General features: G+C 36.1%; 1 protein-coding gene, 1 long non-coding RNA gene and 1 other non-coding gene across 11 annotated transcripts; 2 read left to right on the top strand and 1 right to left on the bottom strand.

Moving 5' to 3' along the window:
• Positions 1–61,305: 61,305 nt before the first annotated feature.
• LOC138711820 (uncharacterized) lies at positions 61,306–128,429 on the bottom strand. Its single transcript, XR_011335481.1, has 3 exons — positions 128,249–128,429; positions 111,027–111,087; positions 61,306–61,860 (listed from the first exon to the last, which is right to left on the bottom strand). It is a non-coding gene; the product is annotated as an uncharacterized lncRNA (long non-coding RNA).
• Positions 128,430–128,746: 317 nt separating this feature from the next.
• On the top strand, positions 128,747–221,999 carry LOC138711818 (conserved oligomeric Golgi complex subunit 4-like). Of its 9 annotated transcripts, none has more exons than XM_069843075.1 (8): positions 128,747–128,984; positions 144,531–144,691; positions 154,074–154,279; positions 185,892–186,019; positions 207,294–207,446; positions 208,064–208,187; positions 210,197–210,393; positions 212,341–212,605. In XM_069843075.1, the coding sequence occupies exons 2-4, from the start codon at positions 144,673–144,675 to the stop codon at positions 185,916–185,918; spliced, it is 252 nt and encodes an 83-aa protein (XP_069699176.1). In that variant the 5' UTR covers positions 128,747–128,984; positions 144,531–144,672; the 3' UTR covers positions 185,919–186,019; positions 207,294–207,446; positions 208,064–208,187; positions 210,197–210,393; positions 212,341–212,605. The 9 variants fall into 9 exon arrangements, 6 of the variants coding, with proteins under 6 accessions (XP_069699176.1, XP_069699174.1, XP_069699171.1 ...); XM_069843070.1 differs by lacking the exon at positions 185,892–186,019 and adding an exon at positions 221,680–221,999 and having other exon boundaries at positions 128,761–128,984; positions 212,341–212,497; XM_069843072.1 differs by lacking the exons at positions 128,747–128,984; positions 185,892–186,019 and adding exons at positions 134,637–134,775; positions 140,296–140,373.
• TRNAN-GUU (transfer RNA asparagine (anticodon GUU)) lies at positions 189,119–189,190 on the top strand. The gene has a single exon. It is a non-coding gene; the product is annotated as a tRNA-Asn (tRNA).
• Positions 222,000–288,358: the final 66,359 nt, after the last annotated feature.

Here is a 288,358-nt window from a genome sequence, read left to right as displayed (position 1 = left end):
AATCAAAACATGTGTGTGACCTATATTCTAAACTACAGAACATAAGCATGGGTTTGGCATTCCAGGAACTACTCCAAGTTTTACAAATTATAGGCCTACTGATCTGTCCCATCACGACTGCATCCGCAGAAAGGAATTTTTCTGCATCACAACGAATACAAACTTACACCAGGACAGCCATGTCAAGCACAAGGCTTTGTAACCTAGCAATTTTATCCATCGAGAGGAGGAAAAGTTGGATTTTGTTGAAGGACCATCATCAGTGATCAACAGATTTGTGCTAGGAAATCTCGACAGCTCCAGATCGACTTATGAAGCGTTTATATGACTCGCATGATTGTTTATCATAAGTTTGCATGTTATTAAATAAGACTTCCGAGAATGAGTTTCAAAAGAGTTGACGACAGCGCCACTGTCAGGTACTTTATAAGATCCTGTCTTGTAAACGCAGTACCAATCTAAGATAATAGCTCGACCATTACCTTTCTGATTATACAAGTAGAGCCACATTAATTTTGGTGTCAGAACTGATCATAACAAAACTGATGACCGGTAGAACCAGCCATAACAACATGTTGGAAGTATCTAATATCTATAGTGGCAGTAACAAATTAAATGATATGCAACAAAGATACTCACTTTCATGATTTTTCAGTTCATCTGCTTGTCCCTTGTCAACCAGCACTTCACCTTCCTGCAATATGCCACCAAAGTGAGGTGACAAGATTTCTTCCACATATTCTGCACTGCAAGTATTGAACTGTTCATGGAAGCCTTCTGCCTCTTCAGAATTGTCCCGAGTGCATTCCTTAATGCAAACATCAATATTTTACTTTACATTTGTTTGTTTATCAACTGTCCGAAGACAGGTCTGAACCTCATTAGTGACATCAATAAAGGTGCGTACACACATAGGGAGCGAACTTTCACTGTTTGGAGCAACATACAAATAATCAGCAAATGGCCAGGGAGCATTCGTGTTTGCTGGTAATTCGCAATAATGGTAGACGATTTATTATAGCAAGTGCAGCAGTTATTATGGTCTGTCTAACAAAAATAAAGTTGAAAAATAAAGGGTGATTGTGACAGATTCCACTATACAAAAGTCGCAATTGCTATAGAATAGAAGCATTGACTTGTTTAATTACTTGCATTAAATTCAGTGGGATAGTTTTAAAACTTCTGTCGAATTTCAGCAACAGACTTTGAAATGTTACTATGCAAAATAGGCTAACACTTTGCAAGAAAGACAGACTGGTGAGAAGCAATACCTGTTCATGAAAGATTAGCACTAACACTTCAATATCTGGCAACATAGGATTCGTATACAAGTTTTATGTGTTTATTCGAAGTTTCCAAACAGCCAAGTTCCATGATTTTTCCAAAAATTTCCTGGTCCCGATATAATTCAATAAGGTTGATGCGGGATTGTATTTAAAATTTTTGCCACCTCAAGCAACTAAAGAAATGTTGCCCCCTCGACATAAATAACTTATTCTGAAAATTAGTCAAAATGAAGACAGAGAATCGAATAATCAATATTCAAATGAAATTAATTAGTAAAGAAGAGAAAATAATACAAAAGAAATAAAATTAAAATAACTTTAAATGTCAGTAATGTATTACAGTACATTCAGCGATCACCGCCCTGCTTTTTGTTGGATCTGAAATCTTCTAGAGGGGCCTATTGTTTCACTCCTTGACTGGTGAAATAGTCTCTAGTTACTTCATTTATTGCTCAGAATGCTGGATCTAATTTTACTTACTTCATTTCCATACTCATCAGTCATTATTTTAATTACGTGGGTGCTGATCAATACTGCCATTCATTTCACTTTCATTATCGTACTTATTGTTAGTTTAGAAGAGTATCACATAACAGTGACGATGTACTCACATCAGTTTTTGAAAGAATACCTCTGTTTCATTTTGAACAACTCGATTTTGTGTGTCTTAACTACATAAGCACTTTTTGTTTCTTTTCTAATTATTTTAAGTTTTCACTGTTTTCTATATTCAGGCTCAATTCTTTTCGTATCCGAACTTGATAATACTAATAACTTAAAACTTCATAATTTAACAACTGCAGACAGTCATTTTAAACCTGTAACTTGTGTACTAGTTCATTTCAACTGATAACAATAATAATAATAATAATAATAATAATAATAATAATAATAATGATAATAATAATAATAAAAATAAAATTTCAGGTATTTACCCATTTTTGCACAGAAGAAGTATTATTTTGCTTTGAGATGTTATGAGCTGCCATGTAAAATTAAGTACGGTAACTTACAAGCTTTAATTATGTGACGCACATGTGAAATAAAGCTTGACTGGTATATTATAATCAGACAACCTTACTACCTTTTACTAATTAGTTAATTAATTACATCCTGTTCGCATATAGTATAAAAATACCTATTGTTCGGATATATAAAAATTAATGTAAAATGTTTGTCATATATGCACATGTGTATAAAATTTCTCAAATTTTCACAGCTTGAGTATGGTACTAATCCCAAAAATTTGCCATCCAGTGCCATGGCTCATGTTGGTCCATGCGTAAATATGGCCCTTTGTTCATGACATCTTCTTCAATCCATTCCAGTTTTGATATACTAGTACTATTTTGTGAAATTAGATATATTAACCACTGCGGTCTGCTGCTACAACAAACTACGAAAAAGTGACAAATCCCATCCACAGCGAATACCAATTTCCTTTGATGTACTGACAAGCAATGGATCGCATACAAAGCAAACCAAATGACTGGTTTGCCTTCGCTGTACATCCACATGTTCCGAATTCAGTCAGCAAATGCATTTGTTCATTGTTCGGTCACTATATGGGCTTAAAACTAGTGTTGTGGGATTTAATCGATTACTCTAATCGATTAATTGATCAATTTCTAAGATTTCAAGATTAATCGATCAAAAATATTTAATCGATACTCCTCTCTCGGAAATTGCTTACTTAAAAAGCACAATAATACTGTTTGTTATTTTCTTTATTGCAAAGCAGGTAGCATAGGGAGAATCTTTGCACAAACACTTCAGAAAGACACTTCAGAAAGAGATGGAAATATGAGGACAGTGACCTAGTCTACCTCTATTGAAAGTTGAAACAATGCGAAACCCTTATTAAGTTTTATGGTTTTCCAAGAAAACTTCCACCTTGTTGTCAGCTCATCTTCCTAGCATATGAAATACATACTTTTCTGGGCTTGTCTCCCTCATCCATTTCAAAATAGCCATGTCTACACTGTGTGCAAGTGAGAGCGTAACTACCTTCTTCTCTTTTTAAAATCTGGTAATTCAATTACAACAGGGGCCAGTCTTCTGTTTGGACCGCTGTACTTTTGCAGTTGCAGTTTCTGAACTGAGTTGGTATATGAAGGTTGTGTGTTTAGTTTGATAAAGAAAAAAAAAAATCAGTTTTCTGTGGTTTGTGAAAAGTGTAAACTCCATTATGTCATATGAGAATTTGAGAGGCAAACTTGGTGAAATGTTAGGATTTAAATTAAACGATCGTGGAGAAGTGCTTGACAGAAAAAAAGTTTTTTCGTGTTTAGTGATGCAGGAAACATTGTTACTAAACATAGAGCGGCACTTAATTCGGAGCATGTGAATGCACTCACATGTTTAAAATCATGGATGAAGCAGTATTAACTAGGTGAGTCTTCATACTTTTTGTTATTTATGTTTGTCTCAAAAATTCCCAGAGAAATTGACACAATAAATTATAAGCCTCGTAATAAATATGAGGTGTATAGTTCCAAAAGTCGACATCTGCCATTTTTATGAAAAATGAGTTACGATCATTTCTTATATCTTTAGGTTGAAATACATTAGAAAACCACTATTTCATCCTCAAAAACTCGATATTTCTAACATAAATCAAGCTTTAAAATAAGGAGTTTTTTCCAAAACCCGACTTATTTTGTTAAGGTATTGTTCCAAAACTCGACATATGCAGTTTATTCCAAAGTCCGACATTTACACTTCCATTGTGTGAACTATGAAGGCCAGTAACGTTCCAGAAGTCGACATCTTTGCTCAAGATAAAGAAAGTGTGTGATTTCTTTTAGAATATCATAATTCTTCAGTGCGCAGAACTTACTGGGAAAATTGACAATGGAACTTTAGCTGAATAAGAATATGCTTCATTATATTGGTACTTCAGAGCTGTGCAGATTTTTACAACGTGTTGACGTGTTGTGTGAGCTTCTTGTAGAAGTAAAATTTTCATAGAATCTCACATACAGATTTCGCCTTCAGAGCCTGGGCATGCAAGAAGGAGAGTCAGTGATAAAAAGAACTAGACAAAACACAAAAAAGGGATAGGAAGTTAAGTTTTATACTAACTGTAATGTTTGTCTTTACAGTGTGCAATACTTGCCTGTATTTGATAATTTTTTGTATTGATTATTGGTCGCTACTCTCTCAGAACTCAAAACTTTACCCATAAACCAATGAAGTTTCCTAACTCAGTGTGATATCAACCACTTTTACAAAGTGTTTTACAGCGTCCCTAATAAGTTGGTTCAAGATGAATTCATACTGAATACACAACAGCTGATTATCCTAAAACATATTTTGTTAATAGAACAGTGAGACATCAGAGGATGGGAGCAGGTCGTGTTCTACCAGTTTACCAACAAACTTTCTTAAAAATCTTGCAAGTGTCAAAGAATTGGGTGGGACTTGTATTTAAGTGGCATTTAAAAATTGGACTTCTGCCAGTAAAAATAGAAGAGAAGAGGATACATGTAGCAAGAAATGTGAAATAAAGTGATATGCTATGAAAGACTTCATCGAACAATTAGGTACTATGAGTCACTCCATTTCCTCCATACCAACGGATAGAATTTTTTATGGAATTGAGAAGGAGGCAAAGAAGTTGAACATTATGAAATCGAAGATTACTGCAATATCGTCAGCAATGACACCATAAACAAGTTAAGTATAGACTGTCCAGTTTATGACTGGAAAACGAATATACAAACTGTTTTGAAGCCACCAAATGGCTGGCATTTCAGACTAAAATTCTGTAAAAGAATCAAGATAAGGGAATAAAAAATGGAGTTGCGATAAGGGGTGAACAAAACTATAGAAGTATTGTAAATTTGTACAAAGGATTTTGAAAAAGGGGAAAACATGCCCTGGATGGAAAAATCACACTTGCACAAAAACACATGCATAATCTGTAAGGAAAAACTAAGTAATGTTAACAAATTACTTAAAGAAATGTTTAAGATAACTGAAGAGACATGGAAATTTTGGAATATTGCAAGAATATTACAGACCGTATTTATAACGAGGATGAGGATGAAGAAGACTGACTATCTGTGAAGCACAGGGAGAAGAGAATTTCAGGATTTAAAATGTACACTTAATGAAGGTTAAATATAATATTCTGATGATATATATATGACAATTATTTATTACATTCCATGGATTCAATAAAATTAATAGCTTTTTAGTATAAAATGTGGATTATTTATGGGAAATAATGTTATTAGAATTTCCAAAATCCGACATAAATTTTATTGTCAGTTCCAAAATCCGACATATATTTTATTGTTAGTTCCAAAATCCGACATATGCAATAGTTAGTTCCAAAACACGACATGTTCATATTTAATAATCTAATAACTCTTACAAAAATACATACTTTTAGTTCAAACATGTAATTTTATCCTCAGCTTTACTATTAAAGACTATTATAAAAATTTCCTGCACATCTCAACACTGGAAATACTACAGATAGTTTTTTGGCTTTTTCTCTAAACCGCTTAGAAAGCAAATGTCAGGTTTTGGAACTATACACCTCATATGTTAATAAGTAATTGAAATAGTTGTTCTGTAATATAACGATACAATATTTACAGATATACAACATTTAATACTTATGCTAATCACCTAACACAAGTTAAATTTAACAATAATTGAGTGGCTCAGTGCCAGACTTGCCTAAACCACAATTACACTGAAAAGAGTTATTCAAGTCTAAATTTGGACGTCATTTTTTTAAATAATCACATGTCAAAATAAAATTATTTCTCTTTTACCGTAATCTAGTATGTATATAGTCCATGTAAAAAAGTAAGTTGAAAAATATCATTAACCCAGAAATGTGTTAACTGTCAAACGAATGATAGGCAAAGCCCTAAAATAAATTATATTTCAAGCCCAAACATGTGGCATAGGCAATGTTAGACAAGTTTGGCCCTCATAAAAAAAAGTTTGAAACCCAAATAAGTGGGATATGCAAGTTAGGTTCAAAAGTATAAGACATTAAAATCATTGCAAGTCAGTGGTATGATGACCGATTTATTGGACTAATTAACAAAGTTACGAACTATAAATCTTTGGAACACAAAGAAAAATATGGAACTCTTTATTCATTATCCCAGTCAGTTGCTTCCATGTCTGGATTGTTGAAACCTTCTCCTTCTACTTTCAGATTTCGGTAATAATAGTGGTAAATTGGAGGGATATATTTGAGTAGTGACATTAAATCTTTCTTCTTCTCTTTCGTGATTGGCCAACCTCTGGGATACGGGAGGTTCAATTTCTGAGAAAAGTTTTGCGATGGGCACCGTCAGAGCCCTTTCCGTGCTATATCAACCACATCAAAATCTATGCAGTCAGACACACTGTATGTTTTGTAGAAAAGTTTCTTGGGTTCATCTTTCCGAAACTGTAACCATCGAATCTTGTGCCATTCCACTTTTTGTTTATTTTCTGATATCTTTCTGTTTGTTATTTCATTTTCTAAAGTATCTGAACTACAGAATAGTTCGCTAGTCATACGATGGACCTGAAATGTTGGATTTCTTTTCTTCGCATCAGCTATTACTCTTTCCCACTTTTCAGGAACATATACTTCTTCGTGATAGCGTTTAGACCTCTCGATGACTCCAAAGTCTATGTCACAGACATCAAAACTGTGGCCAGGAATGCAAAATTTTTGATTGATCACTTGAAGGGTTGGATGGTTTTGGCAATACGTAAGATAAGAAGAGAGCTGTTTTAATATTACGATTCTCTCCTCCACAGCTGTCACTATAGAGTGTAAGAACTTTGGTTATCTGTGGGAGAAAATTGTTGATATGATTGAGAAGGCATGCCATTTCGAACTCCATAGTCATCTAAAATGACAAAATAAAATGGTGCATATGGTGACATAAGCTGTAAGTTTTAGCCAAACAACAATAATTATTCGTACTTAGCACTAAGCTTGCCAAACCAACCTCATCAAGGGATTTTTATAGATTTGAGTTCGTAAAATACTACCTTTAATTATGTTTCATATGCATGCAAATAGAGCTAAACTTGCTTACATTATAAAATATTAACTGAAAATATCCACCAAAAATAGTGCCTAACCCTCTGCATTTCTTATGGGTTTTGAAAAAATGTAAGAGACAAACTTGCCTAAGCATCACATTATATCAACTTTGCAAAAAATACAATTAAAAATAAGAAATCATCCATTAAAATATAATTATTACAAAAATTACTTACCTGATGAAGTCAGATCACCATAATTGGGTTGATAATCTTTGTCAGCATCACTGTTATCTTCAAACATGTGAGGATAAAGAATTACTCAAGAAACAATCTATAATCATGCTACAAATTTGGATATGGTGGACTACGTGTTCAAATACATACGAAAATAATCATTACTCATCTCTTAATAGAACACTGTTGAGCTGAATTCCAAGAGAAAAATATCTTCAAATGTATGCAACAATCACATATATCACAATGGAATCCCAGGAATAAAGAACATAGAATTCAGTCCAGGATTTACTTTGAACAATCTCCTTATAAATACACATTTGCTCCTACAGCTTCAGGTCGTCACTTTCATCGACCATAAATATCTCCAGACGTATGCAATAACCACAAATATCATAATGGAATTCCAGCAATAAAAAATAGAACTCAGTCCAGGGTTTACTTTGAACAATCATTTTATAAATTGACATTTACTCCTACAGCTTCAGGTGGCCAAAATGTTTCCTTCGTCTTCTTCTGCTTACTCTGCTTGCTCTCCATTTCCATTGATGAGATGGGCATAAAATTCCAGATCGTTGTTTGTTTTCCACAAAGGACCGAAATATTTTTAAAAAAGTTTATCAATATCTTGAATTTTCTCCTTTTTTACTGTCACCCCAAACTGTTTCTTTGCAACTGCAAGTCATGGATTGCTTCTCCTCGTTTCAAAAGACTTCGGTAAACTCCAAAATCGTTACGATAGTGGCATTCTCCTCTCACTAATACACCTGATTTCCCTTTTTGAAGAAAATTCTCTTAGAGGGGGCTAAGTTGAAAATGCTTTCAGCACCTGTGTCACTCCTTTCCTTCCAGCTGCTGACAGGAACATCATATCCTAGCTTCTTAACAGTTCCTTCTTCTACATAAATTCTGATGTATTCAGAAGAATCAGTGATCGTATTTATTTTCCTTATTCTTTTTCTAATCTACCAAAGACCCTACCTGGCAGGAAAACATGATAAGGCATGCCAAATGCCAGATCTCACAATCAGTAGGCCTGCACTACTAGAATATGCAAACAATAGATACTGGCTATAGAGAATATTGGAAAAGTCGCTTGGTATTTAGAGGATATTGGAAAAGTAACTATTTTTCAAATGAATTTTTTCACTATATGCACAGCTCTTTTGAACATTATCGAAGTATAGGTCAATAGAGTGCATTAATCCTTACTATAAAGAGATAAAAAATAATTTTGGTGAAAAAGTGGATTTAGAGGGTTTTGGAACTGTGCGCCTCATGTTATGAATGGACTTCAGGTCTAACTCTTCATATGCCATGTTTGTTTGTTGCTTAGGCAACTATGTCGCACAACTTGCGTCTAGAGCCTAACCTATCAAAAGCTTTCACCTGAGTAAATAGTTAGAATTTCACTTGCCAGGTGGCAGTGGAGTTACAGTTTTCATATTAATAGAATCTTTTGACACTAGATGGGGGCAACACTAAAGCCGAAAAATAGAGATGTGTATTGTTTTATTAAGTCTTGCTGCTTTACACTCTATTCCCTGAGGAACATTCAGTAAATATGTTAAAGGTTAACAAATGATTGGCAAAAAATATTAATTTACAAGCTGTCCGACAGGGAATATGATTATTGTAGGTCTACTAATCGAAACCAAGTAATTGCAAACAGAAAGAAAAGCCATAATTCTGATGACAAAATGTAGGCCTATTCTGATTTCCTGAAATATAATGATTTAACATAATATACCATTTTATGAGGTCAAGCATTGGTCTGAAAATGTGATTCCTCAACATATTCTCAAATACTTCAAAACAAAATCTCATCTAGCTCTGATAGAAATAAAAATCAGAAGAATTCAACACAAGGCAGTGATACCAAGCCGAAAAGTTATGTTTCCAATAATGTACGATGTAATACAGTCTCATAGCAACACTTCATTGGAGAGGAACAATATTTCAAGATATAATTCTCATAAATTAGATTCTACTTGTGTAGATCCCATTATGTAAAATTTATCCTCCAACAATTTGATGAATTCTGGAAAGAAACAGCTAATGAACAATTTTCTAAAACAAAAAATACAACAATTAAAAGATATAATTAGCCACTTACCCATTATCTCCTGGCTTAGTTGCTTCATAGGTGGTGCCTTGTCGGTATCACTTGTGACCTGTCTTCGGACAGTTGACTAAACAACAACAAAACAAGGGATCAAGGTGTAAAAACAAGGGATATAAAATTATGCCTTTACTGAAATCAGACGTTTTCCCTAGGACTGGTATTTAATTTTAATATTAGGATAAATTACTATCTTGGAAATTTCAAGCTCATAGGGAACTTGCACTCTAAATATCATGCAGTCGAATACTAATGAAGATAATACTAATTGATCTTATTTCTCATTACGAATGTCATAACAATAGAAACTTGTTAAAACTAGGGTTGCCATAATGAAGAAATAAAGAAACCAGTACATGATTCACAAGTCAATTTGATCGACAGGAAAAAATGTAGGAATTTATAAGAAACTTGTATATATCATTTATTTTTCACATTAATATCACTTGTTTACTTAATGTGGATGAGACTGGCCACTTCAGTGATACACTTTACCTTATCTAGCACACTATTTGGCATGCAATTTACATTATTTTAGCACCACACCATTCATGTCACAGAACCTCTCATACTTCTCAGAACTGTGAAGAGAAGGAAGGATGAGTTGTGAAGCTAACTGCAGTTCACATTATACTCTATCTGCAGATGTGTTTACTAACTTAAGTGATAATTTGTTTCTTTCTTGTATCCACTGGCCATTCATCAAAGAAAATGATCTTTGAGCGTTGGTATTATATCCACGCAGACAGAAATAACAATTCTACCATTTGCAGCAGTTCTAAGTAGGCTACTGCACCACGGAAATACAACTGCGACAAAAATTTACCGAGATTTCGTGTGAAATCATATTTTTAGAAATTTCCTCTTTGTTGTGCAGTAGGAAAAAATTAAATTTTATCACCTAGTCAGACAGAAGGCTCTTACTGAGTTCGTAAGATGTATTATCTTGCACCCATTTGAGTATCATTTGAACACTATCTTACAAATTACTGCATTTTTCCAGATTTCTGTCCGACTTCATTCAAAATCGTGGACATCAGTCTTTTCTCCCTACACTATAAAGCCATGGACTGTCCGCAGCCCTTTGTTACAACCCAATGCATTTTCTCAATTTTCTTCATCAGATCATTTTGAAGGGATATGTGCTTACATTCACAAAAATATACAAGTAAGCTCTTGAAGGATGTTTAATTTACATTCAAACAATATAATTTATTGTAAACAATAAATGCATAATATTCTAAATTGTAAAACTTTAATTAATGATATAATTTGTTTATATCTACATTTTATACAGTTATATTACTGAATCATCAATCAATGCAGAGAACTTAAATTGTACAACGAGAGAGTGAACTGGGCATCAGCAGAAATATTAAAATGTTCCTTATTAATGTTGGAATATGTCTTGAAATGTTTGTGAGATGCCACAGAAACTAGTGAAATGTCATAAGTATGCCTCAAAATTGATGTTTCTATTTCGATAAATAAGATAAATTGATGAAATCAAGAAACTGCTGTAGTGGAATTGAAAACTGGCAAAGCTATAGGAAGTTTTACAGGTTTTCCCGATTGCAGGGTCATGGGGATTGTGTCAGTCTTCAGTCTGGGCATTGCGCACACGTACTCCGTGCCAAAGGTGAGTGTAAGCTCACGTCTATCACGTGTGTTGTGGGGGAAAGGCTTCTCTCTGGTGCTGACCAGCCTGTACAGCTACCACATTGCCCCTGATGTATGGGACGATCCCCAGCCAGAGTGAGGATTTTGATTACTTAAAAAATTATCTATAAAAGACCCAAAAAGTTATATTATAATGACTAGAACCCGGAATTTTAGGTGCTAAAAGTTAATATTGTTCCTCACTATAGTTTAATATAAAAGCCACGCCCCCACTTCTTTGAGATGCCATTCTTGTCATTCAGTATTTTCCCTTCGGTACTGCTAAAGGTCTCTAATCCTCTTAACCACCATTTACAAACTAGCGCACGATTTACAAGATCATTGCCATACCTCCACTTCATTGAAATGCCATTCTTGTCATTCAGTATTTTCCCTTTGGTATCGTTAAAGGTCTTTAATCCTCTTAACCTCACTTACAAGTTAGCACACGGTTTACAAGATCCATTGCTCAGTCCTTCTGACTCTGTTGTCTATTATTACATATCGGACTCTTGTGAGCTAAGCTTAAAACTCTCCTCACGGGCACTAGGCCTACTTCTATTCATCTACACTCAGTGACATTCTTAACTTTTAGCACATAAAATTCTGGGCTCTAATAATGACCTAAAATGCTGAAAAAACAGACCTAAAAACAAACAATCCTATACATAAGTAGTCAAAATACTACCTTAAATTAACAGCTCTTCAGACTGTCTACTAAGGTATTCCCATATAAAAGTATAAAAATTTCCCACACGAACACAAATTTTCCCACAACCTACAGTGTGAGCTACCATAAAAGAGAAGGGTGGATGTACCAACCACCAAATCTCCTCCACATCTAGCACAGTGTATCCCAATAGCGGAAACTAAAATGGATGCTGGTGACTTCAAAGGTGCTCTAGTTCAATTCTTTTATTTGGAAGCAAAGCGTACAACTTAGCTGAGAGCTTCATGTGCTATTCTAGTCTCTTCTTCCTTTTGACATGACTATCGAAAAAATCCTTCCAAGTTCTGCATTTGAATGAGGTAGTGTCAGTACTAATTTTGAGAGTTTTCCTATATTGGGAAATTTTACTTCGTCATTGAAGACTAGCTTAAATTACTAAAAAAAAATTACACGACTACTATGAAGTAGCCAATGTGTGTTATCAGCATTTAATTCGAGAAAAATTCGTTCCGGCACCGGGAATCGAACCCGGGACCTCTCAGCTCTACGCGCTGAGTGCTCTTTCCAACTGAGCTATGCCGGGACACGATCCACGGTGCCGGCTGAACTCCTCTCGTAATGTTTTACGGCCTTACTACCTGCACTTTAGACAATGTAAGTCATACATGCAGGAGCGCATATTTAAATGACTTTATGGCCATATTCAACATCAGTTTGTGAAAACTGCTAACAGTTAATACATCACATATTCATTATATATGAGGTCTCGCCTACCTCATCCTGACATTGTATACACATGCCCAGGAAAGATTCAACTGTTACATGGGAAAATGCCAAAAAGGTGACACTACAAAAACATTACATTACAATGTTTTTGAAAGAGGCTTATGCTATCTTTCGAGAGGAACAGTTCAGGCTTTTCAAAGTTTTGCAGTTTGAAACTCAAAAATGTCCTCTTATTGAAGGATATACCATGTGACCAATGCAGATGTCATTTACATGAACACTTCATTTTTAAATTGAAAGCAATAAAAATAATTTATTCTGAAGAATTCTGGAAATTTACACTAAGTAATGTTTCATTAAATTCTGCATGTTGGTAGAACTCTTGCTGGAAGGTCTGGGAAAAAGATTCAGAGGCAGACTGACTTTGTTCTTGAAGGAAGGCTTTGTTGATGAACTTCGAGATATTGTAATTAACTATTTTCCAGAAATGATGTGACATGCCAATCTGAAGAGAATTCAAACCATGGTATTTGAAAATGACAAATTGGATTATAATATTCAGTTGTGAATACCAGGATGAAACACAAAGTGCTTTATGCATAGGCGGAATTATGGGAGAGGGGGAAACTGTCCCCCCCAAACTTGTCTGAACTCTTTTTTTTCCGGTTAACGTTAGAAAGTATTGAATTCAAAAGATCTAAATTTAGATCTTATTTGCTTTTGTTTATGATTAAGCTTCTGTGTTTAAATTGACGAATTAATGTCTTCAGATCGTGTGTCTGCACTATAATTTTATTTTAAATTTCTGAATGTATAAGAATTTCTATAGCCTACCTCATTTGAGGAATGTTTCTTTTGTAACTGCCTGTGTTAGAAGTCTGCAGGTGTTCAGACCGCTACTTGGAGATGATGAATAACATACTGCACAACAATGCAGAAAAAAGAAAAGTGATCCCGGTATAATGTTTAAACTTAAATACGAGATTAAACAAAATAATTAGAGTTTACATTTCATATGATATCTTCAGGAAGGTAAGCTTCATATAAGGAAGTTTCTGTTAGCACTGTTACGTAGTTTTATTGATGCATGCTTGTGTTTCTGTATGATAGAGAAAAAGAGGGAGACTGTTTTAAGTTATGCCCTGTTAGACCTATAATATGTAGTAGACCTACAGTTCAAGCTCTATACAACTCGGTCCGAACTATCGCAAATATGGATGTAACATTGTAAGAAACATGTCCTCCCAAAAATACTTTTATTAAATTTTATCATATAGGCTACCAATATCTGATCAGAAAGAGAAAAAGGAATTGGTTGGGTCACTGGTTGAGAAGAAACTGCCTACTGAAGCTACGTAAAGATTTTTTTGTCCTACAGAATAACCATTAATAACCAATAATATCCATTAATAACCATTGCCTACTGAAGAATGCACTTGAAGGAATGGTGAACGGGAGAAGAGTTAGGGACAGAAGAAGATATGAGATGATAGATGATATTAAGATATGTGGATCATAGGCGGACGTTAAGAGGAAGGCAGGAAATAGGAAAGATTGGAGAATGCTGGGTTTGCAGTGAAAGACCTGACCATCAGCAGAACACTTATGTATGTATGTATTCCGATACTGTACCACAGTCAAGCTGTAACAGGGGGAGGAAGTAAATGATGTCCCCCATAACCCCATTATATGGGAATTCTGTGGTTTTGCTTTGTCCCAGCCAAGGAAACGGTTCTCTCTCCACCTATGGCTTTATGGTCTAGGAGAAGCATCCTTTTGTTTACAGCTGCTACATTTTTCATGGATAAATGCAAGATGTTTCAAGTCTGTTCTAATACTGCACACAAGGATAAAGATATTATATTTGTCATGATCAACTTTGTAACAGAATATTTATGTTGGAAAGGGATTCACAACAGCCTGCTGAAGAAGCAATTTGGAGTGATGAACCAGCTTCTGAATTTAAGAATAAGTACAATGTTAGGCTGATGCAGTTCCTCTCTGATAACACAAGAAACAATTCAGTTGAAAATACTTCGTTACATCTCACAGGAAAGATGTGATAGATGATGTGGCCAGTAATGTGAAACGCTTAGTGAGGCAAAAAATTATAAATAAAAGAAATTCCAACTTTGTGCAGTGTGCAAAATATTTTCCTGATTTGGCAACACAGCTATACCGTAAACTTGTATTTTCCACATTAATAAACACGATATCAGAACTGAAATAGAAAAGGCAATCCATGGAACACAGTGGTCATGGTTCCGGCATTTCTACTTTTCATGTCATGACATAAATGTAAGTTGCAAAGTTAACCCCCTGTCAGAAGAAACTCGAGCAAGAAGTAGGAGAATGGGTAACTGTTACCGTACACATGAAGAGCAAGTATACCCAGACCAGGTCAAAAAGAATAATTCAGGTAATGTCAGTTATGCACGAGTTTTGCATTGGGAGTACAAATGTCCAAAGGGCCCAGACTGCATCATCTATGATCTGGGGGACATTGAAAAAATGATCACCCAAACAGGTGAACAAGAAGGAAGTTCCAAATTTGAGAATCTGTAATATTTCATGCTAATGTTGTCGTACTGTTGTTTGTTATAGCCTATGTTAAATGTGTTGCTGTCTAACTAAATGCTTTGAGAATGCCAAGAAACCATTTCATCTTTCATAGTTCAGTGCACAAGTCCCATACGTGACAACACAGTTAAAGGTAAATTCTACTCTGTTGAAGAGTAAGAAGCTAATCTGAATGGTCTAGTCGATAAACAAACTTCACAATGAAAACGTAAAAAATTTGTCAAATTTTTAACATTGATAGTTTAGCTGAATTTTGATAGTAGTCTTACAAAAGCAATATGATGGTAGACTTCAAGTGTCCCCTACGTGACAATAACATCTTAATTAAGTAACCCGAGTAATAGGGCTTGCACTAAGAATCTAAATGGGCTCGGGCGTAGAAATTGGTTGTCACGATTTTACACTGAAACTTGTTTTGAAATTAAGACTAGTACTGTCTAATTCAAAATCAACAAAAATATTTGCGGATTATCCACAAATAAGACAATTCATAAAGAAAAAGAGTTGCACTATTTCTCATTGCATTGGGATGACGTCGTAGATATACACTGTTGGCATTATAGGCTCACGTGCATTAATACATAACAGATGACAAGCGCGGAACTTTCAACATCAATTTTCAGACAATCATGGATGTTAGAGGTATATTGGATATTATCAAAACCTTTTCAAGAGGCAATGAGAATACATTAAGAACTTTACAGGATATGAGATTGATAAGAAGAAGACTGAGATGCAAAGTTAGAAATTGTAGACGATATTGCTCTCTCGTAAGAAAAAGTGACAGCTATTTGGGATATATGTTTAAATGTAATAGATGCAAATTGCACATAAGTGTATTGGAGGGTAGCTTTTTAAAAGGAACACATCTATCTACTGTGAACATGTCCATGCTATTATGGTTGTGGTGTTGCTGCACAAGAGTTCGTGTAATTTCAAACATTGTGAACATCTCAAAAAATACAATATTACAGCACACACGATACTTCAGGGACATATGTTCTTGGAAGCTATTGCAACTTCCAGCTTCTGATTTTCAATTTGGTGGTCCAGGGCGCATAGTCCAAATTGATGATAGCGTCATTACTAAATGCAAATTTGAAGTGGGGCGTGTATTTCCACAAAAGTGGATATTTGGTATATATGACGTGGTGGGAAAAAAGGAATCATCATCCATGTCCAAAACCGTAGAGCTGCAACACTTATGAAGAAAATTTTGGAACACGTCAAGCCTGGAAGTGAAATATGGACTGACGAATGGAGGGGATGTTCATCTCTGTCCAAGTTAGGAGGTGTTTCCCCATTTATTCACAGGACAGTCAACCACAGCCGCAATTTCGTCGACCCACGGACAGGAGTGTGCACGAATGCTGTGGAGGGATATTGGTCAAAACTGAAGCGCTATCTTAGAAACACGGGCCTGTTGTCATCCAAACTCCTTGCAGAACATATTGATGAATTTATGTGGATGGAGTTGTATGGGAGGACTGCGAAGGAGGCGTACAGAAACATGATCCAACATATATCTGAACGATATCGTAAGTAGTAGAGTACAGTTCTATTATTCCTAATGCACACACCAAAATTGCCTATTAATATTATATAATGCAAAGTTCGTAGGCTATTTAAGTTATTTCTTTAAATTAAGAAATTCACCCTGGACCACTGTGAAATCTTAAGGGTCATCTGGGCATAAGTATATAACTGTTGCCAAAATCATGTCGAAGTAACTCCAGTCAATGTAGAGTATTCACCGGCCACTGAACGAATATTGCATACTTTTATCACTGCCAATGTGGCGCTATAAATCAATTTTCAACACTTTTATCACAACCACAACACAATTCAATATATATATATATATATATATATATATATATATATATGTGTGTGTGTGTGTGTGTGTGTGTGTGTGTGTGTGTGTGAAATTATCACTGCATTAAGACGTTGATTCACATAACACGCGCTTAATGAACTAAATGTAATTATGAAGAATGGAGAAGAAAGTCGTCCACTATCATCGTCCACTGGATGGTTCTGGACACGTACACCAAGGCAGGCAACATTTGCAAACGAAATGATACTAAACTTGAGGAATGTTACTACAGGGGTGTAGTATTGTGTGACAGTTTGATTAGGTGTGTATTATGTGGCAGATTAGGTTAGATTATGTGTATATTATTATGTGACAGGTTAGGTTAGGTTTGATTAGGTGTGTAGTATTATGTGAGAGTTTAGGTTAGGTTAGGCTTGATTAGGTGTGTATTATGTGAGAGGTTAGGTTAGGTTTGATCAGATGTGTAGTATTAAGTGAGACGTTAGGTTAGGTTTGATTAGGTGTGTAGTATTATGTGAAAGGTTAGTTTAGGTTTGATTAGGTGTGTGTTATTATGTAACAGGTTAGGTTAGGTTAGGTTAGGTTTGATCAGGTGTGTAGTATTATGTGACAGGTTAGGTTAGGTTTGATTAGGTGTGTAGTATTATGTGAGAGGTTAGGTTAGGTTTGATTAGGTGTGTATTATTATGTGACAGGTTAGGTTAGGTTTGATCAGGTGTGTAGTATTATGTGACAGGTTAAGTTAGGTTTGATTAGGTGTGTAGTATTATGTGAGAGTTTAGGTTAGGTTTGATCAGGTGTGTAGTATTATGTGACAGGTTAGGTTAAGTTTGATTAGATGTGTAGTATTATGTGACAGGTTAGGTTAGGTTTGATCAGGTGTGTATTATGTGAGAGGTTAGGTTAGGTTTGATTAGGTGTGTATTATTATGTGACAGGTTAGGTTAGGGTTGATCATGTGTGTAGTATTATGTGAGAGGTTAGGTTAGGTTTGATCAGGCGTGTAGTATTATGTGAGAGGTTAAGTTACTATGTGAGAGGTTAGGTTAGATTAGATGTGTATTATGTGAGGGGTTAGGTTAGATTAGGTATGTATTATGTCAGGGGTTGGGTTAGGTTTGATTAGGTGTGTATTATTATGTGAGAGGTTAGGTTAGGTTTGATCAGGTGTGTAGTATTAAGTGTGAGGTTAGGTTAGGTTTGATTAGGTGTGTAGTATTGTGTGAGAGGTTAGGTTAGGTTTGATTAGGTGTGTATTATTATGTGAGAGGTTAGGTTAGGTTTGATTAGGTGTGTATTATGTGACAGGTTAGGTTAGGTTTGATCAGGTGTGTAGTATTATGTGACAGGTTAGGTTAGGTTTGGTTAGGTGTGTAGTATTATGTGAGAGTTTAGGTTAGGTTTGATCAGGTGTGTAGTATTATGTGACAGGTTAGGTTAGGTTTGATTAGGTATATAGTATTATGTGACAGGTTAGGTTAGGTTTGATCAGGTGTGTATTGTGAGAGGTTAGGTTAGGTTTGATTAGGTGTGTATTATTGACAGGTTAGGTTAGGTTTGATCAGGTGTGTAGTATTATGTGAGAGGTTGGGTTAGATTTGATCAGGTGTGTAGTATTATGTGAGAGGTTAGGTTACTATGTAAGAGGTTAGGTTAGATTAGGTGTGTATTATGTGAGGGGTTAGGTTAGATTAGGTATGTATTATGTGAGGGGTTAGGTTAGGTTTGATTAGGTGTGTATTATGTGAGAGGTTAGGTTAGGTTTGATCAGGTGTGTAGTATTATGTGACAGGTTGGGTTAGGTTTGATTAGGTGTGTAGTATTATGTGAGAGGTTAGGTTAGGTTAGGTTAGGTGGGTATTATGTGAGAGGTTAGATTAGGTGTGTATTATTATGTGAGAGGTTAGGTTAGGTTTGATTAGGTGTGTATTATTATATGAGAGGTTAGGTTAAATGAGGTGTGTATTATTATGTGACAGGTTAGTTTTGATTAGGTCTGTAGTATTATGCGGCAGATTAGGTTAGGTTTGGTGAGGTGTGTATTATTATGTGAGAGGTTAGGTTAGATTTGATTAGGTGTGTATTATGTGAGAGGTTCGGTTAGGTTTGATCAGGTGTGTAGTATTATGTGGCAGGTTAGGTTAGGTTTGATTAGGTGTGTAGTATTATGTGAGAGGTTAGGTTAGGTTAGGTGTGTATTATGTGAGAGGTTAGATTAGGTGTGTATTATTATGTGAGAGGTTAGGTTAGGTTTGATTAGGTGTGTATTATTATATGAGAGGTTAGGTTAGATGAGGTGTGTATTATTATGTGACAGGTTAGGTTAGATTAGGTGTGTATTATGTTACAGGTTAGGTTTGATTAGGTCTGTAGTATTATGCGGCAGATTAGGTAAGGTTTGGTGAGGTGTGCATTATGTGAGAGGTTAGGTTAGATTTGATTAGGTGTGTAGTATTATGTGAGAGGTGTTGGCGACACTCAAACCCACTGTTACATTAACGAAATATGGCCGTATTTAGGGCTGATTGTGTGGGCTTACAGCTCTCCCAGTGATCACGTCAATTTATAATATTGAATACTGTAAATTCAACGCATTCTCAAGGTATTTTTAGCAAGTTCCTATAGTGGCCGGAACACAGACTAAATATAATCTTTACCTCACTTTCAATTAAAGTACTTTTTTTTTTTTTTCAGCTCTTCAATAAAAGAAGATTCCGTCATAGAACAAACAAGCAGTCGATTGAATTATACACTAAATCTATAAATTTCCTTCTTGCTGTATAATCCGCAATTGTTTTGTTGATTTGTTATGAGACAGTGTTGGTCTTCAATTGAAATCGTTCTGTGAGTTTTGTCACAAAGAAACACATAATTTAAGTAAAACACATTTCTTGTTTTCACTTTCAATTAAATCACTTTTTTTCCAGCTCTTCAGTGAAATAAGATAGCATCATAGAACACACAAACGGTAAGTCGAATTATACACAAGACCTACGACCCATTCCAGTGCAATGAGAAATATTGCAATTTTGTTTCTTTATAAATTTCCTTGTTACTGGATAATCCGGAATTTTTTTGGTTGATTTCTTATCAGACAATACTAGTCTTAATTTCAAAACGAGTTTCAGTGTAAAATCGTGATAACCAATTTCTACGCCGGACCCTCTAAATGCACTCTGAATCTCCTGAAGTGTCCTGCTAAGTCTCATAACAAGCCAAATTTTTTTGCAACTATTTTACTAGCTGTTAGAGTAATTATTTCAAAATAAAATGTGTTTTTTTACCTTCAGAGATATCCCACCTTTGCCACAGCCTTTACAGAGTACATTATTTTGCAGTACACTAGATAATATGCGAACATTTATAACCTCATTGGTATCACTAACACTGTGTTCTTGTTTCAGAGTTTCATTTTAGAATCTTCAAGTTTCTTTCCTGATGCACAGCCACTTTTACAGATTCACTATGACCACATGCTAGAGGGTTGTAGGTTAGAATTCACATTACTAACAGTGTTCTTACGTTTACCAACATTTCTTCTCTTCTTAAATACGAAATGGCGTGCCCAAGCTTCACAATTAATTTAAATACTTTCAAACTACTTCTATAGTCCATATTGTAAGAAAATATCACAAAATGCACATCTATAATTCAACTCATCTGTATCGTACAGCACGTGTATAACGTCACAACCATTGTAAACAAACCGTTGCTACGAAACAAAGCACAGGGCGCTACACCAGGTGTGCCAATACATATAAATTCCCTACAATGAAAAAATTTCGCATATAAGGCGCAAAATTTGAACATAGCAGAATGCCAGACGAACAGGAGACACGCCCACTTTAAATGTCGCTGTCCATTTGAACCGAAAAAAAAAACCATACTTAGGAATCAGATACACACTTAAATCAAGGCTCATCTGAAAGATTAAGCTTCATAGATCAATAAAACACGAAAAAATTAAAAATTCAAGATTTTTTTGCTTACTGGGTCCCTTAAGTTTTTGATCTGGTTTCAAGACCCTGTACAGATTACACTTAACGGCACCATAATTAAAGAAGTTAAAAACACAAAATTTATAGGTATCTGGGTTGATACAGACCTGACATGGGAAAGCCACATTCAGTTCTTAACAGAAAAAATATCTCGACTATGCTATGTATTCCGAGTCCTTTCAAAAATATCACCCAATGAGCTACTATTGTCAGTTTATTTTGGCTATGTACATTCAGTCATATCATATGGTATCATATTCTGGGGATCATCATCAAAATCTTCTCTTATACTTGAACTACAAAAACGAATAGTTAAAATTATGAAGCAAGTATCCATTCGCACAGAAAGTAAAGGACTTTTCAAGGAACTTAAAATTTTACCGGTACCCTGTGTTTATATCCTAGAAATGGTATACTTTATTCATAAAAATTTATATTCTTTTAAAACAAATTCAGAATATCACGAGCACAATACTAGGACATCAATAATATACATTGGAATTATCACAGACTTGCCAAAACTCTCAATACCCCTACACATACTGGCAGTAATTTATATAATAAACTTCCCCCACATGTCAAGGCACATGACAATAGTATGTTTGAGAAATCTGTTAAAAATATATTACTGACACACATGCCAATGTGCACAAAGGAATATTTAAATATAAAGTTTTAAATCTTAACCATTTATTCTTGTTCTGTTCTGTTCTCTCTTGTTTCATGTGCCTGGAGACCCTACTGGAAGAGAGGCAGCATCAAGACTCAGAAGAGATAAAATCTAGTGAGCTAGTGTGTGATTACAAAATAATTAATTATGTATCTCTTAAAATAAATTTAACATCTTATTTACAAGTAACTATTGAAGTGTGTTATGCATTACTGACTGAATTAGTAGTATGTTATTTGCTTAGTAATTAAATACATTATATTCTAAGTAACTAGACTAGACGGCAATTCGGAAGGCGGGTGGCCACTAGATGCGCCGTAGCCTGTATGGCATGTGACGTCACAAGCTTGAACAGGAGAACCAATCAGAATCAGTCTATAACAAGCACTTCCTGAGTTCGTTTGTTCACGTGCGAGTGTTTCAATAAATAAGAGACTGTAAAAACACAAGTATTACACAAGCAGGCGCGGAAAATAGTGTTTAAGGTGTATAATTATTATAAAAACGTTAACGAGCAGAACGCTGCCGGCCATCTTGATGCTGGCAGCAACGTTGCCAACGTGCAAGAAACGACTGCAGAAGCATGTGGTGTGGGATTGAGAAACGTGCAAAGAATACTGTTAGTGAAGGAAAGAGGGTTTGTTTAGTGTCATGCTTACAGTAATCAACGGCTAAGGTCATTATTGTATTTTGATAATTTAAATTCTCTCCTGCGCTATTTGTATTGCACGTGCGTGAAGTACGATGTGGCAATGTTGTACGCTGCCTTGCTCTCTCTATCTGTCTCTCTCGACGCAAACGCTAGCAGACAACCGCCTTCCGAATTGCCGTGGACTCTAGTATTCTATGAAATAAGCCCTAAGTCTATTATTTGATCAATTCCTTTCATAATCATTTTTTATCCAAAAATTTGTCATAGGTGCTCTAGTGGAATGATACGTCTTCTATTCTGTTGGCTTTAGTTGTAATTATTTTTGTATGTTTACATTTTTTGACAATATTCCAACCTGAGTACTGTGTTAAACAGCTTAGTGATGTGGTATAGGTACTGTCTTACGGGACATTATTTTCAAAGCAAGATTATTAATTTTGTCGAATCCCAGAGCTTTGAACGATTTTAGAGTTTTAATTACCAGTATCTTCTTTTTTCTGACGGAGTAGTGTAAGGTAGGCCTATACTAATATTTTCTATGAACTAATTTATTCATTAATGTTCAATTCATGAATAGAGGGTTCTCTAAATAGTCCCTTAAGTACTTTCCAAGAGCTTCAGTTTTGTTCATAAGTTGACAGTAGATATTCCAATGAATTCTGAAGATATATTATTTTATAGTTGGTTTACTAAGATGTTTTGTGATACACCAAATATTACTAGAGGGTCCGGCATATCGAATATGAGCCTCAAATTTGTTTATTTTTATCTCATTTGTTTTCCCATAGTCTGTTTTTGAGATTACCATATAGCCTACATTTCTGTCAGCCTCAGATCTAGTTCTTTGCCACTATTTCTGGCTTTTGATTTTTGTAGGCATAAATATTTAATTCCTGGATTTGTTTAGAATGAACAGTCGTATCATTTTGTTGCTATTTTGACTGCAAATTTAATAGTTGATATATAAGTACATATCCATTGCAATATCCAAATCTTCCATTCACGTAGGATTTATAATTCCAGGAATGGAAATGACTTTGTAAGTTTTACAATCATTGTCAGCACCACTGTTAACTTTTATTGCTGTTGAGGCTGAAGAATAGTGCAAGATAAGAATAACAGGGTTATGATCAGAAGTCAGAGCTACTATTGATTCTACATAAAGTAATATCATACCGTAACTGTATGAATTACTGCAATATCCAATAAATCAGGTCGATGACTGATGTATGGAAAACATGTAGGTTGAGATATAATATTGCAATGATGTTGAGTTGAATGATCAACAACTATTTCTTCACTGAAAGTTGTGATTGATGAATTCTAACTTATATTCTTGTCCCGCGCCGTGGCATCGCGGTCTAAGGCATCCCGCCTAGGACTCGTGTTACGGAATGCGCACTGGTTCGAGTCCTCACGGAGGAAGAAATTTTCTCATGAAATTTCGGCCAGTGTATGGGACCGGTGCTCACCCAGCATCGTGATGCACTTGGGGAGCTACGGTAGGTAGCGAAATCCGGTTGCGAAACCAGCTATAATGGCTGGGGGGATCATCGTGCTAACCACACGATACCTCCAATCTGGTTGGATGATCGTCCACCTCTGCTTCGGCATGTGGGCGTGAGGCCAGCAGCCAGCTGGTCGGTCTAGGCCCTTCACGGGCTGTAGCGCCACGGATTTTTTTTTTAACTTATATTCTTAGTATTAAAATCCCCAGCGTGCATTTAGGCCTAAATATTTGAAAGAAAGCAAAGTAAATAGAGATATGATTTTAATAATGTCAAATTCGGGGAACAGTAAATGTTTCTAATTTGCAGATTTGTGTTCTTTATAGGAATTTCTATAAAGGAAGCTTCTAGATTGATGAATTAAGATGTTGGGAATGGCCTTTAATGAAATGAAGATTTCACTGCTATAGCAGTGGCACTCTGTGGTGTTCTTGGTCCGTCATTTCGATATATAACCTAATTTCTTATTGTCAGCCATCTAATTGCAGTAAGATGCATTTCATTTATGAGAGATATGTTAATACAGTTTCTTTCACGAAAATCTGTTAATATAAGCTTTTTCAAAAGTAAGAGGTAATTTTAATTGTTCATATTTCACTGAAGAACTGTTAAGTAATTCAAATAGAATACTTCACTGTATTACTATTAAACTACGTATTTCTGCCTTTCTTGACTAGTTTCGATGTGAATAATTTCACAAGGAGCATTACCTGAAAAACTAGACTGGCATAATACGAGGCATGTTCTTAAAGTAAGTTCCGTTTTCAATTATAGCCGTTGCATCACTGCAATCGTTATTTTGTGCATGCGTGTTTTCTTCTTCAGTCCTCAGGCAAGCTGTGCATGCAGTTTCAGAGCTTCAGTCCGTGTGTGTGGTTAGCTGTGATCAATTGAAATGTTTAAAGTGATCAAGTACCCTGCCGACTGTGAGATGCAGTCTGTTATCAGTTTCTTGAATGCGAGAAACATCAAACTACCTGACATTCATCGTCAACTTTGTGAGGTGTATGGTGATGATTTAGTGATGGAATGGTCAGGAGATGGGTTAGGAAGTTCGAGGGCCGCGTCTCTGAGCATGACGAGCAGGGTACCGGTCGGCCATCTTTGATCAATGATGATTTGGTGTGTGCTGTCGATGAAAAAATTCATGAGGACAGGAGGTTCACAATTTCTTTGCTTTCCATGAATTTTCCACAAATGTCGCGGAGTGTTCTCTACAAAATTGTGACAGATTGATTATGATATCAAAAATTGTGCTCATGATGGGTACCCAAGGTGCTCACCGAGGAACACAAAACCAAACGAGCTTCCAGTGCATTGAGCTTTCCACACTTTACAGTGAGCAAGGCGATGAGTTTCTTGACCATATCGTGACGGGTGACGAGACTTGGGTGTCTCACATGACACCTGAATCGAAGCAGCAGTCCATGGAATGGAGGCACACTGCATCGCCAAGGAAAAAGAAATTCAAACAAACCATGTCAACACGCAAGATCATGTGCACTGTTTTCTGGGACAGAAAAGGAGTCCTACTCATCGAATTCTTGCCTCGGGGTGAAATCATTAATAGAGAAACCTATTGTCAGACCTTGAAGAAGCTCCATCACGCAATTCGGAACAAGAGATGTGGGATGCTGAACGACGGAGTTGTGTTGCTTCATGACAAAGCTCGGCCACCCAAAATCTCATCTCGAAATTTGGCTGGGAACAAATTGACCATCCCCTCTACAGCCCGGATTTGGCTCCGAGTGACTTTCATTTCTTCCTGCACCTCAAGAAGTTCCTCGGTGGTCAACGTTTTGATGGCGACAATGAAGTGAAAACAGCAGTGCGGGAGTGGTTCGCATCGCAGGCGGGCGAATTCTACAATGAGGGGATAGAAAGACTTGTGCCACGACTCGATAAATGCCTCAATAATGGTGGAGATTATGTTGAGAAGTAATTGAAATGTGGGGAATACAATGCAACAAAAATGGTTTGTAAATATCTTCCCGTTTACTTATTACACCTTTTTGGAACTTACTTTAAGAACACGCCTCGTATATACGTTATTCTAGGTACGCTAACACAATTGCAAGTCACACAGAATTTGTGTGCACTCAATGTGGATCTTTGGCATGTTGTCAGCCCTGTCGAGTTGTGTGCATATAAGGGGAAAAATTGAGATGGTGTCGGATGGAGTTCCTGGGTAGCTCAGTTGGTAGAGCACTGCTACGTTCAACCAGAGGTTCCGGGATCGATATCCGGCCCTAGAACAATTTTTTCCTTGAAATTATTCAAGTCTGCGTCACAAGGAGCTTTACCTGAAAAACTAGACTTTCATAGTTTCGATGTGATGTGCACTATCTTCTGAATTCTAGTGAGGTCTCGCGCAATCTTCTGGCTTTCTGTTATTCTTGGTGGGGTATGTTCCTGATTAGCAGCGGGTGTGTGTTCAGTATGTGTAGTGGGTATGGTTTTGTGCGTCTATAAATTTCGTATTCCTGTAGAGCAGGGATGGACATAACAATATTTCTTGGCTTTTCTTCTGCTTAGGGATATACAAAATTAATGTGGCAAACAGGTACACTGAACATGTAATATACTCATTATAAATAATCACTCACAAGTTAGATCGCCTATACTGTTTGGTCAGGATGAGTCTGTCTATACTGTATTAGGATGAATAGGCTACTATTACTACATAAACGCAGAGCAGTTACGAGATGATAGGTTTTCAGATGTGTACAAGCAATATTTTTCATCGGATTCACTTTAGAAAAAAGAAATGTTCTCAGACATAAGGGGATTCAGAGATTGCCAGCATCTTAGTTGCGAAATTACGTAAGTTAGGAGACCTGTTATTAGGTAATAATTCATACAATTCCTTGCTGGTTTTACCTGATATTTGAAAAAGGGGATTGTTCTCTATGACCGGCTTATGTGATTGAAATGCAATAAATTGATCGTACTGCATTTTCAATTAGTAATCTAGCGATTATGAGTTGGCTTTTCCATTAAAAAATTATTCTTATGGATTTTTTAAAACTTTCTTACTATTTCAACTTGCACAACAAATTACTTAAAATAACACACTGCTTCATTGCATGTAACAACTATTTCATTCATGTAAACCATTTTTAACAATCCCATTTTAAACTTTTACGTATAAATAAATGATGATAAAAGAACCTTCATTTGACTGTCTATTTATTATGAATAAGTTTATGTTCGCCAAAATCCTTCTGATGTTCAAGATTGAAGTGGTGTCTGATATTATAACATTTTACATAAATCTCTACTGAACAGTTGAGACATTGAATTTTACCTTTATTCATAATAACAAAACAGTCTTGTTCTCATGTTTCTTGGAAATTAAAACGAAACCTACAATTTATTCGTCATATTCAGACTTTACACACCCTTAATCAGAACAGTATGGTACCGACGTCAACCTGTGATTACTGTATCAGCATTTTTTCTCAAAAACAATATGATACTGGTTGTTCATATAACAATTTTGATAACCAAAACCTAAGTAAGGAATTCATTATTGGTAGTAGATACCATTTCCCATAACAAACCGGAAGTAGAGGTATCTGTGGTCAACTTCGAAATTTCAAATGAAAACATAGGTCATTGAAGGTACCACAGGATACCACTTTTGAAAAGAAACAACTTTTACTCAAACATTTTTTTTTCTAGGTTTTATTGTTTATTCACAAAGCAACAGAAATTGTCTTCTGAAAAATGCTGTATGTTGTTTATGTACTTACTGTACCTGTGTACAGCTATTGTAAACAATCCAGGTTTTGAAACAAAGTCCTTTTCACTGTCTTTTATTTTACATAGCCATAGTGCATTTTGTTCATTCATCCATATCACATCGTCTTCCTTTGGGTTTGCTATTTGGAAAATGCCATTCATAAACGAAGAAGCATTTAACATGTTCATGATACTTGGAAGAATGCCATTGGAATTGCAGAGAAGCAGCACATGTTTATGCAGAGAAATATCCATTGCGAGCCCCTCATTCGTACAATGTTTTGCATATAAACGGCATGGTGCAATTAAGGTGAGAGCATCAGACGACCTGTGAGCTGCCGATGTCCTCACTGCAGTGATAGTTATCTGCATGACTCCACAAGAAGGAATTACACACAGTACAGTACTTAGAATTCTCCAAGACAAATTTCATCCATACCATATTCATCTCCATCAGGAACTTGGGGGACATGACTTCCAAACTCGTGTTGATTTCTGCAACTAGTTTCTAAACATGGACTATGATTTCGAGCTCAAAATTCTGTTGACTGGTGAGGCAACTTTCAAAAGTAATGGTCAGGTGAATCTCTACAATGTCCATTATTGGTCTCAGGTTAATCCAACTGGCTAAGGGAAAATGGATTATTAGCACGTGTGGAGCCTCAACACATCGTGTGGCCTCCTCAGACACTGAGTCATAGGACCATACTTTTTTGAGAATTTGAATGGTAGAATGTACGCATGCTTTCTCTAAAACATTTTGCACCATTGCTTCATGATGTTCCCCTTGCACTTTGGTCAATAATGTGGCTTCAGCAGGATGGCTGTCCAGCTCACTCTTCACATAGGGCTCAGTGAGTTATTAACTGGTTATTTCCCCTACAGTGGAGGACCAGTAGCTTGGCTGGCCCAATCTCCTGACGTCTTGTGAGAGAGAATTAAAGACATGATCTACAAGGTGCGTCCAACAACTAGAGAAGACATGAAACAAAGAATTAGAGAAGCCTGTGGGTCTCTCACGTCAAGTGTGCTGAAATGCTCAGTGCAATCGTGGATGTTAGGAGGAGATCAGAGCTTGTTTAGACAGGCTGGCGGTCATTTTGAACACTTGCTATGAAGAGTGTACGTACATAGTACAGCCTTACTCAGAAGATACCATTTTTGTTGCTTTGTGAGTAAACAATAAAAAGTTTGAGTAAAAGTTGTTTCTTTTTAAAAGTAATTTCCAATAGTACCTTCAATGAACCATGTTCTCATTTGAAATTTTGAAGTTGACTGCAGGTACCCCTACTTCCGTTTGTTACAGTTACAGGAAATGGTACTACCACCAATCGATTCTTTACATAGCTTTTGGTTATCAAAATATTGTTATATGAACAAACAGTATCATATAGTTTTCGAGAAGAAAGGCTGATACAGGTGGTCTGAAACACCCAATATACTGTATACACACAGACAGGTAAAATATTTGTGGAGAGAGAAATGATGAATGTACACAGTGTCCGTATGGGAAAACAGTGCCCATCCCTGTTGTAGAGTTTTGGTTGAATGTCGGTTTCTATATTGTATGTATGTATGTATGTAATGCTCAACCAGATTGATTCAACATCATTTGGTTTCTGGCAGACCAGTACAAAATTCCCATAGAGGATTTAAAATGTACAAGTTTTTTACAAACATTTCAATGTTCCCAATTCATAATAGAATTTTCCTCATTACAAATGACACACTGAGGTGATGTAAAATACCCAGTTTATATAAATATTCTGCCAGGCAGTTGTGTCCTGTGGCAGCTACAGTCTCTCTAGTATCTCTGACTTGTCAACAAGACCAGCCCATTTCTTGCCATCATTCTTTATTTGAAGATCTGAGAGAAACTCATTCCTAAATGAGCAGTTAACTAATCATTTCAAGTTGTGATACAAAAGTTGGGAGGTCGTCCATAACAATATTTCAGTCCCTTTTTGTTTCTGTATTGTTGTAGTTGTAGTTGGGGTTTGTTATGTGTTCTGCATAGCTCACATTGTAACTAATCAATTAAGGCAAAAATACATAGTTTAATATCAACACAGTTAAGTAGTTCTTTATTTAAAAAAGAACTTAACAGTTCTTCAATAATATATAAACGTTAAAAGAGCGGACAATAGAAAAGAATGGAGAATGCTGGTCTTGCAGTGAAAGACCTGCCCTTGGACAGAACACTATGAATGAATGAAAAGAGTAATACCTAATCAAGAATAAAAATTCTGGCATTGGCATATTACACAAGAAATAGGATTTTTCGCATCACCACCCATCGTAATAACTTAATCATAGTTGCTGTGTGTTCATTACGTTGTTCTTGTACAAGTAACAGCCCCTCTTCAATGTTTTACACAGCAGGCTGAGTTCGTGTTCTGGAATATCTGCCACGGTGTGTGCGATGAAATCCAACTCATCAATTGTCTTAGGTTTCCTCGAGAACACCCTTTCCTTCAGATAGCCAAAAAATCAATAATCTGCTGGGTTAATATCTACTGATGACAGAACAATCACGAAACAAATAAATCATACATGGGCAGAATTTTCAGTTGCGTGAGGCACAATATTACGCAATACTTTGTTTACTAGGAGGGCAGAGTAGGAAGGAAGATTCAAACTGCGACCAGTATCCACTTATCTTTTTTTTTTTTCAGTAGGTTATTTTACGATGCTTTATCATCATCTTAGGTTATTTAGCGTCTGAATGAGGTGAAGGTGATAATGCCAGTGAAATGAGTCGGGTCCAGCACCGACAGTTACCCAGCACTTGCCCATATTGGGTTGAGGCGAAACCCTGGAAAAAACCTCAACCAGATAACTTGCCCTGACCAGGAATCGAACCTGGGCCACTTGGTTTCGCGGCCAGACGCACTAACTATTACTCCACAGGTGTGGACTCGTCCACTTATCTTAATTGCTAGGACGATCAGTGGCGGATTGTTAGTAACCATTAACAAAGCATGCTATACACAGGAAAAGACTTAAAAATGTTATAATTGAATCAGTCAGTGGAATAAGGACTGAAGTCCAGAGAAGTAAATTTTTCAGGAGACGAAAAAAACATCACAGCTCCTAAATCATTACACCAACACTAACAAAAATTTGCATAGTTGCAGGTCATAATGCACCACTCTGACTGATAATGAACACTCACGTCTGAATTTAATAGTGTGGGTAATAAATAGGATGATAAGTGATGGACTTCGGTCCTTATTACATTGTTTTACTACGCAAGTGTAAAAGACATGCACAATAATCTGAAATAGTGAATTTTATTTATTGAGTTAGTTGTATTTTTAGAATACACAAATCACTTGAACTAATTGACTAGAAAAAATAGGATATGACACCAATATGATTAATAATAATACAGTGGCGGCTCGTGAATTATTAAATTCGGGGTTCACAATAGTATATGGATAACAAAAGAGACTATTGATTAAATGTTGTTCTTTTCTTATGTGTCTTTAATTGCCAATAATATAAGAAAAATATTTTTAAATAGGTACTGGAAGAGAAATTCATTTTGACAAGGTCTGAAACTAAATTTAAACAATAAGCTTAATTAATATGAAGACTAAAATTCAAGTTCATATCTAAAATTGTCAAAGTAAAAGCATTTAATAGCTTGGTTTTACTATTTGTTTCTACAATAAACATTTCCTTTTACTAAAACAATTTGATAGTTTGTACTTAAAAAAAAATAAAGTGTATTATCTTAAAAGTACCCATTAGGAATATGCATCTTTCAGTTTTTATGTCACGGCTGGACTTCGATTTTTCTTCTATCCTTTATACATGTATAAGCTAAATATAAACAAAAGATCTGATACACAATGATACTGTATGTTAAATTTGACACAAAATTAGAAAATATCTATATATTTCACACATAATAAGACATCCTAAAGATCGGACATAAAATAAAACAATATTTGTACATGTGACACAAAAATAAGATAGAACAACATCTAAATATTTTACACAGAATAGAAAAATATATAAAGATCTGACACATAATAAACACAAATATCTAAAGATCTAACAAGCCGTAGGGTAATATAACATATACGTATGAAGCTTTGACATAAAATAAGACACGTAGGCCTAACGATCAGTTACAAAATAAGATAGGCCTAATATTTATAGATTTGACACAAAATAAGAAAGTTTTACACACAATAACACAAATACTGTATATTTCTGCAGATAAGACGACAATTGAATTATAAAAATATCCAAAAGACGAGGGTAGTCTCATCTGACAGATACAAAAAGGAGGAGATCTTAAAATTCTACACTAAAACCATTACAAAATACAACAAATCACTTACTTGTATATTTAAAATCCTGCAAAATCATAATTTTCGTCGTCAAAGGCAAAGAACTGGTCAAGCACGTCCTCACTTTCAGTGTTAACAGCGTCGTCATATGGTCCCATTCTGAAAGTGGTGACTCAGTTCTACTTCATCAGTATTCCATAACAAATCATCCTCTGAACATCCATAGCATTACAAATTCCGCACTTATTTTTTAAAGGATTTTATCACTGTTTCCACTTCCACTTTTTTCCATGATTTCAGCTCGAACTCATAAGTGACGCAGCACACATGTTCATAGTTTGGGGTTCGTCTTGAAGGACAGATATAAGCTGCAGTAAAACCATAATACTGTGCTCGAAATTTATACCTCGTCTTATCTGTGGAAATACACGCCTTCTAAAAATTTAACACATGATAGAACAACATCTAAAGCTTTACATACAACAGGACAATATAATACAAGCATAAAAAGATTTGACACAAAATAAGACAGTATTTAAGAATTTGGCACACAGTGAAATAATGTTCATGTACAGTTTTGGTATAGAAAGTCGATCCTTCTTTCTTTCTTCGAAGCAAACAAATCAATCACAGTTTCATTAAAATTAGCAATGTTGCTAATCATGCTTTTTTCAATAGAAAGCATTGCTAATGCACTTAACCTACCTTCGGTCATGGTACTTCTTAGAAACGTCTTTATCATTTTTAAGGTTGAGAAGCATCTCTCGGCCTCAGAAGTTGTCATAGAAATTGTAATAATAATGAGCAATAGCTTGCAAGTCTCTGAAAATGTATATTGTAAGTTATTTTCTATGAGAAATTGCAAAAGACTGACAGCACCACTCATATTCCTAAAATCCGATCTTCTGTAGATAATCTGCAATTCTATTTTAAGGCGATCCTTTTCCAGAAGTTCATAAACATCTATTATTTCTTCAATTAGTTCATAAGGGAAGTGTTTCTCATATTGTTGAAATTTTTTGGCATCAAAGAGACACAAGGCAGAAAAGTGAGCAGTAAAAGAAAATCTTCTTTTTGCTTCATTTGTGATGTTGTCACAGACTTCCTTAGCTGCTACAGTCTTATTAATGTAAGCAGACCTATTTTCTCCTTTTTTTTTTTTTTGTTGGCACCTTCACATTCTCAACTTCCATGCTTACTGCCTCCATTCCCTCTCTTTCCTTCTGCATTGCAACATCATATACTGGCACAGATACGTAGACGACATACTAAAACTATACAAAGGAAACAAAAGACAGATTGAAAACCTACACAAACACATAAACAAAATACACCCGAAACTACACTACACACTAGAAACAGAGAACAACAAATCCATAAATTTCTGAGACATCGCAATAACAAATACAGACAACAAACACAAGTTCAAAATATACAGGAAACCCACTACCATGGTAACACAACACCTCCAACCACCCCACACAATACAAACACGCAGCATTCCGATCCACGATACATCAACATTCCTATGAACTAGCAGGACTATAAGTAAGAAATACACACTATCAAATACATAGTGTCAATGGTGTCATTTGTTACGACCACGAGGATGATTCGATATTGGGCCCTCACAGAAGTGCTCAAATCGTAATGATCCGAGGATTGACAGGTGAGTGGAAGCAGCCCATCTATTATGATTTCGATAAAACAATGGACAGAGAGCTACTGTTCGAAATTATAACAGAAATTGAAGTGGCAGGTTTCAGAGTAGTTGCAATAGTTTCTGATCTGGGTGGCGGCAACAGAAGACTGTGGAATGAGTTACAAATAAATGTAAATCAGACCTGCTTTTCAAATCCTGCTTTGGAAGAAAATATTTGCCCCATCTGATTAAGTTATTAAGGAACCATTTTATTGATAGTGGGTTTCAATTGAAAGACACAATTATAGAAAAAATGTAATTGAACGGATTATTAAATCCCATTCTAAGGAGTTGAACTATTCCCGAAATGACATTGGGGTCACTTTACTGTGCAAGAGAATGATGGGCAAAGAGTTGCACCAGCCATGGAACTTTTTTCGCATCACACTGCTGCGCTGATTAAATATTTGGTAACCGAAAGTGAGTAAGTTCATGAATATTTTAATTCACAAATGACTTCACAGATGTAATGAATTCCGAAAGATCCAAGTAGAGAAGGAATGTAGGAAACAGTCTACCTTTTCAGAATGGCTTCCTTACCTCTATTAAGAGCTTGAAACGGTTGTATAGCGATTTAAAAGAAAAGGAATTGATTCTATAATGACCAGGAAACTCAATCAGGACGCTCTGGAGAACCTATTTTCCCAAATTCGTGGGATGGGACATTTTTATAATAATCATCTGACTGTGGAAGTGAAAAATCTCTTGCGCCTATTAATATTAGGATGTCGCCTGCCCCACCCTACAAGTGCCCCAGTAGAAGATTCAGGTGGAGTAATAATAACAAAGCAAGTTTTTCAGGATCTCGTGGACATTTCTCATGAAAGCGTGAACGAAATCCTTGAGGAAATAAACTCATTAGAAGTGGATACTGATGATAGAATTGACACAACAGAGCTAATGAAAAGGGAAGAAGTAGAATTGCTCAGATATGTTGCTGGTTATATTGCTAGAAAATGTAACAACAGAAATGCTGTTTCGAATGCTAATTCCAGTTAACAATCTCCAGGATGAATAGAGGTCGTTACACGTGTTGGACTGGTTCATCCCTCTCCTCAGTGGATGGCAACAATTGAAGAGTGTGAAGTTATATTTAGAAAATTTCATAAAAAATCAGTCAAGAGAAAAAAGAATGTAATAGGCCGCTTATTTAGATTCTTGAGGACAAAGTTTCCAAATGAAGACCTGGAATTACTAAAGTTATTTAGTAGAGCACGAACATTTTTTAGAATTCGTTACCTAAATAGAAGAAAACAGGAAGAAACCGTATGAAGCAGAAGCAATGGCCGTCGCATCCTTCACAAGACTATTTGAGTCAGTTCAAATTTTGTGAAACATTCTTAAAATAAATTGTTGTATTTGTACAATCAGTGTTACAATTGGGATACTTTTACTCTCCGCTGCTATTGCAATTCATCCTCAACCATTTCACTAAAATAGGTTAATTTACAAAATTTCATTTGACAATCCTGTATAAAATTAATTATCAATTAGTTTTAGTACACACTCTACTCCACTGTTATTAAGAGAAATTTAATACATTTTGCATGCGTAATTTAAATTCTGTCGTTCACCAGTAATATAATTAATATTTTGAGGCTTGGAAACAGAAATTGCCATGTAAAATAAATTCAATATAGGTTACCTATTGTGCAATGTGTATTCGTTAATAACGTTCTTTAAAATTAGACTGAAATATTCTACAAAGATTAGAGATACAAAAGCAAGTAGGTACAATGAAGCATTCACAGTAGTTTTTATATTGCTATGAGAATTTGGAAAGTAAACGATCACTGAATTAAAAAAAAAAAAAAAGATGGGATATTGAAGTGAGAGTTTTACCTCTAAGCCTTTATTCCTCCAGTGTGTACGTAACCCAAACAAATATATAAATATAGGTCTTTAAATCACTTGGTTATCGTTAGAAAGTGCAAGCTGAGGGTTGACAATGTTGCCGTGGTGATGTCACAGATTTACAACCCTCTTTAAATGCTGTTATGAAGGGACCTGTGAGAGTGATAGCGACCGACAGTTCACCGACCTTGGTTTTTTGTATTAACACCACTGCCACCTGGTGAGTGAAATTATAACTACTTACTCAAGTGGAAGCTTTTGATGGGTTAGGCGCAAGACACAAGTCTAGAAAATGGATCACAGTCCTGCCATCTATCCACAATATGCGGAATCCGAATCACTTAAAGTGAAGTGAGTAGACATTAGATATATAGGCTACATGCTAAGAAATAAACGTGAAGTTCTGTCTACATTAATAATAAGATTATTAGAACGACATAATTTTTAAGTTCACAAATACTATTAATTAATTTTTAGTTTGTACAATAACTAGATGCGAAACAGGAACAAGATAAAGTTAAACTTCTATCAAGATTAATCCCTTCGGGGGGGGGGGGGAACTGGTCACATAATCATTCTGGGGATCGAAAATTCCCGAATCAAGTCTTCACAGAAAATCAAAATTTAGGAACAATTTTGACCCCTGTGCCCCAAAATTTTAAATTTTATTTTAAATTCAGGTATAGAAATGTTTAAAAAATAATATTCTCCATTTCTATCACATTGAATTTTTCAAAATATTTAAAAGTATCGAAAACATTCCAAAAAAGAAAAAAACAAACAATGTACAGTATAATGTAGGAACATCAGGCCTGAAGGGGTTAAGCAAGCTAACACTTCAATGTTATTTATTTATGCAGTGATAAGAGAAGTTGTGAAACAAATACAAAGAAAACTCGTGAACTGAATATAACTTATTAGAGTAATAACTATAGGATTGATAGAATTCTGAAAAAAAAAAAAAAAAAAAAAGTTTTAACTTCAAGTTTTATATTCATATGGAGTGGAAAGCACACAGGTATGCATGGGATAACTTTGATTGTGCTGCTAAAGCCCCTTGAGTCTTAGAGTTGCCTAAACCCCGAAAGACACAAACCCCTATAAGGAAGAACATACTGTTTTATCGTCGTTAAAATCAACATATTTTCACACAATTTGAACTCAGAAACTATCAAGAAATCTCTACTAACTATTTTCAAGAATTAAGAAGAATTGCCTGTTCAAGATGGTATGAACATATAATAATTTAACATTAATATTTCTCAAAGCCAAAGTCTTATATTTCTAGAGGTAAATAATCTTAAACCTTTAGTTTCCTGCTACTGCAATGAGGAATATTTCTGGAGTAATAGTTCATGCTAATTCAATTATTAGACCTAATAAAGAAGATGAAAGCCGCAAGGTCTTACCTTGTTGGCGAAATGTTCAGTCCACCATCATTAATTCCATTGTCTGGAATCCTGATGTTCGACTGGGTTAGTTAAAGGGTCTCACCCATGGGCTGCAGGTCGTTGTCGGCGTCGATGCCTTCCCACCACATGGGCTCCTCTTGTTCCTAGAAAATTTCAGAAATGTGGAACAATAAACAGTAAAACTTTAATCGACGGTGGTGAAGTTTTAAGGGCTCTTTGTCTCACCTAAGAACAAAAATAAAGTGAGATATCCCATGATACAGATTGATGCAATTAAGTTAGTCTTATTTCTGAATGAGTGGATTCTATGAAAGATTGAGAGTTCATTTTCTCTGAAAATGTTCTCTTTCAAAAAAGATGTGTCTGTAAACCTACAATACTGCAAGAAACTTCGATAATCGAATCAGTGAATTACTTGAAGATTCCTGGAATTCTTTCGAAAGTTCTGAAAGACTTGTAAATGCCGCCTAAAATTTGGAATGCAATTTAACACAGCTGGTGATAACCGGCGTAAATGGAGTAGGAAAAGAGACTCGTGTGCTGGGATGTGAGTTTGATTACACTCTGGCTGATTGATTATAATTATGTGCACATATTTTTTTTTTCTTTTCACGCTATTGGAGGCAATGCCGAAAATGCAGTACACACAGTGCAACTTTTCACATACAAACGTGGAAAGATAAAATGTATACACTTTCTTTTTCCTTTCCGGCAGCTTGTAAGTCTGTTATTTAACGAGATCACTTAGCGTCGACTGAATTGGTGGAATGGAGATGATATTAAGGCAAAATGAATTCATGATGAGCTACGGGATTACGTGACCCAAGCAAGTGATTAGACCAAGTGGGATGCAAGTAGTTATGGAATTCAACACATTTCAATTTCTCAGTCCACAGCGAACAGCGGATCAGTATACATGTGTGCGGAGGGAGTTCGGCAGCGAAGAAATATTGTGTAGAGGCATTGACACCGACATTGCGTAGCAGTGTAATAATGGCGAATATTGAAAATAATAGCCAAGCAGTAGTAAACCTGGAAGCAAACATTGAAGAGATCTACAAGAAGTTGGAAACTCTACAGAAGGAAAACGACCTAATGAAAAGTAAGGTGAATATCTAGAAGAAGATCAGAGAAGAAAGAACTTAATATTTTTTTGGAATCAAGGAAAAGGAGGAGGAACAGGCATTGGAAACATACGAGACTGTGATGAAAGTGTGCTGGGATTGGTTCAGGATTGATGTAAGTGATGGACAAATAAAAGAAGCATATAGAATCGGGAAAAATGGAAATAGTCCTACTCTAGTTAAATCCTCAAGTGTAATGGCAAAAGAAAAAATTTTGAACAAACAAAAGGACTTAATAAACTCAAATATTAGACTGGAACATGATTTTGAATATGAAGTAAGATGCAGGAGAAGAATATTGATTTCTTTTATGAAGGCTGCAAGGAAAAATGGTCATTTCGCTAGATTATACCGAGTCAAATTTATATAAATGGGGAGATGTTTGATGTGGAATTCTGTTTGGAAAATTTGAATCATACAGAGATAGGGACAATGAAAGAGGAGATAAGGAACATTATAATGAAACATACGAAGGGAGAACTATTTGAAAAATTAAAAGGTGGAGAGGTCATCACACAGGAAATAATAGCAAGCGATGGAATGAATCAGTCAGTGACTCAAATGAGCCAGGAAGAGAGGCCAGCGACCAGAGTTTGCACAGCGCAGCAACAGCAGCAGACGAGGATGTCAACAAGCGATTAAAGAAGAAACAAGAGGCTTGCACTAAAATTATGATGACGCCATCAGGCAGACAGGGGAGAACAGAAGGACGGCATACAGGAGCTGAGAACAGCAAAAAGAGTGCAGTGAATCCAGCTGGAAGAAAAATATGGGTGAGCAATTACAAAAGGGATCGACAGATGAAGAAGATACTAAGATAAGAAGTCAAACTTCTGCAAGAACTGGAAGGGATGAAGTAATATTTGCGACACCGAATAGAGTTATGTCAGTGGGAAGAAAATAAGGGTCAGAAAAGTTATAACTTAAGAGGCTGGTGCATGAGTAACAAAACATAGGAAAGTGATGAAGTGAAAATGGTATGCATGAGTGACAAAACTTAGGAAAGTGATAAAGTGAAAATGGTGATGGTGACAGAAAAGACGGTAAGGCAAGGGGATGATAGTGAAAAAGGATAAGATACAAGTAATAACCAGAGAGTGATAATAAATATTTATTTAGTATTTAGTATTTATTTATTTATTTATTTAACCTGGTAGAGAAAAGGCCGTCAGTAGTGACACAAATATAATAAAAAAAGTAGAAATGGAAATGTAATGAAACTGTAGAAACTTCTTCGTCTGAAAATATACAGAGTAGGTTAATGGGAATAAGTGGTCAGTGAATGTTAGTAATTCAAGTGAATAAATACGTTAAAAACTATGAAAGAGTTCAACTAATGTAAACAATGTTGGGAACAAGTAATAAGAGGTTGAGAGAAGTGATTGTATTGTTAAATGAGATTAGTTAGAATAAGATAGATAACTAGGAATGGGCAGGGTAAATAGAAAAAGAAGGGAGGGAAACAGAGGTGAGTGACGTAATAATAAAGTGATCTGGATCATTTATATATGATGGCACCATATACAGAAATGTGAAGGGCCATCACTACTGATGTGGAATAAACATATCATATCATTTTAATTTCTGTCATCATTGAGACCACTTCGATAACACTGTGTAACAAATTTTAACTATGGAATTCACAACACATTTCTAACTTCCATCGTTCATAGCATTCTAATACTATCTTGTATACCTACATCTCAAATGGCTCAACTAACCTTATGATATCAGTTTTAAAGTCCATACTGATAATTCAAGACAAGATAGCCTAGAAAAAATATTTTAATAGTATGAGTAATTTCCACTCTGCGCGTATGATTTCTTAGTTTATTTCTATGCAATGTTGCAACTTTATGAATACCACATCATTAGGCCACAAGCTTGTTCTATAGCCTACTGTAAGAAATACCTCGCATCTGGAATTCGTTACCTAATGACGTCAGAGACTGCCGGACTTTATCACAATTCAAAATTAAATTGGAAAATAATCCTGCATATGATGCAGCCATCACCAAGTAACCTAACTTGAGCTTAGTACTGGCGCGTAACTTAAACAAGGCTGCTTTTATACCCCAACCACTCTAATAATTCATTAATTCATTTAGTGTCCTGCCGAAGGGCAGGTATTTTACTGCAATATCTTTCTTATTTTCTGCCTAGGACTCGAGTTACGGAATGCGCGCTGGTTCGAGTCCTCATGGGGGAAGAACTTTTCTCATGAAATTACTGCCAGCGTATGGGTGTCCAGCATCGTGATGCACTTGGGGAGCTATGATAGGCAGCGAAATCTCCTTACTAAACGTAACGCCGCAATATGAGAACGTTGTACTCATGGGGGACTTCAATTTAAATTTAGTTGACTCACATTCTAGTATGACTAAGAGACTTCAACAGAGTTGCCAGATGTCCCAATTTTCATATAAAAATCCTGAGTCCCACTTCGATTCGAGGCAGGATGCAAAAAGTCCTCCTTTAGAAAATTAACATCACTTGTATGATCTTAGTAACTATTATATTTAATTAAATTACATTTAAAATTTTTGTTTTTTAACATTGGAAAGAACGAATATTTTGTCAAGTGTAAGCTTTGTAGAGGTGAATTCAGTGGTGAATATGATATTTCTAAACATTTAAAAAGAGACGTTCATCAGAAATGCGTGGCACAGGGAATGGAAAGAAGCTTGTTGCAAATGCTAAACTCCAGTGATAAATATGTAGGGTCTATATAAACTCTGTAAATGTATACTGTATGTTAAATGATGGGTTTTGAGCTGTAGTATGCCAAGGCACAAAATAAAATGTCAGTTTAGATGTATGTCTTTAAAAACACAGGTAGAAATATTTCAAATAAATTATTTAAAATTTAAGCCCTTTTAAACTTTGTCCCATACATAACACAAAATTACACCACTGGAAACATTTTCAAGCTCCCTTTCAAAATTCTGTACATTTTTGCAAAATTATCCATGGATCTAAGTAATAGAGATTTCAAGCTTTAAAATGATGTATTACACAATTGTCTTTCACTCATTTTATGCCTGGTCTCTTCTGAACAGAAATACTGTGGCTTCACCCTTAGGAAGGAAAGCTATAGCCTTATTGCTTCTGCATTTCGCCTATTTCGGTAATTTGTTTTCATGGATATTCAGAGAATCCAGATATGAAACTGATATTACATTCCTTTTTAGACCTTTAATAGTATTAATGATATTAATAATAATGAAATTTAATTATTAATATTTCTTTTGTAATATTACGATTACCCTATATTATATTAATTGGTGAGTTTTCATGTTTTTATTGATTCGTGTTTTCGTGACTTTGTACATATTTTGCAGTATTCTCCAAATTTAAAATACTATTTAAATACAATTTACGATTCACAGAATTCCAAACTTTCAGAAGCGCTGCATTGTGCGATTTATTTTGCTTGTATTTATTGATAAGGCAGGTTGGTCAGAAAAAATATCATGTATTAAAACTATAAAACCTCATTGTTCTCAGTGATTTTTAAACTGTGCCACGCGTTTGGTAGTGTTTCTAAATGTGCCTGTCCAATAGAGGCTTAATTTATTATCAGCCCCCAATTATATAGACATTTATTCCTAGAATCGCCATTGCCGCTACAAAATGTAAATGTTTTTATTCCCTACTTATTATTGCAGTTTTCAAGTAGGACTCGTAATATAACTTAGGAAGCTTACCTTTATTTGGAAGAGGTTCATCCTGGTTGTCCCATGGGAATCGAACAGAGCTCTTCAATACATGTACTCTCCATAAAACGTTATCTTTGCGTGCTTTAAATGAAATAGAAAATCATAATGGCGACCCAATATGTCATTTACATTGTTGAAGACAGCAATGTTACACGTTAAGAGATGAATGTGAATTCCATAGAGAATGAAAAAATGGATCTAGTGTAGTGAGTAGAAGCTGTACATAAGACAATAAATTGATAGTACTTGGGTCGAGTACTTTCGACCTGATTTTAAAATATAGTCAACTGGCCTCAAGGAAATTTAAATATTGTTTTCATATTTTATATTTAAAACATATTTTTAAATTTTTTGAAGAAATTGATATAACTTACATTTTATGAGCAGTTACAGAGCCACGCACTGCATTCGTGTTACTTGATGTTTATCACAAATCTTTACTTTTCTTGAGAATATTAATTTCAAAATTCTTTGGCTTGAAGATTTTCTTCCTCTTTTATTAATTTTGTAACTGAAAGGTGAAACTCATTCTATACTATGTTAGCTGTGTTCTCATTATAGTTAGGACTGAATTCTTCTTATACTGTGGTTAGGAGATGAACCTTAATGTTGTGACTGCAGTTAACAAATTATCCATGTAATATGTACAATTCAAAATTTGTTTTGTAAATGGTGTACTTTGTCTTCTAGGCAATCCCTGTTTAGGGAAAGTGTTTGATAATAACAACAATTGAATATAAACACAATTCTTCTCACATGCTCATCCGTGTATTTGGTTTTTAAAAAATTATATTTCTTTGCATGTGTCTTCATTTTCTCTGGAACAAGTGAAAGAAGACAGTTGAAATTTCACAGTTTTCTCTATCATACTACATTATGTCAGTCATGTAGTAAGACCGTACTGATTGAAAATAAAGATCAGAAACCTATGTAAGGGTCAAAACTTTTTCAAATAATAATACAATAGAAATATATTACCTAATTCGACACTGGATAATTGGAATAAATGTCTGTTTCTCTAGTAATTGCTTTAAAACGAATGTTGATAATTAACGGAGTCAAGGGGATGATAGAGGTAGTACCTTTGTTTGGGGGTGACAACACTGGTCCTCATCTACCCAGGGCTAAGCGGAGACAACTGCAAGATCTTTTTACCGAGGATGCTATAGTCAAGACCGTCCATGCATGGCGAAGCGCCACATCCTGCAAGAGGTGACCCTGCTTATACTGAACATGGCAGATGTGGAGTAACGGTCAGCACGTCTGGCCGCGAAACCAGGTGGCCCGGGTTCGAATCCCAGTCGGGGCAAGTTACCTGGTTGAGTTTTTTTTCCGGGGTTTTCCCTCAACCCAATATGAGCAAATGCTGGGTAACTTTCGGTGGTGGACCATAAAATAACCATCGTAAAATAACCCAATAAAAAAAGCATGGCGGATCTAGACTTGGCTAGTCGATAAAAAAGCCCCAACATGTAGAACAACAACACATAGTAATCCGGTGAGTTTTTTGGCTGGTTGATAAACCTGTGAGATATTCTTATGCACTGGAAAGATATCTACAAAAACTCAGGTAAACATCTGAAGAACCAGCAATTTCCCCAGGGAAGTCCAAAGGTGAAAATCCGGTGCCTAATCGGGAAACCAATGCTAAGGAATGGTAACCCCTACAGCAGAGTCCCTGGCCCGCCAGGTGGGGGGGTTGGTCGTTAGGCCAGCTACCTATCACTGTAAAAAAGAATTTGCTAAAAAGTCTCAACAAACGAAAGTCAGAAGGAAAAATGGAATCGGACTAAGGCAAAGACAAAGGAACACGAGTAAATTAAATATTGGAACATGGAATGTAACTGCTCTTCTAAAACAGGGAAAAATGCAAGAACTAGTAGAACAAATAACTCAGACCAAATTAGATATAATAGCATTGCAAGAAATTAGATGGAGTGGAAATGGCATAATAAATAAAAAAGATTTTACTCTATATTATAGTGGTTCAGATTAAAGAAAAGGCCAACCTGGTACTGGCTTTTTAGTTTAAAAAAAGTTACAAAATAACAATGTATTTTAAACATTTCAATGAAAGAATGTGTAAACTAAGAATCAGGAGCAAATATAACAAGATTACCTTAATAAGTGCATATGTACCAACAGAAGACAAGAACATTGAAAGTAAGGAACAGTTTTATGTTGATTTAGAAAAGTTAGTTAAGGGAGTGCCTGGAAGTGACACTTGTGATCTTGGGAGATTTCAATGCGCAATTAGGAAGAGAATTAATATATAGACACGTCACTGGTCAACATACACTGCATGAAAAAATTAATGAAAATGATGAACTCTTATGTCAATTCGTGACGGCAAATGATTTAATAATAATGAGTACACAATTTCAGCACAAAAGGATACCCAAAGGTACTTGGATCTCACCTGACCACAATGCTGTAAACCAAATAGACCACGTTATAATTAATAATAAGAAGAAAGATCTTATAGAGGACGTAAGAAGTTTGAGGAGTCCAAATATTGATTCTGATCACTTTTTAGTTAAAGTCATCATGAATCAAAAACTGCCAAAGATATATAAGAAACAGAAAACTGATCAGATGATTAAATGGAATAAAGTTAATTTACAAAATACCAAGAAAATTAAGCAATATAGAACAAAGGTGTTTGAAAATCTTAAAGGCCTACCAGAAGAACAGGTTGTTAATAACAAATGGGAAGGAATTAAAAAAGGCAATAGATGAAGCGGCAAATGAAACAATTGGTAAGGAAGAGAAGAAACACAGAAATGAGTGGTGGGATGAAGATTGTAGGAATATTATAGCTTAAAAAAATGAAGCAAGAATGAGAGCCCTGCATAATAAGACAAGAGCTAGTAATGATATTTATAATCAAAAAAGGAAAGAAGCTAATAAAACATGTAGAAACAAGAAAAAAAATGGTTAAATGAGAAGATCATCAAAATTGAAGAAAATTCCAGCAAGAACGAAACAAGAAAATGTTTTGAAGAGGTTAAGAATTTCAAATGTCAGCAAAGTGTGACTCCCATGATATGTAAAAGTGCCAATGGCAACATACAAATGCAACCAAGTGAGGTACTGGATAGATGGGAGGAACACTTCCAGACACTCCTTAATATAAATACTAATGAAACAGAAATAACACAAATTTTAGGAATGGAAATAGATACTGATCAACACCAAGTTTTAATGAGGTAAGTCATATAATTAACAATCTGAAAACAAATAAAGCTCCTGGATCAGACAACATCCCACCGAATTTGATAAAATATAAGGGAAGAATGCTCAAACAAGAACTGCATAAATTGATGACAAAGATATGGGAAGAAGAGAAGTTACCAACACAATGGAATGAAGGAATCATCTGGCCAATCTTTAAAAAAGGAGATAGATTAATGTGTATTATGTTATTAAATATAACATATAAAATATATGCCATTATATTAAACCAAAGACTTGTTAAAATAATAGACAACAAACTGGATGACTATCAAATGGGTTTCCGAGCTAACAGATCAGCTGTAGACAATATATTTATAGTTAGACAAATATTTGAGAAATGCCATGATTTTAATATTGACCTATATAACATCTTTATTGACTTCAGTAATGCTTTTGATGCAATATGTAGAAATAGAATTATTGAGTGTCTAAAATTTTATGAAGTACCTAATAAAATGATGCAATTAATAGTCCTAACATTAAGAAACACTGAGGCAAAAATAAAGGTGACCAATAAGATAAGCGAAAAGTTCAGTATTCGAAACAAGGTGATCTGCACTCAGCTGCACTATTTAGTTTGGTTATAGACTTTATATTGAAGAAACTGGAAACATTACAACAAAATTAAGGCAATGTATAGCTTATGCTGATGACATAATAATAACTGCAAGAACAAACCGGCTTTGATAGAAACATTTAACAATCTAAAAGAACAGCCAATGAAATATGGATTGATAACACTGTGTAACAATGATTTTGTTTAAGTTAATTTTTTTGCTGTTTCTAATTCAGTATGTTGCAAAACACAAGAAAACATCAATTTCCCATGTGTGAAATTGTTTTTAGAGATATGGCATCGATTTTCTTAATTTCAAGAAAATATCTTCCTTTTGTACTATATAAGTGAGTTTACAATAATAGTTTTTTCTATATTAAGGCAGAAAACATATACAGGGTCTGAGCAAATGTGCAGAAGTTATGTAAGTACATTAAAACATTTACACATCATAAAAACGCATACACAGTGTCTAAAGATGTATTTTTTCCTACTCTCCCTTTTGTAGGTTAAAACACTCACACATCATGGAAAGATATTCACAGTGTCTAAAAATGTGTTTTTTTTTTTTTTTTTTTTCCTACTTTTTCTCTCGCAGCTTACATCAGATTCTGATCAACCCCAGATGTAGTCGCCACTATACTGTACTTGGTAGTCCATCTCTTTTCTAACAGTTGTAGGTCTTGATGGAATCTTTCGCCCTGTTCCTCTGAGTATGCATGCATCCATGTGTGACTTGAAAACATCTGACTGGAGGACATGTAACTTGAGTGACTTTCTTCAACCCATTGCTTTGTAATTCTTCAGAAGACCCTACACCACCTCCCTGTAATTGTCCACTCTACGATCACCCAGGAAACCTTTCACTATATCACGGAAGCTTTTCCAGGTTCCCCTTTGTATAGGTAGAAGTTTCACAATGAATTCATCATCGTGAAGTAATTTCTTCACCAGGGTGCCCACAAAAATTCCTCCCCTGACCTTCACCTTTGAGAGTTTGGGGAAGACAGATACTTGAAGATATCTGAATTTGTATCGAGTACTTTTACAAATTGCTTGATGAGGCCAACCTTAATGTGGAGCGGAGGCATCAGAATCTTGTTTTCCTTCACAGAGAGCTCCCACCTGTTTTTCTCACCAACCACAAACTCCGTCTTCAGTGGCCATTCACTGGTTGAAAATGCCTGGCTATATCCCTGCTAGCCTACAGGCAGAGAAAACAGGGATATTTTGTGCACTCACCTTGTTGTCCCATCAAAGACGCAATCATTTTTAAGTCACTAATTACATTCCACTGTTGTTCTGCATAGTTAACCATCTGCAGAAGCTGCTGGACATGGGAGTAATCTTCTTTAAGATGGGCTGAATGAGCAATTGGAATTGAGGGACACTTGTTGCCATTGTGGAGGAGGACAGCTTTCAGACTCTTCCACGAACTGTGAATGAAGAGCTGCCAGTCCTTTGGATCATAGGGAAACGCTATTTCTTTAACAGGTCCCCACATTGTGGCAATAACACAGTTTGTCAGCGAGAGTGAAGTATTGCGAGAACGTTTGGTGACACTTCGTCTTGTCCGGATACCTTGCAGCTCCAGTCCAAAATGTTCCACTGCTTTTAATCTTGATGTTAAAAGTTCTTCACAGGATTTTATTAATCCTAAGTCCCTGATTAAATTGTTTAACTCCTTTTGAGTGGGAAAGTGAGGTGTAGCCTCTGCATCCTTTGAGAAGTCCTCTTCCTTGCTGACACGATTCACTATTGGAAAAGTCAGACTACTGCCGTCCTGGAGGAGGAGAAACCAGAAGCTCCTCGTTGTGTGCAATAGGCCTGAGTGATGATGGTAGGGCCTACACATTGTTTTCGTACCTCTTCTGTGATGGGAGAAGTCAACAACACAGAAATAGCAGATATTCTGGTGATCTGCTGGTTCATACCATATACCAAACTTCATTCTTCTGCTCTCTCCTCTGTACCAGGCCTCGAGAATGAATCTACAGCTCCTACACACAACATGTGGTGCCCAACTTTGTCTTGGTCACCCATAGGTACGCCGCAAAATGACTTGTAGGCTGAGCGGAGTTGTTGGCATACTTGATTCTGTTCTTCAGCACTCTGGAGGTCAGGAAGACCCGCACACGTAACAAAACCAGTCTGGATCATGCTTACAATCACTGGGAGACACCATCATTAATCAACCTTGTCTGTGAAGCAGTAAATTGGATTAACTCTATAAATATAAGTTGAATATTACAAAAAATACAGAAGACGTGCTAAGCAAATATTACATAAACTATTAAATTACATAATTGACCACTAGGAACAGAGAAACGATTACAAGAAGGTAGGAGTACCCAATTTATCTTATTTGTGATCTAATTTATCCAATAAATGAATAAAATTTACTTAAACCGAAAGGTTTTTTTTGTTACACAGTGTAATTAATGACAAGAAAACAAAATTCTTAAAATGTAGCACAAAAAGAGAAACTTTAGGAGATTTTAAAATAAATGATAAAATGATTCAACATGTACCAAGTTTCAAATATCTTGGATCAACTGTTAATAACAACAACGCCATTGAGGAAGAAATAAGAGAAAGAATTGTAATGGGAAACAAAGCATACCATGCCAACCTGCAGTTATTTAGAAGTAAATTGATATCTAAACAGTCCAAATTTAAGCTATACTGTACTACAATAAGCCCTGTAGTAACTAATGCCAGCGAGACATGGGTCCTTAAAAACTCCATAAAACACAGACTACTAATTTTTGAAAGAGCAAACTAAGAAAAATGTTTGGTCCAACTAAAATGAATGATGGTACATGGAGAATTAAATGTAACAGTGAACTGAATGAACTGATGAAGAATAGGAACATAATAAATCATTAAGATTAGGATGGTTTGGTCATATAAATAGAATGGAGAATAATAGACTGGTCAAACAAATATACAAATGGAAACCAATAGTTAACAGAAAGCAGGGTAGACCAAGAAATAGATGGGAGGATGATGTCCTGAATGACTTGAAATTGATGAAGGTGGAAAACTTGACAAAGACAGTTGGAAGCCGTAAGGAATGGAAGAAAGTTGTTGAGAAGGCCAAAACTTTCACCTGAGAGTTAAAGAAGAAGAAGAAGAAGAAGAAGAAGAAGAAGAAGTTGATAATTAACACTGCATTCGAAGTTTACATTATTTGGAAAACTCATTAATTTCAACGAAAATAGTGGCCATTCTGGAATCCAAGAGGATGTTGATGAAATCCAATTATTTTTTCTTTCAGCTATAATACGTTGTCCTTTAGTACACTTATTCATTTTATACAACTTTTAACACTAGGCCTATATCACTTAGGAATACAATAATAATTACTTTCACGTGTTAATAGCACAAGGAAAGGTTGTCAGATCGATGTCACAGTGTTGTATGGGGATTTGTTTGGTGCAAATACACAAAAAATAAAATAACCAGTGTCTCAGCTCTCTCTCCCATAGGCCCCAGTTTACACGTAAAAAATAAAGTATGAAATACTATCGGATGTTCTTGAGTTGCTATTGCATATTCATACAGCAACACAGACTGATGTCTTCGATCTCTGTAACCGAGTTTACAATACATTATATTACTTTTTGTTTTGATATCATTAAGCCTATTATTTTTTACTTATTATAATTATTATTATTTGTTGATTTTATGGACACAAACACATTGTCTGACATTCCGATAAATGTGGAAACTGTCAATAAAGCTGTTCTCACAGGAGCGGCGCGATATTTTCAAGCTAAAGACGTTATGTATCACTACTTTTTAAAATTACCATCATTGTTAAAATGGTTTTTCGTTTCATGAAAATTTAAAATCAATTTTCATTCATAGTAGAAATACACTCATTAAAATAACAACAAAATTAACTAAATAAAACATAATTTGAAAGACTACTAATTCGTTAGAAGCACAGAATTTTTTTATGTTATTTATTTTAATTACCAGATCGGCTTCTAGAAGTGAGACTGATTGAAGACCTCTCCATTGCAGAAGTAAATTTGCAGTCTTGACAGGTGACAAGGCCATAAATTTATTCATGAACACTCTAGAAAGTTTCAAGTTCGAAGATACAGAAGAATTAATCTTCGATGAAGCTGATCCTGAAAATGATGCAGAAACACGTAGTGCTACCTCAACAGAAGAGAGTGATACCAAGTCTAGAAATCTCCCGAGATACGAGTGGATACCATTGGACACAAAAATAAAAGTGGCTCACGAGCATTCGAATTGGAGTCTGCATGCATTGCAGCAACAGGGTTCCCATCCGTTAAGATACAAGAGACTTCTTGCATTGTGGCGAAGAAACACTGAAATGGGAGGTACGTGGTACAATAAAATGGTGATGATAGACGTGGGTGTATGACAGATTTGTGGAAGGAATGAACAAGTGACAATGAAGAGACTGCAGGAGTGAGCTTTAGCGGTGGCCTTTCAATATTGGGGTTCTTCTTTCGACTTCACACAAGTTACAGCTGAGTTGTTGCTTTTAAGAAACGACATAAAATAGGCAGAGAAAAATACGAATCTGGTCTCTGCTCGAGAAACTTATTCCGAAGAGGAAATACTGCAGTCAGCAGATTGTTTCCAAAAGCAGGCATCCACTCTCATTCCACAATTTGATTCTGTTTACATCATTAATACCGACCAGACTGGATGCACGTATCAGGTCAACGTTAAAACAACTTTAACTACCAAAGGAGAAAAACAAGTTGTTGTTACTGTTGGCGACCTGAACAAAGCCATACATTCGTATACTGCACAATATGCAATAACAATCTTTGGGAAAAGTTTTACCTGAAGTGTTATTGTGTATGGAGGAACTTGGAGGTAAATTTGGTCTAGAGTAAGTGCAAAGGTTAATGAATTACAGGAGGAACTAAAAAATGTGGTTGTTACATGTTCAATTTCAAGAAAACTGATTTCTGCACCTTTTGAGAAATTTTTGGATAGGTACAGTCCTCCAGTCATATGTGAAACAAAAACAGTTCCTTCTTATGTTAGATTCATGGGGTGGACAAACAGTACAACGAAAAGTTTGTTAATGAAGACAACCTGTCAAATGTACTACTCTAAATATACACCATTATGCCAGTCATGTCACATGTATTTTTACAGGGAGATTAAACAGTTTACATATATATTAGAAAGGAGTCAAAATATCTCTTGCCGGGAGGATGAAATAGAAATTCATTCCCTTTTACATATCAGCGTCATTTCCAATTTTTAAAGACATGCTACTGTATGTATGGTGTGCAAGTAAGTAACGGAAAGAAAGCTTGTCTTGAACATCAAAGTCATGTGCTTCTGAATGACGTTAAGAGAAGCAAGTGTGATTGTGGAATGATGAGCTTCATGAGGTGTGCCTGGTGCAGGAAGTGTATCTATTTTCCAACACTTACCATCCACAGTTCTGTAGTGAGTGCACCATTACAAAGGACCAGGAGTAGGTGAGTCCTTTCATTAATTGAAGACTTGAAATAAAAAGGCTCTAAGTGCCATAATCATGAATTTGAGAAAAATGAGTTTTAAGTGCACTAGGTAATTAATGGTCATAATTTCAGTATTAATGTGTTTTAAGCATAGTATGGAGCTAGTGTCCAAAGGAACTTACAAATGTAATATTGCAATAGTATGAAAAATGTACTGGAAGTGGAAATTTAATGAAAGGCTCTAAGTTCCATAGTTCAGAATCAGCAAAAAGATAGTGAAGAGGACAAACAAATGAAACAAAAATGGTTAATTGTTCATAAAGTAAAAGTTCATTCTGTAATGCTTCTGTAAAATTGTTTGTGGTCATAATTTGTCAGGTACTGTACTGTATCTTTTCAGTCAAATACTTCTTCTTCTCGGTTAATACCTGGATTTTCTTCCGAGTTAACGAAAATATTTCAGAAAATGTTCCTTGTGCAAACTTGCACTAAGTCACCTTGCCCATCTGCAACAGTGTAATGAATAGTTGCTTGTCTCCTGCTCTGTGAAGGGTCATCGTAGATACCATGACATCTTCTTTTAACATGTGATACTTGCGTCAGCCCCATCAAGTAACTCCCTCACTTTTCAATATCTTCCAGGTCATAAAAATCTTCAAACAGCCCGACCTTGTGTTCTTGCATTTATACTTGCATGCACACTGACTCTGAAAGCAAGATGGAGAATCCTGTGCACTGTACCTCACTAGGTCTATCAATCAGTTTTTTCTGATGTCACAACCAACCTAATTTAGTTAGACTTTATTGTTGCTTTCATGCAAAAAGAACAAGAATAAACAGTCTGTCCAGGTATGGTGTAGGTTAGCGATCAGTAATGAGACTAGCCTCCTGTGCTGGACAAGCTTTTGCAGGAACATGTTTATTATTTGAACTTATGTATTCATTTCCTTCATTTTTCAGCTTTTTTTTTTCATTGCAGCCGCAGTACCTTCTCCTTTAATTCGTCGTTTCTTTCCACTCAGACTGTTACAAACATCTGCCGCCTCCGCCATTCAATCTAACTATGAGGAGGAAGCGCGCGCAACATAGAGCCTTTCATAACAGCAGCGGCAGTTAAATCGCATGCTATCTGTCAATTGCATTTAGTACTACATTTTCATTCGCGGCAGTTCAAGTCTTTTATACATTATTGGGCTTGGCATATAGATCTCATTTTGCACACAATTTCAAAATTCCTTATTATGGCACTTAGAGACTTTTTTATTTCAAGTCTTCAATTAGTATAGCATGCTTCTCTGTTTCTTAAAATGTTTTCTATATCTTGATTGCACAACTTTTAACACTAAATCACTTTGGGAAATGTATTATGTGTCTTTCACGTGTTAAATTTAACACGTGAAAGAAAACATAATACGTTTTCCAAAAATGTTTTGATTAGAATCCTTGAAAGAACAACGTAAAGCATTAGGTCTACTTCTGACTCATCATGGTATTGTGGCAGCTATGCCTCGGAACAGATGCGGCATGACCTTCATGAATTGGTCTGCAGTATGACAGTAACTACGTGGGAGTATAACCATAGTCTAATACAGTAGCGTGCAAATTAATCCGAACGTAATTACTTATGCAAAAACACTCAAGCGGGATAAATAAAAGGATCTAAGACATACCTCAGTAATCTATGTGGCCTCCCTTGTTCCTAATAACAGCTCTGAGACGATTTGGCATGGATTCCACTAATTTCCCACAAATATTCTTCATCGCGAAACCATACACCAATGAGGACAGAAATCATCTTCTCCTTTGTAGAACAATCCATTTTTTGCATTCTTCTTTTGCAAATTGACCACAAGTTCTCAATGGGGTTGATGTCGGGTGAGTTGCCTGGCCAGGGGAGTACCTGAATATTCTTCTTGTTGAAGAATTCTGTAGTTTTTCGAGACGTATGGCATGGTGCCAGGTCTTGTTGGAACACACCTCTGCCATCCGGAAATGATTTTTGCAGCTGGGGTACGATTCTGGTTTCCAATAAGTGAATATATTTGTCAGAATTCATCATTCCCTTGATAGATATTAATGCTCCAGGCCCTTCATGTGTAAAACAACCCCAAAACATTACTTTAGGGGGGTATTTGGGTGCTTGTTGGAGATGAGCTGCTGTTACTTTTTCGGATCCTTTCCGTACGTAAGAAACACGGTGGCCGTGGACCTCGAAATGAGACTCATCGGAAAAAAGTATATTCTTCCAGTCATTCACTGTCCAGTGTTGATGTAATTTTGCCCACATTAACCGTTTTTTGCACATAATAGGGGTTAGCAGTTGCTTCGTAATAGGCTTACGAGCCCTTCGTCCAGCTTCCAAAAGCCTACGCCGCACTGTTGTGACGTGAATATTCGCCCCAGTGGTAGCCATTAACTTGCAGGTTAAGTCGGCAGCAGTTAGTCTAGGATTTAATTTACTTTTCCTGACAATTAAACGGTCATCTGCAGGTGAAGTCTTCCTTTTCCGGCCACAGTTTCCTTTTTTTCTGGAGTGTGATGGATCCAGTCTCCCTGTATTGTTTTATGATCGAATTAACAGTAGCCAAACTGATGTGACGTTCTGCAGCAATTTGCCTCTGTGTCATAGAAGAATGCTCTGCTAATATTATAATTTTAGACCGTTTTCGTGCAATTGTATCCATTTGTGAAGATGACAGAATGTACACAGGATTGCAGTATTAAGTCTTCAACACAACTGAAATGCTTATAAGTACAAAACGACAGGCAAAATGTCACATATTATAAAAAAAATCATAACGACAGACCTTCAACAACGGAATTACACGTACTACAGATATCAATTAAAGCGGTATGAGCAGCTGTGGGGCCAACAATGACAGAAAATGTAAAAATATGTCGTGTTCGGATTAATTTGCACGCTACTGTACATACAGTCACGAAGCTTGAGATGATTTTTGCATTTCTCGCGATACAATGCTCCAAGCAGTTAGCAACTGAGAGTACAAGGAACAATAATCTGTGTGATAGTAGTGATCCTAGTGGCTAGCAACTAAAGTTCTACTGTCATTGCATGCATATTCCCTATATATTGAGCTTCGTGACTGTATGTACTAGATTGTGGTATAACTATAACTGACAATGAGTCTATGCGCGCAAGAAGGGACTATTATTTTGGGCTTATCTGGATCACATGAAAGAAAATGCCGAAACATGTATCCCTTGATTTTTTTATTCTCCATCAACTAAAAAGTATCCAAGTTTCTGCAGGATGTTAAATTATTGCACTTCCAATACATATGAATATTAAAAATTTGCTCTAATACAGTACATTTTTTTTTTCCAGGAGAACTAAGACCTATGGGAGAGAACACTGAGACACGAGTCTTTATATTTTTAGTGTATTTTCACCAAAAAAATCCCCATGCAAAATTGTGACATTGTTCTGATAACTTCTCCTTGTAAGTTTAAGAATTACCTTAGTTGACTAGTTTGGCTTGGAAGCCATCTTCAGAACTGCATTGGTCCTCGTGGTTTCAGGTATCTTCGCCCCCCAGTGGGGGTGCGTTTGTGTTGTGCAATATGAAGTCAAATAGTGTGTATTCTGAAATTCAGTTGTGTGTTGAGGATTTGTTGCGGGTGTGTTTTTGTGTACCTGTATATTTGGTATTGTTCTAGTGTGTTTAGTTTCTGGTTTTTCGGTTGGACATGTAGAATTTCAATGTCTGTGTATATATTGCTGTAGAAGTGGTTGGCATTCATGAGGTGTTGTGCATATGTGGAAGTGTCATGTGATTTGGTTATGGCTGTGATGTGTTCTTTGTAACTGGAACGTGTTTCAAATGTATTCAACTACGGTATTCTTAAACTTAGTTCTATTAATACGTGAAAGTAATCATTATTGTATTCCTAATTCATTTTATTTTTTAACACAACAAAATAATGCAATTTTTATGTTGTGCTAGATGAAAGCACCTGGCGTTGCCTGAAAATATCAGGGTTGACCGGGTTTTTCTTTTTGCTTCTATTTTTAATTAAACTAGTTGTTGAGACTTTCCAGAAATCTCGGAAACTCTTTTTAATTTTAAAATTAATTTTTAAACACATCAGTGACAAGATAATAAAGTCTTTACTATGGAGGCAGCTGTGAGGAGTCTCTCCAAGTGCTACTGACAGAATAACCTGAGGTTACTGGGGAATAACATTCCTAATTACAGTTGAAAGCAGAAGTGTTTGCGAGCCCCATCCAGAGTTAATGCTTACAAAGAAAAATTTACAGACCTCCCATTACCCCCAGAGCCAATACTCACCCGCTGGGGCACGTGGATTGAAGCTGCTCTCTCTATTCAGATAATTTCAATGCAGTTAAAGAATTCGTTACTTACTTACTTACTTACAAATGGCTTTTAAGGAACCCGAAGGTTCATTGCCGCCCTCACATAACCCCGCCAGTGGTCCCTATCCTGTGCAAGATTAATCCAGTCTCTATCATCATATACCACCTCCCTCAAATCCATTTCAATATTATCCTCCCATCTACGTCTCGGCATCCCTAAAGGTCTTTTTCCCTCCGGTCTCCCAACTAACACTCTATATGCATTTCTGGATTCGCCCATACGTGCTACATGCCCTGCCCATCTCAAACGTCTGGATTTAATGTTCCTAATTATGTCAGGTGAAGAATACAATGTGTGCAGTTCTGTGTTGTGTAACTTTCTCCATTCTCCTGTAACTTCATCCCGCTTAGCCCCAAATATTTTCCTAAGCACCTTATTCTCAAACACCCTTAACCTATGTTCCTCTCTCAGAGTGAGAGTCCAAGTTTCACAACCATAAAGAACAACCGGTAATATAACTGTTTTATAAATTCTAACTTTCAGATTTTTGGACAGCAGACTGGATGATAACAGCTTCTCAACCGAATAATAACACGCATTTCCCATATTTATTCTGCGTTTAATTTCCTCCCGAGTGTCATTTATATTTGTTACTGTTGCTCCCAGATATTTGAATTTTTCCACCTCTTCGAAGGATAAATCTCCAATTTTTATATTTCCATTTCATACAATATTCTGGTCACGAGACGTAATCATATACTTTGTCTTTTCGGTATTTACTTCCAAACCGATCACTTTACTTGCTTCAAGTAAAATTTCCGTGTTTTCCCTAATTGTTTGTGTATTTTCTCCTAACATATTCACGTCATCCGCATAGACAAGAAGCTGATGTAACCCGTTCAATTCCAAACCCTGCCTGTTATCCTGAACTTTCCTAATGGCATGTTCTAGAGCGAAGTTAAAAAGTAAAGGTGATAGTGCATCTCCCTGCTTTAGCCCACAGTGAATTGGAAAAGCATCAGATAGAAACTGACCTATATGGACTCTGCTGTATGTTTCACTGAGACACATTTTAATTAATCGAACTAGTTTCTTGGGAATACCAAATTCAATAAGAATATCAGGTAAAGAATTCATTGGTGCGCTAAATCCAATTGAAGCCTTGTCAATTCAACGTTCACAGAATATATTAATAGTGAATATTTGCAAAGGGAGTTGGCTGTAATCAAGGCACATTCAAAGTTATACCTAGCTGAAGTCACATAAAACTTGAAAAATATGGTTTGTCTTTATATGAATCTTTATCAGTCCTCAAGGATGTTTAGAGCAAACGTCAGAGTGCTCCTTTAAAGTATGTTGAAAAATTAAGTGATAAATTGTGCGCTGTTTTAGGGAGAAATCCTGACAAAGTTTTAAGTTCTGTCGATAAATATCTTCAATGTGAAAATGTTGTGCTTCCAGAAGAAATTTCGCCAGAGCTAGTAAGTGCTTTCAAATTTTGCTCAATAACATTTGTAGACATGAATGGTCCTTCTCATTTCTGTGATAAAGGTCATAAACTTACCCGAGCATTTGGAGAAAATAATCATTGTGTACTGCAAATCAAGTTACAGTAACCAGAATGTGTCTAAGGAAGAATGTACATCATAAGTAACAAAATGCATAAGCCTGAAATTAAAATTTTTAGTGCATGTTTAACACATATTTTCGAAATGGAGCATATTTTACAGATTTTGACAGCATAAATGCATGCATATTTTAGATATTTTTAGTGCATATAAATCCGATGTCTATTTATTACACTAAGAACAAAAGGTCAACAAACATGTATATATGACATGAAAGCAAACGTGCAAAAGTTTTCATTTAGTAGATTTCAATATGCACTCCGTTCGCAGCTCTGCATATGTGTAAACAATATTCAATCACTTCCCATGTGCATGCCATCATGTTGGGAGTTATGTTTGCTAGGCCTGCAAGTATCCTTTCACGTAGATCATAGATGATGAAGGTCAGAGTACACAACATTCTTAACATACCCCCACATAATGTATAATGTCTGGACTTTGTGGTGACCATGGGATCAGCCCTCCTCTTCCAAGCCATCTGTTAGGAAACCATAAGTTTAACGCCGTGCATTTTAACCATTGATGAATAGTCTTACCAGTTAGAGCAGTGCTGAGATGTGCAAAGGGTAAGCCCCGTCGTGCAGCAGGAAGAAGTAGAGAGCATACCCGCTAGCAGACCATGGTGCACTGTGTTCTCCGTGGGTAAGAGATGCTAGCCCCAGGGTGTTCTGTGCTGACGACCGCTGAATTGGAGCATCACCACAATCTTCTCGACGAAAATTTCGTTGAAATGTTACAATTGACCGTGTTTCAATCATCCAAATTACAGTCTGTGCTTTCTGCTGTGGCGTTGCCATTCTGACATTTCTGTGCATTTCGAACTGGCAGCTCAAGGTCAAGCAATGGACTGCATTTGTGATGTGTGCTTACCCCAATCCTGGATAGTCTCCTCAACTAAAGTCAGCTGGAACAGCTGGGATTAACAGTGCTTCAGTTCAGTGACTCATGCGTGGTTTGTACTCTTGTATGTGATCTTGAACAGCCAGTTCTAAATGCACAGATAATAATGATAGCAATGAAATGTAAAAACAAACAAATGCCTGTAAATTTGTGCTCCAGGTGAGCCAACTAACGATCAATTTACACTACATCAAACATTTTGAGTTACTGAACATGCGTGAAAAATAGGATGTTTTCATCTCACTTATTTCTCCTATTATGATTCTTTTTATATCCTGGAGTTCTTTTGTGGAAACCCTGTACAGGACTAGTTGAAAGCACCCGGCATTGTCCGGGTTTCCTTTTTCCTTCTATTTTTAATTAAACTGGCTGTCAGACTTCTTGGAAACTCAACCACTGACAACCAAAACGAATTGTCTTTACTAAGCTTTCCCTGTCCATAAAGATCAAAAGGGCTATAATATAAGAGAGGGATTCATCACTATCCAGCACTATGAGTGCTACCACCATTTCTTACCATCATTCCACCACTGAATTCAAATTCAAAGAAATGGAAAATGAACATGCATGCTTTTGGCTTAAGTTGTCAGTCCTGAGTCCTAACAAGGAAGGTGAAGAAAGACATCTTGCCAGCATTGCCAACTGTGGCAGAATTCGACTAAACATAGCTTAATTTTTAGTAATGAGTTTGTAACAGAATGGTCGTAGTCGAATGTCAAAATGTAGTCGAATTGAGATTCGATCCGGCGATCATCTGTGAATACTCTACTTTTATGTGTAAACATTTTCTTTTAAGGGAGAACACTAGCGAGTTTTCTAACTTTTACAATTTTCAACCGATCTGAATGATTTTTATATAAGTTAGCACTTGCAATGTTAAAAAACTAAGTACCATGCAAAATTTGAAGCTGATTGGTTGTTTGGTTCTGAAGTTATTAAGTATTTTGTATTTTTTAAATGTGCATATTTGACGAGCCCCAAAATTTGAAAAATTTGATTTTGGATGTTTAACTTTTTCAAATAATAAACTGAACCTTACTTTTGATTTCTGAGTGCAGGTTTGCCATTCTTATATGTGTGGTGAAATGTGTCTGTACCATATGTAAATGCAAGGTAACAGCACAGGAATGTATTTGTAAAGTCTAACCATGTCAATTGATGTACTGAGCTAGTATAATGTATCATGTAAAATTAGGAAGTAAGATGGACTCTTCTTGCATGCAGCTAAAGCAACCCTCAGAATATCCATTTTGCTTCACGGTACATATGTGGTGAGAGGGGTGGCATAGCCTTTCACACGACCCTAAGCATACCTAATTCCCCTAGAGACTGTCGCCCCTTGAGAAAACATTTTATTTCTCAAAGAAGTAATTAGCCTAAAGGGCCGAAAGGTTGTATCACATCCTGACCCAATATTATAAAAGAGGCGGAACATTGTATCCCTGTGTGATTTCTCTTTGGATCTTGCTTCAGGCAAGTCCACTTAAAATATTGTAACATTTATACTAGAATAAAACATTATCTACTGACTACTGATTCTTGTTACTGCTGTTTGTCTTCGCCAAGACCTGAGGGTCCAACCCACGTGACTAAAAGTAAAGACTGTTCTACACTACACCACATATGTAGAAGTGGGTTATTACACTGTTAAAATTAATAATGATATTTAATTTTCTTTTCTTAAAGTTTTGCAGGGTTATAAATGCTCCTTAACCAGTTCATATTGTGAATATCCAAAAAATGCCACTACAGTTTGTTAACCACCTATTAGTGATATGCAAGCAAAATTTCACAGCAATCAGATGAAAAATAATCATTTTGGAGTGTTTTGAAGATGTGAAAATGTCATCCTGAGAAAAATGGCAATTTGTAAAATACCCTGCAGCAAGTGAACTCATACAACTGCCCAGGATCATATGTTTCATCCTCTGCATGCTTTATGGCTCTCTGTATTCTCGTTCTCTTTTCAGAGCTTCTCCATTCGCTTATGCATTTTCTCTTTTCGACATGTCTCTTGTATACAATTTGGGCTACCTCTGTCAGCTCACTATTTGTCACTGCAAAATCAATCCGTTTCTTTGAAACAAATATTTGTTCTGGACATTTGGCCCAGATTACTGAATGAACGCATTCATCTGTATTTTGTGTACACCTGGCTAGAATTTCATTACATGCCAAATGTTGATATAGTGAGAAACTTTGTCACTACTTCAGAGCTCAACTGGTGTTTCATTTTGTGTGACTCTGAGACTCCTCTCCCTTAGCCTGGCTTCTGTTAGGAATCGGACAGTGATCATGACTTGGTTTCTAGTCAGTTGACATGCATTGAGATAGAGTTGCATAAATACCCCTTTTCATTCCTGTACATCAAGGATGCCACTTACAATTTGCAGCTCTATAGTAATTAGTGAGAGCTGAAATTGTTTTTCCATTCAGCTTTCTTCTTCCAAGTGTTATGCATTTACCTCCCACTCTCTGATCTAATTTCTCAGTCCTGTGCCCATGCGCTTGGCGACATGGTTTATCCACTCCTCTTTCATAATTTGGTATCATCATAAATGTTGAGTTGAGCCAAATGTTGCGATTTTTAGCATCTCCATCTGACAATATGGCGGTCTATCTAAATTTACATTTTTCAGAACGAGACCACAGCCACTCTGCTGCCACCATCTCCACTGCATAATGCATTAAGCAAAGCAAGAGAGACAGCCTACCTAGCTCAAATGGGATGGAACACACAAGAAAATTTATGAAAACAACAGGATTTTTTTTTGTGATGTATGGTTTTTTCGGTTATGTTGTGGTATATAACGTTTGGAAGTTTTGTTGGTAATTATATTTTACATCATGTGAATTTCATAAAATTTATTACAAAAATGGAGACTGTATTTAATTCAATATGGCTACTATATTGGTTACAAATATGTTTGTAACATCATCAAGGCCTTCATATCATATCTTTAAAAATAGCCTATTTTCTAAACTACAGAAATATGGTATTGGCCTCACTTTGTGAGTATACATTCTTTCCCTGATGGTGTTTTATGTTACAAACTAAGATATTTTTAGTATTTAGTAATCAATACATTTATAATTTTAATGGAAGAAATAAATCCTATCTCCATCTGTCCTCTGTTAGTCTGTTACATAAACAAAGAGTTCACTGTTCATTCATCACGGTCTTCAATGCACTGTCTAATTATCTTAAAGCTTTGAAAAAAGGTTCAGAATAGAACTGATAAAATTTCTTCATATTCATACCTTCTACTCAACTCATGACTTGTTTATTCTTATAAACTGTATTAGCCTACACAGGCGGCTATGTAGGTCTACTTATAATTTTGTACATCTTTTGACTTCTTCTTTATCACAAAGGTACACTACTTATCAATAAATGAAATGTAATACATTTACATCTAACATTAACTATCCACTAGCACTGCATTTTTTGTCTATTTTTCTGTACCTTTTCTTGAAACTGCACGCACACACTGATTTCTCTTGACTTCCTTGTATTTTTTCCGGAGCCAAGCAACTTCTAATGATTTATATTCATACTTTTCTCGTAACATAGCTAGCATAATGTCATTTTCATTCAAAGAAAGCTCTGTTTGTGTGGAAGCATCACACATTTTATTTGAGAGATCACTGGTAAAGTCATCAAGTTCAGCTGACGCACAATCTTGCAGTAAAGAGTCACCATTAAAGGATTGACGTAACTTTTTCCGCAATACTTCATACTTTCTGGTGCTCAGTTTTCTTTTTACTGGAGGAGGCGGATTAGGAATATCGAATAGTGTGAACAGCATTCCACACTAACTTGTTCCTATTAGTGTTCCTAACTGCCCATCTTCGAAATGATTAGAGCACAGTTTTATATCTTTTCTTCCAAGGTTTATCAACCACAATCTGTTCCTGAAAAAAAAAAAAGCATTAGATTAGATTAGTCTGCATTTCTATAGCACGGGACACTGAAATTTCCAACTTGCATTTTTCTAAGTTCTGTAGTGTGGAAATCTGTGACAGGTTAGTTTAGGCTTTTGGTATGCCTTGCATATACTAAGTGAAGTGAAATGTACGTTTTGCGTTCATTTTTAAGTGTTCTACCTCTTTATTTTTTGTGTTAAACAGTCACTTTTAGGTTACCTACACTGATCAGTTCTTTCCAATTTTTAGTTACACTGACCAGCAAAAAAGTGGATCACCTAAGATTTTAAAGAACTATAATCATTTTATGGCGGCCGGGTAGCTCAGTTGGTAGAGCAGCTGGCTACGGACTGGAAGGTCCGGGGTTCGATCCCAGGTGGTGACAGGATTTTTTCTCGTTGCCAAACTTTCAGAACGGTCCCGAGGTTCACTCAGCCTCCTATAAAATTGAGTACCGGGTCCTTCCCGGGGGTAAAAGGCGGTCAGAGCGTGGTGCCGACCACACCACCTCATTCTAGTGCCGAGGTCATGGAAAGCATGGGGCTCTACCTCCATGCCCCCCAAGTGCCTTCATGGCATGTTACGGGGATACCTTTACCTTTTTTTACCTTTTATAATCATTTTATAGCTTATGCTTTAGGTTATTTTTTCTTCATTCTGACTAAGGCATATTGTAAAATGAAAAAAACATGTAACCTGTGCACTTCATCCCGTCATCAAAATGCTTTTTGTTTGCAGTTTATTTTAAGTTCTAAAGTGTTGTAATTTACACAAAATTTCAAGTAATCCATTTTGTGGCTTACATTAACAAATGATTAAGCCACTGTAATTGTTACTGTGCGCGTATTGTGTCCTCCATGCTAACCACCAGATCCTGAGATTCCACTTCTCCTACATATGCACAGATGTTCAATAGGATTCAAGTCCGGCTGCATCCTGATGTCACGAAGGCAGTGAGCAGCATGGAGGGGGATGGTTATGCAAAGGGAATTACATGGTCCGCTAACACCTCCACTATATATTGGTGCGCCTCCATCGACGAAAACAAGTTTTGCTTGAGTTCAAAAACTGATATCGCTCAAACCATGACAGAACCATCCAAACAGCGTTCTTTCGGGAAAGTTGCAAGGCAAATATTGCTCCCCACTCTCTCATTCTCTAACATCAGATAACCGAAAGCAAAATCGCGATTCACCCGTGAACGGCACCATTGACAACTAGTCCACAGTCCAATTCTGGTGTTGACGCATGCACTGTAATCACACTGCCCTGTGCTGATGGTGAAATTACAGGTCTTTTTGAGGCCAAATTGGCTTCCTGGAGTCTTCGTGTACCATTTCTCTCCTCACAGTGATGTTCCTCACTGTTTCGAGATGCTTTCTGGCCTGGACCGCAGTCGTGTGGAGATATCGCAAGATACAGAGAATCAGAAACCTGTCCTCCTTGGTTGATGTAGATCTACCACGGCCTGATTCTGGTTGTCTGAGGTTGGTTCCCAGTTCACAGAATCACTGTAGGACACATAGAATGCTTCTACGATAGCATTAACCGCATAAAGAATGATTCATCCATCTTCAACGAACATGACAGCTCTCGCAATGTCGTCTCAAATAAGAGGCATTTTAACTTATCAAATTGAAAACAGAAACTGAAGAAACATTTTGATTTACGACAGACAATGTGAGATGCATTGATAATTCATTAATAGGGCCACCACACAATTGTAAAACATGAAGTTTCATTACTGGTCTGTGTCGTAAAATCATAAATCATACAGTCTAAAGATTAGGGATACAAAGTGGCTCACGAGGTGGTCTGGCATTTTATAACATTATGTTCATCTCCAAAAATTTTGAATACATCCATAGGCGGAGAGAGAACAGTTTCCTTGGGGGACAAAGCAAAACCATAGAATTCCCATAACGCAGTTATGGTGTCATCATTTACGTCCTCCCGTCAACACCTGTGGAGTAACGGTTAGCGCATCTGGCCGCGAAATCAGATGGCTCGGGATCGATTTCTGGTTGGGACAAGTTACCTAGTTCAGGTTTTTTCCGGGGTTTTCCCTCAACCCAATATGAGCAAATGCTGGGTAACTACCAGTGCTAGACCCCGGATTAATTTCACCGGAATTATCACCTTCACCTCATTCAGACGCTATATAACCTAAGATGGTGATAAAGCTTCGTAAAATAACCTACTAAAAAAAAATTACGTCCTCTCCTCATTGTAGCTTGCCTTCACCTCATTCAGACGCTAAATAACCTAAGATGGTGATAAAGCTTCGTAAAATAACCTACTAAAAAAAATTACGTCCTCCCCTCATTGTAGCTTGCCTTCACCTCATTCAGACGCTAAATAACCTAAGATGGTGATAAAGCTTCGTAAAATAACCTACTAAAAAAAATTACGTCCTCCCCTCATTGTAGCTTGACTGTGATACAGTACAGCGTATCAGATTATGATCATTTATTAGTATAGGGCTTGAATTGTAAATCTGCTATAAATTATAATAGGGCATAATTTAAAACAATCTCCCTCTTTTTCTCTCTTGCACACAAACACATGCATACATCAATAAAACTACGTACCGGTATCACTGCTAAAGGAAATATTTTTATCTTTAGCTTTCCTGAAGATATCTAATTTTGTGTTGTTTGGGTACAGGGAGACAAGTCATAAAAATGAGTTTGGAGACAAATTAAAATTAAACTTGGAACCCTTATTGCAAACAACTTTCTACACAAATAAAACACATCAACTGCTAGTATTCTTTTCATTTTTGTACACTCACTTGTATAATTTAACTGAGTGTTCATCTGGGGAACAAAATTCCATCTGCACAAAAAAAAAAAAAAAAGACTTATCTGAACACCACAGAATTATTTTATTTAATCCTGTCTTTAAGTTTACACATTATACTCGGATCACTTTTCTTTTTTCTGCATTTTTGTGCAATATGTTATTCATATTTCTCTGTGGCGGTTGAACACCTGCAGACTTTTAACACACGAGTACAGGATGTTACAAAAGAAACATTACAATGCTTCCATTCCACAAATGAGGTATAGAAATTCTTATACATTCAAAAATTTAAAATAAATATTGTCCAGACAATGATCTGAAGAAATTAACGCGTCAATTTAAGCGCAAAAACTTAATCATAAACAAAAGAAAATTCAATATTTTGTAACGTTAATAAAAGAAGGAGTTTAGACAAGTTTGGGTGGCAGTGCCCCCCCCCCCATGCCCCTCCATAACTCCGCCTATGAATACATTTCTCTTTGGTCATAAAACCTATTCAATTTAATAATACTCTCTCTAAATTGGTGGTTTATTATAGATGATTCGATTTTTACAAAGTGATCCACTTTTTTGCCGGTCAGTTTATTTTCTAATGTTTTAAAGCCAACTGACGTCCTATATGAATTCTTCATATTCCTAACTAGGTCTACCTTCTCTCTGAAAATTACACCATTTTTCCATTTTTTTTTTGTCAAAAAAACCTTCAGTGTCGTGTGCTATAGAAAACCCAAAATGAGATTTACAGCATTACCAGTACTGTAATGTTATCCATATTACGGTAATAATAATTTATTTATTTAATCTGGCAGAGCTAAGGCCAGTAGGCCTTCTCTTCCACCCAGCCACACTCCAATTCTAATTGAATACAATAAGGTTACAGTAGTTATTACAGTAATATCTAGGTCGTAAAACAAGATGAAAGTGAATAATGAAAGTAAAAGTAAACAATGAAGGTTAGAGGGAAGCCAGAGAGAAAAAGACCTTTGGGGAGGCCGAAACGTAAATGAGAGGATAACATTAAATTGGATTTGAGGGAGGTGGGATAGACTGGATTAACCTTGCACAGGACAGGGACCGATGGAGGGCTTATGTGAGGCAGCAATGTACCTGCTGTTTCCTTAAAAGCCATAAGTAGATAAGTAATGTTTGTGAGACAGTAACTTAATAACCACTGATAAGAAATAATAATAATAATGAGAAAACTCAAATCATTGACAACCAACTGACTGCACGCGGTGCTATGTGCAGGTACTGAGCACGGTGCGAGTGGAGCAGTAACGTGTACAGTATCTTCTCGGTAGTAGAGGCATCTCGTAGGTCGACGCCTGTTTGTCATGGAAAGAAACGCGTTAAAGTGAAGGCCTCTGACACCAACAAACAATTTTAATTCTGAATGGGAAGCAACAGACTTCATGGAATGTAGCAAAGTTCTGTGCAGATTTTTCGAATTATTGGAAGAGATAAATTTGTTTCTGGAAATGAATGGAGAACTTGTTGCACAGCTGGAAAATACAAATTGATCACAGATAATTATGTTGTGCAGTATCAAGCTTTAAACAATATGCTGTCATTATGGGAATGTCGACTGTCCAATGGCGATCCTGGTCATTCTCAGGTAGGCACGGACTCTGATTTCTTAGAGACGGGCCGTTATCTTGAAAATCTCCAGTTGTTTTCTTATGAATGACTTTGAAGACAGATTTCAAGATTTAAGTCGCCTAAAAACGGATTTCGATATATTTGCTACACTGTTTACAATAAATATTGATGATACTCCCAAAGATGTCCAACTGAACTAAACAACTTGAAATGTGCCATTGAGCTGGCTGACAGTCACAGGAACAGACGTAGTTTGCTAGACTTTTACAGCCCATTTCGTAAATCAAGATTCCATCGTCTCCATAGGCTTGAGGCATCTTTAATTTCAATGTTTGCTTCGGCCTCTGTGTGTGAAGCTTCATTTTCAGCTATGAAACGTAACAAAGGCCCTGAAAGAGCCACCCTCAGTGATCATAACTTAAAGTGTGCATTAAGGGTTCAGAGTTGTGTTTCATTATGTCCAAATATAGTTCATTTCGTATAAACCAAAAGATGTCAAAAAGCAAGAGTGTGTGCCGATTAAATCTGAAAGTATGACTCTTAATTGAGATATGTATCCATTGCACAATTTAGATCACTTTAATTTGAAACCATCTTTCCAGTATTATCGTTGAATTTGTCAATATGTTTTGTTTATATTTTACAACATGCCCAGTGTGTAGGAGCTTTATTTATAAATTGCTAACTTTCACTGACAATGTATTGTTTCCTTCTTATATAACTACACTTAAAAAGATGTTGCAAGTATATGCTACAATTATAGTTATATTGGTTCAATGTATTTGTATTTCTATAATGTAGGCTATTTGCATTTAGTTGTTTATGCTCGACCATGCCGAATGTAGTAATTATACACCTGATAGCAGTCCTTTAATGCATGTCATTAAAGTACACCTATTCATTAAAGTTCAGGTTTTCGATTATTCTCGGATATGCAATTGAAAGACGAGGGAAACGTCACAGAGGCTGGAAATCCAATACTGTCACAGAAGGTTATGTTCTGTTACTATAATAATTAGCATTAATTGTAAATAATATTCAAATAAATTCAATTATTTGTAATCTCGTTTTCCAATTCTAAATCAATTTCCAGGTTATATCAAAATTAGTTCATGTTATTCATGTTAGGAATTCAAGAATGGATATCAGGCAAAGGTAAACGTGTTCAAGGATGAGAATGGTGACTTGCTTGCAGATGCTCATTCAATCCTGAACAGATGGAAAAACTATTTTGGACAACTACTAAATATACATAGGCCAAATACAAACGATCGGGACGAAATTGAAATACAAACTGCTGAGCCATTTATACCCGAACCCACACTTTCTGAAGTCGAAATTGCGATAGAAAATCTGAAAAATTATAAGTCTCCAGGTATCGATCAAATTCCAGCAGAATTAATACAAGAGGGTGGAAGCGCATTATCTAAAGAAATTTATAAGCTTGTACTTGCTATTTGGGAAAAGGAAATTGTACCAGATAAATGGAAGGAGTCCATAATCGTACCTATCTTTAAGAAGGGGGACAAGACTAACTGTAGTAACTTTCGAGAAATATCACTTTTGTTGACGTCGTACAAAATTTTGTCCAATATTCTTTTGAGAAGATTAACTCCATATAGGCTATAGATGAAATTATTGGGGATCATCAGTGTGGTTTTAGGCGTAATAGATCAACTATTGACCAGATATTTTGTATTCGACAGATAATGGAGAAAGAATAGGAGTATAAGGGTACAGTGCATCAGTTATTCATAGATTTCAAAAAGGCATATGACTCGGTTAAGTGAGAAGTTTTATATGATATTCTTATTGAATTTGGTATTTCCAAGAAACTAGTTCGATTAATTAAAATGTGTTTCAGTGAAATGTATAGCAGAGTTCGTATAGGTCAGTTTCTGTCAGATGCATTTCCAATTCACTGTGGGCTAAAGCAAGGAGATGTACTATCACCTTTAATTTTTAACTTTGCTCTAGAATATGCCATTAGGAAAGTCCAGGATAACAGAGAGGGTTTGGAATTGAATGGGTTACATCAGCTGCTTGTCTATGCGGATGACGTGAATATGTTAGGAGAAAATCCATAAACGATTACGGAAAACACGGGAATTTTACTGGAAGCAAGTAAAGAGATAGCTTTGGAAGTAAATCCCGAAAAGACAAAGTATATGATTATGTCTCGTGACGAGAATATTGTACGAAATGGAAATATAAAAATTGGAAATTTATCTTTTGAAGAGGTGGAGAAGTTCAAATATCTGGGAGCAACAGTAATAAGTATAAATGATACTCGGGAGGAAATTAAACACAGAATAAATATGGGAAATGCCTGTTATTATTCGGCTGAGAAACTTTTATCATCCAGTCTGCTGTCAAAAAATTTGAAAGTTAGAATTTATAAAACAGTTATATTACCGGTTGTTCTTTATGGTTGTGAAACTTGGACTCTCACTTTGAGAGAGGAACATAGGTTAAGGATGTTTGAGAATAAGGTGCTTAGGAAAATATTTGGGGCTAAGCGGGATGAAGTTACAGGAAAATGGAGAAAGTTACACAACACAGAACTGCACGCATTGTATTCTTCACCTGACATAATTAGGAACATTAAATCCAGATGTTTGAGATGGGCAGGGCATGTAGCACGCATGGGCGAATCCAGAAATGCATATAGAGCGTTAGTTGGGAGGCCGGAGGGAAAAAGACCTTTAGGGAGAGCGAGACGTAGGTGGGAGGATAATATTAAAATGGATTTGAGGGAGGTGGGATATGATGATAGAGACTGGATTAATCTTGCTCAGGATAGGGACCAATGGCGGGCTTATGTGAGGGCGGCAATGAACCTCCGTGTTCCTTAAAAGCCAGTAAGTAAGTAAGTTATTCTGTAGATTATAACAAGGTCAATGACATTATTGTTCCTCGGAAAAAATCAATATTTTCGCGTCTGCGCACATCTCACAATTTACAAGCGATGCACAAGATCACTTCCACTCTTCAGTTAGATATGAATAAAATGAATACTTCTGAATAATTTCAAGTTAGAAATATGGTCGAGCATAAAAAGTCGTATGAAACTTTCCTATAATGGTAATTAAGATGCTAATATGAAAATTATGAAACTTACTTGCGCTCGTTTCATAAAAAAACATACTCGCCTCTTAATTACTATCATTATAGGCTCGTTGCATAATGTACTATTAGGCTTTAGGCGTAATTTAGTGTTGGCACAAGCTGTTTATCAAAGCGCATGAAGTATTCTTCTTTACTATCCAATCATCTACAGGGTAATCGTAAACTCAACTACAGATTACAGAGGCAAGCAGGCTGCCAGTGCACTACATTCTGCGCCGACAAAGATCCTGCACCGTGCACACAGAAGTAACACAGCGTGCTTGCGACTTGGTTGATGGTGACTTAAATATTTATCCGTATAACCATTAAACATTGGGAAACTTGAAACAACTATTATTAACGAGAACTGCTTGAAAAATATTTCCTTAGTCGATTCTTAAATTGGTTTGATGTCTGACATATCTCGGTAGGGAATTCCAGAGTTGAGGAACAGCCGCATTGAAAGAAGATGAGCATGAGGATGTTCGGCGGCAAGGACAATGCTGTGATCGTGTGTCTAGATTATGTGGTGGATCAATTTTGAAAACGAGATAGGCAAGAGTGGAGAAATGCAATACATGAAACAAGAGGAAATGTCAGTGGATTTTTTTGTGATCTTCTAGATGGAGCCGGGACAACATTTCGAGGGATGGTGTTATGTGATCAGCCTGGCGAATATTGCAGGCAAAACATTGCAGTCTCTGCATCAAAGTAACACTTAGACCAGTAAACAGAATATCACAGTAATTGAAGTGGCGCATCATGAGTGTTTGCACTAAAATTTTTTTCAGGAAAAAGGGTAGAAAGTTCTTCAATTGCTTAAACAAGTGGATTAGTAAGAATACTTTCTTAGAAGTTTCTGCAACTTCAATGTTCCAATTTAAACTCTTATCCATATAAGGTTCTTCACTTATTTACTGAACGGAATTTCGGTGCCATTTATTTTAATCGGAGACACATTTGATATAGTAATAGTGCTTAACAAACGTCAATGACCACAATTATTGACTGTGATTTTTATGGATTTAGTTTAAGTCGGAATTTCCGTGTCCATATCCAAATTGAGTCGAGATCGTCATTAATTTTAGATATTGCATCATTTATTTTGTCAGTGTGGAATTTTATGTATACTTGAAGGTCGTCTGCGTAGAAATGGTGTCGGCAGTATCAGTACTTTAAAGATTGTAGTTTGTATAGACTGAAAATAATAGAAGCCCAAGAAATGATCCCCCCTAACCTCACGGCCTGCCAAGAGAAAGAACAATTTCCAGCTATCACATTTTGTTGGCAGCCATTAAGGTGAAAGGCAAACCACAGGACATATTCTTCTAGGTGTAGGCATCTGAGTTTACAGATTAACAGGTCAACGTCTACAGAACTGAAGGCTTTGCTGAAGTCAAGTAAAGTCATTATTGTCAATTTACGTCTGTCCCAGGCCTCAGACAGATCTTCCATGACTTTAAGTAATGCAACACTTGTGTTATGTCTGACCCTGAAACTTGAGTAGAAAAGTTTGTACTTGTTTAAGTAGTCTGTCAGTTGCTTGTGTACAATGCTTTGGATAAGATAGAATGATGATAGGTCTATGGTCATGAGATGTCTGTGGTTTAGTCTTGGGAAGCGGGTGGACAAAAGTGACTTTCCATTGTTGTGGGTAAGTCGAAGTCATAATTGAGGCACTGAAAATGTGAGTCACAGTCGGTAATATTACCTCCATTATTTTGTTTAATAACGAAATGTTGCCATGGTCCGGTCCTTCTGTTGTAGGAAGTTGTGTTTTCTTTCAAGGCTTTCTTCACGTCAGATTGTGTAATGTATGAAAAGTGAAATTTTTCTCTTGAGGAGATGGTCCATAGGTTAAAGTTCAGCAATTGTTTGCTGTTTGTCGATGGAGCTAGGGATTGTACGGTGAGTTTTCGTAAAGTGGTCATTGAGACATTCCAGTGAGATTTAGTTGCAGTCTACCTGGATAACAGTATGTATAGTGTAAAATTCCAACTAATATACACAATAAAGTAAATCAAAATCATTTTACAGCGTTTACTCACCTTACAGGGTCCTTAGGAAACCTAAAAAATGAGAGTTCTGGCATTTTCCCCTGGTTGTTGCTACAATTAAAAGCACTGCATACTGACCCTTTGCAGGGAGTCATTTTAGGATTAACTTCGTATCAAAATACTGTAGAAAAAGTCTTCTGCAATAAGAATTGTTTATTAAGTGTAGTCATGACTAGCATGTGCTTATTATCTACTGTCTTCTCTGACCGAACTACATAGAACGAAGCTTACTGGTCATCACAAAGGCAACATTAAATGATTCGAGTTTCATGACTGTGAACACCAGTCAAGATGGAGAATAATAATTATAATCCAGCTGAAAACCATGAAGGTATAAACAACGTCCTTCCAGGTAAAGCGAAGAGTATGACAGAATCACTGAAGAAGACTTCTGGCCAAAGGGAGTCTATGTAAGGCAATTCATTTTTCATCAACAACAGTTTAATGGCGCATGACTTTGAGGAGAAATCAAATTTAAGCAAATTCCAACTGAATAATGCTGTACAACATAGGATTAAAAAACGCCCTCACAATGTCGTCAAAGGACATTACTGAAGACTAAGACTTATAATGCTAACAGAAACCATGCTAGTAAATATAGTCGATCTACCAGGCCTTCATGCAGTTCATGCACTCACCCAAGAAAATCAAAGAGGCAGCTCATCTGCCCTGGAAGGAATGCGGAGTTGGGGGTAGTTTCGTAATAGTAGTGGAGGGGGTGGACGGAGAGAGAGAAAGTTTGAAAATAGAAATACAATGTGGCATGCATTATAAAAACATTGACTGACCAATTCTGTGTCGCATTACAATGGAGTAGGTAGCTAATTTTGAATCACTTTCATCATCATCATCATCATCATTGCTCCTATCATCACTATCGTCTTCTTTATCCAAAGAAATAATCAGATTATCCACTACTGCAGGCACAGTATTATGCCGAAATCTATATTGGCTCTCCACTTTTAATGTATGTTGACAATAACCCTTCCAGTTCTCTTTGGGGCAATCCCGGTTTCTTTCCTAATTTTCTTTCCTAATTTGTTTTAACGTAAATTCAGACAAACCAGTGTGCAGTGATATGCTGCGTGTTTAGTGCCTGAGTAACTAAATGTGTAAGACTCTTATTCTTGGCTTCATTATCACACGTTTCTATTACTTTCGCTACTATTTCACGTACTTGAGAATGAATTACCTTCTTTTTCTTAGGAGCCGGCATGATTAGGTACACTTAAGTCTAAATTTAGTTGCTATATACAGATACGCTTAGAGATACACTTAGTCTCTCTATATATGCAAACTCTACAAACGAAAATTTTATTGCTACGTCTTAGCCTTGAATATATATTTACATCAGCAATTCTATTAACTAGAGAAAACAAATGTTCACCTCCATCTTACACATATAAATGGAGAGAAATGTTTTTTGAAGAAAATAGGCCTAGAAAGGGGATTAGGGTCATTCCATAGTTACACACGTAACATTTTTGAAGTAATTAACTATGATCTTTGCAGGATATTTAATTGAATACTTAGTAGTTCATAAAAAAATATATTACTCTCTTTTAACATAAGCATTCCTAAATATTAACACAAATTCTTAATGAAAAGGAATAATTAATAATGTAAAAAATATGAAATACTGTATGCCAATTGATTTATTACCAAAATGGAAAATGTTCATATTATTGTGCCAAATAACATAAATGCATTCAGTTGTTTTCCATATAATTAAGACACTTGTTTAGTACATGTAACTGCTAAATCACGAACTTAAAATATCTTGGAGCAACAGTAACAAGTATAAATGATACTCGGGAGGAAATTAAACACAGAATAAATATGGGAAATGCCTGTTATTATTCGGTTGAGAAGCTTTTATCATCCAGTCTGCTGTCAAAAAATCCGAAAGTTAGAATTTATAAAACAGTTATATTACCGGTTGTTCTGTATGGTTATGAAACTTGGACTCTCACTTTGAGAGAGGAACATAGGTTAAGGGTGTTTGAGAATAAGGTGCTTAGGAAAATATTTGGGGCTAAGAGGGATGAAGTTACAGGAGAATGGAGAAAGTTACACAACACAGAACTGCACGCATTGTATTCTTCACCTGACATAATTAGGAACAATAAATCCAGACGTTTGAGATGGGCAGGGCATGTAGCACGTACGGGCGAATCCAGAAATGCATATAGAGTGTTAGTTGGGAGGCCGAGACGTAGATGGGAGGATAATATTAAAATGGATTTGAGGGAGGTGGGATACGATGATAGAGACTGGATTGATCTTGCTCAGGATAGGGACCAATGGCGGGCTTATGTGAGGGCGGCAATGAACCTCCGGGTTCCTTAAAGCCAGTAAGTAAGTATAATACAGTACATTACTTCTTCTAAAGACTTGTATACTATGCCTACACTTCTTGTTATACAAAACAACACTAGATTACACTAAAATGCACGGTTTACAACCATATGTGGTGATATTTCCTGTATAATGTCATGACGAATATACCAATGTGTCAGCCATTTGTAGTACTTCCCTTCCTTGGACATCACAGACACTTTCACCTCTTCGCCACCACAAGCTTTTGTAACTTCACCTGTATATTTGATGTCATTTTTTTACTACATCAACAACTAGGTTATTTTGTGTCAATGGGATTGGTGATAGTGAAATGGTATTTGGTGAGATGAGGCCGAGGATTCGCCATAGATTACCCGACATTTGCCTTACGGTGGGAGAAAACCTCGGAAAAACCCCAATCAAGTAATCAGCCCAACTTGATTCTTGAAAATACTATAAAAAAATGTTCAAAATGTATAAACACTTATATCAATAGAACAACTACTATAGATTTAAAAAGGCCTATGTTTTAGAATTGCTAAATGATACCTAGGGTGAGTTAATTGATGTTATTAAATAAAACGATTTTAAATTAATATCAGAAATTTAGTACCATTTATCTAATGTGCCAATAATCACATCAATTTATTTATACATAGGCCTAGTATGGTGGCTATCTACTTACCATAAAAATGTACTGTATAAGCTTGTTTTTTTTTTATATGAAATAAATTAACATAAAGCAATTTTTGTAAGTTTTTAATTCAAGGAATTAAAAAATAATAAATATTTTATACGAACTCTAGGCATAAATTAAATGTTTTATGCTAATTTTAGGCCTACACACTATATTTTGACAACAATTGTTATTGTTTAGTCAACTGTCCAAAGAAAGGTGTGAACCTCACAAGTGATACCAAGAAGGCATCATTTATGAGGCAACTAGGCCAGGAGATAATGGGGTAGCGTGACCAGTTCTTTTCCCCCTTACAACAGTTATGGAACACTTATTTTCAAGAGTGTTTAACCTACAGTATATGTACATTGAAAAAAACGCACAGGTGCGTGTGCACACACACACACACACACACACACACACACACACACACACACACACACACACACACACACACACACACACACAATTATCTAAATCAACAATAAGTATTTGAAATTTCATTACTAATTATGTTTAGGCATAAAGACTTCCAATAAGAATAACAATTGTAACTGGATTTTAGGATAAAATTTGGCCACACATGAACATAACATTTTTCTTCGTTTGTACATAAATCAAAATGTTGTCCATATAACAAGTTGATTTCGGAATATGTATTTTATAAACTTTGTGTTAAATTTCTATCGTACCTGTTAACATGTTCCGACCTATTTATGGGTAATCTTCAGAACTGGTCGTTGTTGGTTTTGGCGCCTATTGTTTTGTTTCCTGTGAGGGTGTGTTCGTGTGATGTAGTGTAGTCAAAGAGTGTGTGTGTTCCGAAGTTGAGTTGTATGTTGAGAATTTCATTGCGGTGTATTTTCGTGTGTCTGTATATTTCATATTGTTCTAGTGTGTTTAGTTTCTGCTTTTTGGTTGGATGTGTAGTATTTCCATGTCTGTGCTGATGTCTTTGTAGGTGTGGTTAGCATTTGTGATGTTCTGCATATGTGGAGGTGTTTTGTAATTTTGTTATGGCTGTGATGTGTTCCTTGTAACGTGTTTCAAATGATCTACAGAGACATCAACACAGACATGGAATTACTACACATCCAACCAAAAAGCCAGAAACTAAACACATTAGAACAATATGAAATATAGAGACACACAAAAACACTTACTTACTTACAAATGGCTTTTAAGGAACCCGAAGATTCATTGCCGCCCTTACATAAGCCCGCCATCGGTCCCTATCCTGTGCAAGATTAATCCAGTCTCTATCATCATATCCCACCTCCCTCAAATCCATTTTAATATTATCCTCCCATCTACGTCTCGGCCTCCCTAAAGGTCTTTTTCCCTCTGGTCTCCCAACTAACACTCTATATGCATTTCTGGATTCATCCATATGTGCTACATGCCCTGCCCATCTCACCCGTCTGGATTTAATGTTCCTAATTATGTCAGGTGAAGAATACAATGCGTGAAGTTCTGCGTTGTGTAACTTTCTCCATTCTCCTGTAACTTCATCCCGCTTAGCCCCAAATATTTTCCTAAGCACCTTATTCTCAAACACCCTTAACCTATGTTCCTCTCTCAGAGTGAGAGTCCAAGTTTCACAACCATATAGAAGAACCGGTAATATAACTGTTTTATAAATACTAACTTTCAGATTTTTTGACAGCAGACTGGATGATAAAAGCTTCTCAACCGAATAATAACACGCATTTCCCATATTTATTCTGCGTTTAATTTCCTCCCAAGTGTCATTTATATTTGTTACTGTTGCTCCCAGATATTTGAATTTTTCCACCTCTTCGAAGGATAAATCTCCAATTTTTATATTTCCATTTCGTACAATATTCTGGTCACGAGACATAATCATATACTTTGTCTTTTCGGGATTTACTTCCAAACCGATCGCTTTACTTGCTTCAAGTAAAATTTCCGTGTTTTCCCTAATCGTTTGTGTATTTTCTCCTAACATATTCACGTCATCCGCATAGACAAGAAGCTGATGTAACCCGTTCAATTCCAAACCCCAATGAAATTCTCAACACACAACTCAACTTCGGAAAACACACACTCTTTGACTCTACACTACATCACACGAACGCACCCTCACAGGAAACAAAACAAGAGGCGCCAAGACCAACAACGACTAGTTCTGAGGATGACCCATAAAAGGTCGAAACATGTTAACAGGTACGATAGAAATTTAACACAAGAAAGTTTATAAAATACATATTCCGAAGTGATACAATGTTAAAAGTCGTGTAATCAAGATGTAGAAGTTGATTGTTGTATGATGTGCCTCACTTTTACATTTATGAAACATTAAAAACTGAAATGGTTTTGAAGAAATATAAACAAATGTCCATTTGAGCGTGAAACACAAACTCTCAACCTTTCTTTGTAATAATTGTAATCAAGCACGAAATAATCATTGTTTTACTGTTTCTATGCATTATAATTATTAACAAAGGTCAGTACTTCATTATTAATTGAATTTAACATACATAAGTAATGATTTATTTGCCTTAAATGTGCATTCAAATATGTGACTTCTAATAGATAATTTCGCGCTCTTAAACCACAAACTTCTTGGCGCTTTTTCTCCCACTTACGTGTTGTTACACAATCAGTGTTGTCAGATTAAAAAAATTCGGATCATAACGAAAAAAAATGACATATAACAAGCAGAGATTCGTGAGATTTTTATTTTTCGTGAAAATGTCGCATTTTTATGGAATGACCCATTAAGCAGAGTGTATTCACCCGAAAAGTACCGTTAGCCAGCCGCTTGCTCCAAGGTTAGACTCACACCCCTCAAAACAATCACCCCTAACTTCTCCAAGGTTCAGGGCAGATGATCTGTATCACCGATAGTACGCATCAGTGAAGTTTCTTGCTTTTACGAGAGGATTGGAAACCAATAAAAATCCATACAGAAGAAAACGTCGTCGTAATTACAATGAACCACATATCAATTGTCAGAGTCTATATCTACTGTGATGCTATAGCAAGCTGTCATACATATAAACCCAGATGACAATAGACATTCAGAGTATCTCCACAGTCAACTGCAAGATAAAATTCGAACATTGGTTCAACAAAGAGTGTTCGGAGATATGTAAGGCCAACTGAACGTCCTTCATAGAGGCAGAGCCTCCAAAAATGGACCCACTGAATTATGCGAAAAAACACAGGACATAAGATTCTCCCGAAGACAACTAAATCGGAGTATAGCGAAAATGAGGCTAATCTGGCAGCAGAAGACATAAAAATCTCTTTCTCTGCCCAGAAAAGAAAACCCTTGCCCCCTACAAAAGGAATTCACATCCTATACAGGAAATGCACTTCTCACAAAATGGCAAGAAAGCAACAGACTGAACACAAAAATGAAAATAGGAGAGAGGAACTCAAAATCATCCACCCATTACATGGAAGTGAAGGATACTACCACACAACTGAAAAATAAGACAGCCAGTCCAAATGAGCACATAAAGCAATCAGCCTAGCTACTCCTAGACACCCAGACATCACTGCTGATGGAATGTTTTTCATCCAGCACCATCCCAGAAGACTGGAGACACTGTGATATCAAAATCTTGTAAAGAGCAAAGGCAACGTGAATGATCCAAACATAAACAGAGGAAACCCTGGAAAACAATAGCTTCACACTGCTAACAAAAATATTAACATCAGAGGAATAGTAAGAATATGCTCTAGGTTGTAAACACCCTGTTACAAAAGATTTGACAAGAGTTCCAGAAAGGGAGCTGTGTAACATATCTTCATTGACTTCAGCAAACAGATGCCCACACCACAGCCACAGTGAGGGGCACACGTCCAAGTGAATGGCAAACAGTTGGTGTCCTGCCTTCCTTTTCGTGTTTTGTTAACAAATAAGTGTGATTCGTTCACCTCAACTACATGTCTTACACAGTATTTGAAATACTTTGAATTTCGTAATTTGTAAGGATTTTCGAAAGTATTTTGTATTTAAATGCATAAAACTGATGTATTTTGTATTTCAAATACTCAAAATACTTTCTTCTTCTTATTGTCCTTCAAGTTTTGGATTAGGATTTGAAGAATGAACTTTTGTCTTATTTGCCTACCCATTTCAGATGTGCTAGCCATACACTTACGTTTCTTGCCACAACTGATTTCCTTAACACTAGGAGGACCAGAGATACTGTCTACCTACAAGGACCAGACCTGTCATTTTGACGGGTGCAGGTTTAACAGGTTTTCTTTCCAAATATTTAACACTTTTGAATAGGAATGTTTATTTATATAATTTTTTTATGCTTTTAAAGTATATGTATGATTTTTCTCTAGGATATGACATTTTTAAAATTTCAGTAACTATTGAATTCATCTTAAAAAATCTAAGTACAAAAATGAAAGAAATAATTTCCATATTTAAACACTATGCATTACACTATAAACAAGAACGACAAAAATAAGCTTCCTTTCATGATTGTTTATTCAAAGCCACCGGCTGCATCACAACACCTTACACAGGCACACTCGGAACTTGCTAAGCATGGTCCACACACGTACTTGAAGCACTTTGACACTGATTTTCACTTCTGTTCTTCCCTCTGCATCCTCCATTCTGACATGTCTTGCGGACATTGCTCTGCTGAAGAATTCTTTCAGGAAGAGGGGCTGGTGGTCTAGTGGTTACATATCTGGCTGCTAGTTCTTCTCTCAACTTGAATATGAACTGGTGCCAAGACACATTGTCACCTGTTACCTCCTGTACAGAATCCATGCGTTGATTGCGGCAGGTCCAGCACATTGAAAAACACTTGCATAGGCCATCTAGGGCATCTGTATTTCACAGTGTAAAGTCGAGCCATTTGATCTACGATGTCAACACCACACTCAGTTTCAGTATAGAACATCACTGTTTCAGGTAGCTTTTTTTGATGCTGCTCATTGATGGTAACTGTGTTGTGTATTGTGCTCAACAGGAGTACATTCTTGTTCTTTTTACACTGATAGGAGGTTAGGGTCATGTCACCTGACTTGTAAATAGTGGTACTGTGCAAGGGCACTGTAGGTGATTTTGCTGATGGAGGAACTTCCCGTCTACACGTTTCCAGTGTACCGACTATGCTAATACTATTGTGTTTCAAATTTTCTCCAAGATTTTGCAGTGAAGAAATTGTCGCATGTAATATTTCTTCCCTTAGAAAGGTAGGGCTCTGCCAGACGCATTACAACATGTTCTGCTAACAGTACACTGCAGGACGCTCCTCATCTCTACCAAGGTAAGGAAAACCGTTCACCAAGTATTTAGAGCTTGTATCAACAGCCAGCCAAAACTTTATTCCAAACTTGTCCGGTTTGCTGTTCATGTACTGTATGAATGGGCAGCGAGCCTTGCAAGGAAACAACTGTTCATCCACAGTGACATAACAAGCAATTGGCAATGAAGGTATTCCATATAGGAGTAGCAGCTGAGATCGTGTGGCTTTCTTGTCAAATCGCAGAAACCTCAAAATTTCACTAAATTGATGTCTACTCATGGTGTTTCGAAAAAATGCTGGTCCCCAAACCTGCGACCATAATTTTAGGAGAAAGTTTTTGCGCCATATACTCCTCTCACATACATAAGAGAAATAGCAGCTTCCAATGCTTCAATACTAATGGTCCAGCTGTCATCTTGTAATTCCTGACATGCTCTTTTTTCAGTGCATCTTTTTATATTCAGAAGCATGCAGTCATCAATTAGAAGTTTCCATGCACTCGAGTGCTTACCATTTATGATGGACCTCTTCGCATGGCCTGTAGGTCCAGGGACTTCTGCCACGACATTCTGTCGTGCTCTTCTTCCAGGTGCAGCTTGTGGAGGAATAACATCCATTGTGTCCCATCAGCAGCAGTCTCAACACTTCCTTGGACAGGATTGTTTGTTACCTGAGAACAATTTCGTCCTCGGCCTCTGCCACAGCCACCTCTGGTAGTTGGAACATTAGGAGCCAGTGGTAATGAAGCAGCTGAAAACATAATTAATAAATTATATACTTTTATGTTAGAGACACAATTCAACCCAGGAACTAGAGTTACAAAGATTTTTTCACATTGCTGTTGTGGTAATTAGAATTGAAGTAACATATTACTGGTATTTATAAGAAATATGGTGATGAAATAATAATAATAATAATAATAATAATAATAATAATAATAATAATAATAATAATAATGATAATAATAATAATAATACGACAACGAATAAATAATAAAAATAAATAATGATGATGGTAATAATAATAATAATAATAATAATAATAATAATAATAATAATAATAAGTACCTAATAATAAAAAATTACGTAGCTAACTTACCTTTGTAGATGAAGTATCACCTGGCTCTTCTGGTTGCTCGTTATCTTGCCTCACATGCGATGAATCTCCATCTGAAGAGTCACTAGTTTCATCTCTGCTAGGAACGTAATCTGCGTCCTTATCAGCGTGGTCTGTACTTTGATTTTCCACATAATTCGTGGATTTCGTCAAATTCGCACAGATTACGGGGATCTTCACGTTCTGAGTCGTTACCAGACATATTCATCAAATAGTCGATTTCTTCTTCTGACAAATAACGTTTATCAACAGAGGCTGCCCTTGTGAAACTGAATTTTCGCCGACGAAAACAGCGTGCACGTGTCAAAACAACACACACTCAGAGAGCAATATTTTATTTTTAGATACCGACAAAGGACCTGCCGAAGTCATAAATCATTCGCAGAGTCGAATGAAATCTAAACATTGCTGCAACAATAAAAATTTGAACCGCATCTGGTATGCAGGCACAGCCAGTCTGAAACTTGAAACCCGTCAGAATGACGGGCGATGGTGCTACTAGTAGTAATTGCTTGTAACATCCTTTAGAAAAGTCATAAAAATCCAATATTTTTAGGAATCATACATCACAAAGATAAAATAAAAGTCGTAAATTGTGGGAGTCATAGGATGAAAAGCTTTCGAATAATTATTTAAATACGTGGTACCCAGCAGAATGACGGGTCCGGTCCTCCTAGTGTTAATGCCATAAAGAAATCTCCAACAGCATCAAGGATCCATCACCCAACACTTGCTAAATGTTCAGCATTATGGAATGCGTCTAGGAGACCCAAATCCTCAGAAATTATATCAGATGTCTTGAAATATTCATTACAGTTTCCTTGCCCAACTCGATGGAATTCTCTTCATGACTCAATCTCTCAAATATTGCAATTCAAATGTGATACAAACAGTATATGTGAAACACTGGGATAACCAACTGCTGTAGCCCTTGATTTAATGCAAAATGAGAAGACGTGCTATTACGGCCAACTTTTGTCCACATTAATTTCCCTCAAAAACAGATTACATATTCTGTTACCTACTAAACTCTGCTATCTATTCCAAGTAACTCCAATCCTAATAAGTTCGCTTTCATCAAGATTTAAAGCGATGTTGATCTGACCCCAGAAGCAATTGAGTATGACAGCTTGCTTCCACCCATCATTTAAAATGGATGGCTACCTGACACTGCCTCACCAAATGATAAGAAGAGGATACAGAATATGTGTGTGAAATCAGCTGAGCAGTTCTCTGCTACACCTTTGGTTAGTTCAGACGATGAAAACAATTCTTATGTTTTCAACTCAAGTACAACAGACTTTGAAAAGCAAAAAGAAAAGAACTTGTCTACTGCGGAGTATGAGCTTTCATACAATTCTTAAACAGCAAAGGGACAACCCTGTGCACTCTAGAGAATTACCAAACAGTGAAACAAGCTTTTATAAAGTATAATACAAGTTTGTGTTCGTCTGCGCCTGTAGAAAGACTGTTCTGTTTTGCAGGATTTATTCTTTCACAAGCAAGGGGATCCTTATCTGATAAACTTCTTGAGAAACTGATTTCTTTGAAAGGGAGCAGTAATTATTCATATGTAGCATACTTTCATTGCTGACTGTTCAGTTACAGTGTTTATAGAAAACTTCCGAGGTAAAAATACTTTTAATGTTAATATAATATTTTAGATTTTTAGTAATATTATTTCTTTAGGCCTATATACTGCATTGATTATTTGAAATACAAATGTATTCTGAGTATATAAAATAGGCCTACAAATGTATTTTGGTTAGGCCTAATTTTTTAAAAGTATTTTGTATTTGTATTTCAAATACTATTCTTTGAAGTAGGCTATTTTGAATTTATATTTGAAATACCTGGATGTCAGTATTTTGCCGAGCTCTGGTCCTACACCACCAATCTTCTGTTGACTCTTAGTAATGATAACATAGCAAACTTCCCTGTAAAATCTATAGTAGTCCACAACAGTATTGGCACCGGCTTCGGCTTTGATTGCAGCGTCAAAGATCTTTATATGGAGTAGCTGGAGATAAATGAACGTTAAACTCTGGACAAGAGTCAGTTTATTACATTCAAACAAGGTCTTGACTGCTATCGCACAACTAACTACTATACTTCAAGCAATACGGCACACTTTTATTCTTACTTCTCTTCTGCTGCACCACTTTTCCTTCGGCTCCACAATCAATACACTTGATATTTTCTTTGCTGGGCAATAATTTGTGGACGACACAGAACTCTATGCAACTTCCAATATCTCTACAACATTCATATAATTTGCGTAAATTAAAAGCCATGACTTGAAAGTGGCACTTCTACTAACAATGCATGTTTATAAGGTTGCTATAGCAATGACGTCACGAGAATTGTTTATTCAATATTGGCTTATAATGATACAATTTTCATAAAATTTTCGTCTAAATATATTGTATATTCGTCCTTCTGCCACATCGGAAATAATTTCGATACAACAATAAATTCTAAAATACATACTTTAATTTCCAAAAAGACACTATCATAACATATAAGGTTAATCGAATTTTCTGTTTAACTTGGTCGATTAACCTAAGGGGTGGTGCTATAGATCAGGAAGTTCCAGGTTCGAATCTTGTCTCGTCTAAATCAAAGTAAGTAAAAAGTTGCATTTATATGATGTTGTAATGTAGGCTATAATGTAAGTCGAGATACATAAATTAGATGGCAGAATTGGAGTAAAAAGGGTGTAGAGTAGAGTGAAGTATAAAAGAAGAAAAGATTTGAAGAGAAGGGAGAGACACCTAGCAGACAAAAAGAGAAATACATTTTAAAGATTTATATCACTCACTAGAGGAGTTGATTCAACTAACCTGGAAATAATGTGAATCGTTCAGCAACGGTTTCTTGGAAATAACCCCAAATCCTTCAGAATCCATATTCAAGACGAGAACAAAACAGATTTTCGACATCACAACACTATCATTGGAACAGATCCATTATAGGACCCACCCCAAGTATTCCATAGTATCGATTATATACAGTATATTTTCGATTATTATATCAAGTATGCCATCTTAAGAAAACAAAAAACATACAACAAATATGTATCATTTAATAAAACCAACAAAAATGCAATTAGCTCATATCAGTCATCTTTGTTATGCAATAAATTATATTTTATACAAAACAAAGTTAAAGAAACAAACCAAAGCTAAACTTAAAACACAGTAACATTGAACTTTCTCAAACAATAAAACATTGGAATTAATACAACGATGAAATTAAGTTCATATCAGCCATCTTTATAATATATTATGTTGTATATCATTCAAATTAAATTAAAGAAAACAAACCATTCAAAACTAAAAAAAAAAAATAAAGAAATAAACAGGGCTAAACTAGGGCTAGGTTAGTTCCCTTTGTACTTCGCTTAATCCCCCGTAACTGTCTTACAGCTATATCCTCTGCAAGAGGGCTTAGAAATATAACAGAGGGGCTCATTCCTATCCTTTACCCTGTTAACTGCTGCTAAACTCCTTTACCCAACACTATGAGAGCTACCATCGTTTCTTACCAACATTCCGCCACTGAAATCAGACTCCAAGAAATGGAAAATGAGTATGCATGCTTTTGGTTTAAGTTGTCAGTCCCGACAAGCAAGGCGAAGAGGGAAGACATTTCTGAATTTGTTTGATATGTTGTGCTATATTAAAAATGCCATCACATGTTAAATGCGAATATTTCGAGTGCAAGAATCAGAAGGACAGCCACCCGAAGAAATTGCCAACGTTTCTTCAAAATACCGGGAGATAGTGAAAGGTGAGTTTTCATTTACAGTGTATTAATATTATCATTTAAACTAATTTTATGTATTGTAGATTTTCCTAGCGACGTGCATCATGATGAATTGCATGAATTGCCGGATACTAATGTTTAAGTTATATAGGTGTGTGTATATATTAATTTATGTAATATGTATTCATCTAAATTAACAATAACTTACCCGATGAACAGATGCAGTAAGCCACGGTAGTACACCATTTTACTACAAATTTTCGGCATATGAAAAGGCTAACAATATTAATTTTTTATTAGGCCTACATTTAAATTTGTTTGATTCACATCGTATTTTTACAAATGAATAGCTATGCGGGAAAACGTTGCAAACGACATTATTTCTGTTTCTCTAAATTATAATTTTGCAAGTTTTTCTGCTTTGCTATTAAAATATTGTCGTAAATTATGAGTGTTTTTCTCCAAAAATGCGTTACAAATGGAGTAATAATTAGTATTGTACCTTTAAGGTCATTGGAGCAGTTTCTTTTCATTTTCTAGCTTATTCGAGTGATTTTACAAAGTACCACGAAATGGTGTTGCTGTGCTCATCATTTATATTTATATTTTATTCTCCCTTTTGATTTCAGATGCAAGGCATGGCTAGAAGCAATTGGCAGAGAAGACCTAATGGCGAATGTGCTCAAGAAATTGTACAACAACTTTCGGGTGTGTGCGGACCATTTTGAAGATAAGTATTTCACAAGTACCTTCAGGACACATCTGAATAGAGAAGTCATACCTTGCAAAGTTCAGGCTATCTCCATCAAGTCAAGGTAACTTATTTAATCGTATACTTTTTAGGTATCTAAAACGAAGTCCAAATTTTCCAGAATGTTGAAATCTTTGTGTAACTATTTTTAAAATGCTTCTGCTGATAACATCTCGTTAGTATGAAAATGCTTCTACATTTTATATACCGGTACAACAAATGCATAACAATTGTTAGCTGGGGTATAAAAATAATAAATTCTTTTGTGCTATTTCCTGAAATGCAGTTACAAGATTTTTAAAGTAACCCAACGATATGCAATTTCAATGCTTCAGAACTACACTCATAAATTCTGTCATAATTGGAGATTCTGTAATTGTTATTTATAGGAAAAGATATGTAGTCCCATATTGGGCTTAGTAGACCCCATAACTATTCGTAGTGTTATAGGCCTGCTTACTCTTACTGTTAGTTTATAATTATATATTTTCTGTTTTGTTTTATACAGATTCTGCAGGGCCAAGTCACATGGAGTGGGAAGAGGCTGCTCAACCCACTGCCAGCTCCGGAGACCATGAGAAGATTGATAGTAACGCCGAAGAGGAGAAAGATTCGCAGTCTTTGAGTACAATTGCATCGTCTGAGAGGAAGAGTTCTCAAGACTTCCCAGAAAGAACCGAAGATACACACTGCCCTTGCATGTATAAAGAGTAAGGTTCCTGAGCCATTATATGAACTGGTAAGAAAACGCATCTCTTCAGATGGACGGTGTGTACAGAGGAAATCAGTGGTCACCGAAAATGAAAACAAAGGCTCTTAACATTTATTTACAGAGCCCAAGTTCCTATAGGATGATTAGGAAGTTATTAAATTTCCCTTGAAAATCTACATTGCTTAGAGTTATGCAAAAGTATATCAGTGATATTGGTTTTAATGATAAACTATTTGACATACTAAGGAATGCCTGTAGTAAGATGGCTGAGACTGACAAACTGTGTTGCCTTATGTGGGATGAAATGTCTTTAAAAGCAAACTTGTGCTACAATAGTAATGAAGACATCGTAGATGGCTTCGAGAGATATTGTAGCAATTATTCATCAGATAGAATTGCCAACCAAGGTCTTGTGTTTATAGTTAGACGTATTTGCAGTAATAACAAACAAGTTCTGGACTATTTCTTAGCACATTCAAGCACCCCTGGCAATACATTAGTTGAACTCATTGGCAAAGGAATAGAGAAGCTGAGAAGCATTGGTTTAAAAGTAGTAGCTACTGTTTTTAATCAGGGCTCTAACAATAAAAAAGCGTATCATTTATTGGGAGTTACTACAGATCAGCACTCCTTTACAGTAAATGACTGGAAAATTGTGGCATTTTTTGACACTCCACGCTTGATTACAAGTACACGAAACATGTTCAAAAAGTATTCTGCGAATTTACTTAAATGTGTTGAAGCTATGACACATAAGTTTGATTGCAAGTAGATTGCAAGTTGAGTGTCTGCCGATCTGAAATTCAGACTGAAATCGATGGTATTAGTTTTTTTTTTTTTTTTTTTTTTTTTTTTTTTTTTAGCAAATGATGCCACAGACATCTCCCAACGAAGTCAGGAAGTTTTGGTTTTTCGATAACGTAGTGCATTTATTTTTGTCCTATACTTATTAGTAATGGTATCAAAAAGTGAAATTTGTATGTACCAAAATCTAATGCAGCTCTCCCAATCCACAAGTTCACGAGCCGCCACTGATGTTACATATTCAAATAAATGCATTTTTTATTGTTTCCGGACCTATATGGTCACCTTTATGACAGGCGGATGTATAAATAACTTTTTCATATTCCTTCAACATAAATGTTATGCCCTCTTGTATTTTTCATTGTCTGCAAGAGCTGCACGACAATTAACACACTGCTTAGCATCACATGTCTTCTTAGCAATATAACCAACAATATATTATTATAATGCATTTGCATTCACGATCTCATTATCAACATCAGAGAAATTAAAAGATTCCCTCACCAGCTATTAACCTCTTTCACAATTTCATTTGTTACTAGAACATAACATTATTTTAAGCAGCAATGCCCGATTACTGTACTGAATATCATTGCAGGAAGAGTTATCTGGCTTGTTCTACCATCCTTATTTCTAATTATGCAAAAGTAAATCTCTAAATAATCTTGATTAATACTCCAAATTAAGAGCAAATGCATACCAGTGTACATTTTTAACGACTTCCTACAAATCATACAATAAAGGAATAAATTCAGTTGTAGATGATAGAGATAGGTTGGGATGAATTCTTTAATCAGTGCAGCTTATTAAATATGTTCAATAACATATAAAATTTAATGCTGTTAACTAATGCTGAGTTTTTTCATTCAATAAACCCATCAACTCTCTTGCTCTCCAATATTCCCATACACAGTCTAGAATTTAATGTAGAAAATTACGAACAAACTGGCATAATGCTATTAAGTGTTAATCTTAAAAAAAAAAAAATGTATGTGCCTTCAATGTATCACAAGGCTTAACACATTGTAATCACTTATTTGAAACATCAATATTTGAGGCGTTCAGAGCTAAAGTGGATTAAGTCACAAATTTTCATACATTGAGTTTAATTCATTTTCTGATTGTCTGAAGTTGGATCTTTTTCGAGCAGTGATAGATCAAGTCTTAATTTCCAAGCATTCGTCGGTAGGTGACACTAGTCACTTTTAGCTCAGATTATTTCTTCACTATGTTTTGAGCCATAGTGGGCCAAGTCACCAAAGCGTTGCATCAATTAACATCACGATTGTTTATATTTTATAAATCTAGAATTTGAGAATGGAGCAATAAAATTATTGCTAGTGAAATTAGATAATCTACTAGAGCAGGTTTGTCCTGCACCGTGGCATCATGGTCTAAGGCATCCTGTCTAGGACTCGTGTTAGAAATATGCGCTGGTTCGAGTCTTCGTATGGGAAGAAATTTTCTCGTGAAATTTCGGCCAGTGTATGGGATCAGTGCCCACTCAGCATCGTGATGCACTTGGGGAGCTACGATAGGTAGTGAAATCCGGTTACGAAAGCCAGCTATAACGGCTGGGGGGGATCATCGTGCTAACCACACGATACCTCCATTCTGGTTGGATGATAGTCCACTTCTGCTTCGGCATGGGGTTGTGAGGCCAACAGCCGGCTGGTCGGTCTGGGCCCTTCACAGGTTGTAGCGCCACGGATTATTATTATTATTATTATTATTATTATTATTACTAGAGCAGGTTAACTTTAAGTTCTGTCCACACCTGTGGAGTAACGGTCAGCGCGTCTGGCCGAGAAACCCGGTTTCGAATCCCGGTTGGGACAAGTTACCTGGTTGAGGTTTTTTCCGGGGTTTTCCCTCAATCCAATACGAGCAAATGCTGGGTAACTTTCGGTGCTGGACCCCAGACTCATTTCACTGGCATTATCACCTTCATATCATTCAGACGCTAAATAACCTAGATGTTGATACAGCGAAGTAAAAAACTCTAAGTCCTATTATCTCAAAACTACAGCTCATGGAAATGATCCACTTTAGCTCAGAACGCCTCATTTATTTGTACAAGACAATAAGAATACAGCATTGCAGACTCCAATTTCTACTGAGGATGATTTGAACTTATTTTCTTCATAACAGAATAATAACTCTAATAATAAATCTAGACATTTAAGAAAATGAAATAAACTGACTTTAAATATTTTTTCATGAAATAATCTCTGATTTCCAACAGACTTAAATATACGTATGATTTTTGTACACTTTCCTGTGATGTTAATTACATTAGTGTACTAATAGTGAACTTAGGATCATGAAATCTTTTCTGTATTGCAATAAAACAGTGGAATTTAATTGTAACAAAATATCTTGTATGTTTATGAAAAAAATATTTGGTTGGTCATGTCTAATTCATTTCATATTTCACAGCTCTTTTCCTACCTTCACTTCCTGGCACATCACGTTCTGAAAATCCTGATGATGATGGCTCAAGAACTTTATTCCAAAAAAAATTAATAAATAATTGTAACAGGGATGGTTACATGTCAAACAGTGATATATAACGGAGAGAATTTGTAAATAATTCACGTGGAGTGTAAGTAATTATCGGCGGAAGTCTTGAAATTGTAAGTAATAATACTACTACAGAGGGGAAGGGAAGAGAAATCTTTATTTTCCCGCAATTTTTTGCTTGCTCGTGGTGCTCCTCTGGTAGGTACGAGAAGCTTATTGACAGATTACACTTAATCTAGCTTATGCACCCCTCTCATATACAGGGTGCTTCAAAAATACGGGGCATAATTTCAGGTATGTACTATATTTCCCACATGTAGACAATCAAAATAGTTCATTACAACATGTGTCCGGAAATGCTTCATTTCCGAGTTATGACCTTCACAACATTGAAATTCACCGGAACGTTTTTCTTTCTGCAGGTCGTTGTCATTACAGAAGATGTTCAAAATGTCCACCTCCTGCTTGAATACAGACCTCACATCGATGTCTCATTGACTTGCGAACAAGATCCCAAACTCCAGGAGTATTGCGTATGTCCTCAGAACATGCCACAATTCGATTCCGAAGGGATTCCAAATCAGGCACTGGAGACGAATAAACCAATGATTTTAAATGGCCCCACAAGTAGAAATCGAGGGGGTTCAGATCAGGTGAGCGTGGAGGCCAAGCAATTAGGCCACCTCTACCTATCCATCGATCAGGAAACCTTCGATCCAAGTACCGGCGAGCCGTATGACTGAAGTGTGCAGGAGCGCCATCATGCAAGAAGTGAATGTGTTGACGATTGATCAGTGGAGTGTCTTCTAAAACATGAGGTATGGTGTTTTCCAGGAAGTTTGTTTACGCCTGCCCCGTAAGTCTGTTTACAAGTACATGGGGTCCAACTAATCGATCACCAATGATACCAGCCCACATGTTGAGGGAGAACCGCACCTGGTGATGAGATGGAACAGTTGCACGTGGGTTTTCATACGCCCATACAGTACATGCTGATTGTGGAAATTTGTTATGCCATCTCGTGTGAACTGTGCTTCATCTGTAAATAATACTAAGGCAGGAAAGTTCGGATTTACATCACACTGCTGCAAGAACCACTGACAGATCCTAACTCGTGCAGGGTAATCTGCTGGTGACAGGGCCTGTACATGTTCCGGCGAATTTCAATGTTGTGAAGGCCATAAGTCGGAAATGAAGCATTTCCGGACACATGTTGTAATGAACTATTTTGATTGTCTACATGTGGGAAATACATACCCGAAATTATGCCCCGTATTTTTTAAACACCCTGTATATTCTAAGCCCTCTTGATCCTCTGTGATAGCAATATAACTTTGGTGATATTACGAAAGTTTCACGCTAGTGTACACTCGCGCTAAGCCCTGCATATACGAATCTGTGACAGGTTAGGTTATGTTAGTTTAGGCCATTGTTGTGCCTTGAATATACGAAACTATGCAGGATTTTCAAGTGCTGGCAAAGCCTCGGGATGTTTCTTTTTAGTGGTGTTATTAATGGTCTATTGGTGGCTAGTTTAATGGCTGACATGCAAACTAAGTTGCATTATGGAAAGTGTGTGTTTATTTCATTATTATTTGTTATGCTCCACTATATTTCAGTAATTATTGGATTAATACAAGTTTTGCGTTCTTCACATTACATAGTATTGTGTGTTTTATATTTCTAATTTCCTTTCCTTCACTAGAAGTCACAATGTTTGTACGTCCATGACCACGCACCTATCAATCCAGACGCAATTTAATACATTTCCAAACAATTTCCTTTTCTTCAAATATACCCGTATAAAATCCTCAAGTTTTCAAATCCACCTCCAAAAAAAAATCCCTTAGAAATTCACTTCCAAAATCACAGGAACTAACTCAGCACTAGTTTCGTCAAAAACAGTAACACTGAACTTAAAGCAAAACAAGATCACTTATCGTACAATTTAGGTAAATTTACATGCTAGGTTATCAAAACTTAAAATCGCAGCACCATAAAAACAATTTTTAAAAAATCCAACACTGAGAATAATATGATATAGTACTTGATTACATTCCCCCCCCCCCCACAATTATGATATTAAATCAAACAACAAACCAACATTGTCTTTAGAAACACATTTTTTCACTTTTTACTCCAATCAATTTCCCCAACAATTTCCAAGAATTTCTTTGCAATGTCTTGTCCTTCGCTTTTTATTCTTTTCCCGAACATATATTGGGCCAAGTACTTCACAAACTCTTTGTAGGCTGGTAGTGATGCTTTAACACGCCTCCATGTACTTTCTATTGTGTTCGTATGGGCTCCTGTTTCAGTATTAACGAACTCAATGCTATGGTTTACTGTTAGATGCTGGTAACCACACTTACAAAGGTTTGAATACGGTTTTCAAAAGTCTGATATTATTGTAGATTTAGGATGGATCCAGTTTTCAATCACTTCGATTAGTGTTTTCTCACTCCTATCATGTACTGCTACTAAAAAGCATCTCCCGCTGTCCCTTTCCACTCCTCCAAAACCCACTGCCCTCCCACGAAATGACCTCTGTTATATTTTCGACGACCAAATTTGCTTTCGTCTATTTCTACTACCTTACCATCTCCTACAACTTTTTCGCTGTTTACTTCTACAACTTCATCAATAAATTGCCTCCAGTCTGTAATAGTGTGATCTCCAAAGAAGTATTCCTTTTCAATTTGTGCATTCGTACAACAATTTACAATATCATAGGTTAACAACATTACTTCTTGCATTGTTAATTTACTCTGTGTAAACCACGATCCACATCTTATCGATTTCGTTTTTCCACACTGTTTACCTTGTATTTTTTTTATGGTATCTCCGTATGAGTCCATCTCATTTACTTTTACATTTCTTCAAACTCATCCCAGAATTACATGTTTCGCAGAACATTTCACTCCTAAGTAAACCACAATCACATAAAAAACCATAGAACATATCTGTATACATGGACAAAGCAACTACAAAGTTTCTATTTATAATTCCATAATTTCCATTTCTAGGCTTACATTTTAAGCCAAGAGGGAGAATTTGATACACTTCTTTTTGATATTTAACTATAGCATTCGAAATTGCCGCCATGATTCTGATGAAACTAATTTTCAATAATATTGGTTGGTTGGCAACATAATAAAAACGATATATATTGATAATTTAATTGATCGAAACGCTACTTCCGTTGACCTATTTTTGCGGCTTTGCATATTTTTATATTTAGGGTGGGTCCTATAATGCATCTGTTCCCTATCATTAGACACAGGCATGATTTTATTTCAAGCGAAGATTACGCCCATCCTCAGTTATGGCCTAGGACTGGTATGGAAAGAAGCAAAAATTATCTAAAAACATTAGAAAAGTCATGGCACGTTCCCTGTATGTCTAAATACATATCACCCAGACTCGTCTATGAGTTAGCGAAAAGAACTTTACCCATCGGTAACTTAAGAACCATCCCTATGTTACTCCTACGACCTACGAAGAACTCGCCAAACCTCTTACCAGACAGGCAGAGGAACAAATAGGATATTTAGCCAGGTTTCTACCACACACAAGCCATAACCACAGAACAACAAAATGATGCCACAACAGACAAAGGTGGTCCACACCTGTGCAGTAACGGTCAGCGTGTCTGGCCGCGAAACCAGGTGGCCCGGGTTCGAATCCCAGTCGGGGCAAGTTACCTGGTTCAGGTTTTTTCCGGGGTTTTCCCTGAACCCAATACGAACAAATGCTGGGTAACTTTCGGTGCTGGACCCCGGATTCATTTCACTGGCATTATGACCTTCATTCATTCAGACGCTAAATAACCTGAGATGTTAATACAGCGTCGTAAAGTAACTTAATAAAATTTAAAAAAATTAAAACAGACAAAGGTCAACCTTCATTTTCCTCTTGCCACTGCCAATGGACTCCTAACGAATATTCACACGTTTATCACTGGGATTGTGGCGCTGGAAATCAATTTTTAACACTTTTATCACAGCCACGACACATTTCAATTTTTAATGTTTTCGTTTTTGTGTAGTTTATTTACGCGTTTTAGTTTAATTTATCAGTGATGTCAACCAACATCCCTCTGTCTACTCCATTTGATTTTACTAACACTTCTTCTGTCACTTGTACTTTATGTGATAAATCTTTTACTCATCGAGGCATCAATACCCACATTTCGAGATGTCACACATCAGAAGATTCTTCGCTGAATATTACCCCAGCAGCAGCAGAAAATCCTTACGATATTTCTACACATATTAGTGCTACTAATCAACCTGATGATAATGATTCATCATTACGACAAAATAAAATTGGATGTATTTATTGCAAAAAGTTGTATGATAAAAGGGGTATTCATAAGCACATGAAAGTGGCTCATGGTATACGGTCAACTGCACTTAACATCTGTCCTCATTGTAATAAATTTTTCAAAGGTGTTAAGCAGCATATTGCTAAAGCTCATCCGGAAGAATTTCGTACTAATCTATGTTCTAGTTATAATTCTAATAATCAGAATGTTTCCCTTGATATACCGGAGATACCACTCCCTAATCTCGAGAGTGAGAATGTTTCAGACAAAAATGATGTTCATGGGTTTCAACAAAATTTGGATGAGTGGATTCAAATTTTTCAGAGTAATATGGACGAGGAAAACTTTCAAAAATATACGGAAGATTTCAAAGATTTTCTTGGTACTGCTCATCATTTTCTCCCAGGCCCCAAACACCCCGCCACGCGGTATTATCTAGCACGCAGACGTGGTGACTTCAAAAATAATAATAGACACTATACTGAAACCACAAATCCGCAAAGGAAATCCAAACGAGAAAAGCAAGTCAGACTAGAAAAATACAATTACCAGGTGACACAATTCCTATATTATAACCAAAGAAAGAAAACAGTTCGTCGAATATTTGAACCAAAGAAATGTCCTTTAAGTATTCCGGTAAATGAGATTGAAACTACGTTTAATAATAAATTTAATAATGTAAACCACCATCACTTGGATAATTATCCGAACCATATTACTGAAGTAGACGAAGATAATATTAACAACAAATTTCTGGATACTGTTAGTAAGGAAGAAATTCTTAAAGCTATGCAAGGTATTTCGATTGACACTTCTGCAGGACCAGATAAAATATTGATGCAAACTATTAAATGTGAAAAAGTTGCAGTAATTTTAGCATTAATAGGAACTAAAATGTTATCACACAATTGGGTACCTAATTTTTTTCGGAAAGCTAGAACTGTTCTTATATATAAAGGTGGAGAAAAAAAGGACCCAAATAATTATCGACCTATAACCATTTGTTCAGTAATTCGAAGAGTTTTGGAGAGGTGTCTTTGTTCAAGAATGCAACAATACGTAGAATTTAATGAAAACCAACGAGGATTTGTATCTACTGCTGGTGCACAGATTAATGCCTCTATATTAAATTCAGTTCTTCGTAAGGCCAAAATCGAAAAAGAAGATGTCACCATCTTGTTTCTTGATGTGCATAAAGCTTATGATACTGTTGGACATCGGCATTTGGAATCTGTCATTCACAATTCTGCCCTTCCCCAAAAATTACAGGATTTAATTATAAATTTACAGTGTGGAAATGAAACCCAGATAGAGGTTGGAATCCATAAAACAAAACCCATACCGTTTAAACAAGGGGTTATGCAAGGCGCTCCTCTTTCCCCAATGCTTTTTAATCTCAGCATAGACCACATTTTTGATGAATTATCCGAGCCTAGTGTGGCTGAAGAATTTGGATATGACCTTGTATCGGATTTAAATAATGTAGTAACATTAGGATTTGCGGATGATATTGCATTTGTTGCTAAAAGTACAATTGCTGCATCTGAAATATTTACCATGACAAAACGGTCATTACAGCAGATCGGATTAAGTCTAAATGAATCTAAAACTCAAACCATCGTTATCGAGAAAGGAAAATTAAGTAGTACGACATTGAATCTTGGAGGATCAATTGTTAATAGTATTGATGGAGATGAACGAATCAAATACCTTGGGATTAATTTTTCTGATGAAATTAAGTTTGACATTGCCAAAGTAATCAATAATTTAAATAATAAGATCCAAGCTTTAACATCTACTTATCTTCTGAAACCAGAACAAAAACTCAATGTTTTAAATATGTATATTTGGCCTATACTTGTTTATCCTCTTCAAAATGCTCCCCTTCACCAGCTTTCTGACCGGTTTCTCGAAGATGTGGATAAGTTAATTAAAAGTTCGGTGAAGGAAATTTTATGTTTGCCAGGAGACACGCCCGACGCGATGTTGTACACCGAACGTAAATATAAGGATCTCAGCCTTTTCAAAGCTCAATGGGAAGCATATTTACAGCATCTCAATATTTGCAACACATTATTGAGAACCTCGAATCCTCTTGTCGTTTCTACAAGGAACATAGCAGCAGAAAAGAAAGTATGTTCCAGGAAGTTAAAAATTCCACCTGAAGATCTGGATATAAGTAACATCAATGTCCATAAACTACGACAAAATCTTAGGAAACAAGAGTACGACAAATGGTGTGCGCTTCCATATAAAGGAAAAGGTGTTATTTTATTTCAAGAATATACTCCCGGAAATAAATGGATTTTTTCTAAGGAGGGTCTATCTTCCTCTGAATGGCGGGACGCAATTAAGATGAATGCTAACGTAGCACCAGTGAGAAGTCTTCATGGGAGATCCTTGGACGGTTTCCGTTGCAGATACTGCAACGAGATTGAAACCTTAGCACACGTCCTAGGATCCTGTCAGCATGGAGAACTCCTGAGAAATTCACGCCATCATAACATCCGAAAACTAATAGCACAAGCCCTTAGAAACAAATCCTTCGAGGTCCATGAAGAGGTGCACTGCGTTGCGTCTGAAGGCGGCGGAATTAGAAGAGCGGACATCGTGGCTCTAGACAAGACTAATAGTAAAGGCTTTATACTGGACCCAACTGTTAGATTTGAGATGAGCCAGACCCAACCATCCGAGGTCAACAAAGAAAAACAACAAATTTATGAGCCTACTATTCCGTATTTTCGAGAAAAATATCAGATGGAAGGCACCTGGGAAGTACATGGTTTAATGATCGGAGCGAGGGGCACCATCCCACGATCAACTGTAAACACTATCAAAACATTTGGAATCCATGACATCATTCCAAAAATAATTACTTCAACCATTAAAGGGTCTGTGGCAATTCTGAAAAATCATTCATACGGAATATCATAATACCCCCCCCCCCCTTTTCTATTCGTTAGTGTGTGATTGTTACAAATATATGTACAAATTTATTATTTCTTAAACTTAAGCTCCTAGTTCACATTTAAATTTGGCTCATCTATCTTACTGTAATCATTACTATTCTTATATGTGTGTTATTCTGTGTTTTTGGCAACCCAGGATGCCTGGGCAGACTATTTCTTGAAATAAATTATATATAAGCAATTATCACTACGATGACACAATAATTCTTGCAGATAACACAGAATATGTCCCTCCCACCATGATGATCTACACACTTTCACTTCATTGCCACTAGATGACTCTCGATTTCCACCAGACGATGTAGCAGGGATGCCAATATCAGCAAACGAAACTAATGTGAGAAATGTTACAGCAGGTGTGCTAAACGTGAGGAATGTTACAATAGGTGTGTAGCACATTAGGTTAGGTTAGGTGTGTAAGATTATATGAATGGTTACCACAGTTGGCGATACTGCAATCATTCTCCCACTCCACCTCAAATTACGTCACAATGAAGAAATATGGCCGCCTTCTTCATCCAAGCAGGACGATTTTCCTATATAAGTAAGGAACCTATTTAGGTCGGGTTGGGTGGGACCACAGCTCTCCGAGAGATCACATCGAGTTTCTACTACTCCACACTACAAAACTAAGGTATTTTCAGTGTTTGTTTTTAATTCCCTATACTGGCAATACATGACTGAAACTTCCTTCGAAGTTTAATGTTTGCAGTAAGGGATCAGTAATAAACTTAGGTAATTGTTTCGTTCGGATAAATCGCAATAAAGAGAACGCCAGTAGGGGAAGTTATGCTCACCCACATGAAATTTGCATTCGACATAACACTCACCTATCACGTAGTGTGTTTGATGAGCAAGTAGGGAAGGGGTGGTGGGTGGAGCTTCTACGTTCTGCTTATTGCGGTTTTCCCTTTCGTTCTGTCCCAGATTTATATTATTATTTTTTTTCTTCAAAATCCCCCAATTTTAGGGGGTTTTACAACATGTTGAAAAATAAAATAAAAGCGGAAGACACGAAACATCATGGTAATTATTTTTATATCTGCCAAATTTAGGCCTATGTAGGAATGGCCAAGCGGCTGACCTATGTGACAAGGTTAGTGGGTTAGTTGAGATAAGTGACCTTGTCACATTAGTAGGCTAGTTATGTATCCCCTCGACTAACCCACTATGTGACAAGGTTAGTGGGTTAGTTGAGATATAGGCCTATAAGTGACCTTGTCACATTAGTAGGCTAGTTATATATCCCCTCGACTAACCCACTATGTGACAAGGTTAGTGGGTTAGTTGAGATATAGGCCTATAAGTGACCTTGTCACATTAGTAGGCTAGTTATATATCCCCTTGACTAACCCACTAACCTTGTCACATACCTAAGGCCACTTAGCTGTTCCCGTATAAATTTGGCAGAGAAGTGAATAATTACATCTTTTTTTCTTCCTTGTAATATTGGGACTTCCGTGATTATTTAGGTTAAACTAGCACTGCTCATACCCTGCTTCCCACACCTTCAGCTGTCTCCTCTGCAATACCAACATAACTTTGGTGACATTTCATGCTAGTGTACACTCACGTTATGCCTTGCATGTACGAATTTGTGACAGGTTAGATTAGGTTAGGTTAGTTAAAGTCTTTTGTTTTCCTTGCATATACGAATCTGTGACAGGTTAGATTAGTTTATTATTTACTTTAATGACACCGTGGTTTATCGTATTTGACACATGTTGGAAAGAATGATTCTGTAATTTGCCCTTTCGACATAGTTTGCCACAAGCTTTCCCATTTCGATAAACTATGTTGTTTCATGTCAGGTAGTATTTCGGTTTTTGGAATCTTCTTGTAACAGATTTCCAGTTCACTGTCTTGAGATGCTTATTTCGCTAGTTGGTCAGCAAGTTCATTGCCGCGTGCTTTAATCCAGCTGAATTCTATGATCCAGTTGTCTGAGTTTCGTCCTACATTCTTCTTATGGTTGTTGTTATATTGCAACTGTCTTGTCTGTCTTATCTTTTCTATTATCTTATCTAAAGCCTTCACAATTGCCATCTGTTCAGCTTGGTTATTACACACCTTGCATCAGTCTGAATTTCAGTTTATGTGTAAGTGTTCCATCTGTAAATATTGCGATTCCCGAACCTACTCCTCTCTCACTTTTACTTCCGTCAGTAAATACTTCAAACTTGTGAGTCTTATTTTTATTCACTTCTTTTATTTTGACAATGTCTGCAGGGTGTGACCATTTGTCACACTGAACATCACGGTCAATGTTTTCTTCTCTTGTTGCATTGTATATCTTTGCGAGCTCTTGTTACTCATACCCCATTCCCAATATAGTTGAAACATTAGAAAGTCTCTCTGGTACAAAGTATTTTAGTAAAATTGATCTTTACAGTGGCTTTTGGCAAGTGGAAATCAAAGAAAAGAATAAAGGAAAGACCGCCTTTAGCACCCCACTAGGTTTTTATGAATATAACAGAATGGCATTTGGTTTGGTTGGAGCCCCAAGCACATATAAGAGATTGATGGACGGAGTACTATTCGGCCTAAAGAGAGTATATCCTGTTTTATGTATATTAATTACATCGTCCTGTACAGTTCAACCATAGCAGAGCATGCTGAAAGACTTCGAGAAGGTTTACAAAGATTAAGAGATGCAAACTTAAAGCACACCCTGTGAAGTGTACATTTGCCGTGCACGAAATCGACTATCTCTCTCGGACATGTGGCAGATAGGAATGGCATTCGCCCAGACCAAAGAAAGTACAAGCTGTACAAGAATTTCCGATTCCTAAAGATGTTAAGGAAGTCCGCTCATTTCTTGGTTTAGTTGGTTACTATCGCAGGCACATAGCAGATTTTGCTGAGACTGCAAAACCATTTATCGAACTTACAAGAAAAGATAAACAGTTTGTATGGCTAGAACCACAACAAGAATTCTTTGACATATTGAAAAAAGCCTTGTGCAGTGAACCTACTTTGAAATATCCCGATTTTAAACAACTGATCATTTTAGCGACTGACGCCTCAGGAGTTGCCCTCGGAGCAGTGCTATCTCAAAAGGTTGGTTCGGAAGAGCATCCAGTAGTATACGCCTCTAGAGTTTTGAATAAAGCTGAACGAAATTATAGCACGACAGAAAGGGAATTACTAGCACTTGTATGGGCTACGAAACACTTTCGTTGTTATCTATATGGTCATGAGTTCATAGCCGTGACCAATCACGCAGCTGGTTAATGAGCTCAAAGGAACCAAATTTTAGACTACTTCGTTGGACTTTAAGATTTTCTGAATTTCAATTCCAAGTCCAATACAAGCCTGGTAAACATCACCAAAACGCTGACACTTTATCCCGAATGCACAATGTTTTCGCTATAAAAAGTGAACAGACAGTCAATCACTCAGAAATCTTCAGATGGCAGAACCAAAGTACTTACAATGGGTAGCAGATACCGAAAGATTTAAGTTAGACGAGAACGGTATTCTGTTTTGTTTCGATACAAAGCAGTTGAACTCAGAGCAACGGTTAGTTGTTCCTTGTCCTATGAGAAATTTGATTTTGAATACTTACCATGATACTCCTATTGGTGCACATCAAGGTCAAAAATGTACATCCGAATTGCTTAGGCAACGATTTTACTGTCCGAATATGAAAACTGATATTGAAAATTACATCACGAAATGTGTAACTTGTAATGAGACAAAGATGGGTAGGTACCCTATAGCTCTGTTACAGAACTTTGCTACTTGTTTAAAGCCTTTTCAACTAGAAAGTATGGACATAGTTGGTCCATTTCCCAAAACAACTTCAGGTAACAGATATTTGTCGACTTTTATGGACACTATCACAAAGTATAGCGAAGCAATCCCGATTCCTGATCAGACTGCTGAAACAATTGCTAGAGAATTTGTTACGACGATAGTAGCACGACATGGCACTCCGAAAAAGCTACTTACAGATCAGGGTAGAAACTTTTTGTCTAAATTATTTAAAGAAGTTTGTAAATTGGTACAAATTCAAAAAATATAAACGAGTCTGTATCACCCTATGTCGAATGGCTTAGTGGAATGCAGCCATCAAACATTCACTAACATGTTATCACATTTTATACGTGCAGATCAGAAAGATTAGGACAAATGGATAGCAATAGTCCAGATGGCGTACAGGAGTACACCGCACTCCGTAATGGGATATTCCCCACATTTTTTGCTTCACGGTAGTGAAATGCAACTCCCATTTCCTATCGATATCGTTCCGAAATTTTCGAGAAGTAACATAACCGATGAGCATGTCGAAATTTTAGCAGATAATCTAGAAAAAGCTTACAAGGTAGTAAGAAACCGAACAGCTCCAAGTAAGACTGCACAAACAAAGCAGTACAACAAAGATCCTAGTGTAAAGTTTCGTTGTCTCAAGGTAGGAGACTTTGTATTTCTACACTCTCCAGCAATTAAGAAAGGTGTAACGAAAAAATTGTCGAAACCATGGATTGATCCACTTCAGGTTGTAGAGAAACTGAATGAAGTGAACTATAGAATTAAGTTCAAAGATGGTAGAATATAGGTAGTGCACCTAAACTAGTTGAAACTATGTTCCCCAGAGTCTGAAATTAAAGAAGGCAAGTTTCGTCCCCGGCAAGCAGACGAAAACAGTAGTTTCAGTGAAGCGGAAACCATCGAAATAATTAGAGACGACCCGAAGTCATACGAAACTCCCCGTGAGGAACCAGCAGCAGCGGATAGTGACGACGGATGGTCCTCGGAAGACGATATTTCTCTTAGTCAGTTACGTGTTCCCCAGAGTGATGATTTCAATGAGGAAGATGATGTACCTCTAGCTCAGCCAAGGTGTTACTACAAGCTGCACCGAGAAAGGTAACCGCACAAACTAATGACCTTACTTACTTACTGGCTTTTAAGGAACTCGGAGGTTCAGTGCCGCACTCACATAAGCCCGCCATTGGTCCCTATCCTGAGCAAGATTAATCCAATCTCTACCATCATATCCCACATCCCTCAAATCCATTTTAATATTATCTTCCCATCTACGTCTCGGCCTCCCCAAAGGTCTTTTGCCCTCCGGCCTCCCAACTAACACTCTATATGCATTTCTGGATTCGCCCATTCGTGCTACATGCCCTGCCCATCTCAAACGTCTGGATTTTATGGTCCTAATTATGTCAGGTGAAGTATACAATGCGTGCAGCTCTGTGTTGTGTAACTTTCTCCATTCACCTGTAACTTCATCCTTCTTACCCCAAATATTTTCCTAAGAACCTTATTCTCAAACACCCTTAATATCTGTTCCCCTCTAACAAACTGAGAGTCCAAGTTTCACAACCATACAGAACAACCGGTAATATAACTGTTTTATAAATTCTAACTTTCAGATTTTTTCACAGAAGACTAGATGACAAAAGCTTCTCAACCGAATAATAATAGGGATTTCCCATATTTATTCTTAGTTTAATTTCCTCCCGAGTGTCATTTATATTTGTTACTGTTGCTCCAAGATATTTGAATTTTTCCACCTCTTCGAAGGATAAATCTCCAATCTTTATGTTTCCATTTCGTACAATATTCTGATCACAAGACATAATCATATACTTAGTCTTTTAGGGATTTACTTCCAACCCTATCGCTTTACTTGCTTCAACTAGAATTTCCGCGTTTCCCCTAATCGTTTGTGGATTTTCTCCTAACATATTCACGTCATCCGCATAGACAAGAAGCTGATGTAACCCATTCAATTCCAAACCCTCTCTGTTATCCTGAACTTTCCTAATGCCATATTCTAGAGCGAAGTTAAAAAGTAAAGGTGATAGTGCATCTCCCTGCTTTAGCCCGCAGTGAATTGGAAAAGCATCAGATAGAAACTGGCCTATATGGAATCTGCTGTAAGTTTCACTGAGACATTTTAATTAATCGAACTAGTTTCTTGGGAATACCAGATTCAATAAGAATATTATATAAAACTTCTCTCTTAACCGAGTCATACGCCTTTTTGAAATCTATGAATAACTGATGTACTGTACCCTTATACTCCCATTTTTCCTCCAATATATGTCGAATACAAAAAATCTAATCAATAGTCGATCTATTACGCCTAAAACCACACTGATGATCCCCAATAATTTCATCTACATATGGAGTTAATCTTCTCAAAAGGATATACGACAAAATTTTGTACGACGTCAACAACAGTGACATTCCTCGAAAGTTACTGCAGTTGGTCTTGTCCCCCTTCTTAAAGATAGGTACGATTATGGACTCCTTCTATTGTTCTGGTATAACTTCCTTTTCCCAAATTGCAAGTAAAAGTTTATAAATTTCGCTAGATAATGCGCTTCCACCCTCTTGTATTAATTCTGCTGGAATTTGATCAATACCTGGAGACTTGTACTTTTTTCAGATTTTCTATCGCAATTTCGACTTCAGAAAGTGTGGGTGCCGGTATAAATGGCGCAGCAGTTTGTATTTGAATTTCGTCCCTATCATTTGTATTTGACCTATGTATATTTAGTAGTTGCCCAAAATAGTTTTTTAGTAGATTCAATATTCTGAAATTAAAGGACGAGGAAACTAACCAACGTTGTCAGGTTGAAATTTCAAATAGGTTTGCTGCTTTAGCAACTGCTGACGAAGCTGAGGAAGAGTTAGATGTTAATAGCGTGTGGAACAATATCCGAGATAATATCAAAATTGCAGCTGAGCAGAGCATAGGCTATCATGAAACTAAAACTAATGACCTCACCATGACAAATTCTGATGTGACGTCTGCTTCCTATGTTTCCTCTCGCCAAGAACCCAGATGATGATGATGATGATAGTTCTAACTTAGATAATGAAGAGGTAACTGAACCCAACATAGGACAGAATAGTGATGAAATGTCCTCCCTTAGATATAATTTACATTTCAGACCAACTGATAAGATTATTTCGTTTCAGACTGTACACTCGCTACTACACTCCTGCTCACGATAGTAGTTTGTGATTCAGTAGTTAAAATAAATTAATAAAGTAATGCAGAGAGTAACCGAAATTGAAAGCACTCTTATTGAATTTAGACAATCCATTCATATAACCGCAATGGACAAGCTCCTTACTTTGTCTTCACAAGTGACAGGCAATTTTATGCTCTCATGGAAGAGAATGATCTATCTCAAAGTAGAGATGAAATGTACATGTTATGTCCCCCAGATGTTATTTTTTCAGCCTCTTTGCAATCACATTGTTTAGCAGCTCTATTTTTTTTAAATCCCAGGAAGCAATGAGACTGTGTGACCGACGGCTGGTTGGACCACACATGTGACCTGTATGGTACAGATCGTACCAGAATAATTATTGGGTGTACAGCGTACCAGCTACCGTACGTATGACTAGAAGTTGTCATAACCCAAACGCTACATGACCGTCAACTTCTACACTTATTATCCAAGGGACAGGTAATATTAATATATCTGCAAACTGTCATTTTTATTCTGATCAGTTTAAACTGTTTCCCCATGTTTTTGGAAAACTGTACCCAGTATATGAGCCTAACGATGTTATTGTCCCTGATATAACTTCTGAAATAGTTAATCCAGATCTAAATCTATGTGAACAACATGTCATTACTTAAGAATATGCTTCCAAATATTAAAGATTTTAATAATGATTTGTAATTCCTCTATGATTATAAGAGAAGATTAAAAGTGTAAAATCTAAAGTAGAAGAATCTCCCACACAAGTAAGTGCAAACCCCTGGCTAATTGCTTTAACCATAACAGGAGTTATATTGTGTCTTGCTTGTATGCTACAGACGTACTGACAATGTCCATGTCTTTATGGTGTCCAGTTATATCAGCTCACCCGCAAATAACCAGAGACAGCAGAACCTTTACGAGAAGGACAGAACGAGACTGAGCTTGGCCCAGTGCAAGAAACCAGAACTCCCATCTGTACTGCGAGGAAAGCAGATATATCAACCGATGTCTGCGCTGACCCAGCTTCAACCAACAGAGTCATCGCCGGACCTAGATTTGTCTCCAGGGCCTAGATACTACTCTTCATTATGCAACAGTCATCTCTTCGCCTCAATGAAGAAAATTTGTATTGAAGAAGATTATTCTTTACCGATCATTTTTGTGAATGACATCAATATTCTTGTATCTAACATGTAGCTAAGTGCTAAGTCTCAGATGATGCCACACACATGCCATAACACTGCAGATAAGAGATCTGTAACGTTAAATCAGCATATCACTTTGCATGCAAAAATTCGTAAGTACTATCGAGTTAAATGACAGACACCCTGCAAAGTTATACATTAAAATATCCAGGAACTCAGTTTACATTAAATTATGCCTCGTTACGTAAATGGATTACTCATTTAATGCATAGATACATCAGATTTATTAAATAGCAGCAGTCCTACCGCCATTATGATATCAATGTCATCAATTATATCAATTTCGATCTATTGCTTATGAAAGTCAAAATCTTTGGCACTTCGCCCTCCATAAAGACTTTTCTTGTAATTTGTAATGTGAATGATACAACACTAGCTTACAAGACACAGACGATCCAAATCCTCAATAAGAATGAATGATGGCCTATATAATGGATTAAAATCCTGCAAGCCTGAATGATTCTGAGGGCCACTAGCGAGGAAACTACACCCCGTAAGCCTAAGGGTACGGCCACACGAGCTACATTTGTCGCAGGTTTTCTGCTACAAATGAAGCTGCCATAATTGTCGCAAAATGGGTGGCCACACAGGCGCTACAATTACTGCTAGTTTCTGCGTTAAATGTCGCTACGTGTGGCCACATGACATGCCACACGTAGCGACATTTGTAGCTAGTTCTTTTGCGTTTTGCAGCACTCAACCCTAGTGTAGTGGAAGATTTCTTCCGAGATGGAGTAGGAAGCCAAAGTCACTTTGTGTGTTTTATTAGTGTACATTATTATGGTCACACACAATTGTAATGCGCATGAGAAGAAAATTTATAGCAGTGCCATAAAGTTAACTTTTATTCCTGTGTCGATTTTACAACAGGCAATATTGTTCGTCAGTAACAATCGGAAGTACGGTGTGGGTGAAGGGTTTGCTGAAAGGCTGTAAGAAGATCTAATTTCTCGTGGTTCTGTAGAAGGGTCATTGGGATTGTATGACAGATTAGACATGCTCTTCCCTTTCCAATACACGAATTTCTGAAGCATCTCCAAGTAAAAAGGAGTTTTAAACATGACCCAAAACACAACTCAAAGAGGCAATCTGTTTGTAACATATTTGAGAGATGTCTTGTAAAAGAATTGTGTCTTTTTTTTTTACCAAATGAAGTCACTGTAAAGGGTTTACTGGTACGCTATTGTATAGATTTTATTATTGAAGGAAACCTTCGGTCGAAAATGAAAGAAAAAAATGTGTACTGTCAAAGAACGGTATTTTGAAAAGAGTCTAAGTAAACACATCTATCATAAAAGTTCTCTTTTTCTTGGTTTTGCAGAATTCTTATTGGACGTTGCGGGAATTTAAACTTGACCCTTATATCCCAAAATACAACTCAAAGTGGAAATGTCTTTATAACACAATAATATTTATAAACAATACTGATTTGTGAGGTCTGTCCTGCAAAAGAATTGTACGTTTTTTTTACCAAACAAATTGCTGTGAACGGTTTGCTAGAACGCTTTTGTATACATTTTATTATTGAAGAATTCTTTAGGTCGAAATTGAAAGAAGAAAAATGTATGTACTTTTTAAAGAAAGATATTTTGAAGAGAGTTAAAAAATAGGGAACTTAGCCTGGACTATACATAATCGAAGCAATATTTATTGGCACCGTATTGTTAGTAACAAAATTTGTTATATATATATATATATATATATATATATATATATATATATATATATATATATATATTGGCATCGTATTGTTATAAATCTGTCATGATAATAATTCCCCATCTAAAAGTCAATCTCCCTCTCTACTTCATTCCCTCATAAACACAAGTTAATTCTGTTGTTATGATTACATATACATACTGAGAATTTCAACCATTAAAAAAACGGGTTTTCATTCAAATTTGAGAATGCCTTTCTCCCATTGTAGGCCTACATCTTATCCTATAGAAAACAGAGTTTACGTCCTCTTAAACATGATAGATCACGATTTTCAGATTATTAAATTTCGGGGAGGGGGAAACTGAAAGGTGAATCTTAGGGTATGTTACAGTTTCATGTCTCATAAAGTTTTTTTACCAACAAAAGAAAATTTTAACGCTAAAAGATAAGCGGGGTGGTACAAATTGCGATATCTTATAGCTAATTCGAGAGACAAATTTCACTCCACTCATCAATGTCACTTGTTTTATTTTTAAATACATTAAGCCTGAATAAAATGCCAAGGTGTTGTATGCCTGGCTGCAAATTCAATTACCAGAAAGGAACTTAGTGGCGATATTTACTTTTCCTTCTGGTGAAGTAACAAAAAACAGGAGTAAGATTAAGAAAATAGTATTTAAAATTAGCTTACGCGTGTATCCATACGCTTTTGTAAATTTACATTGCGCTAAATTATTGTAATTCTCTACTGTAAAATGAATAACTTTGATTTGTTATTTCACTCTTTTTAAAGTCTTAATCTGTGTGTCATTTACATGACATTTGATTTTCGCTTTCTATCTCATTCCTAAAAAATTAAAGCATAAACATTCATTTTACACGGTTGTTTGTACTTTTATTACAATGTTTTTGTTTTCCTTTGCATGATATTTATTCTTTATTTATTGTCAGTTAGTAGATACAAGTCTTCTGACATGTATATTCTTTGACTCACTGAGTCTCCTCTGGGAATTAGTAAAGCGGAAATAAATATTAATATAAATTTAAAGTTTAAAAAATATGGACTTCATAATAAAGAAATTCCCAGTAGCTAAAAACAACGTTAATTCGTTTAGGCTGGAAATTATTGGTCACAAATAGACCTCATGTCAGACAGCGCCAAACTTGCTACACTTACTGTTCCGTGTGGCCACTTCCATTTAACTCAATGCTGCCTATAATTCCAGCTACATTTGTCGCAGAAAACTTGCTACAAATGTAGCTCGTGTGGCCGTACCCTAACAGGAAAAGATCTACTAAGACTTGTGTGATAGTCATACTTCACAGGATCCAACATGTCTTGCCATTCATTTGATTAGGAGTAAAAGCACATGCCTATTACGGCATCATCTTTTAAAAAGAAGAGGGCATTGTTGTGCCCAAGGATTATGATACGCAATCATAACTTTGTTATGGCCATAAGCAATACATTTTCACTTTATTTGAAAGTAATGAAATCGTACATTCAGTTTAATCATTGAAGACAGGCGGCAGCTTCCTGTTGCGATTACAGTTGTGCATCTTAGTGAAGTCAGTAAGAAGCAAAGTCCAGTCCTTGAACAAGACAGGAAATGTGTATGTTTGCATTTTAGTGCAAAGCCATTCTTATGCAACAGCTGACATATAACGAAAAATACTCAGATTATGCAGCAATCATTAACAAACCACGTCTCTTGCAAGACTTCTAATTGGTGATCATTTTGAATTCTGATTTTCTATTGGTTCAATCAAAAACAGACATTCAATCGTGAGAGTTCCTTAAATCTGTACTGTTCCAAGTGACAACAGGAAATGCTGATCCGAAATAATGGTTAGGAATCGGAAGTGTGGTGTTCGGTCAATGCAATACCGTCTTCTTAGAAGATTCGCGGGCAAAGTAGCGTCACTCTGTTACATCGCAAGGGCGTGGTTCGAGAACTTATAAAATGGACATGAAACGTCCAAATTGTGATCATTAGTCTTTGGTCAAGACAGCAGTCATGCAGTAGCAGTAGTAACTTCCAGACGTCCAAAAAGAAGGCAGAAAATGGCATCATCTTTGAATAGCACAGGGTTCGCCTTACAGAAACTGTAAGTAAAATTAACTATTCAATTCTCATACTTTACAATAACAGCCATTACGATACTTCAGAAATAATCCTTCCATTTCAATACTCCATATTTATCTGTTCTAATTTGATATTTTGTTAATAAACCTAGTAATAGTGAATAGCTAGAAAGCCTGAGATCACATTCTAAATAAGGAATCCCTCCTATCCATAAGGAGGAAGTACAGTATATAAATCGTCAGAGAGATAGGAAGTGCAATGCAGTGCTAATTCGTTTGTGTTGTCTTGATAAATTTGTTGCTATGCCAAAAAGGGCACAACAAAATATTTTGGTTTTCGTAAGTGGGATATAACTCGCGATTTTCTCAAAGATAAGCCATCCGCCCTGTTCGTGGTGGACAGTACTATGTAGCAGAGTGAGTGGATAGGAATACTTCTCTCTATCTCTATTTATAGGTGTTCATATATTAAGACACTAATAGTAATTCATAGCGTGTCAGCCCATGTAGGGCACCGGCCCTTATGCACTATGTTTTCTCTTTCCCTGCTTTGCACACCTTTCATTGATCCTTGCAGTGATGATGAATGTGAGCTACTGCAAATCAATTTGTCATCCTGTTCCCGTTAATTGAAGTTTTATTTGGGACAGTTTTCTTTGTTAAGAGTTTATCCATTATTTCCATTATCAGTTACAGTGGCCTATGCAGTATTTTGTTAAGGGGAGTCATTATTAAAATTAAGTACAATTTACATTATCGGTATTTAAAATTTTGTGTATTAGTATTATTATTATTATTATTATTATTATTACTATTATTATTATTGTTATAAACTGAGTTTTCACAGGGGGATGTGACACTACAGTCCTGAGAAGAACATAGTCATGCTGTGGCTGCATAGAAACATTTGCCAATGTAAAATTTTCACTAACCATGCGAGAATCTTACCAGACATTTTGCTAAAAAAATTGTAAAATTGAGTTTGTGGTGGTTTAGACACATCAGAGAATCGGGAACGATAATAAGAAGTTTACATTAAAAATATGAACTGTCAAATGCACAAAATATTAAACGGACATTTCACAATAAAGTCAGAACCCAAACGAACAGGTGAATACCACTCTTAAAATGAGTTTAAAGTCGACAATGCACAATATTTAACAACACCTACACTGCGGAACTGTCAAAACTACTTTCTCAATATGTTTCACAAGTTTAATTTCTTATTGTGTCAGCTTCATTTTATTACAAGATCAGTAATAGGTAGTAGATATTCCTATAATAAAGAAAGCATTGTTGCAATTCGAATGTTCCACAGCACCAAAGAACAAAGGCTTTTAATAATACACTCTAAACAAATAAGTAATAACATAAGGTACAGTACTACCCACAGCAAAGAAAGAAAGAGAGTAAGGAAAGAGCCAAAGAAAGACAGTCGGATAATCTGCCAATCGGTTAATAGGGTGACGGGTTCTACTTACTCCAGCACTATTATGTCAATACCAATTTCAAACCTCGTGCTCTATCTAGCATCCACCTTGGCCTCCACTCAGGGTTGCCAAACATAAGAATGCTCTCGCTGTAACTCTGTTTAAGTGTATATTACTGTTGATTACTGGCTTTACCTATGGCATGCAAGCTCCTTCACTTAACTGTGCATTGTACATGTGCTGTGTCACATCCTTCGACTTAAGAGGAATAAACAGTGCAGTTTCCCCTGTTTATGGAGTGTACGGCCAAGTGCAACATAGTTTACTACACATATGGTGGAAAATTGTGCACATATTGTTTGGCAAGGCGTTGCTAAACTTTTTGACCCCACCTTTACTTGCCAGTTATTATCAGTTGTTTTAAAGTTTATGTGAGACCAAAATAAAAACAATTTTCCCGTATGTTAACATGAACAGTTCCTTGAGGGTTATGAATATTTTTAAACCTAAATTGTTCAAAATATTCAGAACAAAAAGATGTGGACTGGGTGTAAATGTCATTGGCTTTAAAGCTTAAGTAGCCACCTAAGCATTCTGCAATATATTTTGGGTCCTATCAGCAGCGTAGATGCTGAAAGATTTTTCAGTAAATACAATTTAATGTAGGAAGTAATAAGACAACACGAATGATGGAAGAAAATGTACAGGCGTGTTCCTTCTATGATTTCTTTGTTACGAATTCATTAACATGATTAACAGGGTCATAAATTAAATTAGTACCTCTATGTAAGTATTATTTTAATCCCCAATATTTTCAAAAGACATGACCAATCCTCCTATATTGACGTAGAGTCCATGTCTTCCTTCAAAACGCCACAGAACGCAAAATGACGAATGTATGAAAGCTACAAAATGCTAAATGTTAAAATCAAAATGCTAAATTTCTAAAAATCATAACCCCTAACAATGTAGTCTTTGTAGTTTTGTATAAGAGAGTTAATTACTTACAGGCTTTAGCAGTGGATAATCTTCAGAAGCCTCTCTGATGCTCGGAAGGCTGAAGATTCATCTGTGAAAGAAAAGAAACCAGTAATTATTATGTTCAAAAATTTGTCACTGGATTATATATTCTACTGCATTTATTAATAATTTTAATACACACTAAGATTTAGTAGCCAATTCGGTATTACTGAGCACAGTTACATTCAATACCCAAGAACTATTCCATTTGCTTAAAGTGCCAGCCATATACTGAAATGGTGTCTTCTAGGAAATAGCTGGTTGAAACAATATTACTAATTTCAAATCTCCAAAATGTTCAACACAGAAAACACCTGATAAACACAAGCTAGATATTTTGATAACTAGTCAATACAGAAGTATACAGGCCAAAAGGGGATGCGAACCCATGCTGCGCTCCTGGCTGTCCATGACAGTGAAGATCGAGAGTTTGTCCCTGGATGTGAAGGAGCTGAATGAATTGAAAGAGAGGCAAATGGGAAGAGAAACTTTAAAAGGTTCCTTGCAAGGGAGTTTGGGGCTGAGAAAAACTGAGGCCACTTGTCTCATTTCGGGTTTTGCTGCTCCACTGAAGGAGCTCTAGAAAATTTTGAAGGGAAAAAAGCCAAAAATGGACGTAACCTAATAACTACCACGTAATGGGGGGAGAGAGAGAGAGGAAGAGGAGGCATTCAACAAACTGTAGTTACTTCCTTTATTTGCGTGGTGTTTGTGGGCCAACCTGCATTGCAGGCCCTAACATTACGCCCCTGAAAAACTAGAAAGGTATTGAAACTTCAGTGGCTTCTAAGCGTCACCATGGCAACTGCTCAAACTAGCCAATCAGAGACCATGTCAATAGGCCAACGTTGCCGACTGTTTCACAGCGAGCACATGCTTTGTTTGGAAGTGTTGAATCTTCGTTGCTGTGTTACAGCAAGTATTGGTGTTCTGTTGTTGCTATTGTTTTCGTAGATGTTTTGTTGTTGATGAAGATAGGCTTAGTTTGAGTTTAGTTGTGAGTGTATTTGTAACGCGATTTATAGTGTCCGTGTGTTTCACTCATACCATGTCGCAAGGCAGATGGTGGCACAAAACGAGCCACAGGCTCAGATGGAACAAGGAGTGCTGCAAGGGACAGCAAGAAGAAACGGAAAAGACGCTTCTCTTCCAAGTCAGGCGAGAGAAATGGTTTGTAATGTGCGGGACTATTTCGAGAAAGAAGAGACAATGGCAGGCCTCTTATTCCAGTACAACAGGTGGTAAATAGTACTGCAGAGGCTCTCAAAATAGGAAAGAACACCATCGTTAAAACAGGAAAGGAAAATTTTAAAATGAATGAGCAAGAAAATGGACCTTCCTAACTTGAAACCCTGGGAAAGAAAAGAAAAGTAGAGCGGGTGACAAATTTAGATGCCTTTCAGGAGAAGCAATCTGGCGGCATGTATATTTATAATACTGACGGGAGGAGCATCCTACGTTAAAAGAAGTTGCAAACTTCACTTCGAGATGCAGATCTTTTCCACAGCAGAGTTTCTTCTCTGCACACTGTCTTAAAGAATTTAGGTTTCAAGTATAAAAAATCAATGGTCGTAAGATATTAATGGAGAGAAATTATCGCTTACATATTAGCCTATGTATCATATTCACATTCATTCATGTTTATTATTATTATTATTATTATTATTATTATTATTATTATTATTAGTCCGGTCTAAGACTACCGTATGATACAAATTTGTGAGTTCACAATTTCGTGTCAGCTGCTTAGTTCCGACACGGCAGACAGGTGGCGCAAAGAGCCACACTGCACTACTGCACAACTTCACAATGTCGCGTCGCTCCCTTTCTGCGTCTGCGAGAGAGAACTGTCAATATCTTTCTAGTTTTGTATAGACTGTAGTTGCAACATGAAACATATGGTCTCTTCTCCTTAGTTGCAACTTACTGCATGAAATGTAAAGTCTCTTCTCCCTAGTTGTGACTTATTGCTAGAGCCCTGAATTTTACATGCTAAAAGTTAATATTGTTCCTCACTATAGCTCATAAATATAGACGCCACGCCCCCACTTCTTTGACATGTCATTCAGTATTTTCCTTCGGTACCGCTAAAGGTCTCTAATCCTCTTAACCACCATTTACAAACTAGCGCACGATTTATCATTGCCATGCCTCCACTTCTTTGAGATGCCATTCTTGTCATTCAGTATTTTCCCTTTGGTATCGTTGAAGGTCTTTAATCCTCTTATCCACCACTTACAAATTACCGCACGGTTCACAAGATCCATTGCTCAGTCCTTCTGGCTCTGTTGTCTATTATTACATATCGGACTCTTGTGAACTAAGCTTAAAACCCTCCTCACGGACACTACTTCTATTCATCTACACTCAGTGTCAAATTAAAGCTGAAAGTCCATAGTGTATGATGAATTTAATATTTTCCCTTTAATAGTTACTAGTTTTGTCTGAAAGACCATTAAAATTCTTACTTCCTATTCCAGCAATTGGTGAAATTTTTCCATCCACATTACATACATTCTTATGAAACAGTACAGTCCATGAAACCACATTTCCAAAGCGAGTTAAGTATGCAAAAATTATCTGAAATATGAAAAAAATTACAGCCCATAACAGAAAAAATTAAAAAGATATAAAAAAAATTATTTACACTAACAAGGGAAACTTTACATCACACCCCTTTCACATTTTATTGGAACACAGCTCATTTTGAAGCTCGTGAAAATGAGAATAAGGAACGACCTTGCAAGTATGCCGAAGTTGCTTCTAAAGGGCGTAAATCCTAGTTGAGAGTCACTGCATGCCAATTAGTATACTTTATAATTATATCATCATTCACGTAGCTCAACCATTAGTGACGTGCCTTTCGAGTAAAAGTTATCGGTTCAATTCCCGGCTACTTTTTATTATTTTGACATTTTAAAACAAAAGCATGTAGAGGACTGGACTTATGAATACCGGTGCTTGGATGTGAGGATTATGACGTTGAAACTTTTGAAAATATGAAGAATATATATGCTTTGACAGAGCACAAGGAAAAAATCTGGAATTTATTTGTTGTAGTATTATGCTACGATGTGTTGTTTTGATCATATGTTCAGTAATGAAACCTTCCACTATCATTCACTGCAGAATTAAGTTGCTCTGTTCGCAATAAAATAAGTAAGATACGTTTATTTTATTAGTTTAGAGTAATCACATTTGTTTTGTCTTGTTTTTTTTTTTTGCCATTAGATTTCAAACAATGAAAGAATAATTAAAAAACTAACAAAAAGGATTACACAAGAAAATAAAACATTATTATAAGACAAGATGACAAGATGTGTATATGATTTGGACACAGGTCTTCTACTTAACAACTAAACACGCTATCCGTTGAGTTACCTCTCTGTCCTTCAGAAGCCATTCCATGTCCATTACACATTTACATACAATGTTTTGTGATTCTTGTAACGTTATTTAAGCCCTTTTAATCATAACTTCGGCATGTTTTGATTTTATATTTTGATTCAGATCTCTCAGAGCAATAAAATAAGTTATCATTTGTTAAAATCTGGAGGGGGGAGCAATGAAAAGTTCCCTTGTAAGAAAATGCAAATTTTGACTTTCATACTTCACATCTGTCGTCAATTTGCAAAAGGGGACATGTCCAAAATAATAAAGTCTTGGAAAATCGCAAAAACTATAGCCTAACTAAGTTAACAAATTAAAATGTTCACATATTTTTTTCTAATTAGATCACTATGGGTACATACATTCAGGATCCATGAACATTTTAATTTTTTAAGACTGTTTTTTTTTTTTTTTTTTTTTTTTTTTTTGCGATTTCCCGACACTTTGTCCCCTTTTGCAAATTGACGACAGACATCAACCTTAACCTAGGCCAGTGCTCTTCAAGCAATGAATGTTGATCAGGAGAACTCAGACCCAGTATCGACACTAGTAAAGGTAAGTCAGAAAACAGATAAGGTTAATGATTGTAGGAGTAAAGTATTGATTTTAGGAAGCAGCCATGCAAGAGGTATTTCCTCACTTTTGAAGTCGAAACTGGGCGATGAGTTTGAAGTATCTAGTGTATGTAAGCCTAATGCTCCTCTCAAGAATGTTGTTGAGGATATGATGAAATTGAGTTCAGATTTTTCTAAGAGGGATCATGTAGTTATAGTGGGTGGGCCAGGTAATAGTACTGATAACGATTGTAACTATTCTATTGAGAAAGATGTCAACAACATAATTGAGATGAGCAGCCATACCAATGTGGGATTTCTCAGTCTTTTCAGCAGGTACGACAAGCCGTATCTTCGCAGGAGAGTGCGGAGTGTGAATATGCGGCTTGAGCGGGCTCTGATGAGACCTGGGGCATCACACATTGGTTTGATAGATGTAAGCCCTATAAGAAGGTATGAATATACGTCACATGGCCTGCATCTGAATGGTAGAGGCAAGGAGCACCTTTCGGTTCTTATTGCTAATAGCATCAGAGGCAGCCATGTTAAAAAGCAGAGTTGTAATATTCCTGTGTTAGTTAACGCTAGGGCTTCTCCTTTTTTAGGTTAAACCTCCCACCAGTAAGGTGTTTGAAACAAGTTCAACTAAATTGTAAATACTCTGATGTTTCTAGTAATGAACACAGTAACTTCACTATTTTTCATCAAAATATCAAGGGATTAAAACAAAAAACTGATGAATTGATCACTTCTTTAGCAACTCAAAAGCATAAACCTCAGATATTATGTATAACTGAACATCATATTAAGCAACAGGAAATACTACAACTGTCTTTACATGGATATGTATTAGGTTCTCATTTCTGTAGACTTGTCTTCCAAAAAGGGGGTGCCTGTATTTTTATCAGAGAGGATCTATTATTTAGTAAAATTGATATATCTGATTTTTGCCTTGAACAAGGTATTGAAATCTGTGGAATACAAATTGGTTATGAGATATCAAATTTAATTATCTTATGTGTTTATAGGGCGCCAATGGGAGATTATAAGAAATTTACAACTAACTTAGATTCATTATTGAAAAGACTTTATAAACCACATACCGAATTTGTAATCTGTGGTGACATAAACATAGATTATCTACCAGAAAGCTCACGTAAAAGAAAATTAAACTCACTTCTTGAAACTTATAATCTTAGTCACACAGTAAGTTTTCCAACCAGAACACAAGCTGGAAGTAGTACTGCCATTGATAATATATTTATAGATAAAAGTAGATTGAATTCCTATTCAACAGTACCATTAGTCAATGGCCTGTCTGATCACGATGCACAAATTCTAAGTGTTTTCAATATGAGTGAAAAATTCCCAAGTGTTAATCTAAAAATAAAAAAAAGGATTATAAATGCTGAATCTCTTCATCATTTAAATACATGTCTACAAAATGAATTTTGGGAAAATGTATATAGTACCGATACCATTGATATTAATTCTAAATTTAATGCATTTTTCACTACATTTAAGAATTATTTCAATGAATGTTTTCCAGTCAAGGTGGTGAAAAAATGTAAAAGTAAAAACATGTGGATAACTCAGGGAATTAAAATATCATGTGCTAGAAAAAGGAATCTATATTTAATGAGTAGGAATAGTGATGATCCTCATGTTCTTAATTACTACAAGAATTACTGTAAAACTTTGACAAAAGTTATAAAAGATGCAAAGAAAATGTATCTGAATGAAAAAATACAAAATTCAGATAATAAGATTAAAACTATTTAGGATATTATTAAAAATGAAACTAATCTTTATTCAAAGAGTGAAAATATTACTTGCATTAAAATCAATGATAGTAAAATAGATAACCCAAAATCAATTGCAAATCATTTTAACGACTTCTATATAAATATTATTCAGAACTTAAACATTCAAGATTGTGCAGAAGATGCTGCACTTGGTTACCTAACTGATGCATTTAACACTGAGTTTTTAGGTCTCAAATTTATTCCCACTACCGCAGCAGAAATCATGCATGTGATAAAACAACTAAAAACAAAATATTCCTCTGGATATAATGAAATTCCAAGTAAAGTTCTGAAAGCTTGTTCTGAAATATTATCCCCTCCGTTAAGCTATCCATGCAATTTGTGAATGCAATGTGGTATTTTTCCAGAAAGACTCAAATATTCAATAGTAAAACCAATATACAAAAAGGGAGATAAATGTACTATTGCTAATTATAGACCCATATCATTATTAACAACATTTTCAAAAGTGTTTGAGAAAGTTATGTATAATAGATTATATCATTACCTGGAGTTCAACAATATATTAGTTTTAGAACAGTTTGGATTTAGAAAACAAAAATCGACAGAGAATGCTGCTTTTAGTTTGGTGGATGAAATACTAAATTCATTAAATTCGAAACTACATGTAGGTGGGATTTTTTGTGACTTGGCTAAAGCATTTGATTGTGTAGACCATAGTATATTAGTAAAAAAATTTAAGTTTTATGGTATTAAAGATGAGATGTTGGGTTGGTTTACATAGTACTTATCAAATAGAAAACAAAAAGTAGAAATAAACGTACCAAATAGTCATAAAGTTACTTATTCAGAATTTAGAAATATTAAACATGGTGTTCCACAGGGGTCAATTTTAGGTCCATTGTTGTTTCTAGTTTATATTAATGATTTAGCCTTGACCATAAACAATTCATCCCATGTAATTTTATTTGCAGATGATACAAGTGTAATTATTTCAAGCAAACAATACGATCATTTTATAAACACTTCTAATACAGTGCTGAATCTCATGAATGAATGGTTCCATGCAAATAAACTAGCACTTAATGTTGATAAAACCAGTGCAGTCAAATTTAGTACACACAATAGTGCTCAGGTTTCCTACAGTATTCGATTAAATGGAACTCATCTCAAAGAATCTATAAGCACAAAGTTTCTTGGTTTAGAATTGGATAATCACTTGAACTGGAAAATGCATATAGAATGTATTACTCGTAAATTGAGCTCTGCCTGTTATGCATTAAGATCCTTATCTACTATTGGTGATATAAACTTACTTAAAATGTCATACTTTGCATATTTTCACTCTGTAATGAAATATGGATTAATATTCTGGGGTAACTCGTCTGAAGCTAAACACGTTTTTGTTTTACAAAAGAAAGCTATAAGAATAATGGCCGGTGTGCATAAAAGGACCTCATGTAAAAATATTTTCCGAAACTTAGAAATCTTGACTTTACCTTGTGAATACATTCTTTCCCTAATGATGCTGTATATTAAGAACCAAGATAAATTCAGTACTAATCAAGACATTCATCATTTTAATACAAGACATAAATCAGATCTTCATCTACCCTCTGTTAGTCTAAGCTGTTTTAAAAAAGGAGTTCGCTATTCATGTATAAACAGTCTTCAATGCATTGCCTAATTATCTTAAAGATTTGAAGAACAACGAAAAAAAGGTTCAGAAAAGAATTAACCAAATTTCTACATACTCATACCTTCTACACAATTGATGAATTGTTTATGCTTGTGAATTGAATTATTCTACTTAAATGACATGTACAATTTTATATAGCTCAACTAAAATATGTTTTTATATTGACTTAATCTGTTTACTATGTATTGTATTTTTTGTTTAGCATAACCGATGAATTGTATGTACTGTAAATTGAATAGTATACTGTATAGGTCAACTGATGAATTGTTTAAGCTTATAAATTGAATTAATCTACTTCATATGAATTGTACAGCTTAACGAAAATAAGTTTGTAAATTGAACTAATTTGATTGTATATGTTTGTATAGTTTGGCTGATGAATTGTATATGTTCTTAAAATGATTACTAGTCTGTGTAGCTCTACTGATGAATTGTATATAGACCTACTGTAAATTGAATGGTAATATGTATAGCTCAACTGATGAATTGTTTATGATTATAAATTGAATTAATCTACTTGATATTAATTGCACAAATTTGTATAGCTTAATGAAAGTATGCTACTTTGTATTGTATATATTTGTATAGTTTTGGCCGATGAATTGTATATGCTTTAAATTGAATAGTAATCTATACAGCTCTACTGATAAATTGTTTGTGTTTGTAATTTGAAGTAGTTTGCATGATATGTATTATCAATTTCTGTACATCACAACTGGTTGAATTGTTTATGCCTTAAATTTAATTAAATTGTTTTGTATTATAATATAGCTCAACTTATGAATGATCGTTTGCATTTGTAAATTTAATAATCTGATTGGCTATGTATTGTATACTTTTAGTAGAGCCATCGATGTAGCTCAGTCGGCAGACTCGCTGGGCTGCTGATCCGGAGCTGCGTTCGGGCTTGGGTTGGATCCCCCTTTGGACTTTAGTTTCTTCGGAGGTTTTCCCCAGCCGTGGGACTGAAGCCGGATGGTCTATGGCGAGTCCTTGGCATCAACCCCTTTGATTTGATTACCTGGTTGGGTTTTTCCGAGGTTCCCCCACCGAAAAGGCAAATGCCGGGTAATATTTTGGCGAATCCTTGGACCCCATCTCATCTCACTACATCTCGCCAAAATGTAAAAAAATTGTACAAAATTGTAAAAATTGTAGAAAATTACTAAATTGTAAAACCATAAAAATTTGTAAAAATTGTAATTGTAATGTTGTAAAATGTTGACATGTTCCACATCTTAAAGCTTCATTGCTCATGTAAGATCTATGGAATAAAATAAATGAATGAATGAATGAATATAATAGTTATTTTAAAAGTGTTACGGGCGAGACATTAATGGCATGTCCATAATACTGTCATTGGATCTATAATTTCCTATGAGATGAAGTAACATTATTATTTTTATATCAGATGAGTTCAAACAAGAGAGTAACAGAGTTTCGAAAAAGATTGAAGATTAGCCAATCAAAATATCTGAAACATTTGGCAAAGGAGTGACAGAGAGATGTTAAAAGAAGAGAAATTGGGCTGAAAAAAAAAGCAAAAACTAAAAAATAAGAAAGTACAGTATACACAGCATGTGAAACACTAAAAAAAATTGCTTATATTGTAGATGTCCACGAACTATGGGGAAGTCTTTGAATAGAGTAAGTAAAGCATTATCAAATAGCCCTCACAAAAATTGATTTTACGGAAGAGCCCTCAAGCAAAGAATTTCTTTGTCACAAGAAAATCTACCCACAAAACACATAGGGTGCTATTCATAGACATTTCGCAGCACGCGCTACGAGCGTACTAAGCTAGCCCCGGCTATCCACTGGTTACTTGTACAAAATTCAAATCATGTCATATCGCTAACATTGGTTTATGAATATGAAAAATGCTGATCATCCACCGAAAGCCCGCGCTAAAAATGTCTATGAATACGGCCCATAATGAGCAAAGTGAAAATAAAATTTCTGACTTTGCTGTAAAGGCAAAATGAAACCTTTTTGCTTCCTACCACGGATGATGTTAGCTTGCAGTGAAAAGTATAAAAGCCAATATTACTACTCCAGAGGAGTTCTATAACTGCGCAAAAGAAATTGATCCTGGCATTAAAATGAAATATATTAATGCTGCTGAAAACTGAAGCTGTAAGAGGACTGTTAGAAGCTAGATGGGAATAAGTGACTTACATTTCAAATTTGCAAAGCCTCCACTACTTTACCATTGCAGAAAAATGTGACACCTTAGTTGTGGGTCAAACCTCTATTAATGCCAACACCAAATGAACTTGTTACTGTTCTTCCATCAAGCAATGAGCATTGCTCAATTTTAGAAACAAAATCAACTATTGTGAACAATGGGGATTTTTTTTTTTTTGTTCACTTAAAAGAGAGTGTAAAAGAAGATAGTAGAGAGAAAAATTATTATGCTATTGTATTACACATATGGGACGATGGAGGATATTGTTCACTTACTAATTTACATGTATTCTAACACATCAAAACATTGGATTCGGCCAGGAGAAAATGATAATTCCTTTCAGACAATTTGTACATTTTTAAGGTAATTTTGCTCCCCAACATCGTTGCACACATGATGCCCTAACTATATACAAATCTTAACTAAATAAGTGTTCCAAAACAGAAACCACCAAAGAATACCATATTGCAAAAGAATTTAATTTAGGAATATCACTTCTTAACGAACAAATTTCAAATGTACACAATCCTTTGTTTAATTTAGGCCTATTTAAATTCATCAACATTTACAAACCTCTGTAATTAGCGCCTTCCAACATTATTTTACTCAACCTTCCCCGTATGACGTAATACCCTCACACACACTTTGTAAGCCTGCTTGTGTACATCATTCAACGATATAACCTAGCAGCTTTCAACACCACACGCAAGTTCTAAAGAAGAGATTGAAAGCTATTAATTACTAGCTAAGCACGTTTTTTTTTTTTTTTCGTTTGAATATTTGCAGTTGCATATGGCCTGGTTGATTTACACAACTTGCAACAATCTTCCTTATGGAAAACTACATTATTAACATCAGTTATAAGAGCGAACGAATGTTCAACGGAAACAAATAGCTACAAACAATACCATTTTTCATACAATGCATTAATGGAAGATAAAATTTTCTTCATTGTTATATTGTTATATTTTAACCAACTTATCAATTAGCAGTAATTATTTTAACTATTTTAATTTTTTACATTGTCTGTGTGCTAATCCAGTAATGTGTTCATATAGCCTATTGTTACATTTATATCAAAATGATCTGAAGATGGCAAAACATTTGCCGAAAATGTCCACCTATGTAACACTGTCAAACACATCATGCTAATTTAGCGAATACACTTCACTCAGCAATTGATAAGCTTTTTGATGGCAAACAGTCAATAAACTTCTGTATTCTCAGCTTATTGACACTTATATAATATACCTGTAAAACTTAAATATTACCTATATAGGCTAGATTAAATTTGTGTTTTACTTGTGAACTAGGCCTGTTATGAATTTAAAATGTTCACAACTGTATCAATTTCATCGCCGACAAAAATATTAAAATCTGTTACAAAATTTGTTGACCGTTAAATCAGAATTTTTCTCTGCTGCCATTGTTTAAAGTCAACTAACTTTAGTGGAAATTCCGAGATAGACGAACACCTGAACAATGATGGTCAAATCAAGACATCTTGAGACACAGGAACAGGCTCAAATGAACTTGAACCTTAACTGTTGTCATCATCCTGATGGAGGTGAAGTAGGCTACTGTTAGAAATATAAAAAGAGGCAATTGGGAACCCCAGAAAGATTCTGTAGTATGCATAAAACATTTTTAAAATGACAGTTTTTCTAAAGGTGATACATTGTGTGATTCCAAAGGAAATGTTCTTTTTGTACCTCCTAACAGAAAACAGGTATTTGCAAAGAAACTCAGCTGAGCGACTTTATTGATACACAGCAGGCGAGATCCTACAACTCTCCCTTGAACAACATTTCTGCCGGACTACAAACCACAAGTAAGACTATAAAAATGCAGTTTATAAAATATTTAATGTCTACAAGAATAGTCAATCACTTTCTGTCATTATTAATAACAGTAAAAATTGTCAAAGACTGCAGCCATATTATTTTCATTTACTGTCTTGTTTTTATCGCCAGGCACTTAAAATTAAAAAAAAAATTAAAACATAACTTACTTGTTTTTTTATTGATGGTACAAGGGAAAATAAATAAATACTTAAAGAAATATTACTTGTACCAAAAATAAATAAAATAATGACGTACTTTCGCAATACCCTATTCCAATCAATTAACCATTATGTGGCTAGTAAATTGACAATGTTTTGCCGCTTAATGTTGTTTCACCTCTGACATTAAAGGTGTAGGATATCATATGCATTTTAATTTCATGTGATTATGTCGTGCTTTCCTATAAATATTTCAGATGTCCAGGAAGCCAGTTTTAGTTTGAACCTGGCCAATCACCATAACAATACTGTTATCCTAAATTATTTGTTAAATGAATGTAGAGTATCCAACGCCCACTGAACGAATATTTCACTTTTATCACTGCCAATGTTGCGCTATAATTGTATATGCAAGATAGGCTATAACAAAAACCTAAACTAACTAAACCTAACCTGTCAAAGCAACAAGTTATACTAAATATGTGTAAAATTGGCCTATGTCTTTATAGTGGGCGGGACATAAGTAACATTGACCAAACCGACAAAGTGATTATATGCATCTACAAATTATAGATAGTTCTGACGTATAGCAGGCATTCCGAATCTTCAACAAAACTGCAACATTTATGGGATCACAAAACAGCTGTTTACAATGACTTCGAAAACCAACGGCGTAACTTTATTGATATACCAGGCGAGACCCAACAATTTGACTAGAATTCTGATACACACAAACCACAAATAAGAATATAAAAATGTGGTTATACAATATTTGATATTTAATAGAATAGTCAATTACTTTGTCATCCATAACCGTAAAAATTCCCAAAGACTGCAACCATTTTATTTTCATTTATTGTCTTGTTTTTTATCACCAACACGCATTTAGTTTATAATACATCAACAATTAACGTTTGGTACGACCGTAAACCTAATTCCATCGACACACACTTATATTGTAACATTAATTTACATTAAAAATCGGCATTAGCACAAACACATGTACTGTACGGTCGGCCTCCGGGTGACAGTTAATTACAGTGTTGCCGACGTATGGCCCCGGCTTGTAACTAAAGAAGGCTCTGGTAGGGTTCCTTCACCCCTCAAAGGCCTATGTATCAGAGCCTTCTTTAGTTACAAGCCGGGGCATGGGTAGGTTTGGCAACGCAGAGTGGAGGCGGGAGATTTTAGAGTGATATTGTGTTTGCTCATTGCTTTAGTTATACGTAACGCGTATTTTTTCAATATTACTTCATGCACAAAGGTAAGATCAAGATTCAGAGTAGTGATGTAAATTATTACGGGTTCGAAAATAGAGTTTTATTGCAATCAATTAGCTAGACTTCAGAATACGGCGTGAGTAGGCAACTTACATACAAAGGCTGCCACTTAAAATAATTACAAAAAAAAACATGTTTTTGATAGTACGAAGATAAATAAATAAATAAAAAAGATATTCCTTGCACCGAAAATAATAAAATCAATAATGCAATAAAGACGTAAGTTCCTACGCAGTATTCTTAAGTTCCTTTCAGTTAACAAATTTGTGGCTAGCAAATTGACAATGTTTTGCGACTTAATAGTGTTTCATCTGTGAAAGGTTTAGGATATATTTTAATATTATCTTATGCGATTATCTATCGTGTTTTTCTACAAATATTTCAGATGCCTAGAAAGTGCTGTGTGACTATGTGTCGTAGCAACTACACTTATAATTAAAAAAAAATAAAAACATACTTGTTATTTTATTGATGGTACAAGGGAAAATAAATAAATGCTTAAAGAAATGTTACTTGTACCAAAAATAAATAAAATAATGACGTACTTTCGCAATACCCTATTCCAATCAATTAACCATTATGTGGCTAGTAAATTGACAATGTTTTTGCCGCTTAATGTTGTTTCAGCTCTGACATGAAAGGTGTAGGATATCATATGCATTTTAATTTCATGTGATTATGTCGTGCTTTTCTATAAATATTTCAGATGTACAGGAAGCCAGTTTTAGTTTGAACCTGGCCAGTCACCATAACAATACTGTTATCCTAAATTATTTGTTATAAACTTTTAAAAATATAATTTTAAATAAATATAAATACAGAAAACAAGCTAAGAATGTGAATTATGCAAATAGGCCTAAAATAAAATGTAAACAGAAGAAACTATTGACATTCCTATTATAATAAAAGTATGAGGATGTAAATATAGTTAAGCCAAGTAAAACAATCTATGAAAAAATGAAAACACATCCCTTCAACATAATACGTAACAAAACGCAACATTATCTAATAAGTACATGTATGTATCAATTAGCGTAAACTCAGTGGACTTTAAATCCTGTAAATACCAAGTGGGTGAATGTAGAGTATCCAACGCCCACTGAACGAATATTTCACTTTTATCACTGCCAATGTTGCGCTATAATCGTATATGCAAGGTAGGCTATAACAAAAACCTAAACTAACCAAACCTAACCTGTCAAAGAAGCAACAAGTTATACTAAATATGTGTAAAATTGGCCTATGTCTCTATAGTGGGCGGGACATAAGTAACATTGACCAAACCAACAAAGTGATTATATGCATCTACAAATTATAGATAGTTCTGACGTATAGCAGGCATTCCGAATCTTCAACAAAACTGCAACATTTATGGGATCACAAAACAGCTGTTTACAATGACTTTGAAAACCAACGGCGTAACTTTATTGATATAGCAGGCGAGACCCAACAATTTGACTAGAATTCTGATACACACAAATCACAAATAAGAATATAAAAATGTGGTTATACAATATTTAATAGAATAGTCAATTACTTTGTCATCCATAACCGTAAAAATCCCCAAAGACTGCAACCATTTTAATTTCATTTATTGTCTTGTTTTTTTTTATCACGAACACGCATTTAGTTTATAATACATCAACAATTAACGTTTGGTACGACCGCAAACATAATTCCATCGACACATACTTATATTGTAACATTAATTTACATTGGAAATCGGCATTAGCACAAACACGTGTACTGTACGGTCAGCCTCCGGGTGACAGATAATTACAGTGTTGCCGACGTATGGCCCCGGCTTGTAACTAAAGAAGGCTCTGCTATGTATGAATATTACAACTATATGAATAACTGAATTTGAGGAAAACTATGACTTGTTGGCTTTCTGCAGTTCACGATTCAATTTACAACAAAGAATAAATGCACAGTGTATTAACAGTTGCGGTAGTTATTGATACTAATGAACTGTTATATATTTCGTTGCTGTATTATTTGAAATTGCTATTCCATATATCAAACTCGACTCAATGTATATACGGTTATTTAGGTCTTTGATAGGTTAGAGTGTAGTTTAGGTTAGTTTAATTTAGTCTTAATTTGTCCGAATTTATTTACAACATACGTCATACAGCCTAATGCTACGAAATTTATTACTAACTCATTACTTTCCACAAAAGGGCATGAATACTTTTCGTTATGTCAATACTGAATGTCACTTTCAAACCTCCAATTAAAAAGCATTTAAATGCTTACCTCAAAGCTACAGTCAGTCAGCCTTTCTTCAAAACTTATGCTTCTCCTGAAATTTGTGTGCCCAACATCTATTGATGGCCTCACTTTCTCTATTATTTCCTTGTATGTATTAATGGACAAACGATAATAATATTTAAACTTTTCTTCGTCATCCCACAACGAAGGTACAAGCTGGTGGAACTCTCCCAAGCTCTCACGTTTAAGAAATATTTCTCTTGTCCACTGCGATCGCCTACTTCTTCATTTTCTCTTCAATTCAAATATTCATGTATGAAAACAGTATCTTCACCTGAGCTGTCGCTATTCATTTTCTACTGTTCAAGTATTTATGTTTGAAGCGTTGCTTAGCAACGGTTTGAACGATCTCTGTCGATCGATAGCAACATGGACACTGCCATCGTGATCTAGACCAGGCCGTAATGCAGGTTGTGTGACGTCACTCGATGAGTCGGGCTTTTCTATTTGAGTATACGGAGCTGAGTGAAATATATTACTTTAATGCGTGTCGGCGCTCAATTTTATTTAGTGTAATGTGTATATAAGACCCCTTCACAGTTCTTATCGCATAATATGTTGCAGAAATAATTATAAAGCTGTGTTATTTTAATATGAACGGAGTTTTACATGGTAACATAACCTGGTTGCATCAACATTTTAAGTTTGGAATGGAAGCTATTTTGAGATTTAATAAAGAAGAATTATTTTTATTGTGATTTTAATTTAGCACATCTACCTTCCTTACTTGTAGGTACAAAATTTACCACAGTCCCTCCTATGAAATTAGTGTATGTACAGTTGTGTGTTAATCTGGTAGGTTAGATAAATACAATTCATTACAACCCAGTATAGTAGGGAACAAATAAATAATACAATTAAATTTTTATTCAATGTAATATGTGCATAAGTTCCATTTATGTGTTGCATAATGTGGCAGGAATAATAAATAAAACTGTGTTATTTTTATGTGAAGAAAATTTACCATGTTAACATAACCTATCTGCGTCAACATTTTAGGCTTAAGTTGAGAACGAAAACGGTTTTGAGATTTAACAAAGAAGAATATATTTTTTAGGATAAACTTCAGAACACGGTTACCGTCCTTACTTATAGGCAGAAAATTCACCACAGTCCCTCCTATGAAATGTACATACGTTATATTACTTAGTAGCGCTGAGGTATAGTTCCGGTAATTTCTGAACTGAAAACAGTTGAATTTATTTTTTGTGGAGATGCATTTGATCCTATAAGCAAGGCATATTAAAATCCTGAACGAACCGAACTAATTTGTATATGCAAGATGTATGAATACGAAGGGAACTACCTCAGCGCTAGTTTAGCCCTAGTAACATATTACACTAATCAGACTTCAGACTGGAGTACCGTATGAAACGAATAAATACAATTGAAGTGTAGACAAATTGCATTTATGAGTTATACGTAGCGTTATGCTTAATTATAATGCATAATTGCGAATATGGAAATAAGGCAAGTACTGATAGAATAAACATAACCTATAACTTCAACACATTAAAATATGCGTGCGATGCAACTGAAAATTGTTGAAACGTGCATAAATGAATGTGCAAGAATTTCGTAATGAAGCATGAGTGCTTTATTTCAACTAATTACAATTCTAGATACTGTAACAGTAATGGAAACTATAGGGTATAATTTTTTGTAATATACTATATGTATCTCGTTTTTAGTCCAAATTGTGTATATTATCAAACGTCGTATTATTTACTCGTATAATGTAGGTTATTCACAAATAAAAAGGGAGCAATAATTTAAATTTAATAAGACAAATACGGTAAACTAACAATAATGGATTAGACAAGAGTAACATTGGTAACGCTGCACTTAGGCCTAATCACAACTTACTTTACATGCCAGTCAATGTTTCACTTTCACGTATATATTATTACACATAGCCTATTTAGCCTACTGTTTATAAGACCAAAATTTCACTTAACCACATAAGGGCGCAATATTTAATCGAAATAAAGACAGGTATTACACATACGAACTTTGCCTGCAACAACGTAATTTTCACACCAAAAATAATATTATACCTTAAATTGCAAGTAAATTGTGTCTCAAGCGTCTCACAATCACTGTTTAAAATTTTACTGACGCAATTACACTGCATTTCAGAGAAATATATGTTATTCTTCATGCACTGCAACTAATTCATATGGTTGAAAGACCGCCTTTCGCGATCAGCTGTTAAGCGAGTCACGTGGTCTGCCTTACGGCCTGTGTAGATCACGATGGCAGTGGACGTGGAAAACAAATTCAGTCGATACCTCTACATGGCAGCCGGTTGCACTTTGTCGATCGATGCTCTATATATACCATACTATTATAACGTCTTTGTATATACCCTTCGAACATAATGCTCGAAGCTATATATGACTACAACGTCATTGTATATGACAGGGAAGGGTAATACATTTCGCATCAATTTTTTGTTTATCTCAATATTTGTTATCTGGAATTCAGTATGTGATACTTTAAGCAAAATAATATAGAACATTTATTAATTTGAAATTTTCTATAGGTATTTTACTTTAAAATGGGGACTTTTTGCGTAGCATTTGGAGACTTTCAGCATTATCGTGTTGGCAGCAGCGGTAGTGCGAAGTATAATGTGAATATGAATCAAATAAACGGAAATAAATTAATTTCATTTTATACAATGAATCGACCAGCAGTAATTCGGAAATTAGACGACACTGTTGTTAATCGGATAGCAGTAGGAGAAATTATACAGCGCCCCGCTAATGCATTGAAGGAAATAGAAAACAGGCAAGTTTTTTTTTTTTTTCTTTTAACTTCACAGGTTATATTGTTTTAAGGATATTATAATTACAATGTATATAGTTTACCAAAGGTTGCACTAAAGTATATCCTTGCTACCACATTATACTTTTAAATTTCAGTAAGAAGCCTACTAGTGGGTTACTTTATGACGCTGTATCAACATCTCAGGTTATTTAGCGTCTGAATGAAATGAAGGTGATAATGACAATGAAATGAGGGGCGCGCTTCCGAACAGGGGCAGTGGCATTTCCCCTAAGGTTAGAGTCCATTTAGGTGTGTGTGTATTAATTGAAAAAAGATGTCACATAAACATGCGTCCTATTTTCAATATTTTCTAGCCCCTAATTTTTTTATTAATATACAAACACCTAAACTGAGGTCTAACCTTAGTGGAAATGCCGCTGCCCTGTTTGGAAGCGCGCCCGTTAGTTTTGAGTAAATGCAAGATAAACGTATCGAAGTCGTATGAAAATTCCGAATTACCAAGTATCATTAGCCTACCTATGAGCCCTGCAGACTTTGCGCTTGAACTTAGAGATACGACAGTTCTATTGTTTGATAGAGGATTAAATAAAGATTACAGAACTACCTGTAACTGAAAATTCAATTTTTGAGAGAGAACGGCAGTATTATTCTAGGGATGCGATTTGCTCCTATTGGGTTGAGGAGAAAAAACCTCGACCAGATAACTTGCCCCGACCGGGATTCGAACCGGGCCACCTGATTTCGCGGTCAGATGCGCTAATCGTTATCCACACCGGCCAAGAGGCCTACTATCTAGCGTAAACAGTGCCACATGAGGCGCAGAAGTTACATCTCTCCCCCTACATGTAGCTATATCATTTCAATTCCATCGTTTTCCACTTGTTAAAGGGAATCACAACACAAAAACATATTAGGCCTATATTTAGTTTGTCATATAGTTAGGTAAACTAGTGCTGAGGTATCAATGGTTATTAAAGGAGAAAAATTCGCTCCGGCGCCAGGGATCGAACTCGGGTCCTTGGTTCTACGTACCAAACGCTCTGACCACTAAGCTACGCCGAAGTTCAATCCACAGCACCGGATCGAATCACCCTTCTCTAGTGTTTTTTCCGGTGCTGTGATTGAACTTGCGTAGCTTAGTAGTTACAGCACTTGGTACGTAGAACCAAGGACCCTGGTCCGATTCTCGGCGCCGCACAGTGGTCTAAAATCCATATTTAGGAGGACAAATGCAGAAAAATGACATGTAAAAAAAATGAAATTAAATCCTTAAATTATTTTTCCTATACCAGTGAGTAACACTCAATTGATTACCTTAATCAGCGGAGGTGGCTGCATTGCGAGATAGGAGGCCGGTAACATGCCACATTTCGCACCCAGCATTCTTACTCAGCAAGCGCCGCGAGTCTGCCATTTTCCTTGTGCTGTAACTCTGTTATAAGTGGTCGATTCCATTCATATTTAGTATCAATATGTCAAGTAGTTCTTTGGGTATGTAACACTGTTTGTTTTTGTTACATTTAATGTTATTATAGTATGTAAAATTGGCATGAATGGACACGGGACAAAATATAAATATAACCATTGAGTGCAGATTTTGCTAAGGTAGAGAAAAAAGAAACCCCTTTGGTTCGTCCAAAAATGATTTTTTTTTTTTCACTTCCTCCACTATTTAAGTTACCTCTATTTTAAATCTAATCTTAAGGTGCGCAGATTTGCGGAAGTAATAATTTATGAGCACTATTCTTTCGAGGTGCAGTAGTGCAATTTTTCTCGTTTGCAGTTAGGCCTATTTCAATATCTGTGAATCGAATCTGCTTTCGCAGTATAATACAGGAATTCAAGATTACAGCTTAATTATATACCAAATAAGCTTCCCGAGTGCCCAAAAGGTGCAATAGTATCTAAAATGTTACATTTTCCCCCCATAAGATAATTTATCGTTGGAGAGCAAGAGGATAAGGAATATGCGTTTTTTAAACAAAATGGACATTGGCTTAGTTAGCTACTTATTAAATTAGGTTCTCATCGTGATAGTAATGAAAATTTAGAGAAAACTTACCCCTGGAAAAAGTCGTGTCTGCCCGAAAAAGCTTTTCCATTACAGCAAGTATGAGGTCGAAACAAAGACAATCCAGAGAATTAGAGCTTGTATACAAAACAAGTTTACTACCTCTAATTACTGTGTAAAATTTCATAAAAATCTGTTAAATAAGAGAAAAGTTACTAATTTTGTCTAATTGTGCCCCCTATAAGGAGTAGTTCCCCTTATACCAACGTAACGAGAGCTTGTACACAAAACATACATGCTACCTGTAACTACTGTGTAAAATTTCATAAAAATCTGTTAAGTAGGAGAAAAGTTACTAATTTTGTCTAATTGCGCCTTGTACACAAAACATATATGCTACCTGTAACTACTGTGTAAAATTTCATAAAATTCTGTTAAATAGGAGAAAAGTTACTAATTTTGTCTAATTGCGCCCCCTATAAGGGGTAGTTCCCCTTATACCAACGTAACGAGAGCTTGTACACAAAACATATATGCTACCTGTAACTACTGTGTAAAATTTCATAAAAATCTGTTAAGTAGGAGAAAAGTTACTAATTTTGTCTAATTGCGTCCCCCCTATAAGGGGTGGTTCCCCTTATACCAACGTAACGAGAGCTTGTAGACAAAACATATATGCTACCTGTAACTACTGTGTAAAATTTCATAAAATTCTGTTAAATAGGAGAAAAGTTACTAATTTTGTCTAATTGCGCCCCCTATAAGGGGTAGTTCCCCTTATACCAACGTAACGAGAGCTTGCATACAAAACATATATTCTACCTGTAACTACTGTGTAAAATTTCATAAAAATCTGTTCGGTAGCTGAGAAGTTATTAATATGTCCGCTAAATTTGCATTCTGAACCACTGTGCGCCGGAGTGAATTTTTCTCCTTTATTAACCATTGTAACCATAACAGATCAATTCTGTAGGACCAAAAGTTAATCTTTACATAGCGCTGAGCTAATTCCTGTGTGCTTACACACCTTGCATATATGAATCTGTGACAGGTTAGGTTTGATTAATTTAGGCTTTTGTTATGCTCTGCATATATGATCAATTGCATTTCCACAAAAAAAATGGCCAAACTAGGCTACCTCTGAGGTAGTTTCCTTCATACTGCGCTTATACACCTTGTATATACGAATCTATGAAGGTTAGGCTTGGTTAGTTTAAGCTTTTGTTATGCCTTGCATATACGATCAACTGCATCATCATAAGAAATCCTTTTTAAATTAAACGATTTTCACTTCTGAAATCACTTGAACTGCCTCAGTGCTAGTTTCACTTCAAAAATCCTGGTAATTTGGTAGAAAAAGTTGGTCAATCTGAGGGACATCAGTGACAGGTTGGGTAAGGTTTGTTGAGGTTTTTGGTACGCCTTGCATACTTATAAGTTTTTTGATAGGCATATAAAAAACTTGAACAAACCAAACCTAACCTGTCCCAGATTCTACATGATGTCTGCCATATTGACCAACGTTTTATACCGAATTATCAAATCCCTTATAAATTAGACGAATTTCACTTCCGAAATCACCGAAACTACCTCAGCGTCAGCACTAGTTTCACCATATAGTTTAACATAGGAAGGAATTACAATCAGTTTAATTCAAACGTGGCATCTGTACCTTCAAAAACACCCGAGGAAAGAGGGAGAAAAGCGAGTACCTGATGACATCATTGGGCTCAGCTGCCGGTGACAACATTGCATACATACGCCTGTTTCTATGCAGATATATAAATCGCATTCATTTTGAGATAAATTATAGTGTGCTATGGCTTCAGGGATCCAACCATCCACCGCTGTGGAGTAACAGTTAGCATGCCTGACCCTGAAACGATCGGGCCTTGGTTCAAATCCTGTTTGGGACAAGTTACCTGATTGAGGCTTTTTCCCTCAACCCATTAAGTGCAAATGCTGGATAACTTTCGGCGCTGGACCCTGGACTCATTTTGCTGACATCATTCAGATGCTAGGTAACCTCAGCAGTTGAAAAAGCATCGTAAAATAACCCACTAAAAGAAGTATCCAACCGTATCAGTTCAAACAAGAGAAATGCGATTTTGATAATATGTTGTTGTTGTTTTCTAATGCCAGGAGTTTGACAATAAAGTCATTTGACCTCTTGCACTCCAATATTTTTCAAAGATATTATCATGGCCAGCCACTGAAGCACAGATTTTGAGGTGTTGCGAATCCATTTCTTGGTTTGAGTTGCACAATGGGCAGTTAGGGGACTGATATATTCCAATTCTATGCAGGTGACTTTGATAATATAATTATAGTGATAATGAAGTGGAAACGTTAATAACTGTTGGGAGGGCACGTGGAAAGGATTGATGTAAATATGTCCATTGCATTGAAATGCCAACAGATATAGGGTTCCCAGACATCCTGTAAAATATGGGATCATCCCATTGTTTGCTATTGCGTCCTGTTTCCTGAGAAAAGTCTTCGGGACAGCTTTCTGCCCCGTATTTTAGAGTTCCAAACTGAGAAAAAACGGAAAAGTTACAATGTCGCATTTCATCATTGCAGATGACTGTAGATGGTCTGTTATGAAACAATATTATTGTGAGTTATTAATTTCTCAAGGCGAGTGATGGCAACACCAAACGTTTAGATGAAGTCTGGGTGGATGTTTTTAAAAGTACTGAAGGAGAACTCTCAAATTTGAAGAGAGGGGAGTTCATTATGTGTATCCCTGGAATGAATGCGTGTGCCAAAAGATTATTTTCTTGCATGAATGCTCTATGGACTGATGAGAAAAATAAATTGTTTGTAAAAAAAGTAAAATTAATGCTTGTTGTAAAATCATTCTTCAGTGAGGACTGTGTTGCTTTTCATGACATGATTCTTCAAAATAAACAATTGTTAAGTGAAATTCATTCTTTAGAGAAGTATTACAAGGCCAAGGCTGATTGATTTATAAGAATATTGTCACATGAGTAACTTAGTGTATTTTGTAACTATTTCTGTAATAACTTAGTAAAACCAATTTGAAAGCAACTTACATAAGGAAGAGATAATTTGTAGAAACAAAAGCCGCCCTAAATAAGGGCGGCCTACTAATCAATTCATAAAGAATAATAAGTAAACAAAACAATTTTGTGACACTTGGAAAGAAAAAGAAAAAACATTAAGATAAGAAAACGTAGGAAATCATTTACAATAAAAATTTTGTTGGATACAAATGATTACTAATTATAGCTAAGGATGATTTTAACACGTGAGATCCTATGGCATCAATCGTTGCATCAGAAATTTTATATTGTTTAAGTTGATTTGAAGTTTCCCGTGGGATCGTGCCACGGGCACCAAACATGAGCCCAAAAACTGTCCAATGTGTAATGTGATATTGTGCTCCAAGATGCTGACAACAAGGCTCATATATGACTTGTTTTTCACGACACACACCTTGTGGCTGTTGCTCATGCATCTCAAAACGGATTGTGGGATCAAGAATGACACCCTTATCCTTCTGCCGATCAATTATGATGATATCAGCCCGTCTAGTAGAGCCATCTGAAGAGACGCAACCAACCTCCTCATAAACCTCATAGGAAGCATTCTGACAGATTGAAGCTGCGATGAGAGAACGAACCGTATTATGTCTTTTGATTCGGAGCAATTCTCCATGACGGCAGAAACCCAAGACGTGAGGAAGTGTTTCTTGCTCGTCGCATCTTCTGCAACGGGTTGAGTCAAGAGTTCTACCAGGGAGAGTACGTACAGGTATTGTATTACAGTTCATCTTAATGGCTTGCGTCCACTGACTGCTCGAAAGTCCCTTTTTGGTTGAGATCCACGAATTGCCTTTCTTCCAGTGAGAATAGAAAACAACTCCCAAACCTTTACTTTTCACTTTGCTCCATTGATGAAAAGAATCTTCACGCAATGCTTTTCTTAGTTTTTGAGAAGAAATACGTTCAGAGCAATCGAAGGTAATTGGTAATTGTTTGATGCAATGTTCAATTTCGTTTGGAAGATTTCGAGTGGCTGCTACATGAGGGTTGTCAATGTGTAAAAGTCTTTGACAAATATTTAAGTGCTGAAGGTAAGCTTCCCACTGGGCTTTAAATACTCCTAAACCTCGCAATCTTCTTGGTGCATACAACATAGCATCTGGGGTGTCAGTAAAAATGTTAATTATTTCCTTAACAGCGCTGTGAATTAATTTGTCAATATCAGATAGAAATTTCACTTTAAGATCTTTTAAAGGAGCACATTGGAAGGGGTAAACCAACTGAGGCCAGATATATTGATTTAATATATTTATCTTTTGGTCAGGCATGAGTAAGGGTCAAGTGACCAGCTGATTAAGATTTTTTGTCAGTTTTTCAATTAGTTGCGCCGCATTAAATTTTATTTCATCATTAAAAGTAATGCCAAGATATCTTATAACTTCATCCGATTTGATGCAAGATATTTCTTGTCCATCGATCAAGGTGAGGGAATCAGAGCAGAGACATCCTTTACGTAGGTGTATAACATCACTTTTATGCGGGTTTACTTCAAGACCAATTCTAGCTAAGGAATTCATAGTCAGCGATGTTGAATATTGAGCGGCAGATTTATTTTTACACAATAATACTAGATCATCCGCAAATGCAAGAATGGAATGATTATTTAATTGAGGTGATATATTGTATCCATATTCTCCAGAGATATTACTTTCGCTTAATTCCTTCATCACGAAGTCAATGGCAACATTGAAGCTCCCTAACAATTTTGTTTACTATTTGTTTACTTACTCTTAGTTAGTTGGTAAAGTGTTTGTGTAGTAAACTTCGCTACATACACAGTTTGAAAGATTGGTATATTTGGTGGATGTGCATATTAAACTTACTTAGTGATAATTGATAAGTGTCCCGTATTTTTTTTCCAATATGTCTGGGAACCCTAAACAGATGAGTGTGTTGTGTAGAAATGTAAAATGTGAGAACTGTAAAAACTGATACCTAAGGGTGTGTTACTGAAAACTCTTCCTTTAAAAAGCTTAGTATTTTGGATAATGATGTTCTAAATTTGACCTGCCATAATTTGAGCGCAAAAGACAAAAACAATAGTAAAAGGCATTTACTTTCACCAAGTAACCCTATAAATAAAACTTGGTATTATGTAAGTTACAAGTTGTGTAAATTCATGAACAGTTATTGGATACAAAAATCGAGTTGTCATACCATCTTTTGTATAGGATTGCCAACCATCCAGAATTTTTCCAGATTGTCGAAAAAAATTAAATTGTTTTTTTAGGACTCTTAATGTCTGGAATTTTGTTCATTGCAGTATTATATTCTGAATTTTCATATTGATATATATATATATATATATATATATATATATATATATTTTTTTTTTTTTTCACATTCAGTGTCCTTACTGAATATATTGCATGTTAATACAGAACTGGACTTTGAAAATGGTGCTGCATTGTACCAAGAATATTGCCTATTGAAAGAGATGATGCCGATACTGAAAGATCTACCAACTCAAGAACGCAGGGACACTATTTTGAAGACATGTAGTGAGCCAAATTTGGTATGCAGTTTTTGATATATAGGTAGAAAGACAGTCTGAGATAAGTGAAAGGTTAGGTTTGATTTGGTTAGGTTTTTGGTATGAATTGTGTGTTTGGTTTTTGGTATTGATATATAGGCCTAGATAGTCTTCGTAAGGTCTGAGAACAGTTGGAGGTTAGGTTTGGTTTGGTCAGGTTTTTGGTAGAGATGTATTGTGTTGGTAATATCCTGCTTTAAACAAGAGCAGATGGATTCTTTTTTGGAATGGGATATTGTGAAATTGTGTTGATACTGTATTGTTCTACGAACCCATCAGTGCCTGACAAGATTACAGAGTCAGTGTTAGCCTATAAATGCTCTCAAGCAGTAAGCAATCAGTTTCAGTTTGCTGAACAATCTCTCACAGTTGACAATGGAAACTGAAATAGGTAGCATTATTTGTGTTGTAATTCATAAAGTGGGGAAACATCATGTTCATGAAATCGAGAATCCTTCAGACCTGAAATTTTCGCAGTGTGAGTCGAAAGCAGCATTCTGCAATCCATTCTGCGTTCTGTTACGCATCAGTATCACAGCTGTAGTTTTCGTCCGAATTTCTGCACTTGTTTTTTAAGGTGCTACTGGTATTGTCAACACCATAACATAGTGTATTGACTGATATCTAGAAGGAACCCGATTTGATTCGGCTTCTTGCAGCACAGAGAACCTTTTGTCCATTTCCATGTGAAGGCAGTTGAGTGATTCCTTCATGACTTTCTCCATGTTTTGTCTAGCGGTTAATGTGATGTATTTCCAGCTCTCGCCAGGCATAATTTTCTTTCGTCTTTGACATCTCTCAACCTCAACATACCCATATCACTTTTTACAGGGAGCAGTTGACTAAGTTCCTCTTTCGACATGAAAGTTATCTCTGAGACCTTTCGTATCCAGGGTGGCATCGTGCAATTTCCTGCAGCCTCTTTTGAGCTCGATCAATTGAAATAAGTACTTTGTTCCAACAAAATTCTGTAGGAAAAACAAAAAACATGGAGGCTCATGTGTATTTGTAAAACAAGTATAGAAGCAATACCATTTAGCCTACATTATTTGATAATGTTGAACATTTTGAAACTAGCATGGTGGAATTCTCAAGTTTGAAACGAATTATAATCTGTATATATAGGACTCCCAGCAGTAATATCAGATCCTTATTGATAAATTGGATTTAATAATTCATACTTTGCGAAATAGAAACAAAAATATTATAATCGTGGGTGATATAAATGTAGATTTTTTAAAATTATAATAATAATAATAATATTACTTGGAAATTACAACTAGTATTAAACACATATGACTTAGAGGCAATAGTAAATGTCCCAACAAGAATAGGAAGCAGCAGTCAGTCAGCAGTTGGTCAAATAATACTAAACAAGGATTTGTGGAACTACAGTTCTAATGTAATAACAACTGGGTTCTATGATCATGAAGCTCAAATCTTGCAGTTACATCTAGAAGATAGGAATAAAAATAACTATAATAGTTCTGCTGTATACAAGAAAGTAAGATCCTTTAAGGAAGAAAATATTCAGTATCTAAATCATCTACTTGAGAAAGAATCTTGTAACTCCATATTCGAACAAACTTCAGTAAACCTTGCTTATGACGAATTCTTTAAAACATTCAATTATTATTATGAGACAGCTTTGCTTGAAATTAATATCAAATTTACAGACAATACAAAAAACTGGGTCACTACAGGGATAAGGGAATCTGGAAAGAGACTAAGATTTCTTAACAAAATATTAAAAGGGGGGAATGTCTCAAAAACGTTTAAAGATTATTATTATCATTACAAGAAAATTTATAATAAAGTAATAAGTCAAGCCAAAAAACTGCACAATGATAAATTTATAAATTCAGCTGGGAAGAAGTCAAAAGCTATGTGGAAAGTTATTGAAGATGAACTCGGACAAAATAGTAATGATATAAAAAATATCAAACTAAAATGTGATGTGGAGAACTATGTGACACCAATAAAACAGCAAACATATTTAACGATTATGTAGGTATTGCAGAAACTGTTCTGGATAACAGCACACAGATTAAAAACAATAATATAACAAAACACAAGGATAATTGTAATAGCATATGTCTAAATTCTACTAATGAAACAGAAATTATGGAAATTATTAAACGACTTGGGAGTAAAAGATCAGCTGGCATCGATGGGATTCCAGATTTTCTTATCAAAAGATGTTTCCTAAATATAGTTACTCGTATAACTGCCATTGTAAATCTTTCACTGTCAATAAGCCAGTTCCCAGATAAGCTTAGTTTAAAGATGGCAAAAGTGAAACCCTTATATAAAAAAGGACCACAGATGGAAGTTCGAAATTATAGACCAATCTCCTTACTCCCTGTTTTTTCTAAGATAATTGAAAAGGTTATGCACAAGAGGCTTGTATCATTTTTAACCCAACATAATATAATTATTGAAAACCAACATGGATTTTGTAAGGGTAAATCAACTAATACGGCAACTATAAACTTTTTAAAAAGAGTATATGAATCTATTGACAAGAAAGAAATAGGAATAGGATTATTTTTAGACCTCTCAAAAGCATTTGACCTAGTGGATCACACTATTTTGTTGGAAAAATTAAAAGCTATTGGAATTAGAGGCTTGGCACACAGTTGGTTTACTTCTTACCTGGAAAACCGTGAACAAAGGACAGAGATCACTTGTAAAGAAAATGGTAAAATAATAAATTATCTGTCTAAGAAAAAATGTATAGGTATGGTGTTTCACAGGGCTCAATTCTCGGACCATTTCTATTTTTGATATATATAAACGATTTAGAGTCATACATCAGCCATGGAGAACCAACTTTCTTTGCAGATGATACCAGTATCTTTTTATCAGGAAAAGATGTCAATACCATGCATTTTCTTACAGAAAAGACTAGTGGAATGGTTTGAGAGAAACACACTGGTAATCAATAAGTCGAAAACCATAGCCATTTCTTTTCATCATTCACAAAACAATTATTCTGAGTGGCCAGTCATAGAACATCAAAATGAAACAATTCAATATTCTTACAGTACAAAATTTCTTGGTATATAGCTAGATGAACATTTAAAATGGTCTGTACACCTTCAGGAACTAGGGAAGAAATTAAGTAAAATTTGCTTTGCCTTGCGATTACTAATAAGAGCATCATCTATTGAATCTGCTCGCACATTGCACTTCGCATGCTTTCACTCTATCCTAACGTATGGTATAATCTTTTGGGGTAATTCACCTACTGCAATCCAAATATTTAAACTACAAAAGAGAGCTATTAGAGCCATAGTTCAAGTATCTCAAACTACTAGCTGCAGGCCAGTCTTAAAAAAAATACATACCTTGTCATTACCCTGTATTTATATTTATCAAACTTTAAATTTTATCAAATGTAATTTGTATAGCTTTCTCAAAAATTCAGACACACACCAGCACAATACAAGAAATAAAGATAATATTTTTACTGAAAGTTTTAACACAACTCTATATAAAAAGTTTCATTCATGCTGGTCTTCGTATGTATAATGACGTACAAAATTATCTTAAAGAAATATCTGCACATCAAAAATTTAAGAAAGCTCTTTACAAAATTTTAATCAAAAACTGCTTTTACAGTATGAACGAATTTATTGAAAATTGACATAACTGAATAGAAAAGAATGCCTTACTTAAATTCCTCTTTTCCAGATCCTGACTTCGAGAAGGATGTCTTCTCATGAAGGACACATTGGTCGAAATTGACTCTAGACTGCTAAATGAAATGTGGTTTGTCTTGTAAAGTGTTATACCTGTTCTTGTGGTTGTTATTTGTTAATGTTGAAATTGTTTATAATTAATGTTGAAATTATTTATAATTAATGTTGAAATTTCGTATGTTGTATTTTAAGTCTATTGTAGCATAGTAATTATGTGTCACTTTTGACATGTCCCATATCATGTATGTGATCAGTTGGCTGCAGTAAATGAATATGTATATGAATATTAAAACTGATTACTGCTTGATATGAAGTTCAGACACATGATGTGTAAGATAAATAGCAAAAGCCTAAGACAGTGCTTTACAAAACCACTTTTAGGAATGGTCCTGCTTTTTGTGCCTAAAAACCTGGTCATCCTACAAGAAGCTTGTGTACAGTATAGGTAGCTGTCACGCATCACTCCTTGTTCTCATCACCTGAAGTATCTCTCCGATGTACTTGCTGATGGGTCTTACAGCTTCTTCTCTTGCACGCCACATACACATAATTTAGTCTCTAAACACACACCTTCATCTCAAACAGCAGAAATAATTAAAATGCTTTCTCAATTAATATCACTCAATAAAAGAATTGTATTCCAATGGATACCATCCCATTGTGGAATCCTGGGAAACGAGAATGTGGATGCTTTAGTAAAGAAGGGCAGCACTGCTACTTACAGACCTGTTACTAAATCTACGTTTTCCTCTGTGAAAAGATTTATTAAATCTACATACTTAGACTTTAACAAACAAAATTTGATAACACAATCTCAAGGGAAAAAATGGAACTCTCTGCATCAAAATCCACAGTTAATTCCTGATTTACCACGCAAATCGTCTGTAGCTGCATTTAGATTGGCAACAGGCCATGATTGTTCGGCCAAACATCTGCATAGAATTTGAATATATCAGTCCCCTAACTGCCCATTGTGCAACTCAAACCAAGAAATGGATTCGGAACACCTCAAAATCTGTGCTTCAGTGGCTGGCCATGATAATATCTTTGAAAAATATTGGAGTGCAAGAGGTCATATGACTTTATTGTCAAATACCTGGTATTAGAAAACAACAACAACATAATTTTTGACTCCAACTTTCAAACCACAGGAATAACAAATTACAGTTTTTCTCAGTGCTGTGTTTCTAGCAAGTAGACGTAGAAGATTTCGATTATTCTGAAAAATGTCGTCATCAATAGATCTGTTTTGCTACATGTATACCCACCAAATTTAGTGAGTGATTGCTACAATTTACAAACATTGCCGAGTTACCTCCTTAATTCTTTGACAAACACCACTTCTATGTCCAGCATTTTTGTAGCAGTGGGATCAATAATCTCATAATTATATCCATTTCATCCACTTATAGCTTGCTTCAACCAAGCTCTCGTCATCCTTCTGATTTATTTCAATGAAGCCAAGGAAATACTCTCCAACAAATAGACTACTGTTTTTTTTTTTTCTCAAAATCAATTTCCATGTAGCCTATCTCAGACAATTGCTCTCGATATGCTTGATCAGGACTCGAGTAAAACATTGACTTGACTTCTTGTATGCTTCTTAGTAACCTCTGCCGAACGTTGATTGCCATTAGGTGGATGAATTCATTCTGAACCCTTGGTGAAAGCTAAGATGTTGATTCAGGATGTTTTTCTTTTTGAACTAGTTGTTGTTTCATGACAGAATCAAAGAGGTCAGGAAATTACTCATTAAAAAGCCATCAGGCATCTGAAATGCTTTGCAGAGGTAAGTTTTGTGTGTGCTATAGGGGATTTTACGCAATGGACTCTCCTCAAGATTTCACGCCACTTTTTCAAAGTACTTGAACAAAATTGGAGTTATTTCTTCATCATTTTGTCCATTGTGCAGTCTTCAGGAAGAAATGGGTCAGAATCATTTTCAATTTTTCAAATATGCTCAGTCCTTTCCTCTAAACCCACTTTGTGTGGAAAATATTGGAGAAGAAGAGAGTTAATCAATGGCTTCACTGCTAAAATTAACAACAACACATTTCTGCGGAAAATTCATTAAAGTAGTGGAGAGGAATTCAAAATCAGTACCATTACTGCTACAAAAGCTATTACAATTGAAGGGTTTTTTTGAAAAAAAAAATCATAGTCCAAAAAAATACAAATTTCAGATATTAAGCATATGGCGAGTGTATTGTAGCGCCATCTACAGAATTAGCCTAGTTGTTAGGGGGAGAAAAACACCGTAAGCCTATGTTGTAAGAGTGGAAATTTTCACTGGTTTTCATAAAACAACCATAGTCCAAAGAATTTTTTTTTTTTGTGAAAACAGTCATTGTCCAGCCAGGACGATTGTAGCATTTACAAACATCCCTTGTGGTCACTGATTGAGAAGAAACTGCCTTCTGAAGGATGCACTGAAAGGAATTGTGAACGGGAGAAAAGTTCTGGGCAGAAGAAGATATTACATGATAGACATTAAGATATATGGATCATATGCGGAGACTAAGAGGAAGGCAGAAAATAGAAAAGACTAGAAAAGCTGGGTTTGCAGTGAAAGACCTGCCCCTGGGCAGAACACTATGAATGAATGAATCACCTTGAAATATGCATTCAATTTTAAACTGTAGTAGATTCGCTGCAAAAACCACCTCAGAGAAAAATACTTTGGCACGTGAATTGTTGTATTAGTTATGGTCGTTATGGAGTACTGTATTGTATTGTATTTATCAACATTCCATGTATTCGTACATTGCTTCGCAGCTAGAATATGGAACAAGTCAAAAAGCTTAACAGTACTATAAAGTCTTAATTCACAGTTACAGTCTAGTGGAAATATATACAGAAGAGGTTTACAATATAGTGTACTAGTACAACACAAAGTTTTAGTATCAATTTCATGAAGCGTTGTTGAATGTCATGAATTCACCTACAGAATAGAAGGCATGAGAAATTAGGTAGTTCTTTAATTTGGCCCTATATAATCTTATGTTTTGAGTTTCATTTTTATATCGATAGGGAGGCTATTAAAAATTTTTATACATCTTGATTATTTTAAAAAATTTTACTGCCATATAACACATTCCTTTTTGAAAGCACAATAGACTTGCCGATGGAGTATGAAAGTCATCTTTAGGTGCAGAAGTAATGCCATGGAAGAAATGTAAGCAAGTAAAGAAACAGGAATAAAGAAATAGAAGATTAAAGGGGAGGCACACTTCAGCCACAACAGAGTATTTTTTCCTAAAACAACCATTGTCCACAGTTACCTATATTTACTCATGTATTTCTATGAGACAATTTACATTATAAAATATGTATTTCAGTTTTCCCAAGTTTTTATAACACCTTAAGAAGTGGCATGATGAATTTTAACAAGACCTTGAAGTGTCAGCAATACTCCTGCCAGATAGTTTCTTGTTTCTCCTGAAAATGTATGTTTTTGGACTCTTGTTGTTTAGTCAACTGTCCAAGGACAGGTCTGAACCTCACTAGTGATACCAAGAAGGCACTATTTATGAGGCAAGTAAGCCAGGAGATAATGGGGTAGGGTGACCAGTTTCTTTCCCCTCCATTGCATACATCACTGACTAGCTACATATTACACTAGTCAGACTTCAGATGTATACAAACAATTGTTCTTCCTCTGACGCATATCAAGTGAGATGTACTGTCTGACAATAGATGTACATATCAGCCAGAACCTCAACCAGGACTATGGTTGTTTTTTGAAAAAAAAACTTTTCAATTAATCATTACTTTTTTTTTATCTTTTCACCTGCATTAGACCTATTTGTTACGTATTTGTGTTTGAGCAGTGTCATTTCTTTGTATTGGAAAAAAAAAATGTCCTCAGGTGCAGTTACATGTTGGATATTTGAATACCAAGTCACAATTCTTATAAGACATAATTGGAATACATAATTTTTGTAGCATTTTGATTCAATTAGAATCTTTAAACTTCATGATTACTGGTTCACAAGATTAACATTTTTTTTCCTTGCATCCTTAATTTAACTTTTTTTTTCTTTGCATCCTTAATTTTAAGTCTAAACTAAAATGCTGTTCAATTTGGACCATCCCTATACAAGCATTATAATTCTTAGCTATACATACAGATACTGAATAAAACTTTCTGGAGTTACGTAATTTTTCATAATTAGCAGCATTCACTGATAGGCTTATATTATGCATAATGTGAACTTGTCATTCCAGTTTGAATGCCTGTGCCACTGCAATAAAAATCATAGTGAAGTCGGGCAAGCAAACTTCAGAAGTTTGAAGATTTGTGTACAATAGCAACATACAGTTTCAGAGGAGAGCATTAGCCATATTGCCATAACCACCAAGACAGCAGATGGTCAGTGTGCGTACAGGTAACTTTATGAATCATGATAATGTCACATGTTATTATTTGTTAATGGCATGAATGATTGACATACTTGTATAATTTTTTTCTCATAGTTTTCGATATAGAAGAGGATAGATCATATTATTCACAAGTGCATAGTTACCGCATTATTGTTACCTGATTTATATAAAAGAGAAAGGAATTAGACAGTCTGGAAGTTTTAGTACAGTGAAACCACTACAAGGCGGAAGTGCCATGGTCCTAATTTTTGTTGTTGTTGTGAACATGTTTTCGTATTATTCAGATATGAAGTTAAAATGAAATATTTTGTCACATAATTGAAAAACAAAATGACATGCCACAAACTGCAATAAGTACAACATATTCTGTTTAACAACTTACTTACAAATGGCTTTTAACATTTAGAAGACCTGTACCACTATTGCACGCAAATTTCTAACTCTTAAGCAGGAGTTAGTATACCTGCATAATCAGGCAAATTCGTGTTGGGTTCGTTAGCCGAGCGGTTTAAGGTGCACAAGCTATGTCCGGCCAGCATATCGTGCCTAAGATCACAGGTTCGCGTCCTAGTCACTGCAGTCAATTGAGTCTGTGGTAAAGGATGGGGAGGACCCATGTAAAACAGTCATTGTAATGGTACGCATACGGAGTTTCAGTTGACTGCAGTTGAAATGATTTTGCTCCTTTTGGGGGGGGGGGGGATTTTTTAATTATTGTAATCAAATGCAGTGTCCTTAATGTTGTATGAAATTAAAGAATATCAACGTATTTTATATATCATATACAATTTATAACATAATTTATAAGATATAAAGAACATAGAAATATCTCCCATGAAATTTCTCATTGTGCTTTCAGTGAACACATATCCAATAATCAACATTACTTTACAGACATTAACTCAGACATGGAAATTTTACATATGAATAGGAAAGGTAAATTATTAAATATTCTGGAGTCTATTGAAATATAAGGACAAATTCATTAATTCTCATAATTTGAATGAAAAAGCAATTTATGAAAAAAACATTCTCTTTGACCTTTATATTACTTCTGATTTGAATAGTAAAAGACTAACGTAGTATTAGTCTGTCCTTCCCTCAAGCCAAGCAACAACACGGTTCGATCACCTGAACCACACCGGTGAGTTGCATCCAAGTTGCAATTTTGTCCATTCTCCTTTTATTTTTATTTTTTAAATATGATCTGTGTAAACTTTTTATCAGAAGAATGTACATATATTATAAGATTTTAACTTTTTAACATGTCAGTTCTATTATCACACTTTTATTCAATCTCATACATTATTATAATTTCTTATATTATTTTCAAATGTTATATGCATATATAGAAGACATAACAGTATTGCTTATTTAGAAATCAATTATGCTTTATATTTTTAACTTTTCTAATCAGTGAAAGACTTTTACAAAGTATCACAACTTATGATATCTTCTATTTTTTCATTTGTCACTTTTTAATTTTTGAAATATAACTAAACAAGAGATTTGCTTTCGTTTTGCAGTCGTGGTAATTAGTCACTGAAGATGGAGACTATAACTAACATCTTTATTGTACTTATTAGTGTTCATACAACTGAAAGATATCACCTTTAATGTATTTTATATAATATCATGTCATGATCATAATACTAGCTATACCACTATAATGATAGCTCGACTCTTAAAGGTTAAGGAACCCGGAGGTTCATTGCCGCCCTCACATAAGCCCACTATCGGTCCCTATCCTGAGCAAGATTAATTCAGTCTCCACAATCATATCCCACCTCCCTCAAATTCATTTTAATATTATCCTCTCATCAATGTCTCGGCCTCCCCAAAGGTCTTTTTCTCTCCGGCCTCCCAACTAACACTCTATATGCATTTCTGGATTCGCCCATACGTGCTACATGCCCTGCCCATCTCAAACGTCTGGATTTAATGTTCCTAATTATGTCAGGTGAAGAATAAAATGCGTGCAGTTGTGCGTTGTGTAACTTTCTCCATTCTTCTGTAACTTCATCCCTCTTTGCTCTAAATATTTCCCTAAGCACCTTATTCTCAAGCACCCTTAACCTCTGTTCCTCTCTCAAAGTGAGAGTCCAAGCTTATTTTGGGGTTTCGTAACAAGCTGTTTTTTATGGTGATGGTTTGTTAGCCAACCCCCAACCTGAAGGACCAAACCATATCTGGAGGCCATCTCCTCTATCCGCAACCTGAGGACACGCCATGCAGTGGTGATAGAGACCCACAATACAGGGATTCTGTTTAACACTCACATTAAATCAGCTTTCTATTACTTACTCCATTGGTGAGTCATCTTGATGAGGTCACTTTCGGCATAAATGTTTCTGGTACTCACTCCACTGTAAGGCTGCACTGTGTACATTTGTACATCACTCACTTCCCTACACACCTGCTTCAAAACAATTTTGTGCCTCAAAATTAAGCTTTTGGATATATTCCACCGTATCCTGAAACTTCACATTTTGGAACTACATATAGGTCAGAGCAAATAAGTAAGACCAGAGGGGTCGCCTACTCTGCTTGGCTCATTACGCCAGGCTAATCTGTTGCATTCTGCTGCTGTTTCTGATAACATCAATGTTTAGTTTACATACAGGGCAGACGTCTTGCTTTTGTATCTTCTCCTCAGATGGTGGGGACTGCTGGGTGCTTATGTCTGACATAGTTGATCAATATGCTCTTCGCCTGCAGAGTGTTAAATCCACTACCACTTGTAAGCTCTTCCTTTCGTACAGCCCTTTGGCCGCGCACAGTTAGTATGGCATTGCCTTGGTGTTCTTCGTATTAACACTCACTATGCACGACCTCCCTGAATATAGCCTACACTCTTGATTTACATAACTGAACCTTCCTAAGTCACAGTTTTTCATACCCCTCACATAGACTGTACTCACATTCTGTGACATGATACAAATGTTGGGTGTATTAAAATCATTCAAACAGCATAGCAATAATAAATTATTGGCCGGTTTCACCAACCTTCGTTATCATTATAACGTCTCGTTAAATAATTTAATGACACGTTAGTCAGTTTTTGTGTTTCACCAAGTATCGTTATTGCTAACGCATCTTTAAATTCATCGTTAATTTATTAGGACCTATTCGTCGCGTTAAAACAGTAACGATGCGTTAAGAAGTCAACAACATGGCGGATGTAATTATTCGATGATGAAGTTCTTTATTTAGAACTTCAACATAACGACGAACTTATAAGTTGTAATAACACTCGGAATAATCATTTTGAAGATTGTGATAAAGAATTCCACGAAAGCTACACATTAAGGAAATAAGTAGTAAGAATGATTCTAGAAGAAACTGAATACCGGTCTACTGTATAGGTTAGAATACGACAGATAGAAATCACCCATTTAACGCCTCTTCAACACATTCTTCTCGCTTTAAGATAACGTTGCGGGAAGTTTTGAAATGGTAATTGATGATATGAACGGGGTATCAAAAGCTATATTGTCTAGCTATGTGAATAAATTATCAGACGTACTATCAACATTACCGGCCGGGTAGCTCAGTTGGTAGAGCAGCTGGCTACGGACTGGAAGGTCCGGGGTTCGATCCCAGGTGGTGACAGGATTTTTTCTCGTTGCCAAACTTTGAGAACGGCCCAGAGGTTAACTCAGCCTCCTATAAAATTGAGTACCAGGTCTTTCCCGGGGGTAAAAAGTGGTCAGAGCGTGGTGCCAACCACACCACCTCATTCTAGTGCTGAGGTCATGGAAAGCATGGGGCTCTACCTCCATGCCCCCCAAGTGCCTTCATGGCATGTTACGGGGATACCTTTACCTTTACCTTTTACTATCAACATTACAATAGTCATTATTTCTATAGGCCTAATAAGCTTATAGCTAAATTTTATGTTGTCATAGACAACATAGATTGTGTACATGTTCCAATCGTATGGTATATCCTGGCAATAATATAGCCAAAAGAATCTGCAATAGAAGAACATATTTTTCCTTCAATATTCAAACAATTTCATAGGCCTATGTAACGCTCCGTATAGAAAAATTGTGGCTAAACTAGTGCTGAGGTAGTTTTCTTCGTACTCTGCTTATACACCTTGCACATACGAATCTGTGACAGTTTACGTTTGATTAGTTTAATTTTTTGTTATGCCTTGCATATACGATCAAATGCATTACCACAAAAAAATCCCTTATAAATTCAACGATTTTCACTTCTGAAACCAGCAGAACTACCTCAGCGCTAGTTTATTGAAATTGTAATAGATTAGAATACAACAGATAGGAATCACCCACTTAACGCCTCTCCAACAGATTCTTCTCAGTTTAAGATAATGTTATGGTCTAGACGGATACCACAACATTCCAAAGGAGGATGCCTTTTAAATGAAAAGGGTGCAAAGAGATTTTCTTTTAGGAGACAATGGATACCCCTTAAAATCCAATTTAATGACATCTCTCCTGAATCCTGCCACACAAGCATGGCAAAATTGTTACAGGGTACTAATAAATTTGTATGAAATACAGTGGAAAAGTAGTATGCAATTTATGGTAGAGGCGATTTCCCGTCCTAAATTTAGGCCTAATATAACTGCTTAGAATGCTTTGTATATAATTAAGTGTGGCATCAATTTTGAAGCTGTCGACCTTATAGTCCGCTAAATTTTCTTAGATTTCCTTTAGAAGTTACAATTTAACTGCTCTACATTCCTATTATTTACATTTAGAAGCAGCTGTCTTTTTTTTTAATTGCAGTATGACAACATACTGCATTTAGGAAGATGTTCTTAAAATTACTGCCTCTTACCCGTTTGCCTATGATTGTTTCCTCATGCCAAACAAAGTCAGCCATGATCATATGTAACCAATGAAATTCGCGATTTCGAAGCCATGGTCGTATGAAAAACAAAACATGCAAGATACAAGTACAAAATCCCCTCGTTAGTAAACGCCTGTTAATTTTAAAGATACGAGGCTTGGTGAAACAGTCAACTTTTAAAGGTCCCGTTAAAATTAAACGATCCATTTGTTGACAAGTCGTTTGTGCTGATTTAAAGAAGCTTGGTGAAACCGGCCATATGTCTTTTTACTGCCATGAAACATAATGACTTGAAGTATACTTGATTTTAATTGTCGAATATATCTCTTATGTTGTGATAACATTAACTTTATTGTTTGTGTGCATTGAAACAACCGGAAGTGAAATATTCTCAAATTTTTATAGGAGTTCACTTGTTTTCAATCTCTGTTTTGTTTTATATATTCGATTTCTGTTATCAGTGTTCACCATTGCTCTTTGAGATAATTTTACAAGAACACTCTGAGTAGAGAGACAGTGTTGGCGGTAATATAATTATACTGTACACTTGGGATACCTAATTGAATTCAGGCCATTCAAATGTCTTGTGTACACTCCCACCCCCCTATAGGTTTGCAGCTCATCAAGTAGTACAGCTGTCAACAGAGTTTTCCTGTTAATTATTATAAGTTAATTCAAGTCTCATATGTCCAGCTTCCTCCAAATACAAACTCAGAAAATTAGTTTATGCCAACTAATACATCTCCTCTGGTTGCATTATTTTTATTATAAATATAACTATAAATAAAATAAATATGTGATGCAACAACCCATGGAGGGCCAAGGCTTATGGTCAATCAGCTGGACTGCTGGCCTCATGCCCACATGCCACAGTAAAGGTGAATAGTCATCCAACCAGTACGGGTGTGACGGCAGAATGATGATCCCCCAGCCATTATAGCTGAATTTAACTGCATAAATATAACTAAAACCAAATAATGTATTTGAAATACGAGGCGCATCCAGAAAGTAAGTTTCCCTATTTAAAAAAAAAACACACACTTTCAGGAAAACATTTATTGGCAACAGGTACAGCAATGTTTCAGCTATTTTTCATCATAGCCACCATCAGAATTGAGACACTTGTCGTATTACTCTGTGAAAAGATTTATTAAATCTACATACTTAGACTTCAACAAACAAAATTTAATAACACAATCCCAAGGGAAAAAATGGAACTCTCTGCATCAAAATCCACAGTTAATTCCCGATTTACCACGAAAATCGTCTGTAGCTGCATTTAGATTGGCAACAGGCCATGATTGTTTGGCCAAACACCTGCATAGAATTGGAATATATCAGTCCCCTAACTGCCCATTGTGCAACTCAAACCAAGAAATGGATTCGGAACACCTCAAAATCTGTGCTTCAGTGGCTGGTCATGATAATATCTTTGAAAAATTTTGGAGTGCAAGAGGTCAAATGACTTCATTGTCAAATGCCTGGCATTAGAAAACAACAACTTTTGTATCCCTCTTTCGTAGAACTCTGCCGCCTGTGAATAGAACCAGCGTGTGACAGACATCTTCAGCTCTTTCGTTGCCAAAATGCTCACTGGAGGACAGGAATTTCTTGAGGTGCAAGAAAACGTGAAAATCGCTGGGAGCAAGATCAGGACTGTAGGGTGGATGATCAAACAACTCCCAGCCAAATTCCGTCAAAACAGCTGCTGTGCGCCGAGCCGTATGTGGACGATCATTGTCATGGAGGAGCACAACACCTGCAGTAAGCATTCCATGCCTCTTATTTTGAATGGCACGTCGCAATTTTCGCAGTGTTTCACAGTAACGGTCAGCGTTCACTGGAAGGAAGTCAATGAGCAGAATGCCCTTCCTGTCCCAGAACACCGTGCACATCACTTTTCGTACCGACAGCGTCTGTTTGAATTTTGTCCTGACCGGAGATCCACTATGCCGCCAATGCATTGACTGCTGCTTGGTTTCCGGGGTGAAGTGCGAAATCCAAGTCTCATCGCCCGTGACAATCCTGTCGAGGAACTCGTTGCCGTCATCGTGATACCGTTGCAGAAATGTCAGTGGTGCTCCTAAACGTTGCATTTTGTGTTCGGGTGTCAGGTTTTTCGGCACCCACCTGGCACACACTTTTTTGAACAGCAGGTGCTTAGTGACAATCTCATGCAACAAGGATCGCGATATCTGCGGAAAATGGCTGCTCAGCTCCGTAATCGTGAAGCGACGGTTCTCCATGATGCACTGCTGCACCAGCTCAACACGATCATCATTGATGAGGATGGTCGCCCACTGCACTCTTCATCTTGGACACTTTGACGACCTTCGGAAAACTGCCTACACCAGCGACGCACCATCTGCTTACTCATGATGTTCGGACCATAGACCAGACAGAGCTGCCGATGAATTTCAATTGGCGCAATGCTTTGTGCATTAAAGAACTTTATCACCGTCCAAACCTCGCAGGCGGTGGGAGAAGGAATAAGAGCTTCCATTTCGGACCACTGCTGCCACGCTACTGGCACCAGGCGGGACCTGTCCGGCTGGCATATGATTGATACGTCATAGATCTGTTACACATGCGCAATTGACACGGCTAATTACGTTTACTTTCAAGGGGAAAAAATCGGGAAACTTACTTTCTGGATGCGCCTCGTAAGTTTTCCGAAGTAGAGCCTTCTTACTCGTGTCTTAGCAGCTCAAGTGGTATGGCACATAGTAATTGATAAAACATGTTCATGTAATCAGTTTTGTTAATTCAGATTTCATTTTAAACATTAAGTATTCGATTACTAAGACATGATGAAGTCGTCTCATTGTCATATTGCTACTCTCTTTTTTTGGCTAACAAATTATGATAATAGTGATTTCATTACTTTTCAGTTTAGTACAGTTTCTTTGTTGTTGCAAGAAATAGTCTGGTAAATAACTGGTTTTTCTAGTTTAGTGTTTAGGTTATCTCAGGTTCATGGATTGAACTCTGATTGAGAGCAGTGTTGATAGGAATACTGTGCTTCATTAGGAAGGAAGTGTCAGGGCTTGCAAAAGTACCCTAATCCAAGAAAATGAGTAGATGCAAGAAGAACTTGCTGCTATGAACCATCTAATGCCGATTACAGGGCGATTCGAAAGCATGGTCTTGAGCTGTTCGTATTGTGCAGAGCGGGTAGAAGCCAACGTGAGCATTAAATATTCTGTGTTTTATATAGTTATGATCGCGTTTTATCCCCAGGAAAGACCCGGTACTCTATTTGATAGATGACTAAGTCAACCTTGTGGCTGTGCTGGAATTCTGTCGTATGATTTCATTCCTGTTCTTTGGTATAGATTTTGTACTTCAACATGTAGGCTCTAATTTTATGTAATTAACGCCAGTTTTGCACTAAAGGAGCCTCTATTATGACATATAATTAATGTAATTTCTAACTAGAAACCACAGAACAGCAGGAGAGAGAGAGAGAGAGAGAGAGAGAGAGAGAGAGAGAGAATTTTTTTATAAAGAACTTTATTAAACATGTTCCATTACAGTTTGTAATACTACACATTCTGGTTTACATCAATATTGCATGGCGAGAGAGAGATAGAGGGGGGTAGATTTTTTTTTTCAACCATGTTGTGTTATTAGTTACTCTGCAACAAGGTTCACATTATGTTACGTGCGTTGTGATAAATGTCATCAAGCCAAGCCGACGTTGCTGATAGTTTGTGCAGCTCTCTACTCCTCGCCAAGCAAGTTCCTTGCTGCACTAAAGTTGTCCCTGTGGTTTGCATCTTGATTGAGACTGCAGCTGTCTCATGGGGCTGCAAAACAGAACAGAAATAAACTTCTAAAGGACTGCAGTGTTTAAAGAAGTTAAAAGCAATCTCCTCTCCCACATTCGTCTTTAGACTTTGGCTCAGTCATCCAGATTCGTCAGACATAATGAGTAGTTGACTACCTGTCTGCTCTGAAGATGGAACCTTATGTAGTTCTGAAATGGAAATGTCAAGTTCCAGGACACGGTGAATACCCAAGTGCCTAATTCTGACCTCCTCTCCCATTGTAAGTGAATTAAATTTGGATTTACACTTAAATTGTAGTATTTATGTAAAGTACAGCATTCTAAATAGCTACAGCATTAATTTTCCATTCAGGAATTTTCAGATTTAAATTTTATCAAGTCCAAGCGAAATTGGTTGGTGGCTTATTTTTTGTGCTGAGTACTAAACAGTGAATTTGTAATTTGTGGTCTCTTTCTCCAGAATTGTTATCATGCAGTATGTAAAGACATTTTGTTTTCAAGTTGAGAACAAAGTAATAGAGATTAATTTATGAACGAAAAACTTTTTTTTTTGTACATACAGTAAATAGCTTTTTTTGGTACATAAAGTAAATATATTGCGTGAGTCAACTGCTTTATTTCTTCATCACATGATAGTCACATTCAAAATTTTTGCCACCTAAAAGTCTGTTGCCTTTAGCTGAGATGGAATTCCTATTTATTTTCTCTATTGCTGCAGCATCAGTAATGAATGCACAAATTGTAACAAATTGATGTTTATAACATGTTGGCAGCATTGAAGAAGTCCTTTGAGCAGATGTACGTCCCACAAGAACGTCAGCCATTCATATACATGAGTCTGGAGTTGGACCCTAGGAATGTCCAACCAGCCAAACATGAAGTGCACTTTCTACACGAAGATTCCGTTATTGATAAAGTGAGAAGTGCAGTGGAGTCCAAGCTGTTGGGCTGTAACGCAGCAAGGAAGTTCTATGCACAGGTAAGGCATGGAAAGCAGTAAACTGTAGCACAAAGAGAAAATTACGTGCACGGATAAGTGACCTAGAACAGTGGATTGTAATACAAATGAATGCTATACAAAGTTCAGTTATCAGGCACCGTTGATTGCAGTACAGTACATCAAAGCTTTCCACAGAGATAAGTAGTCAGGAATAGTTGACTGTAACATATTGAGAAAGTTCCGCACATGGCTAAGTGATCAGGAACAGTGAACTGTGGTGCAATCAAATAAATACTTGAATTCCTGATTGTCACATTTTGGTTGAAAATAAGTGGAGCATTGTAATGACTACCTCACACATAGATACATCAGTCTGAGCAGAAAAACAACCGAAGTGACAGTTAATACTGTGAAGCAAAAGGCATCACTATTATCTGAAGTGCAGGATTCCAGTTGTTTTTGCAATAAACAGGAAACAGTTGGCATTACTGCTCTTTATGCCGGGTACAGTGCTATACACGTCCAGCTGCATGTGTGTTCACTGGTGTTTATAGCCAGAAAAGAACAAAACATTCTTTGCAATGTAGAAGAAATGTTGAAAAGGCCAGAATTCATGGTGGAGAACATATTAACGACAGCGGTAAGAATGTCCCTAAAAAGTGACTAGTGAAGACTGCAAATGCCAGAAAGAGTGTTTTAACCTGACAACATGGTATTTAAAAGTCCCTGCACTAAGCGCTAAAGTGGTATTTAAATGCTCTAGTAGAATGGAATTTATATTACTTCACTCCTTTATTTCAGTTTTCGAAATGGTTAAACATAATATAACCATATGACAGTAAAACACATACTCTCTGCAATACAATTGAAAAAACCACATATTCATATCTGAAATTAGTTATGAACTATGGCCGGTTTTGTGCAGTCATGCATGATATGTACACGTGTACTCATATATAAAATCACTTCAGAACTCACCTAGAGAGCTGCGTATATGCGTATGGCAAATAGGTCTGAGGGATTAAAAAATTGGTCAATATGACAATTGAATGCCTAATATTGCTAGCAAGGATTAGCAAGACTGGTTCTTACAAGGTATATGTGCCAGTGATATAAAACGACACGGGACGAGCAATGAGAAGAAACCTAACAGAGTGAAATCTTTCAAGTATTACATCAGGTTGGAAGTACAAAAATTGAGGTATGCAGAAAAGCCTTCTTTATTATTTGAAGAGTGGAAATGGTAAAAGTTCTAAGTGCCATTCAGAAAATTTCACAGGAGACAATAAAAACAACTTCTCAATTTCTGAACTTAACGTTTTGTGTTCAAAATAGACACATGTTTGTACAGGATACATGTTAGTATAAGACTTAAATACACTTCCTTGATAATTGGAATGTAGTATAAAATATAAAAAAATGAAACTTATAGAATATTCTAATATTCATAGTGTTTATTTTATTTTTTAGTAGGTTATTTTACGACGCTTTATCAACAGCTTAGGTTATTTAGCGTCTGAATGAGATGAAGGTGATAATGCCGGTGAAATGAGTCCGGGGTCCAGCACCGAAAGTTACCCAGCATTTGCTCATGTTGGGTTGAGGGAAAACCCCGGGAAAAAACCTCAACCAGGTAACTTGTCCCGACCGGGAATCGAACCCGGGCCACCTGGTTTCGTGGCCAGACGTGCTAACCGTTACTTCACAGGTGTGGACATTCATAGTGTTCCAAATGCCATGTTTTGTAGATAGGTATTGCAACGTGTACATCACAAAGGGGTGATAATGTAAGGTCATGTAGACTAAAAAAAAAAGTCTTATTATAGTTCCAGGATTACTGTTCCAATACTCAGTTTCTGCAAAGTTCTTCATAATAAAGAATTTTTGCATAGTCTGGTGGAAACGATATCATGTTTTTCAGATCTGCTATTTTAGCACCTGGTAACATAGGTTGTGGGAGTACATGCAGGAAAGTGTCTCTTATCTTAGTAGGACGTTTTCCTGTCCTCATAATGTTCATCACCTTCCACTTTAGGTTTCTGTGAGTTTTCTTGGCAAGAAGCTTTCCTGGTAACTATTTGGTTACATGAATCATATTTAATTTTGAGATCTCACATTTTGAGGTCGTAATGACAGAATCTGCAGCATATTTTAGGTCAGATTCAATCTCCATGACATTGAAGATGTCGAGCAGTTTCCACAACATGATGCAAATCTCTTCGAATGCATGCCATGCAGACTCAATAAGACCAAAATCACGATCACAGGTCAAGGGCAGGTCTTTCACTGCAAGCCCAGCATTCTCCAGTCTTTCCTATTTTCTGCCTTCCTCTTTGTCTCCACATATGATCCATATATCTTAATGTTGTCTATCATCTGATAGCTTCTTCTGTCCTGAACTCTTCTTCCATTCACCATCCCTTCCAGTGCATCCTTCAATAGGCAGTTTCTTCTCAACCAGTGACCCAGCCAATTCCTTTTCCTCTTTCTGATCAGTTTCAGCATCATTCTTCTTCTTGCAGTCTTTCCAACACAGCTTCGTTTCTTACTCTGTCCATTTCACACGCTCCATCCTTCTCCATATCCACATTTCAAATGCTTCTATTCGCTTCGTTGTAACGTCCATGTTTCTGTCATGATGTACCAAAAACATAATAAGGAAAGTCATTACGCGATTTTTATTTTGACCTGCGCAATTATCAGACTAAATGGCTAATTTCCTCTTGTTCAAATACCCTCCTTCATTTATTAATTTCAATAAGCACAATGCAACTTCACGAGAGCCAATGCTCTCATCTCACATACACATAACACGATCATGAGAATCTGCAACATGTAAGCCTAAATCATAACAGTTGAGCTGCTGCTATAAAACATGTTGCTGTGGGTAAGGCTTGGAACTAGTAACACTTGCTGACGATCAGCTGACATTACTGTGGTAAACGTGCATCATAACAGACTCAAGAACTTCCTTACATTTTGTATGGCACTGATTCAATATGAAAAACTTATTACCAAGAAACAATTGGCATTCAAACAGTCCTCTCTGTAGATTGAAAACTCAAAAAAGTTTCATATCCATTGTTCAAAAATTAAAACAGAAAATCAATATCCCGAATTTAAAAGAAAACTTACAAATTAAACCAAACTCTTAACACTATTAAATATAGAATATAATCTAAATTTAACAGAAGAAATACTGAAATCAGAAGGAAACATTGAAATACTGAAATAATTGTCTTTAGAGACAATTAATATTAGGTACCTTCCACAAAACTGGCTTCATTTATACACCGACGGATCCTTGATCTCCAGAGAACAAGATGCCAGTGCAGGTGTTACATGCTGTCTCTTCTCACTTTATAGATCTCTTGGATATGGAACAACAAGTTTTGATGGTGAAATCATTGCAATAAGTGAATGTCTCAGGAATCTTCTATGCCACATCAATAAATTTAGGAATGTAGTTATATTGTCAGACTCCAAAGCAGCTATTCTATCAATCGTCTCTAAACACACACCTTCATCTCAAACAGCAGAAATAACTAAAATGCTCTCTCAATTGATATCACTCAATAAAAGAATTGTATTCCAATGGATACCATCCCATTGTGGAATCCTGGGAAACGAGAATGCGGATGCTTTAGCAAAGAAGGGCAGCACTGCTACTTACAGAACCTGTTACTAAATCTAGGTATTACTCTGTGAAGAGATTTGTTAAATGTACATACTTAGACTCCAACAAACAAAATTTGATAACTCAATCCCAAGGGAAAAAATGGAACTCTCTGCATCAAAATCCACGATTTACCACGCAAATCTTCTGTAGCTGCATTTAGATTGGCAACAGGCCATGATTGTTTGGCCGAACACCTGCATAGAATTGGAATATATCAGTTGCCCATTGTGCAACTCAAACCAAGAAATGGATTCGGAACACCTCAAAATCTGTGCTTCAGTGGCTGGTCATGATAATATCTTTGAAAAATATTGGAGTGCAAGAGGTCAAATGACTTTATTGTCAAGCGCCTGGCATTAGAAAACAACAAACAACAACATTTTGTATGGCGTAAGTCTCGATACCTTTTCACATCACGGGACTGAGTCTGTTTTGACTGAAGAAATTTCACAAGGAAATCCATCACATGTTTTGCACGTATCAGTTCTTAGTCGATGAAATGAAGCATTTGGAAACTCCTTATTGAAATCTTTATCATAGAACTTATGTAACTAACCACACTTCCTGGATACTTTTCTTTAAATCCCTGATGCATGCTCTTGATATTCAAATCCATGCTCGGCTCGACAAATGCTTTCAACCATGTCAGAAAGCCTGGTACTCTGATCCAACTGCTATATTGAGTGTCAAATACGCTTCCTTCTGGTGTGTCTTTGTCAATTGTGAAGCCATTCGTTTCCCTAGCATTGATGCAAAGCATCATTGTGATGTTTCTGCCACATTTACCAAACTTGCTTCTTGCCTTTAAGAGCCAAGACTTTCAAGTTGCTTGAATACACTGAACTTACACCAGTTTCGTCGCAGTTGAAAATTCCGCTTGGAGGGAACGAATATTTTTCCATTAGTTCCTCTAGTTCGGCAAAAAAAGCATTCACTTGTTCCCTGTTAAAGCCTGGAGCTCTCTGCAGGCTTGTTAATTGAGCACAACACAAAGAAAATTCGGAATACTGCTTGATAAATCCATCATAAAACTTGTTTCCCACTCTCTGCTTTGTTCTGTTGAATTGGTGTGGCAATTTTTTAAGTGCTCAGCAAGAACGTAGACTGGAGTAAGAAGTCCGATTATGTTTAGGATAGGAAACAATTGTCCAGTTGTTTAAGATATTTTCCAATTCATTGTCGAATGTTCTTTAAAGGATTTATTTCAATTCATTCTCCCCTCTTAAGGGCACAAACGCCAAACATGGTCTTGCTCTGCTGCTTCTCTCCCCACCAGTACTCTACTGACAGTCATTTTCCCTTTTTAGATGCTGTCATCTTGAAAGCAAATGATGGCATTATTTTATGTGCCACAATAATTATTTTCTGTTTGGTACTGGAAACACTGGTAGTGTCCAGTATTGGACCATGTGTAATGTAGAATAAAATGCAAAAAATTAAAATCTAAATGGTTTTGTCTAGTAAAATTTACGTCTCTTTCAGCTGTCTATCCCAGCAACGAATGCTAGTTTTGTGCAGTGATTATTTGTTAAACACAGACAGTGCTCACAACACACATGGGTTGCCATCCACAACGCACACTGCACTTTTGTTTGAACATCCATTTTCTATACAGTCATTAAGATGGAATGGGTGTTATTGCTGCATGTCATGGCTAGACTCTAGAATACAAATAACCAAACTGTTCTAGCATTAGTGACCATTCCGAGTTGAGCTGGAGAAAAAACAAGCACTGATCAGTAGAGGGGGGAAAAAGGAGTGGCATGTGATTTGATTGTTAATTTGTTTTAATGTCATTAGTCATTGCATTCCTTTCCTTATACCTTAATATAACACTGCGTAACAAATTTTAACTTTTTTTTTTGTGCTGGGCATGTGATACAAGTTTTCTCTATAATTTGAGGCTCCTGAATAAGAATACTGACTTACTTACAAATGGCTTTTAAGGAACCCAAAGGTTCATTGCCGCCCTCACATAAGCCCGCCAGCAGTCCCTATCCTGTGCAAGATTAATCCAGTCTCTATTATCATACCCCACCTCCCTCCAATCCATTTTAATATTATCCTCCCATCTACGTCTCGGCCTCCCTAAAGGTCTTTTTCCCTCCGGTCTCCCAACTAACACTCTATATGCATTTCTGGATTCGCCCATACGTGCTACATGCCCTGCCCATCTCAAACGTCTGGATTTTAAGTTCCTAATTATGTCAGGTGAAGAATACAATGCGTTCAGTTCTGCATTGCGTAACTTTCTCCATTCTCCTGTAACTTCATCCCTCTTAGCCCCAAATATTTTCCTAAGCACCTTATTCTCAAACATCCTTAATCTCTGTTCCTCTCTCAAAGTGAGAGTCCAAGTTTCACAACCATATAGAAGAACCAGTAATATAACTGCTTTATAAATTCTAACTTTCAGATTTTTGGACAGCAGACTGGATGATAACCTGAATAAGAATATGACAATAAAAACAGTTGTTGGTTATGGTTTTCGAGAAATTTTCGAATTATATCTATTCAAAATACTGCTTTATATGACACTAAGGTCAAATATTCACTGTTCAGAAGATTACAGCTTTCTTTTTCTGCATTTTCTTTCATACTGGGCATCAGGTAAATCACGAGATAAAGTTCAACAATAGTCTGCAAGCATATTGGTACTCTACTGTCCTTGGTATCTTTTTTTCCATAGTTGAAATTTCTTGATGAAAGCGCTCACCATGCTCATCACTGAAATCGTCACAATTCTTGGGGGGAAAAGTCAAGATGGAAGTGAAGGAAGTGAATTTTCAGGCACATGTTCCAACTCATAATTTCATACGCCAACAGTAAATTTTGCACTAGTTCTTTATAGTTCTCACTTCTACGGTTACCGAGAAAATTTCATACAACCTCCTTGAATGCAGTCCAGACAGCTCTCTCTTTTCCTTCCAACAAAGATTCAGTGTGATTGTCCCTCATTATTTCTCTAATTTGTGGTCCATTGAAAACTCCCTCTTTTACTTTCGAGTCACTAATAGCAGGAAATTTTTCCTGGATATGTTTAAATGCTTCATTTTATGATTCATCCCTTTAACAACATTCTTTATTAACTCTAACTTAATGTGTGAAGAGGTTAAAATTACGGTATTTTACTTTGAGGTAGAAGGGGTTGATGTGTAATATTTTTCTTCCCTGGCTCTAGTTATCGTCGTTTTATTTTATAATGTTTATCTTGAGCGCAACTGTCCCATTCGCACAGAAAGCAGTAACATTTTTGTGTAGCCTAATTGAATTCCAAGAAGCAATATTACAATCTTCAAACCCGCACATATAAACCATTCGTAATTTGAATATAATCATTAAAGCACACTTTAAAGAAATACACGTCTTGCACAGAATACTAACACCACGGAAATCTCCTGGTAAACTGAAGCTATTTCATATAGCAAGTCTGTTTCTCCCCCTCCAAATGGAACCAAAAAGGGCAATAAAACAATTTCCACTTTTAGAAGTCATTTTGACAAGGTGGTCTATTGCAAAATATAAATTACAGTAATGTCATTACAGCTCACAGTGAAAGAAATACACATCTCAAGTAAAATCAGGTAAACTCAAGCGAATTCATACTGTGAACCTGTTTCACACCCTCCAAATAGACTCGTAAAAGGGCAATAAAATAATTTCCATTTCTACAAGTGCTTCTAACATGTTTTCACATAATGGGTCATCACATTTGTAGAACAAAGTAGTTTCAGACGAAATACGGTGATTTTTTAAATAGAATGCATATAAAATGAATTATATTGTCATCTCGAAAACCTGAACGGATGGAACATTTTGTGTGTTATTTTTTTAATTTGGGAGGTCGAAATTAGTAAGAATTTGTTAGTTTTATGTCTGGCGCAAAATGGCTGTTGACCAGTGTAATTTGATATCAGCAAAGAAAGTATTCTTACAACAAAAACGCATGGTAAATAAAGTGCAATAGTTTCGTACGGAAATGTTGTCTATTTCAGTATAATTTCATCGTAACGATGTATTGTACTGAAGTACAAAAGGTTGACTAAGAGGATTTTTTTTTTTCAGTTGGTCATAACTTCCTGCAACATTATGGCATGATTTTAAGCTACTTACTAGTGTCCTGGAGTTACTCCCGTCTTCTGTTTTTAGTACACCTAAGAAACTTGGTAACCCCACCATGACTTTAAGGACACAGTGTGTATTGGAAAGTTACAAGAAGCAATTTATGTATTGTTGACAGATTTTCCTGCCTCTTAGGCTACAGTCCCACTATAATAACCAAACATCGGAAGTTATGCAAAACCGAAACACTACATGCTAATTAGGTAAAGTTATGTGAAGTGTTCCGTCTCTTCTCAGTAGCTCAGACATCTGCGAGTCCGGCGGAGAAGAGTGGATTCGAGCCTGATCGGAGTGATTATTATTTCCTGAATAACTCGAAAGTGGAGTTTTACTGGGTCATGGGACCGATGTTTCAGTTTGTTTAAGAGAAAGTGAAATAATTACTGCCCAAATCCTATTAGTTATTATTAGACATCGGATTTTTAGACACTAAAAATTGCAGTTTTAGGCGCCTAAAATAAGCTCAAAATTTGTAAAATTAGGCTCTATTTTAATGAAAATAGGCATTTTAGGCACATCAAGGTATCATACTTATTTCTTTCACTGAAACTTTTAGTTATACACTAAAATACGCATAAAAAAGTATGTTTAAACATTAAAAAAGAATACTATATTATATTTATAAACAGAGCTGCACAAATTTAATGTATTGAAACTAATGAAATAATGATTATTGATATCAAGATTACTCATTTTAAGTTATTGAAATTCAGTTCCATGCTCAGACTTTATTATAATTATCTGCACAGTACACCACCAGATTCTTTTCTAAATTCTCCATTGTTAACCTTTGCCTTTTGTCACTGAGAATCATTTTGAAAGCAGAAAACTGAAACTGATGTGAGAGGCGCAAATTTTAAATTAGCTACAATAGAAACATCAATACTTACTGGAACATTTACACTTTCCCCAGATATCACTCTTGATACTTTTTCCAACAATGAAAATCCTACATTCTTATTTAATACGTTGTCCCACTTATTTTTAACTTTTTTCCCAGTTTCGCCCAAAGCAGAATGTATGTTCACTTGAGCTTCCTTTACTATTGCTATTTGGCTACAAAGAGATTGTTTTTCACGTTCTAATTGTTCAATGCTTGCAGGTATGAAAGAAAAGTTTGATGTTATGTAGGCAATATCGTTTTTCACTCGTGAGTCATTCAGACAATCTTTCACTGCTTTCACACACGCTGCACTATCAGTTTCAGGTAATTTATCAATAACTGTGACCACTTCTTTAAAATACTTAGAATAATACACCACTGACTGAATCCATGTTCCCCATCGTGTAACAACCGGCTGAGGTGGGAGTGGGATATCTGGAAAGTTCTCTCTGAATATTGAAATCCTGGATGGGGCTTTACAAAAACATTTTTTTGTGTTAGAAATAAACGAATTGACAAGAGGAAATTCATTCCGGATTGTTTCAGAAACCCTGTGATTCACAGGGTTGAGAAAAACCCGGGTATTTAAAAAAAGACCCAACCCAGTGGGTTTTACTGGGTTTTTATGGGTTTCTTTGGGTTTTTATGGGTTTTATTGGGTTTTTCTCTAATGGGTATTAAATAGTTCAATTTCGTGACTAAGTGATTCGGAACACCAACATATTCTAAGAACTACTTCATGAGCAAAAACTGGTAAATTAAATAAGCAAAGATTGGTAAATTATTATTAAATATTCTTAAGTTGGCAGGCTGCCCTTCCACTATCTTGCTAATATGTTCGATCCAAGATTCAGAGGGGCAAGAATAACTGCAGATCAAGAGGAAAGTGCAGAAAATTGGCTCATAGAGATTCATCCAGAGTGGGTGACAAGTGTTATGTCTTTTAGGATTGCTGATTCTGATTATTTTCCTGCTACTATGTTTTCTGACGCAGTTGTACAACAGTTCAGTCCAAAAAATGGTGGAAAATAATGGAATTGAAAACAACAAAAAAGGGGAACTTGCCAACAGGATTTAGTAGCTTTGTGAAAAGTTTAATTTCTTGCCCTGCCAGCACTGCATTCATCAAGAGAATCTTCTCCACCTATGGGCTTGTTTGGTCAAAGTTAAGAAATAAGTTAGGAGAGGAAAAAGCTGAGAAATTAGTGAAGATCTACAGATTTCTGCATGTTAAGAAGGACTGAATTGTAATGTAGTTAATATCAATACCATTCTACAATAAAACACCGTGTTGATGAAAGTAATTTTTTCTTTATAATGAAACATTACTTAATTAATAACTTCTGCTGACAAATTGTTATAGTAAATAAATATGATGCACCTTTTTGTAATATTTTGTATGTTGATTAAATTACGAGAAATAAATATATGGTTTTTTTTGGGTTTTGTGTCTGGTTTTATTGAAGGGGGTTTTTTTTTTAAAAAACCCATATGGTTTTTTTGGGTTGGGTTAAATTACAACAACCCTGCCTGTGAAGGCCATGTGCTAGACAGGTTACATGCGTGAGGTTAGGATAAAATGTTTTAAGAAGTGGAGCTGCAGCAACCATGTATGAGGCAGCATCAGTACAAAACAACAGAACTTTAGAATCATCTATATTACCTGAGTATAAAGACTGTAGGCCTTTATTTACAAAATAAGCAATGGCTTGGCTATTCACTTTCGAAAGTTCCTTAACACATACGAGGTGTGGAATCGAAGGTCCATCAGGACTAAGTTTTCCTACTACCATATTTGCTATATACCTATTCATAGGATCTGAGGTTTCATCCACAGAGACCCATATGTAAGAATCACCTATATCCTCCCGAATGGAAGCTAAAGTTTCATTGTATATTCTGTCTAAGTAATTTTTTCTTAGGGTCGACTCAGATGGGATATTTTGTTTGCAGTATTTTTGTAAAAACTGTCTTAAAACCGGATTTTCAATTGCATTCCAGGGAATGTTAGCAGCAACAAACGCTCTGGTTAAATCAGCATAGAAATTTCTGCTGAGATTGGATGAAGTAGGCTGTGTTAGTAAAGTTTGTTGCAGTTGATTTTTCTGCTGAGCTTTAGCCTTATGAGCCGCTCCTTGCACATGCTGCTTTAGGTGGTACTTCTTTTCTTGCGAAACCTAAAAATGTAAAGTAAACTGAATTAAAATAAAATCCTAATTGTTGTATTGCCGTATTTCTATCACAAAGTTAGTGGGTTCGAACAATCAAAATTTTAATGACCTGCAAATACTTTAACTATCGGAATTTAAAAGGTTAAAGTGTAGTGGTCTTAAAAAGAATTATACCTCAGGATAGCTCAGTCAATGTATAAATATTATAGGCCTACTCATTAAAATTAATAGAATTTATATATTTCAACTATTGTTACATACCTGTTTGCTACAAATCTTGCAGAATATTATTTTTCCATCATAAGTGAATTCTGAATATTCTGTTAGCCATTGCCGGATCAATGTAGATTTTGCACTTATATTTTTCGGCATTATCGCGTTAAACTTCACAGGAAAACGTCCTACTGCTCAAAACTTCTCAACACAAATAAGGTGAGGGAAAGAGCAACTGTTAACGAGCATTCAAATGAACCGTTGTTATTGAGATTCAATTGGACAAAAATACAAAGTTCCACTTATTGTTGCATTTCCTGGTAGTGTTAACACTAGGAGGGCCATTCTTTTAAATATTTTGTAACGGTTTACCCTACTAATTCGCAGTTTTACGACTTTTCATAAATATTTCCAAAACACTCTTTCTCCAAAAATTGTGATTTTATGACACTCTGAAGGGCAGTCCAGCTAATCGGTTTCAGACCGAAAACAGTCATTTTTATAGTATAGTATATCTCTGAATCGGTAGCAGCACATGTTGTGATTGTTGCCTGCTTCAAAACTAAGGTTGGTTCTTTGTCGGCATTTATGCCTCCAAACATGTTAAATTTGGTGAAATCTATTGCGAGTGTCGTGAGATTCAAAACATTTTGTTTCCTTTATCAATAGTTTCATGGCCGGTGTGAAGCAAACTTTCCACTTTTTAAATGCCTTAAATTTCGCAGTGAATGCATGTATAAATTATAAAAAGTAAGAGTAAAATGCGAAACTTTACAGTGAGTTAGGCATTTTTAGGCGAATATTAACAAATTAGGCTCTAATAACCCTTTTAGGGCACTATAAAACTCTTTGAATACCTTTCAATTTCCATGAAACACAAATATTAATAATTATTTTTACTTTTCTCCTAAAGAAACAAAATAGGCATTTGCCCTAGAATCCGATGTCTGGTTATTATTAGGCTTTACATAGAAAAAAATCGAACCATTGCTTAGAAGATAGTTTGTCTTCTTAAAAAAAAGTAAAAAACAAAAAAAAAAAAATGACAGTTATGAAAAATTGTTCTCTAAACATAATTTTAACGTTATTCCTATTGTAAACTAATCTGACCAGCAGAAGTTAGTTTGTGTCTATTCGTACTTGCTAATAATGTTTCCACTTCGTCTCTCAGGTTTCTTGTTGCTCTCCTGAAACTATTCCCTAGGACGCTCCTCTGCTGGACCAAGTGTCAGTTTTCAGGACAAGACACTGGTGATTCACAAGGTCTGATTGCATTTAACATATTTTTCAGGAAAGCTACAGTACAATTCAACCATTAACTGTTTATAGCTAAAATTTCCCTAACACTGAGATTACTTTCATTCCATTTATTTGAAGCACTCTGTATAAAGTGTCATTACTATTGCTTACAATTACACAATGTCATCACTACCTCTTTTCCTCATACGTGGCCAAGAACTTGCGCTATCTTTCACAAAAATCACTTTGTTCTCGTCAGATATGTAATAGCTCCTTCTATGTAATCTGTGGCCTTTTACCGGAAAAAAAGTACATATATATATATATATATATATATATATATATATATATATATATATATATAATATATTCGACAGGGGCGAAGAGCTAGAACTGAATTTTCTACCACTAACTTTATGTAAGGTCAAGCGTAAAGGCCCATTCACAATGAAAATTAAACATAACCGTAACATAAACAAAGAAATTTGCGCCCAGGCTACCAAATGGGATCATTCACAATGATTCACATAAGCATTGACATAAACATTACCGTAAGACGTTAACATGAAAGTTTGCAAACTCCAAACTTTCATGCTTATGCTTATGTGATTTGCAAACAGAACACAGTCGTGGAGTGCTGAAGTATACGACAGAATATGAGGAAATGGCGTCGTTGTTATGTTTCCATGGTTACCAAGTATGTTTGCGGTTATGTTTATGTTCCCATCGTGAATGATGGTATGACTTCTTGATTTTACCGTAACGTTTATATTCTAAAGTTAACGCTTACGTTATGTTTAATTTTCATTGTGAATGAGCCTTAATAGTAACCCAAACAAACTGGGCAGTAATAAAATTTTATTATTCCACGTTGTTCAAGAAAAAAATTACTCGCATGAGGCTCGAACTTGCTCTCATCCATATGACAGACAGCATCTGAGGTATTGAGACGAACGGCCACGCTTCTGAAACTGAAACACCATTGACTTCTGTGGCATACTACAATAACTGGAAGAAACATAATGCATATGTACAAATTGCAAGGCATGTAATAGGCTATATCATATTAAGTACCAGTTATGTATTTTTTGAATGAAGATAATTCTAAATCTACAACATAGGCGAATACTAATTGAAAATGTTTTGTTTTGAAACAATGTGCAATCGTAATATTCTTAGTTTTAGGGTGCTGTGCAGTTATTAAGTAATATAGATATTTTGTATGGGCATGTATTTGCCAAATAATGTATATATTAGTATTGTAATATTTGGTAGGTTGGCTTTGCCTAGGTTACAATGAACTTGAAGCGCATGTTTTAAAATCTTGTCAAATCGTTAGCAATTTGAAATAGTTTTGAAAAATATTTTGTTCAATATTGATCAAACTTTAAGAAGTTTTCTTCTATTGTATTGAATTGGAAGAAAAATTTGGTCGTACACAAGCAGCTTAAACCTTATTTTTATTATTTTCATTTTGTATGATTCTCCGATAAGCAAGTTGTGATACAATAATATTAAATTGGGCTAACCGTCTATACTTATCTAGTTTATTTTGGATTAAACATTAACGTTTTCAGCACTTATGTGCCATTTTCAAATGTATGGAATTGCCTTATTACATGATCAAATAGATACACCTTATGTGTCTGAAATATATGGTATGTAACCTTGATGATCTACCATCGTTTACAAGATAATATATAAATTAAATTAAAAACACTTACTAATAATTAAAATCTATACTAATTTACATCTACAATAAAAGTCCCATTGTTTTATGTAACAATATGGTTATCTTGAAGTTGTTATCACATGCAGTTCCTATATTTATTAAAATGTTTTTGAGTTACACTGTGTTGCACGTATTAAAATGTTAAAATTCTGTTTGTTATATATTAACACACCAAGGATTCATGTTGTTTCACTTACGCAAGTCGAAGCACTGTACCACGATGAAATGTTGTGTAATATCAGTTACATTGATGCTTGTTATTGTATTCCTTCGGTTTGCTAAGGTTGGATGTTACAAATTCATCATTGTCACCATACGATTTTCAGTTAAGCCTTTTTCACTGCGAACATAAAATGTTGTTGTTACGTATGTGAATATACTGGAGTTTAAATGCATTGATTGAATATATTATCTTACTTACATTGGTTGGACGTGTTGTGTGCTCGACGTTAGTCAGGCTGTTACTGAGAATCGTTCGGTGCTCACAATAGTTCTTATTTTAATGAACGTCTGGCGGAACCGGAAGTGATGTGGGGGTAGGAGGATGTGATGTAATATTATAGGATGATGTCTGATTTTTCGAGATTAATTTAAATAAATTGAATAATGGGTTATTGGGATTAACTATTTGTTCGTTTAAAAGGTGTTTTCCTTCGTTGAAATTCTTTGCAATATAAAATTGCTCTGCAATGTCTATTAAGGGGCTGTTAATGGCTTTTATAACTTTTAGTGTATCTTTTATATTACATAATTCATGTCCTTCTTCTAGGAGGTGATGGGCATATTTCGACTTGTTTCTGTTGTATTTAAAATCTGTAACGTGTTCTTTATATCTTATTTTGAAATTACGGCGGGTTTGACCGATATATAGTTTGGTGCAGTTTTTACATTGCAATTGATATATACCACTATTTAAGAGGGGTTCATTATTATTGGTTCTATTGGGGATTACGTTATGAAGCTTGTTGTTGGTTTTGAATGCTATGTTGATATTTTATTTTTTGAAAAAATTATTGATTTCATTAGAAATTTTCCCGAAATAAGTCATGGTTTGCCATTTTTTGTTCGGTTTTGCATTTTCTCGTTCTAATGTAGTGTGTTTTTTCTTAAGTAATATGGCTTTTCTGTTTTTAAGTAGTTTCTGAATTAAGTGTTTTCCATAGCCATTTTCTTTTGCAAGGTTTTGAATATAATTGAATTCTTTTTTGTAGTTACTCTTGTTCATGGGTATCATAAGTAAATGGTCAATAAGGTACCTAAATTTGCTGATTTTGTGTGTTGTGGGATGGGTGGAATTATTGTCGATGGCATGTGTAGTAGCTGTTTGTTTTCTGTGTATATTGAAGTCTATTTTGGGAGGTTTTACAGTAATATTTAGGTCTAAAAATAGTATAGGTAGGCGTGGGGTAATTTTGATTGTGCTACGAAAGCCCCTTGGCTCTTGGTGTCCGTGAATGAAAATATGTCTAGCAGAGCTCACATTTGACGTGTAGCAGAAATTGCTTGTGAAGGTTATTGCAAGTCTCCATTGTGGTCAGCACGACACACAACTACCGCTCAGACAACTCTTTCCGTAGGCCATGCTTCGCAGAATTGCTCAGTGTTAGTATTAATTATTACTCATATTGTAAATTTCTGTATGTTACACTATTTAATATGAATACTGATAATCTTACTCTCGCCTTTCTGTATTTGTTGTGCACACCAGAAAAGCATTACAGCACTTTTGATTTCCGGGACTGTTGCATTAAAGCTACACGAAAATCATAAGCAGACTGAACAAGTGCTACAGAGAGGGAACAGTCCGTCTCAACAAAATCGTAATAAAAAAGAAACGCTACGCATTCTCATACGCACTGAGTACTTAGTCTTCTCGAAATTCTTTCATGGAGCGAGTCTTGATGGGCGTCCACCTGTATGTAGGCAACAGTTTCGCACGACTGTTCACAAGTAGCATATATACAGGGGCTCTTGTTAACTGCACATGCTCACTGTGTTGTAAGCGAAACTTAGACAGTAAGGAAACTCCAATGTTTGTTTCCGTATCTGTACATATTCGTACATCTGTGGTTGATGTTTTTGTATGCGGTTTGTAACAACTGGTGTTGCCTAAATTCCAAAAGACACAAAACCCTATATGGAAGAACATGCTGTTTTATCGTCGTTAAAATCTAAATATTTCCACACATTCGAACATGCAAGCTATCAAAAAATCTGTAAAAACTAATTTCAAGAATTAAGGAGAATTCCCCATTCCAGACATTATAAAAATGCTATAATAATAGTTCTCAAAGCAAAAGCCTTATATTTCTAGAGGTAAATGATCTTAAATCCCCAGCTTCCTGCTACTGAATTGCAGACGAGGAATACTGCTGGAGTAATAGTTCATGATAATTCAATTATTTGATCTAATAAAGAAGATGCAAGCCGCAAGGTCTTACCTTGTTGGCGAAACGCTTTGTCCACCATCATTAATTCCGTTAGGTATCCCATTCCATTGTCTGGTATCCTGGTGCAGCCAGATGTTCGGCTGGGTCCCACTCCATGGGCTGCTTGTTGATGTCTTCTCACTCCATGGACTCCTGTTGTTCCTGAAACATTTCAGAAATGTGGAATAGTAGATAGTAAAATTTTATTCGACGATGGAGAAGTTTAAAGGGCTATAAATGCCGTAATTTGGCTCACTTTAGAATAAAACTAAAGTTGGGTGTCCCATGATGTAGATTGACGCAATTAAATTAGTCTTATTGCTGAATGAGTGGATTCTATGAAACATACAGAGTTCACTCTCTGGTGCAGGTAGATGTCTCTGTAAACCTATAATACTGCAAGAAACTTCGATAGGTAATTGAGTCAGTGTAAATTCCTGGAATTGTTTCGAAAGTTCTGAAAGACTTGTAATGGTCGCCTAAAATTTTTGGAATGCTTGGAATTTAATTTAACACACCTGGTGATAACCAGCATAGATGGAGCAGGGAAAGGGACTCGTGTGCTGGGGATGTGAGTTTGATTACACTCCGGCTGATAGATTATGATGTTTTTTCTTTTCACAATCTCGGAGGCAGTGCCGAAAATGCATTATACACTGTGCAGCCTTCCACATTCGAATCTGAAAGATAAAACATACCGGTAAGCACTTTTTTTTCTTTCTGGTAACTAGTAAGTCTATTTAAAATGAATCCAACCAAGTGATCAGACCAAGTGGGATACAAGCAATTATGGGATTCAATATATTTCAATTTCTGTCGACTTTGAGACCACTTCAATAACAGGAGCACCAAAGAAGAGATATGAGTTCTTGTCAATTTAGCTGTTATTTGAGGGACCTGTGAGCTTTCTATAACAGTGACAGCATGTCCTATCAAATGCCTGGGACCAAGGATTATGTCATCATTTGTTCAGAAGGTGAAAAAGAGAAGGTACAAAAGTGGTTCCTGTTCCTTGGTGTGAGTGAAACCTACAAACAGTCTCAAAACAATTACCCAGAATTTAAAATTGAATTGACAAGATTTGGTGAACTTCGTCCACAACACACTCCTGAACATTTTTATGCCTCTGTATTTATCATGAAAACATGACACTGCTACTTGCATCATTATCAAAAATGTCTAAGAGCATATCAGATTTTATACGAAACGTTGGTATGCAATGAGAACAAAGTGAAGTGGATGATGTCTGTGGCACTGCTAGATACATTCTTAATGTATTTTCACAAGATATCAGAGATGATGAAAGAATCTACAAATAATGGGTGAAAGACGGAGGAGGACACATCCAGAAAAAGAATATGTGGGTCTGTTACAGAGATACTGGACGCAGTGACAGGTAAGCTGCCACAATTCCTTAAACATGCAAATTTATTAACTCAAAACAATTTTCTTATTTTCAAACCTTCAAACCCTGAAGAAAAATATTGTGCCCAATACAATAATTATTCAAATGACTTCATTGAAAGTTATTGCTTTCAATACCAAGATGTGATACAGTCTGCTCATTGGGTGTCACATAGTTGTACTTTGTATACAGCTGTTATATATTTTGCTTCAGAAACTGAACAATTATAGAAATAAATTGCGCACAATGTGCATTGATCTATATGTCCTTTACAAGTTCACTGATGGAGCATATTCTTGCTGGACATCTCACACGCATGTATCCCTTGGGTCATGAAAACTTGTTGTCACACACATTTTGAAATGCAAACCATGCACAGCTAGTCCTGTTCCTAAGTGTCTCATCTGAAAGTTTGTCTCAGTCCACTCGCGTTGCGTCATTGCCTCAGTAGTGTAAAACTCCTCCCATACTTCATCCTTCTTCCTCCGCAACTCTTCAGGCAGCTTCTTGTACCACTCTGTAGATGGCAGCTGCAGGTTGATCCTCAGATCCTCCACTAGATATCATCCCTCCTCTGGCAAACTAGCGAAAGTGAAAAATAAGCGCCCTGCACTTAAGGTCTATATTGCACTATCGCTAGTTTGCCAGAGGAGGGATGATATGTCTCTCGGGCTAGTATGAAGGTCAATCTCGATGGTGCAAATTTTGAATCCCCATTGCCTCTTGAGGAAGCTGGCCTGAGACCCTCCACTGCCCTCATGTGACTTAAAGTTAGATGCTCCCATATAAGCTCTAGCCCATACGTGAGTGTAGCACACACTTTCGCTTCGAAAAGCCTCATAGCTGTATTTAGCAACAACAGAGTTGGAGATGTAATTGTATTCTCTCCATTTCTTTTATTCTTTGTATATGGACACAGAAACATACAGAAGATTGAGAATATTATGTTTGTAAGTACCTTGACAAGTCATGTAAGTCACAATATATTTTGAGGAATAGGCGGTAAAATAATATTAAAAATTTAATTTCCTTGCCGTTGCAATTCATTTCATCATTGCTGAAAATCCTATCCACCTCTCATAATTTTCATGCAAATAAAAGAGCAGAAATTGTGAAATTATAGTAGGGAATGCATTCTCCTTGTCTTTCATTGTCGTGTAAATCACACTATGAAAAATATTATAATTACCTTACCTCATGTGTGATGTAAATTTTTCAAAATATAATATGTACAGTCGTCCACACCTGTGGAGTAACGGTTAGCACGTCTAGCCGCGAAACCAGGTGGCCCGGGTTCGATTCCCGGTTGGGGCAAGTTACCTGGTTGAGGTTTTTTCCGGGGTTTTCCCTCAACCCAATATGAGCAAATGCTGGGTAACTTTCGGTGTTGGACCCCGGACTCATTTCACCGGCATTATCACCTTCACCTCATTCAGACGCTAAATAACCTAAGCTGTTGATAAAGCGTCGTAAAATAACCTACTAAAATAAAAAAAATATGTACAGTCCCGCACCATGGCGTCGTGATCTAAGGCATCCTGCCTAGGACTCGCGTTACTGAATGCACGCTGGTTCGAGTCCTCATGTGGGAAGAAATTTTCTCATGAAATTTCGGCCAGTGTATGGGACTGGTGCCCACCCAGCATCGTGATGCACTTGGAGAGCTATGGTAGGTAGTGAAATCCGGTTGCGAAAGCCAGCTATAACGGCTGGGAGGATCATCGTGCTAACCACATGATACCTCCATTCTGATCGTCCACCTGTGCTTTGGCATATGGGTGTGAGGCCAGCAGCCGGCTGGTTGGTCTAGACCCTTCATGGGCTGTAGCACCACAGATTATTATTATTATTATCATTATTATTATTATTATTATTATTATTATTATTATTATTATATCTACAACTCTTGATATATGTATAATTGCATTTCTACAAGATTTTGAATCATAAAATACATATCCTAGCATATTTTTTGCAAACAAAGTCTATTAAGTTTTTCCAATGTCGTATAAGTCACACATGAACTTCAACTGTTAATAATACATTTTCAATTTAGTTTAGTCCACACCTGTGGAGTAACGGCCAGCGCGTCTGGCTGCGAAACCAGGTGGCCCGGGTTCGAATCCCGGTCGGGACAAGTTACCTGGTTGAGGTTTTTTCCGGGGTTTTCCCTCAACCCAATACGAGCATATGCTGGGTAACTTTCGGTGCTGGACCCCGGACTCATTTCACCGGCATTATCACCTTCATATCATTCAGACGCTAAATAACCTAGATGTTGATAAAGCGTCGTAAAATAACCCAATAAAATAAAAAAAAAATTTAGTTTAAAGTGCACATTCACTATAATCAGTACATAGGCCTACTATGAACTTTCCTAAGATCTTTAAAAGAATAAAAAAAAATTAACAAATAATCCTTACAATACAAATGTTAATATATTTTAATTTTAATAATAATTAACACACGTAATTATATAAAATAAAATATTTGGAGCTAAGAAGGATGAAGTTACAGGAGAATGGAGAAAGTTACACGACGTAGAACTACAGGCATTGTATTTTTCACCTGACATAATTAGGAACATTAAATCAAGACATTTGAAATGGGCAGGGCATGTAGCACTTATGGGCAAATCCACAATGCATAGAGACCGAAGAGAAAAAGACCTTTGGGGAGGCCGAGACGTAGATGGGAGGATGATATTAAAATGGATTTGAAGGAAGTGGGATATGTTTGTAGACACTAGATTAATCTTGCTCAGGAAAGGGACCGATGAAGGGCTTATGTGAGGGCGACAGTGAATGTCAGGTTCGTTAAAAGCCATAAGTAAGTAAGTAAATTATATAAAATCTAGAACGTAATTGTTCTGTTGGGTGGGTTGAATATGTTCTTTAAAGAGGCTACAAATTTCTGCATTTAACCTATTTTGGTAATTTGTTTTCATGGATAAATACGCAGAGAATTCAAATATGGAACTGATAAATATTATATTTATTTTTAGATATTAATAGTATTAATTATATGAATAATTATTATTAATATTTATTTTGTAATATTACGATTACATAATAATAATAATAATAATAATAATTATTATTATTATTATTATTATTATTATTATTATTATTATTATTATTGATGTTCCATGTTCTTATTGATCCCTATTTCCGTGACTTTGTGTAGGACTGCATTTTGCAGTATAATCCAGATTTAAAATACCATTTAAATACAATTTACGATTCACAGAATTCCAAACATTCAGAAGTGTAGCATTGTACGATTTATATTGTTTGTATTTATTAATAAGGAAGATGGTCATAAAACAATGTAGTGTATGAAAACCATAAAACCTCATTGTCCTCAGTAATTTTGAAATTGCATTTCACGTTCGGCAGTGTTTTTAGACAATCGAGGCTTAATTATCAGTCCCCAATATATACATTTAATCCTAGAATCGTCATTGACGCTACAAAACGTGAATGTTTTTATTCCCTACTTATTGTTGCAGTTTTCAAGCAGGAATCATACAATAACTTAGAAAGCTTACCTCAGTGGGAAGAAGTTTATCTTAGTTATCCCATGGGAATCGAACCGAGCTCCTCAATACACGTACTCTCCGTAAAGTGCTAGCTTTGCTTGCTTTAAATGAAATCAAAACCCATAATGGCGGTCCAATACATCATTTGCAATATTGAAGATGGCATTGTTATGCATCTAGTGATGAATGCGAATTCCATAGAGAATGAAAAAACGGAACTAGCATCAGTGGGTAGAAACTGTAGATAAGAAAATTGATAGTACTTGGGTTGAGAACTTTCGACCTGATTTTGAATGTAGTCAACTGGCTGCAAGGGAATTTAAATATTGTTGTTTCCATATTTTGTATTTAAAGCATATCTTTAACTTTTCTGAAGAAATTGATATAACATACATTTTATGATGCAGTTATGTATTACATTCATGTTAGATGATTTTTATCAGTATAAAAGTAACAAATCTTTACCCTTTCCGAGAGTAAGAACTTCAAAACTCTTTGGCTTAGAGATCTTCTTTCTCTTCTTTTATTAATTTTCTACCAGAAACTTCATTCTGCACTATGTAGGCAGCATTTTCATATCATTTCTATGATAGCTTTGAAGGGTTCTCTGCAGATTTTACGGCAACACTTGTATTTGAATTCAAATTGAATTTTCTCATTCTATTTTATCTGTATTTTTTATTTTATTCTAAATTTTCATTATGTGAAATATTATCTACTGTAAATTTTAGTTTGTTGTAAACAAATTTCTTGTAAGACATTTTAATGCCATCTTAAATGTTACTGTTTAACATTCTTTGTCTTTGGCAGCCTCACCAAATTGAGGGAGATTAAATATTACATTAAATTAGGTCTAGGAGATGAACCTTAATGTGCAGTTAAGGAAATATAGTTCTTCCCACGTGTTCATTTGTGTATTTGGTTTTAAAAAAGTTACATTTCTTTGCATGTGTCCCCATTTTCTCTGGAACAAGTGAAAGTAGGCAGTTGAAATTTCACCGTTTTTTTTTTAATCACAATACATTATGTCAGTCATGTGCTAATTAACGTACCAGTACTGATAGAAAATATAGATTCTTTGGATTGGAAACTTTTTGAAATTATAATACAATACAAATAGGTTAATTCGACATTGGATAATTCCAATAAATGTCTATTTCCCTAGTAATTACTTCTAAAACTAATGTTGATAATACATAATTTTATTTAAATGAAAATAAATTTCAATTGTAGTTACACAAAAAATAATATTGCTACTTTTGAAACTTAAGTTTGAGTTATATACAATCAACATATTGCCTCATACTAGTATAAATTATATTAATTAACTGATTACATAAATTTTCTGTATACAGAATGAAAGTATAATAAAATAAAATATGGTGTATTGATATAAATTGATTAATTAAAAAATAAAATTTCATCTAAATAAGAGGACTTAGGGAAGGATGCAAGAATACTTGTTGCATTACCACACTGAATGGCGATACCAATGCGCTGATATAGATATTGACTGCTTCGATGATCCCCAAAAAGCTGGACTAGGACTAAACTTCTGTCTGTGGTGGAGATAAGAACTTTGGCTTCACTACACAATGATCCAAATGTTTTAACCACAAAAGGGATAAAAATATAATTATCTGTAAAATGTTTATATTTGTGATGTTTACTGATAGCAGTACTTTCTGCTGCAGATCCTAGTGTCTTAGAGGTTGAAGACAGATGAGAAGGGGCCAGTGTATCCACATATATGGAATCCCAAATTAAGGATTTGCCTACATGCCATGAGACTAGAATCAGACCATCGGGTCTTTTGCCATCTGAACAGCTGATCCTGGAAGGTTCTAAGATGGATGGAACCCCTGATGATGTTAATGCTCTTCTAATGGTATCAATAAGCGATGAATGATTAGAGAGACGCCCCTTACTCATGACACAACTAATTGATAATTAACATTGCATTTCTTTGGAATATGTATTATATGTCTTCATGTTAAATTTACCGTACCTGGTTAACATGTTTCGGCCTGCTATTGACCATCTTCAGAACTGGTTGTTGCTGGTCTTGGCGCCTTTTATTTTGTTTCCTGTGGGGGTGTGTTTGTGTAGTGTAATGTGGAGTCAAAGAGTGTGTGTGTTCTGAAATTGAGTTGTGTGTTGATCTGCATATCAGAGACATCAACACAGACATGGAAATTCTACACATCCATAAAATTTAACATGAGAAAGACATATAATACATATTCCAAAGTGATATAGTGTTAAAAGTTGTGTAATCAAGATGTATGTTCCATTTCTATTTTCGAAGCCTACATTTTTGGAAAATTCAATAATTTCAACGAAAATATATCCATTCTGGAATCCTTTAGTGTCCTTTAGTACAGTAATTCATTTTATTTTATAACAGAACAAAATAATGTAACTTTTAATTTGTACTAGCTGAAAGCACCTTATGTTGTCTGAGTTTTCCTTTTTTGCTTCTATTTTGCATTAAACTGGTTGTTAAACTTCGCAGAAATCTCGTTAACTCAATTATAGACAACCAGAACGAATTGCTTTTACTAAGTTTTCTTGTCCACGAAGGTAGATCTCTACTAGCTGAAAGCACCTTTTTGCTTCTGTAAAGTCCTGGTAGCTCTTCTTGTTGAATAAAGCACACGTGGACTGTAGAATAATGTGCTTTATTGTCCTTGATGTTCTAGCCGCAACAGCTCACCATCATCATGTTTGTAGACGCCCTCCTAATGGAGGATTACCAACTCTGAGGTACCAAACTTGGCGAAGTGCCAACCTTTGAAGTCCAAACATATCGCCCACCTTAAATGTATAACATTTAACACAAAATAGTTACACAAATTGTTACTGAAAATCACTGAAAGTCTGATGGCCCTTGAAAACATGCAAAATTAACATGAATTAACATTTGGCAACAAACATAATTTACTAATAGGCCGTTTGAATGTTCCATCTTTAGTTCGAATGACTGCTACCCTAATCAGTCCATCCCTTCCTGGGATCACTGCTAGCTTCCACTGCATAGGTGGAAGGTTGTCTTCTTTCAGCAACCTACTGCACCTGGTTGGATGTTGCCTTCCTCCGTACACCACTTGGATCGCTGCTGCAAGCCATTTAGATAGTCACATGACCATCTCCTCCAGAAGTCTTGATGCATCCTGTGGATGTGTTCCCAACGAGTTAGGGAATTGATTGGTGACGAGGATGTCTGATTCAGGATAGGACATTAAAGGAGTACCTATAAGAAAATGACCTGGACTAAGATAAGAAGGATCATCAGGATCATTTGATATGGATGTGATGGGTGTGGAATTGAGAACTGCTTCAACTTGACATATTAAAGTGTGCAACTCGTCGTATGTCAAGCAGTTGGCTCCGATGACACGTCTTAGGTGATGTTTCATGGATTTGACTCCAGCCTCCCAGAGTCCCCCCAAAATGTGGAGAGTTGGGTGGAATGAAGTGCCATTTGACTTCTTCCTTAGCAGCAAACTCTTCCAATGCCTTGCTCCCTTCTCTAGACTTCAATAATTGATGCAACTCTCGTAATTCGTTCTTGGCTCCTACGAAGTTGGTACCGTTGTCACTGTATATATTTGCACATTTTCCTCGTCTAGCTGTGAATCGTCGTAAGGCGGCGAGAAATGTCTCTGTCGTCAAGTCTCTGATGAGCTCCAAATGTATTGCCTTCGTACTAAGGCATACGAACAATGCGATATAGCATTTAACCTTGACCTTGCTTCTTGTTGAACCATGTTTTATAAAATAAGGTCCGGCATAATCCACTCCAGAATTTATGAACGGTCGAGAAGCTGTCACCCATGGAATAGGTAGCTGTCCCATAAGTTGTTTGGATGTGCTGGCCTTCTGTTTGAAGCATGGTAGACATTTATGAATAATGGGTCTTACCACACGTCGAATGTTTACAATCCAATATCTTTGCCTTAAAGATGCTATTAAAAGCTGTGAACTCGCATGTAGTAGTCTTAAATGTTCTGCTTCTACTATCAGCCTTGTTATGTTTTTCTTCGGTGGAAGAATAACTTGATGCTTATGTTCATAAGACTTAGAAGAGTTATTCAGTCTTCCGCCCACCCTGAGAATGTTTTCAGAATCTAAGAATGGATTCAGATCCTTCAGTTTACTCTTCGTTGATACTGTGGAAAAAGTATTTAAATCCTTGATTTCCGTCGAGTATTCTTGAAGCTGTGCTTGTTTGATACACGACACCAGTGCGTACCGCAATTCTTCCTTTGTCAATGTACCAGTTCTCTTCTTTGCTCCTCTTCTAATATTGTGAACAAATCTGAGACAATACGAGAGTACCCGTTGTAGTCTGTGTAGTGAAGAGAATCTGAGTGTCATATCCTCTTGCTCTGTGTTGTCTCTTGCACTGCTTAGTAGAGTTCGTTGTTCTGGCATTGTTGTGAGGGCTGTTTGCAGCTCACTGCAACCACTGAGAAGATCATCCATGTAGAAATCTCGTTGCAGAGCTCTTGAAGCTAATGGATATCTTCGTGATACTTCTTCAGCCGGCATTTGTAAGCATTGTGTAGCTTGAAATGGTGCTGATGATGTGACCTCCGTTGTCTTACTTGATGTGTCAAACACCCTTGTTTCTCGTTCTTCTCCCGAGTTCTTGAAAACTGCATGATGTGGAAGGTAACAACTTGCCTTGTGTTCTTCCTCTTTCCTTGTATCTATTTCTCCCATGTGTCCTAACTGCTCATGGTCTGGACGTCGAGGAAGTCGAACCACAAATCTTCCAGTTTGATCTCTTGTTGTAGTTGCTACAAAATGTTTTTCACATTCTTCTTCTTCTTCTTCTACTGTTCTTGTTCTCTCTGGAATATCTTCTAATTCCTAGAAACGCTGTAGTTGTTGTTCTAAGTTGTCCCTGTTACAAGTAAGAAGTGATGTTACTGCTATAGTCGAAATAACCTCTGGTGTCGTTGCTTGAATCCTACCAGATAATATCCCCCTAGTTTTGTGTTGTGCATGGATAGCGAGTCGTTTACGTCCACTCTTGCTTCTTGTCACAATATTCGGAAGAATAGTTCAGCTCCTATCAGTAGATCAATCTTCCCTGGTTTGTTGAAAGTAGGATCCGCTAGTTTCATTCCAGATGGGATATCTTCCTTCTTGTATTTTACGTAGACTGCAGGCATCTTCCCCGTGATCTTAGAAATCTCTGACAACTTTGTATCAGCTGTGAACTTTCCATCTGTTGATGATAACTGAGTATACACCGAATGCGTAGTTTTCAATGGTGTTCCATTTTTTCCTTGTATAGGAATTCTTTCCACTGACTTTCGTAATCTCAATCTCTGTGCTAATTCTTCAGTCATAAAGTTGCATTGTGAACCACTATCAAGAACACATCTACATTGTTGTAAGTCTCCTTGCGCGTTCTTCACCATTACAATGGCTGTCGACAACAATACATGTGACCTTACTTCATTGTTGATGCTGTGACATGTCTGTCGTGTAGTCACGGAATCCCTTTGTTGTGTCTCTGCTGTCTGGTTTGGATGTAGGAGTGTATGGTGCTTCGCTCCACACCGTTTACAGGTCTCAGCTCGACAATCTTCACTAAATGTTGGCTTCACAAACAGTTCCAACAGAGTCTGTGCTTGAGAACGCAGGTCTTCTTCTCCTGCATACTGCTACATGAAAAAGCTTGACAATTGTACAGAGAATATGACTGGTTACAATAATAACATCTAGGTTGTGTCATTATCAATGCTTTACTCGCTTGCTTTCCTCTATCTAACTTTACTCTGTTTTCAGGTATCGAAGTCGTACCCTTTATTGTTTCTAATGCCTGAGATTTATGTTCAAGAAAATCCAATAACTCCTTGAGTGTTGACATGTTTCGATCTGCGCAGCTTAATTCCCATTCGCGCCTACTCTGAGTGTCTATTTTCTCCAGTATCAATTATGATAATAGTACTTCGTGTAATGGAACCTCTAAAGATAGTGCTTCTAACGCATTCATATTGCTCTTTACTTGGCTCACTAATGACCGTAAATCTCCGTGTGATTCCTTGCTCATTGTTGGAAGTGACAAGATTGCTGTCGCATGTTTCGACGCAATAAATTTTTCATTGTTGTATCTCTGATAAACCATGTCCCAAGCAATTCTAAAATTTACATCACATATTGTTAGATTTTTTACTAGTTTGTGTGGTTCTCCCTTTAGTGCAGATAATAAATAATGCATTTTTTGAGCTTCTGCTAAATCACTATTTTTTTACTATTAGACTGCTAAACGTGTCCCTAAAGTTGAGCCAAGTGCTATAGTCTCCATTGAAACTAGGCAGACTAATAATCGGCAACTTTATTTTCCCTTCAACAATGGGTAGATTACTCTCTTGTGCAACATTATTACTGCTTTCCATTATTGTTAAAAATCTTGATTTTACTCTATCATACTGCTCTTCAAATTCTATCCTGTCCTCTGAATGATCTTTGTCTGCTATCATTTCTAATTGAACTTGACTTTCTTCATATTTCATTTGTATTCTTTCTAGTCTCTCATATTTTACCTTGATCAAACCCGGTTCTGTTACTTCATGAACCCTTCCAAGAAATGTTTCAAGTCTAGCTAAACTAGTCTTAGCTAAACCTCCCTGATGTATAAGTATCTTTGAATCACTCATGTTGTAATTTATTTTCCTACCTTGTTGATGACATAGTTTGAATCTCACTGCCAACCTGATTGTTAGAATTACTGGCCTCAGTTGTTTCCTTGGGCAACGACCGTCTGTTGACCTGGACGTCTTAATGGAACTGGATTGCAGCCCTTGGAGTTCAGTGCAAGGCCGCTAGGTGGAAATACTGGATTGTAGCTTCTGTAGCTTGGTGCAAGGAGTTGACTGTCAGGCCGCTAGATGACTCTCACAGAACTTGCCTTTCTTGTACAATTCTCAGCATTCATTCTTAGCCATCTTGGATTTTGACCACAAAATCACTTTTATGTTTCACTGATTTTTGCACTGTTACCTGTGTTTCCAATGTCACTAATACTTATCCGGTTCACGAGGACCAAATGTAAAGTCCTGCGAAGGTCGTATTGATGAATAAAGCACACGTGGACTGTAGAATAATGTGCTTTATTGTCCTTGATGTTCTAGCCGCAACAGCTCACCATCATCATGTTTGTAGACGCCCTCCTAATGGAGGATTACCAACCCTGAAGTACCAAACTTGGCGAAGTGCCAACCTTTGAAGTCCCAAACAGCTTCCATTTTTAAGTAAACTGTTTAGACTTTTCAGAAATCTTGGAAACTCAACTATAGACAAACAAAACGAATAAATTGCCTTTACCAATCTTTTCCCGTCAATAAAGATGAATCTTTACATAGCGTTCCTTACATGAATTAATAAACTTCTTAGCCAAATGCCTGTCAGGGTCAACTCAAATGAAAACAGTTGTACATCAGACGCCTAAAAGAAAACATTTCATCAGGGCCTTACATCCAACTGTTTTTTTTTAATTATATATATATATATATATATATATATATATATATATATATTTCCTAGTGTATTTAAGGGGACACTCAACTTAAAAATTGGAGAAAAAGTGTCATAGAAAAGAAAAATTAAATTTCTACACTAATTTACGTGACAGAACTAAATCAATACGCAGAATTCTTCCCCTATTCATTGAGAAGTCGCAGTCAAATGCACAAAGCCAAAAAATAAAAAATGATAATTAAAAGTGATATTTCATATTAATGATTGATTAAAAATTGAAATATTTTTTATTTTGAAAAGTATTGGATCTAATGAGCTGAGATTTTGCATGTTACTTTCCATGTGTATATTAAACGTTTTCTCCAAATTTGAAAAAGATTGGTCAAATAAGAAAAAAGTTCCAAAATATAGTTGAGTGTCCCCTTAAGGCCAACAGAACTTCTCTTCCACACCCACCACCAGGAGTACAAATAAAATAATGGAAGAAATCAAACTATACACAAAGTAAAACTAAACGAAAATATATGCAGGGTATAGTCTCACAAGCTTTAAATGAGTTAGCATTGTCTTGAAGTTCAGCAAAACAAAAACACATCCTCGGTACCTACAAGCCCACTAAGTGTTGACTCAATGTTCTGCAGATCTTATATTTTATCTCTGCCTGTCAGTGACCATTAAATTTCAAGTGGCTTGTCTTATTCTTGGGCGTCAGCCTATTAAAAAACATTACAACCTTTCTGCAGTCTCCTTTCCTTCCCACTGCAAATGTGATGTTGTACAGAGACAGATATAAAATAATTATAAGATCTGTACATTGATCTGAAGCTGTGCTGACATAAATTTTACGTAATTTTATGTCTATATGTGCTTTTACTTGAACTTCAGAGACAGCTGACGGTAAATAAGGATTACCTTGTTTTCAGTCTGAACCCGTTGGGGTGTCATCATGAACAAAAATTTATCTCGCTATTGGTCGTACAAAGAATCAGTATTCATTTATTCATTTAGTGTTCTGCTCAAGGGCAGGTCTTTCACTGCAAACTCAGCTCTCTTCAATCTTTCCTACTTTCAGTCTCCCTCTTAGTCTCCTCATATGATCCATGTATCTTAATGTCGTCTATCATATTATATCTTCTCCTGCCCAAACTCTTCTCCCGTTCACCATTCCTTCCAGTGCATCTTTCAGTAGGCAGTTTCTTCTCAGCCAGTGACCCAACCAATTCCTTTCATTCTTTCTGATCAGTTTCAGCATCATTCTTTTCTGTACAGCTTAATTTCTTATTCTATCTGTCCATTTCATACATTTCATTCTTCTCCAGAAGATGCTAATTTTTCTGTTAAAATCTTCCTTATACGTATATAATTAAATTTATATTATAAGATTTTTTACTCTTGTATGCCTGTTTACATCATATCCGGTTTTTTCAAAACATGACTTCAGAAATTATTATTATCTCACAAATTCAGGTCATATTACTTATATAATTTTTTATTTTATGTACAGAATAGAGTAAGATACAGTATAATTTCGCGAGAAGTCATTGTGTAACATAAAGAATACTATTCTGAGAGACATATATTTTAGAAATTAAGATATTTTTCTTTCCATAACGTCTAACATACAATATTGACTACATGATTACACAGAATTTCGCAATAACACATATTTGGACATGAACAACAGCATTTTGGGAGATGTGTATTTTAGAATTAATACAATTTTTCAGTTGATTTATGTGTATTCACATATTTAGAAACATGAGAAAAGTATCATAGAATTGCTTTTTGATGTGCGTACAATTCTTTGTTTTCCCCTTATTGCATATATATATATTTGGGGAAACACAAAAAACTGTTTAAAAGAAATGCATGAGTTAAGAATTATTGGACTATATGAATGGAAAATGTTAGTAAAAACACAACGAATATTTCTGTATCCAAAAATATTTTTAAAATAGAATATGACTCAATATTCATGTTTGAAAATGTTTGACATCTGAGGTTTTTCAAAATCTGGTAAAGATTTAACAAAATGAATATTATTTTTTTGTTTTATTACATTGTTGTTTTAAAAATGGTATCCACTTCACATGCCATGAAGACACTTTGGGAGCATGGAGGTGGAGCCCATGCTTTCTTGACCTCGGCACTAGAATTATGTGGTGTGATCGGCACCATGCTCCGATTGTCTTTTACCCCCGGGAAAGACCCGGTACTCAATTTGATAGGAAGCTGGTTGAACCTCGGGGCTGTTCTGGAAGTTTGATAGTGAGGAAATTCTGTCACCGCCCGAACCCCGGACCTTCTAGTCCGTTAGTTGTTGAAGTTGCAAAACAGTGTATACATAAAGAAGTGTGGCAGGCATTTTGAAAAATGTATTGTAGTCTTTAAAAATGATTTTAGGTGATGTTGGAGAAGCTTAAAGAACTGCTTGTGAATTTTTATTGCCGCAGAAATAAAAAAAAAACAATATGAACATTCATACAAGATGTTTAAGGAATGGCGCAGTGTTAAGAAGACGATTATTTGTGAAACCTCTTTGTTAGCATATTTCTTTGAAAAGTCAGAAATAGGAAACTCGGTGGCTAGTTCCTGGCGTGGATATTCCATGTTAAAGGCAAATCTTTTTACTGGAGATAATATTGACATGTCAAAATAGCTACTCTGAACTGAAAGCTTTGTTGAGACGAAAGAATAACGTGTACAAACTGAACAAATCTAGTGCTTGAATTCCTTACAGATGCTCCTGATGACAGATACTTATTAGTGGAAGGAATAGCAGTTGTGGAAATTGGTGGAGCATGTGGCTGTGAAGAATTGTTATGATTGAGACTGAAAGATGTTGAGGTGAATGCTGATGTTATTATCGTGAGTATTGAGGATTCTAAAAATGATATGTCCCGTAGATTCACAATTACTTCTAGTAAAAATGGTGTTTGTGATTTACAAATCGTTACCAAGTACAGTACATTATGATTAGGTCAAAGATTGGGAATAACAATTCGCGGTTGTTTATGCGATGTAACAAAGGACAATGTTACAAACATCAAGTTGAGAGGAGCACTCTTTCTACAATTCCTACAAGGTAGGAACTTTTTTAAATTTGGAAAATCCTAAACTGTATACAGGCCATTCATTTATAAGAACTCAGCTACGTTCTTGGCAAACAGAGGTGTGGATATTTTAGCACTTAAGAGATATGGAGGATGGAGACATCTAGAATTGCGGAAAGTTATGTAGCTGATAGTTTGAGTAACAAGAAAGAGAGTTCCTTGTGGAGAAACAGGTCAGTTATTATGAAGGATCCAGTTAGCTGTGAAAAAGGACTTTGAAATAAGCAAAGAAATAAATCCTGATTATATTCATCGAAATTTTGCCCTAATATTAATAACTGCTATAATTGTAATGTTTACATTAATTTCAGTCGTCAGCACAAGAATGAATGATTGAATGAATGAATGACATAACTTGGTCTATTAGCTGTTAATAATAATATTCATGTAAATGTTTCGACCAATATTAATAAATGTGATAATTGCAATTTTTTCTGTAAATTTCAGTTGTCGGCAGAAGAATGAATGAAAGTATCACCTCCACAGAAAAGTAAATTAGACCTACTTACTTCCTGTTGCTTATAGACACCAAGGAAGTGACGATAAATAATAGACTTCCTTCCTTAGAATCAGTGCAATAACAATATATTTACTATAGTAGGAGTGGGAAAATGAAAAAATTATCCAGAACGGACAAGAAAAATTGAGAGCGTCTAGTTCAAAATCTGCTTAATGTACTTTTCGATGAAATTGAATTATGTACCATATCAGGTATTCTGGGACTTTTTTCTCTTGTACGCAGGAGGGACCCGAAGGTTTAAACTGCAGCCTGAGGCTTATCTGCATTCTGGGACATACTTTACTAAATGTACTAACTATGGATCAAATTCTATCATACTCCCACATAAAAAGCCGTGTAAGTGTTAGGCTCCGCTGCGTAATATATGAAGATAGTAACGATACCCTGTATCCGAATGTATCCAATGCAATGACAAATAAGAATGCATGTTTTAAGAAAGTCTTTCTGCAGTGTTATTAATCGATGAAGAAAACATATTTTTCTGTAACTGAAATAAACATGTTTTACATGCACTTATTCCAACATTGGGTTTGTTCACTCACTCACTCACTCACTCACTCACTCACTCACTCACTCAATTATTTAATTATTTATTTATTTTTTCATTTATGTATTTGTTTATTTGTTTTTTTTTTTTTGTTTCTTTCATATCTTCCATTTATTTACTTATTTGTTTATTTATACAAAATAAAACTAGGAAAAATTGAATAATCTCATTATTACATATTTAGACATTACAACAACAGTGACTGCCTCCGTGGTCTGTTGATCACCATGCTGGCTTCCAGATCTGGAGGTCCCGGTTTGATTCCCGGGCTTGGCCCTCAGTGAATTTTCCTTGAAGAAGAAATTTGTTTGAATGTGAGTGTGATTGTGTGTGTGCCAGGTTAATATTAATTAGCCAATTATCAAAAACATAAAATACATCAGGACTGTCACTGGGCAGTAACCTGAACACACGTTTCAGCATCACATTTTTGACAAGTAACTCCATCAGCCAGCACAACCATGAAGCATTAATAGATGCTGTAGAATTACCAACAAAGAAAAAAAAAAACAACAACAGTAGCTCTTACCGATCAAAATGAACTGTCGCGTCAATTACATTTAAAAACATTGATAAATCCCTTCAAAATTCGTGTTAGAGATTTCATTTTAAGTTTAAAAACGAAAATTGTATAAAAGTAATCAAATCCATAAATAAAATCCTGTGCAATTTGAAGGGTACACGGGAAAAACGATCAAGGTTCATCAAAAATCGAAATTGAGTTAATAATGCTATCTTATAGTGGAAAGGAAGTACTGACATGTGGTCTAGCTAGTAATAAGAAATCATCGTTCTTGACATTCCACTACGTTAATTTCTATTAAATACACACATAACAAAGTATTAAGTACTTAAACTTTAAAATTCGTTTTTCTCGAAACTTTCTAAAATGGACCTTGATAGTTATTCCCGTGTACCCTTCATTTGTAAAGCCTTAAAGAACACTTACTGGTCAGAATGATCGGAAAGATCTTTCTTGTGTTAAAAATAGTAGCTATTGTTTTATGAAAAAAGTATAACAATTAACGACAGTATATTTCAGTAAAACATAGCCTACTGTTGTAAAGTTTATTTTTTTTTTTTTGCTTTATAGAAACTCTGCTGCAAACCCATTTTATTGTACAATTAAAAGATCATTATCTGCTAAACTAATTGAACAAATCTATTAACAATTTGTGTTGTAACAGAAAATAATATATATTTGCAAACTTATGATGAAATTTCTTCTACACTGTAATCTTTCATATTCAAGAAAATAACATAGTCACTTTGAGTAACAATCATAAATGAAACCACACTTCTTTCCTGAATATCACTTCGAAACCAATCGAAAGTGCTAATAATCTTGATTTGCATAATACACGTCACTGTTCGTTAACAGAAAACCACAATTTAAGTCACACGGAGTCAGTGTGCACTCGAAGTTGGTTGCTTGACGGTTGTCAGCCCACTTTGAGGTCTGTGGATATAGAGGGAAAAATTGGATCGGTGTCGGTTAGAGTTCCCGGGTAGCTCAGTGGTAGAGCGTTGGTACGTTAAACCAAACGTCCCGGGTTCGATACCCGGCTCCGGAACAATTTTTCCCTCGAAATTATTCAAATCAACTTTACAGGGAGTTATACCTGAAATCTTGATTTGCATAATACACATCACTGTTCGTTAACAGAAAACCACAATTTAAGTCACACGGAGTTAGTGTGCACTCGAAGTTGGTTGCTTGACGGTTGTCAGACCACTTTGAGGTCTGTGGATATAGAGGGAAAAATTGGATCGGTGTCGGTTAGAGTTCCCGGGTAGCTCAGTGGTAGAGCGTTGGTACGTTAAACCAAAGGTCCCGGGTTCGATACCCGGCTCTGGAACAATTTTTCCCTCGAAATTATTCAAATCAACTTTACAGGGAGTTATACCTGAAATCTTGATTTGCATATTATTTTCTTATTTTTCTCGATCTAAAATTATGCATTTAGCAAATTTTGAACGGTACTCCCTCAATTACAGCATTAAACTTACAGAAACGAAAACAAAAGATGCCCCACTATAAGATGAGAAGACGGAGTTCAGATTGAATGGGAACGATTCTTTATTATTAGTTGTTCAAATGAACGATTTGTGAATGAATCGACCCAACTCTATTGTCTATGTATCTTAACATTTTGTAGCATTTCTGGGGTGACTTTAGCACAGGCTTCAATGATACTGTTGTGCGACCGTCACTCAGGTCGCACTGATTGCTGGCCGGATGCGTTCGACTTCTGCTCCTTCTCGTCAGGATTTCTCACACCACCATTGTACACAACAATGGAAAACTACTTTGCTGGAAAAACTTGGGCTCTCAGGATACTATAGGGAACTACATGACTACTAAACTAAGTCCGAAATGATTGCAATGTTGTTATCTCTAACTAATTTATTATATATTTACATATGTACAGCTGTCAAAAGAAAAAGTGGCCGCTCTCCTGGAACAAAGTTCCCTTCGGGTATCTTCGCTATAATTCGGAGACAGGCGATGTTACATGTTGTTGGACCACATTGCCTGATATCTACAGTTATAATTGAAGTATTCTCTCTGTGATTCGATAGCGTAATGGTAGCGTTCAGGCCTCTTATTCATGAGGTCCTGCGTTCGACTACAACCTCGTGCTTTTTATGTTCTTTTTTGTTCTGTTTTTGAGAGAGACAAACTATACATAATGGCTCCTTTCTCTTTTACGATTATTTTAGTAATTAACATCAGGTTCATTAATATATTATGCCATGACTTTATCATTATGATATTGTGGCTGCAAATGGAAAGAAAAAAGATTTTATTCTCAATAAAAATATCTTTCGTGGCATAAACAAAACAAATTTACTGGCATCGGTCTTAAAACATTCAAACAATTAAGCGTTCAAAAAACAAAACAAAAAGCCACAATTCAATATTTAGTCTATCTTCCTCTTATCTCGATCATCTTGCAGTTGAGTGGGCATGGAATCGACTAGTCTTTGCAAATAGCGAATGTTCTTAGACACTATATTCCAGGCATTCTGAACATACCCACATACATAAGTGTTCTGTCCATGGGCAGGTCTTTCATTGCAAACCCAGCAATCTCCAATCTTTCCTATTTTCTGCCTTCCTCTTAGTCACCGCATATGATCCACATATCCTAATGTCTTCTATTATTCTTTTCAACCAGAGACCCAACCAATTCCTTTTTCTCTTTCTAATCAGTTTCAGCATCATTCTTTCTTCACTCACTTTTTCAAACACAATTTTATTTCTTATTCTGTCTGTCCACTTCACACGCACCGTTTTTCACCACATCCACATTTCAAATGCTTCAATTCGTTTCTCTTCATTTCATCGTAATGTCCATGTTCCTTCCCCATACAATGCCACACTCCACACAAAGCACTTTACTAGTCTCTTCCTTAGTTCTTTTTCCAGAGGTCCGCAGAATATCCTTCTTCTTCTATTAAAAGCTTCCTTTGTTCATGTTTGCAGTTTTTCTTGGGAAGGATAGGCCTAAATGCGGTAACATCCTGTTGCTTTCTGCACACCACTATCTCTTTCGCATCTTATTAAATTCCAGGGGACCCAAGCATGGAGATGAGGAGAGTGGATTTGACTAATTGGGCCCTCCGGACTTCACCGAAAGTCACGGCAAGGGTTAAATATTAATTCTGTCAGGATGTTTGACCCGATTAGAGACCGGGAAATCTCAATTAGCCTTTGCCCCCCGCATCCTGGACTAGCTTCTACGAATCATCAGAAAATCTTAGAGTGTGATTGGGCCAATTTTTCCGAAAATGTTTCCACACTTTTGCCCTCGTAGCTCAGCGGACGAATGTCGGAATTTAGATGTCAACGTCTCAGGTTCAATTCCTCGTTATTCCTTTTCATTTTATTGTGGTTCAAGATAGTATAATGTAATAATACAAAAAGAAAAACTAATACCAGTATTATGCAACTGCATTTTTCCGAACCTAATATTAAATTTATGTTACTTATATCGCTAAAGAACGATTACAATATAAATAACTAGAATATTATTTATACAGTATCACTAAAGAACGATAACAGAATATAAATGATAAATATCGGTTTGTTTAATTAATATAAGATATTATATAATACTTATTTAATTATGTAAATAAAATAACCTATTTTACAAAGAAGGATGGTTATTTGTGTTATAATAATTACTTACATAAAATACAGATTATTTATATTGCGAAAGAAAAATAACAATATAAATAACTTGAATATTATTTTATAATGCTAATGAAGGAAAACAGAATATAAATGATAACTTGAATATTATCTATATCGCTAAAGAACGATAACAATATAAAAAACGTGAATATTATTCATATCGGAATTTCACAGATTTATTACAGATATATTTAAGAAATTGTAGAAGAATAGTAATTAGTAACAGTGTCCTATTTATTCTTCTTGGAGCCAAATTTTTAACTTTTAAAAGTGTGGTTACTATGTTGAAGTGTATGTGTTGTAACGGATGCTTGATTTGTTATGTATGTGAGTCAGTTATGGGATGCTTGATGTCGTCGCAATGTCGTAATTATAGTTTGATTGTGTTTGTATGACTATTGTGTATTAATTTATGATGTATGGTACGGAAGGCTGCGTATTTGTGTTATAGAAGTGTTACGTATGTGTGTTGTTAATGTTTTTGTATGTTTCAAATTGATACCTGATATTTATTTTGCAATCGCAATGCCTAATTTATGGTTTATTTATGTTTTGTTTACATCGCGTAAGCTAATTTAATTTTCTTTTCTATTTCTCTTTATGCTTATCTTTTTTGTGTATGAAACTATAGCCCTAACATACATATGTAAAATAGGGCTAACCACCATTGGAGAGACAATAATAAAAATTGTTATTCATATCGTTATAAAACGATAACAGAATACAAATGATGACTTGAATTTTATTCATATCTCTAAAGAACGATAACAAAATATAAATAACGTGATATCCATAAAGAACGATAACTGAATATAAATGATAATTTGAATAGCATTTACATCGCTAAAGAACGATTAAAAAATAAAATGAAAACTTGAAGAAGGCCCGAACCCACAACCTTTGAATCACTAAACAAGCACTCTATCGCTGGCCTACGAGGCGCAGACATGGAACACTTTCATAGTTCGAGAACTGCTTGTACAAGCACATGCATCGTGTAACATTGCTGCGACCCGAAGTGGACTTTGAAAATATTCGCTGTTCACGAGTGCGGCCACTTTTTTTTTTGACAGCTGTACAGCAAAACTACTTACAGGGTATATCATTCTCCTCTACCGACGCCATCTTCAGTCAGGATAGATTCGACGTAGCTAGGTTGACAATCTCCACCAACTAATCAATTGCCTCACGCGTCTCCTCTCCAACACTTTTTATGATTCGGTACCCGTTTCCCACCCGGGGTACCGACCACACCATCCACCAGGTGAGATGGTCTTAAAACACTTTTGATTTCACGTACTTACAAATATCGTCTTAATCAATCATTTCTTACATTTAATTTTGATTTAGTGCATTATAGTGACAAGTCACTATAATGAAATTACGCGCAAGAAAAGAGTCCGAACAATGCGTGATATAATTTGACCAATTAAAATGCATGCCTTATCCTACTGGACCAATGGGATTGGGCCAGCAACGATCTGAAGCGTAAGAATACTTTCGTTGTAGGCAGTGATTTTACCACACGCCCGACAAGACTCTATACCGCTGGCTAAGCATCTCAAGACCGTGTATTCCGCTGACACTGTTCCTGTTTCAAATTTAATACTCCACAGGAAATCATGCTACAGGGCGTTCTTTAGCCCTGGGGCATAACAATACCATTCTTTAAATGTTCCACATTCTCAATTTTCTCTACATATATCAAGCTCTTTATGTAACTCCAAAAGAAAAAATCAAGCGGTGTTAAATCTGGAGACCTGGTCAGCCATTCTACTGGTCCACACCGACCAATCTAATGTCCAGGGAACTGTTCGTCCTGTCTGCTAAAATATTTGTGTGACTTAACCTACCAGAATGAAGAATGATATCAATTCTTTCCTCTTTCGATAATGTCATCACGAAAATCAAGAAATTTGTTATAGGAAAGCTTCAAATAATCACAGCAGTGCATTGAAACTGTCACAGGTTAACCAAACAGTAAAGCAGGAAAAGTTAATTACCAGAATTGCATAAAAACACCTTTTCCAAAGCCTCCTCAGTACTGTACCATGTTACAAAATATCTGTAGATTAGATGCAGTAACTAATGTTTGTGTCATTATTACAGTTATCTTTAAATAACTTGAAAATGATTAGAGATATCTCAAAAGAATTGCACCATTGTTTTTCTCAGAATATTTCACATGATTTTGAGTACCTACATGACCCTCTTTCGATTTAAAATTTCAAAGTTGCATTCAGAATGGTGGCTTTTGAGATAGGTGAGGGCTAGACTCAAATGTGTCACTGGTAGAGCATTTTTCGTACAAATAATGGTAACACCAATAGTAATTGCAAATCAAGCGTATGGAAGACATTTATATGGTTCCAGACTTTTGATTCACCCTGTATATTAGCAGTATGTTGTTTATTTTTTCCCCCGTAAAATCATATAAATTCCTAAACATGAGATCTAAAATCCTAAAAAATCGATTGGAAAACCTAATTTTAGTTTCTTAAAACCTATAAATTCTGCGCTTAGTAATGAGGTACGTCACAGGCCTTATATTTTAATACATGTAATGCAAACTCTCATCAGTCACATCTTGGCCTCCTCAACTTTCAAACCTACCGTCCACCACTGACACACAGCAGAATATATTTTTAAAATGACCACAGTACAAGATGATGAATACCATAAACCTGCAAACACTGTTTTGAAAGTGGAAAATTTTCCTCTTCGTCTTCTTTTTGGACGTCATATCCTCTTTGTTTGAAGATTTTGGCGTCCTTTGGTCTTGACGTTTATTCAGTTATTGCAATGTATGGTTATGCCATCAATACTGGGATGTGTGATTAAATTTTCATTTTACATGTTTTCATGTGTTGATATAATAGTCTTCCTATTGTTTCCAATAGCATTCCTGGTGGTTTCCATGGACCATATCCTAAAATCTTTCCAAGTTGTATTGTTAATTTGTCGATGGCTTGTTTAAATTGTCCACACTGAAAGAATATATGATTAATGTCTCCTTGTTCTTGTACATGTACACAAAGGCGAATTTGAAAGACCAATCTTGTGTAAGTAGTAAGGGGTATGGCTGCATCTTAGTTTTACAGCACTGATAAAGGTGATGAAGGAGCGGTGTCCTTTATAATCACAATACCATGGGCGAATTTGTATATTATGGTGTACCAGAGTTTGTCGGATTTTGTTCTGTGTAAGATCCTGTAAGGTGGTATTTAATACATTGTTATTCGACATGTTTATTGCGTCCTTTGCAAGACCATCCACCATCTCGTTTCCCTGTATTCCAGCATGTCCTGGTATCCAGATTAATTTGAGCGAGTTCCCTTGATTCACTTTAAATATGGTTTGCTTGATGTTAATTTCTAGCCATGTTTGTTTTGTGTGCATATCACTATTGGTAATTCTGCTTAGTACACTTTTAGAATTCGAGGCCATTATTATGTGATTATTTTTATTGTTTATTAAAAGAATAAGAGCTTGATGGATGGCTGAGAGTTCAGCTGTATAACTAGAACTGTTGGAGGAGTTTGAATTTGGCATGAGTGTTATCAGTCGAACTGAGCTATGCAGCTCCAATGCCTATTTTTGTTTTTGAACCATCAGTGAATATAATAACTACATTGAGGTTTCTGTTGCTTCTCATTGCAACCCATTCTTGAAATAGCTGTGGTGACTGAACCTCTTCCTTCTGGAAGGACACTAGGTCGTGCTGAATTGGGGCCGTCAATATTTTGTAAGGGACACAATATATAAGATATCTCGGAAATATTTGGTATGAGAGACTTTGAGTATATTTTTGAAAGAGGTGATACACTGTAGGGAGAGTCAGGTCGATATTGTGAGGGTTATGAGTGTGCAGGGTCATCAATTTTTCATTTTATTGTCTAACAGTGCCGAACAATTGTTTAAAATCGAATTAAAAAATTTATGTGCCATAATTTGTTGTTGGATGTAAAGCAGGACATATGCTATTTCTTGAAGTGTATGTTTTTTTGTTTGGTTTTCCACTCACACCAATTATTTTCTTCGCCACTTGGTAATGTAAGGTCTCCATCCTGTTTGTGATTTGTTTGTTTATTGATATTGGTAATGCGTACTCTGTTACACTGCGGAAGATGATGTTATATAAACATTGCAATTGGTTTGAGTGACACCCCCACTTCCTATGCACAATGCATTTGAATAATTTCACTTTCTGCTGAAATTTGAGGTTAATAGTAGAGAAATGTTCATTCATCTTGAGGTTAGATTCCATGATAATCCCCAACATTTTTATACTTTGTTGTATGAGGATAATCACCAATTAGGAACAGGATTCTTTATTCATAAAAGAATAAAATCAGCAGTAAAAAAGGTCGAATTTATCAGTGATAAGTTATCGTATTTAGTACTTAAGGGTAGATGGTGCAATATCGTAGTTATAAATGCTCACGCCCCTACAGAAGAGAAAGACGACCATATAAAGGGTAGCTTCTATGAGGAATTGGAACACACTTTTGATCAGTTACCTAGATATCACATGAAAATTTTATTGGGGGATTTCAATGCTAAAGTAGTACGGGAGGATATTTTTAAACCGACTATTGGAAAAAAGAGCCTACACATATCTAGTAATGACAATGGAGTTAGGTTAGTCAACTTTGCCACATCAAAAAAATTAATTGTTAAAAGTACAACATTCCCCCATAAGGATATACATAAATATACTTGGACTTCTCCAGATGGATTGACACAACCAGATAGAACACATCTTGATAGATAAAAGAAGACATACTAGTATAGTAGACATTTGAACCTTCAGGGGGGCAGACTGTAATTCTGATCATTATTTGGTAATTGGAGAACTAAGAGAAAGACTATCAGTAGCCAAGCGAGTAGAGCAACAAGTTAATATTAGAAGATTCAATATTCCGAAATTAAAGGACGAGGAAACTAAGCAACATTATCAGGTCGAAATTTCAAATAGATTTGCCATATTAGCAAGTTCTGATGATGTTGAGGAAGAGTTAGATGTGAATAGCATGTGGGAAAATATCCGAAATAATATTAAAATTGCAGCTGAACAGAGCATAGGTTATTATGAAACTAAGAAAAAGAAACCGTGGTTTCATGGTAGTAGAAAGAAGGAAACAGGCAAAATTGAAATTCTTACAGGATCCAGTTGAGGTGAATACAGATAATTATTTCAATATAAGACGGGAAGCAAATCGTACGCTTAGGAATAAAAAAAGAGAATACTTGAAGGAAAAACTGAATGAGGTAGAAACAAATAGTAAAAATAAAAGCATTAGAGATTTATATAAGGGCATAAAGGAATTCAAGAATGGATATCAGGCAAGGGTGAACGTGTTCAAGGATGAGATTGGTGACTTGCTTGCAGATGCTCATTCAATACTGAACAGATGGAAAAACTATTTTGGACAACTACTAAATATACATAGGCCAAATAGAAATGATCGGGACGAAATTGAAATACAAACTGCTGAGCCATTTATACCCGAACCCACACTGAAAAATTATAAGTCTCCAGGTATCGATCATATTCCAGCAGAATTAATACAAGAGGGTGGAAGCGCATTATCTAACGAAATTTATAAGCTTGTACTTGCTATTTGGGAAAAGGAAATTGTACCAGAACAATGGAAGGAGTCCATTATCGTACCTATCTTTAAGAAGGGGGACAAGACTAACTGTAGTAACTTTCGAGGAATATCACTTTTGTTGGCGTCGTACAAAATTTTGTTCAATATTCTTTTGAGAAGAGTAACTCCATATGTAGATGAAATTATTGGGGATCATCAATATGGTTTTAGGCGTAATAGATCACCTATTGACCAGATATTTTGTATTCGACAGATAATGGAGAAAAAATGGGAGTATAAGGGTACAGTGACTGCCTCCATGGTCTGTTGGTCAGCATGCTGGCTTCCAGATCAGGAGGTCCCGGATTCGATTCCCGGGCTAGGCTCTCGGTGAATTTTTCTTGAAGAAGAGGAATTCCCTGGATGTCTAGAGTCTGGAAATTTGTATGAATGTGAGTGTGATAGTGAGTGTGCCGGGTTAATATAAATTAACCAATCATTACAATAAAAAAATACGTCAGGACTGTCGCTGGGCAGTAACCTGAACACACGTTTCAGCGTCACATTGTTGACAAGTAACTCCATCTGTTAGCACAACCATAAAGCATCTAATAGATGCTATAGAGTTACCAACAACGAAAAAAAAAAAGGGGGGTACAGTGCATCAGTTATTCATAGATTTAAAAAAAGCATATGACTCGGTTAAGAGGGAAGTTTTATATGATATTCTTATTGAATTTGGTATTCCCAAGAAACTAGTTCGATTAATTAAAATGTGTCTCAGTGAAACATAGAGCAGAGTTCGTATAGGTCAGTTTCTGTCAGATGCGTTTCCAATTCACTGTGGGCTAAAGCAAGGAGAAGCACTATCACCTTTACTTTTTAACTTTGCTCTAGAGTATGCCATTAGGAAAGTCCAGGATAACAGAGGGTTTGGAATTGAACGGGTTACATCAGCTGCTTGTCTATGCGGATGACTTGAATATGTTAGGAGAAAATCCACAAACGATTAGGGAAAACACGGGAGTTTTACTGGAAGCAAGTAAAGAGATAGGTTTGGAAGTAAATCCCGAAAAGACAAAGTATATGATTATGTCTCGTGACCAGAATATTGTACGAAATGGAAATACAGTATAAAAATTGGAAATTTATCTTTTGAAGAGGTGGAGAAGTTCAAATATCTGGGAGCAAGAGTAATAAACATAAATGATACTCAGGAGGAAATTAAACACAGAATAAATATGGGAAATGCCTGTTATTATTCGGTTGAGAAACTTTTATCATCCAGTCTGCTGTCGAAAAATCTGAAAGTTAGAATTTATAAAACAGTTATATTACCGGTTGTTCTGTATGGTTGTGAAACTTGGACTCTCACTTTGAGAGAGGAACAGAGATTAAGGATGTTTGAGAATAAGGTGCTTAGGAAAATATTTGGGGCTAAGAGGGATGAAGTTACAGGAGAATGGAGAAAGTTACACAACGCAGAACTGAACGCATTGTATTCTTCACCTGACATAATTACGAACATTAAATCCAGACGTTTGAGATGGGCAGGGCATGTAGCACGTATGGGCGAATCCAGAAATGCATATATAGTGTTAGTTGGAAGGCCGGAGGGAAAAAGACCTTTAGGGAGGCCGAGATGTAGATGGGAAGATAATATTAAAATGGATTTGAGGGAGGTGGGATATGATGATAGAGAATGGATTAATTTTGCTCAGGATAGGGACCAATGGCGGGCTTATGTGAGGGCGGCAATGAACCTCCGGGTTCCTTAAAAGTCAGTAATTAAGTAAGTTGTATGAGGATGACTTGGTTAGATATTTTAAAGCTGTTTACATTAGGGTGTCTCTTATGATTTTTAGAAATTATTATATGTTGAGATTTTCTGTGATTAATTTTTAGGCCAATATCTTGGATTGCTGTGCAGATAGTGGTTATGTCATCTTGTAGTAAGTGCAAAGCTATTGTATTATTTCTTAATGGTATCCGGGCTGTTATAAAAATGTCATCAGGAAACATTGTAAGTCTGGCTATCTGAAGGTTTAACTGGAACAGAGTATGAGTATATATTGTAAATAAAATGGGGCTAAGAGATGATCCTTGTAATAAACCAGAGTTAGAAATTCGGTTACTAGTATTTTGGTATCTTGGATGGAAACTGATTTTCCTGTTACACATAAGGTTAATGATTAATTGATTTAACTTTTGCGGAATGTTGAAGTATTCTAATGCAGGAACTAGAAGTTGTAAGTTAACATTATCATATGCTTTGGATACATCAATTGCGATTAAGTGGAGATTTTGCTTCCTGATCCATGCTACAGCTGTATTTGCAGCTATGTACTTGTAGGAGTTTCATTGTCAAAACAAAATTAATGGTTCACTGAACTTGTAAACATTTATATGGTTAAGTACTCTTTGTCCCTTGTGGCAGCTCACGAATAGTGAGAAGATTTCTAAATTTTAATTTCTGTAAAGATTGTGAGTAGAGTATGTAGAGTAGTATGTAAATCAAACTGCATTGGGGCCATTTCCTAATTCGTTCAATGTAATGTATAGACGAGTATTTAATATATTTTCTGGTGGTATTACTTAGCATGATGGGTCTATAGTGGTTACTGTCTACTGCTGTTGTTTTTGGTTTCTGAATTGGTATTGCAAAGAACTGCTGCTATGGGATCGGAATATTGCCTGTATTGAGGATAGTATTGTAACAATTAGTCAAGCCTTGCAGGAAGTGATGTGATAGATAGTTTAAGATGGTATATGTTATATCTGGTCCTTGAGAGGTGTTTTTTTTGTTTTCTTTTGAATCACAGTGACTACTTCGTTGTACGATATCGGTTCTATCAATTCATTTGAAACGTTAAGATTCAATCTCTCTTCCTGGAGGGAGACAAGCGGTGGAACGTCATCTGGTGTAACTAGTTTTAGGAATTCCTCTTGCATGTCGGTGAATTATATTGAAGGAGCTGTTAAATCTGTTGGTGAGCCAGTGAATTCTCTGCCATATATGTGATATCGGAGTGTGCTGTGTTAGTTGGGAGCAGTACGTTTGGTTACCAGACATAATGTCCAGGATTATAATGTCCATACCTCAAAATGTCCATGGAATAATGTCCGTGTTAAATCGTCCAGAGTCAAAGTGTCTATAGTTTTATAATGTCCACTTCACTCTGATGTCCAGAGTCATAATGTCCATAGTTCTATAATGTACACTATCTCCATCACAGAAGGGTAAGCCACTTCTTTCTTTTCGTGGGTACCTGTACCAACATCATGACTTTAATAGAGATAGGACAAAACTATATTGGTGATGCAGATAAAGGAAAATTTGTAATGCTGCAATAACAACTAACAGCAAGCTAGATAACATTTGGGTTTTGCAGGATGGCACAGATAAGCATTTACATAGTGCTGATGAAGCAGGTATAGAAGTAAAGTGCATCTTGAACAGTGTTAAGGCAAGAGCAAGAGTGATGCCAAATGAAACTCCATCAACTGTTTTGGTAGCAACTCTCGGTTCTCTTGTGGAGGAGGTAGCATAAAAGATGCTTGAGTGCAGAAGTTTGAAAAGAATGATAAACTGTATACAAATCCATGAGCGGCCTCCCAATCCAACAGCGCTGAATGATTTAGTCATAACAGCTCCTTATGACCGTACGGCAAGGGGTCAACAGTTTCTGTTGTTTAGCTCAGGCCAGGATGACGAAAATAGAGTTTTAATATTTTCTTATGATGATTCCCTAAGGGTTCTGTCTCAGTGTAATATGTTAATTTGTGATGGGACTTTTAAGTGTGCGCCCCAGTGGTTTGCACAATTGTTCACAGTGCAAGGAAGATATCTCGAATCATGCAGCACACAAACAATGCGATAGAAGGCTGGCACAGTCATGGCTGTACATTATTCATCCATTTGGCAATTTATACGTGCCTAAAGAGCGAAGAAAATTAAATTTGGGCACAAATATTGCAAGCAAGAGGAGGGGCATACCCAAATTAAAGAGCCGGTGAATGAAACGTATTTGACGAATCAAAGACAAATTCTCCAAATTGTGAGAAACTACAACAGGTACAAAGAAAATGGAGAAAATTCTCATATACCTTAAAAATATTGGTTACCATCTTAAAAGTGGGGCTCTGGTTTCCGATGATTAATAACTTATTTGTGCGAGTTACAGAATAAAATTGATTGTGTTCTATTCAATTCAGACATTATGGACGTTTAACACTATGGACATTTTGACCGTACGGACGTTTTATCATATGGGCTTTCTGTCATATGGACATTTAGTACATGGACATTTTCACCGTATGGACATTTTGACCTTATGAACATTTTATCATATGGGCTTTCTGTCGGATGGACATTCAGTACATGGACATTTTCATTGTATGGACATTTTGACCTTACGGACGTTTTATCATATGGATGTTCTGTAGTATGGACTATATACGGTGGAAGCATACGTTTTCCATGATCTGGTTTTGGTTTGTTTGATGCTTTGTTTGACCCTGGCGTTGCTTTGCTTATATTTAATAAAATTGGAAAGTATTTTATGCTTCATAAATTGTTTACATACTATCTTTCTATTATTTGTATGCATCATAATCTCTTTGTTCCACCAGGGTGGTTTCATTCGAGCTTTGAAATTTTCCTAGGTTGGGGAAGATGGAGCACTAGTATGTTTATCCAATATCTATTTGAATATAGCAAGGAATTTCGTCATATCCTTCTCTTGGACTATCAGGTGATGTCTGGGTAAATCTAGTTTCTCTTGAAGCATTTGCGGATTAATTTGAATTTTCCTATATCCATGTCATTGTTGGTATTGAGTCCATGGCATTTGAGCAATCTGAATCTGTACTATAAAATGATCACTACCCATTGTATCAGCTGAAATGCTCCAAGTCATTAGGGGTAGTAGTAAATGTCAAATCTGGGGAATTATTCTCTTGATGTGGAAGTCCTAATCTAGTAGGAGTATCTTCATTTACTAAGTTGAGGTTATGAGTTCAAAGTATTGTAAAAATTTGTATTTTCAAAAGGCCCGAGTATCTGCAGAGATTGTTTAAGATTGAAATCTCCCAGGATTATTATAGATTTGGATGTTGTTAGATCAAAATGGTGTTCCCAAAAGATCCAAGACACATAGTTATATGGTGCATTATATATGCCTATTACCAGAATGATGTCTAGTTCAATTTGGATAGCCTGAAAAGTTTTTGTGTAATTGGTAATTGTAATTGTAGATGTCTGTAATATCTGTATCGATTAGTCTATTAAAAAAGCTATTCCACCTATAATAGAAACTAGAATACACATGTCTGTAAGTTTTAAGGTTATGATTATTTTCATTTATTGCGTCTACGTGAATAGGTTAACAAATGATTTTACAAGTTCAGCATTCACATACATAAGTCGAGGGTTAATCGATCGCTGAGGGACTTCCGCTGATTTTGAAATAGACACTGACCCACTTAGGTTAATTTCAATTAAGAAACATGCCAAACGAATTATCTTTGCACCAAAAACAGATCCTCCCTGGACCAAATTATCGTATTTTATAATTATTTGAATGCAACAGAAGTCAGAAGTTTTGCTAAAATCGGCGGAAGTCCCTCAACGCTCGTTTCGCCAAATCGAACTTTGGGAAATCTTCGCCAAAGCGGCAAATAATTATGACAAATCACGATGAGCACTGGCAGAAGTATGTTTCCATATCATCCACCTCAAATACAGTTTTTTCTTATATTAGGCTATGGAAAGAATTCGTCTAACAGATGCACTCCTACGCAATAACAATTCGATACTCAGCCCCGGAACAATTTTTCCCTTGAAATTATTCAGTCTGCTTCACAGGGAACTTTACCTGAAAAACTAGACTTGCATAATAGGCCTATATACATTACTGTAGGTACCTTAACAGAAAACCACAATTCTGAATTGCACAGAGTTTGTGTACACTCCATGTGGGTCTCTGGCATCTTTTCAGACTCGAGTTGTGTGGATATAAGGGGAAAAATTGAAACGGTGTCAAATGGAGTTTCTGGGTAGCTCAGTTGGTGGAGCGCTGGTATGTTCCACCAGAGGTCCCAGGATTGATACCCGACCCCGGAACAATTTTTTCCTTGAAATTATTGAAGTCTGCTTCATAGGAGCTTTACCTGAAAACTGGACTTGCATAACAAACAATTCATTCATAGCGTTCTGCCCAAGGGCAGATCTTTCACTGCAAACCCAACATTCTCCAATCTTTTCTATTTTTTGTCTTCCTTTCTGTCTCCGCATATGATTCATATATCTTAATGTCTTCTTCTGACCCGAACTCTTCTTCCGTTCACCATTCTCTTCAGAAGGCAGTTTCTTTTCAACCTTCTCCTCTTCCTGATCCGTTTCAGCATCATTCTTTCTTTCCACTGCTGCTGCCGCTTTCCATGAAGTTTATTTTGAGCTAACAAACTTCTCTGCTTGAAACCTGGAGGATCAGAGTAATTGTTTTGTTCCCTTTGTCTATTAGGACCTAGCATTATGTGCACAGCTTTAAATGTAAGGATCAAGTTTAATTTTGGACAATAAATTAATGCTCACTCAAATTATATTTTGTCTAAATTATGTGTGTACCTCCTGAATATGTATTGCAGATTCGCATATTGTTTCATTGCCACGTAATTAAAATGATAGAATTTTTTTTCTGTTTCGTAATTCACACTTTATTTGCTTTTGTATGTAATACAATAGGGTCCTAGTACGAAAATTTAAAATGTAAATTTCTGGAACTCTTAAATGAACTTACTTACTTACTTACTGGATTTTAAGGAACCCGAAGGTTCATTGCCGCCCTCACATAAGCCCGCCATTGTTCCCTATCCTGAGCAAGATTAATCCAGTCTCTATCATCATATCCCACCTCCCTCAAATCCATTTTAATATTATCCTCCCACCTACGTCTCGGTCTCCCTAAAGGTCTTTTTCCTCCGGCCTCCCAACTAACACTCTATATGCATTTCTGGATTCACCCATACGTGCTACATGCCCTGCCCATCTCAAACGTCTGGATTTAATGTTCGTAATTATGTCAGGTGAAGAATACAATGCGTTCAGTTCTGCGTTGTGTAACTTTCTCCATTCTCCTGTAACTTCATCCCTCTTAGCCCCAAATATTTTCCTAAGCATCTTATTCCTTATAGAAGCTATCCTTTATATGGTCGTCTTTCTCTTCCGTAGGGGCATGAGCGTTTATAACTACGATATCGCACCATCTACCCTTAAGTACTAAATACGATAACCTATCACTGATAAATTCGACCTTTTTTACTGCTAATTTTATTATTTTATGAGTAAAGAATCCTGTTCCTAATTGGTGATTATCGTTTCCTTCCCCATAATACAACAAATAATCTCCTATTTTTGTTATGCCATTCCCATCGAACCTAACCTCCTGTACTCCCACAAAGTCTATTCTATATCTAGCTATTTCTTTTGCTACTAATGTTACCCATCCTGTTCTATATAGACTTGTAACATTCCAAGTACCAAATCTCAATACCTTATTCCTTTGCTGTGGTCGTGCCAGAGAATCAGTCCCATTCCGAGGCTTATTTGAAGGATTCGTAACAAGCTGTCTTTTATGGTGATGGGTTGTTAGCCCTTCGCCCAACCCTCAAGTTGTAGGACCACCCCTCATCGGCTGTCCGCGACTGCTTATTCAATATATTCACAGCTACCCTCCATATCTGGAGGCCGTCTCCTCTATCTGCAACCTGAGGACGCACCATGCCGTGGTGATAGGGACCCACAATACATGGACTCTTAAATGAACAATTATATTAATTGTTCTTATTTAATCAAATTCTTAACTCAGGGTAACTGAAATAATACGGAAATGATAAAGAATAATCTACTGTTAAGTAAATTATTACAGGATGAAATTAATAATGGACTGGAAACCCTTCTTTCAAGACAGTGTCACCTAGAAGCAAAACTTCGTGGCATTACAAAGTATTGCCAGATCGTCCATTCTGATGCCCAGAAACTTGCTGAGATGATAACATTTACTTCAACTCTGGCAGAGAATGTTAGTGCTAAAGTGGGTCCGCTAGATATTGCCAGGGTGTGTGATGATTTTAAACAGAATACATTTTCTTTTTGCGAATTCAGAGAGATTACAGTTATAAGTGATTTAACATATGAATTTCTTTGATGTATAAAGGATGACTAAGGGATGGCTAAGGGATGACTATGGTATGAAAGGTGGATAAGAGCTGACTATTGGACGAGGGAAAAGAAGTGAAGCCAATGCTGAAGGAGCTGGAGAGGTCCCATCTGTAGGAGAGTGCTGAAAGATCTATGGACAAGCAGAGAATAGTGTATATTGGAAATCAATGAATGTGGAGTGTTTTAAAACCCTTTTATTACATATCTGTGCATGTGTGCGTGTGTGATGTAGCCAATTTCTCTTTAATTTCCTGTCCAGTTTCAGCATTATTGTTTCTTCACCCACTCTTTCTAGCACTGCTTCATTTCTTATTTTGTCTGCTGTCTCATACAAGTCACATTCCACACAAAACTCTTAACTGGTCTCATAGTTCTTCTTCCAAAGTTTCGTAGAAAATGCTCCTTTTTCTATTAAAAACTTCCTTTATCATTGCTATTCTCCTTTTGACTTCCTGGCAACAGCTCATGTTCCTACACTCCAAGTATCTGAAGCTGTCTACTTGTTACTGACTCATTTCGAATTCGCACATTTATCACCTTTATTTTTCTACCAGTAACCATGGTCTTCGTTATCTTCATCCCATACTGCTCTCAGCTCTCATTTAGCTCCATTAGCATATTCCTTATTATCATCTTCTTTTTCTACTAACAACACCATGTCGTCAGCAAATCTTATGCACTTTATTCTTCCTCCTACTATCACCCCTTCTGAAAATAGTTCTCTAAATCCTCCAAGTAGATGTTAACAGGAAGGTGATGAAGAGCTTCCTTGTCCTTACTGCACTTCCCTGTACATTTCTTGACCTATTCTAACTTTGACTCGCTGTTTCATATAAGGATTACTTAATAGCCTCCTCTCTTTCCTAATCACACCAATTTTCTTCACGATTTACATAAATGTATTCTAGTGCACTTTATTAAAACCTTTTCTACCACCACAGATATTACATACGTTTCTTTACTTTTTTTTCTGATATCTCTTGCTGATTGCAGCCCAGTTACATCTCTCGTACCTTTTCCCTTCCTGAAATCAAATTTTTCCTCTTTCAATTCTCCTTCCTCTTAGAATATAAACATAGATTCAGTATTTGCAGGAGAATCTTTGCTGAGTGCGATATCAAGTTGATAGTCCTGAACTTATTACATTTTTTGGCATTATTTTTCTTTGATACTGGCAGCCTTACTGTCTCCGTGAAATCTTGAGGCCATTTGCCTTTCTCATATATTTCGTTACACAGTGATAGAAATTCTGAAAGTTGTCTATGATAGAAATTCTGAAAGTTGTCATCTCTCTTTTTTATGAATGGGGATAATAATATATGATAATTTCCTTTCATAAGGTTTATTGTTTTAAATTTTTAACAGATTTATATCCCTCAAGTCTGGGCCTTCAGTATCTCGGTCGTTGTTTTGTGCTTGATATTTAATAAACTTGTTTGGGGGTGAACAATTTAGCATTTCGCTAAAGTGCTCCCTCCATCTTGAAATTTCATTTCTGCAGGTCAGCATATTTCCATTTTTATCTTCAATAGTTGGATATTATGGCTAATAATCTTTTTTTATACTTTTGAAATAATAGTGATAACGGGCTATTTTTGTAATAATCACAGATCGAAGTTTTCGATATATTGGCAGTAATATTTAATGTACATTTTGTTCATTATTTCTTGAATTACTTTGAATGGTTAAAATCAAATGTAACCATCAAGGTTAGGTTGAAATATGGAATGGTTGGAAGAGAAAGAAAATTTAAAAAGGGAAAGAAAACATTTTGTGTAGTTTTTAATGCGACTTCTTTCTCACTATACTGTTATGTTACTGTATGCTGTAAAATCTTATGATTATTTTTCATTGTGTAGTTTTTAATGGAACTTTTTTCACAATATTTATATTGTTGTGTTACTGTATGCTAAAAAGTATTATTATTTTAATCCCATATTACGTAGAGCCAGCAGAGAGTTCAGATCTGCAGCTGTGTAGTGACGGGGTGCAGACTGCTCTTCGAAATGAAGATTATGAGGAAGCAGCAACCCATGTACATCGCTTTCTTTCAGTGGATCAACATCTTTTGAAACAGACTGCTGATGATGTGGCTGAAGGTATGAATTTTTAACATCGTAATGAACAGAAATTTAATGTAAAATGAAACAGTTGCTGATTCAAGGATAGTTATTGTAACTGCTGGTAATCAAAACGTACTGCACATATGAAGGTATAACTGGTAGTGTTAGTGTATACTTAGATTTTTTATGTAGCCTACTGTGTATTCTATTGTTATCACGTTATCGGAGAAGCTCTTTATATACCATAAGTTGAAAGATTACCTTGATGGTGAAATAATAGCTAAGGATGATGATTAGAAGTGAATTCTAATATAGACGACGACAAGCAACGGGTAAATTTTGCCTGGAGATCTCTCATTCAGGGACAGGTTTCTTTCACTTGTTAAACTCTGACGTATGACCTGACTTTACTTTTCTTTCAAAAAAAGCTTTGATAAGAGTTTTCATCATTCTCAAAAATACCATTGTGTTCAGATAGGTCCAAAAATAACAGGCCATCTACCTTTAACAAAAGTAACTAAAAATAACTCATTTAAGCAATTGGTAACGAAAGTAACGAATTTAAAAGACTCGAATAGTCGTGAATAACGAAATTACACGTATTATTATTCTGCTTCACTTATTTAATGTTGTCACAACTGCCTCTGTTACAGTGGTCGATAGTGATTACATATGTAAGTCTGATATAGTCTAGAAGGCTGGGAGAAATGTTGGCTGCTCGTCCATTGCACTGAAGATCAGATGACCTGTGGAACAAGTCTGAACGAGTTGGCTCAGGTAATAGCATTTGCGACTCGCAGTCAGGAGATCCCAGGTTCAAACCCCATGGCCGACCAATCTGACTGGTGTTTTTCACGGTTTCACTTAGTCACAAAGGCCGGATTGAAAACTTGCATACCATGATTCATCACCAGCTCAGTCACCAATATCATAAACATTAATCGAAAATTTGAGTCGGTTACCTACACACAAACTATCTACAACACAACAATAGAAACAGGAATAGTAAAAGGGGCTTACTTATATACCCGCAGATACTAAAACACGTGAGATGACCGTGAATGTTAAAGCATGTATAAATAAACTTAACAAAAAGAAAAAAAAAATCTGATGATAAATCATTAGTCAAATAAAACATGTTTAATGTTTTTTCATTGTGCTTATGAATAATTGATAAGTTGTAGTACGTAACTAAAATGTAACTAATTTTTGTTTCACATCTTCGGTAGACACCTGAATAAGCAGGTAACCAACTATTGGACTATTGAACATGACATTGAAAAAATGTTGCTCTGTTTTTGCACATAAATGGACTTTCAGTTATAATTAATACATCCAGTATATAGCCCATCTACTGTAAATATTGCAAAAGGAAGAATATTTCTCTCTTAAGGGTATGCTCTACTGAGTTCTGATGAAATATTTCAATTTTTACCATTTTTAAATTTTCCCACCAAAAACTCATATGGTCTATGATAAATATTTGTGCAAAGTTTCGTTTCATTATTCGAATTGTAGGTGACCTAAATATTAATTCTTTTAAAGGGCTGTAAGCTAACCAGGCCATCTAACCTTTAAACCCAGTTTCTGGGATATAATATTTTTTTGCATTTTTCAATCTAGGAATTCAGACTTATCAAAAACTAAGTAAGATAATGCAGTGGCATTTTTACTACATATTTTAAACACTGTATTCCAGGGACATTTTTATTTTATTTTTATGTTGCTTGAAAAATACAGCCAATGCATGACCTTAAGAAAAAAATTTAAAAAAATTCAAGATAATTTGTTTATTCGGAACCACAAATAAAAACAAAACTCGAATATACAGTCTCATTACTCTTCAGCTAGATGTCAAGCCATGAAACTAGAAACAGATCTTTATTCTTCCATGTGTAATCTAATTTATTGGTAAGATATGAATTTGTCTATTTAATTTTTTATGGATCAAATATAGAAACCAAAAATTCTTAAAATTTCAACAACATCATCTAATCTTAAAGGAAAGAAATTGGTGATTAAAACTTAATTGTGGAAGTCGTAAAAATCAGTAGCACATACCTTTAAATAAAGTACAACCTCTATTTAATGAATCATTGGGGACCTTGTTTTCTTTATTTCCTTAAGTGGGGCTTCCATAAATATAAGAGATAATCATAAAAGAGGGGAGAGTGAGGAGGGGGAGAGTATTGGGGAAATTCTACATTTTTTAAAATAATTCTAGTTGTGCAGCCTAAAATTCTCCAAGGATTCTTTTCTTAAATGTGGGTATGTTATAGAACCGAGTTTGCTTAAATTGGGTTTTGAACTTATGTGTGTGGTATATTCTCTAGGTTAAAAGAAAACAAGCCATAAAATCCGCGAATTCATTGACTACAGGAGCATTAATCAGGATTATACATATGTAGACAGGATGATGCAATTGCATTATCTCTTTTCGTTTACATGTTAATCATTACATTAATTATTTATAATCAAAGTAAATCATTTAGAACCTACATAAATGTAAAATTATATAACTTATCTTATATTTGTGCTGTGATCAGCCTCAGAGTTTCTGGCCACAGTTCATGAGGTTCCAAGTTCGATTCTGGTTAGAGCACAGGAACTTTTCCTTCTTGTGTTCGTCCATGATCTAGGTTAAGTCTCTCTCCTGCACTGCACAACCACACAATATCATTGGGCAGTGTCACATAATCCACTGCCAAGAAATGTCCAAAGACAATGTGGTGGCATTTGAGGGAAATATTTGTGCAGTTGGTAATTGAATTGATTTTCTGTTCTAGATTGCACAAGTGTTACGAACTCATTTTCACTACTGCATGAAGCTGCAACCCAGCTTGGGGCTGTCGTTACACAGAAATTTGACGAAGCAGTGCGTGCTGAAGATTTAGCATCAGTAGAGAGTTTTTTTAAGATCTTTCCTCTTCTTGGAATGCAAGATGAAGGTCTGATTAAGTTCTGATTGTACCTATGTTCAAAGGTAATATTACAAAATCATGCAGTTCTTACTTCAATTTTTCTGTCTTTGTTTTCTATTCTAATATGTTTATCTTCAAAAAATAATGTTTTGGTAGGATAATTTTATTTATGCTTTAGTATTTCTGAGCTTTAGCTCGGACATCTCCCACATAAAGAGATCTGGCTAAGTCTTATGAATTTAATTATATTTGAGTCAAATACGAAATTGGGATGTACATTTGCAAAGCACCAAAGAAGCTGCAGTTAGAATTATATTGAGATGTTTTATATATTTTGAGAGTATGAGTAAATGAAATTAGATTCAGAATTTAAAAAAAATATGCAAGGCGAGGTACAAATAGAATAAAACTTCATTTGTGCATTTCTCACTTACACATTTTCTCACTTATACTTTTTTTTCTTAAGTTCCGGCAAAATTCTTATACTTTTCATGTTAATTTATTTCAGTTATACGTTTTTCGCACTTATCGTATTTTAAACCCTGAGAGGTACAAAACTTCATTTATACGTCCTAATTCAATTTTGCTCGAAATTAGGTTTGCCATGAAATATAAGAACGCGAAAATACCGTATTTATGCCATCGAATATACTGCGCACACCAATTTTTTTATCCAAAAATCCAGAAAAAAAAATTGCTAAAAACCACTCAAGTTTAAAATTATGTTATCAAGAAAGGTTATAAAGGGACTCTTACCTATACATCACATTCATGCTCATTTGAGTATCAGAACTGGAACATCTGGTGAACAGGTCTGGGTTGGTGTCAGAACATTGACAATGACTAACGTCATGCTACCCAGTGGTGATATTCAGCTGGTTCGCACCAGTTCAGATAAACCGGTTGTTAAATTATTTTTAGATATTATTTGCAATTACCATGGACATATACCGTATTTTTTTAGCATAGGTACACATGAGAGAACTGGTTGTTAAACTTCTTCAATATCACCACTGATGCTACCCTTTCATCAGTAATTATTGGTAAATTTTTTTGGTTTGATGCGCAGTTGTTGAGAGTTGTGTTCATAAAATTTCACAGTAAAAGAAAAAATATTATTGTCATTTTAGCAGTTAAAAATATTATTCTTATTAAATAAATGGATAAGAAATTACAAATGAAAAGTGCGCAACGAGTGTTTTTGTACGTACAATAAATTTGTTAAAACTGAATAATTTGGTAGGATAATAAGCCTGTTTTGAGGTGAATTTTTTTACACTAGAACTAATGTTCAGTTCAGTTTTGACTCCTTTAAAAGAGGTTATTAATGAGTAGGAAGAGAAACTGTTTTCTTTCGTAAAAGGGAGTAGAGTGATGAGCAAAGGGTAAGTACAAGAAGGATTACAGCTGTTGTCAACCCTTTCTCCCGTCTTTGTAAAAGTGAACTGAAGGAATTACCAAGGCCGCGTACTCAGTAAACATGCGAAGTCGGTCAGTACCTACTGCCTAATGGCTATAAAAAAGTGAACATTATTAATTACATTGAATGTAATCTATCCTGTGTGTATAGCAATGTCTGTAGTATAAAAACAGACTTCGGTTTTAGTGAACCTCGGATATAGTGAACGAAATATGCTGGTCCGGAGTTGACTGTATATAAACTTCAACCAAAAAATGTCGTGTTGAGAGATAAGATATTTTGTGTATTTGTATATTAAAAAGTGTTCTATTGAGAAAACATTAACTGAGCGCAATTCTGCAAGATGCTACTATATTTTGATTCTGCATATTAAGAACATTTACTAGCTCACACTTATCGACATAGACATAGAACGTTTGGCCTGTTCTTAGGTGTGTATATACTGTATATTAAAGGTGTTTTCTGTACTTTTTCGGTGGAATTGCATCTCTTTTGAAGTAACATATTTTCTGAGGTGGAAAGTGAACTAAGAAATATGTTATGCTTATACATTTTGTACAATTGTAGCACTTACCTTTTTTATTTGTAGCTTCAAGAAACAGCTCATCAGAATCTGCTAGTTGCCTTGGAGACGAACCCTTCTAATAAGCGAGCTAGTGTTATCTATGCTGATATGTTGACTCTACTGTTTGAAGGAATTGCTCGGATCAGTGAAATTCATCAACCTCTTGTGGAGACTTATTATGGTTTGTGAATATTTTTGTATTCCAAATATTTTTTGAACATGTTATGCTTTCGTCTGAAACGTAATTAGTATTGCCATGAAGATTTTTATGTCAAATATACCAGGTTAATAATAATAATATACAATTATTTACTATTACATCTGTATAATAGAAATTGAAAACAATCAAAATACATTTTTTTGTAATGACAGCAGCTTCGTCATGAATAGAAAATACTTCCAAATCCGCTGAGTCATCAATAACATTCGCGCTCATTTGTTTATTGTTATTGTTAAGTCATCTTAATTGTATATGTTTCTCCTTCCTAAGGAAAAGGAAAAAAGGCTACAATTGTGGCATTATATGAAGATTTAGGTGTAGAAGACATTTTGTTGATGCAAATGTTTTCAGAAGAAAGAGCAGCATCCAGCATCATGGAGGCGATACATCATATGGAAACCCACAATTTTTTTATTTAATCGTATGGGGAAAAGAAAATTTTATCTGTATGGAGCCATACAGCATATGGGTGCCTAATATTTTTTTACACGGAGATCTGTACAGATATTAGATCATCTCTTGCTGTTCCTAATGTATTTTGTTTGATGTTCATAAACAAAAATTGTCCACCTCTGCAGCACTGGAATCCAGAATTATATAAAATTATGGTTGAAAAACAAGAAATGCTGCAAATACACACTCCAAGATTCATGAAACAAGTGTGCATCTATGGTGGGGCTACATGGTGTATTCTTTAAATCTTGTACAGTTAAAATGTAAAGCAAAACAATTTCTTTACTTCTTCTTTAATATTAAAAAATCATTAAATGACAGTCTGAGAGATAGAGAGAGGAGAGTAGAATATAGTTCAAGGGAGAAAACAAGGGTGGGGCGTATGACCAAGAAAAAAATTACCGTGAGAGCACTGGCAGCACCCTAATATTGTTGGTAATATTCAATCTCAAAGGAGCAGCCATTGTTTCATCACAGCATTAAGGTTCACGTTATCTGCTTTGAATAGTCACTGCTTATTACTAAAGCCCGGATTTCTAAGCAAAATGCACATTCTTTTCCACACTGTTAAAGGTAAGCAGAAAGATTATACTTTGTAAGACACACCTAGATAAGTTTTAACTATGTTTATTAGTGCTAATAAATGCTTATTTCGCAGGAAAACGTTTTGCTTCTTTATTTTACGATTTTTAATTCAAACTGCATATTTTACCCAAAGCTGTGATTTTAAAAGTGTGTTATTTCACACCTAGCCGCCATTTATCACTGATTCCATTTTTTTTTATTAGCTAATAAAAATTAGCTTCAGTCGAATGCGTAAGAAAGCAATGCTAGGATATGACCCAGGATGATGCAAAATAATACTGCGTAGTTTTAATTAGAGAACCTTGGGATTCCCCGCCAAGCTTCTGCGTCTAGGCAGGTCAATCGGTTATTGCACTTATCGCGTTATCAGAATGATGTCATGTGCCTGGATGGTGAATCCCCGAGTTCCAAGCTGCAGTGTGCAAGTTGTGCAATATGCGTTGGTTCAATGAGCTGTGTGTGATTGCTGCTGTTGTAGTTACGGAATGCCGCCCACAAAAACCTCTCAATCAGCATTCTTACGCAAAGGCGTAAATGAGTTTGGGAGTAATATTTCCAGTGAGGCAGCAGTGTCTTATTTTGTTTGGTGTGTGAAGAAAGTGTTTCTGCGAAGAAAAAATATGGCACTGTGCAGCATATTAATGCAGTGCGGCATGAGGAGAGGTTTAAGAATAAATCTAAGTTAAACCAGCAACTGATTGAAAGCAGTGTACAGTCGAGTTCTAGTGATACATTTTTCAGAGACTCGTGCTTAGCATTAGTGGGTTCTGACATTCGTTGTGGAAATTGAATAATGTGCAGCTTCGGGTATTTTTAGAAGAATTCACAAACAAAAGGGTGCCGGACGAATCTACATTGCCCAATAACTATGTGCCACAGTGTTTTCAAGAAGTAATTTGTAATATTCGGGATAAACTGAAGCACGAAAACATACGAATTTCTATTGATGAAACCACAGATGCATCGGGACAGTGCGTGTGTAGTGCTGTAGTGGGAAGCAGGCAGCAGATCATTTCTTCTTAATATGCAAATAGCTGCTTGACTGAGTAAATAATTCCACTGTTGCAAAATTTTTCAACGACTCGTTACTTTTCTTGTGGCTGGAAGGGATTCGGTTTGACAATTTATTGTTATTTCTCAGTGATGCTGCTGCATATATTGTTAAAGCGGGAGCTGGTTTAAAAGTTCTTTACCCTAAATTAGTTACTTGACGTGCCTTGCATTGTGTCACTGAAACTGTTGCAAGTCAGTACAAAGACGTGGATCTTCTTGTTTCCAGGTGAGCCTTCAATAAGGGAAGAGTTCTACGAAACAAATAATTTATCATTGTGTTTCCGTGTATTCGTTTTTGCTTATTTTGGGGCTTCTTTTCAGCATTTTTCGTGCCTATTTTACTGTTTGATTGTGCTTAGAAATCCGCTCTTTACTTATTACAGTAGCATATATGTCTTGATTCTGATGGGCCCTGCAATTAATGGCATCATGATAGAATTACAGACAGGTGGAGTGTGAAAACTCTCTTATGTCTTTGTCTCTTCTTCTCTTGTCTCAGCTTAACTGATATCTGGATTTCCATGCACTGTCAAATCTTAAAACATGCATGCATTCATGCACCATCATATGACAAAACATGCACAATGAAGTGAAAAAAAAACATAAAAAATATGCACTATCAAAATTGAGTTCTACGAGATGTTACATTTATACAGAATTTACAGTATCTACAATCCTCCAAACAATAAACTAGATCTAAATTCTATCCCCATAGAACCCAAAAGTATTTTAATAGGTGATTTTAATGCACACTCCCCTAGATGGGGCTACAGAGATATAAATTCAGCAGGAAGAGTCATAGAAGATCTAATAAACTCATCAACAATGGAATTAATATTTAATCCAAATGATCCACCCACTTACCTTCATTATAATGGTTCTGGTACAAATCCTGATCTTCTGATGGTGTCATCTGATATAATTGACAATACAAAAAGAGAAATAATAGAAGACCCAGGCTCAGGCCACAGAATCACCATAAACTCCATAACAGGTCTAATAAATAAAAGTAATAAACCAAAAATAAAAACTTCTTGGAATTTTAAAAAAGCAGATTGGTCCAATTTCCAAAATGAGATAGAAGGGAGGTGTAATATACTGCTAGAATCAGAGTTCAAGTCAACAGATGAAATGAATAAAAAAAATTATGAAATATTATTGACAGCAGCCAAAAAACATATTCCCAAAGGAAAGTTAAAGAAATATAGCTACTTTTGGTCTCCATCTCTATCTAAGTTAAAACACGAAAGAAATATAGCAAGACTCAAAGCCGAAAGAACCAAGTGTCCAGAAGATGTACAAGACTGGAGAAGAAAAGCAGCCGCTTTTAAGAAAGAATTAATTACAGCAAAGAAGACCAGTTTCACAAATTTTGTAGAACATATGGACTATAGGAAAGATGGAAATAAAATCTACAAATTTTTTAATAAAACAAAATTATCAAAAGATACAACAGAACCATTACAATATAATAACAAAAGCTTAACTACAGATAGGGAAATAGCAGAATCCCTTAACAAATTTTATGCTCAGTCTCAAAGAATACCCCAAGCATACAAGAAAGAAGATAAAACTATCCAAAAAACTATCAGAGAAACTAACAAACCAAAAGATATACAAAATGATATTTTCAATCAAGATTTTAACGACACAGAACTGGATCTAGCAATAGAACAATTACAGAACAAAAAATCTCCAGGACCTGATAAGATCCACCCAAAGTTTATTAAACACCTTGGCAGGAAAGGAAAGGAAAAGAAATCCTACTTAAACTGTATAACACATGTTTGAAAGTGACTGTACCATCCGACTGGAAAAAAAGCCATTATCATCCCGATTTTAAAGAAAAATAAACCTTCAAACAATATTAATAGCTTCAGACCAATATCTTTAACCAGCGTTATTGCAAAAGTGATGGAAAGAATGGTAGCATCTAGACTTAACTGGTTCCTAGAATACTACAACCTACTTAATAGTTCACAGACCAGCTTCAGACAGAATCATAGTACAAGTGAAAATGTACTTCTACTAAGCCAAGACATCAAGGAAGCTTTCAATAGACAAGAGGACACCTTAGCCGTATTCATTGATTTTCAGTCAGCATATGACTCAGTCTGGAGAAATAAATTAATTGAGAAGTTGCAATCAATAGGTGTGAAAAGTAACATGCTGAAATGGATAACCCAGTTTATTTCACAAAGATTTTGCGCTACAAAATATAATACATACATTTCCAAATATAAACAAACACACCGAGGACTTCCACAAGGTGCTGTTCTGAGCACAACGCTCTTTAATATTTATATAAACATCCTTCCATCAATAATACAAACTTCAGAAACCAAAATTGCTTTATTTGCTGACGACGTAGTCATTTCGACTCCAGGATCTCCAAAAAAACCTAAATTAATTAAAGACAGAATAGAAACAGCCCTAAACAAAGTACATGAATGGAGCTCCAAAAACCTCATGACTATTAATGTAGAAAAAACAACTTACGAATTATTTACACTAAAATATAAACCAGTGACTATTAACATAAATTATAATGATAAACCACTCAAAGCAGTTGATGATGCCAAATACTTGGGCATCACTTTCGACAGAAAACTTAGTTGGAAAAAACATATAACAAACATCTCAGAAAAGGTTGAAAAGGAACTGCAAATCCTGAAAAGTTAGCTGGTGCTAAATGGGGCTGCTCAAGGAAAGTCCTTAATACAACATACAAAATGTATATTAAACCAAACCTCTTGTACTGTTCTGAAGCTTTAATAACAGCAGCAAATGCTAACATCAATAAACTTGAACAAATACATAGGTCATGCGTGAGACATTTAGCTACATGTCAGTGTATTTACAATTATTTCAGTGCCCTAGAATGGAATTTGCAGCATAAAAACAGAGAGAGCGTCAATTTCGCTATTCCAGCAATGTTAACAGAGCGAGCGCTTGGGAACAGCCACCGACCTTTGCGGTACTCTCTCTATACGGAGCTCTACTCATCACAGACCTTCCCTAGCAGACGACAAAATGTATTATACTTTCGTTATCGTGTTTTTGACACTTTCCTTCCTTTATTGAAATATTAAATACATAAGGTTTATTTATTATTTTCATGAAGTACGGTACATAGTACGGCACAGTCTATTGTTCCTAGTACTCTGAGTTGCTAACTGCTTGCAGCGCTGTATCACGAGAAATGCCAAATATCATCTGAAACTTCGTGACTGTATGATATTAGACTGGTAAAACTCCTTTTAACATTGCCACTTTTAAGAAATTCCGTTTTTAAGGAATAATCTATTAAGGCCCAGCCAAATTACCATAAGAATACTTACTTACTGGCTTTTAAGGAACCTGGAGGTTCATTGCCACCCTCACATAAGCCCGCCATTGGTCCCTATCCTGAGCAAGATTAATCCAGTCTCTACCATCATATCCTACCTCCTTCAAATCCATTTTAATATTATCTTCCCATCTACGTCTCGGCCTCCCCAAAGGTCTTTTGCCCTCCGGCCTCCCAACTAACACACTATATGCATTTCTGGATTGGCCCATACGTGCTACATGTCCTTCCCATCTCAAACGTCTGGATTTGATGGTCTTAATTATGTCAGATGAAGTATACAATGCATGCAGGTCTGTGTTGTCTGTGCAGTCTAGTGCATACACTCACAAAGCTATATGCATCCAGTGATAGTTGAACTTTAGCTGCTAACCATTAGGATCACTATATCGCCTCATCACTGTAGACAGAGTATAGCAACTGTTTTCCTTTCCGCTTGCCAACAATGCGGCACTCTGGTTGGTTCTTCACGTGACCTCGCCTACTAGTACTAGCATAAGAAAACCATTAAACTGAATTAAATAGCAGTTTTCTTCTTAGTTTAAAGACAGTAAAATGCCTCAGTGTTGTGCATATGGATGTAACACAAGGCAAGAGGAAGGTGTACAAGGGCAAGGATATTTTTCGGTCTTTTATTGTCTACTGGTCATTTTTTAGGAAATGTTCCACTTTTTGTTGCATTTTTGCCCTTTTCTTCTTATGAACGGATTTTTTTTACACTGTAGTTGTAGTCTAAATTCAAGAACCTACTGCAGATTGCTCATGCAATTCATTTGCGTCCTTATGGTTTCATAAGCCTCGACTCTGATCACGTGTGTTATGTGCTTCCCCCATTCAACAAAATAGAACAAATACTGCAGCCACAGTGCTCATAGTCAGCATATTGTATCTCACAAGTGAAGAGTAAAAATTCATAAAGTAAAATAAAGCAAAGTTTTTTTTTGCTACAGTTAGTGACTGACTTTGGTGACAATGTATTTTCCATAGATGAAAGTATGCTATTTTTTTTTATATTTTACCGTTATAATCATGGTCATTTTTCTAAATTTTAATGTCATATTTTCAGAAATATAGTGTCATTTTATAGGCCATTTTTCTGTGATTTTTAAGTCATCAACTTCTGAGCCCAAGTTACAATGTTTCAAAGTGTTTTCCACTGTTTCACATTTTGGACTTCATTTTGAAGTGTATTTTAGTAACTGAGCCTGTCAGAGTAACATTTACTGGATTTCAGATAATAATAAAATATTTTGAGGATAATTCGCGATTTCTGATATTTCACGGAAGTTCATGCACTAATTATTGCGAATTATCGAAAGTCGACTGTATATGAAAACATATGAAAGAACTCTCAAAATTAACCTTTTGTCACTCGATTGCAAGGTTTTTCTTCATTTTTTTGGTTATACCAAAATAGCATCAGGCCAGAGAAAGCAATTTGTGTGTTCAATGAGAGAAAACCTCTTGCCACAATGCTGTGAGGGTTTAGACGAAAGTGGCAAACCATCAATTTGCACTGGGTATGAGGGTTTGGTAGTGAGGGCGGTGTAAGTAAATACAAACACACCAGTAAGCCACTCATAAGTGAAGAACATAATGAAGTCATTTATGTGAAGCTCTCAGAAGTATCTGTGATGTGCCATATCATGACATACCAAAGAACAGGTATTACATTGAGTGTAGAGGCTGTATGAAATCTCCTGCTATGAAGCCACTGAATTTCTCTTAAAATGGGATTTAGTGAAAGAATGTGTATGTCAACAATATTGAAGAAGTTGAAGATACAAAATAACCTTCTGAGTCCTGTACTATATTTCATACATGCTGACTATGAACCATCGCTGTCCTGCTGATCCGGAGCTGCGCTCGGGCTTGGGTCGGATCCCCTGTGTGGTGTCTGATTGGTTTTCCCCAGCTGTGAGACTGATGCCGGATGGTCTATGGCGAGTCCTCGGCCTCACTTCATTTCATCCCCGTTTGGTCTGATTGCCTTGTTGGGTTTTTTCCGAGGTTTTCCCCGACCATAAGGCAAATGCCAGGTAATCTTTTGGCGAATTCTCGGGTCTCACTACATCTCGCCAAAAAATTGTAGAAAATTGCAAAATTGTAAAAATTGTAATTGTAATCTTGTAAAATTTTGACTTGTTCCACATCTTAAAGCTTCATTGCTAATGTAAGATCTATGGAATACAATAAATGAAATAAAAAAAATGAAATGAAATAAGATGTATGTGCAGAGACCGAAGTATAGTATAATATACCTGCATTTGTGCCCTAACTGTAACTTGCAGAATTTTTCCTCATGTCAATGACTTTTTTAAGTGTAGAATTATATCGAACTTTAAAATAATATGAGTACAACAAATGTCTCAGGACTCAGGAGGTTAAAGATACATGGATTAAAATTGATTATGAAATATTCTGCAATGGGTAGCAAGAAATTGAATATCAGTATGATGAGATGTGGGTTACAGTAGAACCCCGTTTATCCGAAACAATGGGGGCAGAGGTGATTTCGGATAAGCAGTTTTTCAGATAAACTGTACGAGTAAATTCCAAAAATTCCACTTTTCTATGAAGAAAAAAATTATGATTAAAAATGTCTCTATGTTATCCAGATACTATAAAAATTGATCACTTACATCTTACAATAACAAGATCTACTTAAAGTAATCAGATATTTTGGGCTGAGTTTTAATTTCGCAATGTTTCTTTGCTGCTATGTCCCTCCACTGCTTTATTAGTCAAACTTCTTCTGGCGATGTTTCCTCTACAAAACGTAACGCAGTCTATATCAGAGGATTTCACCATTTTTTCATTCTTCTCACAGCCTCACGTTTTTCTTTAACTGTAGTCACTACACATTTCCTTTACTCGAAATTTCAATAAAAGATGTACCATACACTGTAACGTTTATGCAAAGCACACTTGCACACTACAAAAAATATTCTGTTTGTAATGCTTCGAACTGCAGACAAAGAATCCACATTGTTATTTTACTGATTTATGTTTTCTGTGAAGCTAGCAATCCTACACAATTGAAGCAACGCATTTCACTGGTTGACAATAGCACCTCTAAGGCATTGTCAACTAGTGAGCAACCTTCTTTAGGAGTGAGAGATGAGTGAAAGTGTTTCTTTAGAGGGCCCCATCACCAGCATAGCTCATCGGCTAAGGCACTTGCCTACCAATCCAGAATTGTGTTCAGGCACAGGTTCGATTCCTACTTGGGCTGATTACCTGGTTGGGTTTTTTTCGAGATTTTCTCTAATCGTAAGACAAATAAATCTTCCTCTACATTGAACAAAAAAAAAAAAGTCTCGGTTAACCTGGATTTCTGTTAACCAAAGTTCAGATAAACAGGGTTCTACTGTACTTAACGATGTTCACATTAAAAAAACTAACTCTAATATGTCAACAAAACTTATTTTGAGTTATCCTTTCATATCTGATGTATTTCATAAGTTTATCTCGAGGTAGTTCCCAATAATAAATTATTCCATTGGAAAAATCATTTACAGACACATTTGTAACATTAAAGATTTTCTACTCTTCGTAATGCTGGGTAACTTTCGGTGCTGGACCCCGGACTCATTTCACCGGCATTATCATCTTCATATCATTCAGACGCTAAATAACCTAGATGTTGATACAGCGTCGTAAAATAACCCAATAAAATAAAAAATCTACTCTTCTTTTTTAGGACTGATTTCAGAAGTGATGACATCAAACGACTGAAGCTATAATACAGGAGTACAGTGAACCTGGAATATGTTGCAGTGCTGCCATTTATTTTTATTCTCTGTGAGAATTACCCTCAGGTGCCTAATTGCTATTTATAGCCCGTCATTTTTAATTGTGGTGCAAGGTATTACGTAGTTAAGTTAGAAATGTTATAGAAAAAGATAGAATATTACATGTTGAACAGTTATACATTTGAATGCAAAGTGTAATTAGATTCTTAGATAGTGGTGTATTTAGAAAGTATTTATTTGATTAGTAAATGCTTTGTCTTGGCTGGAATTTCTTGTAAATAGTGATACTGTCAATAATACCATGGCTACATTTTTACAAATGCTTTCATTCCGAAAATTAAGATTTTATGCCATTTCTTCAATTCTGCGGTTGATACAGCTTTGTTAAATAGTTAATTAAAAATTACACTTTCTTCTTTTTTTTGTGTGTGTATGTGTCCTGGTGTGCATGTAATTGTGTTTGTAAATTCGCGAAACTAATAATAAGATGCTCATTATATTCACAATACCAGGGGTGAAGCGTCCATATAAGCAATGCGGGACGTTTGTTGAAGCACATTGATGCAAAGCTTTATTTATATTAGAAGTTTTTGTATTCATGCATTATTGGAAAATTATTGCTTGCACTTCCTTCTCAGTAGAGCCGTGTGCTGTGTCTCAACCTGTGTTATGCTCAGGGCTGTGTGAACAAAAAGAACGGTTCTTATGATAGGCAGGTTAGCTATTAGAGGGCTACTACAGCCCTTTTGGCGGTCACTCACGTGAATACAACTGTTCAACAGCATTATGGATACCGTGAGACATGTAGAAAAAGTTCACTTCACTTCAGTTTATTTATCGACGTCCTGCCAGCTGAAGATCCGACTAACTTTAATGTCTGGGTCTTCATAATTAAGCACTATGTTTGTCACTTGATGAATGCAGTAGTGCTAACATGCCGGATGTTAGATTTTCATTTTACACCTTATTGGATGTTGTTTAATACTTGCGTTTTGATTGAGTAGGGAGTTTAGATCCCAAGGGTTTAATAGATGTGAGTTATGAACTGGTCTGTTTTTATTTTATGTAGGGGACATTCAAATGAAGTATGGTTTGCAACTCCATTTTTACCACATATACAGTTTGCCGTGTCTGTCACTCCAATTCTGTTTAAATAAACCAAGGTCTGAGCTTGCTTTAGTTTTAAGTTGTGATACATTACTGTTTGCTTTCTACAGGGTCATTCAAAAATTAGTGGCAACAATGTTTGTATGTGGCACTATCAGCGGTAAATAACTTAAGCTGATAACAATGTGAAAGAGAAACATCTGATGTGTGTTATCTGTGAGTTTGAAGACAATAATCTCATTTATGAGATTGTAGTGAGTTTAATTTGTAGACTGTTATATGTAGCGCTCTAAAATATTTAGCAAATACGAACAAAGATGCTTCATTGAAATTCAGATTGCAAGAGGCAGGAATGCTCGACAATGCCATACAGCATTACTAGAAGCTTGTGGTAGAGAGACTTCACCATATCGTAACCTGACTAGGTGGGCGCATGCATTTCGCAGCAGGAGGGAAGATGTTCATCAAAAACGTGGACTGGCAGACCGTAATTGGCAAGTGAATGCTGGAAGAACACCGTTGTTGGTTATGATTTTGTCAGAATCTTTCTCATTCATTCAGTTTGTGTCATCGTGTGAATGGTGCATAGTACAGTTACTTTCTGGAACACCATTTACAACCAGCGGTGCACCGTAAACGTCCAAATCTCCTGAATTCTCATCCTATTGTGCTATATGATGGTGCTTGCTCTCACATAGCTGCCCCTGTGGTTAATTTACTTCGCAGATGGAACTGGGAAATTATGGAGCATCCTCCATACTCCCCAAATATGAGCCCATGTAATTTTGAACTTTTCGCGGAAATGAAATTCCCACTTAGAGGTTCGCTTTAGAACCAGACAGGCAATACAGCAGCAGTAGGGCTAGCGCAGTCTGTTCGAAGATTAGTTCTGGATGGCATCCGTCGTCTCCCTGAGGTGGGTTCTTGATGTTGAAGAAGATTGCTTCTGAGCACGGCAACAATGTGACTGTTCCAAAAATATTTTCTTTGTTGTTAATTCAAATGTTGCCACTGAATGACTTATGTAGACTACCTCAGAGCATAAGGCCACGGTTTGCATTTCTTTGCATCCCATTTTGGGTCAGGTTGAGTCCCATTCTCTCATTATTGTTTAAGTTCCTAATTAATTTTGATATAATGTCATGGGATAGGACGTGGATATAAACAAGGTTGCTGATTTTGCAAGTTGATCTGCCTGTTCGTTGCCTGGGATTTTGACATGTCTGAGGTTCCATAATAGATCGATGTTATTGTTATTTTCCTCGTTTGTGTAATAGATATTGGCAACCATCCTGTTCTTGTAGAGTTGTGAATGTTGATCGAATCGGAACAAGTAATAATATTGTGGTTATTGCGAGGATTTCAGTGGAGTAAACAGACCAATTATCCTGAACATTAAATTGTTGGCTGGTTGAAAAAGGCGGCTGCTGTCCCCTGCTTAGTTTTGGATCCATCTGTACATATTGCTGTTGTTGGTTTGTTGTTGATAGTGGTGTAATGTTCTAGGCTGTGTTGGAATTGTTGAGCAATCATCATACCTAATTGTTTTCTCAAAGTTATTAGTTTCAATTGACCACGTATCCAGTAATATGTCATAGTGAATACTGTAAAGACAAATTCAGTTTCTTGTATTATATGAAATGAGTATTGCCCATTGTGCAACTCAAACCAAGAAATGGATTCGGAACACCTCAAAATCTGTGCTTCAGTGGCTGACCATGATAATATCTTTGAAAAATATTGGAGTGCAAGAGGTCAAATGACTTTATTGTCAAACGCCTGGCATTAGAAAACAACAACAACAATTTCTGTGTATTATTTAAATCTTTCCATTGTTTGAACTGTTGTGATTAACATTTGTATGAAGAGTGAAATTAATTCTGTATTGAAGTTTCAGTACTATCTGCAGTTCCCCATGAGATCACAATTTTCCATAAATTTGAGTTCTCTCTTTGTAAGCACTGTAGAGAGTACTCAGTCTCAGTGATCCAACTGTACCATCATATGACACAATGTACCACGTACCATAATGATAGTACTATTGTATGCAGTATCATACAGTAGCGTGCAAATTAATCTGAACAACGTAATTACTTATGCAAAAACACTCAAACGGGATAAAAAAAGGATCTAAGACATACCTCAGTAATCTATGTGGCCTCCCTTGTTCCTAATAACAGCTCTGAGACGATTTGGCGTGGATTCCACTAATTTCCCACAAATATTCTTCATTTCTTCGTCGCGAAACCATACACCAATGAGGGCAGAAATCATCTTCTCCTTTGTAGAACAATCCATTTTTTGCATTCTTCTTTTGCAAATTGACCACATGTTCTCAATGGGGTTGATGTCGGGTGAGTTGCCTGGCCAGGGGAGTACTTGAATATTCTTCTTGTTGAAGAATTCTGTAGTTTTTCGAGACGTATGGCATGGTGCCAGGTCTTGTTGGAACACACCTCTGCCATCCGGAAATGATTTTTGCAGCTGGGGTACGATTCTGGTTTCCAATAAGTGAATATATTTGTCACAATTCATCATTCCCTTGATAGGTATTAATGTTCCAGGCCCTTCATGTGTAAAACAACCCCAAAACATTACTTTAGGGGGGTATTTGGGTGCTCGTTGGAGATGAGCTGCTGTTACTTTTTTGGATCCTTTCCGTACATAAGAAACATGATGGCCGTGGACCTCGAAGGAGACTCATCGGAAAAAGTACATTCTTCCAGTCATTCACTGTCCAGTGTTGATGTAATTTTGCCCACATTAAGCATTTTTTGCACATAACAGGGGTTAGCAATTGCTTCTTAATAGGCTTACGAGCCCTTCATCCAGCTTCCAAAAGCCTACGCTGCACTGTTGTGACGTGAATATTCGCCCCAGTGGTAGCCATTAACTCGCGGGTTAAGTCGACAGCAGTTAGTCTAGGATTTAATTTACTTTTCTTGACAATTAAACGATCATCTGCAGGTGAAGTCTTCCTTTTCCGGCCACAGTTTCCTTTTTTCTGGAGTGTGATGGACCCAGTCTCCCTGTATTGTTTTATGATCGAATTAACAGTAGCCAAACCGATGTGACATTCTGCAGCAATTTGCCTCTGTGTCATAGAAGAATGCTCTGCTAATGTTATAATTTTAGACCGTGTTCGTGGAGTTGTATCCATTTGTGAAGACGACAGAATGTACACAGGATTGCAGTATTAAGTCTTCAACATAACTGAAATGCTTATAAGTACAAAACGACAGGCAAAATGTCACATATTATAAAAAAAATAATAACGACAGACCTTCAAAAATGGAATTACACGTACTACAGATGTCAATTAAAGCGGTATGAGCAGCTGTGAGGCCAACAATGACAGAAAATGTAAAAATTTGTCGTGTTCGGATTAATTTGCACACTACTGTAATTTCATTTCTGCCAATAACCCAATTTTATGCTGTATTTTGCACAACTTTTTTTTACTGTACACATAATTAGAAATTTGGTGTCTTATCATCATTGCATATGTTGTAAGATCTGTTGCTTAACTTAATTTCAAATGGAGTGAGTGTTCGTAATTTATAGCTTGTTATATTTGAACAGAAGTATGACATCATTTTGTCAACAGAACCTCACGACTTACTATGATCAGGAAATAGAAAGTCGAGTAAAAGGATGTTGGAGAGCAGACGGCTGGCAGTCATTCTCGTACAGTGGTCCCAAAAAAAATGGCTGGCTGGAGTTCTGTAAGTCTCAAGAAACAGATTTGAGCATGCATGGGAAGGTCAGCTGAGTTCACAAGATAATATATTTTTAAAGGATTATGTCAATAATTTAAATCTAGATATGCACTAATAAGGGATAACTCATTCCTTTCCAACTTACTCTATTGTAAAAAAAGCTGAATAGTGGTTTAAAATGCCGATTAAATTGCCCGTTATAGTAGATTCGAAATCCCGTCCCCCCCCTCCCCCAGGTATATACAGTCAACTTCGGTTATAGTGAACCTTTGCAGACCAGCATATTTCGTTCACTATATCCGAGGTTCACTAAAACCGAAGAGTCTGTTTTTATACTACTGACATTGCTGTACATACACCACATTCAATATCAGTACTGTTATTGCAAGTTTTCTTGAACTTCCTGAACGAGGACAGAGGGGCAGAGGGAAGGAAGCACATAACGTGGGTGGAACCAAGGAAGCACATAACGTGGGTGGAGCCAACTGAGTTGTTTGCGCATGCTCCACATCATAAACTCTTGTCAAGAAACATAGAGCTATTTCCTTCACTGCGTACCAGTAGTGTTAACATGGAGCAGCAACCACAGGGTAATAATTATGGTGAAATCACATCACTGCAGAGAAAAAGTAATGCTGTTATCCACAGTGGAGAAAGAGAAATTATCAGCGGCTACATACTCTGGCAAAAATATTAGTTCCATGAAGAGAATTGAGAATAATATTGAATTACAACCGAATGAACCTCACACTACTCTGGGAAAGAATAGGTATGTAATGTTTAGAAATTATTGCTATAATAGTTACGTACAATAGTGTGTGTACTGTGAGCGACATAATGAATTACTGTTGTAAGTTATTATTTTGTTATAGTTCTACAAAACATATTATTTTATTCCAGAATTAGGACTTGTGTAAAGTTGAAGTGGACGACTCGATCAACATGTTATTCGGGATACAATCGCAGAATTCTATCTTGTTCAGATAGTAGTACCTACGATTAAGAAGATAATTCCGAATGGATGATGCCATTGACGAAATAATAATTAATTTTGGACCAAGTGATGAAGACGATGATGATGATGGCAGCAATGATAGCGATATGGATTGTGTATAATTGTAAATTAATATAAATTCAAATAATAAGCCTGTAAAATATTGTTATAAGAATATGTACATGTCAGCTGTAAGTGTAAGTCATGTAGGTCTATATAATGTATAGAAATAACTGTAGTAACTCCGCCATTGCCGGTCTCCAGCTCGCATGAGAGAGGAGGAGTGTACGCACGATTATATTTAAATACCTACTCATTACAAGTTAATTAAAACCTGCTACGAAAACATGTTCTCCTCTCAAAACCGGAGTGTCGTGAGATGATGATGTCTGTATTGAACCAAGTTCTTTTACAGTAGAGAGCCGTAAAGTGAAAGAACCAACGTTTTCTGAAAAGAGTGACGTTACTCGAGGGAGGGCATCCTTGCCGTGCCGTTACTTTGATGAGTACATGCCATACCGAGCAGTTCGAAAGACAGACTTAGGGGATGTAAGGTTCAAGATGTATTGCAATAACAGTACTAATGTTCACTTTATCTTCCAACTTAAACACTTTACGTTTCAACATCCTGATGTTCACAGTTCGAAACTTGAATCTAATCTGGTCATGTAGGTAGTAGGCATTGACTGATTTCGCACCTCTTCCCACTAGAGGTATGCTACTGTGTACTCGGCCTTGGAATTTCCCCGGTTTCACTTTTACAAAGATGTGGGAGGAAGGGTTGAAGACCATTTTACTGTAATCCTTCTTGTGTTTACCCATTGGTCATCTCCCTACTCCCTTTTACAAAAGAAAACACTTCCTCTCCCTATTCATCTAATAGCCTCTTTTAAAGGGGTCAGAACTAATCCTTCCTTAACCCTCACTGTGTACACTATTCTCTTTAACATGTTTCAAGCTGTGCAGGAAGCTGAACAAATCCTTTGTCTTTCAATGCACATAAGGAGCAGAAGGTTTGAGATTTTGTTCTGAACATATTCTTGCAAGTTTATAGGAGAAAAAGGTTTCCTAAATTACTATTTTGACCATTTTAAAATTACATTTTCTTGGGAAAGTTATGTAGTTTTAGGTTCACTATAACCAATGCAAGGGTTCACTATAAATGGAAATATAAATGTACTTTTTAATGTATGCAGGTCGGGACCAACGATTTAGGATCACTATAGCCGAATGTTCACTATATCCAGAATTGACTGTACATGTAAATAGGCGAGTATCTGCAAGACTACAGAGTGGCTCAAAGCAAGAGCTTTGGTTCTGTAATCTTTCCATCATGAGTTTGAATCCACATTGTGACAGAATTACTTAATACTGTTTTTAGCATATCTATGTAGTATAATCATATTAATTTAGCTTACCTAAGAACCCTCTAAACATTCAGTATTTAGCAAATGGATTTTGGTTTTCAGGACTAAGTTCAGTAGATGAATTATTGTCTGTTATTTTTCTACATCTTAATATGATTTAATTTACGTCATTAAGCAGTGAAATAACAAAGGAAGCTACCATAAGCACGACTTCTTTTTTAAGTTCTTGTCTTTAAACTTTTATGACGGAATAGCAAGGTCATATCATAATGTTGAAAAGGCATTCACTGCAATGCTTTGTCTTAGATCACATACTGAATTCCAAGGTTCGATCACTTGCATCTGTAGATTTTTTTAAAGGTTCTAAAATTAAAATCATGCATTTTAGGCACTGATAAAGGAAACTAAGTAAGAAAGTATTATTTTACAACAAACAACATAATTATGGCATAAAATAAAACCATCATATTCCGTAATTGAAATAAAATAATTTAAAGTATCTTAAGAAAAACACATTTGATTGGAAGTTTATCTGTCATGCCATTGGATGAGTTTCTCGCAATCCCTAGGACATGGACCATATCACAGTTCTATATGAAATTAATCTGCAGGCATTCTGGACTAGTTGTCCTAATTCATCAGCAGTCACAGGAGATGCATACAGCCAGTTCTTCTAAAACATTGAGGAGAACGCGTTTTAATTTTTAAGACATTTCAGTGGAAAAGGCTTTACCAGTGTGACTTAGTTCTAGAGCAGCGGTTCCCAAACTTTTTAAGCCACAGAGCCCCTTTTGAAGCAAAAGTTTCTCGTGGGGCCCCAAGAAATGTTTAATGTTTAGTTCTGTCTTCTATGTTTTATGAAGCATACTATGCACGAAATGTATACGGAAGTGTGAATAATAAGGTACATTATATTAATAAAGGAAACTGTAGTAAAAAAAAAAATAGAGAATATTATTTCAATTTACAAAATGATATAACTAGTTAATATATTAAAAAAACGTTACAGTGTTACATGTATACTCGAAGTTCCTGTTTCTTGCGGCAGAGTTTGTCAATGTCCAGTGTCACAGAAGTTAGTTGAAGACTCATATCGTCTTCTGCATCCAAATGAGCTCGATATTTTGTTTTTGTAGCCGTGTACCTCGAAAGGCCATTCCACAGAGGTATGTAGTACCAAAAACAGCAGAGCAATTTAGCTTTTGAACTTAATATCGAAAGATCTTCCCCTAACTGAGATCAAAATTCGGGAAGTGGTTTGCTTTTAAATGATGCCTGAGAGTGGGAATCCGAAACCATGTCTATAAGGACCTCATATCTGCCGCAGTGAGGGCTGCTGGTTTTGACTTCACTGGAAATGGCTCCACAATTCACTCATATTTAATTCAAATCGATTCCTAAGTGTCCCATGGAAAGTATGAATTCATATTTTGAAGCAAATTATGAAGGTGTTCTTTTATTATTGCTATGAATGAGTCATTCATGATTATGTTGTTTTCTTCTATAAAGTTTGAAGTCCATGAGAAACATGCCAGATTCTTATTATCATGCTTTCTATGTAGGATGGTATCTTTTTCTTCAGCATGGCAATTATGTTATTAGCTCGAATATAGTCTTCCATTTCCCTTGTATGGATGTACTAAATTCGTTTATTTTTTAAAAAGTGTCTGCCAAGTAACGTAATTTGCACAACCATTCCTGATCATTCAAATAATTTGCTAGGAAACTGTTTTGGTCATTCAAAAGTGAAGAAACTTCTGTTCGAAGTTCAAGTAAATGGACGCTTTACCACGCATCCATCGCACTTATTTGTGTAATAACAATGACTCGTGTATACTTGTCATATCTTCACATAAAATTTTGAGTAGCTGCATCAGATGTCGTGCCTTAATAAAGTTGATAATTTTGACAGCGTTGCCTAGTACCTGCTTTAATAATGCTGACATTTTTTTCGTTGTGAGAGCATGTCGATGTAGTACACAATGACTATTTGTGCAGTTTTTTTTAAGCTTTCTTGATCCTTGTAACAGCGCCAGCAACAGAACTTACCATGGCCGTTGTGCCATCTGTACATACGTCAATGAAATTGTCCCACGATATCTAGTTTCCAAAGAAGACATCTATCAGAGAAAAGAATTCAGTACCACATGTAGAAGATGGCAATGGCTTACAGAACATAATATCTTCATGAAAAGGACCTGAAAATTCGTACCGCACAAACGTCATTAGCACAGCTAATCCGGCAACGTCTGTGGATTCGTCAAGTTGTTGCGAAAATTTCCTTTGACTGATACGGGAAATTATGATATTTTTAACATTGTCTGATAGATCCTGGATTCGATTACGCACAGTGTTAGTTGATAAGGACACCGGAGGTTATGTTTGGAGTTTTTCCATCCACCATGCACTTCACTACCGTCACTAATAGTGGTTTTATTAGCTTCAGCAAGGGTGTGAGGTTTACCAGCAAGGGCCAGGTCATGACTAACTAAGTACGACGCTTCCAGTGCTTTCTCGTTATTTGTCTTCACATGAGATAAAAATTTTGTCTGAACTGCATGGAGTTCGTCACTTTTTACATCTTCATAACTGCCGCGGACGGAGAATCAGCTCTGCAGAGCACACTTTGGGAACTGCTGTTCTAGAGTTTAAAAAAAAACTGTTGTGTGTTCATGGTGTGCCATACAATAAAAAATGGTATACGATATACTTAGAGACTATAAGAATCACAAGGAATTAAAAATTACATAATGAAGTTTTCCAGCCAGGATTGAACCCAAGTCTTCTGCATATGAGACCAGAGTTCTGTCCACTAGAACACAGACAGCTTTACTCATTTAACTCTCGATGATCCATTATCAGCTAGGAGGCCAGATATCCATCAAATGACTAGATAACTGTGCGTTAAATTTTAATTTTGATCTAAACAAGAGTTCAGACACTTTTTCTTGGGGCGACTGTACAAAAAATTACAATATTAGGCTGTGATTGTGCCAGTGTCGTATCCATAAGCACTAGCATGCTAGCACTTCATTCAAGTGGTCTGGGTTTGATACTTGGCCAGGTCATGATAGAATTCGTGTTGGACAAAGCAGACCAGAGGGTTTTTTGGGGTATTCCTGTTTCCCTCCATCATTCTACCTCCTCCTCATTTCATCTATCATCTGTAATAGTTAAAAATAAGCTGGGGTGGAATTTTGGGAGGGATACAGATTTTCAATGCTGGGGCCCTGGGCTTATCAGGGACTCATTCTGGCTCTGCCAGGGCTAAGTTAGGATGACCTATCTGTTAGCATCGGATTCACAAATGCCACCTATTCCACCTGTCGGAGTTGGGACAATCATTGCATATATAGGGCGCACAATTGAGGAGTGTTTTTTTTTTCATTCAAAAACTGATATCTACCTGAACTGAAGATTTCATATATTTAATTTTTTTTCGTCTACATTTGAAAGTTGTAGTTATTTTAAAGTTTCTTTCTTTCGTTATATCAATGTCGCATCCAGCATTGTTAGGACATAGTATTTGTACTTTCAGTCGTACAGAAAGAAAATATTGTATTTCTTGAAACTATACGAAAACATAAAAATCTCGATTTTCACAAAAACTGTAGTTATCTGCATTTGAAAAAAAGTTCTTTAATTAGCCAAAGTAAACTTAAGTACAAGGATCCATCCTGGATCTGGCGAAGCTAAGCCAGTCAGTGTGGTAACAGCTGGTAATAATGCCAAGACCAAGGATGGACCGATAGACAATCACCTTCTGCAAGAACATTAATAAATTTTATTTGCGACAAAACGTCTCTTTCATATCAATCCAGACATAAACAACAGCTGTCATTCGATTTCTGAGCCAGGTAAAGCACAACATGCTGTAATTAATCTCAGTTATTTGATGTAAAATATCAACAAGGTTAGCTGAGGTGGGGGGAGTGATGTCATTGTTTGAATCCCTCTCAACTTACTTGATTTCTGAGCCAGGTAAAGCACAACATGCTGTAATTAATCTCAGTTATTTGATGTAAAATATCAACAAGGTTAGCTGTGGTGGGGGGAGTGAATCCCTCTCAACTTAGTTGAGATACAGAATAAATAATAATTGTACATTTGCCCACATGTACGTAGTAATTTATTTAGTTCCAAAAATTAAAAGAAAAAAAATCTTTAGGATTGGTATTTTCCGGGCTAGAGGGACTTGGTCTGTCAGTAATACAACCAAACGTTGCATCCACTGCTCCAGTGGCAAGATACAAGAACACAACATGGAGACAATCTTCATACCTACTAGGCTTATGGTCAGCCGAGGACAAACGTGACCGACTTTCATCAGCTGGAGTACCTATACAGAATCTCGTGTTCCTTGGGTCAGCGTAGCTTCAAGATCCGAATCACCGAGCATAGAAGGAATTGCCATCTAGGTCACGTGAACAAGTCAGACGTAGCCGAGCATGCTTTTAAAGATGGCGATGACAACATCAGGTTCAAGGACACCGACATCCTAAGCAGTACTCCACACTTCTAGCCAGGTTACATCGTGAAGCTATTGAAATACACTATCACAAAAACAATTTTAATCGTAAGGAAGGACTCAGGGTCAACAAAGCTTGGTACCTGGCCCTCAGAAGCACACACACCAAACCTTTTCTCCGACAATTGGACACTATGACAACCAATCAGGACATTGAAGTCACACGGCGACAGCGACAAGCCACAATCCTCCCACACCTGGAATATCGACGTGCTACCAGTCGTCCTTGATAAGCACAGCAGATCTTTCTGCTCACGTGTACCACGCCACTGAAGATGTGCACCGGAGTAGTGGACGAAACGTTTGGTTGTATTACTGACAGACCATGGCCCTCTGGCCCGGAAAATATCAATCCTATTGACGCTGGCCGTGAAAGCCTACATTCTAAAAAAATCTTTGATCTTTTTGGGGCTGCAATAAGCAATATTAATGTTGTGCTCATCTGTTACAGGAGACAAAGGCCTACATGCCAGTTTTATAATAATATACAGCCTAGTCTTTCTGTTGCCGTCGCCATTATCACCATCCTCCTTCACCACCTTCACGTCCTCCCCCTCTCCTCATTCACATCTTACAAAAGTACCCGCTGTGGGGAGATGAGCCCTGGTAGGAATGTGGAGTAATGCCACTCTTGCTCGCAGAAAACGACATAATGACACACTACTAACTGCATCACAGTAACTAACCAACGTGAAACATTCGATAACTTTTAAAAGTCCACATCTGTGGAGTGAAGGTTAGCGCGTCTGGCCGCGAAACCAGATTCCCGATTGGGGCATTGAATTGGATTTAACAGAGGGGGCACTATGGCCAGCACTGCGACCTGTTGGCTAGCCAAAACCACACCAGCCGACCACACCAAGGTCAGGCCTTGTCTGCCACAAGTGTCCCTATGGAGTTTTTCAATGAAAACATTTTAGACCTGACCAGGAATCGAACACGGGCCAAAAGTATTTTGGTTACTCACCATCTTCGCAGACAAAACCACCCACAATGTCCTCTGCAGTAAGTTTATTGTATCGCCGTTGATTTAACCCAATGATCAACGAAACTTAAATCTGCAGATCTTACGTTTTCTTCATTTGTCCTGCATTTTTGTAGAAAATAGCTTGAAGATTGTTAGCAACAATATCTGACACGTTTTGAATGTATTAGGTACCTGTAAATGCTGGACATCATTTGACCACTAGCATGTGTTGAATCAATGACGTATAATTGGCTATAAACTCGTAATAAATTTTCAATGGCAGAAGGTCAGAGTTGTAAGTTTATTTATGTATTATCATATACATTTTCCTCTTCTTGTGAGGAATCTATTCCTGAGATGTGGAAAATGAGGCGAATGCTATATAAGAATTGTAGAATCTTACATGTGTCCTAAATAAAATTGTTCATCGTAAATCATTAGCAGTTTGTGTTTCATTCCTTGCTGGTTGCAGGAAATAAACTAACTCATCACGGCAGCAAGAAGTGAAATGTCCTGCTATTATCCCTCCAACAAAATGTTATGCTTGGCAGTGATCACAAATCTAATGGATAAAACCAAAGGAATTTGAAATTAATTTTAATATGTAATTAATTACTAAAGACGTAGCTAAATAGGAAGCAAGACTCATTTATTAAGTCCTCTTCCATAGCACTGCACTACTGCCTAGGAAAATTATAGAATCACACATACACATATACCTACACGACACCGTTATTAAAATACAGTATAAAAAAACTCACACCACTTGATTAATAACTAAAAATATTTCATTTTTAACAACAATGTTTTTATCTTACATAAGTTTTGTAGTTTTCAGTATATATATATATATATATATATATATATATATATATATATATATATATATACACACACACACACACACACACACACACACACACACACACACACACACACACACACACACACACACACACACACACACACACTTTATATCCGTCATTCAGTAAATTTCACTTGGAGGAAGCTGAATAAAATATATTCGATATATACAAATGAATTTCTAATTTAAGATATTCTTTATGTCTACTTATATAACTCCAAAAGATTGCCCTTTCATATCATCAATATAGCATTAGTGTGTATAGTGACAAATACATCACATTAACTACAATAATATTTCATTTTTAATGGAAATAATATCAACAAACATTCTTAAGTTTTTTGGTTATTACATAGCTGTACTTAGAAAATTACACATATAGAATCAGACCTATAGATTGTTTTTATAAATGTTAAAGTTCTTAATAACCAACATAGGAATGTTCTAAATAAATTACCCAAATGAAGATCGACTTATTGCCATTATGATGTCAGAGAATCCGAGCTCTAAATATGTCAACAATCATTCAGATCATGACTTTCGTATGGTATTGTTTATTGTAGTGTGTGTGTTTTGTCTTTTTCTGAAAAGCCATTAGTTCTCAAAACTGACGACAGATGGATTTTGGAAAATAGGAAAATTATGTAGGAAAAATGACATTTCACTAAAAACTACTATTTTTCCGAATATCCTTGGATGCCAAGCTTCAAAATGAGGAGTCTTTAATTATAATCCGTTCAGCCATTTTTCGGTAATTTTCATTACCATTTCAAATTTTATATATGTATTTGTATAGACTTTTATTATTATTATTATTATTATTATTATTATTATTATTATTATTATTATTATTATTATTATTATTATTAATTTGCGCATTAGATGTAAGATTATTGTAATATTTCCTATATTATTTAGTTGAAGGACATTATGGACTGCAATATATATTGAAGTAAATAGCATAATTATTAATTTAACTTCCGATCAATGAAATGGGCAAACTGCAACATACAAGAAGTTGCAATATTTTCATATTTTACTGAAGGCTTCTTGTAAAACTTAACAATGTGATCATCACTTAAATAAAACCCATGGTACGGTATTTCACGACACAGAAGACGCACTTATTTCGGTTTTTTACACCATCACTTTACTTCGGGAACTATCTCCTAAACCTACGAAGTACAGAGAATGAATATGGTTTACAAAAATTCATTCCCTGCATTACGGAATCGTTAAATTCCTTCTTTCGTGCTGAGATAGCAGAATGGTTTGACAAAAACTCATGATATGAAGTACCGCTAAAATTATTCTTTTATGTTCACACAGCTGAAAACAACGTTCCCTAGAGGTGGCCGAGCTATGTATTAACTGGCAGGCAAAACTACTTTTAATTAGCTCAACGTATATAAATAAGATATTAAACTCAACAAGCTTCAAGTGTGCACAAGTATTTCCATTAAAATTAGACTTAATTTTCTGTTAAAACAAAGGAAATTAAAAAAATAAGCTATTTTCCGTATTTATTGCGCAAATTATGTTTTTCACAAGAAAAAAAACTCTACCGAACTATCTTCATGATCCCGCTTAGCGTACTGTTTTACTTCCAGTCTTCATGGTGGCCATGAGTAGAGCTCTACCGAACTATCTTCATGATCCTGCTTAGCCTACTGTTTTACTTTCAGTCTTCATGGTGGCCATGGAGTAGAGCTCTACCGAACTATCTTCATGATCCCGCTTAGCGTACTGTTTTACTTCCAGTCTTCATGGTGGCCATGAGTAGAGCTCTACCGAACCATCTTCATGATCCCACTTAGCCTACTGTTTTACTTCCAGTCTTCATGGTGGCCATGAGTAGAGCTCTACCGAACTATCTTCATGATCCCACTTAGCCTACTGTTTTACTTCCAGTCTTCATGGTGGCCATGGAATAGAGCTCTACCGAACTATCTTCATGATCCCGCTTAGCGTACTGTTTTACTTCCAGTCTTTATGGTGGCCATGAGTAGAGCTCTACCGAACTATCTTCATGATCCCACTTAGCCTACTGTTTTACTTCCAGTCTTCATGGTGGCCATGAGTAGAGCTCTACCGAACTATCTTCATGATCCCACTTAGCCTACTGTTTTACTTCCAGTCTTCATGGTGGCCATGGAATAGAGCTCTACCGAACTATCTTCATGATCCCACTTAGCCTACTGTTTTACTTCCAGTCTTCATGGTGGCCATGGAATAGAGCTCTACCGAACTATCTTCATGATCCCGCTTAGCGTACTGTTTTACTTCCAGTCTTTATGGTGGCCATGAGTAGAGCTCTACCGAACTATGTTCATGATCCCACTTAGCCTACTGTTTTACTTCCAGTCTTCATGGTGGCCATGAGTAGAGCTCTACCGAACTATCTTCATGATCCCACTTAGCCTACTGTTTTACTTCCAGTCTTCATGGTGGCCATGAGTAGAGCTCTACCGAACTATCTTCATGATCCCACTTAGCCTACTGTTTTACTTCCAGTCTTCATGGTGGCCATGAGTAGAGCTCTACCGAACTATCTTCATGATCCCACTTAGCCTACTGTTTTACTTCCAGTCTTCATGGTGGCCATGGAATAGAGCTCTACCGAACTATCTTCATGATCCCGCTTAGCGTACTGTTTTACTTCCAGTCTTTATGGTGGCCATGAGTAGAGCTCTACCGAACTATCTTCATGATCCCACTTAGCCTACTGTTTTACTTCCAGTCTTCATGGTGGCCATGAGTAGAGCTCTACCGAACTATCTTCATGATCCCACTTAGCCTACTGTTTTACTTCCAGTCTTCATGGTGGCCATGAGTAGAGCTCTACCGAACTATCTTCATGATCCCGCTTAGCGTACTGTTTTACTTCCAGTCTTTATGGTGGCCATGAGTAGAGCTCTACCGAACTATCTTCATGATCCCACTTAGCCTACTGTTTTACTTCCAGTCTTCATGGTGGCCATGAGTAGAGCTCTACCGAACTATCTTCATGATCCCACTTAGCCTACTGTTTTACTTCCAGTCTTCATGGTGGCCATGAGTAGAGCTCTACCGAACTATCTTCATGATCCCACTTAGCCTACTGTTTTACTTCCAGTCTTTATGGTGGCCATGAGTAGAGCTCTACCGAACTATCTTCATGATCCCACTTAGCCTACTGTTTTACTTCCAGTCTTCATGGTGGCCATGAGTAGAGCTCTACCGAACTATCTTCATGATCCCGCTTAGCGTACTGTTTTACTTCCAGTCTTCATGGTGGCCATGAGTAGAGCTCTACCGAACTATCTTCATGACCCCGCTTAGCGTACTGTTTTACTTCCACGGCTTTACGAACAATCTAACTCTATTCTGCCGTTGTGTCTCCTAACCTAGACAATGATATAACTGACGAAACTTCCAAATACACGAATTTAACAAAGAATAGATTTTCCAGCTGCCCGCGATGTTCACCGGGTATACATGTGGAATGGAGATCGACAAAGCCTTGTAGTCGAAGTGTGTCATAGCTCAATGGTATAATGTTTTATTATTTGTCGGTACCAAACGAATGTTAATGGCGTTCGAATCACTCTCATTGCTTGATTTTTATAAGTTTTTATGTAGTTTCATGTGATATTAATTTTATTCCACTATCGGTACAATCTCACGTTTGACTGGCACTGCATCGGTGTGCTTCTGGTCGACTAGTTTTTTATGATACGTTTTTAGTTGTTAGCAATCATCAATTTTATTGTTTTCAGGCTCGATGAGATGTTGAATTTGACAAAAGGAAATGTAATATTAAAACCTATCGCTATAGAAGAATAATATATTAATTAAACAAGGTCGGTAAATTATACTTTGATGTGACAATGGAAAAATGAAAATTTTACTTTAACTTCCACTAAGCCTTCCTTACAAAGCCATTCTGTCTGCACCTCGTGGTTTATCAGTGCAGAGATTGTTGCCTCGTGCACATTCGATGTTAAAACTCCATTTTAATTAATTATTATATTTTCTCTTTCATTCAACAAGTTGTAAACATTACTTCAAAATGGCAGTAATTAAATTTACGTATTAGCCTTTTTATATGCGTTTTATTACAATTTCTTTTATTTTCGTCATTAACATTTTTATATTAACGTTATGCAATAATTCCAGTTGTGAAAAATACCAAATACTGTAGATATACTGTTTAAAGAAAAACAAAGATTTAGGTAAATTATAATTAGGCTAACTAAGTTGTTCAGTCAACTGTTCGAAGATGTCTGAACCTCTGAAGTGATACTAACAAGGCAACTAGACCAGGATATAATGGGTTAGGGTGGCCAAGTTCTTTTCCCTCAATCATATATATCGCCAGTTAGCTACATGTTACACTGATCAGACTTCTTAAGTTCTAGCGGACACACATTATTTATAAGATTGGGACAGTTATATAAACCAGATCAGTCGTCTATATTTAGTATCTGTGATATATGACTAGCCTTATCATTACGTATTCCACTCCATAATGAATGAATGACGAGAATGTTGACAAAATAGTTAGCCCGTGGAGCTACGTAATTAGCCTGTATGACGATATTATTTAACGTTTTAAGTATTTTGTCCGTAATCTTACAAATAACATGCTTCCGCGAGTAGTAGGATAATTTCCTTATTCTTTTCCATTCAACTATAAGAAGTCGCTCACAACAGAGGACATTGGTGTTCATATTTAATGGACACTCAAAAAGAACTCAATTCAGGGCTACATCATTTTTCACAAATGTGTAATAAAATAGTATTTAAGAAACATACAGTTGCCATTTAGACCTACCATAAAGTAGAATTAGCATATAAGTAGTAAATTACTTAATTGTGTGAATATTTTAAAGCTCAATCTGCAACATAATGATATTATCTGCATTGCTGTTAGTAGCAGCCACCGGCGTAGCTCAGTTGGCTGAGGTGCTTGGCTGTCGAACCGGAGTTGCTCTCGGCCGCAGTTTCGATTCCCGCTTGGGCTGATTATCTGGTTGGTTTTCTGAGGTTTTCTGCAACTGTAAGGCAATGTCAGGTAATCTATGGCGAATCCTCGGCTTCACCTCACCAAATACCATCTCGCTATCACCAATTCCATCGACGCTAAATAACTTAGTAGTTGATACAGCGTCGTTAAATAACCAAAAAGCAAACAATGGACTTTCCCAAGAGTTTTGTAGGATTTTGGATGGCAGCGTCCAAATACTGTTGTAATATCATGTTTTTATTGGACTTCAACAAGGTTTTAAATGGAATTACAGTTTTATCCGTATTTAGAGCAAATCAGAAAACGACTTGTTAATTTCAATAGATACGACAAAAATAATGGCATTCTGTGGTAAATACTCTGTAAGATCAAAGATCATGATAGAAAATAAAATGTTGGAACAAGTAACAAAATTCAAATACTAGGATGTAATACCAGCTATAAATATGAAAATGATATCCAAATGAAAATACATTCATTCCAGAGAATTTGTGGTACAATTAATAGGACCGTCCAAAAAGCACGAAGAGATACAAAAATAAAATATTATAAGGTTATGGCCACTCCTGTTCTTCTTATGGGTCTGAAACTGGGGTTCCTACTCAGAAGGATGTTAGCAAAATTCAAGCTGCTGAAATGACATTTTACGTCAAGCCAAAGAATGGACAAACTGCATAATGAAGATATCAGGAACGAATTGCATTGTATTGTGTTGTATTTATTAACATTCCATGGTATTCGTACATTGCTTCACAGCTAGAATATGGACAACTCAAACATAAGAGAAACAGGTAGTGATTAAGGATAAAAAAAATCCGATTTTGGTCACTTATCTTGGATAGCCTACCTATTCTATGAATAATAGAATTTTGGACTACAGACATAATTGGCGACAACACGTATTACGAATGGACAAAAATAGGATCCCGAAAATGGCAATAGACTATAAACCACGGACCAGGGTCGACCTCGCAAGAGATGGAGTGAAGCAGGCAGGGGAAGTGAAGACAATGTTACTTACGAACCACTCATTTAATTTATCCTTCGTCTCAGAAATATTTGTTATAAGATGTAGCTAATTCTCTTCTTCTTTAAGCAATAATGACACAAGAAGCATAAAAGAAGAATTTTACACAATTTTGTTCATTAAAAAAAGCACTGGAAAGTGCATCACGTTTTATTTCAGGTTATACATAATTGCATAGGTATAAAAGAAAAGGAAAATAAATATTTTTCAAGAATTACTGTACAAATAATAATAATAATAATAATAATAATAATAATAATAATAAAATAACAACAACAACAACAATCCTCTGCGGAGTAACGGTTAGCATATTTGAACGTGAAAGGAAGGGCGCCCGGGTTTAAATCCTGGTTGACACAAGTTACCCGGCGTTACGCGTTATTTTCAATACCTAACAGAATGTGGATGTTTTATGTCGTTTGTAATGCCAAATATAATTCCCGTTTTACATTCATAATATAGGAGGTAGTGCTATGTTACTTCCAATAGGGTACTGAACGATACGTGGCGCTGTTCAGTTGTTCTGTTGTTGCGTAGAGGGCATTGGTTCCAAATACTCAGTGAAGAGCGATGTCGATAGGTTAACATTGTTACTTAGTCTGTTACTGTTTGTCTTCAACCATGGAAGTCGTTTACATATTAGAAACTACCAAAAACAAGACATCTTGTATACATACATGAAAATAAAACTTTAAGCACACCTATGTTTGTTACGTTGTCAGTCTTAAGTCTGATGAAGTGGGGAGGAAGTTTATTTTTATTGCTTGCTTCCGATTAAGTAGCACAGTGGTCTACAATTCTGATTTTGTTCCAGGCTAGGCAGCACGAGTAAGCAGCATTACCACAGACAGACAGATTGGAAATGTCTACTTTAAAAGTGCTATTGCAAAAAACGATATTGGAACCAACCCATGATCTTAACTGGTTGGGGTTTTCCCAGATTTCCCTTCAACCAATTCAAGCAGAATTTCTGGGTAACTTTCGGCGTTGGATTTCGGACTCATTTCGCTCAAATTTCGTTATAATTGTACCACTTCCCTAGTTAAGTTCACAGTGCAGAGCGCTATATTTGTAAAAGAGCGCGGCCGTTTGACGACAAAATTATTCACAGAACAGGAGTGCTGAGCATGATACGCTGGGCTGCAAGAAGCCTGTTCCACAGATTGCTGTTCTGTCGTTAAGTAATGGACCTTTCAACTGTTTCAGTCTTTAAAGTATAGATGATATTTAACGATCGGTTAACTATTCCACCTTCAAAGGAAAATATACAAAATGACAGAGCCATGTAGACGACGCAAATAATTTCCTTTTCATATGTGTATGTCGCTATAAAACAACTGGTGCAATGCTGCGTAGTGATATTGTTTGTAAGCAACTAGGCAATATAAAGTGGGAAACGGAGGCAAAACTTTTTGTGAAAGAGAGAAAATCGATGGCTTGGTTCCAAACATGGCTATCTCCAAATTCATAAATTTTCAGTAGTCACAAATTAAACTTTGAAGCTGCGCATCAAATCAGGGCTTTTCTTTGGTTACTTATTTATTTCACTATAAAATTTTGACATTAATAATTTAAATAATGTATTAGCTACAAATGTTTTGCACTATCAGTTAACATAAATTTTGATGATTTTTTTAAATAATAAGATAGCCACGTATGGAATTGTCAATATATGAAAGAATAACATTGAAATAAACTAGTACATAATAAACCATACTTCATTCATTTCAGATAAACACAAATAAATGTCAGCTACGGTAAACGTATTCAATTTTATCAATGCTTGTTATCCTAAGCTGATTGATTATTTAAAAACTTTAATTCTGACAAAAAAAAAATTGTACTAGTTCTGAACAAAATTAAAAAAAAAAAAAATTGTAGAATGTAATAGTGTATTTTATCACACACTGAGTTCTCTTTACAAACAAATAGAGGCAGATATTATTCTCAAATACTTGGTAAACTATAGTCTTACTCATTTAAAGAAAATCTTCATCCTCGTCATCATTGATATCTGGCACCACTGTTTCATCATTTTCAAGAGCAGAATCACTTAATAAATTCTGAAAGAAATCTTGACAGTCATTAGCAACGTCACCTGAATTGCTAATTTCTCGTAATTGGTTCAACTTCAATGTAGAATTTGTCCTCTTCTCAATGTGCAATGGTTTCAGACATTTCTCCATTGTATTCATTGTAATCTGTATTTATTTTGTTGCCCTCATCAGATGTATTTCTATTCATCATCACTAACGTTGCTAATACTTTCCAGTAAACAAACTTGATATCTTTATTTTGGTAAACTTGATACTTCGGTTCTGTACGATTGGCTGTTCTAGCAAACGTCATCCATTCAGTAAACTGGTACATTTTTTGACGCAGTTTCATTCTGGCAGGCATCAAATTGCACTCGCAACAGTTTCTTTTGGTAACACCATTACAGCATAGATGAATACTGCAGCTACATACTGGTTCTTATTTTGTCCTTCAGATGTGTCACTTAAGAGCCTTACACTCTTCACTGCTTCTGAAATACTTTTCAAGGTGGTGAAAGATACATGAAACAATTTGACAAGGCCCTCGTCCACCTTCTATTTCATTCCACATATAGCATTTTCCACTCCCATCTCCAACATTAAATATAGTAAAATTATATGTAGTTAACTTTGTTTTGTAGAAGAGGATGGGTTCGTTGGATTTGTGGGGACATACAGAACTTGTTGTAAGTGAAAATTACAAGAATGTATTGTATCAGGATTTACCTTAGCTTCATTTTTGTCAAGCTCTTTTTCTTCTCTTGCTCTGTCCTTTAGTGCTGTGTGTCTGTTGTGTTCATCTTGCATTAGTATTAGCTTTTATTCCGCATTAGATGATTCATAGGTTGCACATTTAGATCATTGGTCTTTATGTAGTCTATGGAAGGACAGGTTAAAATAAGTTTTGAAAACATGATGGTAAAACTGTTCTTGACAGGTTATAAACCAGTATCCTTACATTCAATTTCATATAGTCCGTACATCTTTGCAGTATTCAATTTTGGACTCAAGTATTCCTTTTTTAATTGTTCCTGCAATAGTGAGATGACATTGTAGGCCATTTGTTAGTGTGATCTTTTACTAAAGATACCAACTCCTGAGATATTTTTGTAGATCCATATCCACTCCTTTTGTCCATTTGTGTTGTCCTGCTTTGAATAGCAAACTGTAGTACGCCGTTCTTAATAGCCAGAGTATTGAGAAACGTCTTCTTGCACATTTCTTTTCCCGAGTTATCAACATTAAAAAAGAATTTCAATGTTTTAGACCCTATAGAATTTTCTACACATGTTTTTCTCTTACATTCAATCACCACTACAAGACTGTTAAAAATCACGTTCCCTATTAAAATTGCCAAATTTCCAATAATTAGTGAAAATTTCGCTTCTTTGCACTTGGATGATACGTATTTTGCATTTTAGCCTACAATCATAAGGCTCAGCCATTGATTTACCTGGAATATATTGACTCTTCGAAGTCTATAAAATTATAAGAGAGTCAATTTTAATACATTTACTTCTAATTATAAAAATATAATAAAAGAAAATTCATAACAGCAAATAATGAACACGTGTGCAATAATTAATTTCAAATAAAAATAACAATAAGTTAGCAGCTGAGAGTTGTATTTCCATATCACGCTGCTTTGCAAATCCACATCCTGCGATGTTTTCGTAGCAATGGCTGTACTTGTCTCTGGACTTATTACAAAACGGCCATTATCTTCGCTTCAAAGAGGCTGTGTATTCATTTCCTTAGATGAATAAGTAGCAGTAATATGGGGATCATATTTTCTTAAATGTAATAGTTCTAGCATTATTTTACTTCTGGAAGCCATCTTCAATACAATAATTGTATCACTAATTATGCAGAAAAATCGCACTACTAACTAGCATGCTGTTGTATAACCGAGCTATGCTTACATAAAGGAGTGAGAAAATTATTATTGTTGGAGTATTATGATTTCTAATTTTAGCCATCAATTACGACAAACAGCTATAGGTTAAAAAGCTTTATTGTCATTGTTAAGACACTTAGTAAGTTACTGAAATTCAGATATTAAATTTTAACATAACGAATTAACGACTGTAAATCTAGTTTTCCTTCACGAGTAAGATTCGTAACAAAATTACTTATTGCATTTATTATTATTCTACGTATGTATCTATCTGCAGAATTCACAACCTTTGTGCAATAAACAAGTCATTCCACAAGTAGCTATGTGATATAGCTATATATGGAAAACATAAAAATAAAGAAAATTCTATTCCAATTATAGCTGTCTGTTTTGAGGCACATTTGGAACTGACATTCAACCTTAGGTTTCACATAGCTACATTGATACACCATGATTTGAGGCGCTATTTTTTAACTTAACGAATAGACACTTTTAGAGCTGATAGATAATCAGGTTCTGAGTCAGAATATGCAGAAAACTCAAAATCGAAAATTTTGCAGATGGTCACATTTGGAACAAAGCCATCGAAATGTTATTAGACATCGTTGCAGAATACAAAGACATTGTTGAAAATAAAACAACCGATGCAGTGATGAACACTTTAAAAACATGACTGCTGGGGGAAAATTTCAATGCTCAACAGAAAAATTAAGAAATTTATATAACTGCTTGAAGAGGAGGGCAAGAAAAGAGAGAAGTGCATGAAAGGTAAGTTGTGATAAAACAAATAAAATAATATATGTATAATAAATCATTGAGCATGCGTGCAACTTAAACTTACTTATGATATTTCCAGGTTGAAATATATAAAACTGGCTGTGGTAGTGTTACTCCTACTGCGAGGGTTGGAACAAATTACTGTGATAAGAGAGATATTGCACTGTTGCATGCAAACATTTATTCACAGGCCTATATAATAATACAGTAGTTCGAAGCTTTATTTTGATTACAATGAAATTGGTGCTGAAAATATCTTATATTCCTGTTTAACATATCTCACATACCAACATCGTCAAAACTCAAATTTTATGCACCATAATATTATGTACAGAACCTGAACACACTTATGAGAGGTCAGTCAATTTTCTATGTTATTTTCTGTTCTAGTTTATAAACTATTACATCACTGCTGTTGTTGCATTATTAAAAGCTTACGGCAATCCTGAACAAGTCTATTAGTTTTCTTCTTAATCCAGAACCGTGAAAACATAAGTATAGTATATAACTATATCTTTGTCGGAGAAGAGACAAATGAACTTCTCCGTTCTAATTGTGTGACAACTAACTGTTTGCTTATTGCACATATAGTAACAGCTGATAGCGACTGACCCAGTGCTATGCAATGAAGTGAACTATACTAACTGTTTGCTTATTGCACATATAGTAACAGCTGATAGCGACTGACCCAGTGCTATGCAATAAAGTGAACTATACTAACTGTTTGCTTATGGCACATATAGTAACAGCTGATAGCGACTGACCCAGTGCTATGCAATAAAGTGAACTATACTAACTGTTTGCTTATTGCACATATAGTAACAGCTGATAGCGACTGACCCAGTGCTATGCAATAAAGTGAACTATACTAACTGTTTGCTTATTGCACATATAGTAACAGCTGATAGCGACTGACCCAGTGCTATGCAATAAAGTGAACTATACTAGTCGGAAATCACAGATTTTCTCTGCGTTGAAACTGCAAAAAGCAGGGACGACACCTAGTGACTGATAAAAATTATGAATTGATTACTTTAGAGGTTATGAGATTATGAAATTAATATTATTGGCCTAGCGTATTTACTGCAACCTTCATCTGATTGGCTTTAATTCTGCTTCGTTTGTATCTGGCAGTTAACATAACATAGCACCGCTGTGCTGTGCCAGTGTTCACGGGATGCCAGACGTCCTCTTTTGTCCTCCTCTTTAGGCCTTTGCCCGGGGTCCAGGCGAACTTTTAAAAAAATCAACAAATGTCCTCCTTTTCGTAACTTGTATGCCTGATGTTTTGAAATCATCTAATTTCACGCCTTTTTCAAGTAATTTGCCTGTAGGCGTCAGCAGCATCGACAGAATATTCTCTTTGCCAACGATCATATCATAACTCTCTTTGTTAAATCTAAATAAATATATTCTGTCCTCTATGGCCAGTCCTTGGCATCAACCCCTTTGATTTGATTACCTGGTTGGGGTTTTACGAGGTTTTCCCCAACCAAAAGGCAAATGCCGGGTAATATTTTGGCGAATCCTCGGACCTCACCTCATCTCACTACATCTCGCCAAAATATTGTAAAAAATTGCACAAAATTGTAAAAATTGAAGAAAATTACTAAATTGTAAAACTATAAAATTTTGTAAAAATTGTAATTGTAATATTGTAAAATTTTGACTTGTTCCACATCTTAAAGCTTCATTGCTCATGTAAGATCTATGGAATAAAATAAACAAATGAATGAATTAAATAAATAACCCCTGACTTTTATATGTACTCGTAGCTAACTGTAAAATCATTATTACTAAGCTTTATCATATTATTTTGTAACAAAAGAGATATTAACATACTTTTAAGTATGATATAAGCCTAAATCTGTACTGTAAATATTTTTTTAACAAAATGGATATTGACGTACTAATTTAAAGTATAATATACGCCAAACTGTGAGTGAGTATAGTACGTTCCAGAAATATGGTCGCATTTTCCAGTGAATAAAGTGCATTCATTATTGAATCATATTTTCTCACAGGTGGGTTACGTCACTTCCCGCCTGCTTATCTATGCGGATGACGTGAATATGTTAGGAGAAGATCCACAAACGATTAGGGGAATTTTACTGGAAGCAAGTAAAGAGATAGGTTTGGAAGTAAATACCGAAAAGACAAAGTATATGGTTATGACTCGTGACGGGAATATTGTACGAAATGTAAATATAAAAATTGGAAATTTATCTTTTGAAGAGGTGGAGAAGTTCAAATATCTTGGAGCAACAGTAACAAATATAAATGATACTCGGGAGGAAATTAAACACAGAATAAATATGGGAAATGCCTGTTATTATTCGGTTGAGAAGCTTTTATCATCCAGTCTGCTGTCAAAAAATCTGAAAGTTAGAATTTATAAAACAGTTATATTACCGGTTCTTTATGGTTGTGAAACTTGGACTCTCACTTTGAGAGAGGAACATAGGGTCAGGGTGTTTGAGAATAAGGTGCTTAGGAAAATATTTGGGGCTAAGAGGGATGAAGTTACAGGAGAATGGAGAAAGTTACACAACACAGAACTGCACGCATTGTATTCTTCACCTGACATAATTAGGAACATTAAGTCCAGACGTTTGAGATGGGAAGGGCATGTAGCACGTATGGGTGAATCCAGAAATGCATATAGAGTGTTGGTTGGGAGACCGGAGGGAAAAAGACCTTTAGGGAGGCCGAGATGTAGATGGGAAGATAATATTAAAATGTATTTGAGGGAGGTGGGGTATGATGATAGAGAATGGATTAATCTTGCTCAGGATAGGGACCAATGGCGGGCTTATGTGAGGGCGGCAATGAACCTCCGGGTTCCTTAAAAGACAGTAAGTAAGTAAGTTTAAAATAATTTAAATAAAATGTTCTGGGTAAGTAAATAACTTTCACGTGATTCCCCCCCCCCTTTCTACGACTCTGCGACTTATCCACTTGGACGGACAGTAGATAGCATGCCTGGGTAAATTAATCTGTGCGGATCGGACAGAAGTGAAGATTGAATTTACAGTACCTAAGGTATTCTGTTGTACAGCATTACTTCAACAGGCGCAGGATTATGGCCCACCATGTCGACTGATGTGAGTGCTGTGCATTATTTCTTTTGGGATTACTTTGAAACAGTTTTTTTAGCTAAATATGCTACAACAATAGAAGAATCGAAGAATTGCATTCTAGAAACTATACATTAAATTTCAGAAAATATGATTAAAAAGGTTTTCAATAATATACACAAAATAAGTGAGGCCTGTGTCGAAATGAACGTACATCATTTTCAGTAATTTCTTTAAAATATCCAGATTTTGATTATTTTTCAATTTAAATGCTTTCTCCATTCATTCATAGTGTTCTGCCCAAAAGCAAGTCTTTCACTGCAAACCCAACATTCTCCCGTCTTTCCTATTTTCTGCCTTCCTCTGTCTCCTCAAATGATCTTGTATCTTAATGTCGTCTTCCATCTGAAATCTTCTTCTCAACCAGTGACCTTCCCTCTTTCTGGCCAGTTTCAGCATCATTCTTTCTTCATCCACTCTTTCCAACACAGCTTCGTATCTTATTCTGTCTGTCCATTTCACACGCTCCATCCTTCACCATATCCGCATTTCATATGCTTCTATTCGCTTCTCTTTACTTCGTCGTAATGTCCATGTTTCTACACCATATAATGTTACAAAGCACTTCACTAGTCTCTTCCTTAGCTCTTTTTCCAGAGGTTTGCAGAAGATGCTCCTTTTTCTGTTGAAAGCTTCCTTGTCCATTGCTATCCTCCTTTTGACTTCCTGGCAGCAGCTCATGTTACTGCTTATAGTACACCCCAAGTATTTGAAGCTGTCCACTTGCTCTACTGCCTCATTTGGAATTCGCAACTTTACCTTCTTTACTTTTCTTCCTATGACCATGGTCTTCGTCTTGTTGGCATTTATCTTCATCCCATACTGCTCACAGCTGTCATTTAGCTCTAGTAGCATATCCCTTACTTATTATCATCTCCTCTTCTGCTAACAATGCCACATTGTATGCCAATGTGCTGTAGACAGTATAGGCTGCTATATATTGCATAGTGAATACGTCCGCCTGGATAGTTCAGTTAGTGAGTAAAAACATTTATTGTTAATACTGTACTGTTTTTTGATTAAATAAAATCCCAACGAAAACTATCAAACTCAAAATCGTAATAGTTTCTAGTTTACATAAATGGATGCACTACTTTTCTTCCCTCCTATACCTAGTATTTGTATTTGTTTGTATTTTGTACTAGTAAGTTATCATCAAACTCCGGTCTGTCTGGTTCTCAATCGTTAATCCAAAGGCATACAGCAGCCAGGTTAATATTAAAAATGTTAGTAAAAACAAAACGATGTCCGGTACATCGTACTGATATGCTTCTAATAGAAGACGCCATCTCAGAATTTTCTAACTGGAATCAATTTGCACTGTCTCCAGGTCAAGGGTTTATGGTCAGTAACACGTAGAATCTACGGCGTAGAAGGCACGGTCTGGAATGTTTATCCATCTCCAGGTCAGCACTCATTTTTGACACGTAGAATGCGCTTCACTTGGTCTATAAACCACACGACTGTCTAACCACACCAGTGCCTTGCACAATCTATATTCATTAACTACAGCACTGCGGTTAATATTAACAGATTAGACTGTAACCACGCGTTTTATTTTTTATTAAAATTATTTTCTTCTTTTTTTTTTAATGCCAACATATCTTTGATAAGAATATGTTAAAGAACATGCAGTAAAATTTTCTAACTTGTAGCATAACATTTGTGGATTCCTTAGCAATGTGAATGCAGAGACGTGGGCTGAAAAAGTGCGAAAAAATTACTTAAATTTCTATATGTTTTATACTTATAGAGGGCGTAATTCATGAGAAAGCCGTCGTAAGGCTCTAAAATCTCGTCAAAGTTTAAAGTAGGCACCACAGCTTCATTTTCTACCAAAAAATGTGATTTTGGACAAAAAAATACCAAATTTCCATCCATCCCATCTCTTAAGAGCCAAATTCCCCACAGAAATAATTAAACGTAATGAACAAATCAGTACTTGCAAGATAAATCGACGTGGACAGAAGCAGTGAGGGTCTGAGTTCAGCCCCCCCCCCCCACCATAACCCGTCGCACTAAAGAAGTCGCGCATCATGCATGTTATGTTTTATGCTCTATTTAGTAAAAGGTTTTAAATGTGCGTTCTTATAAATTAAAAAATACTAAATACTAGTAAATTAATAATGAGTGAGCCACCGACGTAGCTCAGTCGGCTAAGACACTGTCTTGTCTGTCGATCTGGAGTTGTGCTCGGGCGCGGGTTCGATCCCCGTTTGGGCTGTTTACCTGGTTGGGTTTTCCGAGGTTTTCTCCAACCGTAAGGCGAATGTCAGGTAATCTATGGCGAATCCTCGCCCTCATCTCGCCAAATATCATCTCGCTGTCATCAATTCCATCGATGCTAAATAACCTTAAAGTTGATACAGCGGCGTTAAATTACCAAATAAAAATAAAAAAATTATTGAGCAACAATAAATTATTTTAAAATAATGAACTGAAGAAAAGAAAATTTAAGCGAAGCTTCTGGTGTTGTATTATTTAGTTTTCTCGATTGGATAAATTTGCAATAAAATATATTGAAATGGCGAGAAAGGACAAGGGAGGCTTTGGTAATTCGTTTGACGACTAATTAATCGAGGTCATGCGTTTTATTTTACACCACCATGTTCACAAAATGCTATATATTGTCAATGCAAGGCAGGCGAACGCCTTATAAAAGATGAATTTGCCATATAACGTGCAAATTTCCACCCCCATAGATCAGCAGTAAATTGCCGAGCTTAAAACTTGTAACGTAATGTTTGTGTCGCTGAAATTCGAGAGTTAAAAAGAACATGGTTTGTGTTACAACGTTGAAAACTTCAACTGCGACCTTTTCCTGCTATTTCGGAACTCGCCTTATGCTACGGCCACTTGCTTCCCCCGAAACTTGCGGCTCTAACTACATTTACGTTGTGATTAATCCGCCACTGCAGAGAAGAATCCTTCTGTTTAAGGTAATTGACAGATAAAACATTAAACTAGTAAGTGACAACGGACTCGTCTCAATAGGTTTGTTCCAGCACTGCCTGCCCATGCGTAGTAACCCAACAAGACTAGAACCGATCTGAACTCCCAGATCCCTGTTCCAACGTGCTTTAGAACGAGTGAAATTGGTCGACCATGAGTAATTTGGAAGGTGGTAGTGATATAGTATATGACAAATTAAGTTCGGAAGATGAATATAATTTTAAAATGAGAAGAAACTCCGAAGGCCGTGAAAGAACAGTTCAAGAAACCTTCCAACAACGTAAAATTCTGAACTAGTTCTGACACCGTACACAACTGGCGCATGCGTCGAAAGAAGTTCGGAAGGCTTTCTGAATTGCTTGCTGGAAACAAACCTATCGTTTTGGCTGCGATGTGCTTAATCAATAATGCATTCACAACAGAGCCTATGTGGTGCGTTGCCTGGAGACGTTCCTCAAATCATAACACAGAAAGATGTGGGGCGCCAAGTTTATTTTAAGTACATTAGCGGAATCTTTACCAATGCAGGACCGTCAGTAAACTGGCGGCCAGCGGAGGGGCTGCAGTTGGGGCTTACATGCTCTACAACAACTGCAAAGAAAAACCGCCCTTCTGGGATATGACAACACTCTATATTCTAAAACCGGGTCAGGATGGAAAAGGCACCCCAGATACTAGTGGTCAAAAATCTAGTGCCACGAAAGCCAAGAAAAAGAAACCTGAGAGTGCTAGCACGAGAGACAAACCAAGTGCACCCAAGAGTGACGGCGCCGAAGACGAGACAATAGAACCGGGAAGTGGTGACTTGGGAGACAAGGCAATAGAACCGGAGAATGCAGGCATGGAAGACGCCTCGGATGAGGGACCAACGGTTGAGGAAGATGACAAAAACCACGTAACATTTGCCGATCCTCTAGAGGAAATCCTCGGAGAAGAACCTCCACCTGCACCTCAACCCCAGCAGAAGAGGAGCCCCGAAAGGCTGCTGGCCGCATGTTCGGCACGCGTAAAAGTTAATCCGGTAAGTGCAAGACCCTGTTTTGCAATTTAATCCTCTTTCCAAAAGGGCTTCAGTCCATCTTTTCGAGTCGACCTGGTTGGCAAGTTGGTATAGCGCTGGCCTTCTAGGCTCACGGTTGCGGGTTCGATCCCGGGCCAGGTCGATGGCATTTAAGTGTGCTTAAATGCGACAGGCTCATGTCAGTAGATTTACTGGCATATAAAAGAACTCCTGCGGGACAAAATTCCGGCACATCCGGCGATGCTGATATAACCTCTGCAGTTGCGAGCGTCGTTAAATAAAACATAACATTTTTCCTTCTTTTCGAAAAACAAGTTTTCTGTTGGAATCGGCAGTTTAGGAGTCGGTGCATCATTTTACAACAAAATAACTTCAGTCCAGTTGATAGTTACTGTATATGTGAAATGTGGGTTTAGAAATGTTGTTCTGTTACAAATGGACGTCAGTCCTGGACTGTGGCCCGTTTGGAAAAAAAGAAACCATGATTTACCTATGGCACTGGATTTATAATTACAATCGAAATATATCTAAGGATTTGTATTGTAATGCTCTGTTGGTAGTACTGTGACTGTTGTATCGTTATTGAAGACATTCCTTGTTCATTTTGTAAGTAAAAAAGTGGATCAAGATAGGCCTAATGCTTCAAGAACAGTGAATCCTGCAAGTTACTGATGTTCTGCAAAGGAATTTTACAATGTTACTCGTACATTTGTTCGGATCAAATTTCTGTATATCTTAGTTACTTACAAATGGCTTTTAAGGAACCCGCAGGTTCATTGCCGCCCTAGCATAAGCCCGCCATCGTTTCTGCATATCTAAAGAAAAATAAATAAATTTCTTTCAATCATTTGCTATCATAGTAACTGCTCTCTTAAATTGACTGAGCGTATTTGGAATTAAATCAATTTCTTTCTCAAAACACGCTATGAAATGTTTCCTATAAAACAATTTTTATTTCGAAAATGAAGCAAAGACGAGCAAAATTCTATTAAACTTTTTTCTTTGGATTACATCAAAGAATAACCCTTCATTATGGAATCATATTTTCGCACAGGTACTGTGTCCGTTTGGCTGCGTCCCTTCCCGATTCCCCCACCCCTCTGTGAAGGCTAGTGGCTGGGCTGTCTTAGCTTTTTTCTGAAAACATTTGCTCTTACGAATTGGACGTCTGCGTAAAAAATCACAACGGAACATTACATGCTAACATTTCAGTTGGCTTTATCCAATGTTTAATATCATTTTTATGTATAGTACTTCATTCCATATGTAAAAATAAATGTAATAATTAGTACACATGTATTTCAAATGATCCTGATTAGTTTTTTTTTATTTTATTGGGTAATTTTACGACGCTGTATCAACATCTAGGTTATTTAGCGACTGAATGAAATTAAGGTGATAATGCCGGTGAAAATGAGTCCGGGGTCCAGCACCGAAAGTTACCCAGCATTTGCTCATATTAAGTTGAGGGAAAACCCTGGAAAATACCTCAACCAGGTAACTTGCTCCGACCGGGATTCTCACCCGGGCCACCTGGTTTCGCTGCCAGACGCGCTGACCGTTACTCCACAGGTGTGGACCTGATTTGGTAATTTTGTAAAGATTAAGAACGACTTTATATAAAAACACACGAAGCTATAACATCTCGTACAATTGAGGCGGGTTCCGCATTAATTGACCGCTCGAGTTCACAGGAATGCACATACCTAGCACTTTTCGTTTCTTGACTATGCAGGAGAGCTGTTTATGCTGGGGTCAGGATCCAGCACCGGCAGTTCACTGCTCACATTCTGTCCGCACGCCGCTGTTTACAGATTGAGACTATAGAGTATGTGCTTATAGGTGATAATGTTTTATGTGCAACAATTTAAAAACTTATCTTGTAATTATTATTAAACTAGCTGAAGGCACCCGGCGTTGCCAGGGTTGTCCTTTTTGCTTCATTTTTAAATTGAACTGGTTGTTAGACTTTTCGTACATTAATATGTTATTCATGATACTAAATACACGAACTACGATTCTTATTGTGGAGATTTATCAAAGGCATCTTTACCCTGAAAATACTTACACCGTATCGCAAAACTTATCAAATGTTCATCATTCACGAAGGAAGAAGCCACTTCATTCAATGAGCACAGGTCACCGTGCAATATATCTTCGTCCACTTGGAGACCTGATTGTCATCTAACACTTGACATTTCTTCTACTTTTGGTGTGGAACCATCAAGTAAAAGTGAAAAATACTTCCAGATTCCCTTATCTTTTGCTGCTCTGACTTAAAGGTTGCACGAAATAGAGAAATCATTAACAGCCTATTTAATAAAAACTCTTATCACATATTCTCAAACTTATTTGATAAAATTACCGGCCGGCCACAAACAAAGCCTTTGAGGGGTTGATAGCAGTCAACCGCCTTATGTTGAGCTTCGGCCGGGCTGGTCAAACACAGGCTAGTGGCAACCCTAGAAATGTGGTGCATCCAGATGGTACTTTATTTCGGCAAAAAAATACATGACTGTTTCTATTTTCTCTCTAATCCGTTGTTATGAAACATAATATTACGATGTTAAACAGTCGTTCAAACTTTGAAATCTCGCTCTAAAACTATAAAAGTTACATCTCATTATGCCTTGCAGAGACATAAATGTCAATTCTTTACATGTTATCAGTTTCAATTAAGAGAGATATCAAACAGAGGGCTTTTGAAATGAGTGTAGCAGTGCTGACAATATCTAAAGAAGAAAAGAAGCGATCAGTGACAGGTTTATGTTTGGTTTGGTGTACTTTTGGTACGCCTAGCAAATACGCTTTTGGTAGACAAGTAGCCCTCATGGGCTGTCGCACCACGGATTACTATCAATGTGTTAGTTATATACAGCTATAAATAGGGATAGGGAAAAGTATTCCTATCCGCTCACTCTGCTATATAGGCTATGTTAGACAGCGATGCTAGCAGCAGTACAGTTGATTCAAGAGAAATAACTCAGATCATTACATACTTTTTATTTTGTGTTGATTAGTTATATAATTTGAAGTCATATTTCTAAACTAGTGATGAATTAATAATCATTGTAAGTGTACGGTTCGTTAATTTACGAGATGATGAGGTCGTTTTCGGTTTTGCGTTTCACAATTCAACCTTCAGCACGATTCAGATTGTGAACAATATTTCTTATTAGTGTGGAGTACAGAGTTGTGCATCAGATAATTCTAAAGCTTCAACAGCAGCTGTAAAACCCATAATTTATAAGGTAGGTGTCCCTGATATAGCCATGCTAAGGTTTGAGAATTTTTCTAGCCGCCATTTTGAAAAATGTAAACCACTTTTTTCTTACTCGTTCTCAGTCTAATGGACTTTCTTAAAACAATTTCCTTTCCCCATAAAAATAGCTTTAATTGTCCAAAAAGTCCCAAATTCCAAACGTCTACCTAGTGGCCATATCAGGAACATGTGCACATGATATGGCCACCCTTGTTCCATGTTCTACAAATCGTGATTGTTTTCAGTTTGATAGCGCAGTTGTGCTAAAATTAAATAATTTTGGTATAAAATGAATAAACATGACACTCTATAATCTTTTTTATAATTCAAAAGTGTAGTCAAAACAGGTTTTTCCATAAAAAATTAAGTTATTTTTCTACAAAATTTTATCGAGGTGATAGAGGGCTACACCTTTTAAAAGTCAACTCGAAGTCATATGATAAGGTAAAACTCAAACTCTTTGCACATGTTTATCCAGACACTTATTCTAGAAATAAGATAATAATTTTTGTCACGAAAATCAGCTTATATGAAAGTGCATACATCTTATAATATATCCGCACTCTGTACCAACTTCACCACTTTGCAGCATCCAAACACAAACTGTGCGCCTGCCTTGCAGCGTGAACGATCATATCGCAGACTTGTAACCTTCTGCTGTGAGGGCCCCCCAGATGTAAGCGTCTGTCTACACTTGCATAGTATACTTTGGAGTTATAAACACGTCTATATAAGAATTTAGCATTAAAGATAGGGTGTGAAAATTGATTTTTGGCCTGCTGGCTGCTTGAAACTACACACTGTGCGCCTTTTACCCGGGAAAGACCCGGTACTCAATTTTATAGGAGGCTGAGTGAACCTCGGGGCCGTTCTGAAAGTTTGGCAAAGAGAAAAAGTCCCGTCACCACACGGGATCGAACCCCGGACCTTCTAGTCCGTAGTCAGCTCCTCTATCAACTGAGCTACCCGGCTGCCAATTGAAAACAAACTAAACGTATTTAATTGATTTTATAAAACATGACGCAGATTAGATAGGAAATAGGCATTACAGAGTGAGAGCGGGCAGGATCAAGAACGTGGAACTGCGGCCAGGAAAATAAGTCGTTGAAGTACTTTGCGGGTTACACATTGATGACCAAAAAATTAAGACATAAGAAGTTCTTAAAAAATGTTAATTTTAATTCAAAACATAAAATATGACTGCATGTCAGGAACAAGGAGGCATTACAAAAATAGAGATGCACACAGTGTAATAGCTCAGGAACTTGGGTTGCCTAAAATAATAGGAAAAGCATTAAGTCTAAACTTGCAGATTCATACTTCTTCGGGCAGGGGATTTGTTGATGTTATTACTTCGCTCGCAGTTACACTAGTATCAGATCTGTTCGTAGCATTATTTGTAAAATGAGTTTTGTGATTTAATGGAGCGAGAACGATATACAGTAGTACGGACGAGTTAATGGACATTGTGGCAAGTGGACGAAATTAGAGACATGCAGCAGCCTTTATAAGTAATAATATCCGAAAAGGCGACAGCAAGCCAGAGCCGATTTAGAGAGTACGTCAACAGAGACAGCAATATGAACGCATCCATGACATGTCCGACAAAGAGGTAAAGAGGTTTAGCAGCAGAAAATCACACCAGTACGAGATCTGTGGCCCGGAACTTGCATCTGAATCACATGATGGTCCATAGAATTCTTAAACGGGATCCTTTTAAGCGACACCAACTCAGGCTAGAACCTAGTGACTATGACCACCATCACGAAGAATTTTGCGAGTGGTTTGTGAAGCAGGTTGGATTCCAAATCATTACCACAATTACAATATGGCATTTTTTGGCATTACATTATTTAGTTTTCTTATCTTTTAGATAGATATTGACGATCAAAACTCCTTAAGACAAATTTTATGGACAGATGAGTGCACAATCGGAAGTGAGAGAATTATCAACCGTCGCAACGAACACCACAGCGCAGACGCCAATCCACACAGTAGGAAGTATTGTAGGTGCACATTCAAGGCCGCTTTATCATCACTGTTACGATAGCTATCATAAACGACCAGATTATTGGGTCTATTTCATCGATGAAAACAGCAACGGCGCAGTATATTCGACCCTTCTGATCCAGCATTTGTGTGTGTTACTCGATTATGTTTCTCTTAGGCTAATATATGAGCTAATATTATCTTCCAAGTCGATGGTCATTCAGCACACGGAACAAGACCACCAATTCAAACTTTTTAAATAGACTAACATTGTCGGTGGATTGGTCTTAACATTCCTTTGCATGAGTGGCCACCAAGATCGCCGGATTTCACGTCCATGAATTTCTTTTTGTGGGGCTTAATGGGTTATAATATTTACGGAACTCTACTCGAGAACAGGGATAATATTGTAAGAATTAGGGAGGCAAGTGAAAATATCTCTTCCTACATGCTGTCGAGAGTGCAAGAAAACGTTATGAGGCATTTAGTGCTTTGTGCAAAACACCAGGGTAGTTATTTTAAACATATTGTGTAAATAAAAAGGTACACAACAACGAAATATATGTGTATCCAATGCCTACCCACTTCACTTGCGTGATTCAGGTTTCACATAATGCGCATAGATGGCAGGACTGTGATCAATTTTCAAATTGTACACCACTTCGGCGGGCCACGCTGTGCATGATGTGTAACTGTGGAGAGTTATGTTGTGTACTAGAATGAGTGTGTAATGTAAGTGTTCATGGAAGTGCAGTGTAGGGAATGAGTGATGATGGTGACGAAGATCAGGAAAACTGGTACCGGCACGTAGCCTACTCCTGTCGAATAGCACCAAGGCCTCCAGACTTAACGCCCCGTAGCCTTCTCGTCGTATGCGCTGTGGATTTAAGCCAGGCTTATTGGTGCACAGTCTAGTGCAGTTTATGTCAGACAGTTCCAGGATAGATAAGCAGTTGTAACTGGCGATCAGCATGTCTGTTTCAAAACCATTAAACGTAAAGAGTGCATCAAAACGAATAATTGTAGAAGACTGGGAAGAGAAATTATTTTCTTATGCACAGGAAGAAAATTTAATACGTTTATGTTCTAAACTACTTAAAGGGTTTCATATTATCACCATAAAGATGCATTGTACAAAACTCCATTGTCACTTGTACTTTTCCATAATATTAATACTGATTAAGGAAGAGCGTTGCCGAATATAATGTTTTGTTATTATAAAATTTTGAAACTTTGCAAAGAAGCCTAAATGAGAGGAAAATTTCTCAGATTAAAAAATTTCCCGAAAAGTCACTACAATTCAAAATATATACTCCTCAGATCATTTTGCGGCTTATTTCAATGTTCGACTCAACATAAATATATATGTGAGCAATTTTTAAAAAAATGAAACCCGTTAAAATGTAATGCGCGCTTCCGGTTGACGGATCCACATTCATTTGAGCAATTACAAATTGCAACTTATGATGGAGAACCAGATTTCACCGTAGTTCGGTTAATTATTTCCAGACTATACGGCCGAGGTTCAGTCCTCTCCTAACCCCAGCCTACTGCTTTCTACCACAGCTTGTCTTGCAAGGCGGGCTGCGTTTCATATGACATCACCTACGTTAACGTTTTGGCGACGACTGGTCTAATGGTAGAAAGTTGTACGCCGTCACCTCTCCTAGTCCCGAGGTACAAATTTTAGAGGAAAATTTCTGACCCGCTGGAAATGGAACCCGCGCCGGCTAGTCTGGAGGCAAATGCGTTATCACAGAGCTAAGTCGGCGGAATCACAAAAATAAATAGCTTTGTTTATTTAGCCTACGTTTTTCCATATGCCGTGATTCGAAGCTTTCGTCTTTAGACTAGATCGTTCCGCTGCACACCAAAAGCAGAGAAGTTGCCGACTCATCAGGGGTTTGGACTGTAAATCTGCTTTCCCGAAGCGTCTACATTATTACAGTACTCACAACTAACAGGGCTGTATTTATAGGTCATTCGGTATCTCGTGAAACCTCCTTGGGCGTGAGGAGAAGGAAAAAGTGGACTGAGAAGCAGAATGATAGATGATGCAAAACACCGAGAGCTAACCAAAAGTGGAGAAATAGGCCTACCTGTAAAATCCTACTAAGAATCATTTGCAGTCCACCACAACCGTCATGTTATTTGATAAGTGTGCTGAGTGTCCCGGAACATTAGATTTAGAAACACAATCACTGTCTATTTTCTTGAAGCTTTGATAGACTCAATTTTATGTAGACAGTGGGTAGCTACAGACAAAACATTAGAAAGCCTGGAAAAGCCTACAGATGAATTTATAAATGTGTTAATTGGAAAGTTAGGAAGTTAGAGGCACTCAAAGAACAGTCATTTATTGCGAGCCAACAAAGAATGTTTTATAAAGAAACAAAAATAATGTAAAGCATTGGGAATTTATAGTGACACTAGACTTCTCTGAAAATTAAGCTTTCATTATTCAAAGTGAAGTACCTGCTTTCCATTGGAACAACAATCAGGCAACGGTACGTCCGTTTGTTGTTTATCATATGAACATTGACACTGAGAATTGTGACTATTTTGTAGTTATATCCGATTGCCTGAAACATGATACTGTTGCAGTCCACCTCTTTCGAAAGCAGTTAATTTTTTGAAACAGAAGCAAGCTTACGACAAAGTGAGAAAATATTCTATTTCAGTGACGGTGCTCCTTCTCAATATAAACTTTATCAATCTGCGCTACCATGAAGAAGAGTTTGGCATAAAGGCAGAGTGGCACTTCTTTGCTACTTCTCATGGAAAGGGATCGTGTGACGGAATAAAAAGACAGGCAGCCAGAGCCAGTCTCCAACGTCCAATTCACAACCAGATCACCACTCCGTTGGAATTATTTCAGTGGGCAGCAGCGAATTTGACCACAATAACATTCTGCTACGTCAGCTAAGAGGATTATGCAAGGGAGGCTAAAGAGCTGGTGTCGAGATTCGAACGCCCAAGCACAGTACAAGGGTCTTTACCGACACATGCCTGCATTCCTGTCTCGAAGTCAAAACTTGTGACAAAAACATATTCTTCTGTAGAAGGGGGTGTGGACGTCCACTGCAAGAGTAAATGTTTGGATGCAGTCTTCTTTCTTTTGTCATTTTACTCCTATGTTTATGAAAACCTGTGATATAGCTAGCACAGCCATGCGCTGCTAGACGACACATCTCCTGTTTGTCTCCTGGCCATGCTTGCCTCGGCTAGCTCCCGCCTCACAGTCAGCTGGCTATTTCACGCGTATACGATTTGTTTCCTTTATTTGATATAATTCTTTCTTATCAACGCTCCACAAGTAAAAAATGTGTTTATTTGTACTTTCAATGAGAAATCTAACCATATACTACTAAAATATTTTTTGCTGGGCAAAGGCGTCTTAATGAAGAATAATCTACATTTCTCCATTTCCACAAAAAGTAAGAAAAAGTGTTTATATGTCAATGTAAACTTTAATTTCTTACTATCAAAATAAAGCATGATTTTGGCCATTGGGTGAAAGGGTTTCGGAGCTACAACAGTGTAAATTTGCTAATTTTATGAAAATACGATAAAGTTAAATAGTTTAAATTTAAACACTGAAGTTCTGATGCCTATAACTTTGCACAAAGCATTGTATCAGAGTTGTCTACAGACAGAAAAAGTTTCATTGTATTTAAAATTGCAAGGTCAATTTTTTCTATATTTTGGTCGATTTGAGATGGAATAGCTCCTATGCTCTGTTCTAATGCAGGAGCGACCATGACAATACTGTTGTTTACATAAAACGAACAGCAAATACAAACTTTCAATCTCATTAATAGAACATTGTGGTAAATTTACATTTTATGTAACAATATTGCTCCATTTTTAATTGTACATCTAAAGAATAAACAATAATGGTTTTCTGCAGAAAATCGTACGAGCTTTTTTCTAATGCAACATTTTAATCTCTCCCGCTTCCGTAAAGCAGTATCATTTTTAAACAAATTTCTGGTTGTGTGACTGTCGAAACGGCGTAAGGAACTCCTAGTTTCTAATAATCCTTGATAAACTGCTACAAAAGTTCGCCCATTAGGTAACCTTCTTTGAGGAAAACTTTGACGGTACATGCTTCTTGCCTCACTTGAATTACGACGACTTTCTCCATAAATTAATAGGCCTAACATATGATATTCCTAAACTGTGAATGACATTGTAAGTTGTTTATCGAATAACTTGTACTGAACTGCTATCCGCTCTGCAGTATAGCTATGGAGAGGGTAATTAAACTCAGCTGACTCGTACTTACGTCTGTGTAGATTACTGCCTATTGAACGTTGCTATGTCTCTCACGCCAGAATATTAACAAATTTAAGCATGCATTTTATTTAATTTTACGAAAACGTAATAGAACATCCAAATCTGTACCTGAGAGCTAGAGTGACGCAAGTCACAAAACAATAATTTTACAGGAGAGCCTAAAAACAAAAAAATTCTCATATTTTTGTTATTTTTGCGCTCTTATTCGTTTCTTATGAATCTCATAGTTATGTCGTATAGACTACTACTTATTCTTTACATGATCAACACCTTTTATTTTCCATCAGTTTGTTACTTTGGAATTAAATGGACTTGCGTTATTTTAACTCTAAATATAAGTAATACTTTCTCGACTTACATTTTATTATACACATACAAAATAGTCATATTTTTAATTCTTATTCATTTATCAAAATACAAGTAACAGTAGTTTAATATAATAGACATTCAAATTCAGTGTTACGTGTTTCACTTAGGCTACACTTATTTTTTTATGTCTTACACACGTATAGTAGCTGTTATAAGTGACAGAAACCTCATATTATATTAATAAGGCTATTTTAATTAACAATATACCCAACACTGTCTAAACCTTAAAGCTATCAAAAACAAAATGTTGTTTAAATTATATGTGATGTAATGGCCATTTTTAATTGTACATTAAAAAAAACAGTGAAATTTAAGAAATACAAACTGTAGAGGTTTCAGAGTCCACTTGAACTGTTCTTCAGTACGGGAAGTCTTCTTCTCCTTCAGCATGTGGCAAGTCCCTGAAGTACGCTTTATATTCCTCTGGAATCCACTGCATAAGAATCATCAAATCTCTGTATTTTTGTGTGCCGATTTTCTTTTTGAAAATCCTCAATTGTGGGAGTTCAATTATGGGGGATACTAATAGTTTCCTTGTATTTCTTCTCAAATCTACTGATTGAAAGTTTCCTCCAAATTCGGTTTTGTAGAAAAGAATTCCATCAGAATTTTTCGTAACTGAAGCCACACTGCTGAGGAAATTAAAAATGCTTCATTCTGAGAGTTTTGTTCCTAGAAATAAGCGGAGCGGAAGTGGAAATCATCAATGAGTGGAAATTCTTAAAAATTCTTCAACTGCATTCTCTTCACAATAAAATGGAACTTCTTACATTTCAATATAAAGTTCGCCCAGTCATTGCATGTGAATATAGACATACCTGAAAGCCTCTTCTTTGACCTTTCAATTATACTGTGGTCTCCATCGACCTCCATGTGGGCATGACCTCTCATGAGAAATTTATGGTTAATTTCTTTCAGACTACTATTCTTGTTAAGGAGCCACATATACATTATTACCATCATTAAATTTCTGTTTTGCCCTGCACAATTATCAGTCCAAACAGTTAAGACTTCTGTTTCATGAACTTTTATGCTTACATTTACCCAGGCTAAGAAACAAGATGCCATTTCACTTCCACCTCGCCCTCTAGTCACTTCATCCCATAACATACACCAAGACCTTCCTGAAATTGAGTCATGTATTGTATAGTTAAGTGTCCATAGTTTTCTGAGGGAAAAACTTTGTGAATTTGTGAGGTATGGAGTGGGCAAACACTTTTGCAGATGTGTGTTTTTCATTGTTTTTTGCAGTTTCCTTATCCACCTTTTTCAAGCAGTACCTCATATTTGCCTCTTCCATATGCATATCTTGTTTTTTTATGGCTTTAATCTCTTCCTTTGTTGAAGCATCATGCAACTGTACACAGTAAATATCGCATGTATCACATGTATCAACAACTGATTGGTGGAAATCTAAATTGAAATCTTCATTAAAGATACGCCTAAATAGCCATTTCTTCGCTTCTTTAACTCCAAAAACTTTACATTCATCAAGTAAAGTGCGTACATTTTAGATATGTTAAGATGACTGCCCAAATATTTCTTCTTTTTTCGTTCTCGACTATAATGGCTTTCATAAGAGGGATATTTTCTGATGTGGGCTTTTATTTGCTCAATAATGCAATCAGGGGTTTTACTGAATGAATAGTGTCTGCCACGGGTATCAGGTTTCACCATTTCAACTTCCGAAGTTTTCACCAATCCTACTCTCATAAAGGATTCTGAGATGGCTAATGTATTCAGAAAGAATGTCTTACATACCGGTACTGATTCTTTTGCAGATTCTATTGTAAAAGAACACACATTACTCTGTGTCCTCATATTTGCCCTTGTTGAGTCCCTTGGTCTGCTCCGTTGTACTGGTTTACTTGTGACACATGATGATATAAATTGACGTTTTGAATCCCAGGACCTGTTTTCACTCCAATATTCCTTATGAATTTCATTTCGGATAGTTTCAGTTATGCATTGTGTACATTTTAGCCAAAGCCAAAGAGCTAAAATAGCTTATGTGGACTTACATTTGCTTCCTATAAAAATTATTAGAGCCAAATAGTAGTAAGTAGACTTACTTCAATTTGGTTCTAAAGCAAGTTGGACTTGCATCATTATAATCTTGGTTATTTTGTTTATTACTATTATTAGAGACTTGTTGCATTGTGGCACTCATGCATCGCAATAAGAGCAATTCAAATGTGTAATAATATAATTTTCAATAAAATGTGGACTTACGCCACTCTAGCTCTCAGGTACAGAAATATTTATTTAATCTAATATTAACTCTTTGCTAGATATACCTACTGATGTAATTCTTTTCGTAATTTTACTAATGATATAAGCAGTATAACGCAAAAAATAACAAAATAAATATTTTTTCTGGGAAATTTATCACGTTTTGACCCAATGTTGCATGGACATTTTTTGATCGTGTAGACCAGGGATGAGACGATATTAGCTCCCAATCACGGTAGAAGAGCTCGACCTTGATCACGAGCGCATAGCGCATCCACTTATTGGCGTCGTAACGTACACAACAGGGATGTACAGTACATGCAAATGCAGCGAATAAAGGCAGCAATTATTACAATAACTTGCGTTACTAAATTTCTGGCTATGTAATAGGGCTAATTACTAAGTTACTTAATATACATGTACAGCTGTCAAAAGAAAAAGTGGCCGCTCTCCTGAAACAAAGTTCCCTTCGGGTATCTTCGCTACAATTCGGAGACAGACGATGTTAAATGTTGTTGGACCACGTTGCCTGATATCTACAGTTATAATTGAAGTATTCTGTGTGTTATTCGATAGCGTAATGGTAGCGTTCCAGCCTCTTATTCCTGAGGTCCTGCGTTCGACTACAACCTCGTTCTTTTTATGTTCTTTTTTGTTCTGTTTTTGAGAGAGACAAACTATATTATATAATGGCTCCTTTCTCTTTTACGATTATTTTAGTAATTAACATCAGGTTCATTAATATATTATGCCATGACTTTATCATTATGATATTGTGGCTGCAAATGGAAAGAAAAACGATTTTATTCTCAATAAAAATATCTTTCATGGCATAAACAAAACAAATTGACTGGCGTCGGCATTAGAACATTCAAACAATTAAGCGTTCAAAAAACAAAACAAAAAGCCACAATTCAATATTTAGTCTATCTTCCTCTTATCTCGATCATCTTGCAGTCGAGTGGGCATGGAATCGACTAGTCTTTGCAAATAGCGACTGTTCTTAGACACGATATTCCAGGCATTCTGAACATACATACATAAGTGTTCTGCCCATGGGCAGGTCTTTCATTGTAAACCCAGCAATCTCCAATCTTTCCTATTTTCTGCCTTTCTCTTAGTCTCAGCATATGATCCATATATCCTAATGTCGTCTATTATTCTTTTCAACCAGAGACCCAACCAATTCCTTTTTCTCTTTCTAATCAGTTTCAGCATCATTCTTTCATCACTCACTTTTTCAAACACAATTTTATTTTTTATTCTGTCTGTCCACTTCACACGCACCGTTCTTCTCCACATCCACATTTCAAATGATTCAATTCGTTTCTCTTCATTTCGTCGTAATGTCCATGTTCCTTCCCCATACAATGCCACACTCCACACAAAGCACTTCACTAGTCTCTCCCTTAGTTCTTTTTCCAGAGGTCCGCAGAAGATCCTTCTTCTTCTATTAAAAGCTTCCTTTGTTCATGTTTGCAGTTTTTCTTGGGAAGGATAGGCCTAAATGCGGTAACATCCCGTTGCTTTCCGCACACCACTATCTCTTTCGCATCTCATTAGATTCCAGGGGGCCCAACCGTGGAGATGAGGAGAGTGGATTTGACTAATTGGGCCCTCCGGACTTCACCGAAAGTCACGGCAAGGTTTACATATTAGTTCTATCAGGATGTCTGACCCGATCAGAGACCGGGAAATCTCAATTAGCCTTTGCCCCCCGCATCCTGGACTAGCTTCTACGAATCATCAGAAAATATTAGAGTGTAATTGGGCCAATTTTTCCGAAAATGTTTCCACACTTTTGCCCTCGTAGCTCAGCGGACGAACGTCGAAATTTAGATGTCAACGTCTCAGGTTCAATTCCTCGTTGCTCCTTTTCATTTTATTGTGGTTCAAGATAGTATAATGTAATAATACAAAAAGAAAAACTGATACCAGTATTATGCAACTGCATTTTTCCGAACCTAATATTAAATTTATGTTATTCATATCGCTAAAGAACGATTACAATATAAATAACTTGAATATTATTTATACAGTATCACTAAAGAACGATAACAGAATATAAATGATAAACATCGGTTTGTTTAATTAATATAAGATATTATATAATACGTATTCAATTATCGAAATAAAATAACCTATTTTACAAAGAAAAAAGGTTATTTGTGTTATAATTACTTACATAAAATACAGATTATTTATATTGCGAAAGAATAATAACAATATAAATAACTTGAATATTATTTTACAATGCTAATGAAGGAAAACAGAATATACATGATAACTTGAATATTATCTATATTTCTAAAGAACGATAACAATATAAAAAACGTGAATATTATTCATATGGGAATTTCACAGATTTATTACAGATGTATTTAAGAAATTGTAGAAGAATAGTAATTAGTAACAGTGTCCTATTTATTCTTCTTGGAGCCAAATTTGTAACTTTTAAAAGTGTGGTTACTATGTTGAAGTGTATGTGTTGTAACGGATGCTTGATTTGTTATGTATGTGAGTCAGTTATGGGATGCTTGATGTCGTCGCAATGTCGTAATTATAGTTTGATTGTGTTTGTGTGACTATTGTGTATTAATTTATGATGTATGGTACGGAAATCTGCATATTTGTGTTATAGAAGTGTTACGTATGTGTGTTGTTAATGTTTTTGTATGTTTCAAATTGATACGTGATAATTGTTTTGCAATCGCAATGCCTAGTTTACGGATTGTTGATGTTTGTTTACATCGCGTAAGCTAATTTAATTTTCTTTTCCATTTTCCTTTATGCTTATCTTATTTGTGTATAAAACTATAGCCCTAACATACATATGTAAAATAGGGCTAACCCCCATTGGAGATACAATAATAATAATTATTATTCATATAGTTATAAAATGATAACAGAATACAAATGATGACTTGAATTTTATTCATATCTCTAAAGAACGATAACAAAATATAAATAACGTGATATCCATAAAGAACGATAACTGGATATAAATTATAATTTGAATATCATTTACATCGCTAAAGAAACGATTAAAAAATAAAATGAAAACTTGAAGAAGGCCCGAACCCACAGCCTTTAAATCATTAAACAAGCACTCTACCGCTGGTCTACGAAGCGCAGATGTGGAACACTTTCATAGTTCCGGAACTGCTTGTACAAGCACATGCATCGTGTAACATCGCCGCGACCCGAAGTGGACTTTGAAAATATTCGCTGTTCACGAGTGCGGCCACTTTTTTTTTTTTTTTTTGATAACTGTACATATATAAACAAATCGCAAAGGGAAGGGTTTTTAGGAACAAAAAGAGAAATAGGAAAAGTTAATTGTATGTAAACCATTTTCTTTTTAAAAGCAGTTATTTATTATATAAATAACTCACTTCATTGGTTAGGAGAAACTAAGGGGGTCTACCTGCTCCACGTGTGTGATCTCTAACTACTTTTGATTATTTGTTAAAAAAATAATAATGGCAATATTGATTGAAATAGAGTATATTGATTATGTGATTGTGAAAATGTAGTTCTTACTCTCCAGTCGTGATTATGTAATGAGTTTTCTTAGAGTGATTTGTGAGATGCACGTAACACGAAAAAAAGAAATTGATTAAATTAAGATATTGAGAGCTTTCGTAATTTTTGGGGTCAGTCATTTCAGGGGATATGTATGACTTTTAAAACTTCCAATCCACACCTGTGGAGTAACGGTCAGCGCGTCTGGCCGCGAAACCAGGTAGCCCGGGTTCGAATCACGGTCTTGGAAAGTTACCTGGTTGAGGTTTTTTCCGGGGTTTTCCCTCAACCCAATACGAGCAAATGCTGGGTAACTTTCGGTGCTGGACCCCGGACTCATTTCACCGGCATTATCACCTTCATTTCATTCAGACGCTAAATAATCTAGATGTTGATACAGCGTCGTAAAATAACCCAATAATATAAAATAAAATATTAAAACTTCCACAATTTCGGCCAAAATTTGTGAAATTTAAACTATATAAACAGATCTATGATAATATCATCTGTACAAAATTTGGTGCAATTAGGTCTAATAGTTTTGAAATTATATTTTTAAGTATATTTTATGTTGCCGTTACTAAAAAAGCTCCTTGCATCAAAGTTTTCAAAATGTTTTTTCGTTCATATTTGCTAAAAATCCTGAAAATAGTTATTGGAATGAAAGTGAATTAGCATTTTGAGCTTAGTAATAGCATAAGTTAAAGTGCAATCAAAGATAAAATATTATTTCAAAATTAAAGAAACACGTAGTCTAATAAAAGTAAATATCCAGAAACAAGCAATAAATAAAACATCAACAATACAGTCCACACCTGTGGAGTAATGGCTAGCGCGCCTGGCCGCGAAACCAGGTGGCCCGGGTTAGCTTCCCAGTCGGGGCAAGTTACGTGGTTGAGGTTTTTCCGAGGTTTTTCCGGGGTTTTCCCTCAACCCAATATGAGCAAATGCTGCGTAACTTTCGGTGCTGGACTCCGGACTCATTTCATCGGCATTATCACCATCTCATTCAGACGCTAAATAACCTAAGATGTTGATAAAGCGTCGTAAAATAACCTACTAAAATAAAAATCAACAATACATTTAAAATAAAGAAATAAAAGGAATCTAGATTGACTATTATCTACTGACCTAAATGTAAATTAATTTACCTTCGATGTCAATTCCGAAATGAATTTATTTCTCTCTTCTCCTGAATAATGCCTATATTTTTTTCATGTTGCGTCTCATAATGCCGTTTTATGTTGCTTTTTTTGCAAATGATATATATTTTTTTTTGCACAACAAACATTGGACTTTATCACCATGTTCGAAGCATAAATATTGTATCTTCCACTCTTCCTTGAAAGCTTCAAGCGCTTCCGTTCCGTCATGATGCGCTATGTTCTAAGATCTGTACATCCTTTAGCAATGTTTACAAGTAAAAGAGCTCCGCGCGCTCGCAGCGGGCATAAAATAGCTCTCGCCCGCAATTATTAGTATCCATCGCAAGACTGCTTAGACCGTCCCCGACGACTGTGAAAAGGACGGGACTCATACACCTTACACTCTGTATGTGTGATCACGGCTTCAACGTGGAAAAGTTGTCTTTCTTGCTTTTTACCCTACAAAGACGTTTAGGATTTTGTCTGAGTTTAACAAGTTCCAGGTAATTTAATATCCAATGGACAGAATGAAATTATCAAACTGTTCAAACCTTCTTGCTGCACTACTGATTTCAAATAATTTTATTCAAATACTCATAACATTGGATTTTCTTCATTACTTTTCAAATATGTCAGTAAAAATCTCCGATTTTATTATCAACTTTTATTTCCTGAAATGTTGAGAGTTGTGCAGTTTAGAATGTGCTGTAATGTAAGTTCATAGTTAAATCTTCTTCCCTACATAGAACACATTTTGGTGAAGTACAGCATAAATCCCAATTCTGAAGAGATACGCTGCCAAAGACTTACGTCCAGTTACTAGTCTGAAGATATCCGTTGCTGTTCTTGGAGAACTATGTATCACGGTTTGAATTTTTTTTAAATTTAGCACCAAAATTTATTTTTACTAAGTTTATTATTATTGTTGTTATTATTATTATTATTATTATTATTATTATTATTATTATTATTATTATTATTATTATTATTACATAACCCAGATAAGACTGACGTCCTATATGTAGGACCCGGACGTTTTATTTTTTTAACATTGCTGTGTAAGATTTTCATAGTCGGCAATCATGATACCATAATCCTTATGTGTTATAAATTGCCTCCAATTTTTTTCTTATATTTAGTCTGTCACAGTCAATGTTATTATCATATTTGTGTGAAATGTCCGGTGACCTATATGTAGGACGTCAGTCTTATCTGGGTTAATATTGTATATTTATAACTTTTCTTTATTAATAATTTTGCTCAATAATACGATATATCAAAATTATACATTTGTTGGATTGTGGTTCTTTTCTTTGATGGCAAATAAGTTTTGATCTATTTAAGCTTGGAAAAGCATTTCTTCTGACGCAACAATCACTAGGTTTGTCAGAAAGATCCGAAGGGGAGTGAAAACATTTGGAAATTTAGTACCAGATCCTATTGCAAGCGAGAAACTCAAGTATTTTCATGCGGGCTTTAATTTCTGCTGGAAGAATTGTCTTCAGTACCTTACTCCACAAGCCTGTAACTATTTAAATTAGCAACTTTATAGTATTCACTTACTCTTGTGTCTGTTGTGCTTTCACATCTCTCATTGTCACTTCCAGATCTGCTACGCATTTTCCTATAGTATCCATAGATCCGATCTCGGCTGGGGGGAACACGTTACTGACACAGCGGGAAAGGAATGGAGGGCGTTACACTTTGTGATGAGGGTACTAAGAAAAGGCTTTGATAAATCGAAAGAGATTGCATATAAATCACTAGTTCGTCCAGTAATGGAATATGGTGCTGCATGTTGGGATCCTTACAGATTAGAACATATGAAGACACTGGAAAAGATTAAAAAAACGGGCTCTCAAGTGTTGTCGTAATAATTCACCATTAAAATGGGACACACTCACGGATAGGAGAACGAGAATTCGATATGCGCACTGTTCAAAACATACAGAGGTGAGCCTGCCTGGAGAGAAACAAGAAATAGGTTTCAGACGTCAAATTACTCTTCGAGGAACGACCATTCATATAAATTGAGGGAAAGAAGACAGAGGACGGAGTATCGTACTATCAGGGACTGGAATGGTTTACCTGCAGACTTACTAAAGGCTTTACCAATAACCAAAAATGTACTTATTCAAAAATTGGCTTAAGGACTTTACTAATAGACGGTAGTATATTATACACACTATTTAAAGGGTGTAATTGATATTTTGTTATTGAAATATTGTATCAGTGAGGAAGTGTGTTGTGTCAGTGAAGTCCATTGTGTAAGTGAAGTGTGTTTGTGTCAGTGAAGTTATATAGTTCATAGTGGCTGTACAAAGTATTTGAACAGTGAAATGCTTTTTAAGTGTTAGTGAAATCAGGATAGAATCAGTGCAGTGAGTGAGTTGATAGTGAAATAAGTGGTGCCAAAAGGTACTTGTGCAGGTATGAACCTATCATACATGTTGGTCTTAGTTCGAACTTAGGTTTAAGATACCAATTAGATTTACTTTAAATGTTATTTTGAGTGATCATGCTTCATTTAATTTAGGATGCTCCTTGTTATAATAATAATAATAATAATAATAATAATAATAATAATAATAATAATAATAATAATAATAATAATAATAATAATAATCATTTATCATTATTATTAATTATTAATGTTTTTTATTAGTTGTGTTTATTATTAATTGTCATTATTAAGGTCTTAGTTCGAACTTAGGTTTAAAATACCAATTAGATTTACTTTAAATGTTATTTTAAGTGATCATGCTTCATTTAATTTAGGATGCTCCTTGTTATAATAATAATAATAATAATAATAATAATAATAATAATAATAATAATAATAATAATAATTTATCATTATTATTAATTATTAATGTTTTATTAGTTGTGTTTATTATTAATTGTCATTATTAAGTGTAATTGGCGGCCGGGTAGCTCAGTTGGTAGAGCAGCTGGCTACGGACTGGAAGGTCCGGGGTTCGATCCCAGGTGGTGACAGGATTTTTTCTCGTTGCCAAACTTTCAGAACGGCCCCAAGGTTCACTCAGCCTTCTATAAAATTGAGTACCGGGTCTTTCCCGGGGGTAAAAGGCGGTCAGAGCGTGGTGCCGACCACACCACCTCATTCTAGTGCCGAGGTCACGGAAAGCATGGGGCTCTACCTCCATGCCCCCCCAAGTGCCTTCATGGCATGTTACGGGGATACCTTTACCTTTTACCTTTAAGTGTAATTAGTTACCACTGCCACCGGGTATATACCCATTTGTAGTCTGAATAAATACATACATAGATTGCATTGGCCTGGGTAGCGTAGCGGGATAGCGCTGGCTTCTGTGCTCGAGGTTGGGGGTTCGATCCCGCCCAGGTCGATGGCGTTTAAGTGTGTTTAAATGCGACAGGCTCATGTCAGTAGATTTACTGGCATGCGGGACAAAATTCCAGCACATCGGCGACGCTGATATAACCTCTGCAGTTGCGAGCGTCGTTAAATAGCAGAGTGCTGCATTGGAGTTAAATCGCTCGCTTGAACTCGGTCGAGTGTCGCACCCTCGAGTGAGATACGATCGGTCGTGATACGCTCGTAATAAATAGAAGCACAGTACAAGGTCATCTCACCGGCATGTCTTAGCTTGTATTGAAGGCGACAGATAAGATACACATATGTTTTGCTTACACGGTAAAAATAAGGCTTTATTTTCTGCGTTTATGACAACAGTCAATGGAACGTACAATCACGGAAGAAAAGTCTGGCCGATGAGCAGCAAAACTCATAATGTTACTTATGCCGGTTTTGTTGTGATTATCACAGTACAGAGTGTCTAAGAGGGATAGTGTTTACTCCCCTTCGAAGTTCCTGGGCTAGGAAGGAGAGGCTTTCGGACTGTTTCTGTTCAGAGTGTCTAATAGGGACACTATTGACTTCCCCTCGTAGCTGTTACGCTACGAGAGACTGGCTTTCGGAATGGTTTTGTTTAAAGTCTACAATATACTGTATTTGTATAATTGTAACGTTTGTTGTGTTTTAGTCGACATATAGAAAGTTGTTTTGCCATTGGTTTTGCCATTGCGGATATGAAGAATGTTGTTAATGTAATTTTCATCCCCTGTGTTCGTCTGTCTTCACTCTACAGGCATACTATGTTTATGATTTATGACCACTGTATAGCCTACTTCGTTTTTTTTTCTAGAGTCCTAGACACGTGACCCTGTCCATCTTTACCAACAGATTTTGTCTATAAATAGCCACAACCACTTCGAAAATTATCATTAGTTTTTCAGTTCGATAGCTATGGACGTCAAAGTCAAAGTAATTGCACTGATCGAGGAAGGCGGATTTAGCGCGGCGCAAGCTGGAGAACGCTATGGAGTTGCGACTAGAACAGCGTCCAGGTGGTGAGCGCAGTACCAAGAGCGAAGATACGTAACTCGTAAACCTTGTAGCGGAAGACCCAAGGCATCACAACAAGATCTTATGTTAATAGAACGTTCGAGGCACTTTCCATTTCACACTTCTAAAATGCTTGTTGCCGACACGGGATTTGCTGCTTCCAACAGAACGGCTCGCAGAAGCCTCAATAGTGCCAATATTGTGCCGAGAAGAGTGGCGGTAAAGTTCTGACTGACGACCATCGAATTGATCGTGTCGCATTTTGCAAATGCATTACAACTATCCATGGCAAGAGGTCATTTTTTCGAATGAGAAAGTGTTTATGAACCACAACACAGGGCCAGTGCAAGTATATCGACCGAAACAATCCAAGAGATTTGACCCTGAATATGTGATCCAGAGGCAACGCATTGGTCGTTTGTCCGTGTCGGTGTGGGGATGGATTTCTGGTTATAGTAGCGGCGCGCTATGGAGGATTCATGGGCATATGAATGGGCATCAGTACACCAATATACTGGATAATGTGATGCTACCTAGTGTGCGTGTGTTTCAGCCAGAAAACAAAATAAAATTCCAAAACGACTTTTCTTCCGTACACACATGTGTTGCCGTGCAGCGGTGGTTCAACATTCACAGGGATGATGTCGTAGAGATTCCATGGGTGCCAAGAAGTCCTGACTTAAATCCCATAAAAATGTGGGGCGGAAGTGCAACGCGGTGTTAATGAACAACTACAGGGTCGGCGTCCTAGGAATACAGGCGAATTGTGGGATCTCGTTTCAAATGCTTGGGATGATGTTGCATTGTCAGATAGATATATCCACAACCTTGTTAATTCTGTAAGTAGAAGAATGGATATAGTGAACAATGCCAATGGTTTCTGGACAGATTATTAAGTCCAGAAGGAAACTATTGTATATCACTAGAGCTAGTATATTTTCCCTTATTTTCAGAACTAAAGTAAATACTGTAGGTTTAAAAATAGAATAAATAAATAAATAAATAAATAAATAAATAAATAAATAAATAAATAAATAAATAAATAAATAAATAAATAAATAAATAAATAAATAAATAAATAAATAAATAAATAAATAAATAAATAAGTTATAGTAAACCGCTTATATAGTCAAACGTAGTCCACACCTGTGGAGTAACGGTCAGCGCGTCTAGCCGCGAAACCAGGTGGCCCGGGTTCGATTCCCGGTCGGGGCAAGTTACCTGGTTGAGGTTTATTCCGGGGTTTTCCCCTCAACCCAATATGAGCAAATGCTGGGTAATTTTCGGTGCTGGACCCCGGACTCATTTCACCGGCATTATCACCTTCATCTCATTCAGACGCTAAATAACCTAAGCTGTTGATAAAGCGTCGTAAAATAACCTACTACTACTAGTCAAACGTTTCCTTAAATCGCACAAAAATTATTTCTAATTAACAAATCTATTTATGTTCCTCTTTCGTCACTATTATTAACTGTTTACCTAAATTAATTTATATATATTTATTTCAATTTATTTTAATATTCACTTATACCATTTGTATTGGAATACCTCAATCAATTTATATTTATTCTACTTTATCTGACTGTTCACTTCTATATCGTCTTAGAACGAAGTTCCTATGTATTGTATCTTTCTCAATTTTGTTTACTCTTCGTCATATTGGCAATCTGTTTTGCCAGGAAGATATTAAAATAAGAATAAACCATAAATAAACGTAGTATGTCTATAGCAGCTGTGCCCGATACTAAAGTTTCAAACTTAAAATTAAAAAAAGTATATTTGAACAGACCTGTATTAATAATTAATATAAATTAGAGTAATCAGTAATTAGCAAGACATTTATGTAAATAATTTATTATTGGACGATGTCTGTGACCCTCCAATAATATATATATATATATATATATATATATATATATATATATATATTTTTTTAATATTGGGCCGCAATATGCATAAGGTTGAGCACCCCTGGTCTATAGACTAAAGAGAGACGAACAGAGGAGATGATAATGAAATCAGTAACATTCCTCATACCCGCAATGGTAAAAACAATGAAATAAGTAATTTCTGTAGAATATAATATAACATAAATATTTATTTTTTATTCAGACTAAATGACTTATCAGTGTTTTAAAGAAGATAAATAAAATTTATAAAATATATTATATTCATTGAAGTTGAGGTTAAAATAATGCTAACGTTTTGCGCCTATTGGCATCTTCAGGCACTTGAGCCAACAATATCATGTGATACATTAATTTACAGTAAAAGGCATGGCTGTTGAATATATACATTAATCAATCTTAAAACTAACATATTAAAATCATTTGTGCAAATTAAATGATAAACTATAGTTGAGTTAATTATTGTTTTGATATTTTGATATGTGTGATAGTTGAATTAATTATCCTCATCTCTACTTAAATTTACGACAATAATTAAAACAACTATAGGACACAAAGATTAAATTGTAGATTTAAAATGGATTCAAATTAAATAAAATATTACCTTGTAATAAAAATTGATTACTTCTATAATGTCTTATTAATGCTTACATTTGGTCTATATTTTTACCAATTACGGTTTGTGCCGTTGTTATTGATGTAATTATATGTATTACAATGATACAATCTTATGGTTCTTATTGATTCCAATATTAAACTTCATATTGAGTGGACGCCGAAATAATTTCAGATGGTTGAAACGTAGAATGCAGGTATGACTTTCAACAGGAAGTTGAGCTGTTCATGATGCAATTCGTTCTATAATATATACGTATCGTAAGTAACTAATATAAAATATTGCTCAAATGCCTAAAGATGCTAATAGGCGAAAACGTTAGCATTATTTTAACCTTTAACTTCAATGAATATTTTATATTTATAAATTTTATTGATCTTTTTTTAAAACACTGATAAGTCATTTAGACTGAATAACAAATAAATATTTATGTTATATTGTATTGTATATTGACTTATCTGAAAATTATTACTACAATGCTTACTAAGAAAATTTTTGTAAGGCCTATGTCGACAAGAACACAAGAGTTTCAACCATATGGAATGTGAACAGAAACAGTCCGAAAGCCTCTCCTTCCGAGCCCAGCAACGTCGGGGGGAGTAAACAGTATCCCTCTTAGATACTCTGTACTGTGATAATTACAACAAAACCGGCGTAAGTAACATTACGAGTTTTGCTGCTCATCGGCCAGATTTTTCTTCCGTGACTGTACCAAAACAGGAACATGAAGTTATAAATAAAATAGTACGAAAAACTTCGATATACAGTTATTATTTCTAATTAAATTATTCAATATTTGATTTACCACATATATAATATGATGTCGACCTGGTTGGCGAGTTGGTATAGCGCTGGCCTTCTATGCCCAAGGTTGCGGGTTCGATCCCGGGCCAGGTCGATGGCATTTAAGTGTGCTTAATTGCGACAGGCTCATGTCAGTAGATTTACTGGCATGTAAAAGAACTCCTGCGGGACAAAATTCCGGCACATCCGGCGACGCTGATATAACATCTGCAGCTGCGAGCGTCGTTAAATAAAACATAACATTTAGCATTTTATAATATGATAGGTCCATACATAGTGTTCCGCCTATATACTGCGACAATGTAGAAACGTTTTACAAAATATTATTGATATAGCAGTAGATTAATAACAATATTAGTACAGAGATAACGTCACAGAAAATATAACATAACGAATAAACATGCTGCAGAACTGTTACAGACGGAAAGATTGATACACTAATTGTTAGAGATTATTATTATTATTATTATTATTATTATTATTATTATTATTATTATTACTAGAAAATTTGATACGGTTCTTGCATTATCGTGATTGTGTTCTCCGTTTATAATAATTACATTTACATCCAATAACATCTATCAGATGTGGCAAAAAGAAAATCACTCGTGTGGGGGAAAAAAACATTTACCTACAACATTAATATTATATTTTAAAGCAAGTTTTGTGGTTGTACTATGGAGAGGTTAGTTAAACACTGCAAAGTTTTGAAATGATAAACATCTATGATGTTATTACACAGTTCATCACTGTAACAAGAACGAATGTCTAACGCTCGGCTTATACCGTTCGAGGATTTATCGGTCGTGACAATTTTACGCATCATGCATATGCGCTACCTATCGGATTATGCTATGAACTACTTGGCGCTCGAGCGAAAACGTCCGATGCAGACCTCTGTTAAATAGCCTAAACCATAATTTAAATTTCCATAGATTGGTCCTGAAAATAAGAATCATTATTCTTAGGTGCGAGACCTCCATAGGTGTGGGGCCCAATTCAGACAAATTGGTCCAAACGGCTTAAAGATGGCCCAGGTCATATTTATTTTATAGTTACTTATATTATATTAGTTACTGTATACACTGTACGTAACAATACTGATATATCATAATATTTAAACTACAAGAATTTTGTTTCACGTACCAAGCATAATATTGTGCCATAATTGCATTCTGCACTGAAACAGGACTGACAGACAGGCGGGTTTTCATCTTTTAGTCTACCCGCAGTCCTGCTGTCGTGATATGGTGTAAAGAAGTCGCCTATCGCAATTCGCGGAATATCTTCACTTATATAAATTTATTTCTTATTCTGCTAAACCTCCCTTTTATCCGACTTACACACCACTGCGGGTAGATTCACAAATTCGAACCTTCCTGAAAACGGTATCGGCGTGACGCAGGGCCACCACCGCAGAGATATCGCAGAACAATCACAAGACAAGACAGCACATGCGCTATCCCTATAGGCACAACGGCAGACACTTAGCGATAAGAAAGATTTGTATTATTTAAGCTCGATTTGAACGAATAAATACATAGAATTAAACGTTCATAGTTGTAGCCTTGAAAGTTAAATTAAATAGCATACAAATGTACTACTTATTATATGATTGGTCTATCATTTGATATTTAGAAGCTGCGAACAGGTTAAATGCTGCACGCTACAGCTTATCCTGCTCTCTCCCATACTATGATTTGACGCTCATTGCAACAATCGTGGCCGTGGTAGCCACTTATGTTTCATTAATTGCTCCCGCAGTGTATCTACGAAACAATTTAGTTTTAAACCTATAAAATTAATGTAATAAATGAATGCCCAGCTATTACATTTTCATTTAAAATTTGTGTACCGTATTTATTGTGTTAATCTATTAATGATTTGCGTAAGTTTCACTTCTTAAAATATTGACTGTGCGCTATTGCGTATGTTTTTACTTGCAAAAAAGCAGAACGCAGAGCTAGTATAAAGTTGCACCTCATTGGATGATGGAATGCAGTAGAGGGAGTGCAACGATATGGCCAACTTAATATATTTGAAAACAACTCAGATAATGAAGTAAATTTTCAAGATTACTTGGATGTTTAAATAAATAAAGGAATAGGAACATACGTAAATGTAATTCACTGTGCTAATTATTCTAATTTACTTCATATGAATTTTCTTAGTGCAGCGCAGTGATATTTTATTATTTTATTAGAAGCATGACACTATTGGTACTTCTGAATGATGTTACACCGAACGAACCTTATTTTAAATTCGAGGGAGAATCGCAGATGTGCAGTTCGCGGCAGTGAAGTGTTGTGTGCGTGGATTAATTTTTGTGTTGGATATTGGGCATACGGATAAATGAACGGCCTGAGAATGTCTTCGCGGGTTGGAAGGTTAGTTACACATTTTATTGTAGACTATATTTTATTTTGACGTTTTCTGAAAATGAATTTTCTTAAAATTTTCCGTTGGTAATTTAAAACTATGACATGATAGAATGGTAAAGTTAGTTTCAGTATCATGTATTGCATTATTTTGTATGTAATACAATCGTTAAAAAATATAGCGGTTTGAAGTTCAATGAAGGGTATGGCAGTCCTTTTGAATCCCGTTGTACTGGCATGCGTGCAATAACGCCCTAAGCAGGGACCGCTGCATTTTACCATTGCCGGGATATAATATATTCCTTTAATTTATTTACCTGTGATCTTATACTAGTTCTAGTTTTTATGCATGGAGACATGTCTACGTGTGCTTGTGTATGTATGCGTGTGTATGGTAAAATGCAACGCGGTATGATAGGGTTATTTCCAGAACCAAAGATAAGTAGGACTGCATTGGGTGCATACAGTTGTTGCCTGGGAACTATATTCGGAATGTCATACCACAAAATGTAGTGTTTAAGAACTTTCGTTTTGCGTTTGTGTAAGAGATGATAATAGTCACGAAGCTTGAGGTGATTTTTTTAATTTCTCGCGGTACTATTCTCCAAGCGGTTAGTAACTGAGAGTAGTAGGAACAATAGACTGTGCGATAGTAGCGATCCTAGTGGCTAGAAAATAAATTTAAACTGTAATTGGATGCATATTTCCTACGCATTGCGCTTCATGACTGTATGCACTAGACTGCGGTATTATGGAGTACCAGTTAATTGGCCAGTTTATTTTTCCAATTTGGCTTTCTCAGATAAGTTATGATGGAATCTTCTTCGATCATGAAAATAGAGGAGCCATAATAAAATTAGGCCTATTTTGTACCAGCTTTCATCTTGTTACATGTTTTAAAGTTACTCATTAATTCAAACGAGTTTATTATAACTTTCGTGGTTTTGGCCTATACTCGTGTTTATAGTTAACATTCCAGTTGTAAAATAGCCTATAATGCAATAGTTATTCGAAATTCCTCTTCATTATGTATCGTGAAAAAATATTGTTTATTCTTACCATCAAAACTGGTTCATCAGAGTTTAACCAGTCGTAGTGAAGTATTTCGTTCAACAGTACTAGGCGTCATACCTCGAAATGCAAGGTTTATTTCATATTGAACTGTTTCATTCATTTAGTGTTGTGCCCAAGGGCAGGTCTTTCACTGCAAACCCAGCTTTTTCCAATCACTCCTATTTTCTGCCTTCCTCTTTGTCTCCTCATATGATCCATGTATCTTAATGTTTTCTATTATCTGATATCTTCTTCTGCACCGAACTCGTCTTCTGTTCACCACTCCTTTCAGTGCTCCTTCAGTAGGCAGTTTCTTCTCAGCCAGTGTCACAACCATTTCCTTTTACTCTTCCTAATCAGTTTCAGCATCATTCTTTCTTCACCCACTCTTTCCAACACAGCTTATAGGCTTAATACATCCCAAGTATTTGAAGCTGTCCATTTGTTCTACTGACTGTCTCATTTAGAAATTGCAAGATTAACTTCCTTATTGTTCTTCCTTTGACCATGGTCTTCGTCTTATTTGCATTTATCTTCATCCTCTACTGGGCCTACTCACAGTTTTCAATTGGCTATTGACCTGTCTATTAATTAATTATTTACAAAAGCGGGATGGCCTATTTAAATATATAATTATATCTTTTGGTTGGTATTTTATACTCATTATGTAGAACATTTTCACTTAGATTTGGTGCTCGAGTGTTTGTTATGAGATAGTTACCCTTAATAAAGCTCCATTCAGGCTGCCATATGTCCGTAGAGAAGTAGGACTGCTCTCGAGCCTAAGTGTCCGGCGTTCATTTGACGGTAGGCAAGTGTTTCGATGCACGTTGTAAACCTAAAGTTTTTATGAATAGATACCAGGTTTTCATACATACAGTCTACAGAAGGTATTGGCAGTTAAGCGGCTTGAAGACGTCACCATGGCAACCGCTGAAACCAGCCACCCAAACAGAGTCCATGCTGACAAGTCGCGACTTTTTCACGTTAGCACATGATAACCAGCTGTTTTGTACGGAAGAAGCGAATCATCGTTACTGTGGTAGTATTGGTGTTCTGTCACGGCTATTCTTATTTTGTGTTGATGGAGGTAGAATTATTTTGAGCCTAGTTTTAAATTTCATTTAGCTGTGTATTTCTAACGCGATTCATAGTGTTCGGCATTTATAAGATGTGCAAGGCAGCAAGCTTGTGCTCCCTCAGTCAACGGCAGTTTCACGGAACAAACTTTCACTTAATTACAATAATGATCCGAGGCACGACAGCCCATGAAGAGCCATGACCGACCAGCCGACTGTTGGCCTCACGTCCGCATGCCGAAGCAGAGGTGGACGATCATCCAACCAGAATGGAAGTATCGTGTTGTTAGTACGATGATCCCCTAGCCGTTATAGCTGGCTTTCGTAATTAATTATACCTCGGAAGATAAATTTTAAAATCATTCTCCTTATTTTTAATAACGTAATTTTATTTGGTAACGTGATCGCGAAGGGATTAATTTTATTATCCATCTTGTAGAATCCAATGGAATAGGCACAACAGCTGAAGTAAACCAAGGTGTTAAACAAGCACTTTTCAGTATATATATTGACGAGGCCATTAAGAGATGGCAAGATACTATAACGGGTGGTATAAAACTAGGAAATACAGTTTTAAACACAATTTTATTCGCTGATGATCAGGCTATCATAGAAGAAACAGAAGATGGACTACAAATAGCATCCTTCAAACTACAGAACATAATGACAGAATATAACTTGAATATATCTACTACGAAGACAAAATCAATTGCCTTTATAAGCAAAAATGCACTTAGATGCAAAATTATTATAAATAATAAAATAATCGAACAAGTATCCAACTTCCAATATTTAGGATCTAATGTGACATATAACCAAAACGAAGATATAAATATGAAAGTTCAGAAATTTGGGAGAACATGCGGAACCATCAGGAGACACTTATGACAGAAAACTACAAAAGAAACGCAACTGAAACTTTATAAAGTAGTAGCCACACCAGTCCTAATGTATGGATGCGAAAATTGGATCTTAAATAGGAAAGATAAGAGGAAAATAGAGACTTAGGAAAGATAAGAGGAAAATAGAGACTTCGGAAATGAAATTCCAAAGAGCAGTTGCAGGGACTACCCTCCTAGACCACAGAAAGAACACTGATATCAGAACAGAGCTGCACATATTTAACATGAACAACAGAAGAGAAATTGGCATGACCACATAATTAGAATGGATGAAACGCGACTTCCCAAAATAATGCTAAATTATAAGACCAAAGGACGTAGAGATGTTGGGCGCCCAAGAACAAGATGGACTGACGATATTCCCTGAGGACGGAACAGGTCTGAAGGCCTAAACCTGAAAGTTGTTGATGATGATGATGATGATGATGATGATGATGATGATGATGATGATCTTGTAGAATCGTCAGAAATAGCATCACTATCATCTTTTGCCACATATACGTCGTCAGGATAAACTGAAATAGACCTGATTTCTTGTCATTATTAGACCTACTGATACTAATGTCTGAAATCCCTAGCTCAGGTAAACCACACGGACCACTATTTTTCTGTACTGATCACCACACTGTGTGACATTCTGATTTATGTGGGCCTAACACTTCTACACGAGACAGTATTAGCTGATGTGAGGTGCATCTTTCCTTATGTAACTGTAAATTTATTAGCATGTATTCTTGATTACAATCTATACTATAGGCTATATTGTTTGCACACTATGTACTATATTAGTATTCACTCATACTTTATTATTATTCAAAACACACCAGTTCCGTGTAATTCGCGGGCCTGTTCCAGCAGTGGATATACTCTTCATAGGTCGGCAGAGTTAGAAAGGCGGCCTAATATGTCCGAACTTTGTTATCGCGTGGCTCTGTGTATGTTTTAGGAATTTTTCCTATTTAAGAAACGAAATAATTTGGGCGGAAGAATCGTCACACAGCGCCTTTCATTGGTTATTATTTTCATGGATAGTGATTAAAGGATATTTTTCAGAATCTACGACTATGCGTCCCGGAAGAATCGTACCCCGACAATTCGTCCCAAACTATTTGTCAAAACGCGTTTTGATACCGCTACAAGACTTGTACCGTGACATATCGTTGCCAAGTATTCGCCACAACATGTTTTAATCCCACGTTTGTGCCAGTTAGTCACAGATATCGTCAGTTTACTGTCCGCATTGAAAGAGAGGAACCACGGTCTGCCGTCCTTATCAATTTGGAAACGTTCTGGTATGATTTCCAAATCATCCAGGGATTTAGGATCGGAAGGTAAATTTTCTTTACGAACCTTTGCACCAAACGATTTATCGTTGATTGTTTGGAAGTTTTAAGTGCGGCTCACTTGACACCGCACTGACTTGACGATTCACTACTGAAGATGTTGCTTCGTTGGATGACTGCGCTGACTCTTTGATCTCTGCTAAAACTTCGATTGCTCTGCACTTGCCCCAATTAGGAGCATGCGTACGATCACTTTCTTTTAGACCTTGATGTGACTCCACTTCTAATTAACTCTAGCAGAACATTCTCCTCTTCTTTCACATTTCCATCCTGTTTTCTCCCTTCGTTCCCTATGCTTGGTGTACAAATATCCTTTCCAAATTAATTTGGTTTTGCCTTTCTGAGATACGGTAAGATGTGGAGGTTCCATGATTTTTAACCAGTTTGTACAACGAATTTTGATCTTGTTTTAAATTTTCGCCTTGGGACAATATATCGAGGTACGTCGTAGATTCGGGACGAAATATTCTTGGAACAATTTGTCGTGGGACGAATTGTCGCGGTATAAATTACATTCTTGGGATAAATTGTCGCGGTACATATTTCCCGGTACGATTTGTCAGGCTTCTTATTTTTCATGTGGCACGTTGGTGCTTACACATATTCAAGTTTCATCGTATTTATTATTGATAACGTCTGTTTGGTCAGTTGCTGAGTGCTAGTATATTTCCGAGATTTCAATAAAATGTTTAAATAGTACAAAAATAAAAATTAAGAAAAATAAATTGTAATATAATTGAATCGATAGTTATGATAAAACAATAAAACATAAGAAAATTAACTTAAAACAGAGTGAATACTGATAGTAGAGAGCTGGGATATATTTCAGTTGTAGCGAGCCCTGACGGCGCCAAGGTACTATTTTTCAAGGTAGGGCAGCGCCAGGACACTTTTCGGAATTTCATATTAACGTTAGATTTTGCAGTTATATTAAAAAGTCATGCTTTATTCATATCTAAATAGTTTCATAGTAATGTGAACTGCCACTTTATCTAAATTTGAACCCGTGCATTTCCGTCTGATATTTCACAGGTATTCCTGGGGAATTTATGGTGGTGGTGATGGTTATTGTTATGATAATGCTGACGATGTTGGTAATGAAGTCGACGACGAAGACAACTACTGCCTGTAGGTAGGCCTACTACCTAAAACCTAAATTCCAGAGCCAGGGAACTTTTTTGTTTAGAAATACACTATTGGTGGAGTCTACATTTTGAGTTTCATTTAAAATTAAAATTCATTTTTAGTTTTCGTTACAATGCTTTTCGAATGTGCAATAGCCTATTAATTTTTTATTTGGTTGTTTAACGAGGGTGTATAAACTACTGGGTTATTTGTCGTCGATGGAATTGGTGCTGGCGAGATGGTATCGGGTAAGATGAGGCCGAGGATTACCAAAATTCGCCTTACGGTTGGAGGAAAAAGCCGAACGAGGTAATCGGTCCAATGCTGGGGTCGAACCCACGTCCGACGCGAGACAAACGCGCTACTGCCTAAGCTACACCGCTGCCTGGCATTAAATTTAATGGTCACAATTTAACAGCGAAGTCACTTCCTCCTTGTCTTCTGATGTTTAGACTACTACTGTAATACTTCAATACTTTCAGTACACTTTTTTTTTTTTTTTTTCGTTGCTGACATAAATGTAAGGCAGAGTAGAAAGACTGAGGGAGACAGACAGAGCCATCTTTTATACTCTTGGAAAATGAATGATCGAAAACGGTTTTACTCTCCCTTGTTTCACAGATCATTTTGCTGTCTCTACGTAATGTACTGTACGTACTGTTGTGAAGTGATGCCCCAAGTACTGGCTAGAGTGCGGCGTTATCTAGTAATTGCGCTTTCCCATGCGACTGAATAACAGTCATGCAATAATATTTTATGTGCTATTCATTGAATAGCTTCTTTTTATGTTATTTTACAACGCTTTATCAACATCTTAGGTTATTTAGCGTCTGAATGATATGAAGGTGATAATGCTGGTGAAATGAGTCCGGGGTCCAGCACCGAAAGTTACGCAGCATTTGCTCATATTGGGTTGAGGGAAAACTCCGGAAAAAACCTCAACCAGGTAACTTGCCCCGACCGAGAATCGAACCCGGTCCACCTGGTTTCGCGGCCAGACGCACTAACCGTTACTCAACAGGTGTGGACAGTTTTTTAAGATAGATGTATTGCGACTACTATGAATGTCGAATGCTACATGCGTCTTAAGGGTCAAATCTGTAGTAAGAATGTACAAAATATTGTTTTTAATTAAGTTACTTTATTCTCCGGGCTAGTCGTGGTGCACGCCGCTGGAATGGAATTCGCTAACTTTCACTCTCACTGGGCTAGGATGTTTATGCCGTCTTAATGTCACGTGTTGTCTCAGATGAAGGAAAGACGTAGTGTTGACGCTCGTCGCAGGTGACCCGTGTTTTATCCTTGCAACATAGAGTTGAGAAAATCTGCTGAAGGCTACGGTTGAGAATGCCATAAATTGTCTTTGCATATTGATGTTCACGAAGTCTATTAGACTCGAAGTAAGATAATGCATAATCGAAGAAAAAATCGTGGCTTGCCTTTCATTGTTATTATCGAGCCCCTACCACGCTGTAGCGGAGAACTGAGAAATATGTTCCCAAATTGAAGCAGCAGAAAGCCGCCATTTGTTTGTTAGAAAACGCGCGGAATTTCGAAACCGCTATTTGAATACATGTTGTATTGCGTATCCGAAAGCTAAATGTTTTTGTTTAACCCCTTGTTGCCGGACATAAGAAAAAAATTAAAATAAATCCGTTTTCTTTAGTGAATGTTGTTAGAATATGAATTCAAAACATACAGTAATTTTTTCAGAAATTTTTATTTTTTTTTATTTTTTATTAATTTTTTTAATTTTTTATTTCAAAAAAGGTCGTATTTCTACGTACAGTACTGTCAATATCCTTGATGGATTTTATTTATCAGGTTGCACGTAATTTCTGGCGGTTTATTATTCTTCCAGGTCTTCCAGTATGCAAAATAAATCACGGTACTTGTAAGTACTGTCAGGCAACTAAGGGTTAAAGTAACAATACTTCCTTTGCGATATATCTTTAATAACGTGTGTCTCCTGTCAGCAGAGTTGCTAGGTTTTCTGCGAGGGAAATCGGGATATCAGAAGCTAACTTAAGACATTATATTTATCATCACTTTATCAAAGAGATTTATAGTTGTTTTCTGCAAAGTAGTATTCGCGTGCTTTTAATGTAATATTCGCCTCCCTGAGAAGCACTAAAATACGAAAGACACACAGTAGGCTACAGTGAATACTACAAGCTAATCGTTTTTTTCTTTTATTAACCATGAATATGTTTTAACCATTCGCTACTAAATTAAATTTGCAAATTTGAACCGGTACTGCAACAGTACATCGACGATGAGTCCATGTTTAAACATAGTTCACTGCACTACAAAATTGTATGTATCTGTTATTAGTGTAAAATACAATATCAAAACGCTTTTTTTTTTTTTTTTGGCACTTAACGCACCTAAAATACACAATGTTGATTACTTGCGAGAACAGCAACTAGGTACCGAAACGGATTAATCAACAATGTGGTAGAACTAGGGGAACTATTATCTTGCGAGTAGAGTTACCTTACGGCAATCAGCTGGGTTACCTCACAGACTTACTAAATTTCCGCCGGTTACCTCTATGTTTACAATGTAATCATCTGAGTCAATATATAAATAAAAATATCGGATAATAGGAAATGCAGACTAACTTGTTTAAATTGCGTTCTAGGCTATTATCCCTCAAATCGGGATTTTTATCAATCTCGATCCGCTTTATCGGGATTCAACCAGGCTGTCAGACTTGCATCATTTTCATAGGAACTCCGAATGTGAATATTCATAACCAAGGTTAATAATGTCTACTTTTTAATTTAATCTGTAGGTTAAACTGT

The sequence above is a fragment of the Periplaneta americana genome, chromosome 13 (assembly GCF_040183065.1).
Source record: "Periplaneta americana isolate PAMFEO1 chromosome 13, P.americana_PAMFEO1_priV1, whole genome shotgun sequence".
NCBI lineage: Eukaryota > Metazoa > Arthropoda > Insecta > Blattodea > Blattidae > Periplaneta > Periplaneta americana.
Note: the sequence above shows the minus strand (reverse complement) of the source record. Positions and strands in the feature narration are given on the sequence as shown.

Coding starts and splice junctions, on each gene's coding strand:
- LOC138711818 (XM_069843070.1), top strand. Junction 154,280..207,293: donor CAAGGAAGTTCTATGCACAG/GTAAGGCATGGA, acceptor CATATTACGTAG/AGCCAGCAGAGAGTTCAGAT.